The sequence below is a fragment of the Triticum urartu genome, chromosome 6A, assembly GCF_056163025.1.
Source record: "Triticum urartu cultivar PI428250 chromosome 6A, HENAU_Tu73, whole genome shotgun sequence".
NCBI lineage: Eukaryota > Viridiplantae > Streptophyta > Magnoliopsida > Poales > Poaceae > Triticum > Triticum urartu.
The window spans coordinates 298,205,930-298,494,287 of NC_141878.1; the positions used below are offsets into that span (position 1 = coordinate 298,205,930).

Genomic DNA, 288,358 nt, shown 5'->3' on the forward strand with positions numbered 1-288,358 from the left:
TAAACTCTTCGGATTCACTTCCGGGATCTTCAACATCAAAGATGAGAATATTTGTTGAACCAGTTTTCGAGACCGACGACCGAAGATGAAGAATAGTCTGGAGGAATCGAGGAGCGTCCCCAACTTGAAGATCGCTTCAGGGGGCTACTGACGGTGTCCTGGACTAGGGGGTACTCACCACGTCATCTCCTGACCAGTGCATCGGGCTGAGGACCCCCATGATGATTCACTAATAGGCCACTTCGGGCAGCCCATGCGGAATCCAAGGAGGATTTCACAAGACTTGGCACAAAAGACAATGACTCCTCTAAACCCTAGGCCTATGGTGCATATATAAACCGAGGCCAGGCTAGTCAATAGAACATCTAATATCCATTAGAACAATCTCGTGATAGATACACGTACTCTATACTACACCCCATGTGAATACAATCAAAAGCAGGACGTAGGGTTTTACCTCCGTCAAGAGGGCCCCAACCTGGGTAAAATCGCGTGTCCATGTTACCATCGCTCCAAGACGCCTAGCTTAGGACCCCTACTACAAGATATGACAGATATAGAACCGACACCTGTGACAGTACGACAAATAGAGCTTTGGAGCACCAGGAGGCCATGGTTGAACTGATGCCGACAGAAGGAATGGACCAGAGGAGAATGAGTGTGGGTCTTTGGCTATGGTTGGGAGTTGGGGCTCAAGTTAATATAGAGGGGCGAATGGCAATGAGCCGTGGCAGACAGATGGACGGCTGGCGTCGGAGTAGGTTCGTCGGCAGCCGCGTGTCATTAATGTGGGCGGCGGATGGAAGGATGGTCGTGCTGTCATTAAAACACGGAGCAATCACTCGCACCGGGATGCCGCGCGGGTGGCACTCTCTCTGCCATCCCGCCGCTACAATGCCGGTGCCAGTGAGAGGTCAGGTCGGGCGTGAGTGCAGACACTGCTTCACTGACATAACTGCAGGTGGATTGGGTCACTGACATGTGGGCCCAACGGTCATCTGGCCTGCATGTTAGTGAGACACTGACTGCACCTGCAGTTAAGTCCGGTGAATGCGGCATTGACATTCCGGAGAGACAGTGAACGTTTCAGGCGGGAAGCATGCGCTAGCGACGAAAGGGGTTTCGGTAGGCCAGGGCAGTCAGACACTGGCGTGGTGGTAAAATGTGAACTCATGGATGACGAGCCTTTGAAGCATATGCGGCACGTATTGACAACCAAGCGTCCATGAAACCGCTCTTTCCGCTAGCTAGCCTTCGACGACCACCATTAGACACCACCCAACCATGCATAACTTATGAATAATGGACGAATTGATCAGACACACAATCGTGTGTGTAGTGGCACTATGATCGGTCGCTCACGATAGTACATACTCTGTACCATAGTACCCTCTCTAGCTAGGCCGTTTTATAAATTGTCGTTGTGATGGACGATATACATGAGCAAGGCTCCGAGTCACGAGTATGACCGTTGGTGTTGAGCTAGATGAATACATGCTCGGTGTTCGTGGGGGCCTCCAGCAAACGTCTAAACAGTAATGCCAGGCACAACTTGGGCGCGTAGGTGACGGGCTCGCCATTTGTGTTGCGACATGAGCAGGACTTTGATTGAGAGGGCAACATGCATGCATTAGCATGGTTTGACAGCGGGAGAGAGAGCGTGAGTGTCTGCACGCATACATGCTACTGGCCTCTATGGACGGTGTGTGCTAATGTGTGCATCATGTATAATATATAAAATATCTGTTTGTGCATTTAACGCAAAGTATTTATTTTTCATTTGGCTGACGAGTCCGTGGTTTGATTCCGCACATACGCATAATTTTGGTTTTTTTATTTCTTTCTCCACTGACAGGTAGGCCAGCATAGATAGATAGATAAAGAACACAAGCTGATGAGGCGCATGTGGACTATTTGACTGGCCAACTAGACAAATACAGAGCCATACGCTGATCCAGTGACCGTATAGTCACCATATCTTGTATACAATGATCAAAGTGAGCTATCAATACAAGTTTGATGACCGCCAATGTATTTTACTTGGTAATAAATGACCAAGGTTGAAGGGGAATCCAAATTTCCTTCGTCTTCTGTCCTTGAGCTAGACAAACCAACGCACTATACGGTTGTCCGGCCACTCCAACCCAGAGCTGTCACCAAGCGTTGTTCATGCCACCATGCCGCACACTAACCGGTAAGGGAGTGATGGCATCCCACCGCGCGGAGTTCCTCGCCACCCACGATCACACACAAAATGGTAGGGAAGCGAAGGCATCCCGTTGTGCCGAGTTCATCGCCGCTCGCGACCTCACACCTACGTGTGCGGAATTTGAACCTGCCAAGGCCGAATGGGCGGTAGAGCAAGAGGCGGCCAAAGCCGCATAGAGGGAGCAGAAAAGTCAGAAAGCACTCAAGAAAAGAGAGGCCCGCCGCCGCCAGAAAGAAGAGGACGCACGCGTTGTTGCATAGAGGTCGGCGGGGATCCAAGCATGCTGGGGTGTCGCCAACAAAGCCGGGAAGGAGAGCGACGGCGTCTGGCCAGCATGTGAGAAGTAGTAGTACTAGTAGTAGTTAGTGTGTGTGTCTGTGTCGCCCGTACGTTTGTTTAATCAATTATGAGCATGTACCAGTACTAGTTACTACTGTAATTTTTAGAACAAATTACAAGTACATTAGCCAAGACTCAATGAAAAAATTCCTATCCTATGCATCAAATGGCATCTCTTTCTCTATAGGAATTGAGATGCATGTCATCTCACTTCCTATGATTTTCATATTCCTATAAAATTCCTATCCTATGAACCAAAGGAGGCCTCTGCTGGAGTAACTACTATACTTAGCTAGCAGTACTGCTGGTACAATAGTTTTATTCAAGAAGTGGAATTCAATGAAGTCATGATGGTTCCTTCGTCCGAGCAACTTCATGGTGGGAAAGGTTGGGCCTATGATTTCGTGGGTCATTAGTCATTATTACTGCGATGCGACGACCGGGGTGACTCTCCCTTGGAGTTCTACATGCATGGCAAGTGGACCAGGATGGTCGACGTCCCAGATGTCGTTGAACAGAAGTATTCTTTCTGATATCGAGGATCAAGGAAGCGCGCGCCGGCATGGGAGGGGGGTTGGGTTGGCCAGGGCGGTTAGACGCGGGCGTGGTGGTGGTATTGGTTTTGAACCGTTTCAGGTGTAGTACTGGTAGTTTGCAAAACTACTCAATTATTGCACTCAGTTTCCTAAGAAATTGTTGCAAAAAATGTTACTCCACAACCTGCTTCCCTTCTCCTTCCTATTCCAGCGCCCGCGCACGTCCGCGGGAAGCGATCGGTCAACCCTCATATAGGAGTTCTAGAACAAAAAGATGCATGCATGACCACTAAAATTTCTAGATTAAAGCACCGCTTCGGCGGGAGTATGGCGTATGTCGTTACCTTCGGCCGGGACATGGCTACCGAGCGATGGCGACCAGAGAAGAGGCGGCGGAGGGGAATGAATGAGGCTACTATTTGGGTTTGCCTTCTAGCTTAAATAAATGCTCACCATCACGTGTACCCGCGGGTGTGCAAATTGTAACATATGTGTCTGCTTAAGTGGGCGTCCCGTAACTGGTGTGTGTGAGAGATTCTGAGAGATAGATTGCGTGTGTGCGACTCTACTCTTCGGACATGTACCCAACCTTTTGCATCAGGATATAAGTATAATGGTATTAGACTTTAGCTAGTGATTTACGTGGCCATGTTAATGTGGTTGTGTAAAAAAATGTCACTTGCTACTCGTGATTTGTGCTAGATAATTACTAGCAAGATGCTTGTGGATTGCACGGAACCTCAATATGCATTTTTTTACAAAACACCTGTTGTGATTGACCCATGCAGGAGTAATCCCATGTGTAAAAACTAATGATATCTCGAAAATTTTATTGAAAAACTGCTATCTTGACCATTTCATCAAAAAAAGAAGGATGAGAGATAAGGTGAGGAGGAGTGGAGCGTGGTGGTGACTGGTGGTCGGACTGGGCGGAGGCATGGGGATGGACGGTGCCGGTAGGCGGCAACGGCCACCATGCTAGATTGTTCTAGAGACTTCCTTTTTCAATTTATTAGCAATGAGGTTGTGGGATAGAGGGGCGTTTATCTTTTGTAAAATTGTCATAGTTTGCTTTCTATCCATCAGATATAGATCGGACGGTCCATATTACAAGATGGCAGGCACACCATCATCACCAACTTGGTTTTTTATATGAGTTGAGATGATAAGTTTGCTAACTACTAAAGTGAAGTGTAATTTGTCCATGTTATACAAGTAAATTAAGGTGATTGTTTATCATACGGGTAAGGTTGGACGAAGGGTGGTAGGATAGCCTAGAGCATGCATGTGTGAGATGGAGTCTTAGTGTGTGTGTGGGGGGGTGCGTGCGTCTGTGTGTGACGCGGGGTCCTCGATGGCGGATGTAATTTAAGTGTGTGCGGGTTCATCATAGAGAGGTGATGTGTATGGCAGAGGCCACCAACGAGGGGGTGCTAAAGAGAAAAGGCCAGTAGAGAGGGAAGAGAAGGCGTGTGCGCGTGAGAGGATTCGACATCGAGAGAACGTGTTTGTTCGAGAGACACCGAGGAAGACTACTATATATATATATATATCGATGGTGCATGTAGGCGGGAATTACACGAAGGGATGGTCTTATTGGTTTCGGGGATATAGGGGAAGAGTGAGAGAGGGGGGTAGCTAGAAGGAGATTGTTAAGTGTGAGTGTGTGTTTTACCCATCCAGGCGGAAGTTATGTGCACACAAGAAGAGAATGATTCGATGTGGCGTTAGGGCTGAGGGTAATTAACTATGTATGGAGACATAGGAGACCTTGAACATGCATGTGCGAGAGGTATACATGTATACGTGGGATGTGTGAGTGTGTGTGCGATCATGATCGAGATAAAAGAAAGAATACATAAGTCATAAGATCAATGACATGGGAGAGACGGATCGGTATGACAATATGCATGCATGTGAGAGTGCAGGGAAGAAGGCCCGATAATTGAGCATGTGTTTTTGTCTTTAAGAGATAGTGGCGTGGGCTCGAGCATGCATCTATGGCGAGCAGAGGGAGCGAGACACAGCGATTGTGCAAAAGAGATCAACCTATAAATGCATGCATGGAGAGACATATATAGTGTGGGTGATAGGAAGTAAGAGTGCGTGCGAGAAAGAAATGTTGACGGAGAATCTACGGATGGACACAGAGATAGAGATGCTAGCTAGAGGGACGTCGGCTAGTTTGAGTGTTGGAGATGACCGCTGGGTGGTTCAGAGGGTGAAGTTATGTGTATGTGAGAGAAACATAAAAAAAGGGCACATGACTGCATGTATAGAGAGAAACATATATAGTGTGCGTGATAGGAGGCAAGAGTGAGGGCGAGAAAGAAGGCTGATGGAGAAACAGATAAATAGAAAGATAAAGATGCTAGCTACTGTGCGTTAGAGTTAGGAGTCGAGTGGATCAGAAGGTTGAGTTATGTGTGTGGGTGTGAGAGAGATAGAGAGAGGGTGCATGTGAGTCACATACAAACAAATATCACAGAGAAATGAGATCCTGAGGGATGGATTTTTGTGTCTATGAGAGAGAAAGATATTTCACAATGAGAGTGATAGCTAGAGAGACATATGAGGGAACTCAAGATATCTCTAGGGAGGGAGAGTGTGTGAGCGACATACAAGAAAATGGTGGAGAGATATGAGACCCTGGGAGACAGAGTTTGTGTTTGTGTGTGAGAATGAGATATTTAAGAGGAAGATTCGTAGCTTCTCATACCTAAGGAGTGAATGATATCTCTGTGTGAGAGGGGGCGTGCGAGTGGAACACAGGGGAATAGTAGAAAGAAATGAGACCCTGGGAGACGAAGTTTGTGTTTGTGTGAGAGAAAGAAATTTCACATGGAGAATCATAGTTAGAGACACATAGCAGGGAGCGAGATATACTTAGAGAGAGATAGAGTGATGAAGGTCGAGGGAGAGAGTACCGTCAGTGTGTTACGAAGATAAAAGATCATTGTCAACATACAGGTAGCACGAGAGATAACTGAGAGATGATGAATGCGTATAGGTCTAGAGAGATACTCCTATATAAGCATGACTGATAGCTATATGACACAAATATCGGGATTAAAGGGGATTCAAATATATAAACTGGAGATCACGACATCGATAATATCATAACACAAATTGGTGTATGAAACATGCATATTCAATTGAATTTGGGGACACGTGTTATGTTATATAGTGTATCAATATTAGTTTTCCATAGATTCTTTAATTAGAGATAATGCATGGTTTATATGCAATTAATGTCTAAACGGGATTACACTATATGTTGCGTGTGTGAAACACATTATACATACTAGAAAGCATGCATGTGCTTTTCAACGGGAGAAAACAGCCCTTACATGCCTTTACCCATTGAGCATGGCTAAAGACCTCACCCTCATTATCATAACATAATAAACACGACTAATACCTCATTCTTAGGTCCACATGCTCCATTTCAACATAACACCAGACACATGTTTCCGCTTGTCGTCTTTGTCGTGCTCGTCGTTGGTGGTCGCAGTACCAGCTGTCACTAACCAAGGTTGGCAAGGTCCGATAGTTGGATTGTTGAAGCGCCTTCGTGTCCGATGAAGATCAAAAGCGTTGAACACAATTTTTTTATCATTTGGCTAATATAATAGGGAAAAGCACTACACATAATATATGTTCGTGTCATCATGTAAATTGAGTAGTTTGTGTCAGATAGACCATGAAACCGTAGCTGGACTCCTCATGCATTTTGACGAGAGTCATTAGGCCGAGTGAGACTCGTTGTACGTGAAGACGCGAAAGAGAAAAGATTCCTTTTGTATCCCTAGTTTAATAAAATGAAGTGAAACAAAGCATCATGTGGGCATATTTCAAATATTCGCCAAGTTTTATTAATATATGTATAGATTAAAACAATTTAGCTACATTACCTCCCATTTAAGAAAACATGTTTACAAAAATGTTTTCCTTTTCAAATTTAAAGTTCAAAAAATATTTGTGTTTCAAAAATGTTTCCAAATTCGAGAAATAATCACAACAATACCTCCTTGTTTAAAAAAATTGTCTGTATTTTAAAAAAAATACTCAGGTTTCAAAAAAATAAAAAGGCAAATATTTTTCTTTAAAAAATATGCGACTTTAAATTTTTTATTAATAACTTTCCAAATTTTTGCATTCTAAAATATATTCACTCTGAAAATATATTTTCCTCTGAGTATCTCGCGCCACCGTGTACGTAATTTAAAATTTCGTGGTGCTAATAAAACAAATTGTCTTGTTTAGTCTTTTCGTAATCATTTGAGTGCTCTAGCATGAGTGGCAGGGTTTGATTCCTCACGTTGCAATATTTTTTCTTGGAAATTCTTTTAGCGTGGGCTCTTTGTACGCTAATGGGCCGGCCCATTGCGGCTCTATGCATCCTGTGAATTTTTTTTGATAGAAACAAATCGAGAGAAGCAGAAAATGTTGCGACGTATGAAGCCTAGGACGTAAATTATGTGGGTCCACCGTAAATGAAAAATACTGGAGAAACAACCCTCCCTTTAATATTAGGGAAAGATTTGAGATGTAGAAAAACCCACATGAAACACACATTAACTGGAGACAGTTAGCGACGAATGCATACATTGGATTTCAACATAAAATGGTTTCAAATATTTGAAAATCCAAATTAACAAGGATAAAGTCTTATGAATCTGAGGTCATTCCATTTGTAAACCATATTTATGTATAAAGGGTGTTGTGCTTTTGAAAGTATATATAAACAATGATGTAGATAGAATTTTATTCTAATCGAAAATGGATCCTGCTAGAACAAAAATAGAATACGAACTGGATTCGAATTGAGTTGGCATGGTAAACGTGCACTCTTACTCTGCAAAAATTTGAATGAAGCGCGGAAAGTCGCAGTAACCACCCGAAATCAAAATCTATGAGATGGAAATTACTGCCTATCCCTGACACGCAAAGCCTATGGGCTCGATTTCTATAGGTTTCGATAGGGGTAGGTTTGTAATTTCACTCAAACGTGACATAACTGCCTCTCACCCAGATTCATACACGGTGGGCGCCAAAACATAGTGTCTCCATGGCCAATATTGACTCGCTCCCCTATTCATACACGGTGGGCGCCAAAAACAAACTCTCATTGGCTAATATTGTTGTGATGCAGGGAATTTTAAACAGGGGCTAAGTTTGTAAATTTCCTCGCATTTGAGACAAGCGCGCCCTGAAGACATGGTTCCCCCCTCCTGTCTCCCTCCATTTCCCCATTCATACTCCGTGGGCGCCAAAACACCCTCTCCACCCCAGCCACCTCCGTCTGCCACCCCTTCCACCTCCGTCCTCCTCCATCATGCCAGAGCTGATACCCCGATGCCGTCGTCCATTACAAGAGATCGACCACTCTGATCCACGGCTTCGGACAGGGATCCTTGCATTCCGTCCTCTCGCTTCATCCCCGCCATCGTCCACCTTGCTGGCACCACTCCTGTGACCGTCTCGTCCACCACGCCCCGCCGCCATCGTCTAACCTCCTAGATCTTCTTCCATGCCACCGACAGCCATCGCTACCACAACACCATCAAATTCTCAGCAGATGCATACACGGCGCCACACCAGAGGCGGTACTCTTTCGTATCTAATCAACTTACTTATCGCGGCAAGAAAATAGATCGCCATTGCTTTACTCTGATTTCTTGTCCATCACTTACTTGTTAGTTGAAAGCAAACTTTGGTTGCAAAGTTGCCTTTGTCCGGTTTGCACCTTCAGATCCGCCATGGCATGCTCAACACTATACTCGCAATGCTTATGGTTTTCCCCTTTTATATTCCACACTAGTTAAACGACAGGAGAGTAAATTTGAAAATTGGGTCAGTCGATTTTTGAGAGCTCGCCGAAGTTAACCGGTGCGAAGGAAGGGGCTCGGGTGGGGACGGTGGTTGTGGGGATGGTGGTGGGGCCTTGGCAAACAAAGAAAACTCGACGCGGGTAGGCGGGGGTGGGGGTGGCGGAGGAACACAGGCGGTGGAGGGCGGTTCAGGGTAGGGCGGGGGGGTCGAGGCTGGTGGTTTGGCCAGTGGCCCATGTGGTGTTCTGTATGGGAAGAATCAGAGACGAGGAAGAAGAAGGGTTAGCAGACGTAGGATCTTCATCCAACCGCCTGAAATGGTCAACTGACCCAAATAATAAAAGTCACGCGACATGCATGCAGACATGCCTTTATATTCAGTACCATCATCGTACCTGCTTAGCACTGCTCCTAAATCCATCAAGCTAAACAACATGCCACTCATAATTCCAAACTTGTTGCTCAAATACGGATCTGATATGATACTGATATTAGTAAAACAGATAACGTTTAGTTGGTTAGTAAATGTTCCTACTTTACTTTTGAAAAGCACCTGCACCACATATAGAGAGACGACAGGGAGTTGCATTCTTAATGCCCTCTGGTTCATCATGTGTGGGCACTACGCAACGAACATTTTATTGTCCAAAATCTGCTTGCTCTTCTTTAGCATGTTCCTTTTCTGTTCTTCTTTAATAAGTACTCTCTTCATTCCTAAATACAAGTCTTTGTATAGATTCCACCATGGACTACATATGGAGCAAAATGAGTGAATCTACAATCTAAAATGTATCTGTATACGTCTGTATTTGATCCATGGTGGAAATATCTACAAAGACTTATATTTTGGAATTGAGGGAGTATGATAGTAGTACATTATGTTCCTTGTAGTGAAGATTAGCAGGGACATTTGCAGTGTAGAGGTCTATACAGTCAGTTGTGATGGATACTTTGAACTCTTCAGGCCTCTTTGATTCGTAGGATTTTGTAAACATAGGAATATGATTTGTAGTGGTCTTCCCACTTGAATCCTATAAGATTAGCAAGGAAATGCGGGGAGCTATGTCGCCTTTGAGAGTTACACTGATATTAACAGTACCGCACCTTCAGTTGAAGACAGCTGGTATCCGAAGCCTTTCTAGTTGTACGGGCAATACTAGCACATATATTCCAGCAAGTTCAACTTTGCTGATTTTACTCTTGATGCTTATGGTTTTCCCCTTATATCTACACTATGATCTGTGTAGCTGCTTTGTGTCGCACTAGCATCAGTCCACTCTTGAAGCTAAACAACACACCAATCATAAGTCCAAAGCTTACTTCTTCAAATACGAATTGCGATATGATACTCACATTAGCTAACAAACACACATTTATTTGGTTAGCAAATGCTCCCAATTGAGTTTCGAAATGCATGTGGCCACATATAGAGAGACATCATGGAATTGCATTTCTTTGGGCGCTCTGATTGATCATGGGTGGGCAACCAACATTGTATAGAAAGAAGGGGAATCTCAATAATGTGCTTCCTCTTCTGTTCTTTAACATATTCCTCTTCTGTTCTTCTTTAGTAAGAACAGTATGTTCCTTGTCAGGAAGGGGAGGAGGGACATCTGCAGTCGACACCTCTATTGGGCCAGTTCTGCTAAATGATTTCGCACTTTGAGTTGGTCTACCATAATACCTCAGAAATGGTGGGAGCCGCACAGTCTTTGATAGACTAAACTGATACTAACAGATGTGCGCCTTCAGATGAATAGAGTTGGCCTGTAGGTGATTGATAGGCTGCATATTAGTAGCGGCAAAACCCTATGTTTTCCAGCCAGTTACGCTTTCCCGATTTATTTATGGTGGTTATGGCGTACCCCTATTATCTAGAGTATGATCTGCCTACTGGCTCTGTCCTCTCGTTATCATGGTTTGGCAATAAACTTTCTATACGATATATTATGAACCTACCATCTGCCAACTATGCTTACATATGGGGCCCCCAACAGGGGGCCTATTTTTTTGTGTAGTTGTGCCAGGTTATATTAATCTACTCACCATATTACAGCACACATCGGCTCTCTCATCTGAATCCGGTGATAGCACACAAGGGTTTACAGGGAGCCTCTATTATATTATAATATCCTCTGCATTACAAATATAATCTCACTACTATTTGTGTTTTCATGCTTTACATATATTGTACGTAATCACAATGAATATAAGAATTCGCACATTAGAAGAATATTGCAGAATAGTTCAATGGGTAACAAACATGGCATCAAGGGATTGAGGTCCATTGTGGATGCAATGAAACCCACATTCTCTCGACCTATACATTCGTATTAAGAATATGATCCTAACGACTATTCTAAGCTCAAGGAGTCAAAGCCGGATGGCCTATCCTGTTCACCCAATAAGGTGCATGTTCCAATTTGGCAAGGTTTTATTGGTTGTACATATCTTGCATAAGGTGTCTTGCATTTTTTTGCTTCGTTGCACCGCCATCTTCTTAGTTTACTCATGATATATGTGAAGATGCCATGCCCATACATTATCAACACCTATTCCATTTGTCGTCATACCATGTTTTTCCATTCAAATGTTGTTCTTGTGTTTCAGACATTCAAAAGGAAGAGGGTGAGTGCAGAACCTGAAGGAGTACAAGCAAAGCCCTTGAAAAAGGTGGTTCTACCGGAGAAATCACATAGCACCCGACGTATATTGGCGATAGAACCAGCGCCGCAAAACCTAGGATATCGCAACTATGCTAGTCGCTGCTTTGATCTTGTGAGTACCTATTGTCCTATCATTGTCCTTACATTCATACCTGGTGGATTATGTGACATCATTGTGCATTATAGCTTCCTTATCCACTACTCGCTCCAAATTATCAAATCTATATTAATGTTTAAATTAATGTAGAATAAACCCAATGCCTATGAAGAAATTTAGTTCTGCATTATCCTTGTAAGTATCTGTTGTCCTTCATCACTATACTTATATTTGTTAGCTAGTTGTTCATGTACACTTTGTAGCTTATTTTCCCTTGTCCTCCATTTTTCTACAAATCAGATCTACATTTACCCTTGCCAACATATAGAATAAAACCAATGTTACTGAACAAGTTTAGCTCCGCATTGCTCTTGTCAGTGCCTTCTGCCTGTATGCTGTATTTACATTTGTACTCTGCATCTTAACTTAAATAATCGCCATGTGTTACTATATTTTCACATCTATATTTACTCTTAACAAAATGTAGGATAAAGGCAATACTCTTGAAGAAGAGTGTGCGTTAAACTTCTTGAATTGCCCCCCCCCCCCATCAATATAGACAAGGCCTTTATAGAGCCTGTCTTCACCACTAATGTAAGTTTGTCCTCCTTGAGCCTTCAAACTTTGTTGTGAATATTTGGATAGCTATGAGTGCAAATTTTGTTTATTTGTGTCGTCTGCATCAAATTGCTAGTTCAAAGTTTATAAAGTAGAAGTACATAAACATAAGTTTGTCCTTCTCAATTTCATTCTTTAGTTGTACAATCTAGTTCCTTATACGTACCATGTAAATTAAACTAAACATAGCAAGTTATCTTCTTTAGCACTATGTGTATGCTTGTGTTCTTGATCTGTAATCCAGTGGTGTCGTGAGACTACCAACAACAGCACAATGTCATATCCTGCTATGTCTCAACTATGAACAATGCAATATTATATTAATGTTTTTTAAATCGTATCTCTTTATTTACCAATCTGAAATGGTATAAATTGACAGTACACTCACCATTCATGCTTATATGTTGTTTAGAACTACATCTATGCTTGTGTTCTTGATTTGTTATCCAGTGGTCTAGTGAAGCTGGTCGCTCCTGCATAATGCCATTTCCTGTCGTCTTAACTATGAACAATGCCTATTATGTTAATGTTATTTTAAACCGTGTCTCTTTATTTCTGACCAAGAAATGAGATGAATTGACAACGCTGATGCTTATACGTGCAAAACTTGTTATCTACCTCTTTCAGGGTGACAACACTGCTGCTAGGAAGAACTACCACAATGATAGTGAGACGAACCCATTGTTTGTCCCTCTAACACATATTCCAGAGGAGAAGGAAACACATATTGAGGGTAGGGATACAACCATGACGTCACATCTTGATGTAGTGTCAAACTTACTCAGTGACACAAGCTCGATGAAGTCGCCGCCTGAATCTGTTCGACTTCTTCAGTCTGAAACTCAAGCGGAAATACATGCTTCCGCTCTAATACGACTGGAACTCCAAGATCTATGCAAGATTAACTGTAAGTACATGACATTTATTGATGTTATGCAGCTTAAGTTGGTGGATATGAGCGCAAAAGAAGCATAGTCTCATCAGGTTGCTAAGTTGCTTGCGTTGCAGCTCTTGGGCTGGGCTAACCTTCCTTGAACTGTGTTGATGTGCTGTCGGTTTTGTCTATTATTTTGTCCTCCTGTTAACTTCCACTGGTGGCGACCTACCCAGTTTGTGTAATATGTTGTCTGGTTGCCCTTTATTATCACTGGCGGCGAAGTTTAATGCCGAGGGGATGTAATCTGTTGTAATTTCTTTGTTGTATAGTCTAGGTTTATTCTTGGTCGGTATGTTGTAATTTAGGCCGAAAGGTTCTTCACGCCGGCCCGTTACTCATATGGGCCAAAATGTGGGCCTATAATCATCTTGGTCCATTAGCAGGTCTAAACCTATAGTTGTTTCCCGCCTTTAACAGGCCGAGTAATGTTCTGGCCAGCTGGGCCAGAGAATACCATGGGCTTTTAAAAGGCTAAAACCTAGATTGGGCTAGCATTGAGCCGAAAAATTCACGGGCCAATACAGGCCGAAACTGCCTAAGGCCCATGTTTGGCCCCAATAGGACGAGGAGTTAACAAGCCAGAATATATCTCGGGACTATTTGGCCCAATAAAATTATGGACTTTAAGTAGGCCGGTATCTACGCGGGCCATAGGCCTAATAGCGTCATGGGCCATTATCAGATGGGTTGTAAGCAGGCCGGATTCAATGCAGGTTGTAATTCGGCATAATTGTTACACGAGCCATTAACATGCCGACAGGCCAGTTGGGCTGAAATTTATCCACGAAGACTACGGGCTGTTAAGAGGCCTAAAGTTACTTCGGACAAGAAATAGCCCAGTTTCTACATGGGCCGTTAAATGGCCTAATGTTAAACCGGGCCGACAATGTCCCAGATGCACCACAGGCCGCTAACAGGCCGAAACTATTATCAGGACGAACTGGTAAACGGGCATTTAACAGGCTGAAATACAAACATGTCTTAGAATGGGCCCAAAAGAACAGTGGCCTGTTAACGGGCCTGACTCGATATATATGTGCTATAATTTGGCCCAAAACATGGCAGGCTGTGAACGGGCCCTATCTGGTATGGGCCTCAATTTCACCCAAGACATGGTAGGTTGTTAACAGGCTAGCCCACTAGTGTCTAAAAAAATTAGGTGGGCCTTTAGCTGGGCCGGCCTTTTCATCGGAATGGGCCTCTATTTGGTCGTGCCACATGTCGACGTATCATAGGAAGCTCCTGTCCAATTAGTTGATGACATCTATCCCAACGGTGAGCCAACACGTGTTTCCTCCGGCCAATGTGAATTTTACACGTGGAACATCCACATTGGTCCGGGCTCTTAACGGCTTATCATCTCCAAAACCGGACCCGATAGCTTAATTGTGACTCGTTACGGTGGATGCCACATGTCGGTCACCCTTGACGAAAGCACTTCTATGACGCGTGATTTATCGTCATGGAAGTGGACACTTCCGTGATGATAATTTTGGTAATGTCATGGAACACTTCTACGACAGCACAGGTATGACTTTCTTGATTCTGTCATAAAATCGTCATGGATGTACATGCATGACAGAAAACGTGACCTACTGTGACAAAAACGTATCATCAAGGAAGTGTATTTTTTGTAGTGATCGTATCTCGGCTATTTGAGCAATCATGCTAGCGTCTCTCTAGAGTTGTGCAACAAGAGCATTTTCCGTGGTATCCACATTTTGAGCTCATTTCTTGGTTGCACGACCCCATTTATCTATCTATGCGCGTGTTTCCGTGTGCCACATATTGTTTTTAGTGTACTTGTTTCACTTGCAAATTCGTGATTCCCTTTCAACATTATTGATTATTGCTAACAATTGCATAAATTTTGTGCCACAATCCTCAGAAAGCTACTCCAAAAGCTTTACCTGTGTTGGTGTGTCATTGAAAAGATCTGATACCAATTACGCTACTTCCATAATACCATATTGTGTGATCATTGACCGATCTTCAACGTCGGATAAGGTACATTTGGTCTAGTTCTTTCCTTTATTCCACCCACATATTTGCTTGAGATGATGGATAGGCTGAGTACTTCTACCAACCCACTCTTCAACGAGCAAGAAGAGGAACCGAACAACTACGTCACCTAGAATCAACTATTTGGTGCACATAGAGCTTTGCATCAAGAGAATGAAGCATTGGGCGAGTGCATTGACCAACTTGCCACCGACTTGCGACAATATGAACAATGCACAAGGGACTACATTGAGGACAAGCTAGGATCCCAAATGGAAGAGTTCCACACCTTAATGGTCGACCGCTCTTCTAAAACATCGTCATCATCAAGACGGTGCCACTCAAGCCGACACTATTCAGACACTTCTTTGGATGCAATTCTTCCCCGAGCTCGTCCACATCATCGCGAAGACCATGAAGATCATCAAGCTCCACAAAACCCATTGGATGATATTGGTTTACAAGACCGCCTTCGGGAACGTGAACGACATCATTGCGAAGCAAATGATACCATGGAACAAGAACAAGCTCCATGACGCCAAGAACAATAAGTATACTAAGATGATGATGCCCTTCGATAAGAGCAACAACAACGTGATGAACAAGACCTTGATGCCCAACGTGATCTACATGAAGCAACTCAGGCCTTCAACAAGTGCAACCGCCATGTGCGTGAACAAGAAGAGGCCCTCTGACAAGAATGAAAAGAAGAAGCTACACGCCTTCACGGTCACCAAGAAATGAGGAACCGTGCAAGAATTCCACACCCTCAACAATAAGCTAATCAAGAGGAGCATGAGGAGCGTTGAAGACCCTCCACCATTGCTAGTGCGTCATCGCCATCGCCCCCAACACAATGAAGAGCAACGCTACGACAAGCTCAATTTCAACATGCCTAAGTTCTCGTGGGCATTGAAGCTCGACAAAATATTTTGTCTTCACAATTATGAAGAGGAGAAGAAGATCGACATGGCCTTACTTGAGTTCCAAGACCACGTCCTCATTTGGTGGGTGAAATTCATCGAGTGGTGCCACACTAAAGGCGATGTACCCATCACAACATGGAATCAAATGAAGGAGGTCATGAGAGCATGTTTTGTGCCTACTACTATAGGTGAGATCTCTTCAAGAAATTGAAACTACTCAAGCAAGGCACCAAGTCCATTGAAGAGTATTATAAAGAGATGGAGATTGCCATGATACGAGCTAATGTCGCGGAAGATGAGGAGCAAACTATGGCACGCTTCTTGAATGGACTAAACCATCCCGTCAAGAAAACCGCAGACTCTCAACCTTACAACAACCTCCCCGAGCTACTGCACCAAGCTACCAAGGCGGAGCGACAAATGCAAGATGACCTCAAGGAGGCCAAGTACTCTTCCAAGACCTAGGGTTCATACACTCAAGCTTGAACAACTATGAGACCTTACCTTGACTAAAGCTTATCCAAGCAACGGTGACAAGTCGAGCTACAAGAAACCTTCATAATCTTCGACACCTTCGAAACATCCTTCTACTATAGGCAAATACAAGCCAAGAGCTTCATCACCACCTACTCCAAATGATGAGATCGTCAAGACGAGTTTCAGCAAGTGCTTCACATGCCAAGGACGAGATGACTAGAAATTTTAGTGCCCAACTCGACGCACCATGATTGCCAACGACAACGATACCTATGACTGTGAGAAAAGATGAAACGGAAGCACTTGAGCACATTGACATGCACCATCAAGTGAATGAAGATGAAGACTCTCAAGTCTTTTGTGACAATGATGTTAGCCCCGCTCTAGTTATCACCAAGGTCTCGACACTTCAACACCAACAAGATGAAGATCAATGATGCAGTATCTTCCATATCAAAGTGGGCATGAATAGACGTTCCATCTAGGTCATCATCGAAGGTGGAAGTTGCCACGACTTAGCAAGCGGCAAGCCATGTACCAAGCTACAATTGGTCAAAAAGAAGCACCCTTGGCATACAAAGTCCAATGGTTGAGTGACTCCAGCACCATTCAAGTGGAGCACACCGTTCAAGTATCCTTCAAGTTTGGTGCGTATGAAGACACATTGGACTATGATGTGGTTCCCATGTCCGTATGCCATCCCCTCCTTGGACGACCTTGGCAATTCGACCACGGTGCAATCCACAATGGTGAAACCAATCATTATAGCTTCAAGATGAAGGGCAAGGATTACGTGCTATGACCTATGTCCCCAAGTCATGTGATTGCCGACAAGCAAGCATCTGCCTAATCATGGATAGAATAGTGAGCGAGTGAACCACCAAAAAGAGATTCAGCACCACAAGACAAAATTGAGCGACTCCACAATGAGTGACAAGAAAAACATAGTGCTTTTAGCCACCAAAAGAGACATGAGGGATGTGAGTTAGAGCCCATCAAGTGTTCTTCAGTTTGTACTTGTGTGCAAAGATGAAGTGGTGCGGACTAATACTTCACAACATCTTCCTTTCTCAAAAGTTGACCCTGAAAGTGGATGCTATCAAATTCGCATTCAAGGGGATGATGAATGGAAAACGACTTTCAAAACCATCTTTAGCTTATATGAATGGTTAGTCATGCGAATGGGCTTATCTGAAGCATCTAGCACTTTTATGTGTGTGATGCATCATGTTCTTCCCAAATATATTGGTATATGTGTCGTGGTATACTTTGATTATGTACTTGTGTTTAGCCAATCTCTTGAAGATCATGTCATACATCTTTGGTACATATTACAAGTTCTTAGAAATGAGCGACTTTATGCTAACATGGAAAAATGCACTTTTGCTGTTGACAAGCTTATTTTCTTAGGATTTCTGTTTCCTCTAAGGGTGTTCAAGTTGATGAGTCTAAAATTGAAGCTATTAAAACTTGGCCAGAACCAACCAATTTGCAATAAGTGCGTAGTTTCCTCAGCCTAGCTGATTTCTATCATTGATTTGTTAAGGACATTAGCTCTATTGCATCACCATTACACGCATTGAGTAAGAAGAATGCATCATTTGTTTGGGGAGCTTCCTAAGACACCGCATTCCATGAGCTTAAAAACTTGCTTATGCATACCCCATTACTTGCATTACCAAAAACCGATAAAACTATTGAAGTGCATTGCGACACTAGTGGTAATGGCATAGGAAGTGTGTTACTGCAAGAGAAGCACCCAATTGCATACTTTAGCAAGAAACTTTCTGGAGTACAACTTAACTATCCCATTTCTGACAAGGAGTTATATGATTTAGTGACAGCCTTGCATGTGTGGGAACATTATGTTTGCCCTCCTGAATTTGCCATCCATAGGGATAACGAGACGCTTAAATACCTTAAGGTTCAAATGAGATTGAATAAGCGACATGCCAAATGGAGTGAGTTCATTGAGTCATTTCCTTATATGGTCAAATACATTAAGGGTAAGGAAACTGTTTCGTCGGACGCTCTATCCCGCAAATGCATGCTGGTAACCCAATTTGAATTGAATGTCATAGGATTTGGAGAAAATTCCTTATATAACACTATTTTAAATATTGGTTCCTTATTTAACACTGGAAATTTTCTTCTTCCTTATCTAACATCATGTATAATTTTTTCCCCTATCTAACACTCCCATCTATTCTATTAGCTCACACTGTTAAAACACGCATGGAGTGATGTCAGTTTTTCTTAGCTGGACAAAAATGCCCCTACCCATAAGCATGAGAGAAAAGAAAACAGAACATGACCGGAACAAACCGAACCGGCCATCTCTCTCACGATCCACATCCCCTTCCCCGCTTCCCCTTTCTCAAACCCTAGCGATTGCGGGCGGCGGCGACGGCGGAGAACCTGCTAGCGGCGGCGGAGATTCGGTGTTATGGATGGTGGTGGTGCTGAGGATGGGGAAGCCGCTGCGGAGGAAAGCCGGTGCGCGGCGGTGGAGGGGTCCGACCTTGGTGCTCACGCGGATCCGGCGATGGCGAGCCTTGGCGACGGCTGTGGTGTGGAGGGGTTGGGCCAGCACGCGGCTACGGCTGTGGAGGGGCTGCGTCAGCGCACGACTTCGGCGGGAGGCGGTGTCTTAGCTGAAGCAATCATGGACCAGGGCGGGGCATGGGCTGAGGGCTCGATCGCCACCGTGGCTGGAGGCTCAGGTCAAGGCACGACTGGTTCGGGCTCGACAGCAACTGTAGGCTCAGGCCAATACGCTGCTGAATCGGCCTCGGCAGCAGCTGTAGGGTCCGGCCAGGGTGCAGCTCGGTTGGCCTCCACTACATGGGCATGTCCAGATGGGTAAGTTCATGGCACTTTGTGGATTTGTATGATGTTTGTACCACTAGCAATGATCAGAACTATCTAGCAATACTCATGCATAGTTTCTTCACTTAATTGTCTCTTGAATTCACAGGATGGATCCAAATTCAAGTTATTTGAAAAAAAATTGAATTGTTTGGCAATAAAAAAAGCTCGAAAAGACATCCGAAGTTTCTGTTTTGAGAAGATCATTGATTGTGACTTGACAAACTATAAGGATTTCGTTGAATTAATTCTAGAGCAGTACTCTCCACGTTATTTCGAAGTTGCACATGTGCAGTAGTATGATGATGCTCTAAACATCTATCCAGAAGTAAAATGTGACCAAGATTTAATGCTTGTGTTTGAGAAACACTCAGAGACAAAGGTGCTACGTATGATCATTGCATATTGTGATCCGTCTGAACCGTATGAGCCTATCACCGAGTGGCATAGTGATGCGCATAGCCAACCTAATAACAATGTAGAACAAAAGGATGATACTTACCTTCGCAACCCAAGACCTGAGAATGAGCATGTTGGTGTTGATGAGGAGAATATGTATGAAGTGGATGAACCTATGCCCTTAAATGTGGTTCTTTGTCCTGATAAAGAAAAGGACAAAGACTATATTTGTGAGGATGATAGCGAGGCTGAGAGTGAAGTAGAGGATGATGAAGTAGAGGAGGTTGAAGTAGAGGAGGATGAGGAGTTGCATGAGGCAGAGCATACTCCACATGTAGGGTATGCCAAATTAGACCCTCCAATGACAAAAGGCTTTACATATCCCAGCATGAAAGAGTTCAAGTTGGCACTTTCTCAGCATGCAATCAAACGTGAATTTGAGTATAACACCAAGTATAGTACCCGTCATCGGTTTAGGGGCTATTGTTCAAGACGGGATGCAGATAATTGTCCCTGGAGGATACATTCTTCTATGACGGAAGATAAGTGTATTGTGATGGTAATTGTTTAACTTTACCCATTTGTGAACATTTCTTGCATAATTGTTAAGTGTTTTTAGCTAACTACATATGTTTTCTCTTTTGAAGGTGAAGAAAAACCCATGTGGTCATGATTTCTCTAGTATAAGAAGGAAAAAGAAGACGAAGAATGGAACCAATCATTGGCTATGTGATAAGGTGATAGATTGGCTGATTGAAGATGCAACTCTCGGGGCGAAGGCATTGCAGAAGAAGACTAAAGAACACCACAAGGTTGACCTCCACTACAATGGAATATATATGGGTAAGAAGCTAGCTCTGAAAGAATTGTATGGTGATTGGGATAGCAGCTTTGACAATTGTATAGGTTTAAAGCACAAGTTGAAACCACTTGCCCTGGTAGCATACTTCAGATTGATCATTAGACTATAAAAGGAAAAATCAGGTTGGCAGTAGATAGCACATTCTTAACAGGCAGGTTCAAGGGGCAGCTGGCTAGTGCTACCGCTGTAGATGGCCATAATTGGATGTATCCACTTTGTTTTGGAATTTTTGATTCCGAAACAAACGAGAATTGGATTTGGTTTATGCAATTGCTTAGGCAAGCCATAGGATCACCAAGGGGTTTAGCCATAAGCACTGATGCCGGGCAGGCGGTGATGACAGGGGTAAAGGAAGTTTTCCCAGAAGTAGAATATAGGGAATGCATGTTTCACTTGGTGTCAAACTTCAAGAAAAAGTATCACGAAAAGGTATTTTGAAAGTGCGTTATATCGACTAGAGGGGGGTGAATAGGAGATTTTTATGAAATTCTTCACTGAGGAATTTTTCGGTGAGTAAATTCCTTAGCGAAGAACTACTAGCAGTGGAATAAGTACTCAAAGGTAAACATAACAGAATACAAGCATAGTCATCATGATGAAATGAAGACAGGCACAGAGTACAGGAAGCGTAATCACAGGATAACACAGGATGAAGACAAACAAACTGAAGAAATTGAACGGAGGAAATTGAGAAAGTCTTTAGTCAAAGTCTTCAAACACAGATATGAACAAACATACATCACAGTTATGAGGAAATGAAAGAGTTGAGGAAATAGAACCAGTAAGCTCGGTGAAGACAATGATTTGGTAGACCAGTTCCAACTGCTGTCTCAGTTGTACGTCTGGTTCGAGCGGCTGAGTATTTAAACTCGAGGACACACAGTCCTGGACACCCAGTCAAGGACACTTAGTCCAAGACACCCAGTCCTCACCGTATTCTCCTTGAACTAAGGTCACACAGACCTCGTCCAATCACTCGTGGTAAGTCTTTAGGCGACTTCCAAACCTTCACAAACTTGGTCACTCGGCGATCCACAATTCCTCTTGGATGCTCTAGACCATGACGCCTAACCGTCTGGAAGAAGCACAATCTTCAAATGTAACAAGCGTTGGATCCACTCAGGATCAATCTCTTCAGTGATGCTCAATCACTTGGGGTTTGCAGGTGTTTGGGTTTTTGGTTTTTGGTTTTTCCTCACTTGATGATTTTCGCTCAAAGTCCTCGGAGGATGGGTTGCTCTCAAATGACAAGTGTCAGTTTCTCTCGGAGCAGCCAACCAGCTAGTGGTTGTAGGGGGCAGCTATTTATAGCCTAGGGAGCAGCCCGACATGATAAGACATAAATGCCCTTCAATGATATGACCGTTAGGTGGATAGATATTTTGGGACAACTAGCGCATAGCACAGCAACGGTCGGAATTTTGAGTAGTAAAATCCTCAGGGCTATCATGTTCCTCAGTGTGTAGGCAATCCGCACTGGCGAATTCCTAACTCCTCAGTCAGGACAAATTCCTCAGAGACCAGAAGAACTTCGTCTCTGTTACTGAAGAAATTGACTGAACTGTATGAGATTTCCAATGGCTTCACTCGAAGGGATTGGTAGGTGTAGGATTTTGAGTTGAGCATCACATGGAAATTTTTCCTTAGTATTTCCTCGACCCCCTTTAACAGTATGGAGTTTCCTATGACTCAAGAAAGAGAAAAACAAAACTATGAACACGAAAGTATTCAAGCTTCATATTTCTCGCATGAATATCAAGTCTTCACGGACACACCAATTTCTTCACTTTCATAGTCTTCATGAAAGTCTTCAGAAATACCAAAATCTTTAGTCGAAGATATTCATTTTTAGGGGTCGACTTTTCCTATAAATATCAAACTGCTCATAGACTTATAGACCTGTGTACAGTCACACACGCATTAGTCCCTTAACCTATAAGTCTTCAATACACCAAAATCACTAAGGGGCACTAGATGCACTTACAATCTCCCCTTTTTTGGTGAATGATGACAATATAGGTTAAGTTTTCAACGGGGATAAACATATGAAGTGTAAATACTGATATTGAGGAATTTGATTGCAAGATATAGAATAACTCCCCCTGAAGATGTGCATAGTGAGGAATTTGCTTTTGAAGCAATGCACACTTGAAGAGTTGAATCATGGAGATCTCCCCCTATATCATGTAATTCATACACGCATTTAACATTCAATATGAAGAATTTGAAATGCATGATGAAATATGGTGCCTGATGAAATTCAGCATGCATGCAATAATATTAACAAGGAATAAGCATGCAGAATAGTGCATCAAGAGTATCAGAGCACAGTGCATCAAAAGTATCAGAGCACCATCGGGTTTAAGATTACAACTTGATCCAATAAAGTTTCAGAAGAACGAGAGTTGTAACTTAACAAAGAAACACCCATATAGTAGACCCGCTTGAAGACTAACTCATATTTCTCCCCCTTTGTCATCGAATGACCAAAAAGGATCGAAAATGAGGACTAACGCCCCTGAAGATAATCATGTTGATGAAGGAGCGCCAGCATTGTTGGGGTCGTTTGTTGATGTAGGGCCTGCCGAAGTGTCGTCCAAATCTTCATGTTCACCAGTGTCGCGTGATGAAGAATATGAGCTGGCCACCAGAGAAGGAACCTTGACCTTCTTGAATTTCTTCGGTGGAGGTGCAGACCAGTCAAAATCTTCATTAAGACCCATGTTCTTCAGATCTTCTTCACCATATAGATGTGATAGGATTGCCCAGGTGCGATCGAAGACTTGATGGAGGTAGTAGTGGTTTTTCTTCACTTCATTGTGTCTGGCAGTCATGTTGTGAAGAAGTGAACCAAACTAACGCTTAACCCATTTGTGATTTCGATCCACCTTCTGGTGAAGACTAAGCAGAAGTTCACGGTCATTCATCACGCGCGGAGCAGTGGCTTGAGGAGTGGACTTGGGTGCATTGGCAGAGTCATCATTGGTGGAATAAGATGCACCTTTGCGAAACTGACCATCCAATGGACGAATGCCTTCATCTATTATAGCTAGTGCCTTGCCCTTTCCATGAACTGAGGAATATGTCTACTTGAGGACTTCAATTGGGGGCAAGTAGCTGAGATGATTCTGGAAATCAGCTTTGTAGTTGAGTGAAGACCTTGTCCTGAGGAATCTCATGATCCAAGGTGCATAAGGCTTCAGCTCAAACGGAGACAGTGCAACATTGGCCATGGTCCTCATGAAGAAATTGTGATAATTGACAGGAATGCCATGAACGATGTTGAATACCAGATTCTTCATGATGCCAACAATTTCCTCATCAGATGAGTCGTGGCCTTTGATAGGACTGATTGTCCTTGTAAGAATACGATAGATAGTTCTGGGCACGTACAACAATTCCTTCACGAGGAATTTGGTTCTTGGTGCTTGACCTGGCATCAAAGGTTTCATCAGCACCTGCATGTAATGACGTGTGAGTTCAGGTTCACTGTAGATGCAGCAAGCTTCTTCAAGGGGAGGACTGAGTGATAGAGCACGAAACAATTCAGAGGCTGGTGTAGTGTAGTGAGTGTTTTCAGACATCCAGTCCAGCAACCATGAATTCACATCTTCAGCATCTCCGGTGATGTGCAACGTTGCATAGAATTGAAGAATCAGTTCTTCATTCCAATCGCAGATGTCAAAGCAAAAGTTGAGCAGCCCAGCATCATGAAGAACACTGAGGACTGGTGCGAAGCATGGCAGAGATTCCATATCCACGTGAGGAATATGCTCATGGTAGAAAATCTTCTCCTTGTTGAACAACACTGAGGAATAGAAATTGGCTTGACTAGTAGTCCAGAAACGCCTCTTCCTAATGCGAGCAGAGTCATATGGGTTGTAATCTTCAAAGAATACGTGCTCGCCGAAGAAATCATCAGCCTTGAACTTTTGCTTGCGTGAGAATGGATCCTTTGGCTTCGGCAGAGGAGTGTCTGTGAGTTGCATCACGGCCTCAGGAATCTCAATCGCAGGTTCTTCAGGCTGAGGAATTTCTGGTTCCTCCTCAGTGGCAGTCTGCGTAGTTGGTTGTTCAGCAGCAGCAGTTTCATCAGTGCTAGTGGCTGGAATTTCCTCATGGACAGATGCAGTGGGATGAGTTTCTTCAGAGCCCATGTGAACAGTTTGTGTGGGGGACTGAGGAATTTGCTGCAGAGGAGTGAACATTGGAGAGTTCTGATGCTGACTTTCCCAGAATTCATCACTGATTACGGGTGTGGAGCACCCAATGTCCACATCATCATCTTCCAGTTCTTCAACGCCAGCCTCTTCAGCTGTGAACTGAGGCATAGGCGAGGAGATGACAGGTGTTGAAGGGATATCATCCACTTTAATTTCTTCATCGATTGGTCCGGACGAAGCAGCAGAAGGAGTTTCGTCATCAGATCCGCTGGGGATCACATATTCTTCATCAAAGGGAATGACGTCCTTTGATGGCCTGGTTGAGATGGGAACAACATCAATTGGATTTGCAAATGAGCTTGTCATAGGCTTCATTTTCTTCAGAGCTGAAGAATCTGAAGCAGCTGATGCTTTCCTTTTCTTCACTGCAGCACGCTCTGCAGCCTTGGTCTTCCTCACATCCGATGCAGATGGAAGGATTGGAGTTGAAGTTGGTGCAAGAGCAGCTGAGGAATCTGGTTGATTTTCTTTAGGCACAACTGATGCAGTTGCCTTGAGTTCTTCAGTTTCTTCAGGCACACCACTAGTGGGTGCCCTGGCAATTTCTTCAGCGGCTGGAATGCAGTCATCAGCCCTGGAACTCACATTATCTTCAGCAGCCTGATTGTCATCAGTGGTGCTGGCATTTTCTTCAGTAGGCTGAGCAGATGCTTCAGCCTGAGGAATTTCCTGTTGCGTTGGGGCTGCAACATTGGAAGTGAAGTTATCCGCAAGTTTCACAAAACGAACCTTTGCTCCAAGCCAATCAGCGCGATATGCTTCAAAGTCATCACTGAGTTTCTTATTCTCAGTCTGAGTAGTGACAAGTTCTTTAGTTGACATAGAGACAACGTTTTTCTTCAGATGGCGCTCTTTATTGTACTGCGCTTTCTTGATCTTCCTGGCCTTCTCAAATTTCCACTTTTCTTCTTGAATGAAGTGGGTCAGCATGTGACTTTGGCCAGGAGTCAGCTTGAAGTCAGGCAAGGGAGTGTTGGGGTCCTTGTGCCAATCATCAATGTAGTCGAGGATCAGCTTGGGATCCAAAAGCAGTGGCACCTCTGATCCTTTGGCTCTAGCGGCCCTGACTTGCATGTCTCTGATGATTTCTGCAAGTTCATCATCATCAGCTTCGTCTTCATCAGACGGCACTTGGAAAGCAACTTGCTTCTTTGAGGACTTGGGCGTGGACCTCGTCCAGCAGTGGCCTTTGTCTTGAGCAGTGAGGGGCCAGTTGAGGAACTTGGTGCAGCTGAGGAACTAGCTGAGACACCTGAGGCAATGGAGATGCCGGCAGTCCTTTGGCACGAAGTGAGATGCACAGGTGCTGAGGATTTGGTCGGAACAGCTGAAGGCTTTGGCGGAGGAGCTGAGGACTTTGGAGGAATAGGAGCAGCATGAGGAATTGGCCGTGAGGGCTTTGATGATTCTGGCCGTGAGGGCATTGCTGAGGAAGCACTTGGCTTGCGCGCAGGCTTCTTTGACATAGCCTTCTTTGGCTTGACAGCAAGGACCTCAGCAGAGGTAGCAGCAGCAGCAGAGTCTTCATTAAATTTCCTCACTGCTTCTCTGGCTTGCTTAGCCAGCTTGTCTTGGCGCTTGGCCCATTCATCAGGAAAGTCCTCACCAGCTTGAGGCTAGTGGGATCTGCTATTTGTCCAGGTGCCAATGGAGCTCTTGGGCATGGAGGATTGAGTGCGAATTTCTTCATATACTTAGGAGTGACATATCTGTACTCCCTCCATTCTCTTGCCCATCTCCTCTCTATCTTCTGAATGCGCACTTTGTGCTCATTCTTGGTTTCCTCAGTAGGTGTGCAGTACCCAGCATATATGTCATCAGGGATTTCAAACGCTGTATTTACCTCAGGTCTCTTTCCTCCCTTCTATGGCCTTTTACCATCAGCCATTTTCTTCAGTTAAGGAATTTGAACAATTGAATTCTCTGAAGAAGTATGCAACTTTTCTTCGAGGAACGCTGCAAATGAGTTAAGTTGATGAGAACCTAGTGATTCAGCAGCTGACATGTGTACCTGTGAACAGAGTATAGTTGCAAGGAATTTCGAGAGGTCATATGCATTCTCAGAAGGTTTTTCAAAATGAACAGGTTTGAGGAATTGGACCAGATGAGTCTTGAAGATTTTCACTAAGCGTTCTTTGTCTTAGGTTCCAGAGTTGTATAGATCGAAGATCCACACAATTGAGGATTCTTGAAGAAAAATGATGCTTAGAGAAACGAATCAAGAACATATGACTTTGTGAGGTGTTCAGTGTGTGAAGATATGAAGAAAAATACTTTTGAAGATTTTGTAGATAATCATTCGAATCAACGAGGGCAGTAAAAGTAACTTTTTTTACCCTGGATGAAGAACACGACGAACTAGAGTGAGGAGATGTGAAGTTCGTCTGTGGAGATCTTCCACGCCCTAACTTGGCTGAGGAAGACGGCTACGGTGGCGGCGGAGTGAAGATGTCCGCGGTCGGCGCGAGGACGTCGGCGACGAGGTCGAGGCAGTGAAGCTCTTCCTCACCGGCGGCGATGAAGTAGCGGCGGCGCTAGGGTTTGAGAAGCTCGAGCTGGAGAGAGAGGTCGAGCGGAGTAAAAGAAGTGAGGAAGGGAAGGAGGGGTATTTATAGCCACGGTGAAAAACTGCTCGCTCGAAGAAATTGGATGAACATGCCCCTGACCCTTCTCATTCGCATGACATGTGTCACCCACGTAGTGAGAGGTGGAGATTTTGTTAGATCGTGGGTGAGTGGATAAGTGTATCATGGGATGCGGAACGGTTTGAGCGGCAAAACCTAAAATTTCGATAAGATAGGTTTTAAAGTTCCGTTAGAAATTTCTTCAGCTGACAAGGACACAGTGAAGATTTTGAACGAGTTTCAAATAGAACGCACATGAAAAATTTGTGAACAGATTGGGTTGAGTATAGCATAGAGGGGAAGGGTCCGATCACATTCACTTAGCAGAAAACCAACTTGAAGAAATAGCAATAAGTGAATGCTGTAGAGGACATAAACTCATATATATATAGCCAATGAAGAAAAACGACGGAACCAGTGAAGACTGTGCGAAGTTGAAGAATATGAATAATTTGAGGAATTTCAACTTTTGGTGGTGGCGTGACCCACCGTATAAGAATGATGATTTCAGTTACCGCGTACAATTATCGTAGGGTTCTGAGAATCAAATTCTTCATTAATTTCTTCACACTAAGAGTGTTATTCTTCATTGATTGAAGAAAAACGTTTCTTCATGTGTTGCACATCTAAGTCATCAATTTTGCATAAGTGTTAGGATGAGTGTCCTTTTCAAAGAACATTCGAAGACTCATCCGCAACTTGCTAAATCTCTTCTCATCCAAGGGCTTTGTGAAGATATCGGCTAGTTGTTCTTCAGTCTTCACATGCTCAATAGAAATGTTGCCCTTCAACACATGATCACGAAGAAAATGATGACGAATCTGAATGTGCTTTGTCTTCGAGTGCTGAACTGGGTTGTGAGCAATCTTGATGGCACTCTCATTGTCACAGAAGAGAGGTACATTCTTCATGTTGACGCCGTAGTCCTTGAGAGTTTGCTTCATCCATAGAAATTGGGCACAGCAAGAACCAGCGGTAATATACTCAGCTTCAGCAGTAGATAGTGATATGCAGTTCTGTTTCTTCGAGGACCAACAGACCAAAGATCATCCGAGGAAATGGCATGTACCAGATGTTGACTTGCGATCCACACGATCACCAGCATAGTCAGAGTCAGAATATCCAACAAGATCAAAAGCCAAGCCCTTGGGGTACCATAATCCAAGTGTTGGTGTGTGAGATAGATATCGAAGAATATGCTTCATAGCCTTATGGTGTGATTCCTTCGGTGCATCTTGAAATCGGGCAGACATGCAAACACTAAGCATTATATCTGGCCTAGATGCACATAAGTATAAAAAGGAACCTATCATGGAGCGGTATACCTTATGATCGAAGTCAATACCATTTTCATCAGTGCACAGATGGCCGTTTGTGGGCAAAGGAATTTTGACGCCTTTGCAATCTTGCATGCCGAATTTCCTCAGTACATCCTTGAGGTATTTCTCCTGAGATATGAATATGCGATTGTGTTGTTGATGAATTTGAAGACCTAAGAAGAATTTCAACTCTCCCATCCTAGACATTTGATATTCTTCACTCATCATATAGGCAAATTCATCACTATAACGTTGGTCAGTACAACCAAAGATAATATCATCAACATATACTTGCCACACAAACAATTCACCATCATAAGATTTAGTGAAAAGAGTAGGGTCGAGTGAACCGGGTTTGAAGCCTTTCTTCATGAAGAGTTCCTTCAAGGTATCATACCAAGCCCGTGGGGCCTGCTTGAGGCCATAGAGGGCCTTGTTGAGTCTGAAGACTTTGTCAGGATTCTTTGGATCTTCAAAACCTAGGGGTTGAGCAACATATACTTCTTCCTCAAGCTTACCATTGAGGAATGCACTTTTCACATCAATTTGATATAGAGTGATATCATGATGGTTAGCATAAGCAAGTAATATGCGAATAGCCTCAAGTCTAGCAACAGGTGCAAAAGTTTCATCGACATCAATTCCTTCTACCTGTGTGTAGCCTTGAGCTACAAGCCGTGCCTTATTCCTCACCACAAGGCCATTTTCATCTTGCTTGTTGCGGTAGATCCACTTTGTGCCGATGATATTGTGCTTGCGAGGATCTAGACGTTTGACCAGTTCCCAGACATTGTTGAGCTCAAACTGATGTAATTCTTCTTGCATGGCCTGAATCCACTCAGGCTCCAGAAATGCTTCATCTACCTTAGTGGGCTCTGTAATAGAGACAAAAGCATACTGCCCACAAAAGTTAGAAAAATGTGAAGCTTTTGAGCATGTGAGAGGACCTGGCGCTTTGATGTCATTGATGATCTTTTCAACTTCCACTTCTTTTGCAATGCGAGGATGAGCTGGTTGTCGTTGAAGAGTTTTATCAACGTTTTCTTCAGCGCCATTTTCTTCAGCATTTTCTTTAGGTGCATTAGCTCGACGTTCTTCATGTTCTGGAATGAATTCTTCAGCAGATTCTTCAGTAGGAATGACACCCTCAGTAGCCTTGAACTTGATAGTTTCCTCAGGTGCTGGTTCATCTATCACAGTAGGTAGGTGCTCTCTTTGCGAGCCATTAGTTTCATTGAATCGCACATCTACAGTTTCAACAACTTTGTGAAGAACGTTGTTGAAGACTCTGTACGTGTGCGAGTCCTTTCCGTAACCAAGCATAAAACCTTCATGTGCTTTCGGTGCAAATTTTGAGTTGTGATGAGGATCTCTAATCCAACATTTAGCACCGAAGACTTTCAAATAACTTACATTGGGTTTCTTATCAGTGAGGAGTTCATAGGCAGTCTTTTTGAAGAATTTGTGAAGATATACTCTGTTGATGATGTGGCACGCAGTATCAATTGCCTCAGTCTAGAAACGATCAAGCGTTTTGTATTCATCAAGCATAGTGCGAGCCATCTCAGCAAGAGTCCTGTTCTTGCGCTCCACGATGCCATTCTACTTAGGAGTGTAAGGAGCAGATAACACATGAGTGATACCAAGTTCATCAAGATAGTCATCGAGACCAGAATTCTTGAACTCAGTGCCATTATCACTTCTGATGTGCTTGATCTTCACACCAAAGTTGGTTGAAGCCCTCGAGGAAAATCGTTTGAAGACTTCCTGCACTTCATGTTTGTAAGTAACAAGGTGTACCCATGTGTAACGAGAATAATCATCAACAATAACGAAGCCATATTGAGATGCTTCATTTGAGATAGCAGTATAATGATTAGGACCAAAGAGATCCATGTGAAGTAATTCAAATGGGTGAGTGGTGGTCACGATAGTCTTTGCTGGATGCTTGGCCTTGGTCATCTTCCCAGCTTCACAGGCCCCGCATAGGTGATCCTTGAGGAATTTGACATTCTTGATGCCAATGACATGCTTCTTCTTCGCAAGCGTGTGCAAATTCCTCATGCCTGCATGACCAAATCGTCGATGCCAGAGCCAGCCTTCTAAAGCTTTTGCAAGTAAGCACACGGCTGGTTGTGGTCCTGTAGAGAAATCATCAATATGCAGGTCTCCTCTCCTAAAGCCTTCGAAGACTTTGGAATTGTCAGCTTCCATAACCACAACACAACGGTACTTGCCAAAGACAACAACCATATCAAGATCACAAAGCATTGAGACAGACATAAGGTTGTATCCTAAGGACTCAACAAGCATGACTTTGTCCATGTGTCGATCCTTTGTAATCGCAACCTTACCTAGACCCAATACCTGACTTTTGCCTTTGTCAGCAAAGATGATATGCTTCAGATGCGACGGAGATAATGGAGCATCCATCAATAGATTCTTGTCACCAGTCATGTGGTTTGTACATCCACTATCGAGGACCCACTCAGTGGCTTTGGGTTGATCATCCTGCAAATGAATTAGTGCAGCTTACAAACTCATATACTTCATCAGTGAAGAATATGACATCAATTCATCAGATCCATTTCATCAAGTAAAAGAACTGATAAAGCAATATGAGGACATAGGAAATGAAAGTTTGTTTCTTCATGATTAGCCTGCGTCCTATCAGGCATGCTCAGGTCTCCAGCAAATTCTTCAGACGATTACGTGCGTCCGGAGACCTGACCCTGCAGAAGAGATTAGTTCCTTTTCTTCACCACCCACATCTGAAGGGGTGGCAAAGAGTTCATCATTCTACGAGCTCCATACGAGAAGGATGGCATAGAAGCCAATCCATTTCGTTTCACATAAGATGGGTTAGAGTAAGCATATGAGTAAGCAGAGAAATTCTTCGAGGACTTATGGACATAATGATTTGAATAATAATGCACATATCCATAATCCTTAGATCTTCCCTGCGAAACAGACTGGTTAGCATGATGATGTTCATATGAGGACTCTGCTCCATATGAGGAATTTGGTCCATATGAAGAATTTGATCTGGGGTTCCTATTCTTCACAGGTGGCTTCATGATGACATTCACCTGAAGATTATCAAGACATCTTTTGGGAACCCAGATTTTCTGCATAGGGGAGCCGTTCCTGCAGTTAGTGCCAACATATCTAGCAAATACTTCACCATTCTGATTTTTGAATAGCTTATAGTTGGAGTCAATTGACTCATCATCAGAATGAGGAGATTCACATGCAAATCCAGATAAGTTAGATGGATCAAATGGAGGTCCCTTTGCCGCAACCCATGTAGTTTTGGGGTACTGCTCAGGCTTCCAATATGTACCATCAGCATTGAGTTTCCTCTCAAAGGTGATACCCTCTTTCCTAGGGTTCCTGTTGAGGATCTGCTTTTTAAGCACATCACAAAGAGCCTGATGCCCTTTGAGGCTTTTGTACATGCCTGTCGTGTACAATTCCTTCAGACCTGCATCGTCAGTGATACTAGCAATGTCCTCAGATGAGGAATTAGTGATAGTAGAGGCATGTGAAGAATTTGAAACATTAGTAGCATTTGAACATTCAGGTGAAGAATTAGCAGATTCACGTTCAATGCACTTCAAGCATGGAGGAACAAATTCTTCCTGAGATGCGCTGATTTGTTGAGCAAGTAATGAATCGCGCTCCTTCTAAAGATCTTCATAACTCAGTCTTAGCTTCTCAAGGTCTTGCTTTCTTTGAAGAAATTCATAAGAAAGCTTCTCATGATCCGATAAGAGAGTGTTATGATGACTTTGAAGTTTGTCAAGCTTGGACTAAAGTCTCTGAAGATTTTCAGTCAAAGTTTCAGTGCGATCCATTTCTTCACCCAACATATCATCACTTTTATTTAGCATGTTTTGAACCTTTTCTAAAGCCCTTTGTTGTTTTATAGCAATCTTAGCAAGTTTAGAATAGCTGGGCTTAAGGTTTTCATCAGATTCATTCTCACTTGATTCAGAGGAGGTATATTTGAGTACCTTGGCACCCTTTGCCATGAAGCAATAGGTGGGAGCGTAGTCATCATCGCCTTCATCGGCCTTGTTGGTGAGGTCATTTTCTTCAGTGTTGAAGATAGAATTGCTGACGAATGCAGTAGCGAGAGCTAGGCTCGCCACTCCGGATTCGGACTCCTCAGATGACTCCTCTTCCTCATTTTCTTCAGATTAAGCCTCAGAGTCCATTTCCTTGCCAATGAATGCCCTGGCCTTCTTGGAGATGCTCTTCTTGTGATATGAAGGCTTTGAGGATTTTGTGGATTTCTTCTTTTTCTTTGCATCATCAGAATTGTAATCCTTGTATATCTTCTTCTTTGATTCCTTTTCCCATTGAGGACAATCTTGAATGAAATGTCCAGGTTTCTTGCACTTGTGACAGAGCCTCTTCTTGTAGTCACTGGATGAGGAATCATTGCTCCTTGAGGATCTTCCAAGGCGACCACGTCTTGAGAACTTTTGGAACATCTTCACGAGCAGAGCCAGATCATGGCTCAGTTCTTCAGGATCACCAAGGCTGCTACCAGAGTCTTCATCTTCGGACTTAGATACTGCCTTGGCTTTCAGTGCATGTTTTCTGCCATAGCTTGAACCATAGAGATCTCTCTTTTCAGCAAGTTGGAACTCATGAGTATTTAGCATCTCGAGAATATCAGCGGGATCAAGTGACTTGTAATCAGCACGTTCTTGTATCATCAATGCCAGAATGTCAAATGAGGAATCAAGCGATCTCAGCAATTTCTTCACCACCTCATGGTCGGTGATGTCAGTGGCACCATGTGCTTGAAGCTCATTTGAGATGTCAGTGAGGCGATCGAAGGTTTGTTGAACATTTTCATTGTCGAGTCTTTTGAAGCGGTTGAAGAGATTGCGAAGAACATCAACTCGAGAGTCACGCTGAGTTGAGACTCCTTCATTCACTTTGGACAACCTGTCCCAGATAAGCTTCGCTGTTTCCAAAGCACTCACTCTGCCATACTATCCTTTGCTCAGATGGCCACATATGATATTCTTCGCTTGAGAGTCGAGTTGCTTGAATATCTTCACATCGGCAGCATTCAGAGAAGGTGTGACTGAGGGAACACCATTTTCCACAACATACGAGAGATCGTTATCAATTGCTTCAAGATGCATTCGCATCTTATTCTTCCAGTAGGGGTAGTCCGTCTCATCGAAGGTAGGACACCCAGCAAAGACCTTGATCATACCTGCGGTCGACATAACTAAAACTCTAGGAGGTTAAACCAAAATCACACAGAACAAGTGTAACGCCCCGAGACCGTTGCGCCACGTGTCGTCCAGTTATTATCTATTGTTGCCTTGTCATTTGCTTGCGTTTTGCATCTTGTCATGTCATCATACGCATTACATCATCATGTTTTCAAAACTTGCACTCGTCCGGGTTTCCCCAGTTTCGTCTGTTGTCCGTTCTGAGCCCAGACACACTTGCACGCGCCCGCAGCACGTCCGAAATATTATTTTCTAAGTGGCTGGAAAATGTTCTCGGAATGGGATGAGAGTTGACGTGTGGTCTTATTATAGTGTAGATTGACCGCCTGTCAAGTTTCATCGCATTCGGAGTTCATTTGATAACCCAACCGTTAAACTATAGCGGCATTATAGCCGGTCTTTTCGTCGGACGTTTTCGGTCTTCGGAAACAGTCGCCAGGTCTCTCTCTTCTCTTCTCTCAGCTCGAGACCATCTACACAGCCCACTACTCACCGCCAGGCCCTACGTAACCTCTCTCGTCAGCCCGCGACCCTCCTAGCGCGCGCCCGAAAGCTGTCCCGGACCCGACTCGGGCTGTCGCTGCCGTTGTGTCCGGATCATCCCCTAACATCTACAAAACGTCTCCGTTTCTTTTCTAGACTCCCCAACCTTTTATCTCGACCATCCGATCTAAATCGGAGGGTCCAAATAGCCCTTTATCTCATTGCTATATATAATGGGCAACCATAAAATCTAGGGAGATGTCCCATCCATCAAATCCTCCGCCACCGCCACTGTCTTTCTCCCACCTCGGGTTCCCCTTCGCACCAACCATACACCACTTCTTGATCCCCACCTTCTCCTCAATTTCAGTGCCACCCTACCAAATCACGGCCAATCATCGTCCCCAACCACCGAGCACCTCCCACCTCGAGCTCCTCCAAGATCACCACACCGCCGAAAGCCAGCACTCCACTCGGTCCACCAGCGCAACAGCGCACCTCACCCCCGCGCCATGGAGCTCCAAGTTCGTCGGCTCGCCTTTGCTTCGATCCGGCAGGGAACGGGTCCCCGGCGACCTCCCGTGACCGGATCCAGTGCCTCCACCCTCGCCAGCGAACGCGCCAACCGGCCCCCGCACCCGTGCTCTCGCAGCCCTCCTCGTCCAGGAGCTCCACAAGGGGAGGAGCAATAGCGCCTGAGCGCTCCTCCTCGCGATCCGCCGCCTCGGCGAACCACACCGCCGGTGACCACCTTCAGCAGGCCCCTCTGCCGCGCCCCTCCTCCTTTCTTCTTTCATCCCCTTCTCTGGCCCCTCAAACTTCCTCTGTTCGACTATCAGAGGACCCGCCATGGATGCAGGCTTCAAGCCACCACCGCTGTCGTCGACGCCAACCATGGGCGTGCCACGCGCTGGAGTGGAGCTTCGAAGGAGTCCATCGCCGCCAATCGCCTCGGATCCGGCCAGAACAAGATCGACCCCTTCCGTAGCTTCGCCCCCCTCGATCCCACTGCTGCCTGCTCTGTTTGATTGAGAAGCGCCATCGCCGGAGTCCCTCGTCGCCGGGAACCGCCTCCCCGACCCTCGGGCTGCACGGATCCGCAGCGTCCACAGTCGGCCTCCTCTCCAGCTTCGCGCCAAGTCTAATGTTGCCGGAGACGTTCCCGCTGCCGTTCGCCTGAACCTGTTGCTGTCATTGCTCTGCCTGCAGTAACGAGCAGGAGCTCGTTCGCCTGCCTCACCTCACTTTGACCATGCTTGGCCCAGCGCGCCTCTAGATCAGGCCAAGGCCCCGCTCCTCTGCTTCGCTCGCAGCCCAGATGCCCAGTGCCTCCTCAAGCCCAATGTGAGCAGCCCAGTCCGCCCAGATTCAGCCCGTTGACGTTTTTTTCAGGATCTGTGAATTTGTCTATTTTTTTCCAAAGAAAACAAATTTACAAAAAACCCCTTGCACAACATGCATATAATAACTCACAATTCGTGCATCGGATTAAAATGAATTATATATGAAATATGCTTAGTTTTTCATCTAGTTTCATAATATGTCATTTTCATCCATGTTTAGAATGTTTAAAATGTTCTTTGCATATAATTTGCCCCTATGCCATGTTAAAATGCTTTAATTCATAAATAAATAACGGTAACTCGGATTTTAATAAAATTTATATGTAAATGAGGTAGAATTTTGCCTAGTTTAACATGGTGGCATCATCTTGCATGTTCAATAACCATAAAATGTGGTTTAGGGAAGAACAGTACCAAACCTTAAAACATGCACATGAGGAGTTTCCGGACTTGTTGTTTGTTGTTCCGGCTTCATTTTAATCTTGCCTAGATAGGTAGTTTTCATTTGCTTCACCCTCTTGCCATGTTTAACAATATTTAATATTGTTGGGTACATAAACGAGATCGAACTAAATAACTTGAATGTGGTGTTTCGTCGATATGAAACGGAGTTGCATATTGACCACCACTTAATTTGTAGAATTGCTTGTGCTCGTTGCCATGCCATGCTTCATTAAAGCGGACATGCACCATACTTGTTGTGCATCATGCCATGTCCGTGTGAGGTTTGTTTACTATGTTGTGTGCTTCTTTCCGGTGTTGCTTCTTCGGGTTGGTTCCGGTAACGTTGCATTTGTGAGTACCCGTTCGACTACGTCCGTTTGTCTTCTTCATGGACTCGTTTCTTCTTCCTTGCGGTATTTCAGGCAAGATGACCATACCCTCGAAATCACTTCTATCTTTTTCTTGCTAGATGCTCGCTCTTTTGCTATGCCTATGCTGCGATACCTACCACTTGCTTATCATGCCTCCCATATTGTTAAGCCAAGCCTCTAACCCACCTTGTCCTAGCAAACCGTTGTTTGGCTATGTTACCGCTTTGCTCAGCCCCTCTTATAGCGTTGTTAGTTGCAGGTGAGGATGAAGTTTGTACCTTGTTGGTACATGGTTATGTTGTTCCTTGTTGGAACATGTTTACTTGTTGGGATATCACAATATATCTTATTTAATTAATGAATCTATATACTTGGTAAAGGGTGGAAGGCTCGGCCTTTTTCCTAGTGTTTTGTTCCACTCTTGCCGCCCTAGTTTCCGTCATATCGGTGTTATGTTCCCGGATTTTGCATTCCTTACGCGGCTGGGTAATAATGGGAACCCCTTGACAGTTCGCCTTGAATAAAACTCTTCCAGCAATGCCCAACTTTGGTTTTACCATTCGCCTCCTAGCCTCTTTTTCCCTTGGGTTCCGCGAACTCAAGGGTCATCTTTATTTAAACCCCCGGGCCAGCGCTCCTCTGAGTGTTGGTCCAACCTGTCAGCTGCCGGTGGCCACCAGGGGCAACTCTGGGCTGGCCTACCCGTACCTTGGACAATCTGAGTGTGCCCTGAGAACGAGATATGTGCAGCTCCTATCGGGATTTGTCAGCACATTCAGGCGGTGTTGTTGGATTTGTTTTACCATTGTCGAAGTTGTCTTGTAGAACCAGGATACCGAGTCTGATCAGAATGTCTCGAGAGAAGGTTTATCCTTCATTGACCGTGAGAGCTTGTGATGGGCTAAGTTGGGACTCCCCTGCAGGGATTTGAACTTTCGAAAGCCATGCCCGCGATTATGGGCAGATGGGAATTTGTTAATGTTCGGTTGTAGAAATCCTGAAGTTGATCTTAATTAAAATACATCAACCGCGTGTGTAACCATGATGGTCTCTTTCTGGCGGAGTCCGGGAAGTGGACACGGTGTTGGAGTTATGCTTGACGTAGGTTGTTCTAGGATCACTTCTTGATCATAGTTTCTCGATCGTGCTTTGCCTTCTCTTCTCGCTCTCTTTTGTGAATAGGTTAGCCACCATATATGCTAGTCGCTTGCTGCAACTCCACCTCATACCTTTTACCCTTCCTATAAGCTTAAATAGTCTTGATCGCGAGGGTGTGAGATTGCTGAGTCCCCGTGACTCACAGATACTTCCAAAACCAGCTTGCAGGTGCCGATGATGCCATTCCAGGTGACGCAACCAAGCTCAGGAGGAGCTCGATGAAGATCTTGTCCTTTATGTTGTTTCATTCTAGTTGATCAGTACTGGAGCCCAGTTGGGGTCGATCGGGGACCTTGTCGCATTTGGGGTTCTTCTTTTATTTTGGCTCCATAGTCGGGCCTTGATTGTAACTGGTTGATGTAATGCTTTATTCGAGTAATTGTGTGAAGTGGCGATTGTAAGCCAACTATGTATCTCTTTCCCTTATGTATTACATGGGTCGTGTGAAGATTACCTCACTTGCGACATTACTTTCAATGCGATTATGCCTCTAAGTCGTGCTTCGGCATGTAGGAGATATAGCCGCATCGAGGGCGTTACAAGTTGGTAATCAGATCCTTCCCCGACCTTAGGAGCCCCCCTGCTTGATCGAATTAGCTGACGTCGTTGAGTCTAGAAAAATGTTTTGAGTCATTTAGGAATTATGTATCAGAGAGTTTAGGAATTCTTTTTACTCCCCAGTCCCTTCATCGCTCTGGTAAGGCATCCTGACGTAGAGTTTTGACTCTTCTCTTCTCAAATTTCACTAAAAAAATTTAGGACCATGCAGGTATCTTGGAATCGTTCCGATCGATTTGTGACGAGAACATTGTTCTTGGTGCCTCCTGTCATTTTGGGGTTGTGGCAGTGTCCCGGGGAGTTGAGCTCCGAGGTGTTGTCGTCACAATTTTATCGTTGCAGTTCTGGAATACCTCAGTTTAGTTTCGCCGACATCGAAAATCTCTTTTATGCAGTTGTTGGTGAGATAACCTCGACGCCACCCAGTATTGGGGTGGGAGTTCGGGAGTATTGCCATAACTCGTATAACGGATGCTTTTCGAAGGTTGAGGTAGACAATTTCCGAAGGTTTCTTGGTTATGTGTTGAAGGATGGATACAGCTAGATGTAGGATTTTTTAGTTTTGGGTGAGATATTATGCTTCCCCTGTATCCCCAACACCTAATTGCATAACCGGAAAATTTCGGGAGATTATAAGTGGCAAATCAAGTAGCTCTTAGGATATCTTTCCGACAGATGTATGATATGAAATTTTGGGTTCGACGTCTAGTGGTCCGCCTATCCACGGTTGGTTTTACAGTGGTCTCGTTGTGTCTTAAAGAGTCCTTGGCTATGCCGACTCGGGGACGCTTCGTATGTCATGTGCACTGCCTTGTACATGATGGTGCTGTACGATCGAGCCCGTGTAGGTCCCACCACGAAAACTTCGGACGAAATCTCTATCATATGTTTGTTCCGGCTTATTCTGCAAGCCAATCCTTTGTTTTGTTTTGAGTTGTGGTATTCGAGTTGCTTCGAAGTCAAATGTTGATTCCATACCTTTTATAAGTGGTGTTCTCGTATTCCTATGGGAGTACTAATCCTTCATGATAGTCGACATTGTCATGACAATCCTTTTCAACCGGTGTGTTTCTCTTCAAGCGGATCCGTTCATTTTCAATATCCGCAAGATTCAATCTCAGCTTTCTCAACGGTGTTCGTTTCATCCATCCCAAGTTGCCTTTGTTTTTCCTGCCCTCCCTCCCTTGTTTTCTTCGAGGACTCAGAATTCTTAATCAAGTATCCTTTTATTCATATGAAGTCTCTCCATTCTTATCCGGTGATTCTCAGGAAGATGCTAACGGAGCTTCTAGTTCATCATTCTTCGTTCTCTTTTATCCGATGAATTCAATTCAACCTTTGCCAATTATATCCTTTCCTCGTTGCAAATACCTTCTCATGTCGGTGCACCTCATATTCAGTAATATGTCGCTATTCAATTGTTCCGGAGTGCTTAAGATATCTCGAAGATTCATGTTTCCACTCTGCATTCGTTCAAGATCTCTCGAGGATGTTCTCTCATTCAAGCCTTTTAATTCAATCGGTGAAATCTCTCTTTTTAATCATTCCAACGGTGTTTTCTCTTGAGTGGGCCCCAACCCACAGGTTTTTTCCCCAGGATCTTACCTAACTCTTATTATTTTTCCGCAGCTTCTCAAATTCTTTTCTAAAGATTGACGTAAGAATGATTTTCATCAGTCAGATGTGTTTCTCCAAGATCTCTCAATTTTCCTTTCATCGTTGTCTCAACCTCTTCGCTTTTGATTCTTTCGGAGTGTCTAAACAATTCACGGTGGTGTTTCTCATTGTCACTCTCAACATTTGAAGACCGAAGAAGAGCTTTACCTCCATATCTTATCCGTTCTCTCAGAGATTCGTGGTTCTAGTTCGAGGACATCCTCTCATAATTGTTTGATTGTGGGAATTCTTTTCACCTATCCGGAGCAAATTCAAGAGTCTTCTCAGTTTGATCATCCGGAGCCCATGATCTAAGATTTATTCATTCTCAGCTTTCAGCTGTGGTTCTCCAAATCTTACCGGTGCATCATTCAAGTATTCTCTTATCAGCTCATGATCTCTTTGTTCTCATGTATCTAAATTCTCTCAAGCATCTTCGTTCATTTGCTTAATTCTTCCCGGTGTTTCTTTATCTTCCCTTCGGTCATTTCCAATTCTTACGGTGGCTATTCAGGATTTTTCTTCCTTGCTATAACATCTAGTTATTCGTTGCCAATCCTAACGGTGGTTCGTGCAAGAGTTCTCGTCATTCGTTATCGTATATATTCATTTGTTCTTCCTAATCCTACTGGTAACTTGTTGAAGACATTCTCAAGTTATGCTATATCTATCTTAATCCTTTTTACGGGGATAAGTAGTGTGCCAAATCCATTGTTTATCATCAATTTAATTGATGAAGGACAATCATAATGTAATTCTTATTCTTGTTTCATCCTAATGATTAATTCTTTATTCCGGAGGTCCTTCAAATTCTCGGTTTCATTTGTTTCATCTTCTCTTTTTCCCGGAGTTCCATCCTCTTTCAATTATATTATCACGGAGATCTCTATCTAAATCATTGCGAGGCTTCAATCTTATTCTTTTCATCATTCAATTATTTTGGATCATTCTTTTATTACCGGAGTTCTTCATGAAGGTTCTACATGATGGATTCATCAAGGATTTAATTCCTTCTCGAAGTGTTCATCGACATTCTTTGCTAAGAAGCTCAAGTTTTTCTTCATCTTGCTATCCGGAGTGCAATTCTTTCTTCCGAATCATTGGAGTTGGTTTTATGTCATTCTTGATAATTTGAGTTCATGTTTCATGATTCACATGTTATTAAGAATGAGGTATTTTAAATCCATCAATCTCGTCATTGGAGTTACCTTGGGTTATATTTCACCTAAAGCTTTCCCTAAGGATTGTTGCTATCTATGGTGCTTATAAATGATCCAATTTCTTCATTTATCCTTTCCGGTGCGACATACTTTCTCGTCAATTTGTTCATATCAATCCAATTCTTTTCCCGTGAGTGGCAGGTTGTCACCTCATAAGTTGAGGTGTATTCCATAAGACCATATCAAGCTTATCCTTTTCATTGTTGGTTTTCCAACAATTCTGTTCAACCCTTCTTTTAAGGATGCTTTTTAAAATTCTATTGTGGTAGAAGATGTCTTTTTCCTCTCAGTTCTTTCCTTTCCAAGAGCCAACTTCTATTCTTTCTCCCAGAGGTCTAGTGATGTTGCTCTTTTCACTCCTCATCTCGGTTTGTCAAGATCATGTTCAATTTCTTCCATTTACAGTCAAAGTGCTGTCCAAATTATATCAGTCTTTCTCCTTCTCTATCTTGTTTAACCAGAGTGTTGTGCCCCTTTGCTCAAATCCTTTTCATCCTATCAAGTCTTGTATCTCTTTTCAACCAGAGTGCTATAAGAAATTGTTCTTCCTTGTTCCACTTGTAACGCCCTCGATGCGGCTATATCTCCTACGTGTCGCAGCACGACTTAGAGGCATAACCGCATTGAAAGCAATGTCGCAAGTGAGGTAATCTTCACACGACCCATGTAATACATAAGGGAAAGAGATACATAGTTCGCTTACAATCGCCACTTCACACAATTACTTGAATAAAGCATTACATCAACCAGTTACAATCAAGGCCCGACTATGGAGCCAAAATAAAAGAAGAACCCCAAATGCGACAAGGTCCCCGATCGACCCCAACTGGGCTCCACTACTAATCAACTAGAATGAAACAACATAAAGGACAAGATCTTCATCGAGCTCCTCCTGAGCTTGGTTGCGTCACCTGGAATGGCATCATCGGCACCTGCAAGCTGGTTTTGGAAGTATCTATGAGTCACGGGGACTCAGCAATCTCACACCCTCGTGATCAAGACTATTTAAGCTTATAGGAAGGGTAAAAGGTATGAGGTGGAGTTGCAGCAAGCGACTAGCATATATGGTGGCTAACCTATTCGCAAAAGAGAACGAGAAGAGAAGGCAAAGCACGATTGAGAAACTATGATCAAGAAGTTATCCTAGAACAACCTACGTCAAGCATAACTCCAACACCGTGTCCACTTCCCGGACTCCGCCGGAAAGAGACCATCACGGTTACACACGCGGTTGATGTATTTTAATTAAGATCAACTTTAGGTTTTCTACAACCGGACATTAACAAACTCCCATCTGCCCATAACCGCGGGCACGGCTTTTGAAAGTTCAAATCCCTGTAGGGGAGTCCCAACTTAGCCCATCACAAGCTCTCACAGTCAACGAAGGATAAACCTTCTCCCGAGACATTCCGATCAGACTTGGTATCCCGGTTCTACAAGACAACTTCGACAATGGTAAAAAAAATCCAGCAACACCGCCCGAATGTGCCGACAAATCCCGATAGGAGCTGCACATATCTTGTTCTCAGGGCACACTCATATTGTCCAAGGTATGGGTAGGACAGCCCAGAGTTTCCCCTGGTGGCCACCGGCAGCGGATAGGTTGGACCAACACTCAGAGGAGCACTGGCCCGGGGGTTTAAATAAAGATGACCCTTGAGTCACGCGCTGAATCCGCGATCTTAGGAAGTGGCACACTAGGTTGTCGACTAGGAGTCAGTTCTCAACCATTTGTAAGGTGGACTATGTAACCAACAACCTCGCAGAGTGCTTCAATAATTGGATTAAGCACCACAAGTCTTTGAACTTGGACGACTTAATGGACAAGCTTAGGTAGATGATTATGATCCTGTGGAATCGCCGGAGAAAAGTAGCAAAGAAGTTAGTTGGCTTAATTTTGCCCCATATAATTAAGAAGTTGAATGCAAAGAGTAGAGAGTTAAACATGGAGGTGGTAGAAAGCTCGGAAGAAGTTGCTAAAGTAACTCAATTCGGAGGCAGTGGGTTTAGGTTTGTCATCAACTTGCATGACAACACATGTTCTTGTAGACAATGGCAAGTTTCTGGCCTTCCTTGCAAACATGCTCTAGCATTCGTCACATCACTTGTCAATGCACATATAGAGAATTATGTGGACTCATATTACTCCATTGACAAGTTTAGAGCAACTTATGGCCAACTAATCCCTGCTATGTGTGACAAGACCCAGTGGCCTAAATCTAACCATGGATTCTTCATGCATCCACCCTTGCTAAAAGCAGTAGCTGGTTGGCCCCAAACAGAGAGGCATAAGGGTTATAGTGAGAAAAAGAGGAAAAGTGGCCAGCACTTATGCCCTATTTGTAAGGAATACGGGCACCATTGGCACAAGTGCAAGAAGGGGAACAAAGATGACATTGCTGCTTTGATGGAGTTGAGTTATCAACTATGCATTCTACTTTCTTATTGCATTTTAACTACTCTCTTACATTACTGTTTTGTAATCAACTATGCATGTGAACTACTTTCTTGTTGCTCATGTAGAGAACCACCAAAGAAGAGGAGGAAGACTACCAAATCAGCCCAGTCATCCATTGTGCCAAGAGGTGATGAAGCACCAGCAACCGCTATGTCTTTTCCACCAAGGTTAGCAAATCTGAATTTAATTTGTGCCAAATGAAAACTGAGTTTGATTAGTGACAAATGAAAACTGAGTGTGCATTCATCTAATCCATAGCCAAAGCTTAGAAATTACAACCAAGAAGAAAGGAAAACACAGCCAAACATTGGAGACTACAAACAAGAAAAATGGAAAAAGGGTGTAAAAGGTGATCTTTTGCTAATTCTGAATTTTAATGTCACATATTATGCATAGTTCATATTGTTATTTGATCTAAAATTACTGCTGCCATACATGTACAAGTGCAGATCAGGGAAGGGGAAGAAGATGGAGCTTGCTATAAAGGATGAAATTTGTCCTATGGTGCCATTTGACAGCCCCGCAATGAGCACAAGAAGTAAAAAAACTAACCCAGCCAGCCCCGCAATGAGCACAAGAAGCAAACGAAGACTTAGCTTGTGAACCAAATTTAATTTCTTTTAGTTAGAGATTTAGAGTCACTTTTGTTGCTTCTCATGTCATGTTGTGTGGACTTGGACTCATGTATGTGAACCTTAGGTCACTTTTGTGTAGTCCATATCATGTATGTATGGACTTGGACTATGTACGCAAACCTGGACATGATGACAATCCTTTTGTGTTGCTCATATGATGTAGAGTATGATGTATGTGTGGGATTGGACTCATATATGTGATCATGTATATGTTGGAAGTGATATATGTGTACTTGGATGGGGGCATGTATGTTTATGTGCAAATCTGAATACTATTTGTTGAAATATATGTATATGTGAATTGTGTGATCTGGATGTGCATCAAATTATAGGGGAGGTTCTGCCCAGATTTTGAACTAAATTGTGAAAAAGTTGTTGCTTTTACTATGGGAAGAATTTTGGTCACAAGATCATCAGGGGTAAAATGGACTTCTCATGTGTCATTTCACACCGTTAGAGGTCAAAATGGATGGAAATGTTAAAAAGGGAACAAATTTTAGCATTGGTGTTACATAAGGAAGAAAAAGTTTTGCAGTGTCAAATAAGGCAAAAAAAATTAAGCTAGTGTTAGATAAGGAATTCTCTCTAGGATTTGAGAACATCAAATACTTATATGCGCATGATGTTTTATTTGCCATTCCTATGAAAAATGTCTAATGCATAAAACTTGGGAGCGATATTATATCAAGGATAATTATCTAATGCGAGCTAACAAGCTTTGCATCCCCGAGTCTTCTTTTCGGTCGTTGCTTTTGCAAGAAGCTCACGATGGAGGATTTATGGGACACTTCGGACGTGACAAGACATCGCTACACTCTCCAAGAACTACTTTTCGCCCAAGATCTTTCGCGATGTCTCATGCTACATGAGCTAATGCTCCACATGTGACAAAGCTAAGTATACTGCTCAATCACATGGTCTCTATATGCCACTTCCTATTCCATATCACCCATGGGAATATATTAGTATGAATTTTGTGCTTGGTTTGACAGGAACTCAAAATGGCAAAGAGTTGATATTTGTTGTTGTGGGTCGTTTCTCTAAGATGGAACATTTCATCCCATGCAAAAAGATAGACGATCCTTCACATGTTGCCAATCTGTTTTGTAGGGAAATATTGGGATCACATGGAGTGCCCAAGACAATTGTGTTAGACTACGACGTCAAGATCCTAAGCTACTTTCGGATGACCCTATGCAACATGCTCGGAATCAAGCTACTCTTCTCATCGACATACTATCCGCAAACTGACAGCCAAACGGAGGTCACCAACCAGATGATATCTACTCTCCTCCATGCATTTATCAAGAGTAACATCAAGGAGTGGGAGGAAAGCTTGCCCATCATTGGGTACGCCTAAAATTGCGCAAGACACTCTACTACCAGCAAGCCCCCCTTCGAGGTCGTCTATGGATTCAACCATTTTCTCCCCATTGGACATTCCACTGCTAGCACTACACGAATGCATCAACATGGACGCAAGTGCACGTGCAAGCTATCTCAAGAAGGTGCATGAAGATACACGTCAAGCCATAGAGAGCCAAGTACAAGGACTCGCGACCAAGGTCAACATCAATAAGAACCCCATGGTATTCAACACCGAAGATCTTATCTGGCTACAACTTTGCAAGGAACGCTTCCCCAACAAGCGCGAATCCAAACTACTACCCCGAGCCGACGGACCCTTCAAGGTGCTTGCAAGCTACAACAACAATGCATACAATGTTGACATCCCACGCGACAAGTACAACATGAGAAACATCTTAAATGTCAAGAATCTATATCCCTTCCATGGTGATGAGGTTTTTGATTCGAGGTCAGATCTTTCCCAAGGGGGTGGGGCGATCCTCAGGATCGTCCTACGGTCATCCCCATGGACCTACCTCCATCTCCCCAAGAACCAAGTGGACCGATGACATGAGCATGTGCAAGACATCTTGAGATTGAGGTGGCATCTCATCATAGAGATTTTCCATATGACCCACATGAGACATGGACACTATCTCAATCTGGAATGCTATTTGTGCTTACATAGAAGACTCTCTAAGAGATTCTCATGATGATGGACAAGTCCTCAAGTACATGGACGAAGGAGCAAGACGAGAGGATCTGGAGAAAGGTTACAAGACCCAGACATTCGACCAGTGCATCAAAAGCATCAGCCCAACAACAGAAGAGCTACAGGAACCGAATATCTAGCCCTATCCCGGACATCCGGGCCCTGGTAGGAAATCTAGCCGAACCCTACTGAGGGAGTCCTAGATTAGGGGGTGTTCGGATAGCCTAACTATACCTTCAGCCGGACTCCTGGACTATGACGATACAAGATTGAAGACTCCGTCCCATGTCCGGAAGGGACTTTCCTTGGCGTGGAAGGCAAGCTTGGCGATACGGATGTTCAGATCTCCTACCATTGTAACGGACTCTATGTAACCCTAACCCTCTCTGGTGTCTATATAAACCGGAGGGTTTTAGTCCGTAGGACAACATACACATCAACAATCATACCATAGGCTAGCTTCTAGGGTTTAGCCTCTCTGATCGCGTGGTAGATCTACTCTTGTACTAGCCATATCATCAATATTAATCAAGCATGACGTAGGGTTTTACCTCCATCGAGAGGGCCCGAACCTGGGTAAAACTTCGTGTCCCTTGCCTCGTATTACCATCCGGCCTAGACGCATAGTTCGGGACCCCCTACCCGAGATCCGCCGGTTTTGACACCGACATTGGTGCTTTCATTGAGAGTTCCTCTGTGTCGTCGCCGTCAGGCCTGATGGCTCCTACGATCATCAATGGCGATGCAGTCCAGGGTGAGACCTTCCTCCCCGGACAGATCTTCGTCTTTGGCAGCTTCGCACAGCGGGCCAATTCACTTGGCCATCTAGAGCAGATCCAAAGCTACGCCCCTGGCCGTCAGGTCAGATTCGGAAGTTTAAACTACACGGCTGACATCCGCGGGGACTTGATCTTCGACGGATTCGAACCACTGCCGAGCGCGCCGCACTGTCATGATGGGCATGATCTAACTCTGCCGCCGAACGGTGCCCTGGAGGCCGCACCCACACCGGCTCCGACCCTTAGTTCGGAGTCAACTACGGCGATCAAGGATGGGCGGTTGGACGCCACCTCGGGGGCTGCGATCCAAACGGCGATTGAGCCGAACACCAGCCCCGTACTCTGCGAGGCTCGTGACTCCAAGGAGTCGGACTCCTCTCCGGACTCCGAGCCCTCCGCGCCCCTGCTAGTCGAATCCGATTGGTCGCCGATCATGGAGTTCACTGCCGCAGACATCTTTCAGCACTCCCCTTTCGGCGATATCTTGAAGTCACTGAAGTCTCTCTCTTTATCAGGAGAGCCCTGGCCAGACTACGGTCAGCAAGGTTGGGGTACAGACGATGAAGAAATTCAAAACCCACCCACCACCCACTTTGTAGCCACTGTCGACGACTTAACCGACATGCTCGACTTCGACTCCGAAGACATCGACGGTATGGACGCCGATGAAGGAGATGATGAAGAACCAGCGCCTACTAGGTCTTGGAAAGCCACCTCGTCATATGACATATACATGGTGGACACCCCAAAAGAGGGAGAGGGCGATGGAACAGCGGAGGATGACCCCTCCAAGAAACAGCCCAAGCGCCAGCGTCAGCGGCGCCGCTCAAAATCCCGCCAACACAAAAACGGTGATTCCAGCACGGGAGATAATAATACTCCGGAGAGTGCCGAAGAAAACCCCCTCCAGCAAGGTTTAGCACAGGAGGATGGAGAAACCAGCCCTCATGAGAGGGCAGCAGACAGAGAGGTCGAGGACGATAATTATTTGCCTCCCTCCGAAGACGAGGCAAGCCTCGACGACGACGAATTCGTCGTGCCAGAGGATCCCATTGAGCAAAAGCGTTTCCAACGCAGGCTTATGGCCACGGCAAGAAGCCTCAAGAAAAAACAGCAACAGCTCAGAGCCGATCAAGATTTGCTGGTTGACAGATGGACTGAAGTCCTTGCGGCCGAAGAGCATAAACTCGAATGCTCCTCCAAGAGTTACCCAAAGCGCAAGTTGCTACCCCGATTAGAGGAGGAAGCACTTGATGCGGCCGAACGGCCACCTCGTGGCTGCGACAGAGAGGCCTCCCGGCCCTCCACTCAAGCCGCACCCTGTACCAAGGCACGGGAATATGCGCCAGACTTACGAGACATGTTGGAGGACAAGGCAAGGCAAACACGATCAATCTACAGATTGCATGGGAACCCCATGGCTCGAGACAGTAACCGTCACGCCGGCCACACATTCGGCAGGGCCGAACACAGTAGACAAAGCTCATTGGAGCTACGTCATGATATCGCCCAGTACAGAGGCGCCGCACATCCACTGTGCTTTACAGACGAAATAATGCATCATCAAATCCCCGAGGGTTTCAAACCCGTAAACATCGAATCATATGATGGCACAACAGACCCTGCGGTATGGATCGAGGATTATCTCCTTCATATCCACATGGCCCGCGGCGACGATTTTCACGCCATCAAATACCTCTCACTCAAGCTTAAAGGACCAGCTCGGCATTGGCTCAACAGCTTGCCAACAGGATAAATCAGTTGTTGGGAGGACCTGGAAGCCGCATTCCTCGACAATTTCCAGGGCACTTATGTGCGACCCCCAGATGCCGATGACCTAAGTCACGTAATCCAGCAGCCAGAGGAATCGGCCAGACAATTCTGGACATGGTTCCTAACAAAGAAAAATCAAATAGTCGACTGTCCGGATGCTGAGGCCCTAGCAGCCTTCAAGCACAATATCCGTGAGGAGTGGATGGCCCAGCACCTCGGATAGGAAAAGCCGAAATCTATGGCAACACTCACGACACTCATGACCCGCTTTTGCACGGGAGAAGACAGCTGGCTCGCTCGTAGAAACAATATAACCAAGAACCCTGGTAGTTCGGACACCAGGGACATTAGTGGCAGGTCGCGTCGCAACAAGCAGAAGCACCGCATTAACGGCGACAATGCTAAGGATACGACAGTTAATGCTGGATTCAGAGGCTCTAAATCCGGTTAGCGGAAGAAGCCATTCAAAAGGAATCATAGGGGCCCGTCCAGCTTGGACCGAATACTCGACCGCTTGTGCCAAATACATGGCACCCCCGAAAAGCCGGCCAATCACACCAACAGGGATTGTTGGGTGTTCAAGCAGGCAGGCAAGTTAAGCGCCGACAATGAAGACAAGGGGCTGCATAGCGATGACGACGAGGAGCCCCGGCCGCCGAACAACAACGGACAGAAGGGTTTTCCCCCACAAGTGCGGACGGTGAACATGATATATGCCACCCACGTCCCCAAAAGGGAGCGGAAGCGCGCGTTAAGGGACGTATACGCGGTAGAGCCAGTCGCCCCAAAGTTCAACCCATGGTCCTCCCGCCCGATCACCTTTGATCGAAGAGACCATCCCACTAGCATCCGTCATGGCGGATTTGCCGCATTGGTTCTAGACCCAATTATTGACGGATTTCATCTCACTAGAGTCCTCATGGACGGTGGCAGCAGCCTGAACCTGCTTTACCAGGATACAGTGTGAAAAATGGGCATCGATCCCTCGAGGATTAAGCCCACCAAAATGACCTTTAAAGGCGTAATACTAGGTGTAGAGGCCAACTGTATAGGCTCAGTCACACTTGAAGTGGTCTTCGGATCCCCGGGTAATTTCCGAAGCGAGGAATTGATCTTTGACATAGTCCCATTCCGCAGTGGCTATCATGCACTGCTCGGACGAATCGCATTCGCCAAATTCAATGCGGTACCGCACTACGCATACCTTAAGCTCAAGATGCCAGGCCCTCATGGAGTAATTAAGGTCAATGGAAACACCGAACGCTCCCTCCGAACAGAGGAGCACACGGCAGCCCTTGCAGCAGAAGTACAAAGCAGCCTCTCCAGGCAGTCTCCAGTCCGGCCATTAAACGTCCGGACACCGTCAAGTGCGCCCGGAGTAACCTACAACAAGACCGCCTAGCATGTTCCAAGCAGGCGTAGCAATGCGGCCCCAACCCCAACCCTCGCAAAAAGGCGACACCAGTACTTCGCATCCATAACTACTCTCTGGAAATACCATGGGCATAGGGGGAGGGGCACCATCACGGCACGCCCAAAACACGGCTTAAACCGCACCAGGGGCTGCCGATTTTTCACTTTTCTCTTACTTCCAGGACTCTACTCTTCGGAAGGCCTGTTCGGCAGTTCAATTGCCGCACAAACGATGCAAGGACCAGGGAAGCAGACAAGCCATGCCGCATTACGGAAATCCCAGGTGGTCTCTATCACGAGCAGTATACCTGTTTCGCATACTATTCCGTGGCTTGCCCCTGGAGCGGACATGTTAAATAGTCCAACTTTTCGTTTATCGCATTACCTGTATTGTTCTGCTTTGATCGCAACTATTTTTAAACAATGCATAGCTTTTGTCTATTTTTTGCATTATCTTTTTATAAATAAATGTCCCTTAATGACATGTTGCACCCGTACAACTTGGTACGGCCAAAATACGCCAGGGGCTTTTAGCACCCCTCAATATTGTGTGAGAAGTCCGAACACTTTCACAAGTGCGGCACCCCAAACTTATAGCACTATATGCATCGGCTCCAAATCATGTCTTGGGTCAATAGTTGGGTTTGCCCGGTTCCTATGTTTTGGTGCCTTACGCTCCGCTATATCGGCTAAGGTAGCACTAGGAGAACCACTGCGATTGTGCCCCAGTTGAGCTGGGCTGAGCACCTCAGTGGAGAAAGCTAAAACTGACTGTCATGATGAAGCGAGAGCTGGTCGCTGTTCGAGAGGTTTTTTCGAGTCCCTAAAGACTTATGCCGCTTAGGGCGAGGAGTCGGCTCTGTCCGGCCAAGGCGTGGATAGCGCCCCGAACTCGGTCTTCCGAATACTAGAGGCTTCGCCGAAATTTAGAATTATAGAATTCTATGGCTAAGTGAGAGTGTTCACGCATTATATTCCGATTGCCTCGTTCGTTGGGCTGAGCGCCTCCCTCGAAGGACCCAAATATGGGAAAAAGAGCGCCCAGGTTTATCCCCGAACACCCCAGCACTAGCGGCAAGGGGGCAGAAGCCGACGACTCGCCATCTCTCAGCATTGATAAATAGCCGCACAGAAGGTAATATTTTAAATTCAAGCAGCATTGCTTAGCGCATATGAACAAGTTTACAGCGCACAGGATAACACGAGCGGGTTTTACTCAAAAAATACATCCTTGCTACATTCATCCGCAACAAGGCGGGCACCCTTCAGAACATCCTTATAATAATTCTCGGGCTTGCGATGCTCTTTCCCCGGCGGTGGCCCGTCCTTCACAAGCTTCTCCGCATCCAGCTTGCCCCAGTGCACCTTAGCACGGGCAAGGGCCCTACGGGCACCTTCAATGAAGACGGAGCACTTGATGTCTTCAAGCCTCGGACAGGCCTCCACCAGCCACCGCACCATCCCGAAATAGCTCCCAGGCAGAGCCTCTCCAGGCCATAGCCGAACTATGAGGCCCTTCATGGCCTGTTCGGCTGCCTTGTGGAGCTCGACCAGTGGCTTCAGCTGGTCGCTCAGGGGCACGGGGTGTCCGGCCTCAGCGTACTGAGACCAGAACACCTTCTCCTTGAGCTGCCCTCCTCGGCTCGATAGATTGCGGCGGGATCAGACACACTCCGGGAGCAATCTGCGAACGCTCCTAGAGAGCTCCGGATTCGGGTAAGTATCAAGTAACTCACGTTTATGTGTTTACTTTGCATAAAGAATGCCTTACCCGCCGCTATCTTCTTCACCTCATCCAACTCCTAGAGGGTCTTCTGGGATTCGACCTTGGCAGGTTTGGCATTTTCAATAGCCACCACAAGCTCGGACGCTTGCGTCTTCGAGTCATGCTCCAAACTCTCATGTTTTTCCATGAGACCTTAGAGGTCTTGCCGCACCTTGCCAACCTCGGCCTCATACTTCTCCCGCTCGATGCGCTCCGAGGCCGAATTCTTCTCGGCCTCATCCAGCGCTTGCTTAAGGGTCACCACCTCAGACGTGGCCCCTACAATAGCCACGATAATCCTGTCATTTTTTGCAATTGCACCTTTTATATATATATATATATTTTTAACAAGGTATTTCTTACCTTCATTGTCCTCGAGCTGCTTCTTGGCACGCTTGAGTTCCTGCTCGGACCTTTCGAGGTCCTGCTTTAGCGTGTCCACTTCCGTAGTCAGTGCGGCAGATGCAAGCAGGGTAGCCTGCACATGCATATTGACTCATTTTTGTTAGACTCGTGCGAATTCTATTTGATCCTCTATTCGGTTTTTCTTCTCGAACGCCAAACAGAACATCAGGGGCTACTATCTATGCGGTAATTTATTTACACTTTCTTTACTTACCTCGAAGCCTGTCAAAAGGCTAGTACAGGCTTCAGTCAGTCCGTTTTTTGCGGACTGAACCTTCTGGACCACCGCACTCATAATAGCGCAGTGCTCCTCGTCGATGGAGGTGCCTTGGAGCACCTCTAGCATATTGTCCGGCGCCTCCGGTTGGACGGAGGCCGCCGGCATGGTGGACTTGCTCCTCTTGGAAGGAGGTCCCCCGCCGGACTCCGGAACCTTTGAAGATTCCGGAGCGGTGTCCGGCCTAGAGCCGGACTTGGAGCCTTGGGCGGTTTCATCCCCCTTACTCCTGGAGTCCGGGAGGTCACCCTGCGGCGCCTCCGGGACCACCTCCTCCCTGCTTGGAACCTGTTGGGACAACACCTCGGTGTCATCCGTAGGGCGGTGGGAGGAAGCCGTCGGAAACGAGTTCACATCCGACGAGTCCAGTGAGTCGCTCGACGACGCATCGAGCCGGTCTTTGGGTGGGCTGCATAAGCAAATTCGACATAAGGGAAAGCTGTGCAATAAAAGAATACTATGAATTACTCCGGTATCCGGATACTTACGATTTTGCCGGGGGCTTGGCCCTGGGCTGCCACTCATCTCCGCCGTCGTCGGCGTCGGCGGAGTAGTCCGGAGGAAGGGTTTTCCCCTTCTTGGACCCTCCGGCCTCCTCAGGGCGGGCGGCCTTCCTTTTCTTCTCTCCTCCCGCTGGAGTGGGAGAGGTTTCTTCTTCTTCCTCCTCGTCTTCGCGAGAGGAAGGCGCTTCGCGACCGTCGGATGATGAATCCGACACCTCCTGGCACCGGGCGCTCGTTCGAGTCCCCGTGGCCCTTTTCGTGGCCTTCTTCTCCGGCGCCACATAGGGCGCCGGAACCAGCAGCCTCGCCAAGCGAGCATCGCTGGGCCTTCTGGCAAAGGGGCCGGACAGTTGATCTGTCCGAACGTCCCCTGCCAATCCTGTCAGAGGAAAGGGAGCTTAGATCCCGCATAGAGTCAAACTATGGAAAACTGATACCCTGTAAAAGAAAAAAACAGCTTACCGCGAGCGCGTGACGCTGCGCGCTGAAGCCTCGGCGCCCTTGAAAAGCATCCTCGATGCATCTTCGTACATCGTGTCGAAGAGCCTGTTTAGAGTTTGATGCTGCGCCGGGTCGAACTCCCACAAATTGAAGGCCCGTCATTGACACGGGAGGATCAGGCGGATGAGCATAACCTGGACTACGTTGACAAGCTTGAGCTTCTTGTCCGCCAGGGTTTGGATGCATGTTTGGAGTCCGTTCAGCTCTCCTTTTTTACCCCAAGACAGGCCTGTCTCCTTCCAGGAGGTGAGCCGCGTAGGGGGGGCGGCTCGGTGACGTAAAACCACCATGGTTGCCACCCCTTCAGGATATCCACAAAGGAGCCCTCGAGCCACAGGACGTTGGCCATCTTGCCAACCATGGCACCGCCGCACTCCGCCTGGCTGCCGCGCACCACCTTTGGCTTGACGTTGAAAGTCTTAAGCCATAGGCCAAAATGGGGGCGGATGCGGAGGAACGCCTCACACACGACGATGAACGCCGAGATGTTGAGGACGAAGTTCGGGGCCAGATCATGGAAATCCAGGCCGTAGTAGAACATGAGCCCCCGGACAAATGGATGCAGAGGGAAGTCCAGTCCACGGAGGAAATGGGGGAGGAATACCACCCTCTCATGGGGCCTAGGAGTGGGGATGAGCTGCCCCTTTTTGGGAAGCCGGTGCATGATGTCGCTAGCCAGATATCCGGCCTTCCTCAGCTTTTTGATGTGTCCCTCCGTGACAGAGGAGACCATCCACTTGCCTCCCACTCCGGACATGACTGGAGAAGGTTGAGGTGGTAGTGCGGACTTGGGCGCTGGAGCTCGAGTGCGCAAGAATGGATAGGCAAAGGAGGAGGAAGGCATGGGTGAAAAGGTGGAACCTTATCCCCTTATATGGGTGGACGCAACTACGTGTCCCCACCAGCCTGGTAAAACTCGCTTATCTCCAAGCGCCGTAGTCAATGGCGCGGTTGGGTTACCCACAGCCGTATTGATGAGAATCCCGGAATAAGGGGACACGATCTCTGCTTTAACAAGACGTGCCAAGGAAACCGCCTCGCATAACGTGCTAAGACGGGACAGTAGAACGGTTCGAATAAAAGCTTGGCCGTGGTGTGATGTCACACTATGGAGTACGTCAGCAGATTAGATTTGTGTGAATATTATTCTCTCTATGGCAATATGTGGAAACTTATTTTGCAGAGCCGGACACTATCTTTGTGTTCAAAATCTTCTATGAAGTACTTGGAGGAGGAACTCGCCTTGATATGCCGAAGACAATCTGCACGCCGGACTCGTCGTCATTGAAGCCTGGTTCAGGGGCTACTGAGGGAGTCCTAGATTAGGGGGTGTTCGGATAGCCGAACTATACCTTCAGCCGGACTCCTGGACTATGAAGATACAAGATTGAAGACTCTGTCCCGTGTCCGTAAGGGACTTTCCTTGCCGTGGAAGGCAAGCTTGGCGATACGGATGTTCAGATCTCCTACCATTGTAACCGACTCTATGTAACCGTAACCCTCTCCGGTGTCTATATAAACCGGAGGGTTTTAGTCCGTAGGACAACATACACATCAACAATCATACCATAGGCTAGCTTCTAGGGTTTAGCCTCTCTGATCTCGTGGTAGATCTACTCTTGTACTACCCATATCATCAATATTAATCAAGCAGGATGTAGGGTTTTACCTCCATCGAGAGGGCCCGAACCTGGGTAAAACTTCGTGTCCCTTGCCTCCTGTTACCATCCGGCCTAGACGCACAGTTCGGGACCCCCTACCCGAGATCCGCCGGTTTTGACACCGACACCTACATCACCGAACCAAAGCCAGCCTGGACATCTAGCCGTGACCCTGGACATCATCTCGTCCTGAAGGCCCAGGCATCCGGCCCCAACCCAGACATCCGACCCTTGTTTGCACCCTAAACCATGTATGCCTCCAACTTGTCCCATCTTGTACTAGCACTATATATATACCTCTCCTACATCCCTCTAGGGCCAGCAAAGTTTAGATCTCATCGAGATAGAGCTCTGCTCATCTACTTACCCTACTCCCATGGAGTTCAAAACCTTGATATGAGAAGAGCCCCAAGTTGATTCAACACCCCTTCAAGAGAAGATCCTTCTAGGATTTAAGACCACTCTCCTTAAAGGATTGGGATGAACCAGCTACCCTTTTATCCTATTGTATTGACTTTGGATCTTGTATCTCCTTATGTGTATGTGGATTTAGCATATGTGTGATTGGATCTTGTCTCTTTGAGTGTTCATCTTGTGTTTCTCTTGATTTGCCTCTCTTCCTCCCTCCAAGTGTAAAAAGATCAACCATTATGGTTCCACCCTACATCACGAGGATGCCGTCACCCAGGTTCACGCCCTCTCAAAGAAGTAAAACCCTACGTCATGCTTTGATTGTATTAATGTGATGGAGTACAAAGTACAAGATGATATACCTCGAGATTGTATGATGGTATTCGAAAACCTAAGGCAGATAATCGTACCACTAAAGACTAAACCCGTTGGCTTATATATGCACCAAGGGTACCTAGGTTACAAAAATGGTTAGTTGTCAATACGCCGGTGTTAGAACCGAGAGTATATCGACCAGAGAGGGTGAGTGGGAGATTCAAAAAATCTTGTGAATGTTTTGAATTGAACCCGAATGCAGTAGCATAAAAGACTCGGTAGATAAGTAGGTAACCAATTATCCAACTGAGGGACAAACCTTCCGAAAGAGGACACGATGATAATTGAAGCAAAGTAGAGAACTAGCTTAACTATCACGATGGTAAAACAATACACTCCTAGGTGCAGCAACATGAGGGAAAACTAGAGATGAAAACTGAAGCAAAAGCTACATGAATGGAATTTGCAGTAAAAGTGCATGGTAGCTAATCGAGCAACAAATGATAAACAGATTAAGAGCTAATGATAAATGATCAATAAAAGGTCAGATACACTATTGTCATAGAGCATGAAGGATAACTACGGAAGGAAATGCAGAGTAATAAATTGATCTAATGGTGCTCGATGGAGACATATGAATTTGGTAAAATAGTTCTCCCTTCTTCCAAAGGACTAAGTCTGGTTGTAGGGACATGTGATTGAACACAGGAGCAAACCTCTCTCCATCATTTTCTACTTCAACTAGGAGCTGATAAGAGTCCACTTGATTTAACTCATGGTAGATACTTATCGGCGATCTCCAAAACTTTGATAGACTTACTTCGCAAACCACAATTACTCTTCGTTGTTGAAGATCTTGCTCCATGAAGAGAACAACTCTTCAATACTCGAGCCAACACCTATCCATCTAAATAGTACGTAGCTCTAAAAAGTAATGCGTACAATAACTCTAACTAAGAACTACTGTGATGCTCAACCACTATCTAAGTTTTGGCTCTTGGTTTTGTCATGGTGGATTTTAAACTCAATCTCTCGGAGAGAGGATGCTCAATCAATCTTCTCAGAAATCTGAAGCAAAGCAACCAACAGACAACGTTGGAGGTGGGAGCTATTTAAATCCACAACCTTTCCTGAAGGGAAATTACCAAATTGGACATGCGGGCTAGCCAATGGACGACCTACACAAGTTCAATGGCCGGAACTTGAGCACAATGGTAACATTCCTTGCAGAGCAAGAAATTCTAACTCCTTAGTCCAAAAGATATCTATGTAGCACCGAAGAAATATGTATTGTGCTGACATGTAACCATTCAAAGCATAAAGAGATTCCTCTCAGTATTGCATAGGTTTGGGCTAAGCATCACATGCTATCTAAGCTTCTAGAACCCGTACCCCTCTTAATAGTACAAAGCTCATATGACTCAATAAAGAGAAGAAGAATAAAAAAATGAAAGCTACGTCTTCATGTCGCCTTCAACCTTCTCAACTCCAGTCAATTTTCTTTGAACGAACACATAACCAATTGCTTCACGTCAGCAATAATTTTCAAGGGGTCAACTCATTCACACCAACCTTCATGTGTACACATCTTCAATATATATAACTCGATCATCTCTGCATCGCATATGTTGTTCGGTGAAGTTCCTCTATCGTGGTGGAACATGATCACCTATGCGGCCATCAGCCCCTTGTGGTTCGGCAAGGGGGAAGGGCGTGTTGCACAAAGAGCGGATACCATGAAGCAGCACGACAAGGGTGACACTGGTGGTTGTTACCCATGTTCGGGCCACTAGGAAGCGTAAAACCTTACTCCTGCTTTGGTGGATTGATGGGAGGAGCATGGTGGACGTGCAACGCTCAAGCCCAGCAAGGTTGCCTCAAGGATGGAAGCTACATGCATAAGGGTGTACAAGGGTCTGAATCCTCTCTTAGGTTGCCATGGCCCTCCTTTTATAGGCTAAGCTGTTACCACAGTGGCAGATCAGTCATTATCTACTGATTAGATAGCCATAGTGCTATCATACCTAACTCCGAGAGTTAGGACAAAGTGCATTAAATGCATTGCTAAGTGTCACACTGAGGAGGCAGCTCGGCAAGCTTACCGAGCCACTCAACTACCTTCTTATCTGTATGCATGAGATGCCTCTAGACGGGTGTCATATAGGACGAATCTCCTTTCCAAATGGTTGCCACGTGTCAAATGACAACCACTTAATCATTTGAGGGCTCGACACCGCACTGATAAGTGACTTACATCACTGTGCGGTGGAGCAGTGGAGTCTTGGTGGGGTTACTTGCCCTTGGTGGCACCGGCAAGCCTCCCGGGGGAATCTTGGGACTTGTCTTTGTTGAAGCCTGGACCTGACTAGGCTCGCCTGCCCGGCAAGGGTGGTTTTTCCTTCATGATATCCTGTTCCTTTGGCTTATCTTGGTCTTGTTGATCTGCCCTTTGATTTCTCAAAGAGCTAACTCTCTGGCTTGATCTTGTTCGCCCTTTGATTTCTCAAAGACATTTGGTGGAGGTTTAAACCACGATTTGTGGGCTACCCACGTCCTACATGACGGGGCAATAACTTCCATTCCACTAGCTTCCCTGCTCCTGGCGTTTCCGCCATGTATGCTCCATGCATTGTGCCGGGTTGGTGGTGGACGTGGAGGGCGTGGAAATGAGTGCCATGGCAGAAAGCCAGGCGCCACAGATTGTCTTAGGAGGTCGGTCTTGATTTGGTGCGATGTTCCTGAAATAGAGGAGTCGGATTGGCGGAGTGGGGTGGTTTCCCACTGGGTGAGGAGCCAGCCCCCGGCCCCATTCACCTATAAAATGTGACACGGGAGAGCTGCATGCTCACACCCACCTTCTACTTCTTTCTTCTGATATATTCTCTCCACCATTGCAAGGGGGAGAGGTCGTGGCACCCTAGGGTTTCCTCATGAAAACACCTCCCTCCTCCCGCTCAGGATGCGGTTGTAGAGCCCGGCGTGAGAGGAGGCGGTAGAGGACGAGGACGCGGCCGCCGTGGTGCTCGGGGATGAGGAGGCAGGAGCATTGTCTTGATCACTCCCCCTCCAGTTGCCGTGGGTCCAAACGAAGGTCACATTGGGGACTGACCATTGGAGTTCATCATCAAGCTGCACGGGCCCCCACACAGTCGCCTTCAGCTCCCATCTCCATTCGCAAGGGTGATGGAGGTTGAATAACCACTGTGTCTAAGGCTGCACATGAGGGATTGTTGTAATGGCAGCATGCGGGCGGGCGTAGAGTTCCCTGCACCTCATGTCATGCTTCTGCGGCGCGGCTGGAAGACTTTCGCTCGTGCCCATAGCTTGGTGGCAGGGCACATTCTTCATTTCAACTTAATGGACGCCAACTTGCTCTCCGTCGAGGTCTTCGGGCGTTCGGTTGCTCGCTTAGGGTGCTACGTGGAGAGCTCGACTGATGACGAAAGCTCCTCGAGTGATAGCGACGAGGAGGATAGTGATTAAGGATGGCAGTGGGTCGCGTTTGGATCGGGTCGAACAATATTAAATCCATATCCATATCCATATCCATGAAGATAGTCTTTGTCCATCCACGAAAAAAATCCATGGGTGATAAATTGTGTCCATGTCCAAACCCGATGGATATCCATACCCACTAGATATCCATTGGGTCCACTCAAGAAATATAAATTACACATAACACAATGTTAACATAAGCTCCTCCATTCTTCACCTGGTGGCAAGCCAGGCCTTACTTATGCTAAACATCAACTTATGGTAAATCTACATCCGCTTACAAGCTAAGGTCATTTAGTACTTTTCAAATAGTTGTGAATGACGACTCATTTAACAAGGAGATAAAAATAAGGGAAGGGGATTTGGAGTATGTTACAGAGGGGATTGAATGTCAACTAATAAAAGTTACGGTGGAGATTGTGCAATTTCTCTTACATATTTTAGATAACAAAGTGTAAAATTGCAGTGGGACATGTGACTGTGGGGTAGGGATAGCAGATTTTGGCCCATTAAGTCACACTATCAGGTCAGGTTTGGATATATCCAAGGGTACAATTTATATCCATGCCCTACCCACGAGCAATCGGGTCAGGTTTGGGCGTCGTCCATGGACACAAAAGCATATCCAGACCTTGTCCATTCAGGTCGGATATCCTTGGATATCCATGTCCATGGGTAAAATTCCCATCCTTAAAAGTGATGATGATGACGGTGGAGCCAGTGGGGAGGGCGATCAGTCCGACTCGGGCTGAACACCAGCTGCACCGTCACCGTAAGATGGCGGCACGACCATCTGGATCTGCATCTCCTCCCCGGCTAGGCGATTTTCCGGGGTGTTGGGTGCGGGTTGTGCCTTCGCCTCCTCCAGCAGTCTTCCAGCCGGACCTCGGAAGGCTTCCTCGTGGACTCTGGCATCCTCCTTCCTGCCGATGTCCATACTATCGTTCCTTGCTGGCCCTAGTGGCAGTGACCAGGGCATCGCCTAGTTGTTCTCTCCATCTATTACCTTCGTGTACACCCTCCCGGTCTTGTGAGGCTCTGTCCCATGTGTCCTGATAGGGTTAGGTTGGGCTTTTGCCCAAGCACTCCATTTGCCCTCTTCACCTCTCACTGTAGTTCCTAGGAGGAGAGGGACAAGAAAGGGATTATGGGGCACTTATATTTTTTTAGTCTAATATATGTAGGCGCTTGCCAAATTTTAGTCTTAAATATGTAATATATTTTATCCATGTTTGTGCTCTGTAAGATCTATACTTGCTTATCAGCATATTAATGAAAAAGACAAGCCTTGCTAGGTACTTGTGCATGTATCCTATCCTTGTAGAGGAGGAACACCTCTATACTTTTAAGTAAACAAGTTTCCTCGGCAAGCTATCTTGCCAGTGCTTTCCATTGTTTCCGCAGGACCTGGCCTGTCGGGCTTTAGAAGTATGGAAGGGAACCAGCTCCTTATCAACCTTTCTTCGCCAAATGCCACTAGAACCTTCCTGACTAAAGCAATGTCCGCGTCAAAGTATGGTAGCAAAAATGCTTTAAAGGTGATAAGGTTTCTTTAAGCACAAGTTTTCTTCTTACAAAGACATGTATGGATAAAAAGAAACGTATCTGTTTGGCTTGTAGAGGATCGATATGTAAGCTTGCTTTCCGTCTCTTCTTTCTAGTATCGGATCCGTGCCTCGAGTCCTATAGTTAGTTCACGGGAAAACATAGCAGCATATGACCTCTTCTAGATGATCATAGCATGCTTACGCTAAGCTAATCATGCATGCATGTTGTTTTTAGGGCGCCAACACTTCGTTTTATTACTGTGCTGAGGGTCTACACATGGCTTTGTACAAAGGGTTACATGCGCACTGCTAAGGCTTGTACAAAAGAGTGGTTGCTGGGGCAGGGTCCGGCAGCCACACCTTACGGGTAGAACTTGCGAAGATGCTCAATATTCCATGACTTTTGAATTTTGATGCCACTTTGGACTCCAGACAGACTACGCCAGGTCTTGTGACTCGTACTACCCGGTAAGGGCCTTCCCACTTCGGCGTCAACTTATTGGAACCCTTGGAGGATTGAACACGCCTAAGGACAACGTCGCCTTCCTCAAGGCTCTAGTCATTGACCTTGTGGCTGTGATAGCGATGCAAGGCTTGCTTGTAGCGTGCAGCACATACAACAGACCGGAGATGATTCTTCTCAAGGAGGACGGCATCGTCATGCCAGTGCTTCTCTTGCTCTACTTCATCATAGGCAAATACTCGAGCTGACCCGTATATGAGTTCTGTGGGGAGCACTGCTTCTGCCCCATAGACTAGGGAGAAGGGAGTCTAGCCTATAGCTCGATTTGGTGTCGTACGAGGGACCAAAGAACTACCAACAGCTCGTCGATCCAGTGTCTTCCACACTTTTGCATCTTATCAAATGTTCTTATGTTAAGTCCTCACAGCATTTCAGCGTTCGCCTTCTCATCTTGGCCATTGCTTCTGGGATCGGAAACAGAGGCCAATGAAACCTTTCTTTCGAGGGTTTGAATGTATTGCATCAAGGCGCAGCTCGTGAATTGGGTGACATTGTCAGTGATAACTCTGGTGGGTACTCCAAAACGGCACACCAATCCCTTCAAGAACTTGATAGCTGATTGTGCAGTCACCATCCTCACAGGCTCCACTTCCGGCCACTTTGTAAACTTGTCGACTCCGATGTACAGGAATTCAAAGCCTCCGATAGTAATGAAGCTATGTACCTAGGGTAGGGTCATGGACCTGTCCCAACTGCCCTACCCAAGGACATCTCTAGAAGAAATCACCTTTCAATCGACTTGGAGGTGATTCACTCGACAGACTCGAAGACACTCGACCAAGAAGCAATCACTCGACCAAGACCAAACCACTCGACGGCCAGGAGACCTAAAGGCACTCCGCACGCTAACGGTCGGTTATTAAGTAGCTTTTATGGTCATCATAGCACTTTATTAGGGACGTTACTAGTAACGCTCGACCTTAATGTATTTAAAACCCTGCACAACTGAGGGCCGGAGGGGACCGGTGAACTCTATATAAGCCACCCCCCTCCTCAGTGTAAAGGGTTCGCACCCTTGTAATTCATACACGCATAATCCAGTCGACCGCCTCCAAGCTCCGAGATGTAGGGCTATTACTTCCTCCGAGAAGGGCCTAAACTCGTAAACCTCGTGTGCTTTGAACTTCTCCATAGCTAAGATCTTGCCTCTCCACACTTACCCCTACATTACTGTCAGACTTAGAACCATGACAGTTGGCGCCCACCTTGGGGCAGGTGTTTTAGCGATTTGTTGGAGGTGTTGCGATCTTTTCCAATCCAAATCATCATGGTTTCTGGCGGAGTTTTGGTGAAGGGCGACGCACTTTCGCGCGTGCGTCCGTGGCGTCCTCTTGCGGCAACCGTCGACCCACTATCGGTCGGCTCCTGTGCTGTCCTCCCTCCCTGTTTCCCGCCGGCGCAAGTGCTCCGGTTGGTTGAGACTTCAGCGGTGGGTGAGACACGCGGTGGCACGCCAGTCGGCCACCCCTCATGTCACGGCAATCGAGCCCGACGAATCCCTCTACGGCCTGTTTGACCTGTCGAATGGCTCCGCAGAGACCGCATCCGAGTGCGACAGCAGTGATCCGGCGGCGGAGGTTCTGATGGTCGATGGACCACCCAGTCCTCCCGGTTTTCCCCACACCGACGGAGGCGCCGGTGGAGGTGACCCGTCACGTTCCCATGAGGAATATCTCCCCGAGCTTCTCACGTCACTGCAGAGAGAAGAACTGCGTCGCCGGAACATGGATGCACTGCACACTCCTATCGTTGGAGAAACCCCCGAGGCTCGTGCCTTGGAGGATGCGCGCCTGGCAAACTTGGCCGAGCGCACTCGACTGGAGAACCTCCAGCGAGCACTCGACGAGTGTGCGTGACAAAGGGTTCCAGAATCCAGTCGACGTTAGCTCTTTCCGCCCCCACAGGTATATCGAACTCCGATTCAGAATTTAGCAGCTGCAGCCCATATAGCAAGGTCGATTCAGCCTTCCCAGTCGGAGGCTGGCAGAGGCTTGCTGCAGATCAGAGCGTTACTCCGGGCAGCAGGAGACCAGAATTCCGCTGTCTCTCAGTCGCGGAACAGGATTCATAGCAGATCCGTTGCTGCAGACACAGTCCAGTTGGCCCATAGCCCAAGATCGCCCCTGAGGCGTGAGGGATGTGGGGACCGGCGTAATCAGTACGGGAACCGTGAGCAGTATGATCACCGATTGATCATGACGATCGACGTCGAGTGCCCACCCCTCCCCCGAGGAGCGGGTCGTATGCGCCTCGACAGCAAGATGACAGGCGCCCTCATAGTGTTGGGCGAAGGATTCCAGTCGACCCCAGGGAACCAGGCTTTGATGCGAGATCCATTCTCGTTCAAGGTTTGGTTGACAGGAACAGGGCTCACCGAGAAGGTCACGACAGAGATGCACCTACCAGCAGCAGAGTACATGTTTCGGGGCCAGAGTGCTTTAGTAGAGCCATCAGGGCCGCTGTGATTCCTCCCAACTTCAGGTTGGCGACTGGAGTCAGTAAGTTCACTGGTGAGTCCAAACCCGATACTTGGCTTGAAGACTACCGAGTGGCCGTCCAGATTGGCGGCGGCAATGATGAAGTGGCCATGAAGCACCCGCCTCTCATGTTGGAGGGCTCGGCCAGAGCGTGGCTGAATCAGTTAGCGCCCAGCAACATTTACACTTGGGAAGATCTCGCCCGAGTGTTTGTCACCACATTTGAAGGAACATGCAAGCGACCGGCAGGGCTTACGAAACTGCGGTCTTGCGTGCAGAAGCCGAATGAAACTTTGAGGGATTACATCCAGAGATGGATCACGTTACATCACACTGTAGAGAATGTGCCTGACCACCAAGCAGTCTGTGCCTTCAAAGAAGGCATCAAGTACAGAGAACTGAATCTGAAATTCGGTCAAACTGGAGATATGTCTTTGAATCGGATGATGGAGATTGCCACCAAGTACGCTAATGGTGAATATGAGGATCGACTCAGGAGTGGCAAGCTCAAGCCAGTCGCTCAAGAAACCGGAGGAAATTCCAATCGGAAACAGAAGCGGAAGGCCGAGCCAGTTGCTCCTGGGGAAGCCTTGGCTGTGACTCAAGGAAAGTTTAAGGGCAAACCCAAAGGACCTTGGAACCCCAAGAAAGTTAAAGACCGGGACGAAAATGATGTGTTGGATTTGCCATGTCACATCCACACCAAGAAAGATGAAGAGGGTAATTTCATTTACCCGAAACATACCACTCGACAGTGTCGACTCTTGATCCAGCAGTTCCAGGGCAAGCAGCCCAAAGATAAGGAAAAGGAGTTGGACAAAGTTGAGGACAAGGAAGATAGTGATGATGGATACCCCTAGGTTAATTCCACCCTGATGATTTTTGCTGATGTTGAAAGCAAAAGTCGACTCAAAGTTATCAACCGAGAGGTGAATATGGTTGCTCCGGCGACACCCAGTTATCTTAAATGGTCTCAAACTGCCATCACATTCGACCGGTCCGATCACCCAACGCACATTGCCACCCCTGGGAGGCAAGCTTTGGTGGTCGACCCAGTTGTTGAAGGCACTCGAATGACCAAAGTCTTAATGGATGGTGGCAGTGGTTTGAACATACTATATGCTGAGACGTTGAAAGAAATGGGCATTCTGATGTCCAGACTCAGTACCAGCAACATGAGTTTCCATGGAGTCATTCCTGGGAAGAAGGCTGAATCACTCGACCAGATTGCTCTTGATGTGGTTTTCGGTGATTCCAAGAATTACCGCAAAGAAAAGTTGACGTTTGAAGTTGTAGACTTCCAGAGTGCTTATCACGCCATTTTGGGCAGGCCGGCTTATGCACGCTTCATGGCCCGACCATGTTATGTGTATCTCAAATTGAAGATGCCTGGCCCCAAAGGTGTGATCACTATTACGGGCAATTGGAAGAAAGTAGAAGAATGTTTTCAGAAAGGTTCAAAGATCGCTGATGCTCAGATGGCAGTGGTGGAGCTGCAGGAATACCAGAAGACTGCAGACCCGAGTGATTTATTGTGAGCCAAGAAGCCCGCTATAGAATCAGCTTTTCAGTCTTCTGGCGAAATGAAGACAGCTCACATCCACCCGACCGATCCCAGCGCTGCTCCAACTCATATCTCAACAACACTCGACTCCAAATAGGAAGAAGCGCTCATCCAGTTCCTCCATGAGAACTGGGACATTTTCGCATGGAAGCCTTCTGACATGCCAGGTGTTCCCAGGGAGCTGGCTGAGCATCGCCTACGAGTCGACTCAAAAATAAAACCTGTCAAAGAACATCTCCGACGGTCCATCGTCCAGAAGAGAAAGGCTATCGGCGAGGAGGTGGCTCGGCTCTTAGCGGCGGAGTTCATCTGAGAGATCTACCACTCCGAGTGGCTTGCCAACGTTGTCATGGTCCCCAAGAAGGACAAGTCACTTCGCATGTGCATTGACTTTAAACATATCAATTGGGCATGCCCGAAAGATCATTTTCCTCTCCCCCGCATCGACCAGATAGTCGACTCGACTGCGGGATGTGAGCAACTGTCTTTTTTAGACGCCTATTCCGGGTACCATCAGATCCATCTGTATGGGCCTGACGAGATCAAAACAACTTTCATCACTCCATTCGGGTGCTTTTGTTATGTTACCATGCCATTCGACCTCAAGAATGCCGGAGCCACATTCATGAGGATGATTCAGAAGTGTTTGCTCACTCAAATCAGTCCGGATATGGAAGCATACATGGATGATATTGTGGTCAAGTCACGGAAGGGTTCCGACCTGCTGACTGACCTTGCTGAAACCTTTGCCAACCTCAGGAGGTATGACATCAATCTTAATCCATCAAAGTGCACATTCGAAGTTCCTGGCGGAAAGTTAATCGGTTTCCTCGTTTCCGAATGGGGAATTGACGCAAATCCGGAAAAAGTCGATGCTATACTCCGAATGAAAAGTCCTGTGCGAGTGCACGACGTCCAAAAGCTTACTGGTTTCTTGGCCACTTTAAGTCGATTCATCTCTCGTCTTGGTGAAAAGGCATTGCCTCTTTACCGATTGATGAAGAAGTCAGACAAGTTCGAGTGGACTCCTGAAGCTGATGCAGCGTTTGCAGAGCTCAAAGCTCTGCTCTCCACCCAGCCGGTGCTTGCTGCCCCAATCAGCAAGGAGCCTTCGCTGCTTTAGATCGCAGCCATGGGACAAGTCGTCAGTACGGTACTTACGGTCGAGTGGGAAGAAGAAGGAAAATCCTTCAAAGTTCAGCGCCCAGTATATTATATTTCTGAAGTTTTGACCCTGTCAAAGCAAAGATATCCTCATTATCAGAAGCTTGTATATGGGATTTATATGACCACAAAGAAAGTTGCTCACTACTTCTCTGATCATTCCATTACAGTTGTCAGCGATGCTCCATAATCAGAGATCCTGCATAACAGAGATGCAACTGGTCGAGTGGCTAAATGGGCGGTTGAACTCCTTCCTCTAGATATCAAGTTTGAGGCAAAGAAAGCTATCAAGTCCTAGGCAATAGCAGATTTCATCGCCGAGTGGATTGAATAGCAACTGCCGACTCAGGTTCACTCAGAGCATTGGACCATGTTCTTCGACGGTTCCAAAATGTTGAATGGTTCTGGTGCCGGGGCGGTGTTGGTCTCCCCCCGAGGAGATAAGCTCAGATATGTTCTTCAAATCCACTTTGATTCCTCCAATAACGAGGCAGAATATGAAGCACTTTTATATGGGTTGCGCATGGCCATTTCACTCGGCGTCCTTCGCCTCATGGTCTATGGCGACTCAGATTTGGTGGTTAATCAGGTGATGAAGGAGTGGGACGTCAGAACTCCAGCCATGACTGGTTATTGCAATGCAGTGAGAAAGCTGGAGAAGAAATTCGAGGGGTTAGAACTTCATCACATACCCCGACTGAAAAATCAAGCAGCTGATGATTTGGCAAAAATAGGTTCTAAAAGAGAAGCCATTCCCAGCAATGTGTTTTTGGAACACATCCACACACCATCAGTTCAGGAGGATCCCTTCACTAAAGAAGCCCTGCAGCCAAAAGGTGCTATGGATCCGACTGAAGTTGAAGTTCCAGCTGTGGTCGGCCTGATCATGGAAGTCTTGGTCATCACTCCCGACTGGACAATACCGTACATCGCGTACATCCTAAGGAAAGAGCTCCCAGAGGATGAAGAAGAGGCTCGACAGATCATCCGTCGATCCAAGGCGTTTATAGTCATAAAGGGACAGTTATATAGAGAAAGCGCGACTGGAGTCAGTCAGAAGTGTATTACACCAGAAGAAGGTCAGATGATCCTTGATGACATCCACTCGGGGACCTGTGGTCATCATGCGTCTTCTCGGACCATTGTGGCTAAAGCATACTGAGCGGGATTCTACTGGCCAAGAGAGAATGAAATGGCGAAAGAGATAGTCGACAAATGTGAAGGATGTCAGTATTACTCCAATATGTCGCACAAGCCCGCGTCAGCCCTGAAAATCATTCCACTCGTCTGGCCCTTCGCTGTTTGGGGGCTGGACATGGTTGGACCACTGAGAACATGCAGGAGCGGCTTCACTCATGCGCTAGTAGCAATCGACAAGTTCACCAAATGGATTGAAGCTAAGCCTATCAAGAATCTTGATGCTTGCACTGCTATCAGTTTCATCAAAGAGTTGACATTCAGATATGGAGTTCCGCACAGCATCATAACTGACAATGGGTCAAACTTCGATTCCAACAAATTCAGGGCCTTTTGCACCTCTCAGGGCACACGAGTCGACTACGCTTCGGTCGCTCACCCCCAGTCGAATGGACAAGCGGAAAGAGCGAACGGCTTAATTCTCAAAGGACTGAAACCTCGATTGATGCGCGATCTCAAACACGAAGCAGGAGCATGGGTCGATGAGCTTCCATCAGTTCTTTGGGATTGAGGACAACCCCAAACCGATCGACCGGAAGAACCCCATTCTTTCTGGTCTACGGAGCCGAAGCAATCTTGCCGAGTGACCTGCTTCACAACGCCCCCCGAGTCGAGCTCTACTCTGAAGATGAAGCAGAACAAGCCCGGCAGGACGCGGTCGACCTCCTGGAAGAATAAAGAGAAATGGCCATGATCCGATCGACCACCTAGTAGCAAGACTTGCGTCGATTCCATGCCAGAAATGTGAAGAGTCGAGCCTTCCAAGAAGGAGACTTAGTCCTCCGAGTGGATCAGCAGAAACCACACAAACTCGCTCCTACTTGGGAAGGCCCCTTCATAGTCACCAGAGTCCTCCACAATGGAGCGTACCACCTCTACAATGTCGATCGCTAGATTGATGAGCCACGAGCCTGGAATGCGGAGCTACTCCGCCCCTTTTATACTTGAATTCTCACTCGGATGAGATGTAATAAGAAAAACTCCTGTAGTTTATTTATCAAAGACAAGAGCATTATAACTTTCCCAGTGATTGTTATTGTTTTTGTTTGCGTGAGAAATCCCCCCAGTGTGTGGCTTAGCTGCGAATCTGCTTTGCCTAAGTTTGTAAAAATAATTTCCTACCGAGTGGTGAGCCGGTATCCCACTCAGGGGCTTAGCTGCGAACTCATTTCGCCTAAGTATTTGAAAATCCTACCGAGTGGTGAGCCAGCCTCCCACTCGGGGGCTTAGCTGCGAACCCGTTTCGCCTAAGTATTCGAAAATCCTACCGAGTGGTGAGCGACCCTCCCACTCGGGGGCTTAGCTGCAGTCCAGTACTCGCCTAAGTATCTGAAAATCCTACCGAGTGGTGAGCGACCCTCCCACTCGGGGGCTTAGCTGCAGTCCAGTACTCGCCTAAGTATCTAAAAATCCTACCGAGTGGTGAGCGACCCTCCCACTCGGGGGCTTAGCTGCAATCCAGTACTCGCCTAAGTATCTAAAAATCCTACCGAGTGGTGAGCGACCCTCCCACTCGGGGGCTTAGCTGTAGTCCAGTACTGGCCTAAGTATTTTAAAATCCTATCGAGTGGTGAGCGACCCTCCCACTCGGGGGCTTAGCTGCAGTCCAGTACTCGCCTAAGTATTTGAAAATCCTACCGAGTGGTGAGCGACCCTCCCACTCGGGGGCTTAGCTGCAGTCCAGTACTCTCCTAAGTATTTGAAAATCCTACCGAGTGGTGAGCGACCCTCCCACTCGGGGGCTTAGCTGCAGTCCAGGACTCGCCTAAGTATTTGAAAATCCTACCGAGTGGTGAGCAACCCTCCCACTCATGGTCTTAGATGCAGTCCAGTACTCGCCTAAGTATTTTAAAATCCTACCGAGTGGTGAGCGACCCTCCCACTCGGGAGCTTAGCTGGAGTCCAGTACTCGCCTAAGTATTTGAAAATCCTACCGAGTGGTGAGCGACCCTCCCACTCGGGGGGCTTAGCTGAAGTCTAGTACTCGCCTAAGTATTTGAAAATCCTACCGAGTGGTGAGCCAGCCTCCCACTCGGGGGCTTAGCTGCAGTCCAGTACTCGCCTAAGTACTAAACACATCTCAATCCTCAAGGACGACGAGGTGCTGGTCGACTACCACCTTCTCCTTGAGAGCTTCGCCACAAATACAACGTACGCTCCATAGCCGACCCGCAAGGATGACGAGCTGCAGGTCGACCGCTACCTTCTCCTTGGGAGCTTCGCCACAAATACAACGTGCGCTCCATCCCACCCGCAAGGACGACGAGGTGCAGGTCGACCACTACCTTCTCCTTGGGAGCTTCACCACAAATACAATGTATGCTCCATAGCCGACCCGCAAGGACGACGAGGTGCGTGTCGACTGCTACCTTCTCCTTCGGAGCTGCGCCACAAATAGAAAAGTTGTCTCAAGTGAAGAACGAGTTCCACTCGACGGAGGATTCATGAAGATATTCAACGATAAACCAAGTTCAGATAAATCGTAAAGGTTCTGGACCACAGATCGAAGTGCTCGGGCATTCAGCCCGAAAGAGATTAACGGTTACAAAAACCACTCAGCATTCCGAGGCAAATTTATGGTGAGGCATAAAAGTTTGTTCACTCCGCGGGAGGAGGACTAGCAGGCTCGACGAACTCGTCTAGGTTGATGCCATCTGCGATCCGAGTGGCTGCAGCGATGAAAGTCTCCATAAAAGATTGGAAGTCATGCTTCTGGATGTTGGCGACCTTGATTGCTGCTAGCTTATCTTGTCGCACCTCCTTGCAATGGACACGAACCAAAGACAGAGCCACATCAGCACCACACCGGGCAGAAGATTTCTTCCACTCCTGCACTCGGTCAGGGATCTCGTTAAGTCGAGTCATCAGGGACTCAAGATCATTCTGGAGCGTGGCCTCTGGCCAAAGTGCCGGGTCGATCCGTGACGTGGCGACCTTCAGTCGAGCCAAGTAGTCCACAACACCGTCGATGCGGGATTCTAGTCGGAGCAGATTCATGGCAGTTTCATCTTTCACGGGAGAATTGATTGGGTCCAAACCTGGCTCAATCCGCCCAGTCTTCTCCTCGAAGTTCTGGCAAAACTCTGCATTCACGATCCAAGGATAAGTCAATTTTCATACGCTGAGTCGACAAAAAAATATCAGTCGGAACAAAATGTGTACCTTCAAGCTTGATGAACAACTTCTTGGCAAGGCTCCTTAGATGGCCCTCCAGATCGTCCCTCCTGCGAGCAATGCTTCCCATCTTCTCGTACAGATTGAGATTGTCCTTCTTCAGGCGCGTGCACTCCTTGTTGGCTTCGTTCAGAGTACATTTCATCTTGGTATTCTCTTCTTCCAACTGGCCGACCGAAGCCAGTTTCTGTTCAGCCAGAGCGGTTCTGTCGTTAGCTTCCTTTCGAGCAGCAGCCAAATCCTGATCCTTCTTCGCCAGAGCTTCTCTCAGTTTTTCTGCAAAGAAATGATGCTCGATTCAGAAAGAGCAGAAGGGTACTCAAGCCTAAGACAAACCAGTCGACAAACTCGTCTTACCATTGGCACCTTCCTTGGCCTTTTGCAGCTCTGTCTTGGGCAGCTCCAAGTCAAGGTTTAGTTGGATCTGCTGTTTCTCCAAGTCAGCAAAGCGAGCTCCAAGATCACAAGATTTCTTCAATCAAAGAGGAGAAGTTATTTTACAGCAAAAAACGACAAAGACAATAAGTACTAAGACTACGGTCGACTGCCAGCAGTCCACCATAGTCTCGGGGACTACACCCAGTGGGTGCACTTTGCATGCCCCCACCGGTTCTGATCCCACTCGACCGGCCCGCCGGAGTCGAGTGCAGGGAGTAAAAAAAGGGAGAGAGAAAGAACTCAGACCACAGTCGACTGCCAGCAGTCGACCGCGGTCTCGGGGACTACACCTAGTGGGTGCACTTGGCGTGCCCCCATCGGTTCTGATCCCACTCGACCAGACCGAGTGGAAGAGACAAACTACCAGTTTGGTTTACACTCGACAAAATACAAAGACTACAGTCGATTGCCAGCAGTCCACCATAGTCTCGGGGACTATACCCAGTGGGTGCACTCAGCGTGCCCCCACTAATTCAAAAGTTCAATCAACGCACTGAGTGGGTGTACAGATGCAAAGATTTTCAGAAAGAGTCTTTAGATAGCATATCCTAACGGAACAAGCGGCGACCAACTAACCTGAATATTGCTTTGGAGAGCCGAGCTGGCATCGTAGGCGGCCTGACTGGCGTCCCGCACCATCTTCATCTTCTCCATCATGATGCCCGCCTGGCGTATGGCTTCCTTGGCAGCATTCACTTCGTCCTCTGGGACATGATGGGTCGCAAAAACTGAAGGTGGGTCGACAGGGGCCTGAGCAGTCGACGAAGAAGGCAAGGCACTCGACAGTGGCACGGCGAAGGTAACAGAATCCCGATTGGCGTCGCCAGTGTCCTGAACGACTGGTTCCGCCCTCGACGTCGACTGTGGCACCTTGCTTGCAGGAGCTTGCCAGTTCTTCCTCGTCAAAGGCCTCTCGGGATCTTCATCATCATCGGGGAGGTCGATAATGTTGGGAGCAGTGCAAAAGTTCAATCGCCAAAATCACATCACCCAATGGTGCACATAGCAGTTGAGTCGACCAAATAAAGACAGAATGGCAGAAATCATACCCAGATTAGAAGTGACCGCATCCTCCATTACCTCATCATCGTCCCCGTAAGCTGAGGTCCCAGAAGTAGCAGCGCTACCAGTTCCAAAGTTCGTCCGGTTAAAACAAGAAAAACAAACAGCATGGGGCGTCGAGTGAATATAAAGGGAGACACTCACACAGAAGCGATGAGGATGTCAATCTTAATCTTCGGCAACGCCTTCCGAAGCTTCGGCTCTGCGACTTTGGGATGCTTTGACGCTTTTTCAGTTGGAGTCGGCGAAGAGGTCCGAGGACGCTTTGAAGACTGACCAGCTTGAGCAATCGACTTTTCACGGGCGCTGGGTCGTACTTGGTCAAGCTTGGACCACCTCTCCCTGCGAGGGGGCGACTCGACCTCTTCTTCGTCACTTGGGTCGTCGCTTTCTTCGTCCCCTTCATCGTCAGAGTCCCATTCGCCACTGTCGCCGCTGCTCGCCTCTCCTTCCGGGTCCTGCTCTTGCTCTCCATTGGGCATTGAATACATTTTGATAATGGCGTGAAAGAAAGCAGGGAGAACAAAGTCAGTCGATGCAGTATAGGCAGTTGCGCGAGTGAATTCAGATTACAATCAAAAGCTCAGAATCGGACCTTCTCTGGTACATGGGACTGGTCGAATGGAGGAACTCTCCTGGCTCCTCTGGGGTTGTCCTTGTTTCCGGTCATGCCCGATAGCCACTTCTCCAATGTGTCATCATCGACCTCCTCCGGGTGGATCCGAGTGGAGTCGTCAAGACCCGAATACATCCACATCGGATGGTCTCGGGCTTGAAGAGGCTGGATGCGCCGCTGAAGGAAGACCTCCAAGAGATCCATACCGGTGACCCCGTCACGGATAAGCTGGACCACTCGCTCGACCAGCACCCTCATCTGCGCCTTCTCCTCCAGGAGCACCTTCAAAGAGGAGGGTTTCCTCACTCGGTCCATGGTAAAAGGAGGGAGGCCGGTCGACTGCCCTGGCGTCGACTGGTCTTTGCAATAAAACCAGGTCGACTGCCATCCGCGAACCGAGTCGGGAAGAATCATGGCCGGAAAACAACTTTTCCCTCTCATCTGAACACTAAGACCCCCACACATCTGAATCACTTGAGTTCTCTTGTCACTCGGATTGGCCTTTTTCACCGCCTGAGAGCGACAAGTGAAAATGTGCTTGAAAAGACCCCAGTGAGGCCGACAACCCAAGAAATTCTCACACAAAGAAACGAAAGCGGCGAGATAAACGATTGTGTTGGGAGTGAAGTGGTGAAGTTGTGCCACAAAGAAGTTTAGAAATCCCCGAAAGAAAGGGTGAGGAGGCAAGGAAAATCCACGGTCGACGTGGGTGGCAAGGAGAACGCGCTCACCCTCCCAAGGTTGCGGCTCAGATTCCTTCCCCGGAAGCCGTGCCGATTCATGGGGGATCAGCCCTCCTTCGGCTAGGTCGTCGAGGTCCTCTTGGGTGTTCGTCTTGCGGATCCAGTCGCCCTGGATCCAGCCCTTCGGCAGGCCGGTTCGCGAGGAAGATCCACCCCGACTGGTCGCCTTCCCCTTCGCCTTTGTTGTCGCCTTCTTCGCCCGCTCCAGAGCCGCCGTCTTCTCCTTCCCCATCGTCGCCGGCGAGACACGTACGGAGCGGTGGCGCAGGGGCGAGGGCGAGCGCGACGAAGGAGCCTGAAGAGGAGAAGATATAATGCGAACGCACTATTCGAGAGAACCCGGTCCGACGCCTTATATGAGGCCGCTTCCGAGTGGCTGACTGGTAGGCCCGGGAGGTCCTGTCAAATCCCGTAACAATCGCGCGCGCTATACGTGGCGAAAAAGGTGGCGTGGGGATCGAGGCGTCTCCGCCCTATCCCATCCGATTACTTCGGCCTCCCCCGTCCCGCGCGCTTCCCAAAATTCGGAACCCGCGGAATCTGCTGGCAGCAGAACAACTTGTCGGACCGAAGATCTCCTCCACACCGTCACTCGGAGCCTTTCAAGTAAAGAAACTCACTCGACAAAAAACTAAGAATGGATCAAGGCGACTGAAAAGGAAGTTGCTTTCATCACTCAGGTTCATTGATCCGAAACCAGATATGCTCATGGCATGAAAAATGAGTCGAGGAAATTCTCAACTCCTTCCCCACACAAACCTCGATCCATTCGGGGGCTAATGATGAAGCTATGTACCTAGGGTAGGGTCATGGACCTGTCCCAACTGCCCTACCCAAGGACATCTCTAGAAGAATTCACCTTTCAATCGACTTGGAGGTGATTCACTCGACAGACTCGAAGACACTCGACCAAGAAGCAATCAATCGACCAAGACCAAACCACTCGACGGCCAGGAGACCTAAAGGAACTCCGCACGCTAACGGTCGGTTATTAAGTAGCTTTTATGGTCATCATAGCACTTTATTAGGGACATTACCAGTAACGCCCGACCTTAATGTATTTAAAACCCTGCACAACTGAGGGCCAGAGGGGCCCGGCGAACTCTATATAAGCCACCCCCTCCTCAGTGTAAAGGGTTCGCACCCCTGTAATTCAAACACGCGTAATCTAGTCGACCGCCTCTGGGCTCCGAGACGTAGGGCTATTACTTCCTCCGAGAAGGGCCTGAACTCGTAAACCTCGTGTGCTTACAACTTCTCCATAGCTAAGATCTTGCCTCTCCACACTTACGCCCCTACATTACTGTCAGACTTAGAACCACGACAGGTAGCACGGGGGAAGCTGCCCAAGATGTCGAGCCCCCAGACCCAAAATGGACATGATAAAGGGATCGTCTGGAGAGCTTGAGTAGGTTGATCGATGTTCTTGGAGTCGAACTGGCAGGCTTCACATCTCATGACTAGCTCGGTTGCATCTTGGAGGGCTGTGGCCAGTAAAAACTTTGCTAGAAAGCTTTTGCAACCAAGGCTCTAAATCCAATACGAGAGCCGCACGTGCCTTTCTGTATCTCTGCCAAAAATTCCTACCCCTCTTCCTGGCAAATGCACTGCAATTTCACACCATTGGGCCTCCTTCTGTATAACGTGTCATCGACAAACTGGTACATACCGGACCTCAAGGCTACTCTTTCAGCCTCTTCTCTCTCTTTCGGAAGTTGTCTAGTTTTGAGGTAGCGACTGATGTGTTGTACCCAGATTGGAGCTTGTGGCTCGACAAATTGGGCCAATGGCACCTCCTCACTCGTGGGAGCGCCTACCTCGACTAGAAAGACATGTGGTCCTGTGGAAGAGTGCGTCTCACCAAGAGAGGTGGAGTTGTTCCCGACGGCTCCTCTACCGGGGACCTCTGAAGGTTCTGCCGGTAAAGGCTTGCCGTAGTTCAGCTTCCTCCTCCTCTTAGCCATAGCCAATGGAGATACTAATGGTTGAGTCAGATGCAGGACAAAGGTCCCTGGATCCACAGGGAGTTTTTGTGCGGCACACTTTGACAAATAATCAGCGGTGCTGTTTTCCACACGTGCCACGTGCTCCGTTTGCAATCCGTTAAAGTGTTCCTCCAACTTTCTCACTTCTTCCACGTATAACTTCATTAACGGGCTCTGGTAATCCTTGTTGACTTGCCTCACCACAATTTGTGAATCACCACGGATGATCAACTTCTTAATCCCCAACTCTATCACAATCTTGAGAGTGGCAAGAAGCCCTTCATATTCTGTGATTTTTATGGTAGCCTTCTCCTAGGGAATGTGCTTTTGGACCACATACTTTAGGTGCTCTTTGATAGGTGCAACGAAGAGCATGCAAACCCCCGCACCCTACAGCAAGAAAGCACCATCAAAGTACATGATCCACTCTTGGGGCACTTCTTTGCCGGTGAAACTATTTTCGGCATCCCTTCGTCTAGAGTAGTTGTCCACTATGCAATGAACTCTGCCAGTGCTCTGCTCTGAATGGTCGAGGTCATTTCGTACTTTAGTACAAAGCTTGATAACTCACGTGGCCATTCCACTATTCTATCGGTGGCCTCAGGGTTCCTCGATATGCGTTGTAAAGGAAAATGGGTGACAATTGTGATCTTGTGGACTTGGAAGTAGTGGCGCAGCTTCCTCAAGGCCATAACTAGGTCAAAGATTAATTCCTGCACTCCGGAATACCTTGATCTCGCACCTAGCAACGGGGAGCGAACAAAATAAACTGGTGGCTACACCATGTTCATCTTTGGCGTGGATTTGGGATTGCCTTCACTACCCTGCCCTTCTTCTCATGATTTGCACCCAACCCTACCATGACTGGTTCACTTGCTTCTCCAAGGAGGACAGTAGCTGCAACTGCTCCTTCTTCCACTTCCTGCTGTGCCACCAGTGCTGCACTAACCACTTGATTGGTTGCCGCCAGATATAGCGGCAACGGCTCTTCCGGTTTAGGAGCGACAAAGGTGGGGACAGAGGAAAGGTAAGTTTTAATGTCTTGCAGCGCCGCTTCCACCTCCGGGATCCACTTCATGGGCCCTGCCTTCTTCAAAATTTTGAAGAATGGTAGGGCGCGCTCGGCAGACTTCGAAAAGAACCTACTCAGTGCGGCAACACATCCAGTTAAATGTCTCACGTCCTTGACTATCTTGGGTACTTGAATCTGTTCGGTTGCTCCGATCTTGTCGAGGTTGGCCTCTATCCCCTGGTGAGACACAAAGAAGCTAAGTAGCTTGCCGGAGGGGACGCCAAACACACACGTCTCTAAGTTCAGCTTTAAGTTCATCTTGCGCAGGTTTGCAAAGGTTTCTTCCAAGTCTTGAATGTGCATTTATCTATCCTTGGTCTTGACCACTATGTCATCCATGTAAGCTTCAATATTCCTATGCAACTGAGACTCAAAAGCAATTTGCACTGCTCTTGCAAAAGTGGAACCAACGCTCTTTAACCCAAAGGGCATCTGTACAAAGCAGTATGTGCCACATGGGGTTATGCATGCGGTCTTCTCCTCATCTTCCTTGGACATGAATATCTGGTGGTACCCGGAGTAGGCATCCAAGAAGGAAAGGAGAGCACATCCGGAAGTGGAATCCATGATCTGATCGATGGGCAAGGGGAATGGGTCCTTTGGGCATGCTTCATTTAGACCTGTGAAATCTATGCGAAACCTCCACTTCCCATTCGCCTTGCATACTACCACTGGGTTTGCCAACCATGTTGGATGCAATACTCCTCTGACCAAACTAGCTGCTTCAAGTTTCTATATCTCTTCGGCACTGAACTATTGCCGCTCCAAAGCTTGTTTTCTGACCTTATGCTTGACGGGCCGGGCATGAGGGCAGATAGCAAGTTGTGCTCGATTACCTCCCTAGGAATGCCGGGGATGTCAGATGGTTGCCAAGAAAACACATCGACATTCGTCCACAGGAAGGCAACGGGTGCTCTTTCCTATTTGTCATCAAGGGTGGAGCTGATAGTGAATGTACCATCAGCACCAACCAGCCCAGCTGGGATCTTCTTCACAATAGGTGCAGCAACCTTGGATCTCTTGCTAGTGGAACTCTCCGACGAGTCATCGACATGTGCAGCGCATTACGGAGAGGTGTGCTTCCCGAATTCCTTGCTGGTATCCTAGCTAGCTTTTTTCCCTTGCTTGTTTTCCTTGGTGGGGATTGCTGCTTCTGCGACCTCGGCAGTCACCGCATCCCGGTATATATTATTCACGCATATAATTGCATCCTTCTTGTCTAACGGGATAGAAATGGTGTCCATTGGTGATGGCATCTTCAGGGTGTTTTGGGCATAGTAGTATGTCGTGATGAACTTGGCCAGGGTAGGTCGACCAAGTATCCCATTGTACGGCAAAGGAAGCACGAACACGTCGAACACAATGCTCTCGGTCTGATAGTTCAATTCTCCTCCAAATTTCACCGGCAGCGTGATCTTCCCCTTCGGACCACTCCTGCCAGGGTTGATCCCTTGGAACGTGCTAGTAACCTTGAGCTCTTCATCTGATATCTGCAGCTTGCTGATTACCTTGGGGGAAATTAGATTCAACCCTGCCCCACCATCAACCAACAACTTCGTGACTCTGAGGTTGCGGATTTTTGGCAAAACCAACAATTGCAAGCACCCTACCACGGTGGTACAGTCAGGGTGATCCTCTTCGTCAAAGATGATGGGCGTGCGAGACTAGTTGAGTGGTTTTTTGGGAATCTTCCACTGGCTCCACAACCTTGTATTCTTGTGTCCACTATAAAAGCTGGCGGTGAGAGGAGTTCAAGGATGCGCCTCTGTCAGTGGCTTTCTGAAACTCTTGCTCACTAGTTTCCACTTCATCCCCTTCATCGCTTTCGTCATCACCTTCCTTCTTCTCACGGCCTCTAGCGGGTTTCCCTTGATGCCAAGGGACCTTGCCGGGGTGGCCTCCTCTGCCACCTCGGCCCTTCCCGCCAATGCCATCTTGGTCTCTCCTTGTCACGCTTCTTGTACTCATCTTTCTGCTTCTTGATGAGTTGCTAAACTTGATGACGCTCTTGGAGATCATGGACCTTGGTCCGATCGATCTTCCAGTATGGTCCATCAGCCTTCCTAGCCTTCTCGGCTGCCGCAGCTTCCCAGCAGTCAGTGCACGCGGCAACTTCGTTGCCAGGGGCTTCAGTCTTGGCCTTCTTGCGGGTACAAGGAGTGCCAGCACCTTCGACAGCCAGCACTGCCTTCTCCTTGCGCTTCTTATTGCATTTTTTGTTCTTCTACTTATGGTTGGCAGCATTATCATCATCTTCTAAGTCAACTTCGACGCCTTCTTATTATGAGGGGAGTCGCCTCCCCTCCTCTGTACGGGCACACTTATCTCCCAAGGTGTAAAACTCATTCACAGTCTTGGCAACCAGACATTCATCTTGGTACGTATCCTGCGGTTGCACATGTTGGACTGGAACGTGGTAATCACAACTGCCGGGTGGATATCTCGAATGTTCCTATGCACCCGGCTAAATCTCTACATGTGCTTCCGAAAACTCTCGCCTTCCTTTTGTGGAAGGAGCTGCAAATCGCTTGGCCACCCTAGTTATTGATGGCCGCCTGTGAAGGCACCAACAAACTCATTGCACTGGTGAGCCCAAGTCGAGATGGAATTCTCTAGGAAGTGCATCAGCCACGACCTCACGTTCGGCTTGAGTGCAAAAGGGAAGTAGTTGGCGGATACCTTTTCATCTCTTCCTCAGGCGGCTTGAACGGCGATGGTGTAGATGCTCAAGAACTCTTAGGTTTAGTCTTCCATCATAGGTTTCTGATATCTCTGGCTTCAACACACGGGCAGATGGCCAATGGACTTTTTGCAGCTCGTGAATGAAGGCAGGGCACCCATACTCAAATGGCGGATATCCGGCTCCACTGGTCTTGGGTTCATCAACGTTGGGGCCATTGCGCCTGTCAGACTGTCGGCGAGTTTCGCGGCGCCGTTCTAACGAGTGCGTCTTCCAGCTGCCTATTTTCCAGGACCAGTTGCTGATCTTGATGGGCCTGAAGATCAGATGGAGCCATCGACACCTCGTCGGGCTCTTCATCGCAAGGCTATGGCTGCAGCCTCTATGCTGGCTACCATGGAGGGGATGAAACCATCGGAGTGGCCCGTCCAGCAAGGCCAGCAGCTTGGGCCGTTGTTGGTGCTTGCAGATGCCATGGCGGGCCTGCCCGCTGTGATCCTCCCGCCTTAACGAAACCAATGAAACTTTGAATGGTGGCTCTCCACTCATCCATTTGGTTGGCCGCTGGTGGGAATCTTAGCAGGAGCTGGGCTCGCGCCATGGCTTCAGACACACTGCTTGGCATGGAGGACGACGTAGATCACGATGTCGCTTGACTTCTAATAGTACTGGTAGTGGCGGTGTTGTGTTCTCGTCGCCGCGAGACGGTCTCCGTAGTGGCATGATGACAAGAAGGATGTGTCTGGGGGTTGACAACCCCATTCGGCGCATCATTTTGAATACCTTGTCCTGGGGAAGGCGTGTGCCCCGTAGCTGCACCCGTAGCAGGGGCAGCTAGGGGATTGCGATTCGCTCTAGAGCGGGCGCCATCGCTGCGAGTGCGTCCTCCGGCAAGGTGGACAGGCGGATACTGAATATTCTCCCCACCCGTGTCTTGTGGAACATGGCCGCTAGGGTGCTGTTGATGCTGCCCTCATCCGGCGTTTTCTGCTCCTACTTCATCTGTAGGGGGAACGATGACAGCACCACCTGCGCTGGTCAAGTTCCCCGTGGCGTCCGCGTCCCCCGACGCCACCGCAGCTCCCATGGTATCAGTGGCTGCATGCGAGGGGGCCTTAGAGGTGGAAGGGTGAGTTGTTGCATCAGAATTTTTCTTGGGCGCCATGGATGATCAAGCAATCAATGAAGAAGATGTTGATGAAGATTGATGCGCTGTTTACGACCTTGGGTTCGTGCAAGCAGTTCCCCCTACCTGGCGCGCCAAACATGTCATGGTGAAACACGGTCACCTATGGGGCCATCAGCCCCTTGTGGTTCGGCAAGGGGGAACGGCGCATTGCACAAAGAGTATATACCATGAAGCAGCACGACAGGGGTGACGTTGGTGGGTTTTACCCAGGTTTGGTCCACTGGGAAGCTTAAAACCCTACTCCTGCTTTGGTGGGTTGATGTAACACCTCGGATGTAACTTACCCAATATGTATTCCAACTCTTGCCGTTTCCGGCCTTAAGTTATTTTATTTTCTCGGGTTCAGGTTTTTGTCTCTGTGTGTTGTTGTCGTTGTCATGCATCTCATATCATGTCATCATGTGCATTGCATTTGCATACGTGTGCATCTCATGCATTCGAGCATTTTCCCCGTTGTCCGTTTTGCATTCCGGCGCTTCGTTCTCCTCCGGTGGTCATTTCTACCTTTCTTTCGTGTGTGGGGATTAAAAATTTCCGGATTGGACCGAGACTTGCCAAGCGGCCTTGGTTTACTACCGGTAGACCGCCTGTCAAGCTTCGTACCATTTGGACTTCGTTTGATACTCCAACGGTTAACCGAGGGACCGAAAAGGCCTCGTGTGTGTTGCAGCCCAACACCCTTCCAAAGTGGCCCAAACCCCACCAAAACCTGCTCCATCATCTAGAGCGTTCGATCACGATCGCGTGGCCGAAAACCGCACCTCATTTGGACTCTCCTAGCTCCCTCTATGCCTATATATACACCCCCCTCCGAAATTCGCGGTTCCACTCTCCCCCTAACCCTAGATCCAGATCCGCCGCCACCGGACATGTCCGCCGCACCTGACACTCCGTCCGCCGCCGCCTGCGGCCACTGAGGCGCCACCACGTGCCACCGGGAAATCCTCCCGCCGCCGGCCCGTCCCGGCCCAAGGCAGGCCCTCCGCCGCTCCCGCCCGGGACGAGGCGCTCGCCCGCATCCCGCCGCCGTCTCCTTCGCCTCCGGGAGCGCGCCGCTCCCTCCACCGCGGATCGCCGCTCCGTCCGCCACATCCCTCGCCGGCGGGATGTCCGGCCTGCCGCGCCCTTCTTCTGACCTCGCCGCGCCAGCCGGCCATCGCCGCCACCGCTCCGGCGAGCTCCGCCGCTCGTCTGCACCACCCCGGCCATCTCCTCCTCCACGCCAAGTTCCTCTCCGGCGGCCGACTTCATCTCCGGCGAGCTCCAAGAAATCCGGCCATCCTCGTAAAACGTGCCAGATCTGAGATCTAAAATCTCGAGGGTTGACTTTTTGCCCGAAACCCTAGTTCATATGCTCCTGTTCATCGCATCGTAACTTTGCATCCATAGCTCCGTTTTGGTCATATAGCATATCAAAATGTTCACCTTAGAGAGTACATCATTTCATCCCATTGCATCATTTTCATTTGAGTTCATCTTGATGCCCAAAATGCTGTTAGAAGAGGGCTACTTGAGATAATTGTCAGATCTGCTACTCCATTTAGATATTTGTCATTTTTGCCATGATTATTGTTTGCATGTTATGCCCTGGTGCTCTACATATGTTTTGTTAAGGGTTTTGCCATATTTCCATAGGTGCACCCCATGTATTTTTGTGATGTCTGTGGTGACTAGCATGAGCTTGCAAAGTGAGGCACTTGGTAATGCTGATTTCAGGGACTTAGCTTTTCCACTAAGTCCTTGACCTGTTTATCTCATATGGCCATATGTTCATGTTGTTTCCTAGTGATCCGTGCCTATTTTGAGGATGATCAGTAAGGATGTTTTGTTAATCTTGTAGTGCTCTATCCATCCATGTCTTTGTTTGCAATTATGGAGCACCCTAGCTTAAGTCAATCGAGCTCTACTTTTGCTACTTCGTAAATCTGGGCAGATTGTCTACTTGTTAGCGATTTTGCCGAGGATGTTGTAGTTGATCCGTGCATGCTATGCTATTGTTCTTGCCATGTCTAGCTTGAATTTTGTGTATTCTTGATGGATGTATGCTTAGCTTGTCATGACTTGCTCCGTAGCGAGTGCATCGAGCTCGTAAACATGCCTACTTAATATCTGTTTCAGCATGCTCCAGTTTTCACTGTCTGGGAACTGATCATGTTTTTGCCATGTTCACATGCTTGCAATTGTATTTTCTGATCCCTTTTGGCTCAAGGTCACTAAGAGACTTTTGTTAAGCTCTTTGAGTAGCTCCATTCCATGCTTTACTTCGCCATTTTCATGTCCTGTAGCATATAGTTTTCGTGCTCCGAAGAGTGCTACCTGATCTGAAATTCTAGACAAGTGTTAATTTCACTAAGTCTGAAATCTGTTTACCATATGCATTTTTGCCATGCTTGTTTGAACCTGTTAATGGATGAATTGGCCGTACCTCAGTGCCAGACTTTTGTTAAGTATCTTGAATGCATCCCTGACATGTATTTTGATGCCATGTTTGAATGCTGTAGCATGTTCATCTCATTGCATTTAGATGACTACTTGCTGTAAATCGTAGAACGTGGTCATATTTGAATCGCTTGCCATTTCCAAACTGTAACTCCGATTCCGGCGTTCTTTATATTGTTTTCAAGCGATTTCATCTCATCTTTCCAGTGGCACACTTGGATTCCCAAGTTGAGGCCAGGTTCATGCATCCTTGTCAAATCTTGCATATGCATCCCGCATAGCATACCATCATTGCATCATATTGTTTGATCCTTGCACGTCGTTGATTTTGTCCTTGTTGCTTGTTTGTCTTGTTTGAGTAGAGCCGGGAGACGAGTTCGCTAACGAGGAGCCCGTTGAGTTTGCTTTCGAGGATCCAGTCAACTCTGACAACTTTGCAGGCAAGATGATCATACCCTCGAAATCACTACTATCTTTGCTTTGCTAGATGCTCGCTCTTTCGCTATGCCAATGCTATGATGCCTACCACTTGCTTTCAAGCCTCCCAAATTGCCATGTCAAACCACTAACCCACCATGTTCTAGCAAACCGTTGATTGGCTATGTTACCGCTTTGCTCAGCCCCTCTTATAGCGTTGCTAGTTGCAGGTGAAGATTGGAGACCGTTCCTTGTTGGAACATTATTTTACTTGTTGGGATACCATTATATTGCCATGTTATCTTAATGCATCTATATACTTGGTAAAGGGTGCAAGGCTCGGCCTCTCTCCTAGTGTTTTGTTCCACTCTAGCCGCCCTAGTTTCCGTCATATCGGTGTTATGTTCCCGGATTTTGCGTTCCTTACGCGGTTGGGTGATAATGGGAACCCCTTGATAGTTCGCCTTGATTAAAGCTTTTCCAGCAATGCCCAACCTTGGTTTTACCATTTGCCACCTAGCCCTTTTTTCCCTTGGGTTTCCGGAGCCTGAGGGTCATCTTATTTAAACCCCCCCCCCCCCGAGCCAGTGCTCCTCTGAGTGTTGGTCCGACTGGGCTGCCTGCGGGGCCACCTCGGGGAAACTTGAGGGTTGGTTTTACTCGTAGCTAGTCTCATCTGAGTGTGCCCTAAGAACGAGATATGTGCAGCTCCTATCGGGATTTGTGGGCACATTCGGGCGGTGTTGCTGGTCTTGTTTTAACCTGTCGATGTGTCTTGAAGAACCGAGATACCGAGTCTGATCGGAACGTCTCGGGAGGAGGTCTATTCCTTCGTTGACCGTGAGAGCTTGTCATGGGCTAAGTTGGGACTCCCCTGCAGGGATTTGAACTTTCGAAAGCCGTGCCCGCGGTTATGGGCAGATGGCAATTTGTTAATGTCCGGTTGTAGATAACTTGAACCTTAACTTAATTAAAATGAATCAATCGTGTGAGTTACCGTGATGGCCTCTTCTCGGCGGGGTCCGGGAAGTGGACACGGTGTTGGAGTAATGCTTGCCGCAGGTTTGCTTCCTAGTTTCTCTCTCACGCTTTGCCTCCTCTTCTCGCTCTCTTTTGCGAACAGGATAGCCACCACATATGCTAGTCGCTTGCTGCAGCTCCACATATATTTACCTTGCCATACATATTAAGCTTAAATAGTCTTGATCGCGAGGGTGCGAGATTGCTGAGTCCCTGTGGCTCACAGATTACTATTACACCAGATGCAGGGCCTGATGATTCCGCTCCAGGTGACGCGCTCGAGATCAAGTGGGAGTTCGACGAGGACTCTCAATGATACTATGTTTCCTTTCCTGATGATCAGTAGTGGTGCCCAGTTGGGGGTGATCGGGACCGTGTCGCTTGTTGGGTTATCTTTTATTTTGGCGCCGTAGTCGGGCCATGAGTGTTTGAAAGATGTAATGTTATTTATGTACTGGATTGACGTGGCGAGTGTAAGCCAACTATGTTATCTCCCCTTTTATTATCTATATATTACATGGGATGTTGTGAAGATTGCCTAACTTGCGACATATGCCTTCAATGCGATTATGTCTCTAAGTCGTGCCTCGACACGTGGGAGCTATAGTCGCATCGAGGGTGTTACAAGTTGGTAATCAGAGCCATCCCCGACCTTAGGAGCCCCATTGCTTGATCGTTTTTAGCGGCCGAGTTGTGTCTAGAAAAATGTTTTGAGTCATTTAGGAATTATATATCAGACAGTTTAGGAATTCTTTTTACTTCCCAGTCTCCTCATCCCTCTGGTAAGGCATCCTGACGTAGAGTTTTGACTCTTCGCTTCTCAAATTTCACTAAAAAAAATTAAGGATCACGCGGGTATCTTGGAATCGTTCCGATGGTTTTATGACGAGAACATTGTCTTGGTGCCTCCTGTCAGGGGTTTTGTGGAAGTATCCCGGAGAGTTGAGCTCTGAGGTGTTGTAGTCATAATTTTATCGTTGGAGTTCTGGAATACCTGAGTTTAGTACTTCGACATCGAAAATCTCTTTTATGTTGTTCGTTGGTGAGATAACCTCGACGCCACCCAGTACTGGGGCGGGAGTTCGGGAGTATCGCCATAACTTGTATAACGGATGCTTTTCGAAGGTTGAGGTTGATGGTTTCCGAAGTTTTTCTCGGTTATGTGTTGAAGGATGGATACAGCTGGATGTAGGATTTGCTAGATTTGGGTGAGATATTATGCTTCCCCTATATCCCCAACACCTGATTGCATAACCGGAAAGGTTCGGGAGTTTCATAGGTGGGAATTCTAGTAGCTCTAGTTCTTCTTCCACGGATAGTTGGTTTGAGATTGGGATTTCTTACCGATTATTCGTTCTTGATCTGTACCTTGTTGATTTATTTCTCTACCTAAATTCTACGTGGCTTCTCAATTTATGGATATGTGACCATTTCAAGAGGAATGCATTCGTTCATTTTTTCGGATGTGAAGACTTTATGTTGCAATTTTCATTCCATTGGATTCAGCTTCATTTTATCTGTCTATGTGCTAACGGTGGTCAACCTCTTCAGGATGGCTCCCGCTAAGAGCACCAATCAGAATCAGAATCAAGATCCGCCACCACCTCCTCCTCCTCCGGAGGCATGGCAAGCTGTGATGGCCGCAACCAATGCAAACACACAGTTGATCATGCAAATTCTCCAAGAGCGCAATCAAGGCAACCAAGGGAACCAAGGCAACAATCAGAATCACTTTGCTACACTCAACCAGTTCCTTGCTAACGGGCTAAAGACTTTCAGCAATTGTGTTGAGGCAACCGATGCTGACGATTGGCTCGTGGATCTGTGCAAGCATTTCGAGTGCTGTAACGTCAGGCCTGAGGACTTTGTCAAGTTCGCTTCCTTCCATCTCAAATATCAAGCTGCAGAATGGTTCCAGCAGTACAAGGATTCCAGAGGTGGACGTGCTATTACTTGGGATGAATTCCGTCAAGATTTCAGAGCTCACCATATCCCTCAGAGCGTGGTTGAAAGCAAGCGTGAGGAATTCCGCAACCTGAAGCAAGGCTCTTTGTCTGTCTATGACTACAACAAGTTGTTTCAAAAGCTCGCCTGCTTTGCCAAGCAGGACGTTCCTGATGAGAAGAGCATGATATACCAGTTCAGGGGTTGTCTCAGAGAAGAAATCCAGCTAGCTCTTGTTCTCTTTGAGCCCTTGAGATATGATGAGTTCTACAACATGGCATTGAAGCAAGAGGCCGCTCAACTGAGGTGTGATGCTTCCAAGAAGCTTGTCAGAGATGCTACTCCTTCCTCTACTCAAGTGACCAAGCAGCAGAAGTATTGGCTTCCTCCTCCTTCGTTCCGTCAGCTGTATCAGCAGAAGAGCAAAGGTGGCAGTGGATCTTCCCACCCACCCAACCCTGGCTTTCAGAACAAGACTTCGTCTCAAGCTCCAAGATTGAGTGCTCCGTACCACCGTCCGCTTTCAGAGGTCACGTGCAACAAGTGCCAACAGAAGGGTCACTATGCCAACAAGTGTCTCAATCAGAGGCGTCCTCCTCCTCCTCCTCCTCCTGTGAGATCGGCAAGTACAGCTGTGGTCAAGCATAACCCCAAGCACGCCAAGGTCAACTTGATGAACGCAGCTCAGGCAGAGGACTCGTCAGATGTCATCATGGGTAACCTTCCTGTTAATGATATTCCTGCAAACGTACTTTTTGACTCTGGTGCATCGCATTCCTTCATGTCATTCCCATTTGCATCGGAGAACAATTTTAGTACTAAGGCTTTACCTAGAGCTATGCAAGTCGTCTCTCCGGCTAAGCGTCTGAGTTCTAGTATGATGGTTCCGGATATTTCTATCTTGATGGGTGATTTCAAGTTTCTGGCTTCTCCAATGGTTCTGGGTAACTCGGATATTGATCTTATTCTCGAGATGGATTGGCTTTCTAAGCACAAGGCTCAGCTTGATTGTGCAGCCAGACAGATTCAATTGACTCATTCGTCTGAGGATGTAATTGTCTTTGCCGCTCGGGATAATACCATCCGTCTGTTTTCTCTCAATGAGAAGGGCGAACTGGATGCTATCTCGCAAATTCCAGTTGTTCGCGAATATCAAGACGTCTTTCCAGAAGAGCTTCCAGGAATGCCTCCGCACCGGCCAGTTGAATTCGTTATTGATCTTGAGCCCGGCACGGAACCTGTGTGCAAGCATCCTTACAAGCTCGGACCTGAAGAGTTGAAGGAGCTGAAGAAGCAACTCGATATTCAAGAGAGAATGGGTCTCATCCGGCCTAGTTCTTCTCCGTGGGGTTGTGGTGTTCTTTTCGTGAAGAAGAAGGATGGAACGGACCGACTTTATGTTGATTACTGTCCATTGAACAAGAAGACCATCAAGAACAAATACCCACTTCCCAACATCAATGAGCTGTTCGAACAACTAAAAGGTGCCCAAGTATTCTCCAAGCTTGATCTCCGTATGGGTTATCATCAGATTCGAATCCGTGAACAAGATATTCCCAAGACGGCCTTCAGGACAAGCTATGGTTCATATGAATACACTGTCATGTCTTTTGGCCTCGTCAACGCTCCTCCGACTTTCTCTCGCATGATGAACTTCATCTTCAACGCCTACACCAATGACTTCGTTTTGGTCTATCTCAACGACATTCTGGTTTTCTCGAAGAACAAGGAAGATCATGCCAAGCACTTGCGTTTGGTACTCGATAAGTTGAGGGAACACCAGTTCTACACCAAGTTCTCCAAGTGCGAATTTTGGCTCGATGAGGTTCTTTATCTTGGTCATATCATCTCTGCCAAGGGCATTGCGGTGAATCCTGAGAAGGTGTCTGCAATTGTGAATTGGGAACCTCCTCAGAACGTGAAGCAACTCCGTAGCTTCCTTGGTCTCGCAAGCTATTGTCGAAGATTCGTTGAAAACTTTTCTAAGATCGCGAAGCCTCTCTCAAATCTTCTCCAGAAGCACGTCAAGTATGTTTGGTCTCCAGAGTGTGACATTGCTTTCAACACTTTGAAAGAGAAATTGATCACTGCTCCAGTTCTGACTCCGCCCGATGAATCCAAGCCGTACGAGGTCTTTTGTGATGCCTCTCTCCAAGGTCTTGGCGCAGTGTTGATGCAAGAGAAGAAAGTTGTTGCTTATACCTCTCTCCAGTTGAAGCCCAATGAGAAGAACTACCCCACTCATGATCTCTAGTTGGCGGCAGTTGTGCATGCTCTTTTGACTTGGAGACATCTCTTATTGGGAAGAAAAGTGGACATTTTCACTGATTACAAGAGTCTCAAGTACATCTTCACTCAGCCTAATCTCAACCTCAGGCAAACTCGATGGGTCGAAATGATTCAAGAGTATAATCCGAGTATCGAGTATACTCCAGGCAAGGCCAATGTGATTGCTAACACATTGAGCAGGAAAGCTTATTGCAACAGCCTGATTCTTAAGCCTTATCAACCCGAGCTTTGTGAAGCTTTCCGCAAACTTAATCTGCAAGTTGTTCCTCAAGGTTTCCTCGCCAACCTTCAAGTCTCTCCTACCTTGGAAGACCAGATTCGCCAAGCTCAGCTTCTTGATGCTATGGTGAAAAAGGTGAAGATTGGGATTGCCAAGAGTCAACCCAAGTACAAGTGCTACCGCCTTGATGACAAGGATACTCTCTTCTTCGAGGATCGTATTGTTGTACCCAAAGGTGAACTTTGTAAAGTGATCATGAACTAGGCTCACAATTCTCTCCTCTCCATCCACCCTGGGAGTACGAAGATGTATCAGGACGTCAAGCAGGCTTATTGGTGGACTCGAATGAAGCGCGAGATTGCTCAATTCGTGAATGAGTGTGATGTCTGCAGAAGAGTGAAGACAGAACACCAAAGGCCAGCTGGTCTCCTCCAACCTCTTGCCATTCCAGAATGGAAGTTTGGCCACATTGAAATGGACTTTGTGACTGGGTTTCCAAAGTCCAAGCGTGGCAATGATGCTATATTCGTTGTCATCGACAAACTCACTAAAGTGGCTCACTTTCTGCCTATCAAAGAGTCAATCACTACAGGTCAATTGGCGGAACTCTATACCTCTCGAATTGTCTCTCTACATGATATTCCTCAAGTGATCTCTTCAGACCGTGGCAACATCTTTACCTCCAAGTTTTGGGATTCTTTTCAGAAGGCTATGGGCACCAACATCCGCTTCAGCACAGCTTTCCATCCACAAACTAACGGTCAAGTCGAGCGTGTCAACCAGATTCTTGAAGATATGCTCAGGGCTTGTGTGATCTCCTTCGGCATGAAGTGGGAGGATTGTCTTCCTTACGCTGAATTCTCCTACAATAATAGTTTTCAAGAAAGTTCGGGCAAGGCCCCATTTGAAATTCTGTATGGCAGGAATTGCCGTACCCCTCTCAACTGGTCTGAGACCAGTGAACGTCAGCTTCTCGGAAATGACTTAATCACAGAGGCAGAGGAAATGTGTAAATTCATTCGAGATAACCTCAAAGCAGCACAATCCCGCCAGAAGAGCTACTATGACAGTAAGCACCGTGATTTGGCTTTTGAAATCGGAGATCATGTTTACCTCCGCGTCTCTCCTATGAAAGGTACTCGCCACTTCGGTATCAAAGGGAAGCTTGCCCCTAGATACATGGGACCTTTCAAGATTGTCAGCAAGAGAGGCGATCTCGCCTATCAACTCGAGCTTCCTTCAAACTTTGCAAATGTTCATGATGTGTTCCATGTGTCTCAGCTCCGAAAGTGCTTCAAGACTCCTGACCGCATTGTCAACTTCGAGGACATTGAGCTCCAAGAAGATCTCTCTTATCGTGAGCACCCAGTCGCTATTCTTGAAGAGACTGAACGCAAGACTCGCAACAAGTCAATCAAATTCCTCAAAGTCAAGTGGTCACACCATTCTGACCACGAAGCTACCTGGGAACGCGAGGATCACCTCCGTTCTGAATACCCGGCGTTCTTTCAGTCCTAGATCTCGGGACGAGATCCTTTCATAGTGGTGGAGTGTTGTAACACCCCGGGTGTAACTTACCCAATATGTATTCTAACTCTTGTCGTTTCAGGCCTTAAGTTATTTTATTTTCTCGGGTTCTGGTTTTTGTCTCCGTGTGTTGTTGTCATTGTCATGCATCTCATATCATGTCATCATGTGCATTGCATTTGCATACGTGTGCATCTCATGCATTCGAGCATTTTCCCCGTTGTCCGTTTTGCATTCCGGTGCTTCGTTCTCCTCCGGTGGTCATTTCTACCTTTCTTTCGTGTGTGGGGATTAAACATTTCCGGATTGTATCGAGACTTGCCAAGCGGCCTTGGTTTACTACCGGTAGACCGCCTGTCAAGTTTCGTACCATTTGGACTTCGTTTGATACTCCAACGGTTAACCGAGGGACCGAAAAGGCTTCGTGTGTGTTGTAGCCCAACACCCTTCCAAAGTGGACCAAAACCCACCAAAACCTGCTCCATCATCTAGAACGTTCGATCATGATCGCGTGGCCGAAAACCGCACCTCATTTGGACTCTCCTAGCTCCCTCTATGCCTATATATACACCCCCTCCGAAATTCGCGGTTCCACTCTCCCCCTAACCCTAGATCCAAATGCGCCGCCACCGGACACTCCGTCCGCCGCCGCCTGCGGCCACTGAGGCGCCACCACGTGGCACCGGGAACCCCTCCCGCCGTCGGCCCGTCCCGGCCCAAGGCAGGCCCTCCGCCGCTCCCGCCCGGGCCGAGGCGCTCGCCCGCATCCCGCCGCCGTCTCCTTCGCCTCCGGGAGCGCGCCGCTCCCTCTGCTGTGGATCGCCGCTCCGTCCACCGCATCCCTCGACGGCGGGACGTCCGGCCTCGCCGCGCCCTTCTTCCGACCTCGCCGCGCCGGCCGGCCACCGCCTCCACCGCTCCGGCGAGCTCCGCCGCTCGTCTCCACCGCCCCGGCCATCTGCTCCTCCATGCCAAGTTCCTCTCCGGAGGCCGACTTCATCTCCGGCGAGCTCCAAGAAATCCGGCCATCCTCGTAAAACGTGCCAGATCTGAGATCTAAAATCTCGAGGGTTGACTTTTTGCCCGAAACCCTAGTTCATATGCTCCTATTCATCGCATCGTAACTTTGCATCCGTAGCTCCGTTTTGGTCATATAGCATATCAAAATGTTCGTCTCAGAGAGTACATCATTTCATCCCATTGCATCATTTTCATTTGAGTTCATCTTGATGCCCGAAATGCTGTTAGAAGAGGGATACTTGAGATAATTGTCAGATCTGCTACTCCATTTAGATATTTGTCATTTTTGCCATGATTATTGTGTGCATGTTATGCCCTGGTGCTCTACATATGTTTTATTAAGGGTTTTTCCATCTTTCCAGAGGTGCAACCCATGTATTTTTGTGATTTTTGTGGTGACTACCACGAGCTTGCAAAGTGAGGCACTTGGTAATGCTGATTTTAGGGACTTAGCTTTTCCACTAAGTCCTTGACCTGTTTATCTCATATGGCCATATGTTCATGTTGTTTCCTAGTGATCCGTGCCTTTTTTGAGGATGATAAGTAAGGATGTTTTGTTAATCTTGTAGTGTTCTATCCATCCATGTATTTTTTTTGCAATTATGGAGCACCCTAGCTTGAGTCAATCAAGCTCTACTTTTGCTACTTCGTAAATCTGGGCAGATTGTCTACTTGTTAGCGATTTTGTCGAGGATGTTGTAGTTGATCCGTGCATGCTATGCTATTGTTATTGCCATGTCTAGCTTGAATTTTGTGTATTCTTGATGGATGTATGCTTAGCTTGTCATGACTTTTTCCGTAGCGAGTGCATCGAGCTCGTAAACATTCCTACTTGATATCTGTTTCAGCATGCTCCAGTTTTCACTAAGTCTGAGAACTGATTATGTTTTTGCCATGTTCACATGCTTGCAATTGTATTTTCTGGTCCCTTTTGGCTCAAGGTCACTAAGGGACTTTTGTTAAGCTCTTTGAGTAGCTCCATGCCATGCTTTACTTTTGCCATGTTCAGGTCCTGTAGCATATAGTTTTCGTGCTCCGAAGAGTGCTACCTGATCTGAAATTCCAGACAAGTGTTAATTTCACTAAGTCTGAAATCTGTTTACCATATGCATTTTTGCCATGCTTGTTTGAACCTGTTAATGGATGAATTGGCCGTAGCTCAGTGCTAGACTTTTGTTAAGCATCTTGAATGAATCCCTTCCATGTATTTTGATGCCATGTTTGAATGATGTAGCATGTTCATCTCATTGCATTTAGATGACAACTTGCTGTAAATCGCAGAACGTGGTCATATTTGAATTGCTTGCCATTTCCAAACCGTAACTCCGATTCCGGCGTTCTTTATATTGTTTTCAAGCGATTTCATCTCATATTTCCAGTGGCACGCTTGGATTCCCAAGTTGAGGCCAGGTACATGCATCCCTTGTCAAATCTTGCATATGCATCCCGCATCGCATCCCGCATAGCATACCATCATTGCATCATATTGTTTGATCCTTGCACGTGGTTGATTGTGTCCTTGTTGCTTGTTTGTCTTGTTTGGGTAGAGCCGGGAGACGAGTTCGCTAACGAGGAGCCCGTTGAGTTTGCTCTCGAGGATCCAGTCAACTCTGACAACTTTGCAGGCAAGATGATCATACCCTCGAAATCACTACTATCTTTGCTTTGCTAGATGCTCGCTCTTTTGCTATGCTAATGCTACGATGCCTACCACTTGCTTTCAAGCCTCCCAAATTGCCATGTCAAACCTCTAACCCACCATGTCCTAGAAAACCATTGATTGGCTATGTTACCGCTTTGCTCAGCCCCTCTTATAGCGTTGCTAGTTGCAGGTGAAGATTGGAGACCGTTCCTTGTTGGAACATTATTTTAATTGTTGGGATACCATTATATTGCCATGTTATCTTAATGCATCTATATACTTGGTAAAGGGTGGAAGGCTCGGCCTCTCGCCTAGTGTTTTGTTCCACTCTTGCCGCCCTAGTTTTCGTCATATCGGTGTTATGTTCCCGGATTTTGCGTTCCTTACGCGGTTGGGTGATAATGGGAACCCCTTGATAGTTCGCCTTGATTAAAGCTTTTCCAGCAATTCCCAACCTTGGTTTTACCATTTGCCACCTAGCCCTTTTTTCCCTTGGGTTTTCGGAGCCCGAGGGTCATCTTATTTAAACCCCCCCCCCCGGGCCAGTGCTCCTCTGAGTGTTGGTCCGACTGAGCTGCCTGCGGGGCCACCTCGGGGAAACATGAGGGTTGGTTTTACTCGTAGCTAGTCTCATCTGAGTGTGCCCTGAGAACGAGATATGTGCAGCTCCTATAGGGATTTGTCGGCACATTCGGGCGGTGTTGCTGGTCTTGTTTTAACCTGTCGAAGTGTCTTGAAGAACCGAGATACCGAGTCTGATCGGAACATCTCGGGAGGAGGTCTATTCCTTCGTTGACCGTGAGAGCTTGTCATGGGCTAAGTTGGGACTCCCTGCAGGGATTTGAACTTTCAAAAGCCGTGCCCGCGGTTATGGGTAGATGGGAATTTGTTAATGTACGGTTGTAGATAACTTGAACCTTAACTTAATTAAAATGAATCAACCGTGTGTGTTACCGTGATGGCCTCTTCTCGGCTGGGTCCGGGAAGTGGACACGGTGTTGGAGTAATGCTTGCCGCAGGTTTGCTCCCTAGTTTCTCGCTCGCGCTTTGCCTCCTCTTCTCGCTCTCTTTTGCGAACAGGATAGCCACCACATATGCTAGTCGCTTGCTGCAGCTCCACATATATTTACCTTGCCATACCTATTAAGCTTAAATAGTCTTGATCGCGAGGGTGCGAGATTGCTGAGTCCCTGTGGCTCACAGATTACTATTACACCAGATGCAGGGCCTGATGATTCCGCTCCAGGTGACGCGGTCGAGCTCAAGTGGGAGTTCGATGAGGACTCTCAACGATACTATGTTTCCTTTCCTGATGATCAGTAGTGGTGCCCAATTGGGGGTGATCGGGACCGTGTCGCATGTTGGGTTATCTTTTATTTTGGCGTCGTAGTCGGGCCATGAGTGTTTGAATGATGTAATGTTATTTATGTACTTGATTGACGTGGCGAGTGTAAGCCAACTATGTTATCTCCCCTTTTATTATCTATATATTACATGGGATGTTGTGAAGATTGCCTAACTTGCGACATATGCCTTCAATGCGATTATGTCTCTAAGTCGTGCCTCGACACGTGGGAGTTATAGTCGCATCGAGGGAGTTACAGTTGATAGGAGGACAGTGGTGGACGTGCACCGCTCATGCCCGGCAAGGTTGCCTCGGGGAGAGCAGCTACGCGTGTAAGGGTGTACAAGGGTCCGAATCCTCTCTTATTTTCCCATGGCCCTCCTTTAATAGGCTAAGGGGTTACCACAGTTGCAAATCCGTCATTATCTACTAATTAGATAGACATAGTGCTATCAACCTAACTCTGGCAGTTAGGACAAAGTGCATTAAATGCACTGCTAGGTGTCACGCTAAGGAGGCCGCCCGGCAAGCTTGCCACGCCGCTCAACTACCTTATTTTCTGTCTACACGACATGCCTCTAGATGGGTGTCACATAGGGAAAATCTCCTTTCCAAATGGTTGCCACATGCCAAATGACAGCCATTAAATCATTTGGGGGCTCGACACCGCACTGATAAGTGATTTGCGTCGATGTGCGATGGAGCAATGGAGTCTTGGCGTGGTGACTTGCCCTTGGCGTCCCCGGCAAGCCTGTTGGGGGAATCTTGGGACTTCTCTTTCGTGAAGCCTCGACCAGACCAAGCTCACCTACCCGGCGAAGGAGGTTTTTCCTTAGTGATGTCTTGCTCCTTTGGCTTATCTTGGTCTGCTTGATCCGCCCTTTGATTTCTCAAAGAGCTAACTCTCTGCCTTGGTCTTGTCTTATCGCAGTAATCTTGCCCTTGTGCCTGTGTATAGTCTAGGCAACACACGTCAAAGTTTGTTGCACCGACATCCTCGAACTAGTCACCAACGATGGCATTCTCTTCGATTCTGCATGGACTATTTCTCTCTATGTGGACTAGCAAACAAATCAGCCCATCAATGTTTCTGTCAACAATCTCCGAAATACAAGCGGGCAAATATTGCAGCAACAATCTTCCCCTTTTTGGATGATCATTCACAAAACTGAAGACATCTAAAGGTAGATGAAGTTATGAGGATAGGATGCAAAGGGAAATGAGAGATGAGAGATAATTACAAAGATAAAACAAGCTCCCCTTGAATGTATGCATCATAGTGAAAATATTTTAACTGAGGATATGCATGGGAGATAAACAGGATGGTAGCAAGGTGAATCTTCATAGAGCAGCGTTGTTATACGGTACTAGTTGTACCGCTGGTCAATGCTCTCAATCATGTTTGAGATGTTTCCTGCGACACAAATCTTTGAAGAAGATTCGTTACAGATTAAGAATACTTTTAAATGATTTGTCCTACAAATAGGCCATGAAGATTAACCCAGAACAAAATTTGGGTCCACACGAGGCACAATAAATACCTACAGATTAGATATATGAGATATACCGAAGCAAGGGATGCACAAGAATTTAGCTCGAAGGGATATGCTATAAACGGATTTTTCCTTCAAAAAAGATTGTTAGTTAGAAACTCGCGCGGGGAAAATACCACATCAGATAGACTGAGTTGATTTTCTTTTGACAAACAAATAAGTTAAACCTGAAGCAAACTTTCTTCTCCTACATTGTCAAATAATGAGGGAGAATCATAGTAAAGCAAGAGACATAGAATATTGATTGAGACGTGAGATATATCCTTTCAGAGAAGCATGATTTTCAATCCGCTTTGAAGTACTTTTTCTTCACGTGCAAGATAGATAAGTATCGAAGATAATCATTGCAAGGGAGTAAACTATCGATATCACCTGCAAACAGATAAAGAAGAGCATATAGCATTGTAGGGATTATTAATGGTACATGACATCGACGTTTGCCAAGACCATAGGCGGCACTATAAAGTTTTACGACCAAAATCAAGTAGTTCAATGGCAAAGACCAAACTGTTCGATAGAAAAGCAAATGATGAATAAAGACACCCTGCAAACATTCTACGAATGAAAAACACCTTGCAAATATCCTGCTCATCTATCCTCTAGATGTTATCCCCCCCCCCCGTTTTGTCAACAAGTGTCAAAAAGGAAAGAGAATGCATCGGAGGAACTATTAATAAAAAGAATTGTCAGAAGTTGAACTGTTCATGAAAGTAGAATGAGCGATGGTTGAGGCCGAAGCTGGAGCGGGATTTACCACATTGGCTTCGGGAGCAGCTCTGGGAGTAGAGCGAGGTTCATCTAGCTTGAATATTAGTGTTCTGATACTATCTTCAATTTCATCGTCTGGTTCAACGAACGGTATATCAATAGAGTCGGAGCGCTCATGAAGCACTAGGGTTTTGGCTCCAGATGTGAGGGACTTCAAACAACTCCAGATAATCATATCATTTTTTGATACCCTTTGTAGTTAGCTGCTCGCGAGAATATTGTGTGTGCAAAAGGGTCCAGGAGCCCTTGTGTAGTTCTTTCTCATGAAGAAGAGCTTAGGGAGTATAATTGTGAAATAGATTGATCTCTGCCATTAGCTCTAGTTTCACCTTATGATCGAGCTTACTATTGATTTTGAGGGACTATTCAATACGAAGACAAATCTGATATAGCGAGGGATTTTCTTCACTAGGAACTTCAAACGTGACATTCTTGATCTTTTGAGCTTTAGCAAAGGCGGTGGCAATTGAGTCAACATGGTCTTCCCTTTACCAATATCCTTCACAATCCGAAGAGTATCATGGACCAGTGGAATGAAAACTTTCGGCACATGGGGGCAGAAAAACCTCTTCTCTATGAGCTGCAGTATGGCACACATGATCCACATACCTTATGGCTTCCATACTTCAGCACTGTCAGCTGCATATGCCAGGTTCCGAATGAAAAGATTAGGAATGTCGAAGCGAATGCCATTTGATATTGCATTCAGTGTATTTTCCACAATGTTATGAATGGTTTCCAGTCTATTCGTTGGAGTGATAGAGTTGCACAGAATATATAATAGTACTTTGTTCTCTTTAGACACCTCCCACTCGTGCAAGCATCACCAGCAAGCGTGGGGTCCATCAACAGATGAAGTTCAGCTTTAGATACTTCCCACCAGTCCAGTCTATGTTCACGTGTATCATCAAATTCGTACTGAGGAAGATTCAATAGTGCTAAGAACTGGTCAACTGTGCACTTGATCTTCTCTTCTTCGGTCATCCATTCTAGAATCCAGGTGCTGTTGTCTGCGAGGTCTCCTAAGACAAAGAGTGGCGAAGAATTGAAGAATAACTTCACGATTCCAGCCATGATTGGACTGTAGGAAACTCTTGATGAGGACTTGTTTAATTTGCTCGATGGTATGGTGGAAACAGGGCAAACTCTCAAGCTCTGCGAAGTACAGAATCTTATACTTGAAGATGCGATTTTTGCAGTAGAGAACATGAGCATAATACATGGCATGTTGCTTCGTACAGAATCTTGGCAGTAAGGAAGTTCTTTCTCCATCGTGTGGGATGGTCCCAAAGAGTGCCCCTTCGGAAAGGTGAAACTACTCGTTGAAGGACGGACCATTGGGGCTGTCCTCGATGGGAAATAGTGGAACGGTCTTGAGCAGATTCCTCTGTGATTCTTCATCGGTGATGTGCCTAGTTTCAGAGTCATCAGGCACAGCTGAATCTACTTCAATGGGCTTGAAAGGAGCGCTTTGCTTCCTCAGCTTTGCCAAAACAGATGGCCTTGATGAGCTTGAACTTCCATCAATTTTGCTCGCTGGAACTCCTTTAGCGACCTTCAGATTTTCGAGCGATGGGGCCTTTTCTTTTGGTTCTCCTATCATAGGCACCACGGCCATAGGTTCAGAAACTTGCGGTACAATGCGAGACACAATAACTTCCTGATCCATCGGCTTAGCTGAATTCTTTTCTTCCTCTTCCATTTGCGGGGAAAAGGAACGAGGAGCAGAGTCAACAACCATCGGTGTGAGCACCAAATGGTGTGACGGGGGTACTTTTCTCTGGAGGAGAAGATTGCTCCCCCTCAGTCTTGTCATCCTTCTTGCTAGGGCAAGAGGGATCAACTTGCATAGGCTTCGAAGGTGAAGGATTTGGCTCTTTAACCTCTATCTCTTCGTTAGTCTGGTCATCAGAGGCTTGCTACTGTGGTGGTGCATTCTCTTCATCTAATTTATTGATAAAAATGTCAATGACATCATTTTGCTCGTCTTGGGTAGTAGGCATAGGAATGATGTCCTCCTTAGTGGCTACTTGTTGCACTGGGTTTTCCTCATGAGGTGGAAGGTGGGACCTGCTGGAACGGTGCACTTGTGTTGATTGGAACAACATAAACAACCACATTTTGAAGATAGCGATCTTTCTTTCCTTTCGGTTCGACAGCTCTTGCTATTGCCTTTTGACATTTTTCTTCCCGCACTCTTCTACGTGCAAGATCATCCTTGTGATCAATCTCCTCATTCTTCGTGTCACACAACAGAGCAACATCCAAATGCATCTTGGAGTGCCAGTCAACCTTCTTGTTATGAATTCCACTTAGGGCCTTGGTGAGATCAACACTTTATTTGTTCAGGCATTTCCTTTCGTATTCAGTTTTGGCCTCTTTTCTCATTTTCTCGAGAGCCTATTTGTCCTTGATATCCTTCTTGAGCTTCTTGGAGATTTTCCTCAGCTGATGAAGTGCTTCGTTACCACCTGGGTAACATCATCAAGAAGTCACAGACCGCTGATATCATCAGATTTAGCATCGTATGCCGCACTACAAATGACATCAATCATAAGCTTGAAGACTTACTCTTATTCCTCTGTAGAAGCATGAATATTTGTCTTTCCCTTCTTAGCATAAGCATCTTCATCAGATGGTAGTTTTCTCTTTGCAGCACTCTTTGCAGAAGTTGGCATGGCTGAACCCGAAGGTTTTTTAGTTACTGGCATTGGTGCATGCCTTGGCGATCTCCTTGGAGAGGGTAAAACTTTCACTAGAGAAGGACTCTGTGCTGGCTTGTCAAGAATTGCAGCCTGCTCATACATGGGAATGTCATCACCCATTTCTTCATCAAAAACTCATCAGACGAGTCAGAAGCAGCCTTCCTGGTTCTCTTAGTGATAGTTTTCTTTCGAGGAGAGCGAGGGTAAACTGATTTCATTGACTTGCTTCCTTGGGAAGTGGATGCAAGCTCCTTCTTCTTCCACATGTCTTCCTCGGCTTGACATTTTTTGCCTCAACTTGGTTTTTCTTTGCTTCCCTAGCCTCACGCTTTTCTTTGGCCTTCCCATCTGTCGTGGAATTGTCACGGCAGATGTCCTAGTGTGAGGACTTAGTCGTGAGGCCAACGCATCTATGTGGTAGCTTGAGAGGGGTTGAGCGGAATCAAGAGACACAACACAAGACGAGGATTTGGACAACTTCGGGCCCCGGGAAACATCATCCGTTAATAGCCCTACATGTTGTTTGTGGCTAGATCTCATTATGATCATGAGGAAGTCACCGAAAACCGGCTCTCCTAGTTAACCCTAACCCTTAAGATTGTTTCTTCTTACTTGTCCCTCTTTGGGGAGCCCTGCCCCTCCTTATATAAGTTGTTGGGGCGGGTTACATGTAGAGTCCAACTCGGACTTAAGACTTAACTATTATGACTACTCTTCATGGGCTTCTTAACATCTTGGGCTTCATAATGTCTCGGGCTTCATAACTCCTGGCAACCCAGTTATCACTGTCTGCCGGGTTATAACTAGTGCCAGTTTATGATTGTCCGCTGAGTTATCATCTGATTAACTCATGTCTTAACTGTCAGCCGGTTTAACAACCTGTCGGTTTACCTTCTGGGTTAACTACCTGTCTGTCTTAACTGCCAGCCGGTTTAACAACCTGCCGGTTTACTGTCTGACTTAACACCAACCGATTTACCACCTACCTTAACATCTGCTGGTTTACCAAATCCCAGCCGGGTTATAACTCCGGCTGGATCATACCGCGGGGTATATCCCCGACATTAGCCCCCAGTTTAATTTGAATTTATCCTTGTTAAACTGATCCTGATCATCCTTAAGTCCTTGTTACTTCCTTCTTCTATAAAATCCGGGTCAATTAGGCCAGCTTCATAATCAATTTGCTAACATTGCCTTGTCACAGAGAAATATTGTGAAGAATAACTCCTTTGACTCAGCTCCCAATGCTTAACAAAAATGTTGATCTTTGAAATATTCATATGATCTTCAACCGGTTTAAGAATGTAGAATTTTTGACGGTTTAAGAATGTAGAACCTTGCCGGTTTATCATTGCTAGTTTACAAATATTGATGGCACCGGGTCATAATTGTAGTTAACATCAAGCTTGAAAATATACCTCTTATATGCCTATCACTTGTAGCCCCCAAGTCTTATGAAGGTAGCATAGCAACAGCTTAAGACTTGCTTCAATATGAATGTCACAAGCTTGAAGAAATCCAGGTTGTTCATCTCAATCACCAGTCAGTACTGAGTATTTCACATATGTAGCCCCCAAGTGCAGGGTTGTCATGCTTGCAGCAACCTGGGACTTGAAATTGCCTTATGCTTATAAAAACTTCAACCAGTGTAGCCCCCAAGGGTCGGGCCATTATGCAATAATGAGCAGGAACTTTATAGATATGATCATGTAGACTTGAACAACAACATGTAGCCCCCAAGGGGCGGCTCAGTAAGATAAATTGAGCTAGGACTTTATATATATTTCATTGCGAATAACAATATATGATGTAACCCCCATCATGGGGCTTGAACCCCCATCCACAAGGTTAAGAGCTTTGTGCTTTACCAACTGAGCAGTGGACCCTTCAATATAATGGAATGAAACTTGTGTACCTTGAATTGTTGATAGGAGCAATTGGTAGCCCCCAAGGACCGGCTCATTACGATGTGATGAGTCGGGTCTTCAATAAGGTGAGCAAACAATGACTTTGCATTAGCCCCCAAGTGTCATGGTGCATGCTTGCAGCGACATGAGACTTGTGTATTTGATGTAATCCCAACTTGAATAATGTAGCCCCCAAGTGCCGGGTCGTAAACCTGCAGCGACTCGGGACTATTCCTTCCATTGTAGAATAAATCATATCCATTGATAAAATAATATTCATTGCGCTAAAGCAACTTCGAAAACCTCAGTCATAATATTGGTTATTGATAACCATAAAAAATCTAGCCATGTTGGCTATTAAAGATTTGTATAATATGACCCGGTTTGAAAAACCGGTTCCCGTCATATAAGCTGGTATATCCATGCACATATGATACATGCTATGATGATGTAATGATGATGCAACGTATGATGCAATATATGATGATGTATATGTATGATCAAGAGGGATTAAGCTATGGTTTGGATACGACCAGAGCCCCCATGTAGTCATAATTGTGGCATTGCGTCGATCAAGAGGTGTAGCTATGGTTCGAATACGACCAAGCCCCCAAGTGATTTTCCTTGTGCCCTTACGCCTATCAAGAGGTGTAACTATGGTTCGAAAAAATAGCTCCCAAGTGATTTCCTTGATGGCCTTATGCCTATCAAGAGGTGTAGTTATGGTTCGGATATGACCAAGCCCCCAAGTGATTTCCCTGATGCCCTTATGCTGATCAAGAGGGTATAAGCTATGGTTCGGATACGACCAGAGCCCCCCCCCCCCAAGTGATTTTCCTGGTGGCCTTAAGCCTATCAAGAGGTGTGACTATGGTTCGAACATAGCCCCCAAGTGATATTGTGAGTTGTGCTTAAGGGATACCCATGTTTGAATTATGTTGTGCAGCAGACTCTCTTTGGCCCCTTATGACAATATTGGCTTGATAGCCGGATTACCGAAATAATCAGAGCTGTATTGATAATATTGGCTTGATAGTCGGATGAAGAGGTGTAGCTATGGTTCGAATACGACCAAGCCCCCAAATGATACTGTGAGCTGTGCTCAAGGGGTACCTATGTTTGAGCTGTGCCATGCAGCAGACTTTCTTTGGTCCCTTTAATTTTTTTTTTTGAGAACTCAAACTTGAGAGAAATTACTCTTTTTGAACCAGAAATTGTTAAACCGGATACTAAGAGCTTCGAAGTCTTTGTGGGAGATAGCTTTCCCTTGAGCCAGATTTTAAACCGGAATCCTTCTTTTTAAGCCAAAATTGACGGCCTTTAAATTTTCACCAATGTAGCATTTTAGGGTCCTGCATTAGATAACATTGCAAGCCGGAGTAATTACTCTTTTAAAGAAAGCAATATATAATAATAAAGAATATACTGAATGGATTTCACCTGATACGTGAAGCCAATAGTCATCTACCGCGGAGTTGATGATCAGCACAGTGAAGCTGAAATCAATGACATCCGAGTGGGCCGCAGGAGCAGACAGATGGTTTGGCCATGGCGTTGTAAGCCAGTACGAACGAGCAAGTTTCCCTCCGTGTTGTAAGCCAGCGTGAATGCGTGAACCGGTCGCGCGGGTGGACGGGCGAGTCGTCCGTGGCCTGGAGGCCGCGGCGTATCTACGTAGTCCATACCGCAGGGATAGCAGTCTATGTGCCTGTTCGTCGGGCAGCATGACACGCGCAGACGTCGATGCAGAGAAGCTAGCGCGCACTCCGCCCGCAGCATGGCATATCCTGCATATGTAAAATATACATGCCAAAGTAATTTGTTCTTGGGCGAATTACCATATGCTGAGGAAATAAACAAAGTGAATAGCACCTGATGATTTTGATTGGCTGTGTAATCGGCGGGTCTTCATGTACCAATTGATATGGATTGATGCCATGTACTAAGAGCAGCAGCATAGCTTCGTAATAACTCCTCGATATCTGTGTCTTAAACCGTGACCGGGCCGTGGAGGTCTCTAGGCCTCTTTTCCTTCCCTTGAATCCTGTATTGGTTTCAGTGCGCGGCAGGTCCGTAGGGCCGAGTGGAGCGAGGGAAATCACGGGTCATGGTCGTCTTTGTAAACCCACGTCCGTATCACGGCCAGCTTTCCAGATTGTGGCCATCATCATTCATTTTTTAGTCCAGTTTACTTTCCTGACCACCACCCATTAACACCTTACTTGGAATCAATAGTCCAATTGACCTTTGCAAAGCATTGGAGATTTATTCTTGTATCTTCGTCATGAGACTGAAGTTGATGTATATCTTTACACGCTGGGACATATGTTCGCCGGACAGCGTTCCGTGGGCAGGTGATGACTCGGCCCCTGGCCTATTTATGCTGACCGGACCTGGCTGCGGACCGCACCGATGTTGGTGCAAGCTCTCATCCAATATGTGCGTATATGCACTACCTTCCACTTGACTGATGCTCCACAGTTGAATTGTTTATTAGCAGTAGATTTTGATTTGCCTCGTACTGGCACACTGCATCGGGCTACAGCCTTTCCTTTGCTCCCTACGAGGTGAGTCTGCGGTGTAGGTGCGGCTGGCAACTTGCGGCGAGGTGAATCACAGAGGCGATGGCGGGTCGCTATGGTTCTTGGTGGAATAAACTGAAACTGGCGGCTCAGAGACGGAATCCAGCGGGAGTGGCAACTCGAGGCGAAGCGGGATCCATCCAAGGCAGCTAGTAGAGACGAGCCATGGCAGTAGGCGGTTCAAAGGTGTAGCGGCTCAATGACTGGGATCAACAACCTGTTGAAGCTGGGGTAAACCGGCAGGAAATAGCGGCGACATGGTGAAGATTTGGGGGACGAGGCGACTCAGAGGCGCACAGGCAGCAACTCACGGGCACGGCTTACAACCGCAGGCGAGGCAGAATAAGGCGAAACCTGCTGCAGGCGTCCCTCAGGTGGGAAGCGACCAATGACACGAGGCGAAGGCTCAGCGGTGGTTTAATACATCAGGCGGTTCGTGTTCTGTCGGAAATAGTGATAACCCGGCGCGCGGAAGGTGGCTTGCAGGCGCACCGAATCAAGGCAGTAATCGTGGAGTTGTGGCGGCTCGGAGTAAGAGCGAGGCTGGCCGAGGTCGAGACACGGCGGCAAACCCGGCGTGCTCGGACTCGGGTGACTCGGCGCGCTATAGCTCGCTCATGAGAAGCAGCAGAGGAGACTTGATGTGCTCGGCGATTTGGCAGAGAGCGGGGGTGATCCAGCGGAAGCGTGCTCGATGGCGACCCAGTCGTGCGCTTGGCGGCGACTCATCAAGGCCCGGTTGTCCGGTTCAAGGTGCCTCGACTTCAGCAGAAGGGGTCACAAATGGAGGTGGGCGCGCTAGCAGCGCGGCAAGCCCCGGCCACGGCAGCTCAATGTGTGGCGCCGGTTGGTGGTTTCAGACCGCTCCAGCAAGGGCGCAGCGTACAAGGGAGGCCTCGAAACAGGCACGAGGCAGTGGCGGGTCGGAGCACGCTCCAGCCGCATGGTGTCAATCCGGCGAGGTGAGCTGTTGCCGTGGCAGATCAGCGAGCGGCTCGCGACAGATCGAGGCCACGGCAATGGCGGAGAGGCGGATGGCTTGAAGATGGCGTGCCTCTTAAGTGCAGAGGCGACCTAGCGGCTCGACGCGGATGACGACCGCAGGAAAGGTAACCAACAGAGGTGAGCAGTCAAAGGCAGCGTGACGGCAGAGGGGAATCGCGGTGACCTGATGTAGAGGTGAGGCCGGCGCGGCACGAGGTGGAGACCGCGGGTCGAGGCGGATTAGCGTCGGCGGTTCACCCACGGGGTTCCAGAGTTCGCAACTCAAGCCGAGCAGTTGCTGCGGAGTCTGCGGCGACCGATCAAGGGTAGTACGCTCGTGAGGCCGCGGTCAAGGCGGACGCCGTGACCCGGAGCAGCGGCTTATGGCACGGGAGTAGCGGTTTACGGCGCAGGAGCAGCGAGTTAAGGCCGAATAGCTCCAGGCGGCTTGGAACGCAGTGGCATGAACGGCAGAGGCGGAGATGAGCCAGGGGCCGCGGGTGAGCCGGCGTCGGAGTCCTGCCAGCACGCACGGACGGGTCCACAGCAAAGGCGAACCGGGCGACTCATCCATAGCAGAACGAAGCAGCTCGAGGAGACCTGCGGCTCGGTGTAAGCCGGCGGGTTATGGCAGAAGCGGAGTCCGGTTCACAATTGGTTTTCAGCAATACAGCAGAGGCTCGGGCGGTAGCGATTTGAAACAGGTAGAGGGGTCGCTCCTAGGTAAAGGCAACGGCGAGCCGGTTTTGACTGGAGGCGACTCACGGAGGTGACCCAAGGCAGCCCAGAGGCAGAATCCGATCGATTCCAAGATAGGCGATAGCCCGTTGGTAACGACGGCTCAGGAGCACCAGTTGTGATCTCAGGTGGTTGAATCCGGGCGGGTCAATGTTGACCTGAGGAGACTCAGGTGAGAGGCGAGGCGCAAAAACGATTTGGACCAGAAGTCGGGTATTATCTTGAGTGAGACGTAGCAGACGGCGGTTTACATGAAGGCCGGGTCAGTGAAGGCAACAACGATAATCGAGGCGTCTCGATAGTTGAGTCCGGGTTATGGCCGGCTGTGGGATTCCCTCAGATGAATAGTGGCAGCGATTAAATCTCGTCGTGTCTCGCCGCAATGCCGGGTTGTGTCTGGACTTGAGCATCTTAAAATTGATTTTGATCTCAGGTAATTTTTCCTTCATCCGGTTATTGCAACTGGATGGACGACTCATGATCCGACAGCTCTGGTATTTGCATCATGGACTAATCACCATACTTCATCCGAAGCCACAACAGCTCAAACAATACTTTATCTTGGTCTCAGTAGATTGCCATAATTTTTTCGGCGGTTTGTAAAAAACATAACCCTAAAATTTTTTTCACCTCAAATCTCGTATCTCGTTCCGGCTCCTTGCTAAGGAGACGATGTAGATCCTTCCAAACCGGTTCTTCTTTGTTCAACAAATTGAGAGCTTCTTGATCCTTGACGAGCACTCTCCAAGAACTCAACACCACCGTGCGCCAGCCCCATGGTGGGCGCCAACTGTCGTGGAATTGTCACGGCAGATGTCCTAGTGTGAGGACTTAGTCGTGAGGCCAACGCATCTATGAGGTAGCTGGATATGGGTTGAGCGGAATCGAGAGACGCAACATCAGAAGAGGATTTAAACAGCTTCGAGCCCCGGGAAATATCATCCGGTAATAGCCCTACATGCTGTTTGTGACTAGATCTCATTATGATCACGAGGAAGTCGCCGTAAATCGGCTCTCCCAGTTAACCCTAACCCTTAAGATTGTTTCCTCTTACTTGTCCCTCTTTGGGGAGCCCTGCCCCTCCTTATATAAGTTGAAGTGGCGGGTTACATGTAGAGTCCAATTCGGACTTAAGACTTAACTATTATGACTTCTCTTCATGGGCTTCTTAACATCTTGGGCTTCATAACGTCTCGGACTTCATAACTCCCAACAACCTAGTTATCACTGTCTGCCGGGTTATAACTGGTGCCGGTTTAAGATGGCCTGCCGGTTTATGATTGTCTGTTGAGTTATCATCTGATTAACTCATGTCTTAAATGTTAGCCGGTTTAACAACCTGCCGGTTTACCGTCTGGGTTAACTGCCTGTCTTACCTGTCTGTCTTAACTGCCAGCCAGTTTAACAACCTACCGGTTTACTGTCTAACTTAACACCAACCGGTTTACCACCTGCCTTAACACCTGCTGGTTTACCAAGTCCCAGCCGGGTTATAACTCCAGCCGGATCATACCATGGGGTATATCCCCGACACCATCTCAGCCACTTCCTCAGGAAAATCAGCGATGGTTTTCAGGGAGTCTCGGTGAGCATTCAGAGGCGGTGCTAGCCTGACTTTTTCATAATTCAGGCCAATGCAATCATTCCATGATGGTGTGAAGGAAAACAACATTTGATACTTCTTGCAGATATTTTCATATCTGTACCATTTGCCATCCCAGTGTCGGTAAATGCTTTGCAATCTGTTGTTGCTATCATTTGTTGACTCTATTCCAGGTGGAGTTATGTTACCTTTAGGATCTGACATCTCAGTTGTAGTGCTTTTCTCTCTACCATGACCACCCTTCTTGAATCTTCTTTGGAGCCCTGGGTGGCTTCTAAGCTTTTCCTCCTCCAGTCATCCTTTTCTGTTCAGACCTTGATGGATGTTGAGGAAATTCTCCTTCGGACTCAGAGTGTTCATTCGAATTGGACTCCATGACACCTGTGAGAGAGAATAGATGCGAGGGAAAATAGGTAGGGTCATAAGCATGCATGGAAGGTATTTTGAACAAAAACACATTTTGATAGGATATAAAAAGAGATCTATTGCAATAAGTAAAGATATCTTCGACATATTTTAATATGGATGCAGAGAATCCTATGAGAAACTTATTCAAATTAATAACTACCTAATCTTTCTCAGAGTTGTGCAAGAACCCTAGATCAACGAAACTAGTACAAGGATGATCTACAAACCGTACAAGTTAAATCCTAGAAAATTCTAAAGATCTATCACGGTGAAAGAAATCACATAAAATGCCTCGGTATGAACTACCCTAGGAACAGAGGAACTGAGAGGAGCAGTTTTATACTCAAGCGGTCTAACTTGGGCACTTAAATCAACTATGGCGATGCAGGGGGGGTTACAACACCAGCATGGATAGCTGCGACGATATTCCACCGAAGTTGCACAGCGGAGCTCCTTGCTGGAGTTTCTTAGAGCATAGGCTCGAATGGAAGTGGAATGAGGGTTTGAGGGAAAACGTGACACACTAAGGAAGAGGATAGGTAGAGAGGGTATTTTTAGTTGGAGAGCCGAACCACCTCTCCGGAATGCACGGCCCATAGTTGTGGGACATTCCACATTGGACGGACACGATCATGATCATGGAGATCCTGGGCATGTGGCGACGGTTATCTAGGAAAATCTTGGAAAGCGGAGTGAGCGACCAAAAGGTTTTAACAGGGCTTTTGCTAAAATTATACAAAAGTTCAATGTCCTTTTCTATCACAACCAAGGATGTTGGAGAATTTTTTTTCTTTAGTCAAGTTGCATACTTGTGACAGACAACATAGACTTAGAAGAGAAAGAGAATAGAGGGAAACAGGGTCCGAAACAAAAAACTCAGCGAACCAAAAAAGAAAACTAAAGGAGATAGCTCTAAATGAGTTGTTTATCAGACAAAACACAACCACAGTAATTAAAGACAAATAACAAAGGAAAAGAGACGAAAAGCACCAACAATATAAGTCTCAGGGATAATAGATCTGGAATTAGCAAGCCCGAGAAAATTCCTGCAAAAGACTTGGTTGTTTCTCACTACCCACACTTGTGAGGGAAGCGAAGACCTCATTTGTGTCAATCGAGTAGTGACAGTTTTCCTTCGAAGTCCTTCATATCTTGCCTATTCACTATGAGAGTAATCATATGAATAAGCATTGAAGTTGTTTCTTGAGCATGGGTATAATGGTTCAAACAAATACACTTGTATTCCTTTTTATGAAGATTATGCGAGTTCCCATTAGAAGGAATAGCAGTGTTGTTTTCTAAGTGCTTATCCTACTTGGTTATGCTAGTGGTAACAAATAGAGTTTCAATAGAGCACTTCTTCACCCAAATTATGGTGTTTGAAGATTTCGTAGTTTGAGTCATCTGACTCATCAGAAACAACGATGATAGGATAGTCATACCTAGACAAACATGCTAGTTCGAGAGTTCTGTTCATAGCATGAACCCAGCTTGTCTGAGGATATTGCTCGGGAGTCTAGTACGTCCCATCAACATTGAGTTTCCTTTTGAAACCCAAGTCTTCCTTCCTGGTATTTTTGTATAGTATCGAATTCTTGAGTATATCAAACAATGTTTGATGCCCTTTAAGGCTCTTTAGCGTGTCAATCCCAAGTACGTTCCTTAACCTAAAATTTTCATTACAAATAGAAACAATTTCCTTAGAGGAGGGATTAGTGATATCATTCCTAATAGTTGCATTTTGTTGATGATAGCCTTGGAAGTTTCAGAAGTGGAGTTAGCATTGGTACATTCCAAACATTTTAGATAAGGACGGACAAAATCATCGGGAAGATTTTCAGATTGCTTGGCAGGAGAGAAGCCTTTTCATTCACAATCACATCATAAAATTATTTTAGTGACTCGAGTTCTTGATTCCTATTAAGGAATTCATCTGATAAATTCTCGAAGTCAACTATAAGAAAATTATAGCAATTGGATAGATCATCGACAGTTCAAGAAAGAGCATTATTTTCTTCAGTCAACTATTGATTTCTCTCCATCTCATCGACAAGCAATCCATCGGATCTCCTTAACAAGTTTGGCATAGGCAACGTTATCTAAGGAAAATTCATTCGTGGACTTATGGTGTTTGGAAGGTACCTGTTCCTTTGATGTTTTTGCGATCTCATCATCATTTGAGGCATCATAATCGGTATTTGTCTCAACATAATATTCAGAAGGTTCAATAGGTAAGAATGCATTGCGTCTACCGAAACCTCTGTAGAATCTTTGGTATCTGGTTTAGATTTTGATGCTTCATCTTCGGAGTCCATTGTCATTCCATCCCACCTACCTTTCAGTTGTGACATTTTCTTCATGTTTGGCTCGATGGTTCCTATTGCTCGCATGTTAGTGACTGGTCTCTTAGAAGAAGAAGATGATGATGACTCATCATTCTTCATGAGCTTAGTATGATGATTCATGCGAGTAAATCCAGTGCCATGAAGTGAGAGCCACCTTCTGCTAGGTTTTTGACTCATTTCCCAACTAGGACAATCAGTAGTAAGGTGGTCATATTGTTTGCACTTGTAGCACTTCATTTCCTTCAGAGGCAATTTTTTCGAGGACTCAGAAGGATTATCTTCGTCAGCATTTGAGGGATACATATTTTTTCTCCAGATTTTATTCAGTCGCTCTGTGAGCATTTCAAGTTCCCTTGTGACCGAGTGTTGATTCTCGATATGTTCTTGTTCTTGAGATCTACCATAGTGAGAAAGAATTTCTCCTTCGCTTTCTGAAGAAGTTTTTGGTTGACCACTTTCAAGCTCCATCTTTTCTTCATGAACAGTTAACAGCGTCATGACCTCAAAATAGTGAAGTTCTTCAAAGTCGGTTCTTAGTTTGATTTCAGCAACGATTGTTTCAAAAGATGTATCAAGAGAGCAGTTTGGTGACCACATCTTTTTCGGTGGTATCTATTACTTCCCTTTGATGTAGTCTTTCAACAATGTTGAATAGGCGATTTGTAAGCTCCATGGCACTTTCTTTTTGAAGGCTTCAAAAATTAGCAAACATTGCATGAAGCATATCAGTGTGTTCTTCGGATCTGATAACAACTACTTCATGAACATGTTTGTGGCATCCTAGATTTCCTTGCCAGTATCAAGGTTTTGAAACCAAATAAAAATATCTCTTGAGATGCTATCACAGATGATGTATTTCTCTTAAGCATTCAGCCGAATGTTAGCCTCATCTTCTGGTGTGGGTGTCTTAGGATGTCGAATAGTGTATCCGTTATCCAAAATATTCCATAGCTCAACACTGATGGCTAGTACTTTGATTTTCATTCTTCCTTGCCAGTACACATAATAATTTCCATCAAAGATGGGAAAATATATAGAGCGAGAGGATCTACCTACAAACGTCATACTCAAAACTCCAAGGTTGTTAGACCTTTAATAAATAGAGACAGGGATTACTTGCTCTAATGCCAACTATTAGGGCAGAGAGTATATCGACTAGAGGGGTGAATGGGAGATTCAAAAATTCTTGCGAATGTTTTGAATTGAACCCAACATAGCAGCGGAAAAGAGTCAGTAGATAAGTAACTCAACAAGTAGGACAAATCTTTCAAGATAGGACACCATGAAAGCTCAAGCATAGTAGAGAACTGGCTTAACTATCACCACTATTCAAGAATTCGTATGATTAATCAATTTATGGGCCAGTTAACCGATACTCATTGGAGTCTGACTCGAATAGCACCTATTCGCCGCGTTAACTTGATAGTCTGATTTACTTGCCTATCCGACCGATTTATCGGTTGTCAGGCCGATTAATCATTTTGTTGGCCCATTAACTCATGGGCATACAAAGCCCAATGTTTCTTCCCGTAACCTCTCCCAAAGACCTCTCACTCCTCAATACCTAGGGTTTGACAAAATAATAGATAATTTTTTGGTATATTACATTGCTAAGAGCATGAGAGTATGGTGTAATACATAAAAAACTATAATATGTTCATAGGTTCCTATGTAATCAACCGATTGATGGTCGACCAATTAATCCAGTTAATAGGCTGATTCACCGATTAATCGTTATTCCCAAGCTGACCGAGCAGCTACCAGTTACCGATTTCTTGAACAATGACAATCACGATAGTAAAACAGTACACTAGTAGTTGAAGTAGCATGAGGGAAAACTAGAGATGAAAAGTGAAGCAAAAGCTACCTAAAAGGAATTCGCAGTAAAACCCAATGATAGCTATTCGAGCAAGAAACGTTGAATAGATTAAGAGCTAATGACAAATGATCGATAAAAGATCAGATACACTATCGTCACAGAGCACGAAGGATAACTACTAAAAGAAATGCAGAGTAGTAAAATGAACCAGTGGTGCTCAATGGCGACATATGAATTGGGTAGACCATTCACCCTTCTACCAAATGACTACGTCTCGTTGGAGGGACATGTGGTGGATACTTATCGGCGATCTCCAAACCATCAATAGACTTCCTTGGTGAACCACAATTACTCTTGGTTGCTGAGGATCTTGCTCGGTGAAGACAACAACTCTTCAATACTCGAGCCGACACCTATCCGTCTAGAGAGTGTGCAACTCTTAACAGTAATGGGTACAAGAACTCTAACTCAGAAATACTATGATGTTCAACCACTGAGTAAGTTTTGTCTCTTGGTTTTCTCTCGGTGGATTTTAAAATTTAATCTCTTAGAGAGGGGATGCTCAATAAATCTTCTCAGAAATCTTAAGCAGAGCAGCCAATAGACAACATTGGAGTGGGGTGGCTATTTATAGCCGCAACCTTCCTTGAAGGGAAATGACCATATTGGACACGGAGGACAACCAATAGCCGAGCGACATGATTCCAACGGTCAGAAATTGAGCACAATGATAAATTCCTTGTGGAGCAAGAAATTCTAACTCCATGGTCCAAAAGATATCTCTTGCAGCACCGACGAACTACATCTTCTGCTGATAGGTAATCATTTAGAGCATAAAGAGATTTCTCTTAGTCTTGCGTAGGTTTGGGCTAAGCATCACAGCGGATCTAAGCATCGAGAACCGATAGCCCTCTTAATAGTGTGGAGGTCCTATGACTCAATAAAGAGAAGAAGAACAACGAAATGAATGATATGTCTTCACTTGTCCTTCGACATTCTCGGTTATAGTCAATTTTCTTCGGATGAACACCGAACCAGTTACTTCACGTCAGCAATAATTTCAAGGGGCCAACTCATTCACATCAACCTTCATGCCTACACGGTTTAGATAGATATAACTCGATGATATCTGCATCACAGATGTTCTTTGGTGAAGTTCCTCAAACTTGTCACGAAAGATGACATTCTCTTCGGTTCTGCATGGAATATTTCTCTCTGTGTGCAATAGCAAACTAATCAGTCCATGCTTATTTCGATCAACAATATCCAAAACATAAAAGCGCCAATATTGCACCAACAGCCGGCTACAGAGCAATCCTTGAAGTACACAATAAGTCTTTAGAGGTTTCCATCTTGGTCACGTCGAGGTTAGTAGCTTCGGTAGTCCTTAATTTTAGTGATACACATGCCTGGAGCCTAGCCCATGGACTGTAGGCTGTATAGGTTTGCACCCCTGAATGGCTTCTTTGGTCTTGGCACCAATTTGTGTTCGGATCCAATGTATTCAAAACGTCCTCGGCACCGTCAAAGAGAGTCCGCACATCGACATACCTTAGACAAGACAACGCTCTTCCTGAGCAATATGAAGACTTGTGTCCATGGCCCCTTCTAATGTCTTGATGTTCGACATAAGGATTTCCATCAATAAGGATGTCCCTAACGGCAGAGACTGGCATATGTTGGACACAACAAATTTGTTACAAGTTCGAAGACGTCGTGTGCCATGTAGGCCACAACTTCACGGTGACAAACCAGGGGACTTGTTTCCTTTGGGTGCCATCCTAAGGCATGGGAGATAAAAAATGGAATGCACTAACCATCCTTTACATCCCTAATGGTACCCCATTATTTTGAAGGGAACATCCATCCCCCGACCAAGATCTATTCGCCGATCCTGGATGTGCATGTGCATCTTCCATTCAATTTAACCTAGAACATTGTAACTGACTTTAGCCAATTGGGATCAACTATCTTAGTAGTCCTTATGCATGGTACCCTTGATGAGCAACAAGGTGTCACGATCTACCACGAGCGGACCCTGACCATGTACCCATGTATTCCATTTTGTCATTTTCATGTGCTAGATTAGTATTATCTTATGCCATGTGACCTTACAGTAGCAAACATGTTTATTACTAGTACTTGTTAGTTCTTCTCTTTTCTTCAGTGGGACTGGAACCATGAGGAGGACATGTTTACTACTAGTACAATTAAATACTAGATTTTTTAACCCTTTCGCCTTCTCTTTCATTGTAGTACTACTAGTACTACCGATCCATAATTGTGTGTTGTAGGTGTCGGCGGGAGTAGTACTTTTTACCTAGGAGGACGCGTATAGCTAGGCTCTTGAGCACAAGTGGCAATATATAAAAATTTGGTTACTATACTTCCTATTATTATAGTACTACTTGCTGCACAATATTACTGTGCACCATATTTTAGCACAACAATATCTTGCAAAGACCATGACCATGTATGTCACCATGTGTCTAGATCCGAGATGCCACGTGTACCAGATGAATAGCACCACCTTTGAAACTCATGATGCTATGTGAGAGCCGGAGAACACTCTTGGAGAGTACTCACTTCTCATTGGGGAAAGCTAGCCCATTGTGAAATAGATGCCACCTTCCGTCCACGAAACTGAAGGCCTGCCATTCATGAAGCATGGTTTGTTTTTAGTGTGCACCACCGGATGAACAACATGTCAGGAATGACACACCTCCGTCGTATCTACTTTTGCAAAAGCTATTGCTCTTGTTTTGGACTCTAATTTATATGATTTGAATGTAACTAACCCGGACTGACGCTGTTTTCACCAGAATTGCCATGGTGTTGTTTTTGTGAATAAATCAAAGTTCTCGGATTGACCCAAAAATTTATGGAGAATTTTTGTGGAATACAAAAAAAATAGTGGTGTAAAGATATACCAGAGGGGGCCAACCGAGAGCCACAAGCTTAGGGGGCGTGCCCTACGAGCTTGTCGCCCCCTGGACCTCTAGCAACCCTAACTTCAACTCCATATATACCTATTCGCAAAGAAAAAAAGTAGAGAGAAGGATTCATCCCGTTTTATGATACGGAGCCGCGGCCACCTCTTGTTTTTCATCTGGAGGGCTCATCTGGAGTCTGTTTGGGGCTCCAGAGGGTTGAATTCGATGTTTTCATTATCATCAACCTTCCTCCATCACCAATTTCATGATGCTCACCACTCGGAGTGAATAATTCCTTCATAGGATTTGTGGACGGTGATGGGTTGGATGAGATGTGTCATCACTAGTAGAAAAACTACTTTACATGAGCAACATTAGTCCCGGTTTGTAAACAGACAAGCACTAATGTGACCATTTGTGTCGGTTCTAATAGCTAGGGGGCGGGAATCATTAGTCCCGGTTTGTGTCCAACCTCTAGTAACGGTTCATGAGATGAACCTGGACTAAAGGTGTGGTGGCAGGCTTGTGTCAGGTCGGGGGCCCACTGGCACATTTAGTCCCGGTTTGCTTGAGCTCATCTTCCATTTTTGCAAAAAATTGTCAATATTTGAAGGCACCACATCCATCCAAGAGTTCACAAAGGTTAACAACTTTGTCCTTTCATCTGACATTGCTAGATTAGCTCTTGCAATGCTCTGTAAGTATAGTGATTTCTGGGTTTAATTCTGGAGTATTTATATGTGGTAGTTTATTTGATTTATATGCAATTTGAGCTCAAATTAACTTCTTAGTTTGCATGTGTAGGTGTGGTTTACCTAGTGCCTTCCCATCCCAATCTTAACCATCGTCTATCGCCCACACCGTCCCGTCGCTGGCACCACCTTGGTGAGCCTCTTATTCTTATCCTTTTTATAAAAAATAGCTTTCTGTGATTTAGATAGTTACTTGTATAATTTTCTTACCCGTATGTTGTTTGTTATACATAGTGCCATGGTTTTGATATCCATCCCCTTCGGCCCTTGTTCGGTTTATTATTAGGATGTGCTATATTCACTTTTATAAGTATTTGTTGCATTTCGTGTTTATGACAAATTATGCCCATCAAGTTGACATAGATATGTTTATCTAGGAGGTCTGTGAACCTAAAATTCCAACCGGCCCTCTTTTCGAGAGGTTAAATTTAGTTGAAAAATAAAACAATTACTTGAAGAAAAAATCGAAAAGAATTGAGGAGGAGAAGATGGAATTGGAGTTGCATGTTGTCGATGTCATCGATGATCACAAGATCAAGATGGCTGCAATGTGCTTGAAGATTAGAAAATATTCCATTGATAGTGAGGCTTGGTATCATCATGTTGTTGGATCAATCGATACCTTAGTTGTGATCTTGATCGCATTTGTTGTTGCATTTAAATGCTTTAGCTAGAGAGTTTATATGTTGTTTTATGAGAGTATGTGTGTATGAACTTGTATTAATTTGGTATTTTCGATGTTACGTAATGAAGATGAGCCGACAATGGATGTACGATGATGGTGCTCTCCCCAGTTCATTAAGGGTGTGCATACTTTACTACTTGCGAATAAGGCGAACAAGCGGGCGGGTGGTTTTATGTGTTGTCCACGTGCTGACTTTAAGAATGATCGAAATTACTCTAACTCAAGAACCATTCACGTCCACATATTTGAGTCCGGTTTCATGTCCTCCTATAACTGTTGGACCAAGCACGGAGAATGAGGGAGAAGAGGATGACGACAGCTATCCTGCCATGGGTTCCCTGAATATGATGGTATAACAATGGGGGAAGAAGCTGAGCCGGCAATCCATGAGGAAGCTGAATAAGAGGCACCAGATGAGCCCGCTGATGATCTTGGTCGGCCATTGCCGATGCAAAGAGAAACTGCACAAGTGAAAAGGAGAGGATGAAATTGCAGCGCATATTAGAGGATCACAAGAAATTTTTGTACCCAAATTATGAAGCTAACAAGAAAAAGCTGGGCACCACACTGGAATTGCTGCAATGGAAGGCGGAGAATGGTGTATCTGACAAGGGATTTTAAAAGTTGTTGATGATGTTAAAGAAGATGCTTCCAAAGGACAACGAATTGCCTGACAGTACATACGAAGCAAAGAAGGTTGTCTACCCTCTAGGATTAGAGGTGCAGAAGATACATGCATGCCCTAATGACTGCATCCTCTACCATGGTGAGTACGAGGATTTGAATGCATTCCCGATATGCGGTGCAATGCGGTATAAGATTACCCGCGATGACCCTAGTGATGTTGAGGGCGAGCACCCTAGGAAGAAGATTCCTGCCAAGGTGATGTGATATGCTCCTATAATACCACGGTTGAAATGTTTGTTCCAAAACAAAGAGTATGCCATGTTGATGCGATGGCACAAAGAAGACCGTAAGAAAGACGGGAAGTTGAGAGTACCCGGTGACAGGTCACAGTGGAGAAAAATCGAGAGGAAGTGGGATGACTTTGCAGATGATGCAAGGAACGTATGGTTTGGTCTAGGCGCAGATGGCATTAATCCTTTTGGGGAGCTGAGCAGCAATCATAGAACCTGGCATGTGACTCTATGTATGTATAACCATCGTCCTTGGTTGTGCATGAAGTGGAAGTTCATTATGATGCCAATGCTCATCCAAGGCCTGAAGCAACCCGGCAACAACATTGATGTGTACCTAAGGCCATTAGTTGAAGAACTCTTACAGCTGTGGAATGAAAAAGGTGTATGTGCGTGGGATGAGCACAATCAGGAGGAAATTGACCTACATGCGTTGCCATTTATGACCATCAATGATTGTCCTGCTCTCAGTAACCTTTCAGGACAGTCAAACAAGGGACACCGCGGATGCATGCACTATTTAGATGATACTGACAGTATATATTTGGATAATTGTAAGAAGAATGTGTACTTGGGACATCATCGATTTCTTCCGATCAAGCATCTCGTAAGAAAGAAAGGCAAGCATTTCAAAGGCGAGATCACCGGAAGAAGCCTCGCCACCGTACTAGTCATGATATACTTGATATAGTCAAGGATTTAAATAATCTTGGGAAAGGGTCCTAGCGGATAATATGTTCTGAATGGCGCTAACGGACGCGCACCCATGTGGAAGAAGAAATCTGTATTTTGGGACCTACCCTATTGGAAAGACCTAGAGGTCCGCTCTGCAATCGAAGTGATGCATGTGATGAAGAATCTCTGCGTGAACCTGCTAGGCTTCTTGGGGGTGTATGGGAAGACAAAAGATACACCGGAGGCACGGGGGGACTAGCAACATATGCACAGAAAAGACGACATACACCAGGTCCATGCCAGCTACGCTCTTACCAAAGAAGAGAAGAAAATCTTCTTTGAATGCCTTCTCAGTATGAAGGCCCCGTCTGGCTTCTCATCGAATATAAAGGGAGTAATAAATATGGCAGAGAAAAAGTTCCAGAACCTAAAGTCTCATGACTGCCACGTGATTATGACGCAACTACTTCTGGTTGCATTGAGGGGACTTCTACCGTAAAATGTTCAATTAGACATTGTGAAGCTATGTGCATTCCGCAATGTAATCTCTCAGAAGGTAATCGATCCAGAAATCATACCAAGGTTAGAGAAAGATTTGGTGCAATGTCTTCTCAGTTTTGAGTTGGTGTTCCCACAATCCTTCTTCAATATGATGACACACGTCCTAGTTCACCTAGTCGAAGAGATTGCCATTCTGGGTCCTGTATTTCTACACAATATGTTCCCCTTTGAGAGGTTCATGGGAGTCTTAAAGAAATATGTTCATAACCGTGCTAGGCCAGAAGGAAGCATCTCCAAGGGCCATGAAAATGACGAGGGCATTGTGTTTTGTGTTGACTTCATTCCTGACCTTAAGCCGATTGGTGTTCCTAAATCGCGGCACGAGGGCGTACTGGGTGGAAAAGGCACGCTAGGACCGAAAGCAATAATATGTATGGACGGGCATTCTCTCACTCAAGCACACTAGACAACTCTAAAAAATTCTGCCTTGGTGGCTCCATATATCGAGGAACACGAGAATATTCTATGCTCCAAACACCCAGAGCAGTCTGACGACTAGATTACATGTGAACCAACGGGGACTTTCGTCGGTTGGTTGCAGACATGTCTGTCGGATCTCGGGTTCCGAAGAGCCTTGAGAGGTTCGAACTTTGGGGTGTGTGCGAATAACTCAACCTTCGCAGCCTGCCTGCTCGCCAATCTCACAACCTAGCTCGACGAACTCAAAGGAAAAAGGGGCACAATAGTTTACCCAGTTTCGGGCCACCTTGCGGTGTAAAACCTACTCCTGCTTTGTGGTGGATTAGCCTCGAGGGGCTGAGGATGAACTACTACACTGGGGGAACAACCTCAGGAGGAGGAGTGTTCTTGAGGTCAAGTGAGCTAGTGAGCTGGTCAGGGTGGAATGGCTCCCCTCCCAATATGGTGATTGCTAGGTCCTATTGATAGTGGCCTTGGTCCTCTTATGAAATGAAGGCGGGAAGGGATCCCATAACGGCCAAATTCGAAGGGGGACAACTAGTACATGCTATCCTGACAAAAGTAGTCTTTGCCTGCAAAAGCCTCTGGTCATGACACTGTGGTGGGCTCGACGATGACCTCCGTCCTGCCGTCCTGGCGATCTTGGTCTTGTTGCACGAGAATGGAAACCTTTGGTTCATTCCTCGGGACTCCACATCTGCGCTTGCCTCCTTAGCACCAAAGAGGAAACTGGTACACTGCTCCTGCCGGCGCCCGCCTGGCCTTGGTTGTCATAGCTCACATCATCCGAACCTCGCGAGGTGAGGCTTGCATAGAAATCTCCACTCCTCGGGAGCCAGCCTGAGGTGGCTGCTCCTCGTGGAGGTCTTGGTGTCGTCCGCCTTGCGAGGCTTGGCCCCTCGCGAGGGCCTTGAGTTGTTGATGACGAAGCTGGGCCGTACCAAGCCATCGGTGAGCCATGCCGTGGGCCGCAGATAGGCACGTCGGCGTACCCCCGTTCCCAGAACACCGACAGTACCCCACGGGCCCAAGGCGTGCTCAAACTTGGCTTCGAGGCGAGTGCAAAGCGCCGCGGGCCCCAACCACCTCCGGCCTTGGTTGACGCGTGGCGCTTGACGGAACGTGGGCGCCCCCACTTCTCCATGCAGCGTTCATATCCGCTAGGCCCGGCGTTGCCCGTTGCTTCCGCAGCTCTGCCTTCATTGCTTGTCGTGCTCGCCCTTGACTCTTCCACCTTCCTAAGAAGACGCGTCTCTTCTCCCAGATTCGACGCCGGCACCGCCCTCTCTTACCGCCATGGCCCCGTGGTCGAAGAAGAAGGGGAAATCCTGCGCTCCGGCCGAATCCCAGCTGGTCTTGGAGCCTGCTCTTGAGCGGTCGTTGGTGTTCAATCAAGAAGGGTTGGCCAAGGTCCGTCCGGCCCTCGCCGCTGATTCCAATGAGTGGAAGGCGATGGTTGTTGGTGTCAAAACCGGCAGATCTCGGGTAGGGGGCCCTGAATTGTGCGTCTAAGGCTGATGGTAACAGCAGGCGGGGGACACAATGTTTACCCAGGTCCGGGCCCTCTCGATGGAGGTAATACCCTACTTCCTGCTTGATTGATCTTGATGATATGAGTATTACAAGAGTTTACCACGAGATCGTAGAGGCTAAACCCTAGAAGCTGGCCTATGATTATGATTGTTGTTCTGTCCTACGGACTAAACCCTCCGGTTTATATAGACACCGGAGGGGGCTAGGGTTACACAGAGTCGGTTAAAAGGGAGGCGATCTACATATCCGAATTGCCAAGCTTGCCTTCCATGCAAAGGAGAGTCCCACCAGGACACGGGACGAAGTCTTCAATCTTGTATCTTCATAGTCCAACAGTCCGGCCATAGTATATAGTCCGGCTGTCCGAGGACCCCCTAATCCAGGACTCCCTTAGTAGCCCCTGAACCAGGCTTCAACGACGATGAGTCCGGCGCACAAATTGTCTTCGGCATTGCAAGGCGGGTTCCTTCTTTGAATACTCCATAGAAGATTTTGAACACAAGGATCTTGTCCGGCTCTGCAAAACAAATTCCACATACCACCATAGAGAGTACAATATTCCACAAATCTAATCCACTAACAACTTTTCCTAACGTGACACCACGCCACGATCTGGTCTTTATTCAAACCGTTCTCCCTAACTAGCCATGAGGTGGTTTTATAAGCATGTCTTATCGAAGCAAATATCGTGCCCCCCTATCTTAGGATTCTCATCAATACGGGTATGGGTAACCCAACCGCGTCTTTAGCACGACGCTTGGGGAATTAGCGAGTTTACCAGGCAAGTGGGGAGGCGCTGGATCCCTGTCGCCTTTATAAGGAGATAAGGACTCCCCTTTTTCACACACGCCTTCTCCTTCTGCTTATCCATTCCCCTCTGATCGAGCCCCAGCGCCCAAGCGTTCGTCCTCTCCGGCCACAAAGGCCTTCTGAACATGTCTGGATCTGGAATAGGAGGCAAATGGATGGCCCCCACCGTCCGGGAGAAGGATATCAAAAAGCTTCGGGAGGCCAGTTACCTAGCCTAGAAAATCAGCCACCATCTCCCGACGGCAGGACAGATCGTCCCTACTCCGGAACCCCACGAGAGGGCTGTTTTCCTCCCTCATTTTGTCCACGGGCTGGGCTTTCCCCTCCACTCATTTATTCGCGGCATCATGTATTACTATGGGGTCGATTTTCAGGATCTATCCCCCAATTCCTTCCTCAACATCTCGACGTTCGCCGTTGTGTGTGAGGCCTTTCTCCGCATCTCGCCACACTTTGCCCTATGGCTGAAGATCTTTAATGTGAAGCCCAAGGTAGTGGGTGTTGAGCACGCCGAGTGCGGAGGCTCCATGGTGAGCAAGATGCCCAACGTCACATGGACAATAGGTACTTTCAATGATTCCGTCAAAGAGTGGCAGCAGCAGTGGTTTTACATCACTGAGCCGCGCGACAAGAAATGGGCCGCTGCTCCTGAATTCCGATCCGGAGCCCCCCTGCGGCTTACGTCCTGGCCCAAGAAGGGCCTATATTGGTCTTCATCCAACAAGCTGTCAGCGCTTCAGACGCGTGACAAGAATATGGAAGACAAGGATATCAATCCTGTCAATGTAGTCCAGGTGATGTTAGCTCGCCGGATCCTTCCTTGTTAACACCGGGCTTGCAATTTATGGGAATTCGACCCGGCCAAGCACCAGACCCTGTGAGAGCTCTTTGGCTCCACACACAAAGATATCTGGAAGGTGCTTTTTAAGTCTGGCAAATCATGGCCGGACTCAGCCGAGGACCGCGGGTACCACATGTCCCGCCCCGCAAGTTCGGTAAGCCATGATAAGATCTATACGCATAACCCAAAGGAAACACTTAATGGGTTTTCCACAACTGTCCTAGGGCTGGACGAAGAAGGCGGGGCAGATCTACTGTCCGGCCCCGCTACCTGAAGAACCGGCCGGCCCGCTTCTTACGAGCATGCTGGTCCGGGCGCCCTACAAGGCACCGAAGAAGAAGGACGAGAGAGGGCCAAGAAGACCAGGGGCGGCCTCCATCGTCGTGGCACCTTGGATACGATGTCCGAAGACTCCAATGCCCGTTCTTCCTTCGAAGAGGATGAGGAGGAGGAGGAAGAAAAATCCCCAGTGGGGGGAAGAAAGAAAAGGACAGCCTCCACATCGTTGGAGGCCGAGTCGCCTAAGAAGGGAAAAACTCCTCTTCCAGAGGAGTCCATCGCCGCTGATAACAGCCCAGAGTGGGATCCCAGGGTTCAGCCCGTGGTGAACTTGTGAGTATATAAAATCCGAACACGTTTATGCGTCCAGACTTATCATGGCACAACATTTTAATCTGGGCCATACTTTTTGCAGTCCAGCGAGGTCCCGCGCGGAGCAATCCTCGTCGGAGGATTTGCTAGGCTCGGATGCTATGGAGAGTGGGATACCCCCGAAGGCCCCTTCCCCCAAACATGTGAATGACACTGAGGCTTTGTCTCAGGAGGACCCATGCCAAGGAGGGGGGGCAAAGATTGCCAAGGTGGCGCCAGGAGGTCAAACTTCAGGGGCCAGACACATGGAAGAGAAGGCTCCCATGGGCGTCGTCGCCGGGAGCCATCTTGAATTAGGGCCCTAGCCGGACGCAATTCCGGAGACCAATATGGTTCCAGAATCAGGCAAGCGGCCTCCCTCGGCAAGAGGGGGTGTACCTGTTCCACCGGCAACCTCTGTCCAACCAGAGGTGCTAGATACTTTGTTAGCAGCACTGAAAAGCGCCTCCATGGTCGATGAACATCGTGCCCTTATGGGTGCGGTGATTTAGAAGATTCAGTCTGCGGAGAGTGGACTGAATGAAGCCTATATTAGCCTTATAAGAGGCTTTGAGGTATGTTTTATGAGGTTTCTAAGAGTGTCACTGTATAGATGGTATCCCCTGATACACTGTTTGGTGAGAGAAAGAACCGGATAGACGATTGAATCTATGCTCGCAGGAGACTCACTTGATGACATTTACCTCTCTTCTATTATAAACAGGTGCCTGTAGCGACCGCCGCCACTCATACTGCAGAGGTCTCCGGACTAAATCAAAGTCTGGAGCAGACCGCAGAAGAATTGGGCCGGTTGAAAAGGCAGTTGGAGGATAAACAAGGTATGCACAAACCTTGCTCATGTTCAGTGCAATTAAATTTAAAATATGATTTATGATTTGCGCCAGGGGCGATGACCGAAGTCGAGGCTCTTAAGAAGGCTATTGCCGAGGCCGAGAGAAAGGCAGCCACAGAGTGGGCACTTCGTGAGAAGCACGAGGCCAGGGTTATTGAAGCTGAGCAGGAGCTTCAAGAGGTCGTGAAAAGATGCGAGATCTTGGAGCAGAGTCTAACGGAGAAAGAATCCGAACTTGCCAAGGCTCATCAGGCGGCATGCGATGCCCAGGGGGAAACCCAAGGTGCCCTGCAGGAGATCCAAGAGGCAAGGAAGATCACGACAGGTAAGGCTTGTTCCATGTAAGGCAAGTATTTGGGGAGAGAATCATGTTTCTAATCTTGAGTTTGGATTTCTCCAGGGGTATTTTCGGATCTGCCACGCAGCATATCTGATGCCGCACAATTCTACCGAGCCGAAGAAAGGAACACTGTGGATAAGCTCTTCTAGTCATAGTATCTGGCACCGAATTATCAGGTGCCTTTTGCCGATCAACTAAAATAGTTGATCGAATTGCAGAAGGCGGCCGAGCTAGCCATGAAGGATTTTGTTATCCGGCTATGGCCCGCTAAGCCGATTCCAGGTAGCTACTTCGGGCTCGTGAAGCGGCTTGCGAGTGCCTGCCCTCGACTAGATGTCATCAAGCGGTTGATCTGTATAGAGGGTGCGTGAATGGCCTTCGCCCGCATAAAGTTGCACTGGGGGAATCTGGATGCTGAAAAGCTGGTGACCAAGGGACCGCCGGAGGGAAAGTTGCACCGCAAGCCTGAGTTATATTATGAAAGTGTCCTGAAAGGATCCTGCCTTGCGGCGGAGCAATGCACCAAGGACATTATATTTCCATGAATACAATCATGTTGTCCTTTGTAATGTTGAACAAGGTCATTTCTATTATCTATTGCCTGTTATATTAAAGTTTATCCTCCTGCATGGCCGTTTTATATATTAATGCTGAGAGTTGGCCAGTCGTCGGCTTCTGCCCCCATGTAGGAAGTATGGGGGTGTTCGGGATAAATTTAATCATTGTTTATCCCTGTTTTGGGTCCTTCGAAGGATGTGTTCAGCACGAACCAGGCAATCGGACTATAGGGCTTTATCACTCTCACTTAGCCATAGGAGCTTTAGAAAAGGAAGGTAGGCGCAGCCCCTAGTGTTCGGAAGAACGCATGAGGGGTCTATAAGCACCATATCAGACGAAAAGCCGATCCATCGCATGCTGCATTGGTTATGGCATTATGCGGGATAAATCCTTAATGATTTTACAACCTCTCGAACAGCTGACCAGCTCTCGCCGTATCATGACAGTAAGTTTTTGGCTTTCTCTACTGAGGTGCTAGTCCGGAAGAACTGGGACACAATCGCAGTAGTTCTCCCTGTGCCACCTTAGCCGATATAGAGGAACGTAAGGCAGCAAAACATGGGAGACGGGCAAACCCAACATTTGACCCAAGACAAGAATCGGAGCTGATGCATATAATGCTATAAGTTCGGGGTGCCGAACTACCATGAAGGTGTTCGGACATTATTGCTGTATTATGGGTAAAACGAAGCCCCCTGGCATATTTAAGGCATATCACGGTGTACGGATGCCATTTGACAAAAGAATTTTAATAAGAGATAACGACAGATAAGCGTCATATAAATCCATATGCTGTATTTGAATAATACGTCGATGCGTATGACTACATGTAAAGTAATAAAAAGAGGAAGTGATAGCGGAATGTACTGAGACTAGGCGGGAAGAAGCTGTGTGCGGATCCGGAGTCCAGTCGGATGGTCATCGAGGGGAATATCTAAGGGTTCCCTTGCGTGTTCGAGCTGTTTACATATCGTCGGTCCTTGCCTGGGCAAAAACGAACCTATACAAAAAATGCAAGATGTGTTTGTCTGCCATAGAGCAGTTGAGCCGCAGTATGTGGCCTGTCCTGTCTTTCGTCGGAGTGTTTAATTGAGCTCTGGACGATCTGGGCTATCCTGTCGCGGAGTAGTTCAGAGTCCTTTGGCGGTGTCCGGGAGCTTGGCCGTCTACTCGAGGTTCGATTGAAAGGTGCCACTCGTTTCTTTTGTTGTTAAAGCAGCGGTATACTCTTTGGTACCGAGGGGGAGTTCGGACTTGCCGTTAACCGTGATGACGCCACGCGGACCGGGCATCTTGAGCTTACGGTAGGCATAATGTGGCACCACGTTGAATCGAGCGAATGCGGTTCGTCCGAGGAGTGCCTGATAATCACTGCGAAAGGGGACGATGTCGAAGATTAACTCTTCGGCACAGTAATTGTCCGGTGATCCGAAGACTACCTCAAGGGTGATGGAGCCTGTACAGCTGGCCTCCACACCTAGTATAATACCTCTAAAGGTGGCTTTAGTGGGCTTGATCACCGAATGATCGATGCCCATCTTGCGCACTGTGTCCTGGTAAAGCAGGTTTAGACTGCTGCCTCCGTCCGTAAGGACTCGTGTGAGGTGGAACCCGTCAATTATTGGGTCGAGGACTAGTGCGGCTGAATTGCCCTGATTGGTGTTAACCGGACGATCCGTGCGGTTGAAGGTGATCAGCCCTAGTTTATATTGTGGGACGACTGGTTCCGTTAAGTTGACATCCCTAAGGGTGCGCATCCGGTCCTAGTTGGGAGTGTGGGTGGCGTTTACCACGTTCACCGTTTGGATTTGTGGGGGAAATTTCTTTTGCCCTCCTGTATTCGGTGATTTGGGCTCCTCGTCACCATCATCGCTTTGAGACCCCTTCTCTTTGTTTTTGGCACCTGACCTGACGGCTTGTTTGAAGACCCAGCATTCTCTGTTGGTATGATTGGCTGGTGTTCCTGGGGTGCCATGAATTTGGCATGGAAGGTCGAGTATGTAGTCCAGACTGGACGGGCCCGAATTGTCAGTTTTGAATATCCTTTTCCGCTGACCAGATTTAGAGCCACTAAATCTGGCATTGACTGCCGTATCTTCGGCGTTTCCACCATTTTTGCGACGCTTGTGTTTGTTGCTTTGGGGTTTGCCGTTGCTATCTATGGCCTTTGATGTGCCAGGATTGCTTGGTGTGTTGTTGCTACGGGGCAACCAGCTATCCTCTCCCGCGCAAAAGCGGGTCATGAGTGTCGTGAGGGTTGCCATGGATTTTGGCTTCTCTTGGCCAAGATGTCGGGCGAGCCACTCATCACGGATGTTATGTTTAAAGCCCGCTAGGGCTTCGGCATCCCGACAGTCGACAATTTTAGTTAGGAACCGAGTCCAGAATTTCTTCGCTGACTCTCCAGGATGTTGTGTTATGTGACTTAAATCATCAGCATCCGGTGGTCGCACATAAGTGCCCTGGAAGTTGTCCAGGAATGCATCTACCAGGTTCTCCCAACTTCCGATGGAGTTTGTCGGCAAGCTATTGAGCCAATACCAAGCCGGCCCTTTGAGTTTTAGTGGGAGATACTTGATGGTGTGTAGATCATCCCCGCGGGCCATGTGAATGTGGAGGAAGAACTCCTCTATCCATACCGCGGGGTCCATAGTACGATCATATGATTCAATGTTCACGGGTTTAAGACCTTCTGGGAATTCATGATCCATTACTTCATCAGTGAAGCATAGGGGGTGTGCGGAGCCTCTGTGCATGGCTATATCACGACGCAGTTCATACGAGTCTTGTCTGCTGTATTCTTCCCAGACGGATTTGCTTTTAGTATATCCGGCGTGATGGTCGTCGTCACGCATTGGGGCACGCCCCCGTGATCCGTAGATCGATCTTGTATGTCCTGCTTTGTTTTCCAATACGTCTTGCAGGTCCTGCGTGTATCCCCAGGCCTTGGTGTTTTTGTTTGACTGGCGACGGGGTGTGGGCCGCACTTTGAGCTGATACGCCGTTTTGTCTCAGCCATGAGGTGGCCGGTCAGCCGCATCATACACTGGTAGTGTAGGCTTTAATGCTTCCTCCTCGAGTAGGGGTAGCAACCTGCGCTTTGGGTAACTTTTGGTTGGGCGCTCGAGTTCATATTCCTCGGCTGCCAGGACGTCTGTCCTTATATCCGCTGGTAGATCTTAATCAGCTTGAAGCTGCTGCTGCTTTTTCTTCAGGCTTTTTGCTGTGTCTATAAGCCGGTGCTTGAAGCGCTCCTGCTCGATGGGATCCTCAGGCACGATAAATTCTTCGTCGTCGAGGCTCACCTTGTCTTCGGAGAGGGGCATGTAATTATCATCCTCTGATTCTCCATCTTTCGCCTGTTCCTTAGGGCTAGCTTGCCCATCCTCCCGCTCGAAGCCTGTCTGGAGGGGATTGTCTTCGTCTTCGGCACTGTCCGCAGCGTTATTGTCTCTTGTGCCGGTATCGCTACTTTTACTATGGCGGGGCTTAGAGCGGCGTCGATGATGTTGGTGCTTAGATTGCTTCATGAGGGGATTATCCTCCGTTGCCTTATTGCCATTGCTTTCTTTGGGGGTGTCCACCATGTATATATCATATGATGAGGTGGCTATCAAGCGCCCTGTGGGCGGTGGTTCCTATTCTTCTCCTGCATCGTCGTCCATACCGTCGATGTCTTTGGAGCCGAAACCAAGCATGTCGGTTAAGTCATTGACAGTGGCTATTAAGTGGCTGGTGGGTGGGGAATGAATTTCTTTGTCGTCCGCTTCCCACTCAAGCCGGACACAGTTTGGCCAAGGGTCTCCTGACAAGGAGAGAGACCTCAATGAATTTAGCATGCCGCCCAAGGGCGAATGCTGAAAGATATCCATGGAGGTAAACTCCATGATAGGTGCCCAATCAGATTCGATAGGCATGGACGCAAGTGATTCAGTGCCAGTGGCCGGGGACGAATCCAAGGGTCCGGTAACACAGGTCTCATAGGAGGTGAAGTTAGTATTCAGCTCTATCACCACTGAGTGTGCGGCCTCCATGGCGGGGTCCATCCACCCGTCCTCGGACGGCACGATCTGTTCCGGATTGAGGGCCGGAGTAGCCACAGGTGTGATCTCCCGAACACCGTCCGACGGCAGAGCTAAGTCATGCTCGTCGTGACTGTGCAGCGTGCCTGACACGAGCTCGAATCTGTCAAAGATGAAGTCTCCGCGGATATCGTTAGTGTAGTTCAAGCTTCCAAATCTAACCTGATGGCCAGGGGCGTAGCTATCGATCTTCTCTAGATGGCCAAGCGAGTTGGCCCGCAGTACGAGGCCACCGAATACAAAGATCTGTCCAGGGAGAAAAACCTCACCCTGGATCGCATCGTTGTCGATGATCGAAGGATCCATCAAGCCTTTACGTGATGGCAGAGTGGAACTCTCAATGAAAGCACCAATGTCGGTGTCAAAACCGGTGGATCTCAGGTAGGGGGTCCCGAACTATGCGTCTAAGGCTGATGGTAACAGGAAGCTGGGGACACAATATTTACCCAGGTTCGGGCCCTCTTGATGGAGGTAATACCCTACTTCCTCCTTGATTGATGTTGATGATATGAGTATTACAAGAGTTGATCTACCACGAGATCGTAGAGGCTAAACCCTAGAAGCTTGCCCATGATTATGATTGTTGTTCTGTCCTACGAACTAAACCCTCCGGTTTATATAGACACCGGAGGGGGCTAGGGTTACACAAATTCGGTTACAAGGGAGGAGATCTACATATACGAATTGCCAAGCTTGCCTTCCACGCAAAGGAGAGTCCCACCCAGACACGGGACGAAGTCTTCAATCTTGTATCTTCATAGTCCAACAGTCCGGCCAAAATATATAGTCTGGCTGTCCGAGGACCCCCTAATCCAGGACACCCCCAACGGTGGCTTGGCCCAATTCCCGGGCCAGGATCGACATGGAAGCCACCGAGATCCCCATCCATCTTCACGCCATCTTGGCTAGCCTGATTCCCCTTTCACCGAATTCTACAACGCCATACTCTCTCATTACCAAGTCCAGGCGCTGCATCTGGATACCTAGTCCATCATCCTCCTCGCCGTCTTTGCTTTCCATTGTGAGACCATGGTGGGCATCACCCCTTCCGTAGCCCTGTTTCGCCATTTCTTCTCGCTTCATCTGGTCGAGCCGCCAGCGCTCGGGGTGTGTGGCCTTCCTGGCCATAGCAACGACTGCTGGCTTGGGCATCAACTTCGAGCTCTCGCCAGATGTGAGGGAGTTCGGGAAGCGGTGGGTGTATGTCGATGCTGGCATGCGCAACCCCTTGCTTCTATTTCCACGGGTGCCAGCCGTACCCAGCTCCGGCTGGGGGCACGTGAAGCTCGCCGACCATAGGCTTGCCCATGTCTGGTCCCGAATGACCAGGTTGAAGAAGCTCAGGGTGACGGCGCCAATGGTGGTGAAGGAGTTCATTACGTGGCGCATCGCTCCGCTTCAACGCCATTCTCGCCAAATGTGGGCCTTCACCGGCAGCGAGGCCCCAATGAGTCTCCAGGTGCCCGCGCTTCCTTCCAAGATGTTGCACATGGTGCTGGAGCTTCTAACGGGCGACCCAGCGTCGGCCGCGCTTCCGGAGGAGCACTACAAAAAAATACACTTCCGTGATGATACGTGTTTGTCACAGTTGGTCACATTTTCTATCATGGATGTAATTCCATGATGATTTTATGACAGAATCAAGATAGTCATACATGTGTTGTCGTAGAAGTGTTCCATTACATTACCAAAATTAACATCACGGAAGTGTCCACTTCCAGGACGATAAATCGCGTGTCATAGAAGTGCTTTCGTCAAAGGGTGACCGACACGTGGCATCCACCATAGCGGGTCGCTGTTAAGCTATCGGGTCTGGGTTTGGATCTGATAACCCATTAACAGCCCGGACCAATGAGGATTTTCCACGTGTAAAATTGTCATTGGCCGGAGGAAACACGTGTTGGCTCACCGTTGGGACAGATGTCATCCATTCATTGGACAGGAGGCGCCTATGATACATCGACACGTGGCACAGCCGAACAGAGGCCCATTTCGGTGAAAAGGCCGTCCCGTTTAACTTGGTCAAAAGGTAATGGGCCGACCCATGGAAAGCATGTTAACAGCATGTTCGTATATAGCCCATTTATGGCCCGCTAACTCACGACCCGTTACGACCTATCGGAATTAAGCCCAGTAGCTTCATCTGGGCCGTCCAATATGATTCTATCAAGTTGTAACTTCTGGCCCATGTATGGCCCATGATGTCTTTCGGCCCATATGAGGCCATTTGTAATTCTTGGCCCATTAACGGCCCGTGGTGAATCTGTCCCGCAATGAACATTGTACAACTTTATACCCATTAACGGTCCATTATTCCATTGGACCGTTTCAACCCGTGTTATCTTTCGACCTTCTCACGGCCCATTTAATCTTGGGCTTATTTCCAGCATTTGGTTACTTATGGCCCATTACTAGCCTTTTATGCTTGTGGACCAATCTTAGCCCGTGGTTACAATCGGCCCGTTTGCGGCCCGTCAATCTATTGGGACGTTTTCATAGCATCATCAAATAGAGCCGAGTAACGACAGCCCGTTATGGTCGGCCCATGAACAGAAGATTCCAAATCTAGCCCGTTTACGGCCCATAATGCGGTATATTATTGGCCCATGTTTGGCCGATCGATCATACGGCCCGTAGAAGGCCCATTGATGCTACGTCCCGTAGAAGGCCCATTGTTTATACGGACCTTAGAAGGCCCATTGTTTCTACGACCCGTAGGAGGACCATGGTAAGTACAGTAAATATGTAGCCCATGGTTATTGTGGCCTATTTAAGAAATAGGTTATTGCAGCCAGTTGGAAACCGCGGAAAAAGAACTGCACTATCTACAAGCAAACAAATAAACAAGACAACAAGGAAACAAATAAGCAAGCAACTTACGCTAGGCTATCACGGCTATTGCACATATTACATCCAATGGGCATCAAAGTTCTCCACCAGTGCAAATATAGGGAACAAAGCCGCATATCATATACACTGGTTGTCAAAGTTAGCGACCAGTGCAAGTAAACGCCGCAGCAAAAGAAGTCTAGAACTAAAACCACTTCAGAATAGCTCAAGAAACAATAACTTTGGTACCCACAATGCTAGCAAGATGCTTAGCAAGCTTATTATCTTTCTCTTGTTTGGCGCTTAAATCCTCCAGCGCTTGCTGTTGCACCAGAAAGTACGCATATGGATTCTGCAGGGACTTCCTCAGTCCTTCATCTTCCTGTCGCAGCACATCTGTCGTGGTTTTGTCACGGCAGATGTCATCATGAAAGGACTTAGTCGTGGAGCCATCGCGACGGGTTGGCTTGAAGGGGTTAAAGCGGACACAGGGACGTAAGCGAGTTTATACTAGTTCGGCCCCTTCGATGAAGGTAAAAGCCTACATCTAGTTGTGAAGGAATTCATGGGGTTTCGATGAGTAGGGAGCAAACAAGCTTCGCCTAAGTCTCGAGTTGTTGTCTGTTGTCCTTGAACCGCCGCCGGGTCGTCCCCTTATATACATGGGTGACGCCCGTCGGTTTACAGAGTCCCAATACCGGCTCATAGATGTGTCCAGTTTGGTCTCTACTTATTCCTAACTTACAACACAAGTTACATACCAACGTCGGTTTACGACTACAGGCCTTGAACCGACTATGGGCCTTGAGCCCTCATCTGCCTTCTTGGGCTTTAACATAGTTAACTACTAACGAAGTTAACCCAGCCCAGATAGGCTGGTTTACGCCCAATAGTGATATCCCTAACATTAGGCCCCAGATTGATTTGAACAGGTTCATGTCAATCCTTAGCAAAAATCTTTATCTTCAACATCTTCTTGTAGTTTGTTGAACCGCCGTGATGTCATCTTCTCTGGTCATTGTAAACCGGCGTGACGTCACCTGTTATAAAGAACCTTATTCATGATACCTTCTTTTTTTTCATTTAATTGGTCTGCGACAATTGAGGCGACAGCTTCGTTTCCAAACCCACGGTCCCTTGATTTTCGCGCCTGACACATGCCCCTTGCCTTATAAATAGGACTGAAGGGTCATTTCTTTTTCCCCTTCGTGCCCTTCTGCTTCGTCTTCCCCGCGTCGTCCAGCTTCGGAGCTCCGCCGCTGTCGACGACCTCTGCTCTAACCTTGGCCGCTGCATCACCCTGATTCTACCAGAGCATCACGGCGACCTTCTGTTTCTTCCTCGGCTCCGGTGAGTTCTTCACCTTTTCCTCCGTAGATCCGTTCTAGGGTTTCCAAGTTCTTCAGTGTTCATCGTCTGCTTCGTACTCATATGATAGATCTTAGATGAACCTGCGAACCTTTGCTCTATGTAGCGGTAGTTTTTAGCATCCGCCTTCACTTACATGCCTCAAGACCATAGATCTACCTGTATCTCTGCCCATTTATTCGGTACTGTTCTTTTTTGAACCTTGAATATTTTCCTTCTTTTCTGAACTTGCTTCAGATCCGTCGCCGTAGAGAAATCTTGTGAAATCTGTTTCTGTACACTCACCCATCCGCAATCTCAACTGTTTCAATGCTTAGATCCGGCGGTTTAACTTTGTAGAAAAATTGCCAAACCGGTATATACCATTAGTCCCCTTGTTGAATTGCCAGATGTTGTTGCTTCATAAAACTCCGGTTTAGATAGAGATGTCTCCGGTTTAACATTGTACATACCAGTGTCCTTTAATCAATGCATTCTTGAACCGGAATCACCTATCTTGTAGATTTCATCATGGCCAAGCAAGTATATGAGTGCAACTGGGTTCCTTCTCGCATCACAGAGACTGAACTGAACAATTTAGTCTTGATCGGCGCTTTAGGCAGCAAAAACTCCATCCATTGGAGGGTCCCTGCCAAAGAATGCCCTCCCACACCTCAAGAAGGAGAGGTCGTCGTTTTCGTAGATCACTTAGCCCGGGGCTTTAAGCCGCCCAGTTCTAAATTTTACCGGGATGTTTTGGCCAATTTTCAACTCCGCACACAAGACACTGGCCCCAACTCTGTTACAAACATGTGTCACTTCCAAGTGCTCTGTGAGGTGTTCTTTCAAGAGGAGCCCATAGTTGAGTTGTTCAGAGACTGCTTCCATCTAAACCGCCATACTGAGTTTACTGACGGTTCCAATACGGAATTGGGTGGCGTGGCGATTCAGAAAAGGAAAGAGGTCACATACCCTCACGCCAAATTGCACATCCACCCCAAAGACTGGAATCAAACATGGTTCTATTGTAGAGACACCTCCCCTGCTGGTGAAAATCCTTTGCCTGGCTTTCATCCGGAGCGGCGTAGCAATACACACCCCTTTCCGCAAAGGTTGACTACCAAGGAGGGAAGCAAATATGCTCCTCAACTGTCCAAGCTCAGAGCCTTCATGGCCAACGGTTTAACAGGGGTTGATCTCGCTCACTATTGGATATCGTGGAGCATACTGCCCCTTAGTCAGCGCTCCGGTTTGATGTGCGAGTATACTGGCAGCGTTGATGACCACTGCGACATGCTAACATCCAGCTCACCGACGAAGAAATCACAGAGGCTGTGAATAAAATGTTGAATGAACCGGAATACATCTGTGCTCGAACCGGCCTGCATCCCTTCTGTGCCACCAACAAACCGCCAGCTGTAAGAGTTTGATTTTTCTTTTTTCTGAACCTGTTATTGATATATCTGGTCATTGTTTAATATCAATGCTTGTTTAAACAGGGCAATGATCCATTTTGGAGCAAGAAACTTCCACAGGAGAAGCCAGAAAAACCAGACAAACCGGAAAGACCAACCCGGCCAAAGACTAAAGTCGTGAAACGGTCTGCTCATAAGAAGAAAACCACTGCATCTTCTGATCCGGCCCCTGATGATGATGTGGGTAATCCGGACCTTGAGGTAGAGCTTGACTCACATGGCTTATTTTTCATGCGCCTTATTGATGATGATATTTGTCAGGATGACGCCGAAGCCAGCCATGCTGATGCTGCAGAGGTAATTACTCTCTCTTCCGATTCAGACCCTTTGCCTTCACTAAAAATCCGTCAGGCAAACCGGAAGGTTAAATTTTCTCATCCTCTTGCTTACTTGGATCCCAAATTTCTTATGAAGACCCAACAACACGAAGCTCGCCATACAACCCGGCACAGCGGCCAGGTAGTTACCTCCACCGGTTTACCGAACAGTCCGGTTTGAAAACGCCGTTCAGAGGTCTCTAATTTGCTTGTCAGTGCTTGTCCTAAAGCGGGCTGTTTTCGTCAACCTCTTAATCCATCTGACTCCGATTATCAGGTTACTTCCCAATCATCCTCTGGCGAGTCATCGGCTACTCAGCTGCCACCGCTCAAAACGGTGCTTGGGTAAGCTATACTTATCATAATATTTCTGGTACATCACCTTGGAACATGTGCTGTATTTGACTTGTTATTCCTTTCAAGGCCAAGCCTAGGCCGAGCAAGAAGGCTCGCCTGGATAAAGCAGCCGAGGAAGACGCCGTCCCTGAACCGGGTAAAACACCAGATCTTGAAGCGGCTATTCCTGAAGATATACCCAATGATCCACCACAGCAGGATGACGATTTTATTGCTGAAGAAAGGCCTATTGACACCTCAAGCCCTGTCAACCAGCCCACAAGTCCCATCCGGTTTGGGAGATCCACCAGTCCATCCCAGCCTGCTGTCAAACCGACCGCCCCAGTGCAAACCGGCGATGCCAAGGATGATGAGGTTGTCATTACTGGCATTGGTCGCACAGAGCCAGGCAATCCCGTTGCTTTATCCAAACACACCGCCAAGGAAGAATTTGCTGCCATTGGCAAGGGAAAATGGAATGCCGATCTCACAACTTATGCCGCTTTGAACGCCCAAGATCTCCATTACGGCTATCTGAACCGGCTATACACCAGCCATGACTATGAAGCTGGTCTGGTTAATATGATGAAAGAGAAATATGAGGTAACTTCCATATGCTTATCTACGTATGTACTTCAATCTGTCAACTCTCCTAGCCCCCAAGGGCCGGTTTAGAATCTCCGTTCAAACTGGGACTTGTCAATGCAGACTTCCATGTTTTCTGAATTTGCTGATATAGCCCCCAAGGGCCGGTTCAACCTAGTGTAGTTAAACCAGGACTTTAGGTAATCAATATTGTAGCAGCAGTATTAACTGAACAAATAGCCATTAGCCCCCAAGTGCCAAGTTGAATACTTGTATTGAGCTTGGGACTTTTCTGAATAATTGAAGAGCAAATATGCATTAGCCCCCAAGTACCAAGGGCACAACTTGTTATGTGGTTGGTACTTCAATTCTTGTACCGTTATCTGAATTGTATGACTGTCTGTATGCAGGCTGAGCTGAAGACAAAAGAGAAACAAGTCGCCGATCTCCAAGAAAATCTGAAGTCCCAACAGACTGAAGCCTCAAAAACAAAAGAGGAGTTGACCAGCGCCTTAAGCGTCATGGAACAGCTTAAGAAGGATTTCAAGAAGGAGCGGGTGGATTGGGCCACTGAAAAATCCGCTTTAACCAAACGAGCAGAAGATGCCGAGGCTGCACTGAAACTGGTGGTGGACGAACTGACCAGCATAAAACGGCACGTGCATGCCATGACCGCTGCTATCTTTGGTAAGCTGGTTTGATTTCCGGATTGATTCAGCCGTCTTATAGAGCTGCCGGTTTGTTAACCCTTTGTAATATTTCAGGGACACGCATTGGTCACTTGGGGTCAGATGTGCGGAAGAAATTGAAAGCCACCTACACATTGATTGAACAACTGTACACTGGTGCACAGCGGATCATCTCTACTGCATCCCACAACAATTCGGCGCCCACTTTGATTCAGGACACTCTGAAGAGACTGTCGATGCTTCCTGCCCGGGTTGAAGAGCTGAAGAAATCTGCTGCTCGAACCGGTGCGATCAATGCCTTAATCCGGGCAAAAGCTTGGGTGCCGGATTTTGATCCTGTTGAAGCGGCTCAGGGCTATCCCAGCTTCAAGGAAGATGGGTCAGAGTTGAGTGAAGCGGATCTGCGAGCAATAAACCGGGAGGTGCGTCCGCTAGCTTGCCAATTGGTTCAAGAAGCAGACTTGTCTCATTATCAAGCCCAATATCACAGCCAAAACAAGCGAGTAGCTGCACCAATTCCTGAAGCGGAAAATCTTATCCCTCCAATCCGTAAGCATACTTATGCTCCCGATATTAAACCGTCGTTGCTGATCCATGATGAAGCTGTCTTTCGAGCATTAATGGGAATCGACTGGACAACTATTGATTTCCAGCAGCTGGGTAGAGAAGCTGAAGTTGAAGCGGCACGGGATGACCCACAACCATCAGGCCAGGCTGGTGACCAAGCTTGAACTGGAAGCCGGTTTAGACTGCTTCTCCTTTGTGAAAAACAATGGTCTTATTTTGGGCACCGTGTTGCCTTGTAATAGGCTAGCCGATACTCTTGATTTTGATATGCCTTCGTGCATAATTACTGCAACTTGTTCTTACTTTGGGTGATGAACTTTCCAAAGTATTTTCTACAATATAAAAAATCTTAAAGTGCCATCGTGGTTGTACTGTCAGGCGGAGTATGATGTCTGCATATGTGAAATCAAAATATCTGAAATGTAAGCATATGATCAAATCTTTGGGATACATAATACCTGCCATCGTTGGGCATGAAGTTGTCTTGGCCAATCTTGAAGCGAAGGTTTATAAACCCACACTTGTTGGAGGAGATAGCAGCTCCTGTAGATATGTAATGCCGGTTTACCATGTAAACCGTGCCGGGTTATAATAAAACACCGTGTTACTCCGTAATAGGATGTTTATAAAAAATCAAACCGGGCAAATAGTCTCCGGATTAAAAATGGACCGTGTTTCGTCAATTGATAGTTTGAACCGGCTTAAAACTTTGTCGGTTTAAAAAACGCAACAAAAAGAAAGAAATATCTTTCAAAGAAAAATGTGAAGCAAAGGCAATGATAAAACCGTTTGCAAAAAGAGGCTTTATTTGAGCCGATCAGATGGTGTTACCATGGTTGGACACGACCAAGCTCCCGATAGGTGTAGCTATGGTTCAAGTCAGCCAGGTCCCCAAATGAAACCGTGGCATTTGTGCCAATCAAGAGGCGTGGCAATGGTTCGGGTTCGACCAAGCCCCCAAGTGATTCTGTGGCCTTAGGTCGATCAAGAGGCGTGACTGGTTCAGACGTGACCAAGTCCCCAAGTGATCTGGTGGCTCTCGCCTATCAAGAGGTGTTGCATTGGTCCCCACACGACCAAGCCCCCAAGTGATATAACATGATGCTTTGAAAAGTTAACTCAAGGGGTAAACCGGAGGCCGCTTTAGAACAACTCCGTGTAACCACACATGATGTAAAAGAACAGATACCCCGCTTTAGCTGAGGTTCCGGTTTATTATATTTAATCATAATATATACATCATCGTAATATGTACATAAGTAGAGCCAATGGCTCAGGTATAGTAAGGCCGAAGATGAGCTATGTTCCACGGCCTGTTGGTCTCCTCCTCTGATGTATGTGAGTCTTTATGCTCTCGAATATCGATCAGATAGTATGACCCGTTGTGCAGATTCTTGCTGACCACGAAAGGTCCCTCCCAAGGTGGGGATAGCTTATGCATATCAGTCTGATCTTGGATGAGCCAAAGCACCAAATCTCCTTCCTGAAAGGTTCTGGTTCTGACTCGGCGACTGTGATAACGACGAAGATCCTGTTGGTAAATCGCCGAGCGGGCGGCTGCTATGTCACGCTCTTCATCGAACAGGTCCAAAGCGTCTTGCCGTGCTGTATCGTTGTCCGCTTCAACATAAGCCGCCACACGAGGTGATTCATGACGGATATCACTTGGGAGAACCGCCTCCGCTCCGTAGACCATGAAGAATGTCATGTATCCTATTGATCTGTTGGGTGTAGTATTGATGCTCCATAACACAGATGGTAACTCTTCTACCAACAACCCGGTGTTCTCTACAAAGGAACCATAAGCCGGGGCTTGATGCCTCTCGAGATCTCTTGATTAGCCCTTTCTGCTTGACCATTGGACTGTGGGTGTGCCACTGATGAAACGTCAAGCCGGATGTGCTCCTGTTCGCAGAACTCCTTCATGGCACCCTTGGACAAATTGGTACCATTATCTGTGATGATACTGTGTGGAAAGCCAAACCAGAAAATCACTTTTTTGATGAACTGAACCGCCGTAGCCGCATCACACTTGCTAACAGGTTCTGCCTCCACCCACTTTGTAAACTTGTCAACCGCCACCAGGAGGTGGGTCTTCTTATCTTTGGACCTTTTGAAAGGCCCAACCATATCCAACCCCCAAGTCGCAAACGGCCAAGTAATTGGAATCATTCTCAATTCTTGAGCCGGCACATGAGCACGTCTTGAAAACTTTTGGCAACCTTCACATCGTCTGACCAGATCCTTCACATCAGCATGAGCAGTTAACCAATAGAAGTCATGGCGGAACGCTTTAGCCACCAAAGATTTTGAACCGGCGTGATGACCACAATCTCCTTCGTGGATCTCACGCAAAATTTCACAGCCTTCTTCCGGAGACACACAGTGTTGAAACGCTCCTGATACACTGCAATGACGCAACTCGCCATTGACAATAGTCATGGACTTGGACCGCCAGATTATCTGTCGGGCCAGAGTCTCATCCTCTGGTAACTCACCCCGGTACATGTACGCCAGGTAAGGAAGCGTCCAATCCGGAATGACATGAAGAGCTGCCACCAATTGAGCCTCCGGATCAGGAATAGCCAAATCCGCTTCACCAGGGAACTTGACCGACGGATGTGCAATACATCCAGAAAAACATTGGGCGGGACCGGTTTGTGCTGAGAGCCCAGCCGGCTTAAAGCGTCCGCCGCTTCATTCTTCCGTCGGTCCACGTGATCCACCTGATAGCCTTTAAAGTGACCTGCAACAATATCCACCTCACGACGATATGCTGCCATGAGTGGGTCCTTGGAATCCCAAGTGCCAGATACTTGTTGAGCCACGAGGTCCGAGTCACCAAAGCACTTAACTCGACTTAGATTCATCTCCTTAATACGGGGGAGGGCAAAAGGATCTACTGGACAAGCCTTATTAAGATCTGTGTAATCCACACACATGCGCCAGGTACCATTTTTCTTAAGGACCAGCACCGGATTGGCAAGCCACTCAGGGTGGAAAACTTCAATGATAAAGCCAGCTGCTAAGAGCCTGGCTACCTCTTCTCCAATCGCCTTGCGCCTTTCTTCATTAAACCGGCGAAGGAAGTGTTTCACTGATTTGTATTTAGGATCCACATTAAGGGTGTGCTCAGCGAGTTTCCTCGGTACACCTGGCATGTCAGAGGGCTTCCATGCAAAAATGTCCCGATTCTCACGGATGAACTCGATGAGCACGCTTTCCTATTTCGGATCCAAGTTGGCACTGATGCTGAATTGCTTGGACGAATCGCCAGGCACGAAGTCAACAAGCTTAGTTTCAGCTACCGATTTGACCTTCAGGGCCGGATCATGCTCCGTAGTTGGCTTCTTTAATGGAGTCATGTCCGCCGGATCAGCATTGTCCTTATAATACTCCAGCTCCTCGGTGGCACAAACCGACTCTGGGTAGGCCGCATCTCCTTCCTCGCACTCCAAAGCGATTTTACGGCTTCCGTGAACCGTTATTCTCCCCTTGTGACCTGGCATCTTGAGCTGTAAATACACATAACAGGGCCGTGCCATAAACTTGGCGTAGGTCGGTCGCCCAAACAAGGCATGATATGGACTTTGGATTTTTACCACTTGAAACATCAATGTCTCCGACCTAGAATCATGATCATCTCCGAAAGCCACCTCCAGAGCTATCTTACCAACAGGATATGCTGACTTGCTAGGTACCACACCATGGAACACCGTATTGGACGGTTTAAGATTTTTATCTGTTAGTTCCATATGATGGAAGGTCTCATAGTACAAGATATTGATGCTGCTCCCTCCATCCATGAGCACCTTGGCGAACTTGTAACCTCCCACCTGAGGCGCCACCACCAGAGCCAACTAACCTGGATTATCAACCTGGGTAGGGTGATCCTCTCTGCTCCATATGATTGGCTGTTCAGACCATCGTAGATAACGGGGCATGGCTGGTTCAACAGAGTTGACTGCCCGCCTCTGAACCTTCTGGTCTCGCTTGTCCAAGCTAGTGGTGAAGACATGGTACTGCCCACTATTCAACTGCTTTGGGTTGCTCTGGTAACCCGACTGTTGCTGCTGCTGGTTGTAACCTCCCTGGTTGTTCTGATTATTTTGATTGTTTTGTCCGCCCGGATTAACATTAAATCCTGAACCGGAATATCCTCCACCGTAACCCGGCCCGGATCCTGAGCCACCGCCGGAGCCGTGATCATACAGGAAAGCATTAGAATTCTTGAACTCCTGCATAATGAAACAATCCTTCCAAAGGTGGTTTGCTGGCACCTCCTTCGTTCCATGCTTTGGACAGGGCTGATTCAATAGATAATTTAAGCGGTCCGGGTTAGGGTTAGGCGCTCCACCGCGATTCGGCGGTTTACCCTTGCGTCGCTGACCCTTGTCCTGCGCGTTGGTATTAGCCACGAAGTCCATGTTGCCATCCGCTTTACGCTTACCTCCGCTAGCGTTACCTGCCGAGTGATGTTGCTGACCTTTGGAGTTGTTGTTCTTCTTTCCCTTCCATGTCTTGTCATCATCAGACTCAGGGTCCTTGGTACTATCAGAATCAGCATACTTTACCAAGGCAGCCATGAGGGGCCCCATGTCAGTGCAATGGCGCTTCATCCGTCCTAACTTCAGCTTTAGGGGCCCAAACCGGCGATTGCATTCTAGGGTTATAACCGCGGTGTTGGCGTTGATGCAGTCTGATGAATGCAGGACCTGCGAGACCCGGCGCACCCAATGAGTCGTCGATTCTCCTTCCCCCTGGACATAGGCAGCTAAGTCCACTATCGACATAGGCTGCTTACATGTATCCTTGAAGTTACTGATAAACCGGGCTCGTAATTGGGCCCATGAACTAATAGAATTGGCCGGTAAGCTTTTTAACCAAGTGCGGGCCGTTCCTTCAAGCATCTTGGTGAAGTACTTCGCACATGTCACGTCATCCACATCAAGCATCTCCATGGCCATCTCATAGCTCTCCACCCACGTCTCTGGGGGTTGATCCGCCGTGTAATTTGGTACCTTGCGCGGGACCTTGAAATCCTTGGGCAGGCTCACATTGCGTAAAGCGGGGACAAGGCAAGGCACCCCCAAAGAACTAGAAGTAACACCGGGTTCGACCGAGATAGTTGGATGAACCGGTGTAAGCTGCCGAGCCTGATACTGTGCGGCTAACTCGGCCTCCCTGCGTGCTCGGGCCCGGTCCACCACTTCCTGAGCGTTATCAGCACCAACCGCCGGGTTGTTGCCGCGAGGTGCTCCATGTCGTTCATTACTTGACACTGCCAGTTCATCCATACGCCTGCTATAGCTCCGGCTTGGGCGAGGGGTCGAGTGGATCCGGTCGTGGCTGTACGAGTATGCTTCCTGTTGGTCCAAAGCTGTCCTAAGAAGCTCCTTGACCCGTCGCGTCTCTATCGCCTGTGGTGAGTCACCTTCAATTGGAATGGCCTCCAGCCGTGCAGCAGCGGCAATGAGATTGTCCATTGGGTTGGAGTAGTGACCCAGAGGTGTTGAAACAGCCTGAGGCATAACAGTGTTTTGACGAGGCAGATCCATCAGACGGGGCTGAACCGGCGCACCGGTCCCAGGAGCTTCTGCCCGGTTTCCCTCCAGCGGATTACTGGTTCCTGCTCCTGGGGTGTTGAAAAGGTCTCTGGCCTCGAAAACCGAAGGCAAACGGGATCGGTACTTCCTCTTCATGACTTCATGCGACGCGTTCTGGTCCAACATGAGCCTATAGGCTTGTGCATCTAAAGCGGCCTGCTCTGTGGTCATCCTGGTATTCTCAGCTGCCAGGTCCGCCTTGGCCTGGGTGATCTGTTCCTTCAGCTTCCTGTCGCAGCACATCTGTCGTGGTTTTGTCACGGCATATGTCCTCGTGAAAGGACTTAGTCGTGGAGCCATCGCGACGGGTTAGCTTGAAGGGGTTAAAGCGGACACAGGGACGCAAGAGAGTTTATACTATTTCGGCCCCTTTGATGAAGGTAAAAGCCTACGTCTAGTTGTGATGGAATTGATGGGGTTTCGATGACTAGGGAGCAAACAAGCTTCGCCTAAGTCTCGAGTTGTTGTCTGTTGTCCTTGAACCACCGCCGGGTCGTCCCCTTATATACATGGGTGACACCCGTCGGTTTACAGAGTCCCAATACCGGCTCATAGATGTGTCCGGTTTGGTCTCTACTTATTCCTAACTTACAACACAAGTTACATACCAACGCCGGTTTACGGCTACAGGCCTTGAACCGACTATGGGCCTTGAGCCCTCATCTGCCTTCTTGGGCTTTAACATAGTTAACTACTGACGAAGTTAACCCGGCCCAGATAGGCCGGTTTACGCCCAGTAGTGATATCCCCAACAACATCTGATCGATGTCTTTCAACTTGAAGTTGAGACTCAAGAAGACGAACTGATTCAGGCACCGAGTTCAAAGAGCTTGTGCCAGTAGTAGTGGCCAGTAACTCGAACACTACATCAAGACATGAATTTTGGGATCTCGCACTTTCGTCAAGATAGTTTTTATCAGCTTTCTTGGAGACCAACAAACATGTCTCACTAACTTGAACCTTATCAGCATTACTTCATTTACCATTGCATAATGGGGTAATGTTCTCCAATATTCTGTCCGCATTCTAAAAGAGAAACAAGCAGACACATCACACGTTTACCATGTTGTATATGATACTCATTTTGGTAAATCAGTTCAGTAGTAAAGTGGATAGGATAATAGCAGGAAACAAACATATATCTATGTTCCATGGTCACTTTATGGTCTATATCATTCTAGTTTTTGTTGCCAAATCAAGATAGAGACATGGTTCAAATAATATTTGTTCAACACAAAGCAGAATAGACAGAATATAAGTGTGCGAAACTATAGAGCAATAACAACACTTGTAATGTGCATGACATGAGAACATAATTGTTTATTCAATTGGAACTGAAATCAACATAGAGCAAGTTACAACAGCAAACCAGTTAAAGAAAGAGGTTTAAAACATACATGTTGCGCCATTAGAGTTTCAATTCCATCCTTCAAATTTAAAAACAGTTGGTATGAGTAAATACAGTGATGCAAGAGCAAAGTAGTATGTGATACGTCTCCGTTGTATCTACTTTTCCAAACACTTTTTCCCTTGTTTGGGACTCTAACTTGCATGATTTGAATGGAACTAACCCGGACTGACGCTTTTTTCAGCAAAAATAACACCATGGCAATTCTGCTGAAAACAACATCAGTCCGGGTTAGTTCCATTCAAATCATGCAAGTTAGCGTCCAAAACAAGGGCAACAGTGCTTGGAAAAGTAGATACGACCGAGACATATCAACTCCTCCAAGCATAAACCTTTGCTTGTCCTCAAGAAATTCAGTTGATAAACTGAAAGTGATAAAGAAAACTTTTAGAAACTCTGTTTGCTCTTGTTGTAGTAAATATGTAAAGCCATCATTCAGGTTTTCAGGAAAGATTATGAACTAACCATATTCAGAATAACATTTAGGTCTCATGTTTACTCATATCAATGGCATAATCAACTAGCGAGCAATAATAATAAATCTCGGATGTCAACACTTTCTCAAAACAATCATGATATGATATAATAGGATGGTATCTCGCTAGCCCTTTCTGAGACCGCAAAACATAAATGCAGAGCACCTTTAAAGATCAAGGACTGACTAGACATTGTAATTCATGGTAAAAGAGATCCAGTCAAGTCATACTCAATGTAAAGTAACAGTAATGAATGCAAATGAGAGTGGTGCTCTCCAGCTGGTGCTTTTTAATAAGAGGGTGATGACTCAACATAAAAGTAAATAGATAGGCCATTCGTATAGGGAAGCAGGGATTTCTAGAGGTGCCAGAGCTTGGTTTTGAAATAGATGTGAACAATATTTTGAGCGGTATACTTTCATTGTCAACATAACAACTGAGAGATCTCGATATCTTCCATGCTACACACATTATAGGAGGTTTCCAAACAGAATGATAAAGTTTATACTCCCCCTCCACCAACAAGCATCAATCCATGGCTTGCTCAAAACAATGAGTGCCTCCAACTAAAAACAGTCCCGGGGGAGTTTTGTTTTCAATTATTTTGATTTGATTTGCATAAAGCGTGGGACTGGGCATCCCGGTGACCAGCCACTTTCTTGTGTGTGAGGAGCGGAGTCCACTCCTCTTGAGAATACCCGCCTAGCATTGAAGATACAGACAGCCCTAGTTGATACATGAGCTATTCGAGCATACAAAACATAATGTTTATTTCAAGGTTTAGAGTTTGGTACATACAAATTTACTTGGAACGGCAGGTAGATACCGTATATAGGTAGGTATGGTGGACTCATATGGAATAACTTTGGGGTTTATGGGATTGGATGCACAAGCAGTATTCCCGCTTAGTACAGGTGAAGACTAGAAAAAGACTGGGAAGCGACCAGCTAGAGAGTGACAACAGTCATGAACATGCATTAAAATTAATCAACACCGAATGCAAGCATGAGTAGGATATAATGCACCATGAACATAAATATCGTAGAGGCTATGTTGATTTTGTTTCAACTACATGAGTGAACATGTGCCAATCAAGCCACTCGAATCGTTCAAAAGAGGATACCACCCTATCATACCACATCACAACCATTTTAATAGCATGTTGGCACGCAAGGTAAACCATTATAAGCTCCTAGCTAATTAAGCATGGCATAAGCAACTATAATCTCTAATTGTCATTGCAAACATGTTTATTCATAATAGGCTGAATCAGGAACCATGAACTAATCATATTTACAAAAACAAGAGAGGTCGAGTTCATACCAGCTTTTCTCATCTCAATAAGTTCATCATATAATCATCATTATTGACTTTCACTTGCACGACCGAATAGTGTGGATAATAATAATAGTGCACGTGCATTGTACTAAGCTGGAATCTGCAAGCATTCAATTCAAGAGAGAAGACAAGGTAATATGGGCGCTTTGTTAGATCAACAATAATGCATATAAGAGCCACTCAACATTTTCATTATGGTCTTCTCCTCTCGACCCCCAAAGAAGAAAGAAATAAAACCATTTACATGGGAAAGGTCCCAACAAGCAAAAGAAGAACGAGAAATCTTTTTGGGTTTTCTTTTTAATTATTACTACTACAACATGAAAAGTAAACTAACTAAAAGCTACAAGTAATATTTTTTTGTTTTTTTCTTTTCTTAAGGTTTATCAAACACACAAGAAGAAAGCATAAAATGGAAAAATAAACTAGCATGGATATTACAGTGAAAATGTATGAGCACCGACAACTAGCATGAGTGTGTGAACATGAATGTTATGTCGGTGAGAAATACGTACTCCCCCAAGCTTAGGCTTTTGGCCTAAGTTAGTTTATGGCCACGGCTGGCCTGGCGAATATCCAAAATAATAGTTGTGGTCATACTGAGAAGAATCCCCCTGGTGCCACTGGTTGGCGATCTCTTCCGGATTCCACTGATAAACAAACTGCCGGTGAGGATCAAATTGTGGTTCCGGCTCTGGCTCTGTAGCTGGTGTGGCGTTTCGGTAGGCGTGAATGGCCTCAGGCGGAACAAGGTACTTGCCTGCAGATAAGTCAAACAAGGAAGGAGCAGGCAAAGTAATAGTCTTAGGGTGATTTTTATCAAATATCAGCTTATACTTAAGCATCTTTTCCTTATGCTTAACTATAAAATCATGTGCTACCATACTCTTATACTCTAGAAAAATAGGAGGTAGCAACTTCTCTTCCTTCTCATAATGCCTAATAGGTATGTTAAAGTGTGCAGCGAGGCGCGAGGCAAAGATGCCTCCAAGGACGGGGCCCTTAGTACGGTTAAGATTTAACCGCTTTGCAACAATAGCGCCCATACTAAATGTGTCATCACGGAACAAGGCATGGCAGAAAATAACAATATCAGGGCACTAAGGTTGCCACAATTTCCGTGACCAATTAAGCATCTACTAGCAAATATTGCGAAGTAACGTAAAATAGGAAAATGTATGCTAGTAATTCTTGCATCGAAAACTTTCCTCGTTTCCCCTACAACAATTGTATCAATAAACCCTTCCACATCGTCATGCTGCCCACGAAAGGGATCAAACAAACCCGACAAAAATCATGAAATGACATCTCCTTATGCTCATCATATAAATAAAATTCCACCGTAGGTGGTGAGCTCCTAGCTTGGAAATGAAAGTTTTGCACAAAGATATTGGTGACTAAGAGATAGTGTTCGCGTTGGTTGTAGAGGAAGGCGATGAGGCCTACATTCTCAGCCAATTCATAGAAATCATCATAAATCTCGGCTGCTCTCAAGAAATCATCACAAGGCCATTCACACGGCCGGACATCCGTGGTGCGAGGGAGTTATACTTGGGATTCTTGTTCTCTTCACTTTGTTTATCCTTCGAGCTTCGGCTCGATGGGCCCCTCAAAAATCTCTTCATCTTTTTATGAAAATTTCTGAAATTTTTAGTAACTTCAAAATAAAAGTGAACCAAACTCAACAAAATTGATAGCAACTACTCCCACAAGTGCCTAGAGGATATATCACGCATTAAAACTACTTTTGACCATATAAATTTGACATGCAAGCTCAAGAACATGGTTAGCTAAGCAGAAAAAATATGCAATGAATAAAGCACTAGAACAAAAACTAATTGGACCATTGGAGGAGTCACATACCAAGGAACAATCCCCCAAAGCAGTTTTTTGAATGGAGGTTTGAGCAAGGAGATCGAAAATGGCAGCAAAATGAGCTTGGACTCGGGTTTGAGCTGGTTGGTAATTTTTTTGGGAGGAAGAAGGAGTATGTGGTGGCTGCAATAAGTGGAGGGGAGCCACCGTGGGCCCATGAGGCAGGGGGCGCGCCCAGGGGGTAGGGCGCCCCCTGGACCCTCGTGGCCAGGTGCTTGCTCCCCCTGCTGTGTTCTCAGAGCCAGATATTCTCAAATATTCCAGAAAAAAATCATATTTAAATTTCAGGGCATTTGGAGAACTTCTATTTCCGGGGTATTTTTTATTGCATGGATAATTCAAAAAACAGACATAAATTACTATTTTTGCATTATTTAATATAAATAACAGAAAGTAAAAAGAGGGTACAAAGAGTTGTGTTTTCTAAATTCATCCATCTCATGCTCATCAAAAGGAATCCACTAACAAGGTTGATCAGGTCTTGTTAACAAACTCATGCCAAGTAACATGGAACCGGAGAATTTTCGAATATCACTAGGTTGCCTCAATGGGGATATGCACATCCCCAACAATAAGAATACCATATTTCTTCTTGACAGTAGAAAGAGCAAATTCAAAACCTCCAATAGTAATAGTTGAAATTTTTCCAGCAGAATTGATACTGTGGACTTGAGGTTGTTTCCTCGGAATGTGTATCATATGCTCATTACCATTAACATGAAAACTGACATTGCCTTTGGTGCAATCAATAACAGCCCCTGCAGTATTCAAAAAGGGTCTTCCAAGAATAATAGACATACTATCGTCCTCGGGAATATCAAGAATAACAAAGTCCGTTAAAATAGTAACGTTTGCAACCACAACAGGCACATCCTAACAAATACCGACATGTATAGCAGTTGATTTATCAGCCATTTGCAAAGATATTTTAGTTGGTGTCAACTTATTCAAATCAAGTCTATGATATAAAGAGAGAGGAATAACATTAGCACCAGCTCCAAGATCACATAAGGCAGTTTTAACATAGTTTTTTTAATGGAGCATGGTATAGTTAGTACTCCTGGATCTCCAAGTTTCTTTGGTATTCCACCATTAAAAGTATAATTAGCAAGCATGGTGGAAATTTCAGCTTCCAGTATCGTTCTTTTATTAGTAACTATTTCCTTCATGTACTTAGCATAAGGATTCATTTTGAGCATATCAGTTAATCGCATACGCAAAAAAATAGGTCTAATCATTTTAGCAAAGCGCTCAAAATCCTCATCATCCTTTTTCTTTTATGGTTTAGGAGGAAAAGGCATGGGTTTCTAAACCCATGGTTCTCTTTCCTTACCGTGCTTCCTAGCAACAAAGTCTCTCTTATCATAACGTTGATTCTTTGATTGTGGGTTATCAAGATCAACAGCAGGTTCAATCTCTACATCATTATCATTACTAGGTTGAGCATCAACATGAACATCATTATTAACATTATCACTAGGTTCATGCTCATTACCAGATTGTGTTTCAGCATCAGAAATAGAGATATCATTGGGATTCTCAGGTGTGTCAATAACAGGTTCACTAGAAGCATGCAAAGTCCTATCATTTTTCTTTTTCTTCCTCTTAGGACTAGGTGCATCAACATCATTTCTCTGAGAATCTTGCTCAATTCTATTAGGATGGCCCTCAGGATACAAAGGTTCCTGAGTCAGTTTACCACCTCTAGTCATAACTCTAACAACATTATCATTTTTCTTACTATTTAATTCATTGAGCAAATCATTCTGAGCTTTAAGTACTTGTTCTACTTAAGTGGTAACCGTAGAAGCATGTTTACTAATAAGTTTTAGTTCACCTTTAACATTAGCCATATAATCACTCAAGTGTTCAATCATATAAGCATTATGTTTCAATTGTCTACCAACATCAGCATTAAAATCTTCTTGCTTAACCATAAAGTTATCAAACTCATCTAAGTATTGGCTAGCAACTTAGTAGGAGTGATTTCAGCTTTATCATATCTACAGAGAGAATTTACCTTTACTACCTGTGTCGGGTTATCAAGACCATGTATTTCTTCAATAGGTGATGGATTAAAACCATGTATTTCATCAATAGGCGGTAAATTAAGACCATGTATTTCTTCAGCAGGAGGTGAATTCTTAACATCTTCAGCTTTTATACCTTTTTCCTTCATAGATTTCTTTGCCTCTTGCATACCTTCAGGACTGAGAAATAGAACACCCCTTTTCTTCGGAGTTGGCTTAGGATTTGGCTCTGGAAGTGTCCAATTATTTTCATTGGTCAACATATTATTCAATAAAATTTCAGCTTCATCTGGTGTTCTTTCCCTGAAAACACAACCAGTACAGCTATCCAGGTGGTCTCTGGAAGCATCGGTTAGTCCGTTATAAAATATATCAAGTATTTCATTTTTCTTAAGAGGATGATCAGTCAAAGCATTAAGTAATTGGAGAAGCCTCCCCCAAGCTTGTGGGAGACTCTCTTCTTCAATTTGCACAAAATTATATATTTCCCTTAAAGCAGCCTGTTTCTTACGAGTAGGGAAATATTTAGCAGAGAAGTAATAAATCATATCCTGGGGACTACGCACACAACCATGATCAAGAGAGTTAAACCATATCTTAGAATCACCCTTTAATAAGAACGGAAATATCTTAATGATATAATAGTAGCGAGTTTTCTCATCATTAGTGAATAGGGTGGCTATATCATTTAATTTAGTAAGATGTGCCACAACAGTTTCAGATTCATATCCATAGAAAGGATCAGATTCAACCAAAGTAATTATATCAGGGTCGATAGAGAATTCATAATCCTTATCAGTAAAAAAGATAGGTGAATAGCGTAAGCAGGATCATATTTCATTCTAGCATTCAGAGTTTTTTGTTTCAGCTTAGCTAATAATTTCTTAAGATCACTCCTATCATTGCAAGCAAGAAAATCTCTAGCAGTTTCTTCATCCATAACATAGCCCTCAGGCACAATAGGAAATTCATATCAAGGGGGGGAATCTTCATCATCACTTTCATCAATATTATCAGTTTCAATAATTTCATTCTCTCTAGCCCAAGCAAGTTGTTCATCAAGAAATTCACCAAGTGGCATAGTAGTATCGAGCATAGAAATAGTTTCATCATAAGTATCATGCATAGTAGAAGTGGCATCATCTATAACATGCGACATATCAGAATTAATAGCAGAAACAGGTTTAGGTGTCGCAAGCTTGCTCAAATCAGAAGGTGAATCAAGTGTAGAGCTAGATGGCAGTTCCTTACCTCCCCTCGTAGTTGAGGGATAAATTTTTGTTTTCGCGCCTTTCAAGTTCTTCATAGTGACCAGAAAATATAAATCCCAAGTGACTCAAAGAATAGAGCTATGCTCCCCGGCAACGGTGCCAGAAAATAGTCTTGATAACCCACAAGTATAGGGGATCACAACCGTTTTTGAGGGTAGAGTATTCAACCCAAATTTATTGATTCGACACAAGGGGAGCCAAAGAATATTCTCAAGTATTAGCAGCTGAGTTGTCAATTCAACCACACCTGGAAACTTAATATCTGCAGCAAGGTATTTAGTAGCAAAGTAAAATGATAGTAGTGGTAACGATAGCAAAAGTATTATTTTTGGTGTTTTGTAGTGATTGTAACAATAGCAATGGAAAATTAAATAAGCAAAGAACAATATATGGAAAGCTCGTAGGCATTGGATCGGTGATGGAGAATTATGCCAGATGCGATCGATCATGTAATAGTCATAACCTAGGGTGACACAGAAATAGCTCCAGTTCATCAATGTAATGTAGGCATGTATTCCGAATATAGTAATACGTGCTTATGGAAAAGAACTTGCATGACATCTTTTGTCCTACCCTCCCATGGAAGCGGGGCCCTATTGGAAACTAAGGGATATTAAGGCCTCCTTTTAATAGAGTACCGGACCAAAGCATTAACACATAATGAATACATGAACTCCTCAAACTACGGTCATCAACGGGAGTGGTCCCGATTATTGTCACTTCGGGGTTGGCGGATCATAACACATAGTAGGTGACTATAGACATGCAAGATAGGATCAAGAACTCTCATATATTGATGAAAACATAATAGGTTTAGATCTGAAATCATGGCACTCGGGCCCTAGTGACAAGCATTAAGGATAGCAAAGTCATAGCAACATCAATCTCAGAACATAGTGGATACTAGGGATCAAACCCTAACAAAACTAACTCGATTACATGATCTATCTCATCCAACCCATCACCGTCCAGCAAGCCTACGATGGAATTACTCATGCACGGCAGTGAGCATCATGAAATTGGTGATGGAGGAAGGTTGATGATGACGATGGCGACGGATTCCCCTCTTCGGAGCCCCCAACGGACTCCAGATCAGCCCTCCCGAGAGAGTTTCGAGCTTGGCAGCGGCTCCTTATCGTAAAACGCGATGAATCTTTCTCTCTGATTTTTTTCTCCCCGAACACGAATATATGGAGTTGGAGTTGAGGTCGGTGGAGCTCCAGGGGGCCCACGAGACAGGGGGCGCGCCCCCGCCCTCATGGACAGGGTGTGGCCCCCCTGGCGTGGATCTTTCTTCCAGTATTTTTTATATATTCCGAAATAATTCTCAGTTGATTTTCAGGTCATTCCGAGAACTTTTATTTATGCACAAAAATAAACCATGGCAATTCTACTGAAAACAGCGTCAGTCCGGGTTAGTTCCATTCAAATCATGCAAGTTAGAGTCCAAAACAAGGGCAAAAGTGTTTGGAAAAGTCTGTCGTATCACTACCACGTCAATATGAACTAAATTGAATTTGTTTCTCTATTTGAATATGATCTACACTAATGATTGTTGTGAAGTCAAACCATTTGAAATCATTTCTCTATTTTAATAAGATCTACAATCATCATTATTGCCTAGTTAAACAATCGTTTGTGTATTATCTTCACAGCACACCACATGATTACTGTCGAGTTAGATATGAGCTTTGTGTACTATATGAACTCGAACTCGATTTTTTGAATCCACTTTATGTTGATTTCAAATCGTAGTACATTTCAAGCTCTAGCTAGATCTTCATAATCTAAACCATGTATCATATGTATAATGTGTTTATCACATAATGTATGGTGCCCCGCCCCCTACGCCTACAAGTATTTAGTTGTAAGCTGCAAACACCACACATTATCACAAATTCAAATAAAACGTGAGATTGTTCGATGTATAGTATCATTTAGATTGTTCGACATTTTGCTATGAGTTGCAAACGCCATGCATTATCACATTATGGTATAACATGTGCAAAACCACAACGCTCGTATCACCACTATATTCATGCATGCATGTGTTTATAACACTATGGTATCCTATTCAAATATATGAATCCACTTCCATATCAAATTATGATCTTTTTTAGTCTCTTACACCCACACAATCCTCTAACCCTTGTAGCTAGCACTAACTTTCTCTCGTGAAGGCACACGTCCTCCTCGCCCTAGCCCTCCCTCAGCATTCTATCCATCGCACACATTCATTTTTTTCTTTAGGTTGTTCTCCCACAGTCTCCACAACTCCTTTCCGACACACACGGATCGATAAACCTCTACAGCGATGTCTGCCTACAACATAAACACGCACCTTCCATCTCCTCCTTTCCGTGTCTATGCCCTGTGTCTCTCATATGATCCCACACACGTGTAAACTCTCGCCCCTGTTTTCATCGATCTCACAATCGCACTCTCCCCCCCTCTCTAGCTAGTAGCCCGGCCTCTCGCACCATCTCCTAGCTCCATTCTCTCTGTCAATCAGTCTCGCTGGGCATTATTTGCCTCTAACAAATGGATGTACACTAACCAATCTCCCGCTATACATATAGCTAGCTAGGTCCTGATAACTCATTTTTCCCCATGCGTCGATCGATCTACCTCATTAGTTATGTCTCTCCCTTCCTCCGACAAACAACAATTGATCTACCGATCTAGTTAGGTTTGCTTACCAAACACATGGTTCCCCTTCATCATCCATGCATGTGTCCCGACACATCTATCACGCACGCGCACACATAGAAACACATCCCTCAGTTTGTCTAGTAGGCCTCTCCCACCATCTTCGAGAAGCAACTCCATCACCCATCCAGCACTCTACCCCTCTCCCTCCCTCTCTCTCTCCTCTCTCTTTCTCTCTCTCTCTCTCTCGCTGTCCCAACCTATTTCAGTTATGTATGGATGTCGATCGATCTCCCTTAAGACATAGCTGGGTCTCTCCTTCTCAACACATATATGAGTTGTTCTACCTCTCTAGTTAGGCCTCTGCCTCCCCCCTCCCCCCACACACACCGATACATCGAGCGCTCTAGTCATGTCTCCCTGCCACACATAAACTTGCCTTGTGCCCTCTAACATTCTGGTAGGTCAGTCGCTCTATATCCTTGACTTGCACACACACAATTTTGATGGCTCTCTTCATCGATCTCGCACCCACCCACTTGATCCTCTCTTCGACTCTATCGATATCTATGACCCCTCCCTCTCTTTTTTGTGGATCGCCCCTCTATATATGATATAGATAGGCCTCTATTTCACACACATTGCATGTGTCGAATTTTTGTTTGAGATGTCATCGACACATATTCCCACAAATACATTCACGAAATCACCCCCCAACAAAAAACACTCACGAACGCACACGCCATCTGTCTAGATTTGTATCTCTCTCACACACACCCACGTAGGTGGGAGACGTGCACGAAGAGAACAGGTGCACGCACGGTGCACGTACTCCTGTCTTTCTACCAACCACACCCGCGCGGGTACATGGTGGAGTTCATTTCTCTACAAAAAGGCAGCCCACGTGGTAATTTAACACGTGTACTGGTTGCCACTTGATGGAGGATCGTCTACCATGGGTGAACAAACAAATTGCGAGTTGATGCGTTATGTTAAAAAAGAGGAAAGCCATGTGGGGCCTACCTTAGAGGCAAGGCTCTATACACTCAAGATGCTCTGTACGTATTACTTTTGATGTGTCTCGTCAACTCGCAGAACGAGGGGAAGCTTGCTTGCTACGCCATCTCCCCCGCCCACGGGCGTTGTGGCTCGTAGGATGAGGTGAAGCTTGCTTACTATGCCTTACGCACGCTCCGCAGCCCACATGCGCGGTGGCTCGTGGGACGAGGAGAAAAGTTTACTACTCCCTCCATTTACTTCTCATACCTACCTTGGTTACAGAGATTATCATATTGTTTGGAATATATGTCCTTTAGTAGATTTCAATATGAACTACTCCACTAGTACATACTCCAAACATGATGTATATAGACATATTTTAGAGTGTAGATTCACTAATTTTGCTCCGTATGTAGTCCATATTGAAACAGACGTAATAGTACGCACTCTCCCTCACCCCTCGACTCTCGCCCACGTGGTTGACATGCAGCAATTCATTAGGTCTCATATAGCCAGAACGATATATACTGTAGTACCATTATTGATCGACTTCCCGAAGAGGCGAAGAGCCAATCGCAAGGTTAATATTTTGGAGATGCCAAGCGCAAGGTTTATAGGATAACAAGTAGTAGTAGTAGTACTAGTAGTACGTACCAGTGGTACGTACTGTACAAGGAGGAAGGCAACATGATGTATGTTTTGCGTGACAGTCTCTTCTTACAGGACGTGCTAGACCTAGTGGACCACATTGTTGCAATGGGACTACTCCCTATCGTAGATGGCATGATTCAAAGTGGTGGGCAGCGGGCATAATTCGAAGCTGCTTAGTCATAAACCCCATTAAGGAGTCCCATCGAAAGGAATAGCCATCCTCTAAACGTGCTCCTATGTAAAATCAGTAAATGAGACAAAAAGAGAAAGAGACACAGTAAAATAAATCACCAGCCTTCGATCCAGCCCTATTGTATCAGTGAATGATATTTCTACATCGTGATTGACATGGCTATATTATTAACCATGCTACAGAGGTAGAAGCATATATTTATTTATTCGCGGAGGTAGCAGCGGATGGATATTCAATGAGGAGTGAAATGATGGCTACTTCCTCGGTCAAACATAGAGAAACGTGGGCCTCGTGATTTCACGGCTTATTAGTCATTATTACTGCCTATACTCTTTGCCCATATATAATAACTGCATGGTAGTACAGTAGTGGGCTATACTTTTAATAACCATGCTCAAACAGAAGAGGTGCACGCACCCACGCACGTAGTGTACTAGTAGAACTCTTTGCGTCTTCCCCAACCACACACGTGACACGGTGGAGCTCATTTATGTAAGATGATGCAGCCCACGTGATAATTTGACGTGTCTAGTTGTAGTTACTCACTTATAAATTATGGAGGGTCGGGAACCACGCATGAACGGTGTCGCGTCATTTATAAATAAAGTTTTTTTTCTTTAGTGGCATGTATGCAATATAAATAGGTTCATATGGAGAGAAAAGGAAACCGCTCCACTATGTACATAGCCAGGACGAGCCTACATGGTTGCTTGCCGGGGATGCTCTCTTCTCACTCTCTCGCACAAAATGACTGTGGCCACATCTCTAACATTCGGGCGGATCACATCCAGTGGGGGAAGGGGTGCATGCTTAGTGTAGATGCGGTCGCCATCACCGACGACAAAAACCCACCGTCAGCACGTTCTGATCAGGGCTCCCTGCTGTTCTCTCTGACAAAGTCGGTGAGGTTGCCTTGGTCCCTTTTCTCACTACCGCGGCGTGGGTAGTTGCCGCCGCCCGTCGCCCTCTAGGTTGAGCTACGTCCCGACATCCCTCAAGTACAACTTCCTTTATAGCCGGCTTGCAACACTGCTCCAGCTGCCCACATCAATCCATGTGGATATTTCTCTACTTTTTTTACCCCGCACATACCTCTACTAGCTTCTATTGGCCTCTACTAGCTTCTCCATACTGGCTTCAACTAGTCCTAGTAATCTTATTCTAATCACACTTCTTCAATTTCTTTGCCACAGGGTTGCTCATCTCGATTTTGGTGAACTGCACAAAATGATCCGATGGTCAAAGGGTTGCAAACTTAATTTCTTCAGAAGCTCCAACGTTGCCAGCAAATTAAAGCCTGGTTAAGGTTTACCGTTGCTAGGCAAGGGACAGCATGGATCATTTTTTCTTTAGTTGTCTCTGTTCCAAAATAAGTGTCAACTTTAGTAGTAGTACAACTTTGTACTAAAGTTTGCATAAAGTTGCGACACTTATTTTGGAACGGAGGGAGTACATATTTGGCAATGATCTGTCGATCATTGAGATGCAATAGCATGCATGTTAGTCTCCTTTGTATTTGATGAAATGTTGCAAAGGGTAACCTTGGACGCAAGATAAAAGAAACAGAAGATGGAAGCTTCATAGCATTGTACAAATTTATCTCGCTGACAAATTACAGTATGTACTATACTAGTACTATGTAAACAACTAGGTGTCGCACGGTGTCCAGAAAATATGGTGATAGTGTGAGCTGGGCCATGTAATCACTGAGCCTACGTGTTTTCACTGCTTTCGCACTCCTCAGCTGTAAGAATGGAGAAAATTGTTATCTAGTAGTACCTCGTTTCGCTGAAAGCATGGGACATCAAGTAGTCATACCACCTCAGTAATAATGACCAATGAGCCGTCAAATCATATAGACCCAACAGTAAGTTGGACGGACAAAGCAACTATCACTCTTGAATCCGCTTCTCCCTTCAACGCAGGCGCCAATGAGAGGTCGCGTCCTCACTTCCTGGGCATGAATGTGGCACCGATTCTTTGGAGCGGCGCTGACCATTTCGGGCGGGAAGCTCGCGCGGGTGATGGAGGGGCATTTGGTGGGCTAGGCTGGTCAGGAGCGGTCATGGCAGCTATCCACCTGTCCCGACCGGATGCCCAGAAATGAGAGGATGCACCGACTATCACGGCTAAATCGTACACTACACACCATCTCTCTGTAGGAGTAGGTCGATGTGTCGCTCTCTCTAACACACACATGTTGTTAAACACACACACAAACACGCACACGCACACACAGGTTCATAGAATAGGAATATCCTGCGAGTGTGAAGCCACGGGAAGTGAGATACAAATGGAGTACGTACAAGAAGAGAAGAGGTGACGGATATTCCATCAAACCTAGACTGAGGAGTAGTACTGCCTCCGTCTAGTTGTTAAGTCATCTTATGAAATTCAGATATTCCCAAAATGTTTAGGCACCATCCATTAACTTCGCATCTCAATCCCCTCCTAGCCTTGTTGCTAGCGAGCATTGTTATTTAGGGAGCATTTGGATCCTTAGCAAGAATAGTTTATAGCCTAGCCGGGCAAGGTTTTGCATTTGGAACTGTTAAAATATGTTAGCTTTTGTGGGCTAGAAAAACCTTGCTAGCTCAGGAGAGCCAGATCGGCTCGCTTCCGACGGCAAACTTCACGCACGGAAAAATCGGCGACCCACTCATGACAATGATTTTCATGGGGCAAGGCTGGTAAGAAAAACAACTAAACCATTTGACCAGACAAGGTTGGCAAAGCGAAAGCTGGCTAGCTGGGCTAGCCATAGTGGGAGTAACTTAGGTACTAGTAACATAGCACATCCCAAGAAACAATTGTTTATTTGGCATGGAGTTAATGAGGAAAGATATGCCTGTGTTAACAGAATATGTTACTGTAACATAACAAACCCCGAGGTAAAATGAGTCTATATCTCAATTAATGAGGAGTTGCATGTTACCATCCATATGCATGTTACTAGTCCAAGTTACTCACCACTATGACTAGCCTAAGCAATGTAACCCAACGCTCCTTACTTTGCCTTGTTATATCCCTCGGAAACCCACTGCATGGAGTGCAACTACACGTTGATCAATCGAAAAATCAAAGTCGGATTGCATGCGAGTTAATACATGGCCCTGCATGGTAGCTAAAGCGGCATCTCTTAGTTGTTGTGATTAATTGTTGTGCTGAGAGACAAAAATAAGGGCTTTGATTGGAGGAAGGACCAGTCAAGTTTCTCCTCCTCCACTCTGCTTGCACCTTGGTCCCGCAGCACCTTCTAACATGACTTACACCTAGACGGAGGGAGTAGTACGAGATATGGTGGAACACTGACTTTGTTCGAATACAAGTGCCCAAAATTACTCAAAGAGAGCAAAGTGTACAAACTAAATAATTAAAAGGGTAAAATGCACTATTGGTCATTGAACTTATCGTACAAGTTCAGTTTGGTCACTGTACTCAAGAATACGGTCGATACGGTCACTATATACGTGATGAGGTGATTGTATGGTCACTGCGAGATCGTATAGCTCTATATTCATCCATTTTTACCACACAAACCTCCAATTGTTATTAACTAGTGGCAAATATAGTTTTCTACCTTTAGTAGCGGCACACGCATGCAGCGCATAGCTTGTAGTGCCTGCACATGCACTAGCACGGACTCAAGTCGCATGCTGGCCTCTATTGTCGCAAGTTCGTGCAGTACCTCGCCTATTGTCCATCATTCCCGTTGTTGACCCTCTTACCTGAGGTTGTCGACCCGTTGCTCTACCACTACACCAAGTCTGAGCTCTTGCTGCTTGCCGAGCAACGCATATGAACTCCATCCTCATGAGATGACGTGGCCATCAATGATGATTATGATGACACCCACACTAGGTCGCTCTACTAGCCTTGTGCGCCCGATTGCCATGTGGCTGCCGAAGTACGACCCTGCGGCCTCAACTTCGTCGCCAGTCGCCGATGTGTGCGTGTTGTGTGCTAACTAGTGTGTGTCTGCCCGCTGCATGCTAGTGTGCGAGTGCATGCATCCATGTTCTGTACATGTTATAATAAGAATTCACTTAAAATAGTACGTGAGCGAACAAAGGAATCAATTGGACAGTGTCATGAGCAGTAGCGAGATGTGTGAGGTAGGATGCACCATAGGCGCCATTATTTTTTCTTATTAATTGGTTTGTTTCACCCTCTGACTGGTGGGACCCAACATACTACATGGAGAGATGTAAGGTGACTAAGGCTGCATTATCTGTATACTACCAACACCGCTTTAAATCCCAAAAGAACTTACCACCAAAGCCACATGACACGATTATGATTTAAATCCCAATGACTCACATGCAAAAAAACACATGGCATGCTTGTCACATGAATGCAGGAATGTATAAAAGGTTATCATGTTCGCTCATCAAACCTGAGGTCTCGGGTTCGATAACCGCACTTGACCATAATTTTGTTTTTTTTGACTTCTTTCTTCCACCCAATGACGGGTAGCCCCGCATGACAAAGACAGAAAGTGATCAGGGGCGGTGCCAGGAGGATTCTTTGGCTGGTCAAAATGGATGGACATGGAGCTATACGATCTCGCAGTGACCGTCCAAGCACCTCATCATGCATATAGTGACCGTATTCTTGAGTACAGTGACCAAAGTGAACTTAGCAATTACTCTCCATATGCCCTAGTTTCTTAGCACCCGTTGTAACCCTTAGTACATACGGTGACACACTGACTTAGGCTGAATTCAAGTGGCCAAAATATTCAAAATTGGAGGATGGTGCAGCCCACCTTTCTGATATTTTGACCGTGTGTGGTTCGGTTGTTGTTCACTTCGGAGGGTCGTGTACCACACGTGAACGTTAGTAAGCACGACTGGGAGGCGTGCACTGTTAATTGTGAGTTGACTCCTTCGAGTGTTAAATTTTCTTCACATATTAGCATTGCCCCTAGTATTTTTCTTCACTACATTAAATAAAGAGTTATGTTTGATGCACAATTTAAAACGATTTTAATGGAGAGAAAAAGAAAACCACTCTATCTATAGACGCTGCAGCCTTGTTGCTTGTTTTCTAGGGTTTGCAGTCTTCACAGTCTCTCTACTATATATATACACGCTGGAGCCTCAGCGCTTGTAGTTGCTCTCTTCACACTCTCTCACCCTCTCCAAATGTAAACAAGACTTCGTTGGCCTCTCTCTCTCCCCCTCACTGCTAGTCAAAGAGCCGGCAGGACCCGTTCGCTGGGAAGGGAAGGAGGCTTAACGCTGTCGCCATCAGCGAGGGAAGGAATCCATTACCGGCGCAACTGTTCTCTTTCACCCAGCGGCGGCGCGGGAGGGCCTCCGACCCCTTCTTCCTCGCCACCATACAGAGTATGGGCAGAACCGCCTCTAGTCGTCCACTGAACCGCACCCAAAGAACCTTAGGTGCATGTGGGCTTTTTCCGCTTCTGCACTCGAATCTAGGTGTTGGATCAAACATGAAAGTAGTGGGGAAAGTTGTATAGCATGAATCTAGGATGTGGTTCAAAGAGGAAAGGAATAGGGGAAAGTAGTGCGGAAAGTTGTATAGCATGAATCTAGGACGTGGTTAAAAAAGGAAAGGAAGGGGGAAAAGTAGTGGTGAAAGTTGTATCGCATGAATCTAGGACATGGTTCAAAGAGGAAAGCGGGGAAAGTTGTGGGGAAAGTTGTATAGCATGAATCTAGGACGTGGTTCAAAGAGGAAAGGAAGGGGGAAAGTACTAGTAGAGACTGGCTATCCAACACCTACGTTGTTCGAAAAGGGAAAACAATGACAAACACAATAAACACATTTGTAACGAACTGATCTTTTTGTTTTGGGGGACAAGAGCAGGACTAGATTTGTTGCGCTCACATAGGGAAAGGTGTCTAAAGATAACAAAACTAGGACCAACACAAATATGCTCCTTTGTTGTTTGTTATTTGTTGCAACACACTGTGCATCACCCCTTCATACATCGGTAGATGCACATGGTGCTGGTGCGTCCATTGTCCCGTGCAACTCTTTAGCTGTTGCTAATCTAAGGCCCTGTCTGGTTAAAAAGTCCTAGGACTTTTTTAGTCCCAACTAAAAAGTCCCTAGTCCCTACCTACTTGGTTCCAGGGACTAAACATGGACTATAGGTTATTAAGTGACATGCTAAAAGACCATGTTACCCCTAGTAATGAACAAATAGAGATAAGGTGCAATGCGGGGGCAGGCGCAACTGTCGGAAAAAGTCCCAAAAAGACTCTCCCTCGGGGTCTTCATTCTTTAGTCCCAAATGCCCACTTTTAGTCCCTAAAAGTCCCTCCTGTTTGGTTTAGAATGGACTGAAAGGGACTTTTTTTAGTCCTACACCAAAAACTCCCTATAAACAAACACCCTCTAATAATGCTGCTGGAAAATTGATGCAATGCCATAGTTAAAAGAAAATTACATGTTTAACAAATTTTATTGTTAATATAATCTCTCTGTTAATATGAATCAATGCCACCGTTTGAGAAATGCTATGGTCTTGCTTTCTTTCCCATTTAGATAAGTTAGATGCTTCTTTTTGTTGGCTTCTTTTTCATCCACCATTATTGACTACTAGTTGTTTCCTTTGCACCTCTATGTAAATAGGGTTATCTACTTCACCCTGTTGCTATTGTGACCTTTTGTTGCACTGCACAAAACACTTTTGTTTTAAGAGTGTTTTGTGCAGTTCAACCAAAATGTCACACTAACAACGTTGCTTGATTGCTTGATCTTAGTGGAACTGCACAAGAGGAGATCTTACTTCCTATCCGCGTTGGCAAATTTTGTTCAGATCTTCTTCTTGTGAGTTGTTTGAATTCCGCGTCATGAGAGGTCAGTACTAGCCTTCTTTCGCATGATTGTGCAGTGTGCTTTCATATGTTGTGCTACTTGTACGGTAATGTTACTTGATTTTAGTCAACTGCACAAATGGAGACAAGACTTCCAATCTGTATGTGCACTGTAATATCCCATTGAGGTAAGATAAGGATATTTCACAACTGTTGGCCTGTATTTTCCAATTTTCATAAGAGAATTAATGTCGTTGTTTAGTACTATACTTGTGCTCCCTAATTGACATGCCAAATCTTACATTGAAGGCGAAGCTTGTCTGTTATTGAACCAAGTGATGAAGGGGAAGAGCAAGTGGAAGAAAAACAAAAATCAACTCCCGCTGTTGTAATGAAGCACTAGAACTATGATGACACAAGTAATGATATAGTTTTGCATCTTAATTTATTGCTATGGATGGAACAAGCAATTGTTTTGCCACTGATTTGATGCCACTCTTAATGTAATATGTAATTATCTCTACTTCTACAAACAGGGATATTCTTTGCAGATACCATATATTTTAGGGGAACTGCAAAAGAAGATGTTGGAAACATTAAACTAATCAAGGAGTATATAGTTAACATGGCAACCACAGTAGATAACAATAGATGGTTCTGAAGAATTGCTTGATCTATATGCTCTACACTAAAAGCCTCCTGACAAAGGTTCGTTCTCGCCCACGGATTTCATCCATATGATTGAGCTTTTTAATCTCTATTGGTGTTGTGCTACTGTTTAGATACTGTCATGAGAAATTGGTATTGTCCTTGAGAAGTGCTTCATTGTGCTATTTTAAATATTTCCTTTAATTTTTTTTGAGCAAACAGGGATGCTAGCATTTAGTTGCCTCTTGTCTTTGCACAATAGGATCCTCCTCCTCTGAAGAAGAATATGGAGTACGTGAAGTGACTAATTCCGATTATGCCAGGATGAAGAAGCCCTGTCTATGTTCTCATCAGAAGGACTAGTTGAAGGATGGTTACTGTAACACCCCGGATGTAACTTGCCATATTTGCAACTCCGACTCTTGCCACCCTGGATGGTTACTGTCGTTGTTGGGTTTTTTTTTCTTTTGTTTGGCATTTTGTTCATGTCATGCATTTCATATCATATCATCATGTGCATCGCATTTGCATTTGTATTCGTCTCATGCATCCGAGCTTTTTCCCCGTTGTCCTTTCCGCAATCCGACACTACCACATGCACCCGGCGCACCCCTCTTGTCTCTTTCGTGAGCAGGATAAAATACATTATCGGAATGGGTCGAGATTTGTCAAGTGGCCTTGGTACATCACCGGTAGACATCCTGTCAAATTTCGTTCCATTTGGAGGTCGTTTGATGCCCCAACGGTTAACCGGGTAATCGCATAAGCCTCTTTTGTGTTCCAGCCCAACAACCCTCCAAAATAGCCCAATAACCCATCTAAACCACCTCCATCTTCTCCGTCGTTGGATCACAATCATGTGGGCAAAAACCGCACCTCATTTGGACACTCCTATCTCCATCCACCTATAAATATGTGCATCCCTTCCAAAATCCGGGTCCAAACCCTAAAATTTCATCCACCGCCGCCTCCCGGATCCGCCACAGTCGCCCGGCGCGCGAGTCCCGCGGCCAGCCCGCACGGCCCACGCGTCGCCGCCGCGCGAACGCCGCCCACGCCTCCCTGCCACCGCGCTCGACCATGACTTCGCCAGCGCGCCTCGCCGCCTCCCGCCGATGGCCGCCGCCCGACCCACCGTCCTCTCCGCGCCGCACCGTCTCCTCCGGCCGGCGCCTCCTCCCGTCCAAATCGGGCGACCCGGTTCCAGCCACCCTCTCCTCAAGCTCCGACTGGCGCCTCCATCAACTCCGGTGCCAACTCCGGTGTAGGATCGAAAGTATGTCTAGAGGGGGGTGATTAGACTACTTGACCAAATAAAAATCTAGCCTTTTCCCAATTTTAGTACTTGGCAGATTTTAGCTATCTTAGCACAAGTCAAGCAATCTCCACACAATTCAAGCATGCAAGCAAAAGAGTATATGAGCAGTGGAAAGTAAAGCATGCAACTTGCAAGAATGTAAAGGGAAGGGTTTGGAGGATTCAAACGCAATTGGAGACACAGGTGTTTTTGTCGTGGTTCCGATAGGTGGTGCTATCATACATCCACGTTGATGGAGACTTCAACCCACGGAGGGTAACGGTTGCGCGACTCCACGGAGGGCTCCACCCACGAAGGGTCCACGAAGAAGCAACCTTGTCTATTCCATCACGACCGTCGCCCACGAAGGACTTGCCTCACTAGCGGTAGATCTTCGCAAAGTAGGCGATCTCCTTGCCCTTACAAACTCCTTGGTTCAACTCCACCATCTTGTCGGAGGCTCCCAAGTGACACCTAGCCAATCTAGGAGACACCACTCTCCAAGAAGTAACAAATGGTGTGTTGATGATGAACTCCTTGCTCTTGTGCTTCAAATGATAGTCTCCCCAATACTCAACTCTCTCTCACAGGATTTGGATTTGGTGGAAAGAAGATTTGAGTGGAAAGCAAATTGGGGAAGGCTAGAGATCAAGATTCATATGGTTGGAATGGAATATCTTGACCTCAACACAAGTGTAGGTGGTTCTCTCTCAGAAAATGTGTATTGGAAGTGTAGGTATGTTCTGATGGCTTTCTCCATGAACGAAGAGTGGGTGGAGGGGTATTTATATCCTCCACACAAAATCTAACCGTTACGCACATTTTGCCAAACTCGGTGGGACCGAATGGTTAAAATCGGTCGGACCGATTCAGCAAACCTAGTTACCGTTAGGATTTTTGGTGGGAATGAGATGCAACTCGGTAGGACCGATATGGTTAGGGTTAGGGCATAACGTAATCTCGGTGTGACCGATTACACAAACTCGATGGGACCGATTTTGGTAATAAGCTAACCATAGAGTTGGTCAGGTAAACTCGGTGGGACCGATTCGCTCATCTCGGTGAGACCAAAATGTTACAAAAGGGAAACAGATAGTTTACATTGCAATCTCGGTGGGACCGATCGCTCATCTCGGTAAGACCGAAACGTTACGAAGGGAAACAGAGAGATTACAATCCCGTCTCGGTGAGACCGAGATCCCTATCAGTGAGACCGATTTGCCTACGATTTGTGGCACTGGCTATGACATTTGAAACTCGGTGGCGCCGGATAGAAAGAATCAGTGGGACCGAGTTTGACTTTTGGTTTAGGTCATATGTGGATGTGGGAAGGTAGTTGAGCATTTTGGAGCATATCACTAAGCACTTTGAGCAAGCAAGCCATTAAGCAACACCTCATCCCTCCATGATAGTATTGGCTTTTCCTATAGACTCAATGTGATCTTGGATCACTAAAATATAAAATGTAGAGTCTTGAGCTTCAAGCTTGAGCCAAACTTTTTGTCCTTAGAATTTTGAGGGATCCACTTTCCTCAGCCATGCCATGCCATTCATTGAGCTTTTCCTGAAATATTAATCTTGGAATAATGTTAGCTCAATGAGCTATATGTTGTTAGGAATTACCAAAACCACCTAGGGATAGTTGCACTTTCAATCTCCCATTTTTTGATAATTGATGACAACATATAGATCAAAGCTTCGACAAATGATAATAAGAGTGAAAGATATTGTCGCTTTGAGAAGTATGTGAAAAGCAAGAGCTCCCCCTAAATTTGTGGATATCTTAAGATTTTCTTTGGACTGCAAATGCACAATGAGTTAGGATCATGGGTTACTCTTCCATGTCACATACATCTTGGTGGAGCGCTCATAATGATAAGAATTAAATACATGCACTCATCACCAAGCAAAGTGAATGATCATATAAGGATTAGTAAGATAATATCATCTAACAAGCATAAGTGTAGCTTATGATCAACAACATGATCATTGATGTCTCACAGATAATAGCATAGTATCTCAAGCAATCAAAAGACAAACAAAGTTCAGCCACCAAAGCAAGAGAGAACAAAAGCAAACTCTCTCTTTCTCTCGAAGCCTATGATCTATAGATTTTTCTCCCCCTTTGGCAACAAGTTACCAAAAAGTTCATAGAAAATGCATAGCACTAAAATGTCTCTCAGGCTTGGTCTTCAGTTGGTGGTGTCCGGAGAACTCCAAGGACGAAGTCTTCAGTTGATGTGGATGGAGCTGATGGAGTTGGTGCTGGAGCTAGTTGCGCTGAAGCTGTAGCTGGTGCAGATGAAGTGGCTCTAGTGTCTGGAACAGGCACTGCAGTTGATTTCTGAGCTTGAGGCACTTTGGCAAATGCAACAGTGGTTGTTCTGCCCTTTCTCTCCTGCATATCATCTTGTAGCTGCTCCACAGCTGACTGAATCTCAGTTACTTTGACATCTAAATCATAGAATTTTTGCTCCACGATTCTTTCCAAGCTCTCCTGGTTTTGAGTCAGGGTGGCCAGTCCATTCTCAATCCTCAGAGTGGATGCAATCAGGTAGCCAAGCTAATCTTGCTTGCTTTTCAAAAAGTACTCAGATTCCTCCTCTTGAGTTGGTATCTTGGCAGCCTTCTCTTTCTTTGCTTTCTCCTTCTTCTCTTGAGCTTGTACTGATGATGGTTCATTCTCATTCATCACAACTTGATTGTCCTCAAAGTCAGGATAGATAGGCAAGTGTTCCTTATCCAACAAGTATGTGCATGTGCCCATCTTTGAGTTTATCAACTCCTGGATTTGTGGGGCATATCCACAACTTCTTTTCTGGTCAGCTGCAGTCCTCTTGATAGTCTCAACTATAAGGCTCATGACCTTGAACTTCTGTGGCACATCAAATGTATGTAGCAAGTTAATTGCATGGCCTCTGATCATTCTGTGATCACCAGACTTGGGCAAGAGAGTGTGCCTAAGGATCCAATTTATTGTAGGCAGCCCTGACAGCAAGTGTTTTACTGACCCAAACTGGTGAGTCTCAAGATCATCTTCAGGAATCTCCTTGTACATGTTTGCCATAGAGTTGTGATCCATCTTCTTCTTGGCATAGACATCCAAGTCATCTTCTTCTTCCTCTTCAGAATCTCTCATGATTGAGGATCTCCCAAGCACTCTAGCAGTGGTCTTTTGATCCTCTCCTTCCTCTTCTTCCCTTCTGCAACATCCTCTTTGGGTTCAGATCCCAAAGGGACTTGAGTAGATGCTCTGGCCTTAGACATTGGAATTCTCTTTGCAGGAACCTTTTGCTTCATGCCTGGCTTGGTGGCAGCAGCAGTGCTATATTCCTTCTTAACCACTTTCTTCTTGGAAGTGGCCTCATCCTCAACTGCCACATAGTCTTCATCCTCAGACTCTGAAGTTTTCTTCTTCCTTGTTCTGGTGGCAGCTTTGGGCAAGTTGCTGAGAGTGCTCCTGCTACCATCATCTGAACTGCTAGAGGGACTAGTGCCCTCACTCAGGTGAACCTGGTCCTCTGACCTGTTCTAGCTGTCACTTTGATCAGACATATTGCAAACACTAACCGCAGACCCTGTGAATAGATATAGATGAGATAGAGTGGATGAGCATCACAAAATGCAGAGGTTTTTTGCAAAAGAATGAGTCAAAAACTTAGTTTTAGTTTTCCACAGAAATCATTTCGGATCAACCGATTTGTAAACTCGGTGATACCGAAGCAGTTGTTGGAACCTAAATAGTGAACTCGGTCAGACCGAGTCACAGTTCGGTGGCACCGAGACTGCTAGGGTTTCACAAAGTCATGAACTCGGTCACACCGATTTGCAATTCTCGGTCAGACCAAAAATTACATGTGCAATGGCCTGAGCCGAATCGGTGGTACCGAGTTCCACAACTCGGTGGGTCCGAGATGGTTTCGGCGAAAACCTAACCCTAAATTTTCAATTCAACTCTAATCTACAGAGTGTTTTGACTGGATAAGATCGTTTCAATTGTGGTAAGAATCATAATGAACACAATGTGCTAGGAATCAGACAGGGATAGCACTGTGATCGAGTCCATACCCTAGTTCGGCAATGAACTCGCTACGGCGGCAACGACGGGGAAGAATTCATTGACAGCGGCGGAGACCAGCGATAGGAGGCGGCTGGCGACGAGGAGGACGATCCGGAGACCCAGGAGGCAGAGCGAGCTATGCGCGAGCGAAGGGGTTTCGGAGAAATTTCCAAAATTTTGCCCGTGAGTATATATAGCCCGACCCTGTCGGTGTGACCGAGTGGAACAACTCGGTAGCACCGAGATTCATAACTGCAAGCAGTTACTGAAACTCGATGTGACCGAAAGGTTCAAATCGGTTGCACCGAGATTGAAAACCTAGATCGACTTAGTGATCTCGGTATGACCGAAATTGAGGAATAGGTCAGATCGAAATGCACAAAGAAGTTTTGGAAGTTTAAGTCTATGACGAATCGGGGACTCCGAGTGCTCCTCACACAGAGTGGTTCAAATCTGACTTGATCAAATTTTGTGATGTAGCATAAATAGAGTTTGAGACGAGAAAAGCATAGATAGCTAGAGAGGGTCCTTAGGCATTCTTGTCCATCCACTTGGCAAAAGAAAAGAAAACCAATCAATCAAAACAACAAGTGGATGTCCTGGAATGAGTAAAATATGCAATCGTCATGCTCACACAATAAAATGGCAATTGAAATATGTGGCAAAGCATGCACAATCAATTCTAGCATCTATCAAACAATTTGTGATGACTAGGTCATCTATATATGAGTATATTGACTTAGGAGTCAAATGAGAACATTTGATCATAGGTCATACTCATCGTTTAAGCACAAGTTGGGTTACCACTTTTACATAAAGCATTTGTTGTGTACACACCATTAGAGTTGCTTTAGCTCAATTCTTAGAGTAAATCTCCCACTAGATGTGAGATCCCCCCTAAGAGGGATGAACTAACCTTGTGTTTTGTCGATGATGACTTCATGTAGATGTTGAAGATGTGGATGCTCAATGTTGATGTAGATCATTTGGAGCTATCCATTGGAGTGAGTTGCACTTTCAATACCTACACAGCTTAGTCCCACAAGGAACAAACAAGGATATCCATAGACATAGAGTGATGCACACACAAGATGATGTCTATGAAAGCTTTCAGGTTACCTTGTCCCTTGTCTTACCAACAAGATGGTTTGTGACTCCTTGAATGCAAGATGTGGAAGTTGATTGCACTTGTTCTTGCCAGGATGAGAAGAGTGAAGTATGTTCGCGGAGTCACCCTCAAGAACTCTCTAGTTCTTCTTCTTCGGGATCCACACCATCTTGATGGGAATCCTCGGTGTTGTAGTTGTACTTGATGAAGTGGAACTTGAAGTATTCTTGGGAACCCACTTGACCAAGGCCTTAGGAGCTTCTTCAAATGCATCAATTTCCTCTTGAAGCTTGTCCTTGCCTTTTTGCTTGTGGTCTTGTGGTGGAATATCATCTTGAGCTTGTGTCCCTTTGAGAGAAGTAGGATCATACTTCTCTCGTTGAGGAACAAACTTCGTCTTGGGGTATTGATCTTCTTCCCACTCAACTCCATTGGCATTGAACTTTCGTTCAAAACCAACTTTGATTCTTCCGGTGCCTCCCTTGCTTGCGTACAATTTCCTCGAATTGCTTACTTCCGGCAAGGCTCTTGTAAACACCTTTCTCTATAATTCCATTCAATAAGCTATTTTCTTGCTCAAGTGTAACTTGGCTAAGAGAATCATTAGTGGAATCAAGAGAACTACTAGAAGCAACAACATTGGATTTAGCATGATTATTACTACTAGAGGAAGAATCTTTCTTGTTCTTATTACTAGACTTAACTTGAGGCATGTAAGTGAATAAGAGTAAACGCTTGGCAATGTAAGAATAACTTTTCTTGCGAAGATCATCATTGATTGCTTTTAAGAACTCATGCTCTTGCTCAAGGTTGAGCTTTTCAAAGCGCAATTTCTCGTGAGTCCTTAAAAGTTCTCGAGGATCTCCTAAGATAGTTTCATGAGCTAACTTAAGAGTGTTTAGTTCTTTAGTTAGAGACTCAATCTTCTCCTTATCATTGTCATTCATTTTATCTTGATTAGCATGATTAATTGACGTTTCGTCATAGTATTCATCACTAGAGTTGTCAACAAGTAAATCATCATCACCTAACAAGTCATCTTCATCACTATTGAAATCAACATACTCGTGGTGTGATACCTTTGGGCCTTTAGCCATGAAGCATGTTCCAACTCCTTCATTTGGTGAGTCAAATATGTCGTAGGAGTTGGTTGTCACAAGTGCTAGACCGGCAACACCTTCATCTTGAGTATATTTGGAGTCGGAGTGATAGCTTCTCTTGGAGTGGTTGTCGGAGTCAGAGCCGGATACCCATTCACCAACATGAGCTTGATGTCTTTGTTTTGTGTAGCTCCTTGATGACTTGTCCTTTCTTTCCGAATCCTCGCTTCTCCGTGAGGGTCTTTGTTCATAACGATCATCTCTACTCCTTCTTTCTCTAGATGGTGATTCTTCTCTTCTACTTCTTCTCTTGGGAGAATCTTCTCTTCTACTTCTTCTCTTGGGAGAATGTTCTCTTCTCTTGTAGGGGGCCGTACACTCATTGGAATAGTGTCCGGGCCTTCCACAATTGTAGCAATTTCACTCTTGACTAGAAGATCTTTTGTCATTGTAGGACCTTGACTTGGAGCTTCTCTCTTTGCTTCTACTCTTGTAGAACTTGTTGAAGTTCTTCACCACTAAGCTCAATTCTTCATTGAAGGTTTGTTTCTCACTCGATAATGTGGGGGCTTCACATGAGGCTTTGTAAGCACCACTTGATTTGTTGTGAAGTTCCTCTTTATCCTTGAGTGACATCTCATGAGCAACAATTCTTCCGATGACTTCCGTTGGCTTGAGATCTTTGTAGTTGGCATCATTTGGATCAATGTGCACACGGTATCATATTGTCCATCCAAGGCTCTTAGGATCTTCTTGATGATGAATCTATCGGTCATCTCTTCACTCCCTAAGCCGGCAATCTCATTTGTGATAAGAGCAAGCCTAGAGTACATTTCAGCGACACCTTCACCATCCTTCATTTTGAACTTGTCAAGTTGACTTTGAAGCACATCCAATTTGGATTCCTTGACGGAGTCGGTACCTTCGTCCATATCAATCAAAGTATCCCAAATTTCCTTTGCATTCTCAAGACGGCTGATTTTATTGAATTCTTCGGGGCACAATCCATTGAAGAGGATATCACAAGCTTGAGCATTGTATTGCAGCATTTTCAACTCTTCTGCGGTGGCTTCACGGTTTGGTTCTTTCCCGTCAAAGAATTCACCTTGCAAGCTAATACACACAATAGCCCAAATGGCGGGGTTATGTCCAAGAATATGCATTTTCATCTTATGCTTCCAACTAGCAAAATTAGTGCCATCAAAGTGAGGACCTCTACGGTGATAATTTCTCTCGCTAGACACCATACTCTCCTAGGTTGTGAAACCAAGGCTATGATCACCAAAAGCTATGGAAATCAAAGAAAATGGAAACCTGGCTCTGATACCCCTTGTAGGATCGAAAGTATGTCTAGAGGGGGGGATTAGACTACTTGACCAAATAAAAATCTAGCCTTTTCCCAATTTTAGTTCTTGGCAGATTTTAGCTATCTTAGCACAAGTCAAGCAATCTCCACACAATTCAAGCAAGCATGCAAAAGAGTATATGAGCAGCGGAAAGTAAATCATGCAACTTGCAAGAATGTAAATGGAAGGGTTTGGAGGATTCAAACGCAATTGGAGACACGGATGTTTTTGTCGTGGTTCCGATAGGTGGTGATATCGTACATCCACGTTGATGGAGACTTCAACCCACGGAGGTAACGGTTGCGCGAGTCCACGGAGGGATCCACCCATGAAGGGTCCACAAAGAAGCAACCTTGTCTATTCCATCACGGCAGTCGCCCATGAAGGACTTGCCTCACTAGCGGTAGATCTTCACGAAGTTGGCGATCTCATTGCCCTTACAAACTCCTTGGTTCAACTCCACAATCTTGTCGGAGGCTCCCAAGTGACACCTAGCCAATCTAGGAGACAACACTCTCCAAGAAGTAACAAATGTTCTGTTGATGATGAACTCCTTGCTCTTGTGCTTCAAATGATAGTCTCCCCAACAGTCAACTCTCTCTCACAGGATTTGGATTTTGTGGAAAGAAGATTTGAGTGGAAAGCAACTTGGGGAAGGCTAGAGATCAAGATTCATATGGTTGGAATGGAATATCTTGACCTCAACACAAGTGTAGGTGGTTCTCTCTCAGAAAATGTGTATTGGAAGTGTAGGTATGTTCTGATGGCTTTCTCCATGAATGAAGAGTGGGTGGAGGGGTATATATAGCCTCCACACAAAATCTAACCATTACACACAATTTTCCAAACTCGGTGGGACCGAATGGTTAAACTCGGTCGCACTGATTCAGCAAACATAGTGACCGTTAGGATTTTTGGTGGGACTGAGATGCAACTTGGTAGGACCGATATGGTTAGGGTTAGGGCATAACGTAATCTCAGTGTGACCGATTACACAAACTTGGTGGGACCGATTTTGGTAATAAGTTAACCAGAGAGTTGGTCAGGTAAATTCGGTGGGACCGATTCACTCATCTCGGGGAGACCGAAATGTTACAAAAGGGAAACAGAGAGTTTACATTGCAATCTCGATGGGACCGATCGCTCATCTCGGTAAGACCAAAACGTTACGAAGGGAAACAGAGAGATTACATCCCTATCGGTGAGACCGATTTGCCTAGGGTTTGTGGCAGTGGCTATGACATTTGAAACTCAGTGGCGCTGGATAGAAAGAATCGGTGGGGCCGACTTTGACTTTTGGTTTAGGTCATATGTGTAACGCCCCGAGGCTGATGTGCCAGGTGTCCTCCAGTTATTTGCCGTCGTTGCCATGTCATTTGCTTGCGTGTTGCATCTTGTCATGTCATCATGTGCATTGCATCATCACGTTTTCAAAACTTGCATTCGTCCGGGTTCTCCGAGTTCTCTCTGTTGTCCGTTCTGAGCCCAACCACACTTGCTCGCGCCCGCGGCATGTCCGAAATAGTATTTTTTGAGTGGCTGGAAATGTTCTCGGAATGGGATGAAAGTTGGCGTGTGGTATTTTTATGTTGTTAGTAGACTGACTGTCAAGTTTCATTGCATTCGAAGTTCGTTTGACGCCCCAACGTTTAACCATAGCGGCATTATAGCCAGTCAAACGTCATACGTTTTCGATCTCCGGAAATAGTTGTCGGGTTGATTTCCCCCTCTCTCTTCTCAGTCCACCACCACTCACCATCAGGCCCTACCTAATCTCTCTTGTCAGCTCGCGGACCTCCTCGCGCGTGCGTCCGAAAAGTTGTCCCGGACCCGACCCGGGGTGTCGCCACCGTTGTGTCCGGATCATCTCCAAACGTCTACAAAACATATCCGTTTTCTCTTTTGGACTCCCTAACCCATTTATTCCGGTCCGCCCGATCGCGATCGGTGGATCCAAATCATCCCCTTTCGTATATATATATAGCCCCTAGTCCATTTTGGACCAAACCTTATTTTCTAGGGATCCTTCCCGGTCCAGCCGCCGCCGCCGCCCACTTGGTCTCCTCCTCGTTTTCCCCACCGAGCCAATCACCTTCATCCCTCGGTTTCAGATCCATCCACAATCCCAGCCTCCTATGCTCATGACCGAGGCCTCCTCCTCGACTCACCCCATGTGAGCACAGCGCCCGCTTGCGCTTGGGCCAAGGACCCCGACGGCCACCCCGACAGCCCCCGCCGCCGGCGACAACATCAGCAGCCCCCGCATCCCCGAGCACCTCTCCTCTCGTTCCCGCAGCGCCCCAGCTCCCTGCCTCCCGTGCTCGTCCCCGAGCAAGCAGCTCAGCGCCCCGCCGGCCGCCGCTGAACCAACAGAGGTGCTCCCCGCGCCATGGAAGCTACCGCAGGCCTCCATGTCGAGCTCCGCCGCCCCTGGATCTCCTCTCCCCGTGGAGCTACTCGAGCCCTGCCCAGAGCAGCCAAGTCGCCGGTGAGCTCCTCCGCCGCGCGCACCTCCTTCTGCTCTCCTTCTATTTTTTTTCCTCCCTCTGTATCTTCTTTGAATTTCCCCCATCATGGCCTTGCAGTTCCCGCCGCGGCCCTGCTCCGTTCATCGCTATCTCCGTCAGATCCGACGAGTCCCTGCGCCCCGGCCTCGTCCCTGCCTCCAGGTCGCCGCTCCGCCTCCCGTTCCCATCGCGCCGCCGACGCCAGGAGCTCCTGCCGCCTCCGTTGACCTGCGCCCCTGCCTCTCCCGCTGCTGTCTGCTTCGCTGGGTCGAGCGAGCGCTGTCACCCCGCCTGCGTTGAGCCGCTCCAGCGCCAGCGTGGACCAGATCCAGCCGGCCCAGCTTGCTCTGCCCTAGCCAGCGTTCCCAGCCGGCCCAAGTGGCCTGGTGAGGCCAACCCAGCGCCCTTCCTCTAACTTTTTCCCTGTTGGGCCAGTCCGCCTCTGTTTCGGCCCAGTGTGGTTTTTTTTTCAGATCTGTGTATTTGTCTTTTAACCAGTGCACTGCATATTTACAGAACTGCCCCTATGTTAACTGCTAATAACTTTTGAACCATGCATCCAAATGAAACATGTTATATATGTAAAATGCTTAGAATTTTATCTACTTTCATAATCTGCCATTTTCATCTAGATTTAAAATGTCTAAAATGATGTTTGGTTAAATTTACTCCTATGCCATGTTAAAATGCTTTAATTCATAACTAAATAACCGTAGCTCCGAATTAAATAATGTTTATATGTAAATGGGGTAGAAAAATGCCTAGTTTAACATGGTGACCTTTATTTGCATGTTAAACAACTCTAAAATTGTGTTTAGGGCAGAACAGTACCATAACCAAAGCATGCTCATGAGGAGTTTCTGGAAATGTTGTTCGTTGCTTCCGGCCTCATTTAAACTTGACTAGATGGGTAGTTTTCTTTTGCTTCACCCTCTTGCCATGTTTAACAACATTTACTATTGTTGGGTACATAAACGAGATTAGACTAAATAATTGATGTGGTGCTCCGTCAATATGCAACTCGTTGCATATTGAGCTCCACTTAATTTGTAGTTTTGGTTGTTGCACTTTGCCATGCCATGCCCTCTTTAAACCGGACATGCATCATTCTTGTTTGCGCATCATGCCATGTCTATGTGGTGGTTGTTTACTAGGTTGTTTGCTCTTTTCCAGTGTTGCTTCTTTGGGTTGGTTCCGATAACGTCGCGTTTGTGAGGAACCGTTCGACTACGTCCATTTGTCTTCTTCATGGACTCATTCTTCTTCCTTACGGGATCTCAGGCAAGATGATCATACCCTCGAAATCACTTCTATCTTTGCTTTGCTGATTCTCGCTCTTTTGCTATGCCTATGCTGCGATACCTACCACTTGCTTATAATGCCTCCTATTTTGTTGAACCAAGCCTCTAACCCACCTTGTCCTAGCAAACCGTTGATTGGCTATGTTACCGCTTTGCTCAGCCCCTCTTATAGCGTTGTTAGTTGCAGGTGAAGATTGAAGTTTGTTCCTCGTTGGAACATGGGGATGTTGTTCCTTGTTGGAACCTGTTACTTGTTGGGATATCACTATATATCTTATTTAATTAATGCATCTATATACTTGGTAAAGGGTGGAAGGCTCGGCCCTATGCCTGGTGTTTTGTTCCACTCTTGCCGCCCTAGTTTTCGTCATATCAGTGTTATGTTCCCAGATTTTGCGTTCCTTACGCGGTTGGGCTATTATGGGAACCCCTTGACAGTTCGCCTTAAGTAAAGCTTTTCCAGCAATGCCCAACATTGGTTTTACCATTCGCCACCTAGCCTTTTCTTTTCTCTTGGGAGTCGCGCTCCTGAGGGTCATCATTATTTTACCCCCCCGGGCCAGTGCTCCTCTGAGTGTTGGTCCAACTTGTCAGCCGCCGGTGGCCACCAGGGGCAACTCTGGGCTGGCCTACCGGAAGTTTGGACGATCCGGTGTGCCCTGAGAAAGAGATATGTGCAGCTCCTATCGGGATTTGTCGGCACATTCGGGCGGTGTTGCTGGTTTAGTTTTACCCTGTCGAAATGTCTTGTTGTACCGGGATACCGAGTCTGATCGGAATGTCTCGGGAGGAGGTCTATTCCTTTGTTGACCGTGAGAGCTTGTGATGGGCAAAGTTGGGACACCCCTGCAGGGATTTGAACTTTCGAAAGCCGTGCCCGCGGTTATGGGCAGATGGGAATTTGTTAATATCCGGTAGTAGATAACTTGAACCTTAACTTAATTAAAATGAATCAACAGCGTGTGTTACCGTGATGGTCTCTTTCCGGCGGAGTCCGTGAAGTGAACACGGTGTTGGAGTTATGCTTGACGTAGGTTGTTTAGGATCACTTCTTGATCATACTTTCTCGATCGTGCTTTGCCTTCTCTTCTCGCTCTCATTTGCATATGTTAGCCACCATAAATGCTAGTCTCTTGCTGCAGCTCCACCTCATACCTTTACCTTACCCATAAGCTTAAATAGTCTTGATCGCGAGGGTTCGAGATTGCTGAGTCCCTGTGGCTCACAGATACTTCCAAAACCAGCTTGCAGGTGTCGATGAGACCGTGCGGATGACGCACCCAAGCTCAGGAGGAGCTCGATGAAGATCTTGTCCTTTGAGTTGTTTCGTTCTAGTTGATCAGTAGTGGAGCCCAGTTGGGGTCGATCGGGGACCTTGTCGCATTTGGGGTTCTTCTTTTATTTTGGTTCCGTAGTCGGAACTTGATTGTATTTGGATGATGTAATGCTTTATTCATGTAATTGTGTGAAGTGGCGATTGTAAGCCAACTATGTAACTTCTTCCCCTATTTTATTACATGGGTTGTGTGAAGATTACCTCACTTGCGACATTGCTTTCAATGCGGCTATGCCTCTAAGTCGTGCTTCGACACATGGGAGATATAGCCGCATTGAGGGCATTACAATATGTGGATGTGGGAAGGTAGTTGAGGATTTTGGAGCATATCACTAAGCACTTTAAGCAAGCAAGCCATTAAGCAACACCTCATCCCTCCTTGATAGTATTGTCTTTTCCTATAGACTCAATGTGATCTTGGATCACTAAAATATAAAATGTAGAGTCTTGAGCTTCAAGCTTGAGCCAAACTTTTTGTCCTTAGAATTTTGAGGGATCCACTTTCCTCATCCATGCCATGCCATTCATTGAGCTTTTCCTGAAATATTAATCTTGTAATAATGTTAGCTCAATGAGCTATATGTTGTTAGAATTACCAAAACAACCCAGGGATAGTTGCACTTTCATCTGGCCATCCTTGAAATCCGCGAAACCCTAGATCTGGATCTGGGCGAGCTGATTTTCACTAAGTCTTCGATTCCCCTGTAATTTTCATGCCATGTTCAACATCTCAAAGCTCGGTGACCGTGGCACCAAATCATGCATCTGTTATGTCAAAATGTTTGCCTCGTTGAGCTCTTCATGTTAGCAGGATTTCTATGCATGTTACTGTCCATTATGATGCCATTTTCATTCTTGCAAGAGTGCTATAAAATGTTAAGTGCTGGTACTTATCAGATCATGGTGTTTTGTCATTTTTGTTTGTGTGCATTGTATGAGAATGAGGTCTACATAGTTTTTGACCTACATCATGCCATCTTTACAGAGGTGCAAGTCTTGTATTTTTGTGATCTATGTGGTGACTAGCACAAGCATGCCAGCTAGGCTTCGTGATGTTGCTGTTTTCGGGGACTTAGGATTTTGCTAAGTCTTTTTCCTGCTGTTAAGTTGAAGCCATGTAAACTTGATGCTACAGTGAGATCCATGCTTATTTTGGGATACTTTAGTAAGGATGTTTTATACATGTGGTTATGCTCTATCCATCCATGCCACTGTTTGCAATTCTGGAGTCCTCTAGCATGTCTTGTTCTTGCTCTACTTTTGCTATTAAATGTTCCTGGCAGAATGTTAACATGTTAATCAATGTTGACATGGTTGTTGCTAGTGATCCATGAATCATATGAACTTTCTCTTGCCATGGTTAGCTTCATGAACATGTCATCTTGCTATTAGTATGCTTATATTGTCATGCAATGCTTTGTGGTGAGTGGCATGAGCTCGCAAAGTTGGTATCATAATTTTGTTTATGACATGCTCTGTTTTTCTGCTAAGTTTGAAACTGTTAATAAATCTTGCTATGTTTACATGGGTGCCATCATATCTTCTATGCCATTTTGGCTCATGATCAGTAAGGGACTTTTGTTCTATGTATTTAGTAGGATCATGCCATGCCTTTATTTGCTATGATATGTTCTTGTAGCAGGTTGTTTGCTAGCTCTAAACTTTTCTTCCTGATGTTGTTTTTGACATGTTAGTTTTTTCACCAAGTCTATGAAGCTGATATCTTTTGCACTTTTGCCATGTAAACTTGATGCTACCATGAGTTCCATGCTTATTTTGAGATACTTCAGTAAGGATGTTTTGAACATGTGGTTACGCTCTATACATTCATGCCCCTGGTTGAAATTATGGAGTGATCTAGCATGTCATTTTCTTGCTATCCTTTTGCTATACATTATTCCTGACAGATTGTTAACATGTTAATCAATATTGCCATGGTTGTTGCTAGTGATCCATGCATCCTATTAACTTGCTCTTGCTATGGTTAGCTTCATGAACATGTCATCCTACTATTGGTATGCCTGTGTTGTCATTTCATGCTTTGTGGTGAGTGGCATGAGCTCGCAAAGTTGCTTTCATCAATCTGTTTATACCATGCTCTATTTTTCTTACAAGTCTGAAACTGTTAATAAAACTTGCTATGTTTACATGGGTGCCATCATATCTTCTGGGACTTTTGGCTCATATTCAGTAAGGGACTTTTGTTCTGTGCATTTAGTAAAATCATGCCATGCCTTTATTGTCGGCGTTCTTGGAACGGGTGTCCCCAGACTTGCCTGCCTGCGGCCCACGACACGGTGCTGCAAGCTGGCCCGTACGACCCATCTTCAGCAACAAGCATTCAAGACCTTCTCGAGGGGCCAAGCCTCACGAGGCGGACAACACAAGACCTCCTCGGTAGAGGCCTCACCAGGCTGGCTCGCGAGGGGCGGAGACATCAAGGCCAGGCAAACCTCGCGAGGTTCCAATGACGTGAGCCATGATGATCGAGACCAGGCGGGCGCCAGCGTGCACAGTGTCCTTGTTTCTTCTTCGGTGCTAAGGTGGCAAGCGCAGGCAAAGAGTACCGAGGCGTCAAGAAAATGTTTCCATATTTGTGCAATCAGACCAAGAGCAGCAGGACGGCAAGACGGAGGTCACCATGGAGCCCAAGGCGGCGTCACCACCAGAGCCTTTGGTAGGCGAAGACTGCTTTTGTCGGGATAACTTGTACTAGATGTCCCCTTTCAAATTGTCCGTTGTTGGCTCCCTTCCCGGTCAATATTTAGGGAGAGGACCAGGGCCTCTATAAATAGGATTAGACACGACAGTAGGAGGGAGAGCGGAGAGAGAACCTCAGCCATCTCAACTTGGATTACAGCCAACCCATCCACACACCCACCAAGCACAAGAACACCTCACCTCAGGAGGTTGTTCTTCCCCTTGTACTGTTCATCCATCCAAACAATGTGGGGCGAGGGCGACGCGGTCACCCGCCGTCCGCCCTTACTCCGCGACAAGTGCAGGCGGCCGCAAGAGCCTCAAGCCAAGCTGCGGCCATGGCGCCACACACCCGATGGGAGCAAGCAAACATGAGGGCCGCGCTCACAGTGGCTCGGGAGCTGCTACGATGTCGGTTAATGGAGAGCGGCTAGGATGCATTGCTCGAGAGCGGCGCCGAGCTCTTGGATGCTGCGGCCTCGGGAGCACCACCCTTCTTCTCTCTGCTCACACCTGAAGCCGTGGCCGGGTCGCATGGCAGGCCTCGACGCACCCGTGTGCCCACGGGCGCGCCACCAGGCTTCATCGACACCGACGCGACCAACGAAACTGGATGCCCGGTCGCACCCGCGCCACCTCCGGTGGGCGTGGGCACGAGCGCTACATCCTACGGCCCCGGCGGGATGCAACCCTACCATCCTCTAGGCGGCACGTTGGGCGGCGCAACATGGAGCGTGGGGCACTACGGTGAGGTCTTTGAGGCGACGGCCTCGGAGGCCTACGTGCCCCACATGGTGGACTAGGAGTACATGCTGGAAGACGACCCTGGCTCATTCCACGAGCCGGGCTAGAAGTCGGCACCCTTCAGGAGCCCTCTAGAAGCCTCGCCATCGCGCCGGTGACAACAACTACAAGGTACCACGAATTCCTCAGGAGCAGGCTTATGCTAACCATGGTACCTAGGAGGATCAGGTCGCGGCAGTGGACGGTTTCCCCAGCTCATCGGCCTCCCTGCAACCAGGGGGCACGCTAGGGGCTGCAGGAGAGGGGCCGGGAGCAAGGCCCCTCCCCGCACCGCATTGAGCAAGGCGTCCCCCGTAGGTAGGCCCTCTGCCGGGGAGGTGCCCCAGAGCCTTCCCCCGGCAAAGGACCCGTGGTCGCCGAGGGTTCCGCTGGCGTCCCCTTTGCTGCTTGATGTTGTCCTGGTTTCCGGTCGCCCCCAATGGTGGTCGAGGGAGGCGCAAGGCGGGGGCCTCATCTGGCGGTATGAAGTAAGGGTAACGCCGGTGAAGGTCTCCGCTCGTGACACTCTCACGTAATAATGAGTGGGGCAGTACACGCCCCGGAGTCTCATAAGTGCCGCCCTCGGGCCTCGGGGGATCCCTCCCATGTCCTAGTGGCAGCACTTAGCTCCACGCTGGTGAGAAGACAAGAAGACTAGACTAGGCGCCGGACGCGGCCATTTTCTTTGGATCTCTTTTCTGTAACCCTGCCTTCCGGATTTGGATTTAAGTTGAAGTTGAATTTTCATTGATGCGCGCGGGCGGTGCCTTTTCTTGTTTGAGCGAATTCTTGCTATCTAGTTATTACCTTAATTCGGAGTTCACGCGTGTTGCTTCCCCTCGTAGGCCCCTCGCGAGCGGGGCTAGGCCTGGCGCCAAGAGATCGTGGCGAGGTTTAGGGCGTGATTTGGTAGGGGGAGATCTTCGCGTGCACCCCATTGTTTGAACCTTAAGGGTTTTGCCAGAACCCGAGATCCGACATTTGTTTGCTATGATATGTTCCTGTAGTATGATGTTTGCTTGCTCTAAACATTGCTTCCTGATGTTGTTTATGCCATGTTAGTATTTTCACTAAGTCTGTGAAGCTGATATCTTTTGCACTTTTTCCATGCTTGTTTGAACCTGTTCTAGTGTGATTTAGCCGTAGCTCAGTGTTCATGTTTTGTCAAGCATCTCTTGTAAATCACTGCCATATGCTTTGTTGTTATGTTGGTGTGCAGTAGCTTAGTTTCTCGTTGCAATCTAAGTGGCATCATGCTATTAATCGCCCATTTTCATCATTCTTGTTTTGCTTGCCATTTGCAAAACGTGCATCCGTTTCCGGTGATCGTTATATGGTTTTCAACCGAAATCACCTCATCTTTCCAGCGGCATACTTGGTTTGCCAAGTTGATGCCTTGATAAGTCTTTCCCTTCCGGAGAACGCATATGCATTGCACGTCATATCTTGCATTATGTTGTTTGTGCATTGCATCGTGATTGATTGTTGTTCCATTGCTTGTGTTCTTGCTTTGGGTAGAGCTGGGATATAAGTACGTGAACAAGGAACCTATCAGGTACGCTAACGAGGATCAAGCTTTCGACAACTCCGAGAACATTGCAGGCAAGATGACCCTACCCTCGATATCACTTCTATCTTTGCTTTGCTAGTTGTTTGCTCTATCGCTATGTTGCGCTACCTACCACTTGTTTATCATGCCTCCCATATTGCCATGTCAAGCCTCTAACCCACCTTCCTAGAAAACCGTTGTTTGGCTATGTTACCGCTTTTGCTCAACCCTCTTATAGCGTTGCTAGTTGCAGGTGAAGTTTGTTCCATGTTGGAACATGGATATGTTGGGATATCACAATATCTCTTATTTAATTTTAATGCATCTATATAATTGGTAAAGGGTGGAAGGCTCGGCCTTTTTCCTGGTGTTTTGTTCCACTCTTGCAGCCCTAGTTTCCTTCACACCGGTGTTATGTTCCTTGATTTTGTGTTCTTTACGCGGTTGGGGTCATGGGACCCCCTTGACAGTTTGCTTTGAATAAAACTCATCCAACAAGGACAAACTTTGGTTTTAAAATTCCATAAGCCTTTTACCTTTGGTTTTTAGCCCTTTGCAGCGCCACCTTGGGGAAACTTGAGGGCTGGTTTTAGTTGTATGAAATGCTCATCCTGTGTGCCCTGAGAACGAGATATGTGCAGCTCCTATCGGGATTTGTCAGCATAGTCGGGTGGTCTTGCTGGTCTTGTTTTACCATTGTCGAAATTTCTAGTAACCGGGATTCCGAGACTGATTGGGTTTTTCAGGGAGAAGGAATATCCCTCGTTGACTGTGAGAGCTTGTGATGCGCTAAGTTCGGACACCCATGCAGGGTATAAACTTTCTAGAGCCGTGCCCGCGGTTATGTGGCAGATGGGAATTTGTTAATATCTGGTTGTAGAGAACTTGACACTTGACTTAATTAAAATGCATCAACCGCGTGTGTAGCCGTGATGGTCTCTTTTCGGCGGAGTCCGGGAAGTGAACACGGTCTTTTGTTATGCTTGAACGTAAGTAGTTTCAGGATCACTTCTTGATCACTTCTAGCTTCTCGACCGTGGCGTTGCTTCTCTTCTCGCTCTTATTTGATTATGATAGCCACCATATATTCTTACTGCTTGCTGCAGCTCCACCTCACTACCTTCTCCTACCTATAAGCTTAAATAGTCTTGATCTCGTGGGTGTGAGATTGCTGAGTCCTCATGACTCACGGATACTTCCAAACAGTTGCAGGTGCTGAGGATACTAGTGCAGGTGATGCTACCAAACTCAAGTGGGAGTTCGACGAGGATCTGGGTCATTACTACGTTTCGTTTCCTGATGATCATTAGTGGAGCCCAGTTGGGACGATCGGGGATCTAGCATTTGGGGTTTATCTTCCTTTTTATTCGGTTTTGGCTGTAGTCTATCTTTGAGTGTATTTGGATGATGTATGAATTATTTATGTATTGTATGAAGTGGCGATTGTAAGCCAACTCTTTATCCCTTTCTTATATAGTACATGGGATTCTGTGAAGATTACCCCTCTTGCGACAAAACTACCATGCGGCTATGCCTCTAAGTCGTGCCCCGACATGTGGTAGATATAGCCGCACTATGGGTGTTACAGTTACATTACTCCCCACCAGACCAAACTAACTTCAGCTAAGAAGGACTGACATATCTCCATCTTTTTTGCTGTGATGCGCAAGTACAATGTTGTTCTAGGATTCTTTCCGGTGAGTTCCATTTTTTTAAAAGTGTGCTCCACATTGACCATGTAGGTGCCTGTTTAAAATGTCATTTCATATTACAGTTTTCTTTATACTAATCACTATTTTTGTATTTGTGCAAATAGGGGTGCTCAGCTTGATTTCAATGGGAACTGCACAAAATGTTCATGAATACATCGAATCATTCATTTCCACCACAAGAACGGAGGTGTTGATATGTTGAAGGCATTGCAACATATAAAGGCGAAATCATACAAGCTATGCGCGAATTTGGTTGATTTTGGTGGAACTACACAAAAAGAACAGCTGGTTTATTTAGCATGAGGTGCCATGTCAATGTTCGAACTGATGGCAAACCCTGCCCATTCCACAATCGTAGGCATGTGATACTTTGGAATGGGAAAACCTTGTCAAAGTTTGCCCATTGATGTGCGCAAAAACAACAAGCATTTCACATTTTGGAATGGGACAACCTTGTCAAATTTTGCTCATTGATGTTGGCAAGAAGACATGCGTTTGATATTTTCGAATGGGACGCCCAGCATCGATCGATTTTTCTTTATTCTTTAGTTGTGAAGTAAATATTGGCTCTGACATGTGAATCACTGAGATGCATAATCATCGACTATTTTGAATGTTTTCTATGAGTTGCCTGGCCTATGTGTTTGATTGCAATGTACAGGAACGCTAAAAAGCCGCTCAGACTCTTTGTACTCCCTCTATTCCTTTTTACTTCGCATGTTAGATTTCTTTCAAGTCAGTTGATTTTACATTGTGAATGTTCATACTTTTTTCTATAAGATTGGTCAAAGTAGAGATACTTTGACTGCAGAAAAAACTTGTATGCAGACTAAAAAGGACCGGAGGGAGTACATGTGAAACTGTTGCAAATGAGGTGATCACCTGGGGAATAATGCTAGTACATATTCATTTGCATGTTCATCCAATGCTACTGATACAAGAATTCAAACTAATCGAACTAAATTCATTACATTACATTTCATATGAACATGTCAGATTTCATTACATTTCATACATTCTTGAACTAGAAAGGGGTGCGCTGGAGGTATAATTAATTAACCGAAGCTACCAACCTATGTTCAGCTGAGCCGAACAGAAGCTTCTTCTCCAGCGGACCGAGCTTCAGTTACTTAACTACAAGTGCAGTTGTGTAACTGACATGTCAATTACACAAATGCACCTGCAGTTAGGTAACTGAAGCAGCGTCCTTCTCCAACACAGCTCTCTGACTCCACGTTGCCGCCAAGAAGCTAATCGTCCATCAATGGTCAACCCGCCTAGCTTGGCTTCAACCGGAGGATAGCAGCGGTGGACTTACTTGGACCCGAGCGGTGGCGACCTACAGTGTTCTACTCTTCCTTGTTTTCTGTGTGGCACGGCCTCGTTGGCAACGGCGCGGGGCCTCCATGGAGCCGGCGATGTCCTCTATCTCGTTGCTGGCATGGTGGCGCCTTGCCAAAGCGGGGGAAATCCTCCCCCTCGTTGCTAGCAGGGTGGGGCCTTGCTTGAGCCGGCGATGTCCTCTGCCTCGTTCTTGGCGCGGCGGGGCCTCGGTGGAGTAGGGCCTCGCCAAAGCAGGCGAGGTCCTCCGCCTAGGTGCCTGCGGAGCCGACAATGTCCTCTGCCTCGTTGTTGGCCCGGCGGGACCTCGGCGGAGAAGGGCCTCGCCGAAGCCGGCGAAATCCTTCGCCTCGGTGCCGGCGGGGCAGGGCATTGGTGGAGCAGGCGGCGTCCTCTGCCTCGTTGTGGGCGCCGTGGGGCCTCAGCGGAGCACGACCTCATCGATGCCAGCGGAGCGGGGACTCGTCGGAGCCGGCATTATCCTCTGCCTCGTCCTCGGTCTTGCCAAACAGCGCGTCGCCCGGTTCATTACCCTCTTTGTAGGCGGCCACATCCTCCGCCACCAGCATGCGGTACCGCCACTGCTCGAGACGGACCTCGCGGGCGGAGCGGTACAAGTCGAGCAGCGCCTCGTGTTCCGCCCGCTCCGCGGTGATCTGCTCCTCCGCCTATAGGTTCTCCTGGAGGAGATGGTGGTTGTAGGCGGCATCGACCTAGGCCTCCCAGAACTGCTCCTCACGCTTCTGCCTCCCCGTGTCCATCTATTGGGCAAGGGCCTCGCTGATGGTCATGGTGCAATGCACCAACGAGAATGGCGCGGAGGACGGGGTTGGCGCCAGATCGTCAACTACCATGTTCTCCATTGGGACGTCGTCGTCCTCTGGCTGCCTACTGGCTTGGTCCGTCGTCCGCCCGTCCCGAAGAGCGCTGGAGCACGAGGAAGCCATGGTGGGCAGTAGTGGGGTGGACATGAAAAAGGGAACGGAGGCGGATGACTGCGGCTATGGACGACACAGGAGTTTACATAGAAAATGGTGGGCGACGGAGGGACGGACGTGTGGCGCCGAAGTAGCCGCCTCGGCAACCGTGCATCATTAATGTGGGCGGCAAACGGACGGATGGACGACACTTGTGTCATTTGAAGGCAGAGCAATCGCCTGCACCGGGAAGCAGGGCAGGCCGCGCTGACCGTTTCGGGCAGAAAGCGCGCGCGGTCGAGGGAGGTGGTTTGGGTGGTGTAGGGCAGTCAGACTCATGCTTGGCAGCGTGTCGGTCTAGCAGCCGTACATGCTGGCTCCCCAGCGAGCTCACCGAGCTAAGCAACGACAATCAGACAATGGACGTTGCTTCCGACCAGGAGCTGACGCCACTTTTCAAGCCGGTTCATGCCGTGTTCACCATAGAGCAGGTGCGGCCGCACTTCAACGCCCTAATGGTGGAAGAGCTACCAGCACAGGAGGACCTATGCTGCAACCTCCGTCAACTTAATGAGCACCGGTGAATAAGCGAACGACAATGCCGTCGCGGACATGTGGCCCTACGATCCTGGCTTCCCGAATGAGCAGCGGGCATTGTATCAGACCATCCATAGGGCCCGCGAGTTCCTCTCCGTCGTCCTTCGAGTTGTTGCGCTCACCGTGGCGCCGCCGTCTCACGTTGTCAACATGGTCAACGGACATGACGAATGAGGAGATGACTTTACTTGGAGAGGATGACAGTGAGGACCCACTGGGGCCATAGCCGCATGTATGCAAGTGCGTCCTTATTATATACAACTATAATTTTTTTGCTTCCTCTTGGTTTCCTGACATCGCGGTCCCACACCATTGTCAACCTATGTAGTCAATAAATAAGAGAATTGCACAAGGAGCAGCCGACAGCTGCGACTAAGCAAGTCGAGCAGTATTTGTGTTTTTGAGGTGTGAGGACTTTAGAGTTATTCTTGAGTGATGTTTTCATTGTTTTTCATAGGAGAGCAGGGTATTAAGTGGGTGGGCTGTGGCCCGTCTAGCCCACGCCAGATATCCAGGCAAGATATTAATTTTTTTCAAGATGAAAATGGCTAGCCCAGCTATACATTTTTTTGAGGAATAACCAGTCAAGGTCAACTTGTTATTCTCCACCCTGCTGGGCTGCAAATCTTTCCTAGGAGGGATGCATTACTTTTAATAAGAAAATGGGCTTTAAGAAATAATAAATTGGATGTAATTATAAAAATTGGGCAGTAACTATAAAAATATGCGCCAAACACATAATTAGTTTATAAAATATTATTTTTGGATTTCGAATATTTTAATTTCATTAGTTGTGTCGCACACAATATTTTGTTGGATTTTACGTAATAAAAATTTATATTGAAATTTTATTTAATCTAACTAGAAATTTTATTGAATTCTGTTCTGAGCGGTTGGTTGAAATTCTTAATCCTTGTCGTAGCTAGAAAATGGGTTGTACTTTTAACAAACTGTAAATGGGTTGTAGTAAATTCCATTAGAATTCAAAAAAATGGGTTGTACATTCTCTGCCACACACTTGTGGGCCTACTAAGTTGATGCGTCCCCTCAAAAAAAGTAAGTTGACGCGTATGCAAGGCTTTGTCAACTTATAGTAAACATACGGTTCTAGCAGAAGTGGCCATTGGTTGTCCATCCAACGGATGTTGTGCTTCTTCTTCAATCTCGGATATTCTAGACTAAGCCGCCCAAAAAATGATTCCTCCCCCTGACATCTGGGGTGCACCATTTCGGAGCCTGGCCTATGAGCCTACTAAGTTGACATGTACCAAAGGCTTTGTCAACTTAGTCAATATAAATGATTCTTGCTGAAGTGACCATACGATGTCCATCCAACGGTCGTCGTGCTTCTTCATCCTCTGGTCTTCTTGCTCCAGCCGCCCAAGCCAGCGTCGGCCGTGCCACCTTCTCCTGCCTCCCGTGTTCGGCTGTGCTGCCACTGCTAGCCATGCCATCCCTCTATACTCACCAACATCTCCTGTTATTCTCCTGCGACGGCAGCCTCACACTGCAGCCAAAGCAGTCAACCCACATAGTCCCCTTCACGTGGGCATCCACTGCCGCGTCTTCCCCGGCTCCGCATCGTACCCTTCATAGGCCTCACCAATCGTCCACCGCCCTGGTGCTCTCGGCGCGGTGTGGTGAATATGGTCAAGGGACGACTTCCATCGGAAGAGTAATGTACGTGGAGAGGCTGACAGCTGGGTCCATGGCAGCAGCAAGGAAGTGCCTCCTTATTACATGCAAAATAATTATTCGTCCACGTGACAGAAGGGACCCACCGGATGGTCCATTGTATTTCTTGAAAAAACATTTCCCCCCTGACTGCTGGGACCCAGCAGCTACATCTTCGCACGGAAGGAAGTGCCTGATAATCAGGACCCACCTGGTCGAAGCATACGTAGCGTTGTCATTCTGGTAGCGAACATGTACGTACATACTGGTCGATCGGTCTGTCTACAGGCTGCAGCGATGAACCGTGGCCATGTAAGGAAGGGCATGTGTCGTAGTATAGGCGCGCAAATGTTGTAGTAGAGGCACGCACGTAGCATGTACACATACGTACAACGTCCAGGCTGCAAGAAAGGAAATACGGCCATATACGTACATACGGGCGGGGTCTCGAACGCCTACTCACAAATACGTACAGTTAGGGCTCGTGTACATGGCTGGGTCGGAACGGAGACTCCGTCGTCGTCATGTTCATGGGGAGGCAACAGAATGCGTCGTGTTCATCAGGAGGCAACAGAATACGTCGTGTTCATCGGGAGCCAACCGGCTTGGACGGAACAGCCGATCGAAACGAGGCCTGTCATTCCACAAAACGGAGGAAACGACCTTGTGTTCAACCGTCCATGGTCGAAATAGGATCATGTTCATTGGGAGGGGTCTGGCGTATCGCAAAACAGAGGAAACGGACTTCTCTTGGACCTCCTATGGTCGAAACGAGGTCCTGTTGATCGGGAGGGATGTGCCGTACCATAAAACGCTGGAAACGGACTTGTGTTGGAGCGCTACGGTCGTAATGGGGGTCATGTTCATCAGGACGGGTGCGGCGTACCGCAAAACGGGACTCAACGGGATACTGGTCATCTCCACCGTCGACCTCCTCCAGCCTCCACGGGCTACTGTTCATCCCCCATCGACATCCTCCAGCCTTCACCTGCGACTGTTCATCCACGGGCTCCTGTTCATCCAGCCTCCACCGCTCCTCCACCGGCTACTGTTCAACCAGCCCTCTCCACAGGGTCCTGTTCAACCACTCCTCCATGGGCTACTGTTCATCCAACCCTTCACCGGCTACTGTTCAACCAGCCCTCCACGGGGTCTTGTTCATCTAGCCCTCCACGGGGTCCTGTTCATCCACCCCCAACCGACTCGATCGGGGTCCTATTCATCCAGCGACTATGCCCTCTACTACTGCGGGGTCCTGTTCATCCAACCCCCACCAGGAACTGTTCATCCAAAACCCCCAACAATGCTCACTGTTGATCCAGAGGCAGCATCGATCGGCTTCAGTTAGCGGCAGCAGTGAAGGAATCACTCGATCGGGTTGAGTTAACAATCATCGATCGATCGCACGGTTTCAGTAAGGTGTAGCCTGCAGTGCAATCACTTAGGTTCAGTAGGCGAACGACTCACTCGGGTTCAGTTAGATCCCAATGCCTCACACCCACGCATGTACGTGTATGAGAGAAACACGCATCGCTTGGCCCCCGACCACCCACCATAATATGGAACTCCCCGATATTTTCCTCGTCCTTGCTTCTACCATGGTTTTTCCGTCATGGACGGCCCAAAGAATGTCATGCAGATGCGTCTCTGACCCGCCCAGGACGAAATGCCCATTTTCTGTCATGATTTTTTGTCATAGAAGTAGGAGCCCACCACATCTATGACGATACCGTGTTGTGTCACAATTATCATCATAGAAGTGTCATAAGCATGACAGAAAAAAATTCATTCGGCCCAAAATATCACGGATGTGTCTTTTTTTTGGAGGAGGGCTGCCTCCTGTACCAATGCTCGAACAAGGAGAACTTCATGAGGCAAATGCCCCTTTTTGATGAGTGGGCGCTTTGCCCGTTAGGCCGTGAAGGACCTCGCGAGAACCCCATCTTTGTGGCCCATGCTCGTCGACCCCGTGGCGCGCGCCTCGGATGTGGATGCAGGGGGTGAACACCACAGGGTTCATCTGGGACGAGTGTTGGGGAGCGGGTGTTGCCAGGTTCTCCCGAGGCAGCCACTCCTGAGGTTCTGGCGAGCGCCCCTGAAGGGGCCCTTGGAGGTCTGGCGCGGCCTGACGCTCCTGAGGCGATTGCCACCGAAGCTCGAGCGAGTAGTCATGAGGTGATGGCTGATGGGCAGGCGCAGCCTGGTGCTCTTGAGGCTGCTGCGCAAGAAGCCTCGTTGAGTGCCCTAGCTACTGATGGTCATGCCCCGAGCCTTGGCCAACTTCGTTTGGACCTCGAAGGACTCTGCAAGAGGTAAGGGCCTCCAAGCTGCAGTGGTTTCGCCTACCGGGCACTGAAGTAGAGGAAGTACATAGCTGTAGATGAGTAAGTACCTTATCTTTGTGATCTTTCACGTGTCGCGTCCTTCCCTGACAATGGCTCCTCAGGGTCCCCCAGGCTGTGGCGGCGAGGTCTCCCCGGAAGCGACCTCCACAAGTCCTCGGCTCGCTCTTAGTTTCGAGTCCTCCGCACTAGACTCCCGCATGAGGAACAGGGCCGGTCTAAGTGGCGGACGTGCCGACGGGGGGCCGTGAGCCTGTGTTTCCAGCATCCTTCATTTGTGGCCCCACCTGGGGTGTAGAAGGCGTGCCAAGGGATGCTCCATTGGTCGTGGCCGGTGGCTGGGTGGTCCCAGAATCAGCTTTGTCTTCGAGCAGCGAGTCCGTGCCACCCAGCACCTTCGCCGAGGCCAGGAGAGCGGCAGGGAAGGCGCCGGCCTCCAGTCCCCTGCCAAGAGCAGGCGAGCCACTCTGAGCCCCTCCGGCAGCCCCCGGCGCAAAGGAGTGGGGCTCCCCAGCTGTGGGTGCAGGTCTCGAGGTTGTGCCGCTAGAGACACCACTCTCCTGAGGCACTAGGTGGAGTAATTGCTTCTTCTTCTTGTGGATGGCCTCAGGAGGGTACGTGGTGCGCTCGTTGTCGGTGTCAAAACCGGTGGATCTCGGGTAGGGGGCCCCGAACTGTGCGTCAAGGCCGGATGGTAACAGGAGGCAGGGAACACTTTGTTTTACCCAGGTTCGGGCCCTCTCGATGGAGGTAATACCCTACTCCTGCTTGATTAATATTGATGATATGGGTAGTACAAGAGTAGATCTACCACGAGATCAAGGAGGCTAAACCCTAGAAGCTAGCCTATGGTATGATTGTTGTATACGGAGTTGATTGCCTACGGACTACAACCCTCCGGTTTGTATAGACACCGGATAGGGTTAGGGTTACACAGAGTCGGTTACAATGGTAGGAGATCTTGAATATCGCATCGCCAAGCTTGCCTTCCACGCTAAGGAAAGTCCCATCCGGACACGGGACGAAGTCTTCAGTCTTGTATCTTCATAGTCCAGGAGTCCGGCTGAAGGTATAGTCCGGCTACCCGAACACCCCCTAATCCAGGACTCCCTCAGTAGCCCCTGAACCAGGCTTCCATGACGACGAGTCCGGCGCGCAAATTGTCTTCGGCAATGCAAGGCAGGTTCCTCCTCCAAGTCCTTCGTAAAGATTGTAAACACCAAGAGTAGTGTCCGGTTCTGCAAAATAAGCTTCCAAATATTGCCATAGAGAGAATAATATTAACACAAATCAAATCTGCTAACGTATTCCGCAGTGTGCTATCGCACTACGGCCAAGTCCTTTACTCGAATCATTTTTACTTTTCCACCTCAGCATGTTTTGCGAGGCGGTTTCCTTGGCACGTCTTGTCAAAGCAGAGATCATGTGCCCTTTTTACGGGATTCTCATCAATACGGACGTGGGTAACCCTAACCGCGCCATTTACCACGGCGCCTGGGAGGCAAGCGAGTTTTATTAGGCAGGTGGGGACGCATAACCGCATCCGCCCATATAAGGGGATAAGGATCCACCTTTTTCCTACGCCTTCTTCCTCCTTTGTCTATCCATCTCCTGCGCACTCGAGCTTCAGCGCCCAAGCCCACACTTCCCACCTCAACCTTCTCTAGCGATGTCCGGAGCGGGAGGCAAGTGGAAGGTCTCCTCCGTCACGGAGGGCGACGTAAAGAAGCTTAGGAAGGCCGGATACTTGTCCAAAGACATCGCGCACCGGCTTCCCGAGAAGGGGCAGCTCCTCCCCACCCCAAGGCCCCATGAGAGGGTAGTATTTCTTCCCCACTTCCTCCGCGGACTGGGTTTTCCACATCACCCATTCGTCCGGGGGCTCATGTTCTACTACGGCCTGGATTTTCACGATCTGGCCCTGAACTTCATCCTCAACATCTCAGCGTTTATCATTGTGTGCGAGGCTTTCCTCCGCGTTCGCCCCCATTTCGGCCTCTGGCTCAAGACCTTCAACGTCAAGCCCAAGGTGGTGTGCGGCAACCAGGCAGAGTGCGGAGGCGCCATGGCGGGCAAGATTGCCAACATCCTATTGTTTGAGAGCTCCTTCGTAGAGACCCAAAAGGGGTGGCAAGCCGGGTGGTTTTACATCACCGAGCCACGCGATCCGAAATGGATTACAGCCCCCGAGTTCCGATCCGGACCCCCCACGCGACTCATATCCTGGAAAGAGACGGGCCTATCGTGGGGTAATGAGGAAGAGGTGATCGGACTGAAGACATGCATCCAGTCCCTAGTAAACAAGTCAATCAGGCTTGTAAATGTAGTCCAGGTCATGCTCGTTCGCCGAATCCTCCCATGCCAACAACGGGACTTTACTCTGCGGGAGTTCGAGCCGGCACAGCACCGAACCCTTAATAGGCTCTTCGACACGACGTATGAAGATGTCTGGAAGGCGCTAATCAAAGGTGCCAAGGCTCCCACATCTGCCTCCGAGGACCGCGGATACAGCTCGCAGCGTCACGCTAGCGAGGTAAGCTATTTTCACCTTTTACAGGATGTTCAGCTTTTTTTCATAGTTTAACTCTATGCGGGATCTAAACTCCCTTACCTTTGACAGGCTTGGCGGGCGGTATCCGGACCGATTAACTGTCCGGCTCCGCTTCCCGAAGACCCAGCCCCAGCTCTACTAGTGAAGCTGCTGGCTCCGGCTCCTTATGTGGTGCCAGAAAAGAAGGCCAAGAAGAAGAGGACCACGGGGACTCGAAGGAGTACCCGCAACGTGGTGTTGTCATGCTCGTCATCCGACGAGTCCGAGACGCCCTCCTCCCGTGAAAATGAGGAGGAGGAAGAAGAAAACTCTCCCCTCCCAGCGGAGGGAGGAAAGAAAAGGAAGGCCGCCCCAAGGGGGAAGGATGAAGGTTCCAAGAAGAGGAAAACTCCTCCGCCGGACTACGCCCCCGACGCTGATGAGGACGAAGAGGAGTGGCCGGACAGGGCCAGGCGTCCGGCGAAATCGTAAGTGTTCGGATACCAGAGTAACTCATGATATTCCTTTTGTTGCACAGCTTTCCCTAATGTCGAATAAAATCATGCAGCCCGCCTCGGGCCGAACTCAACGAGTCGTCGAGCGGCTCCCTGGATTCATGGGACGTGAACTCAGTTCCGCCCGCTGTCTCCCCTCGCACCACGGACGACGCCGAAGTGGCGTTGCAACGAGCTCCGGGGCAGGAGGAGGTGGTCCTGGAGGAGCCGCAAGGCGACCTCCCGGACTCCAGGAGTAAAGGGGACAAGACCCCCTAGGGCTCCAAGTCCGGCTTTGAGCCGGACACCATGCCGGAATCTTCAACGATTCCGGACCGTGGCAGGCGAACTCCTCCCAAGAGGAGCAAGCCTTCTGAGCCGGCAGCCTCCGTCCAACCGGAGGTGCCGGACAATCTGCTGGAGGTGCTTGAAGGCGCCTCCATCGACGAGGAGCACCGTACTATTATGAGTACGGTGATCCAGAAGGTTCAGTCCGCCAAAAGCGGACTGAGTGAAGCTTGTGCTAGCCTCCTAACAGGCTTCGAGGTAAGTAAAAAATATGTAAAAATATTACCGCATAGACAGTAGGCCCTGATGCTCTGTTTGGCATTCGGAAAGAAAAGCCGAATAGAGGATCTATTAAATTTCGCAGGAGTCTAACAATAGAGTCAATATGCGTATGTAGGCTTTGCTGCTATCCACTGCCGCACTGACTGCGGAGGTGGGTGTCCTGAAACAGGACCTCGGGCGGACCGAGCAAGAGCTCGGCCTTGCCAAGCGGCAGCTCGAGGAGAAAGAAGGTACGAAATACCTTCCAGAAAAAGGTGCCTATAGAGAGGCGTGATTGCAAAAAAAAAAATAACAGGATTGTGCTGCTTATTGTAGGGGCCACGACTGAGGTGGCGACCCTCAAGCAGGCGCTATCTGAGGCCGAAAAGAAAACGGTCGCGGAGCGCACCGAGCGAGAGAAACTTGGGGCTCAGGTCGGCGAGGTGCAGCAAGAGCTTCAGGCTCTCATGAAAAAACATGAGAGTTTGGAGCTTGAGTTAAAGACCCAAGCGTCCGAGCTCGCGACGGCCCTTGAGACTGCCAAGTCTGCCAAGGCCGAAGCCCAAAAGGCCCTCCAAGAGTTGGAGGAGGTGAAAAAAATAGCAGCGGGTAAGGCATTCTTCATGCAAAGCAGAAATTTAAAAGTAAACTACTTGTTACTTACCCGAATCCGGAGCTCTCCAGGGGCATTCACAGATCTTCCCCGCAGCGTATCCGACGCCGCCGCATTCTACCGAGCTGAAGAGGGCAGCTCGACGAAGAAGGTGTTCTGGTCTCAGTATGCTGAGGCCGGACACCCTGTGCCCTTGAGCCACCAGCTGAAACAGCTGCTCGAGCTACACAAGGCGGCCGAACAGGCCATGAAGGGCTTCATAGTTCGGCTGTGGCCCGGAGAGGCCCTGCCTGGGAGCTACTTTGGGCTGGTGCGGCGGCTGGTGGAGGCCTGTCCAAGGCTCGAGGTCATCAAGCGCTCCGTCTGCATCGAAGGTGCCCGTAGGGCCCTTGCCCATGCAAAGGTGCACTGGGGTAAGCTGGACAGTGAGAAGCTTGTTAGGGACGGGCCGCCGCCGGGGAAGGAGCATCTCAAGCCCGAGAACTACTATAAGGATGTTCTTGCGGGTGCCCGCCTTGTAGCGGATGAGTGTACCAAGGATGTAATTTTTGAATGAACTCGCTCAATTTTACCCTGTGCGCTGAAAACTTGTTCATATGCGCTAAGCAATGCTTACTAAATTTAAAATATTACTTTCTGTGCGGCCGTTTATCAAAAATTGAGAGATGGCCAGTCGTCGGCTTCTGCCCCCATGCCACTAGTGCTGGGTGTTCGGTGATAAACCTGTGCGCTCTTTTTCCCATGTTTGGGTCCTTCGAGGGAGGCGCTCAGCACGACGAACCAGGCAATCAGACTATAATGCTTGAACACTCTCACTTAGCCATAGAACTTTATAATTTTAAATTTTGGCGAAGCCCCTAGTTCGGAAGACCGAGTTTCGGGCGCTATCCACGCCTTGGCTGGGGTTATCCAGCTCCTCGCTCGAAGCGGCATAAGTCTTTAGGGACTCGAAAAACCTCTCGAACAGCGACCGGTCTCTCGCCTCATCATGACAGTCAGTTTTAGCTTTCTCCACTGAGGTGCTTAACCCAGCTCAACCGGGGCACAATCGCAGTGGTTCTCCTAGTGCTACCTTAGCCGATATAGCGGAACGTAAGGCACCAAAATATAGGAGCCGGGAAAACCCAAGTATTGACCCGAAATCATGATTCGGAGCCGATGCATATAGTACTATAAGTTCGGGGTGCCGCACTTGTGAAAGTGTACGGGCTCCTCACTCCATATTAAAGGGTACTGAAGCCCCTGGCGTACTTGCCGTACCATAGTGTACGGGTGCAACATGTCATTAATGAACATATATAAAAGAGACTAATGCAAAAAATAGACAAAAAGCTAAGCATTGTTTATAGAGAGGATATTTATCAAAGCCAAACGATACAAATAGTGCAGTAAGCAGAAGATATTTGACTGTTCAGTATGTCCTGACCAGGGGCAGGCCGCGGAATTGTATTTAAAACAGGTATAGTGCTCGTAACAGAGACCACCTGGGATTCCATAATGCGGCATGGCTTGTCTGCCTCCTTGAATCTTGCATCGTTTGTGCGGCAGTCGAATTGCCGAACAGGTCGTCCGAAGTATGGAGTCCTGAATGTAAGAAAAATTAAAAAAAGAATCCGGCAGCCCCTAGTACGTTTTAAGACGTATTTTGGGTGTGCCGTTATTGTGCCCCTTCCCCTGTGCCCATGGTATTTCCAGGGCGTAGTTATGTACGCGAGGTACTAGTTTCGCTATATTGCGAAAGCTGGGGTTGGGGCCGCATTGCTACGCTTGCTCAGAGCGTGCCAGGCGGTCCTGCTGTGGATTACTCTGGGCGCGCTCGGCAGTGTCTGGCTTTTTAATGGCCGGACTGGAGAATTGCCTGAGAACGCTACTTTGTACCTCCGCTGCGAGAGTCGCTGTATGCTCCTTCGTACGGAGGGAGCGTTCGGTGTTTCCGTTGACCATAATTACTCCTCGAGGGCCTGGCATCTTGAGCTTGAGATATGCGTAGTGCGGCACTGCATTGAACTTTGCGAATGCGGTTCGTCCGAGCAGGGCATGATAGCGACTGCGAAATGGGACTATGTCGAAGATTAACTCTTCGCTTCGGAAATTGTCCGGGGATCTGAAGACCACTTCAAGTGTTACTGAGCCTGTACAGTTGGCTTCTACACCTGGTATGACGCCTTTAAAGGTCGTTCTTGTGGGCTTAATCCTTGAGGGATCTATGCTCATTTTCTGCACTGTATCCTGATAAAGCAGGTTCAGGCTACTGCTGCCGTCCATGAGGACTCTTGTGAGGTGAAATCCGTCGATGATTGGGTCGAGAACCAATGCGGCGAAGCCGCCATGATGGATGCTAGTGGGATGGTCCCTTCGATCAAAAGTGATCGGGCAGGAGGACCATGGGTTGAACTTTGGGGCGACTGGCTCTATCGCGTATACGTCCCGTAGCGCACGCTTCCGCTCCCGCTTGGGAATGTGGGTTGCGTATATCATGTTCACCGTCCGCACTTGTGGGGGAAAGCCCTTCTGTCCATTGTTGTTCGGCAGCTTGGGCTCCTCGTCGTCGCTGTGCAGCCCCTTGTCTCTGTTTTCGGCCCTTAACTTGCCTGCCTGCTTGAACACCCAACAATCCCTGTTAGTGTGAATGGTTGGCCTTTCGGGGGTGCCATGTATCTGGCACAAGCGATCGAGTATTCGGTCCAAACTGGATGGGCCCTGAGTATTCTTTTTGAATGGCTTTTTCCACTGACCAGATTTATAGCGTTTGAATCCAGCATTGGCTGTCGTGTCTTCATTGTTGTCTCTGTTGACGCGGCGTTTTTGCTTATTCTGACGTGTCCTGCCACTTTTGTCCTTGGTGTCCGAATTACCAGGGTTCTTTGATAAGTTGTTACTGCGAGCTAGCCAGCTGTCTTCTCCCGCGCAAAAGCGGGTCATGAGTGTCGTGAGGGCTGCCATGGATTTCGGCTTTTCCTGTCCAAGGTGCCCGGCAAGCCACTCGTCGCGGATGTTATGCTTGAAGGCTGCTAGGGCCTCTGCGTCCGGACAATCGACTATCTGGTTTTTCTTTGTTAGGAACCGTGTCCAGAATTGTCTGGCCGATTCCTCTGGCTGCTGAATTATGTGGCTTAAGTCGTCGGCATCCGGCGGTCGCACATAAGTGCCCTGGAAGTTGTCGAGGAATGCGGCTTCCAGGTCCTCCCAAGAACCGATTGAGTCTACTGGCAAGCTGTTAAGCCAATGCCGGGCCGGTCCTTTAAGTTTGAGCGGGAGGTATTTGATGGCGTGTAGATCATCGCCGCGTGCCATGTGGATGTGAAGGAGATAATCCTCGATCCATACCGCCGGGTCTGTTGTGCCATCGTATGATTCGATGTTTACGGGTTTGAAGCCCTCTGGGATTTTATGATCCATTAATTCATTTGTGAAGCATAGCAGGTGTGCGGCGCCTCTGTACTGGGCTATATCACGACGCAGCTCGGAAGAGCTATGTCTGTTGTGTTCGGCCCGGCCGGGTTTGTTGTATCCGGAGTGAAGATCATTGTCACATGCCGTAGGGCGCCTGCGCGATCCGTAGATCAATCTTGTTTGTCTTGCCTTATCCTCCAGTATGTCTCGCAGGTCGGGCGCATTTTCCCGTGCCTTAGTTGAGCGCCGTCGGGGCATGTCTTGGGTGGAGGGCCAACAGGCCTCTCTGTCGCGACTGCGAGGTGGCCGGTCTGCCATGTCATGCGCTGGTGATGTAGGTGCTTCCTCCTCTGATCGGGGTAGCGGCCTGCGCTTCGGATAACTCTTGGAGGGGCATTCGAGTTCATACTCTTCGGCCGCAAGGTCTTCAGTCCATCTGTCAGCTAGCAATTCTTGGGCAGCTCTAAGCTGTTGCTGCTTTTTCTTGAGGCTACTTGCCGTGGCTAAAAGCCTGCGTTTAAAACGCTCTTGTTCGGCGGGGTCTGATGGTATGACGAATTCGTTATCATCGAGGCTAGCCTCGTCTTCGGAGGGAGGCGTATAGTTATCATCCTCGACCTCTCGGTCTGCCACTCTTTCATGAGGGCTGGTTTCTCCATCTTCCTGTGCCGAATTTTGCTGAGGTGGGTGTTCTTCGACGCTATCCGGGGTAGTATTACCTCCCGTGCCGGAATCACCGTTTTTTCTTTGGCAGGATTTAGAGCGGCGCCGCTGACGCCGGCGCTTTTGCTGTTTCTTGGGGGCATCATCCCCCACTGTTCCATCGCCATCTCCATCTTTTGGAGTATCTACCATATATATGTCATATGACGAGGTGGCCTTCCAGCGCCCTACAGGTGCTGGTTCTTGTTCGTCTCCTGCATCGTCCTCTATGCCATCGATGTCTTCGGAGTCGAAGTCCAGCGTGTTGGTTAAGTCGTCGACAGTGGCTATGAAGTGGGTGGTGGGTGGGCTTTGAATTTCTTCGTCGTCCGTATCCCAACCTTGCTGACCCTAGTCCGGCCAGGGCTCTCCTGATAAAGAGAGAGACTTTAGAGAATTCAGGATGTCGCCGAAGGGCGAGTGCTGAAAGATGTCCGCGGCGATGAACTCCATGATCGGTGCCCAATCGGATTCGATCGGCAGGGGCGCCGGGGGCTCGGACCTCGGAGAGGAATCCGGCTCCTCGGAGTCACGGGCCATGCGGAGTGCGGGGCTGGAGTTCGGCTCAATCGCCTCTGAGATCGCAGCCCCTGAGGCAGCGTCCAACCGCTGATCCTCGATCGGTGCAGTAGGCTCCGAATCAATGGTCGGAACCAATGCGTGTGCGGCCTCCAAGGCGCTGTTCGGTGGCAAAGCTATATCATGCCCATCGAGACAGTGCGGCGCGCTTGGCTGTGGCTCGAATCCGTCGAAGATCAAGTCCCCGCGGATGTCAGCCGTGTAGTTTAGGCTTCCAGACCTGACCTGATGGCCAGGGGCGTAGCTTTCGATCTGCTCAAGGTGGCCAAGCGAATTGGCCCGCAGTGCGAAGCCGCCGAAGACGAAGATCTGTCCGGGGAGAAAAGTCACACCCTGGACTGCATCGTTGTTGATGATCGAAGGAGCCATCGGGCCTAAAAGCGACGACACAGAGGAACTCTCAATGAAAGCACCAATGTCGGTGTCAAAACCGGCGGATCTCGGGTAGGGGGTCCCGAACTGTGCGTCAAGGCCGGATGGTAACAGGAGACAAGGGACACGATGTTTTTTACCCAGGTTCGGGCCCTCTCGATGGAGGTAATACCCTACTCCTGCTTGATTAATATTGATGATATGGGTAGTACAAGAGTAGATCTACCACGAGATCAAGGAGGCTAAACCCTAGAAGCTAGCCTATGGTATGATTGTTGTATAAGGAGTTGATTGCCTACGGACTACAACCCTCCGATTTATATAGACACCGGATAGGGTTAGGGTTACACAGAGTCGGTTACAATGGTAGGAGATCTTGAATATCGCATCGCCAAGCTTGCCTTCCACGCTAAGGAAAGGCCCATCCGGACACGGGACGGAGTCTTCAGTCTTGTATCTTCATAGTCCAGGAGTCCGGCTGAAGGTATAGTCCGGCTACCCGAACACCCCCTAATCCAGGACTCCCTCACTCATTGTTGTGGTTTCAATTGCAGCGGCTTGGAAGGCGCGCTCAAGGGAGCACACTGCATCTCTTTCTTCGCAGGGGACGGTGATGACTCCGCCACTCACTGGCATCTTGAGGAGACTGTAACTGTGGTGGGTCACTGCCATAAACTTGGCCAATGCTGGATACCCAAGGATGGCTTTGTACGACAGACGTATGTGGGCAATGTCGAAGTCGATGAGCTCGGTGCGGTAGTTGTTACGCTGGCCAAAGGTGACACGGAGGCAGACCTGCCCTATCGAGGTGGTGGAGCCAACGGTCACTCCTGAGAAAGGCTTTGTAGGCTGTGGCTGATCGTATGGCACTTGGAGGCTATCGAACGTCTCGACGGACAGGAGATTGAGCCATGCGCCACCGTCGATGAAGGTCTTGGTGACTTGGGCGTTGCTGATGACGGGTGAACAAAGGATCGGAAGGACGTCGGTGGTCGCCCACACTTGAGCTAGTCCGCCGAGCTGAAGGTGAAGGCGCACTTGGACCACCTGAGCGGGCGCGTGGCCTCGAGCTTGGAAGGACCGCGTTCACCTCACGAGTAAACTACTTGAAGATGCGCTAGGAAGCTGCGGCCTGAGGACCGCCCAAGATGTAGGTGATAGCACATGGCTCCTGGAAGCCCCCAGCCCCCTCGTCTTGATGGTGGTTGAGGGAGTCCTGGATTAGGGGGTGTTCGGGTAGCCGGACTATACCTTCGGCCGAACTCCTGGACTATGAAGATACAAGATTGAAGACTTCGTCCCGTGTCCGGATGGGACTTTCCTTGGCGTGGAAGGAAAGCTTGGCGATGCGGATATTCAAGATCTCCTACCATTGTAACCGACTCTATGTAACCCTAACCCTATCTAGTGTCTATATAAACCGGAGGGTTGTAGTCCATAGGCAATCAACTCCATACACAACAATCATACCATAGGCTAGCTTCTAGGGTTTAGCCTCCTTGATCTCGTGGTAGATCTACTCTTGTACTACCCATATCATCAATATTAATCAAGCAAGAGTAGGGTATTACCTCCATCGAGAGGGCCCGAACCTGGGTAAAAAAAAGTGTTCCCTGCCTCCTGTTACCATCGGGCCTAGACGCACAGTTCGGGACCCCCTACTCGAGATCCGCCGGTTTTGACACCGACATTGGTGCTTTCATTGAGAGTTCCTCTGTGTCGTTGCCTTTAGGCCCGATGGCTCCTTTGATCATCAACAACGATGCGGTCCAGGGTGAGATTTTTCTCCCCGGACAGATCTTCGTCTTGGGCAGCTTCGCACTGCGGGCCAATTCACTTGGCCACGTGGAGCAGATCGAAAGCTACGCCCCTGGCCATCAAGTCAGGCTTGGAAGCCTAAACTAGACGGTAGACATCCGCGGAGATTTGATCTTAGACGGAATCGAGCCACAGCCAAGCGCGCCGCACTGTCTCAGGGGGCATGATCTAGCTCTGCAGCCGAACAGTACCCTGGAGGCCACAAACGCACCGGCTCTGACCCTTAATTCGGAGCCAGCTGCGCCAATCGAGGGTGAGCGGTTGGACGTCACCTCGGGGGCTGTAATCTCAAAGGCGATCGAGCCAAACACCAGCCCCGCACTCTGTATGGCTCGTGACTCCAAGGAGCCGGATTCCTCTCCGAACTCCGAACCCCTCGCATCCCTGCCGATCGAACCCGATTGGGCGCCAATGATGGAGTTCACCGCCGCGGACATCTTTCAGCACTCGCCCTTTGGCGACACCCTGAATTCTCTGAAGTCTCTCTCTTTATCAGGAGAGCCCTGGCCGGATTACGGTCAGCGAGGATGGGATACGGACGATGAAGAAATTCTAAGCCCACCAACCACCCACATGGTAGCCACTGTCGACAATTTAAACGACGTGCTCAACTGCGACTCCGGAGACATTGACAGCATGGATGACGATGCAGGAGATACCGACGAACCAATGCCCATAGGGCATTGGACAGCCACCTCATCTCACGATGTGTACATGGTGGATACCCCTAAAGGAAGCGACAACGAGGAAAAAGGGGATGGGACGGGAGATTGACCCCCCGAAAGCAATCAAAGCGTCAGCGTAAACACCGACCCAAGCCCCGCCTCGACAAAAACCCAGCCATAGAGCAGGACGAGCCGGTAGACGACGAGCAGGCCTTAGAGCAACCGTCCGAACAAGGAAACACGGATAGAGAAACCGAACATCCCTCCTCCAGCGAAAACGGCATTCCAGACGACCTCACGCCGAATAAACCTAGGGAGCAGAAGAATCTCCACGAGGGGCTCGTTGCAACTGCACGCAGCCTAAAAAAGTAGAAGCGGAAGCTAAAAACAGCGGAAGACGCACTCCGCATTAGATGGAGCAAAGTAATCAATACCACAGATAAGTACGGCGACAGTCGCCGCACTAAAAGCTATCCGAAAAGAAAGCTACTGCCTGAATTCGACGAAGAGGCCCTAGAGCCCTCGCATTCAAAAAATGAAAAAGCCACACGGTCGGATAGACGACCCCACAAAGCAGCAAGCGACGCCGCACCTAAATCGGCATGCGACCCACTTAAGGATTCGCATCATGGCCCAGTCAGGTCTATTTATGGGCCAAGAAAGCAAGCTCTCGTAAGCAATGCCATGAAGCCATCATCAGAATCCGGCACACCCAAATACAGGGGCGCCGCACACCCCCTATGTTTCACCGATGAGGTCCTGGACTATGAATTCCTAGAGGGATTCAAACCCGTAAACATAGAGGCATATGATGGAACAACAGACCCTGGAGTCTGGATCGAGGATTATATCCTCCACATACACATGGCTAGAGGAGATGATCTCCACGCCATAAAATATCTACCCCTTAAGCTTAAAGGGCCAGCCCGGCATTGGCTTAAAAGCCTTCCAGAAAACACAATTGGAAGCTGGGAAGAGCTCGAGGATGATTTCCGAGCAAACTTTCAAGGGACCTATGTCCGTCCCCCAGATGCAGACGATCTTAGTCACATAACTCAACAACCCAGAGAATCAGCTCGACAGTTCTGGAATAGATTCCTCACTAAAAAGAATCAGATAGTCGACTGTCCGGACGCCGAAGCCTTAGCAGCTTTTAGGCATAATGTCCGAGACGAATGGCTCGCCAGACACCTCGGCCAAGAAAAGCCAAGAACAATGGCCGCACTAACAAGCCTCATGACCCGCTTTTGTGCAGGGGAGGATAGCTGGTTGGCAAGGTGCAGCCCCAGCAACCCAAGTACATCCGAAACCAGGGATGAAAACGGAAAACCGCGACGCAACAAGGACCGTCACTGGACTAAGGACAATAGTCCGAAGAGCACGGCAGTCAATGCCGGATTCAAAGGCTCACGACAAAATCAGGAAAAATCGCCCCCCAGGATAACAGGGACGATCCATCCAACCTAAATAAAATCCTAGACAGGATATGTCAGATACACAGTACTCCCGGGACACCTGCTAACCATACCCACAGAGACTGTTGGGTTTTCAAACAATCCGGCAGACTCAATGCCGAACAGAAGGGGCTTGACACACCAAGCGAAGACGAGGACAAACCCCAAAAGTAGAGCACCATGAAACAAAAAAACTTCCCACAAGAAGTAAAAACAGTGAACTCACTTCACATAACAAAACGTGCGGTGCCCGTAAAGGTACGCACCACACGGCCCATCCCCAAAGGGTCCTGCCACTGGTTGTCAAAACCGATCATCTTCGATCAGCTAGATTATTCTAGGAATATCAAGAATGTAGGCTGGACTGCCTTGATACTCGATCCAATAATTGGCGGACTCCAGTTTTCAAATGTCCTTATGGACGGTGGCAATGGACTAAACCTGATATATTAGGATACAATCCAGCACATGGGGATAAACCCAGCAAGAATCCACTGCAGCAGAACCTCCTTTCAAGGGGTAATACCTGGTCCGGACACCCATTGTATGGGTTTTCTCCGGCTCACAGTCACATTCGGCTCTGCCGATAACCTCCGCCACGAAAAGCTGACCTTCCATATCGTCCCGTTCTCAAGTCGCTATCAAGCACTACTGGGACGCGAAGCTTTCGCTCGCTTTAACGCAATACCGCATTATGCATCTCTTACGCTCAAGATGCCCGGTCCACGAGGCATCATCTCTTTGAAGGGGAAGCACAAAAGTGCGCCTCCCCAAGCGGAGGACTGTGCGGCCGCTTTGACAGCCCCATAGCAAAATGGCCTCACCGGCCAATAAACTTCAAAATAGGTCATTCAAGACCACGAACGCAGATAGACGAGTTTGGTGCAAAATCATCATTGATGCAGGCCTAGAAGCCATATACCCCCACACTAGGGGCTCCACGCATATACAATAAGAGACAATAAAGCTCAATCTCATATATCTTACTTTATACTTTGCTTATTCTAAACTTTGTCGGCACGAACCGTTTTCAACTCAGTTCCTCTCTTTTACAGATGAACGTCGTGCGGCGCCCGTCCAGGATACGGCACAACGGAGACACAAGCGCAGACGTGCAGTAGGGACCCGTCCTAAAGGATTCTTTTTAGATTAAGACCCTACGTAAACCTTTTTTACTGTCTCTTGTTGCTACACATCCCCTGGTATTCTTCTTTCTAATATAACCAAGGAGGAGGCTGGCGTCTTGGCATGTGGCCACGTTAGAATTTTTGCACGTACCTGGACACTAGGGGCTTTTTTAATAAAGAGTGTTGTTTCGCCCGCACTCATAAAGACCAAACACCTTAGGGAGTGTTCGGTGTCGCGAGTTTTGGCATTATATGCATCAGCTCCGAATCATGTCTTTGGTCAAATGTTGGGTTGCCCGGCTCCTGAGTTCGGCTACCTTATGTTCCGCTCTATCGGCTAAGGTAGCACCAGGAGAACTACTGCGATTGGGCCCCTGGTTCGGCCAGGACGAGCACCTCAGTAGAGAAAGCCGAAAACTGACTGTCATGATGTAGCATGAGACTGGCCAGCCACTCGATGACCTACCGGAATCTATCGGATTCCTCCGCTTTAATGAAAGGCCGCTTCTCGGTCAGGCACGTACGCGCCCCGAACTCGGACGACGCAGTTGCCACCAAGGAGCTACCTAAAGAGTCTCATTGTCAAACTCCTATGGCTAAGTGAAAGTGTTACAGCATTATAGTCCGGTTGCCTGGCCCGCTGCGCTATCACCTCCTTTGTAGGACCAAGACGTTGGGTTAAGTGTGAAAATGCGTCTTCTGCGAGCACCCCCGCACTATGTGCGTGGGGGCTGAAGCCAACGACTGCCATCTTTCAGATTCTATATATATATATACATATATATATATATATCTTAAAACGGCCGCATAGAAGGTGTTAATAGTACTTGGAGGCACAAGTATAAAAAAGGCCACTACAATTTATCAAAATATTACTTTATAATTACATATGCTATCATAACATAGCATCTTTCGGGCACTGCGTCTCTATTACACGAGCGCCTTCAAGAACTTCCTGAAAATAGTGCTTGGAGGGTACTCGGCTTTTGTCCGAATCTCGGGACGCAACAACGGTGGTCTCCATCTCTGCCCAGTATGTATTAACACGGGCAAGAGCCATCCGTGCGCCCTCTATGCATGCTGACCTCTTCATTGCATTTATATGCGGCACCGCGTCAAGGAATTGCTGCACCAAGCTGAAATAACTCTTCGGCTCCGATCTCCCAGGCCACAGATGACCCATGACGTACTTCATGGCGAGTCCGGACAATCTATTCAGTTCGGCCCATTGGGCCAGGCGATCGTCCACTGCCAGTGGATGCTCTGGATTGTGGAACTGTGACCAGAAAAGCTTTTCCACTTCACGATCTTCTAGATCTCGAAAGTGTTCGGTCACATCAGGAGCACTTTCTGCCAAATCCAGATAGGTGTCCTCCACACTCCACATCCGGTCCAACTGAGCAAATTTCGGATCACAAAATTTCCTCCGCAACATAAAGGGCTTTCCAGCCGCAATCTGTTTGGCCTGACGCAGCTCCTCCTTCGCAGCTCTCATAGCAGAGCGAGCGTCCTTGGCATCAGCAACGGCCCTCTCTAAGTCCGTCTGTCTTGCCCGGTCTTCTTCCTCAAGAAGTTTGCAACGGTCTCCAGCGCTCTTTAACTTCTCAGCCCTTCAAGGGCCTTCTCGGCAGCCGCATCGCTTTTTCTGGCTTGCTCCTTAGCTCGGGCAAGTTCTGCCCTAAGACTCTCCATGGCGGCCGTACCATCTGCGTCAAGCACACACATTGTAAGACACTGGAATGAAGCTCCTCTTAACTGATGCCGCCCGAAGAATTACATACCTTGAGCCTCGTCAAGCCGCTTGTTGACAAGCGCAATGTCGGCATCTGCCACGTCCAGTTGCCGCTTTAGTTCGGCCACATCATCAGTTCGGCTTGATTCCGGACACCTTGCCACCTGCATTCAAAGGCGACATCTTAGACCTGGGATTATGATCCTCTACGTGCCGTCATTTCTTGACAACACGCAGAGTCTCAGGGGCTACTATCTACACAGGGCGCATCTTACTTATGCACAACTGAAAAAAGTGTACATTATCTAACGTACCTCAAAACCCGTCAGTAAACTTTTGACGACCTCATGCAATCCGCTTTCTGCGGATGAAATCCTTTCAATCACCGTGCCCATCAATGCACGGTGCTCCTCTGAGATAGAAGCTCGCCCCAACAGAACCTTCAGCTCCTCCGGCCGAGCACCAGACGGTGCCAGACTTGTCCTACGGCCTCTTTCAAAGGCCTGACGCGGAGAACCTTGGGGGGCCACATAGCTATCTTCCGCCCCTGCCGGATTCAGAGAAACCCTCCGTGACGACACCTCACGGTCGCCCGCCTCGCTAGGCGGTACGGCAGGGGGAGGCGTCCCGCTCTCCATCATCTCCGAAAAAAGATCCCCCGAAGACGAGCTCTGCTGAGAAGGGCTGAGGTCCGAGCTACAAGGTAAAATTTCGGTTAATCTTCTCAGATATAAATCAAGGATTTCTCTCATCCCTCAAAAGGAAAATCTTTTCTCCACTTACGGCTCGCTGGAGGGCTGATCCCCTTGAGGGCGTAGTCTGGCCAAGGAACTCCCTGGCGTCGGACCATCTGACGAGGATTTTCTCCCCCGTTTTGAGGCCATGATTTCCGGGTCGTCAGAGGCGGCTCTCTTCTTCCCCTTAGGAGAGGAATTGTCGGTTCCTCCCTTCGGAGCAGCCTCCTTCGAGGAGGCCATAGCTTCCTTGTCCTCCCCCTCCAAAGGCATTATCTCCAGCATCCTGACCAGCACGGGATCCGACCTGTTTTCAGGAAGGGGAGCCGGAAACCTGATCAGCTTTGCCTTTGCTATCCAGTCCTGTTTAAAAGGATGGCTCTTTTAGGGGCAAGTTTATGACAATTATATGGATAGAAGGTCCGGGCACAGGGTTGCTTACTTGAGTATCCGGGCGATTGCAGCTTAGGCCTGCGTCCTCGGTTAAATCCGGACACATCTCTTGTGATCCGAAGAACATTCTGTACATCTCCGCGGGCCTTGCGCCCATAAAATTCTGGAGAGCTCGTGGTCCCTTTGGATTAAACTCCCACAGGGGAAGGGGGCGACGTTTGCCGGGCAATATTCGGCGAATCAGCATGACCTGTGTCACCTTGACCAAACTGAGGTCTCCTTCCAAGAGATCCTTAATTCGTCCCTGTAACAGGGGCACGTCTTTGGGCAAACCCCAATCTAATCCTTTGTTGACCCATGACGCTAGCCGTGATGGGGGACCCGAGCGAAAGGCAGGAGGGGCCGCCCACTTGGCGCTCCTGGGAGCGGTGATATAGAACCATTCTCGTTGCCAAAAGCCGAGCTCTTCTTGAAAGGAGCCCTCGGGCCATGGAGCATCAGCATTCTTACTTATGACAGCGCCTCCGCACTCTGTGTGCCGTCCCTCGATCATCTTCGGCTCCAATCCAAAAGTCTTGAGCCATAATCCGAAGTGAGGAGTAACACGGAGGAACGCTTCGCACACAACGATGAATGAGGAGATGTGGAGGATGGACTCTGGAGCTAAGTCATGGAATTCCAGCCCGTAATAAAACAGCAGCCCCCTCACGAAGGAATCCATCGGGAAGCCTAACCCCCGAAGGAAGTGAGACATGAACACTACGCTCTCACCAGGCTGGGGACTGGGAATAGCCTGCCCTTGAGCAGGCAACCTATGCGGAATTTCGGTGGTCAAGAACTTAGCCTCTCTCAACTTTAGCACGTCCTCCTCCGTGACGGAGGAGGGCATCCATCGGCCTTGAAGGTCGGAACCGGACATTGTTGAAGGTCCGAAGCGCCTGGAATCTGGAGCCTGGGGTGTTGTAACTCGAGGCAACGGGCGAACTCGTTTGAGATTGGAAAAAGGAGTAAGGCCTTGGTCTCTTTATAAGAGGTTGAATACTAGGAGCCCTCCCCATAACCGTTTGGGACTCGCCTTTAATCGAGAAAACATTCTAACGGGCATGCTTGGGTTACCCACGTCCGTATTGATGAGAATCCCGTAAAGGGGGGGCACACGATCTCTGCTTTGACAAGACGTGCCAAGGAAACCGCCTCACCAAACATGCTGAGGTGGAAAAGTAAAAATGATTCGAGTAAAGGACTTGGCCGTAGTGTGATAGCGCACTGCGGAATACGTCAGCAGATTTGATTTGTGTTAATATTATTCTCTCTATGGCAATATGTGGAAGCTTATTTTGCAGAACCGAACACTACTCTTGGTGTTTACAATCTTCTACGAAGGACTTGGAGGAGGAACCCGCCTTGCAATGCCGAAGACGATTTGCGTGTCGGACTCGTCGTCATTGAAGCCTGGTTCAGGGGCTACTGAGAGAGTCCTGGATTAGGGGGTGTTCAGGTAGCCGGACTATACCTTCAGTCGAACTCCTGGACTATGAATATACAAGATTGAAGACTTCGTCCCGTGTCCGGATGGGACTTTCCTTGGCGTGGAAGGCAAGCTTGGCGATGCGGATATTCAAGATCTCCTACCATTGTAACCGACTCTGTGTAACCCTAACCCTATCCGATGTCTATATAAACCGGAGGGTTGTAGTCCGTAGGCAATCAACTCCATAAAAACAATCATACCATAGGCTAGCTTCTAGGGTCTAGCCTCCTTGATCGCGTGGTAGATCTACTCTTGTACTACCCATACCATCAATATTAATCAAGCAGGAGTAGGGTATTACCTCCATCGAGAGGGCCCGAACCTGGGTAAAACAAAGTGTTCCCTGCCTCCTGTTACCATCTGGCCTAGACGCACAGTTCGGGACCCCCTACCCGAGATCCGCCGGTTTTGACACCGACAGTGGTCGTCATTCCTCCTTGGCGGTGGCGGCAACGGAGGGAGGCCAGCATTGCCCTGAGGACGGTCCTCATGAGGTTGGTGCCTCCAGGTGCCCTCGCGAGGCTGTTCCTGCCAGTGGTCCTCGCGAGGCCGGTCGCGCCACTCCTGACGGGAGCCGCGGTCATCCCATCTTCCCCCACTTCGTCCTCCTCCTCGGCCGTAGCCCCGGTCGCTGCGATTGAGGTGCCGACCAAAGCATCCATCTTGAATGGCCCTGAGCTCTTGGTAGTCGTTGGTGTAGTGGCTGTGTACATTATGGAAGGTGCAGAATGGACGGCTGCTCTTAGACGCCTCGGGGTGGTCCCGACCGCACTTCGTGTCCGGCTCCGCCGCGAGCACGGCTACTCCCTTGCGCTTCACGTCTTTGGCCTTGGCTTTCTTCTCTTCTGGGTTGGCAGCAGGGAGCTCGAGGAGGGAGAGGCACCCCTCCTTAGCTCTTGCTCACTTGGTCGCCATGTTAAACATCTCTAGGGCCATGCACTACACCTCATGGATGGTGAGCTCCTCCTTCATCTTGATGCCGCGGACGCCATCAGAGAAACGCTTAGATGATGGCTTCGTCCGTTACCTTGGGAATCATGAGGCGAACGTTGTTGAAGCGCTGGATATACTTCTGCAGGGCCTGTCCTGGCTGTTGTTTGATGCGACGCAGGGCACCCGTGGCCGGTGGGCAGTCGCGCGTGCCCAGGAAGCTGGCGACGAACCGGTCGCGCATCTCACTCCAGGAGGAGATTGACCCCGGGGGAAAATTCAGGAGCCACGAGCAAGCACCATCCTTGAGAGCCATGGGAAACCAGTTTGCCATGAATTTGTCGTTGCCATTGGCCGCCTCAATGCTCAGCTCATAGAGCTGCAAGAACACTGCAGGGCCGAGTGTGCCGTCGTAACGCGGAGGCAGGTCTTGCCTGGCTAGACTATGCTACACAGCTCTGGAGTGAAGGCACGACAGCCTGCTGTGGCCACCGGGGGCCATCACGGGGGGCGGAGCTTGATCTTTATGCCTACGCACTGCAGCCGCAGGCGGCACGCGGTCTTGACGTGGTGGCGTCGGGAGTGCAGGAGCGTTTTCAGGCAGTCGGGGAACTTCTTGGCAGCTTCCTTCCTCGCGCGCGGGCACCCGGCACGACGGGTCGCACCGAGGGGCCGCGCGTCTTAGCGCCAGGAGGCCGTCTTGTTGCGGAGGTGGCGGAGGCGCTCCAGGAGCTACATCGCCAGCTGCTGGGGGAGGACGAGGCAGCGAGAGAGATGGTGCGGGGGAGCCCCCAGTGGCGCTGACGAGCTCGGCGGTCCAGCCAGTCCTCATAGAAATCGTCCATAGGGCGGTAGCGTAGGAGCTCGCATGCCATGAGCGCGGCAGCCTGCGCATCCGTGGGCGCGTGGCGAGCATGGGACGATGAGCCGGCCGGAGTCAGCGACGGGGTGGTGGTGCGGCCGTCGCGCCGCACAGAGACGTGCATCGATGATGCTTTTTGCTCGTTTCCTACCGAGCCTGTAGCGGCGTTGGTGGCGGGCGATGGAGAATGACGGGGAGGCCCGCCGATATGAGCTGTCTGAGCGACACGGGTGGCGCGGCGCTCGGCACGGGCTCGGCGTGCGTCCACCATGGACGTAGTGGAGCAGCGGAGCATGGATCGACGGAAGAAAAGCTTCAGCGCACCCCTATCTGGCGCGCCAAATGTCGGATTACGGGTTCCGGCAAACCCTTGAGGTTCGAACATCGGGGTGCACACCAAGATCTCTCTCGCCATGATCTCAAAGCTTAGCTCGCTGAACCCGAGGAACAAGGGACACAAGACTTTATACTGGTTCGGGCCACCGTTGTGGTGTAATACCCTACTCCAGTGTGGTGTGGTAGATTGCCTTGTAGGCTGAGGATGAACAAGTACAAGGGATGAACAGCCACCTAAGGATAGGTGTTCTTGAGCTCGGTGAGCTTGTATGGTGACCTTGGTGGAATGGATCCAGTCCAAGATGCGATGCCTACCTACGGTGGTGGCTAGTCCTATATATCGAGGCCCGGGTACTCTCCCCAAATATTAGGAGGGAAGGGATCCCACAACGGCCAATTTGATGGGGGACAACTAGTACAAGTTATCCTGATAAAAGGTGGTCATCGCCTGCCAAAGACTCTGGTGGTGACACCATCGTGGGCTCTGTGGTGACCTCTGTCCTGTCGTCCTGCTGGTCTTGGTCTCATTGCACCAATATGCAAACCTTTTCCTGATGCCTTGATACTCCTCGCATGCACTTTCCCCTTTAGCACAAAAGAGGCAACAAGAACTCTTTGCCCGCTGGCGCCCGCTTGGCCTTGGTCGTCATGGTTCAGGTCACGCACTCCTCGCAAGGTGCCCCTTGCATAGATATCTGCGCTCCCCGGGAGCCAGCCTAGGGAGGCGGCCCCGGAGGAGGTCTTAGTATCGTTCGCCTCGCCAGGCTTGGCCCCTCGTGAGGGTCTTGAGTGGTTGCTGGTGAAGATGGGTCATACCAGGCTGCTGGTGGAGCCACGCCCTGGGCCGCAGGCAGGCAAGTCTGGGTACCACCATTCCCAGGACGCCGACAAATGTAATGTATGAAATGATGATTTGTCTTTGAGGTAGAATTTTTGATGTGTCACCGTGAGCCCAAGGGCTCCTTAGCGGGGTATGTGCTGCGACTTATCTTTGATTCCGTAGGTCTTGAGCGGGTCCTGATGTCGCGGAAGCGGCTTTCTCCTGAGGCGAGCCCTCCGGGGTCATGAGGTCTTAGGTCTCCCGAGGGGCCTGCTGGCCCAGCCAAGAGGGCCTCGTGAGGAGCCGATTGTCGGATCAAGGAAAGGTGTGCGCACGACGATTCTGTGGCGGTTGCGCTTCAGCCCCAGCCCCTGGGGGCCCTGGCATTTATGGGGCCAGCCGGGCTGTGCTTTGGTGCATGTATTCTAGGCCCAACCCCCGTTCGCGGGGCGCTCATGGGGAGGGGTAGCAGGCGCGAGCCTCCCTCTCAAAACACGAAACCAGAAAGCAAGAAACTGCGACGAGACAAGAAAAACTCCCCCCGTTTTTCTTTTGATAAAAACACGAAACTCCAAATCCTAGTCAAAAAAGCAGCAGATGGGTTACAAAAAGAGGGCAAAGGCAAATAGTCACGTCCGGCACCTAGCTAGTCTTCCTGTCTTCTCACTAGCGCGGAGCTAAGTGCTTCCACTAGGCGTGGGCATAGTCATTGGGGGACACTGTCGACGGCTAGCGCGGAGCATGGTGCTTCCACTTGGACGTGGGTCGGAGCCCCCTTGAGGCCTGAGGGCGGCACACAGGAGACTCCGGGGCGTGTACCGATCCACTTATTATTACGTGAGAGTGTCACAAGCGGAGACCTTCACAGGCACGGGGCATTGCTTCATCACGCTTGACGAGGGCCCCGCCCTATGCCTCCCCTGACCACCCTTGGGGCATCCGGAAACCAGGATGAGACCAAGGGGCAAGGGGGACGCTGGTGATGCCCCCAACGACCGCAGGCCCTCCGCCGGGGGGAGGGCTCGCCGACGCCTTCCCCAGAAGAGGACCTACTACGGGCAGCGCCTTGCTCCATGCAGTGCGGGGGAGGCCCTGGCCCTAGGGTCCTCCACGCGTCCCCTAATGTCCTCCTTCCGCCTATGGCAGGGTCATCACCCTGGGGTCCCTGGTTGCTGCTACGGCCTGGTTTAACTGCAGTCCATGGCTAGCGTAATGGTGCTCCTAAGATATCGGTTGTACCCAGCTGGTGTTTTTGTTGAAGGCATTGGTGAAGCACTAGAGCGGCTCGCGAAGAACGTTGGCTTCGTGTGGCCCCAATACCTGGCTGGGTGAGGGAAAAGTGTCGGGGCCTTCACTTCATGTGTACATCAGGTCCACCATGGGGCATACGTAGGCGTCTCAAGTCGCCGCACGAAGGTCGCCACTTGGGTGCCCCACGTCGTTGGCCACTAGGCTCGGCGCCGGGTTCTAATCACCATAGGGTGGTGTCCCGGCGCGGCCCCAAGAGGGGCCACCCGAGCTTGTCTCACCTGGAGGTAGCATAGTCGTGGTAGCACGAGTAGCGCCACGTTTCGGGTTGGCGCTGTTAGGTCCCCTACGTGCTTCGGGAGGAGTTGCGCGGGGCGCGGTGAGTACCGGCATGCGCCCCGACCATAGTCTGCAACGTAGGAAGGGGGCAGAATGGTGCCGCACCCCTGCAAGCGGCATCAAGTAGCTCCGCGACCCGCTCCAGCAGGGCGTCGCGGGCGACCTCCGCCAACCTGGAACGCAGTAGCTTCCGCACTACGATGAGTGTGGATGGCATGTTCGCCTCCACCCGGCGAGTGTGCGGCACCATTGCTGCGGTGTATATCGAGGACCACGTGGTGGCGCGGTTACGGCGCGGGGCGAGGGAGGCCGGCAGCGGCCCACGCCGCCCTCACCCAACGGCACTGGGTGGTGTGCGCGCCGCAAGAAGCACGGAGTGGATATCTTCTTGCACAGACAGGACTGCTCGGGCAATCGGAACAACCCAGTGCTCAACGTGAGGCCTTGGAGCGTCACTCATGAGCACCGCAGGGTGGAGGAGGATCGACCGGAGGAAGAGAGGCTCCGAAACACCCCTACCTGGCGCACCAAATGTCAGATCTCGGGTTCCGCAGACCCTTGAGAGGTTTGGACTCTGGGGTGCGTGCGAAGAACTCAACCTCCCCAATCTGCCTGCTCGCCAATCTCATAGCCTAACTCTATGAACTCAAAGGAAAAGGGGACACAACAGTTTACCCAGGTTCGGGCCACCTTGCGATGTAAAACCCTACTCCTGCTTTGTGGTGGATTGGCCTCGAGGGGCTGAGGATGAACTAGTACAGTGGGAGAACAACTTCAGGAGGAGGAGTGTTCTTGAGCTCAAGTGAGCTGGTGAGCTGGTCAGGGTTGAATGGTGTAAGTGCAACTATCCCTGGGTGGTTTTGGTAATTCCTAACAACATATAGCTCATTGAACTAATGCTATTTCAAGATGATCATTTCAGAAAGTTCAATGATTGGCATGGCATGGATTAGGAATGTGGACCCCTCAAAATCCTAAGGACACATATTGGCTCAAGCTCAAGACTCTACATTTTCATTTTAGTGACCCAAGATCACATTGAGTCCATAGGAAAAGCCAATACTATTAAAAGGGGATGAGGTGTTGCTTAATGGCTTGCTTGCTCAAAATACTTAGTGATATGCTCGAAAAGCCCTCAACCACTTTCTCATATCCACATATTTCCCAAACCAAAAGTTCATTTGACATAGCCACTTCCAGAAACCCTAGTCGCTTCGGTCTCACCGATAGGGATCTTGGTATCACCGAGATGGGATTGCAAACACTCTGTTTCCCTTCGTAACGTTTTGGTCCAACCGAGATGAGCGATCGGTCCCATCGAGTTTGCAATGCAAACTCTCTGTTTTCCTTTCGTAACATTTCGGTCTCACTGAAATGAGCAATCGGTCTCACCGAGTTTGCCTGACCAACTCTCTGTTTGCCTACTATAGAAATCGGTCCTACCGAGTTTATGTGATCGGTCTCAATGAGATTACGTTATGCCCTAACCCTAATGAAATCGGTCCCACCAAGTTGACATGTTGGTCCCACCGAAAATCCTAATGTTCACATTTTGAATTAAATCGGTCTGACCGAGTTTCATGATTCGGTCCCACTGAGTTTGGTGATTTGTCTGTAATAGTTAGATTTTGTCTGGAGGCTATATATACCCCTCCACCTGTCCTTCATTAGTAAGGAGTGCCATTAGAATGTGCCTACACTTCCAACATACATTTTCTGAGAGAGAACCAGCTACTCATATGTTGAGACCAAGATATTCCATTCCAACCACAAGAATCTTGATTTCTAGCCTTCCCCCAGTTGCTTTCCGCTCAACCCATCTTTCCACCAAATCCAAATCTATGTGAGAGAGTTGAGTGTGGGGAGACTATCATTTGAAGCACAAGAGCAAGGAGTTCATCATCAACAAACCATCTATTACCTTTTGGAGAGTGGTGTCTCCTCAATTGGTTAGGTGTCACTTGGGAGTCTCCTACAAGATTGTGGTGTTGAACCAAGGAGTTTGTAAGTCCTTCGTGGGCGATGGCCATGGTTGGATAGACAAGGTTGCTTCTTTGTGGACCCTTCGTGGGTGGAGCCCTCCGTGGACTCTCGCAACCGTTACCCTTAGTGGGTAGAAGTCTCCATCAACGTGAATGTACGATAGCACCACCTATCGGAACCACACCAAAAATCTCCGTGTCTACATTGCGTTTGCTCCCTCCAATTTCCTCCCTTTTACCTTCATATACAATGTTTTTCATTCCGCTACTATACCCTTAGACTTGCATGTGTAGGTTGATTGCTTGACTTGTGCTAAGTTGCTAAAATCTGCCAAAACATAAAATTGGGAAAAGGCTAAATTTTTATTTGGTCAAGTAGTCTAATCACCCCCCTATAGACATACTTTCGATCCTACAAGTGGTATCACAACTATAGTCTCCATTTGCCTTGATTTCCATAGCTTTTGGTGATCGTAGTCTTGGTTTCACAACCTAGGAGAGTATGGCGTCTAGCGAGCGAAATTACCACCGTAGAGGTCCTTACTTTGATGGTACTAATTTTGTTAATTGGAAACATAAGATGAAAATGCATATTCTTGGACTTAACCCCGCCGTTTGAGTTATTGTGTGTATTGGCTTGTAAGGTGAATTCTTTGATGGGTGAGAACCGAACCATGAAGCTACCACAGAAGAGTTGAAGATGCTGCAATATAATGCTCGAGCTTGCGATATCCGCTTCGACGGATTGTGCCCCGAAGAATTCAACAAAATCAGCCGTCTTGATAATCCAAAGGAAATTTGGGATACTTTGATTGATATGCACGAGGGTATCGACTCGGTCAAGGAGTCCAAATTGGATGTGCTTCAAAGTCAACTTGACAAGTTCGAAATGAAGGATGGTGAAGGTGTCGCTGAAATGTACTCTAGGCTTGCTCTCATCACAAATGAGATTGTCGGCTTAGGAAGTGAGGAGATGACCGATAGATTCATCATCAAGAAGATCCTAAGAGCCTTGGATGGAAAATATGATACCGTGTGCACATTGATCCAAATGATGCCCAATTACAAATATCTCAAGCCAACGGAAGTCATTGGAAGAATTGTTGCTCATGAGATGTCACTCAGGGATAAGGAAGAGCTTCACAACAAGTCAAGTGGTGCTTACAAAGCTTCATGTGATCCTCCTACATCATCAGGTGAGAAAGAAACCTTCAATGAGGTATTGAGCTTAATGGTGAAGAACTTCAACAAGTTCTGCAAGAGTAGAAGCAAGGAAAGAAGTTACAAGTCAAGGTCCTACAAGGACAAAAGATCTTCGAGTCGTGAGCGTAATTGCTACAACTATGGAAGACTCAGACACTACTCCAATGAGTGTACGGCCCCCTACAAAAGAAGAGAAGATTCACCCAAAAGGAGAAGTAGAAGAGAAGAATCACCACCTAGAGAGAGGAGGAGTAGAGATGATTGTTATGAACGAAGAACCTCTCGGAGAAGCAAGGATTCGGAAAGGAAGGACAAGTCATCAATGACCTACACAAAACGAAGACATCAAGCTCATATTGGTGAATGGGTATCCGACTCTGACTCTGACCATCACTCCAAAAGAAGTTCTCACTCTGTCTCCGAATATACTGAAGATGAAGGTGTTGCCGGTCTAGCACTTGTGTCAACCAACTCCTACAACATATTTGACTCACCAATTGAAGGGATTGGGAGATGCTTCATGGATAAAGGCCCAAAGGTATCACACCCCGAGTATGTTGATTTCAATAGTGATGAAGATGACTTGCTAGGTGATGATGATTTACTTATTGACAATTCTAGAGATGAAAACTATGATGAACTTGCTATTAATCATGCTAATCAAGATAAAATGAATGATGGTGATAAGAAGGAGATTGAGCGTCTAACTAAAGAACTAAACACTCTTAAGCTAGCTCATGAAAATACCTTGGAAGATCATCATGAACTTTTAAAGACTCATGAGAAGTTACGCTTTGAAAAGGTCATTATTGAGCAAGAGCATGGGTTCTTAAAAGCAATCAATGATGATCTTCGCAAGAAAAGTTCTTCTTACATTGCCAAGTGTTTACTCTTGTCTACTTATATGCCACAAGTTAAATCTAGCAACAATAGTAAGAAAGATTCTTCTTCTAGTAGTAACAACAACAATCATGATAAATCCAATATTGTTACTTCTAGTAGTTCTCTTGATTCCACTAACGATTCTCCTAGCCAAGTTACACTTGAGCAAGAAAATAGCTTATTGAAGGGAATTATAGACAAAGGTGTTTACAAGAGCCTTGCCGGGAGTAAGCAATTTGAGGAAATTGTACGAAATCAAGGAAGGCACTAGAAGAATCAAGGTATTGGTTTTGAACGAAAGTTCAATGCCAATGGAGTTTGATCAATACACTAAGACGAAGCTTGTTCGTCAACAAGAGAAGTATGATCCTACTTCTTTCCAAGGACACAAGCTCAAGATGATCTTCCACCACAATACCACAAGCAAAAGGGCAAGGACAAGATTCAAGAGGATATTGATCCATTTGAAGAAGCTCCTAAGGCCTTGGTCAAGTGGGTTGTAACACGCCAGATGTAACTTGCCATATTTGTAACTCCGGATCTTGCCATTTTCGGCTTTAAGTTGTGAGATTACCTTCGTGGTTGGGTTTTGTCTTCATTTTGCATTTTGTTCATGTCATGCATTTCATATCATGTCATCGTGTGCATCGCATTTGCATTCGTGTTCGTCTCATGCATCCGAGCTTTTTCCCCATTGTCTGTTTGGCAATCCGACACTCCTACATGCACCGGCGCCCCCTCTTGTCTCTTTTCGTGAGCGGGTGTTAAACGTTCTTGGAATGGACCGAGATTTCCCAAGTGGCCTTGGTACAGCACCGGTAGACCACCTGTCAAATTTCGCTCCATTTGGAGGTCGTTTGATACTCCAACGGTTAACCGGGTAACCGCAAAGGCCTCTTGTGTGTTGCAGCCCATCACCCCTCCAAAACGGCCCAATAACCCATCTAAACCATCTCCATGTCCTTCATCGTCGGATCACGATCGTGTGGGCGAAAATTATACCTCATTTGGACACTCCAAACTCCCTCTACCTATAAATATGTGTCTCCCTCCGAAAATCCGGGTCCAAACCCTAGCCCCGCTCCTCTCTCTGTGCCGGACATGTCCGGCTGGCGCCGGACGCATCCACCACCGCACCCCGTCCAATCTCCTCCCGCTACATGGCGCCACCGTCCCGCAAGTCGCCGCCGGCCCGCTCGGGCCCGAGGCCGGCCCACCCGGCCCGCGCATCACGGGCGCCCTCGCCTGCTCTGCTCGCCGACGGGCAGAGCTCCGCTGCGCCGCCCCGCGCCAAGCTTCATCGCCCGCCGCCCTTTGCCTCCACCGCCCGCCGTCCTCCGGTGCCGCGCCCCACCGCCTTTCGCGCCAACGGCCGCCTCCACCGTCGCCGTCGGGTGACGCCCCGCCGCCTCCTACGCGCCTCCACCGCCACCGGCGCGCCTCGCTGCCGGCACCACCGCACTGCAACACCGCGACCCTGCCGGAGTGCACCGCCCGGCACCGCCATCGCCGGATCTGGGGATCCCACGCCAGGATCCACCCACTCCGCCCACCGGAGCTCCTTCCCCCGCCGGATCCGACGCCTATGGCCGCCTCCCCGGTCTTCTTCCTCCTCTCCGGCCAAGTCCGGCGACTCTTTGACGAACCTCGACATCCACGCCCTCAAACCCTAGATCTGGAATCCGGAGGGTAAAATTCGTCTAAGTCTTTTTCTGCAATATTTTATGCCCCTGTTCAACGCATCATATCTCCATGATCGGTGCTCCAAATCTTGCATATGATATGTCGAATTGTTCGTCTCATTGAGCTCTTTATGCCAGTAGCATTTCCATGCATGATGCTGCTCATTATGATGCCATTTTCATTGATGCAAGAGTGCTAAAAAATTTTAACTCCTGGTACTTATTAGTTTATGAGGTTTTGTCATTTTTGTTGCATTTGTTGTGTGCATCATACGAGCTTGAGGTCTTCATGTGTCTTGAACTACATCATGGCATCTTACAGAGGTGATTGTCTTGTATTTTTTTGATCTATGGGGTGACTAGCACAAGCATGCAAACTAGGCATCGTGATGTTGTTGTTTTCAGGGACTTAGGATTTTGCTAAGTCTTTTTCCTGCTGTTAAGTTGAAGCCATGTAAACTTGATGCTACAGTGAGATCCATGCTTATTTTGGGATACTTCAGTAAGGATGTTTTGTACATGTGGTTATGATAAATCCCTCCATGCCCCTGTTTGCAATTATGGAGTCCTCTAGCATGTCTTGTTGTTGCTCTACTTTTGCTATAAAATGTTCCTGGCAGAATGTTAACATGTTAATCAATGTTGCCATGGTTGTTGCTAGTGATCCATGAATCCTATGAACTTGCTATTGGTATGCTTATATTGTCATGCAATGCTTTTTGGTGAGTGGCATGAGCTCACAAAGTTGGTGTCATAATTCTGTTTATGACATGCTCTGTTTTTCTGCCAAGTCTGAAACTCTTAATAAATCTTGCTATGTTTACATGGGTGCCATCATATCTTCTGTGCCATTTTGGATCATGATCAATAAGGGACTTTTGTTCTATGCATTTAGTAGGATCATTCCATGTCTTTATTTGCTATGATATGTTCTTGTAGCAGGTTTTTTGCTAGCTCTAAACGTTTCTTCCTGATGTTGTTTTTGACATTTTAGTATTTTCGCCAAGTCTGTGAAGCTGATATCTTTTGCACTTTTTCCATGCTTGTTTGAACCTATTCTATTGTCTTTTAGCCATAGCTCCGTGTTCATGTTTTGTCAAGCATCTCTTGTACATCACTTCCATATGCTTTGTTGCTATGTTGGAGTGCAGTAGCTTAGTTTCTTGTTGCATTCTATATGGCATCGTGTTGTTAATCACAGTTTGGCACCATTCTTGTTTTTCTTGCCGTTTGCAAACCGTGCATCCGTTTACGGTGATCTTTATATCGACTTCAACCGAAATCATCTCATCTTTCCAGCGGCATACTTGGTTTGCCAAGTTGATGCTTTGTTCATTCTTTCCGTTCCGGAGCATGCATATGCATTGCATATCATGTCATGTATTGCATCATGTTGCTTGTGCATTGCACCGTGATTGACTGTTGGTCCTTTGCTTGTGTTCTTGCTTTGGGTAGAGCCGGGAAATGAGTACGTGACCGAGGAACCTATTGAGTATGCTAACGAGGATCAAGCTTTCGAATCTGAAAACTTTGCAGGCAAGATGACCATACCCTCGAAATCACTTCTATCTTTGCTTGCTAGTTATTCGCTCTATCGCTATGTCACGCTACCTACCACTTGCTATATCATGCCTCCCATATTGCCATGTGAAGCCTCTAACCCACCTTCCTAGCAAACCATTGTTTGGCTATGTTACCACTTTTGCTCAACCCCTCTTATAGCGTTGCTAGTTGCAGGTGAAGATGAAGTTTGTTCCATGTTGGGACATGGATATGTTGGGATATTATTATTATATAGTATTTACTTTAATGCATCTATATACTTGGTAAAGGGTGGAAGGCTCGGCACTATGCCTGGTGTTTTGTTCCACTCTTGCCGCCTTAATTTCCGTCATACCGGTGTTACATTCCTTGATTTTGCGTTCGTTATACGGCTGGGTGTTATGGGAACCCCTTGACAGTTCGCATTGAATAAAACTCCTCTAGCAAGGCCCAACCTTGGTTTTAACATTTGCCACCTAAGCCTTTTCCCTTGGGTTTTTGCGAGCCCGAGGGTGATCTTTATTTTAACCCCCCCCTCGGGCAAGTGCTCCTATGAATGTTGGTCCATACTAGAGCCCCTTGCAGCGCCACCTCACGGAAACTTGAGGGTTGGTTTTAGTTGTATGGATTGCTCATCTATTGTGCCCTGAGAATGAGATATGTGCAGCTCCTATCGGAATTTGTCGGCACAGTTGGGTGGTCTTGCTCGTCTTGTTTTACCATTGTCAAAATGTCTTGTAACCGGGATTTCGAGACTAATCGGGTCTTTCCGGGAGAAGGAATATCCTTCGTTGACCATGAGAGCTTGTCATTGGCTAAGTTGGGACACCCCTGCAGGGTATAAACTTTCGAGAGTCGTGCCCGCGGTTATGTGGGAGATGGGAATTTGTTATTATCCAGTTGTAGAGAACTTGCCACTTAACTTAATTAAAATGAATCAACCGCGTGTGTAACCGTGGTGGTATCTTTTCGGTGGAGTCCGGGAAGACAACACGGTCTTGTGTTATGCTTGAACGTAAGTAGCTTCAGGATCACTTCTTGATCACTTATAGCTTCTCGAACATGCGTTGCTTCTCTTCTCACTCTCTTTTGCGTATGTTAGCCACCATATTGCTTAGTGCTTGCTGCAGCTCCACCTCACTACCCTTTTCCTACCCATAAGCTTAAATAGTATTGATCTCGCGGGTGTGAGATTGTTGAGTCCTCATGACTCACGGATACTTCCAAACCGTTGTAGGTGCCGAGGATACCAGTGCAGGTGACCATACCGAACTCAAGTGGGAGTTCGACGAGGATTCGGGATGATCAGTAGTGGAGCCCAATTGGGACGATCGGGGATCTAGCATTTGGGGTTCTCTTCCTTTATTTTGGTTCCGTAGTCGGACCTTTGATTGTACCTTGGATGATGGATGGATTATTGATGTATATTGTGAAGTGGCGATTTTAAGCCAACAGTTTATCCCTTTCTCATTCAGTACATGGGATGTGTGAACATTACCCCTATTGTGACAAGCCTACCATGCGGCTATGCCTCTAAGTCGTGCCCCGACACATGGGAGATATAGCCGCATTGTGGGTGTTACATGGGTTCCCAAGTCTACATCAAGTTCTACTTCATCAAGTACAACTACAACTCCAAGGATTCCCGAAGAAGAAGGCCTAGAGAGTTCTTAAGGGTGACTCTACCAACATACTTCACTCATATTATTTTGGCGAGGACAAGTGGAAACAACTTCCACAACTTGCACTAGTTCAAAGAGTCACAAACCCTCTTGTTGGTAAGACAAGGGACAAGGTAACCTAATGCTTTCATGGACATCATCTTGTGTGTACATTACTCTATGTCTATGGATATGTAACACCCTCGATGCGACTATATCTCCCACGTGTCGAGGCACGACTTAGAGGCATAATGCATTGAAGGCATATGTCGCAAGTTAGGCAATCTTCACAACAGCCCATGGAATATGGTAATAAAAGGGGAGATAACATAGTTGGCTTACACTCGCCACGTCAATCAAGTACATAAATAACATTACATCATCCAAACACTCATGGCCCGACTACGGCGCCAAAATAAAAGAGAACCCAACATGCGACACGGTCCCGTTCACCCCAACTGGGCACCACTACTGATCATCGGGAAAGGAAACATAGTAACGTTGAGAGTCTTCGTCGAACTCCCACTTGAGCTCAAGTGCGTCTCCTGGAGCGGAATCATCAGGCCCTGCATCTGGTGTAATAGTAATCTGTGAGCCACAGGGACTCAGCCATCTCGCACCCTCGCGATCAAGACTATTTAAGCTTATAGGTAAGGCAAGGTAAATAATGAGTGGAGATGCAGCAAGCGACTAGAAAGTATGGTGGCTAACTTATTCGCAGAAGAGAGCGAGAAGAGGAGGCAAAGCACGAGCGAGAAACTAGATAGCAACCTGCACAAACATTACTCCAACACCATGTCCACTTCCCGAACTCCGCCGAGAAGAGGCCATCACGGTAACACACTCAGTTGATTCATTTTAATTAATTAAGGTTCAAGTTATCTACAACCGGACATTAACAAATTCCCATCTGCCCATAACCGCGGGCACGACTTTCGAAAGTTCAGTCCCTGCAGGGGAGTCCCAACTTACCCCATGACAAGCTCTCACGGTCAACGAAGGAATAGACCTCCTCCCAAGACATTCCGATCAGACTTGGTATCTCGGTTACTCAAGACACTTCGACAGGTTAAAACAAGACCAGCAACACCGCCCGAATGTGCCGACAAATCCCGATAGGAGCTGCACATATCTCTTTCTCAGGGCACACTCAGATGAGACTAGCTACGAGTAAAACCAACCCTCAAGTTTCCCCGAGGTGGCCCCGCAGGCAGCTCAGTTCGGACCAACACTCAGAGGGAGCACTGGCCCGGGGGGGTTAAAATAAGATGACCTTGGGCTCCGGTAACCCAAGGAAAAAAAGAGGCTAGGTGGAGAATGGTAAAACCAATGTTCGGCATTGCTGGAAAAGCTTTAATCAAGGCGAACTATCAAGGGGTTCCCATTATAACCCAACCTCGTAAGGAACGCAAAATCCGGGAACATAACACCGATATGACGGAAACTAGGGCGGCAAGAGTGGAACAAAACACTAGGCGAGAGGCCAAGACTTCCACCCTTTACCAAGTATATAGATGCATTAAGATAACCAGATAATATAATGATATCCCAACAAGTAAATAAATGTTCCATCAGGGAACGACCTTCAATCTTCACCTGCAACTAGCAACGCTATAAGAGGGGCTGAGCAAAGCGATAACATAGCCAATCAACGGTTTGCTAGGACAATGGTGGGTTAGAGGTTTGACATGGAAATTTGGGAGCCTTGAAAGCAAGTGGTAGGCATCATAGCAATGGCATAGCAAAAGAGCGAGCAAACTAGCATAGCAAAGATAGTAGTGATTTCGAGGGTATGATCATCTTGCCTGCAACGTTGTAAGAGTTGACTGGATCCTCGAAAGCAAACTCAACGGGCTCCTCATTAGGGAACTCGTCTCCCGGCTCTACCCAAACAAGACAAACAATCAACAAGGGCACAATCAACCACGTGGAAACTCAAACAACACAATGCAAAGATGATATGCTATGCGGGATGCGATGTGGGATACAAAATGCAAGATATGACAGGAAATGCATGAACCTGACCTCAACATGGAAATCCAAGTGTGCCACTGGATATATGAGATGAAATCGCTTGAAAACGATATAAAGAACGCCGGAATCGGAGTTACGGTTTGGAAATGGCAAGCGATTCAAATATGGCACCGGTCTGCGATTTACAACAAGTAGCCAACTAAATGCAATGAGATGAACATGCTACAGTAACCAAACATGACAACAAAATACATGGCAGGGATGCATTAAATATGCTTAACAAAAGTCTAGCACTGAGCTACGGCCAATTCATCCATTAACAGGTTCAAACAAGCATGGAAAAAATGCATATGGAAAACAAATCTCAGACTTAGTGAAATTAACACTTGTCTGGAATTTCAGATCAGGTAGCACTCTTCGGAGCAACAAAACTACATGCTACGGGACCTGAACATGGCAAAGTAAAGCATGACATGGAGCTACTCAAATATCTTAACAAAAGTCCCTTAGTGACCTTGAGCCAAAAGGTATCAGAAAATACAATTGCAAGCATGTGAACATAGCAAAAACATAATCAGTTTTCATACTTAGTGAAAACTGGAGCAAGCTGAAATATAGCTCAAGTAGGCATGTTTACGAGCTGGATGCACTCACTACAGAGCAATTCATGGCAATACAAGCATACACCCATCAAGAAGGCACAAAATGCAAGCTAGACATGGCAAGAACAATAGCATAGCATGCACGGATCAACTACAACATCATCGGAAAAATTGGAAACAAGTTGACAATCTGCCCAGATTCACAAAGTAGCAAAAGTAGAGCTCGATTGACTCAAGCTAGGGTGCTCCATAATTGCAAACAAAGACATGGATGGATAGATCACTACAATATTAACAAAACATGCTTACTGGTCATACTCAAAAGAGGCACGGATCACTAGGAAACAACAAGAACATATGGCATCATGAGATAAACAGCTCAAGGACTTAGTGAAATTGCTAAGTCCCTGAAAACAGAATTAGCAAGTGCACCACTTTGCAAGCTTGTACTAGTCACCACACACATCCTAAAAATACATGGGTTGCACCTCTGGAAAGATGACAAAACCCTTAACAAAACACATGTAGAGAATCAGGTCATAGCATGCACACATTAATCATGGCAAAAATGACAAAATCCTAAATGGAACAGTAGATCTGACAATTATCTCAAGTAGCCCTCTTCTAACAGCATTTCGGGCATCAAGATGAACTCAAATGCAAATGATGCAATGTAATGAAATGATGTACTCTCTGAGATGAACACTTTGATATGCTATATGCATGAATCAGAGCTACGGATGCAAAGTTACGGAGCTACGAACATGAGCACTATGAACATGAATCTCCTAGCTCCCTCCGGATCTAGGGTTAGACCCGGCACGCGAACCGAGGTTGGATCCGGGCTCGCCGGAGTTCCTGTATGCCGGAGCTCGCCGGAGGAAGGAGGAGGCTCCCGGGGCTCGCCGGAGTGGCGGCCAAGCGCGGGGCCCAAGGGGCGGCGAGGGGCGCGGCGGCGGAGGCGGTGGGCGAGCCGGCGCGGCCGGGCGGGCGAGGCGGCGGGGATGGCGCGGAGATGCGGCGGTGATGGCGCGGTGATGCGGCGCGGTCTGGCCGGGCGGCGGCGCAGCGGAGGCGGCGGAGCTCGGGGGGGAGCAGGGAGGCGCGGGCGGCGGATGGATGGGCCTCGGGGGCCGGATGCGGGCTTCCCGGGCCCGGGTGGCGCGGGGATCTGGGGACCGGGCGCGGGCGAATGAGAGGCTGCCACGTGGCGGCGGTGGCGGCGGGATTTTTCATCCGGCGGCGGGCGGACACGTCCGGCCGCGCGGAGAGGAGGGGGATCTAGGGTTTCGGGGAGAGGCGATCCGGGATATTTCGAGGGGGACCTATTTATAGGCATAGAGGGAGCTAGGAGAGTCAAAATGAGGTGCGGTTTTCGGCCACGCGATCGTGATCGAATGCTCTAGATGATGGAGCAGAGTTAGGTGGGTTTTGGGCTAAATTGGAGGGGTGTTGGGCTGCAACACACACGAGGCCTTTCCGGTCCCTCGGTTGACCGTTGGAGTATCAAACGAAGTCCAAATGATACGAAACTTGACAGGCGGTCTACCGGTAGTAAACCAAGGCCGCTTGGCAAGTCTCGGTCCAATCCGGAAATGTTTAATCCCCACACACGAAAGAAAGCTAGAAATGACCATCGGAGGAGAACGAAGCGCCGGAATGCAAAACGGAGAACGGGGAAAATGCTCGAATGCATGAGACGAACACGTATGCAAATGCAATGCACATGATGACATGATAAGAGATGCATGACAACGATAACAACATACGGAGACAAATACCCGAACCCAAGAAAATAAATATAACTTAACGCCGGAAACGGCAAGAGTTGGAGTACAAATTGGGAAATTTACATCCGGGATGTTACAGGATATCCTTGTTGTTCCTTGTGGGACTAACCCATGTAGGTATTGAAAGTGCGACTCACTCCAATGGATTGCTCCGAATGATCTACATCAACATTGGACTAACCGAGTTCACTGAGTTGATCTAGGTTTTCAATCTCGGTGCAACTGCTTTGAACTTTTCGGTCACACCGAGTTGCAGTAACCACTTGTGATTCTGCATCTCGGTGCCACTGAGTTGTTCCACTCGATCACACCGACAAGGTTGGGATATATAAACCCACGGGTGAGATTTTGGAAATTTCTTCAAAACTCCTCAGCCCGTGCGTGTCCTGCTCTGCCGTCTCGGGTCTACGAATCGTCTTCTCGTCGCCAGCGAACTCCCACCACTGTTTTCCATCACCGTCAACGGGATTCAACCCCTCCGTTGCCGCTGTAGCGAACTCACCACCAAACTAGGGTATGAGTTTGATCTTTTCTGCAAATTCCTTACTCCAATTCTTAGCACAATGTAATGCCATGTTCTTTACCATGTATGAAATCCATCTATCTAGAGGAAATGTTCCACAGATTAGGTTTGATTCAAAAATTAAGAGTTAGGTTTCCGCCGAACTCATCTCGGACCGACCAGTTGTAGAAATCGGTCTCACCGATTTGGCTTACGCCATTGCACTTGCACTTTTTGGTCTGACCGAAAGTTGCAAATCTGTGCGACCGAGTTCGACTCTCTATGAAACCCTAGCAATCTCGAAGCCACCGAACTATGACTCGGTCTGACCGAGTTCAATAGTTTAGAATCCAAAAGTTGCTTTGGTGTCACCGAGTTTAACAAATTGGTAGCTCCGAAATGCTTTCTGTGGAGAACTAAAACTAAGTTTTTGACTCATCTGTTTTGCAAAAACTCTGCACTTTGTGATGCTCATCCACTCTACCTCATCTATATCTACTCACATGGTCTTCTGTCAATTTCTTGCTAGAATGTCTGACCAGAGTGATAGCCAGAACAAATCAGAGGAGCAAGTGTACATCAGTGAGGGCACTATTCCCTCAAGCAGCTATGATGAGGGTAGAAGGAGCCCTCCAAGCAATCTGCCCAAGGCAGCCACCAGATCAAGGAAGAAGAGAACCTCAGACTCTAAGGATGAGGACTATGTGGCTGTTGAGGAAGAAGTAAGCTCCAAAAAGAAAGTGCTGAAGAAGGAATATGGTACTGCTGCTACTATAAAGCCTGGATCGCATAAGAAGGCCCTTGCCAAGAGGGTGCCAACCTTAAAGTCCAGGGTCTCAACTGTTGAAACTTCTAAGCCAACTGAAGAGGCTGCTGGAGTAAGCAAAGGAAAGAGAGGGTCAAGAAGACCACTACCAGAGTCATTGGTAGATCCTCTATAATGAGAGATCCAACAGAAGAAGAAGAGGAGGAGGATGTTGCACCAGCACCCAAGTCCCAAAAGCTTATGGGGGATGCTATTAAGTTAGGGGCTGCTACTTCAAAGCCCAAGACTGCCCCTGAAGCTGCTGCTCAAGCTCAAAAGACTTCTAAGCCCAAGAGAAGCACTGGGAACATTCCGGCTGAAGATACGAACAAGGCCCCAGTGCCTGAAATCGAAGAAGAAGATGCTGAAGCCCAAGTTCTCAGGAAACTTTAACGAAAGATTCCAGATCACAATGACAGTCATCCAGTGGCAAAAGATATGAGCATCAGAAGGATGCAGGTCTGAGACTTTGGACACAGTCTGATCCATATGTTGTGAGGAGGAAGACTATTGTGGACTACAGGTTCCACACCAAAGAATAACAAGATTTCCATGAAACCATTTTGCTGGACAAGAAGCCTATAGTTTGTGACCCGAAGTGGGCTGATTGGGAGTACATTGATGAGAATGAAGATCATTTTCTAGGTGTACATGAGAGCTTCAGATCATGTGGTGTTGACGCGTTTGTGGGTCAAGAGCTGACAAAATGGAATAATGAACTCATCATGCAATTCTACTCCACTGCTCATTTTTATCCAGATGGTAGGATTGTATGGATGTCTGAGGGTACAAGGTACCAGTCAACTTTTGATGAGTGGGCCAAGTTGATAAATGCCCCTGAAGAGCATGAAGATGACTTGGATATCTATGCCAAGAAGAAGAAAGAACACAAATCTACGGCCAACATGTACAAAGAGATCCCAGACAAAGCTTTGGAAACACATAAGCTACAATCAACACAATCTTGAGGCATACTTTATTGCCCAAATCTGGAGATCACAAGATGATCAGAGGACATTCAATCAATGTGCTGCAGATATTTCATGTTCCTCGGAAATTAAAGGTCATGAGTCTGATTGTTGAGACAATCATGAGGACAGTTGCTGATCAAAAGAGATCTTGTGGGTATGCTCCACACATTCAGGTGCTCATCATCTCCAAGATGGGCACATACACTTATTTGTTGGACAAGGAGCATTTACCTTTGAGACCAGAATTTGAAGATAACACAATTGTGATGAATGAGGATGATCCCACATCTGTGCAAGCATAAGAGAAGAGAGCAAAGGCAATGGCTGAGAAGGCTGCAGAGATGGCAAGTCTTGAGGAGCCATCTCAAGTTTTTCTAAAGTCAAAACACGATCAGCTCGGATATCTGATTCAAGCAACCTTGAGGATTGAGAAGGGCTTGGCCACCTTCACTCAGAATCAGGAGAGCTTGGAAAGGATCATTGAGACCAAGTTCTATGATCTTGATCTAAAAATAACATAGATGCAGTAAGCTATTGAGCAGCTCCACGAGGAAGCAGAGGAGAGGAAAGGGCAGACTACTACAGATGCTTTTTAGAGAGTGCCTAGAGGCCAGAGGTCTGCTGTAGTGCCCGTGGCTGACACTACAACAACTACTTCAGCACCAGCAGCAACAGCTTCAGTGCCAACTTCAGTTGCCACTCCACCAGCTCCAACAACCTCTACCAATGCCTTCGTCCTTGGAGTCCTTTCTACACCACCTCCCGTAGATCAAGCCTAGAGAGACGGATAGCACTATGCATTTTCAAACTTTTTGGTAACTTGTTTCCAAAGGGGGAGAAATGTATGCATCTTAGACTTCGAGAGAGAGTGCTTTGCTTCTTTGTCTTTCTAGCTATTTGCTTGATACTTTTGTGTGTGCTCGTTTGATACTTTATGTATGTGTTTGAGATACTTGTACGATCATGTGTTTGATCATATCCTACCTGAATACATATGCTTGGATGGTATTATCTTTTATATCTCATATATGATCATTCACTTTGCTTGGTGATTGTGCATTTGCATTCAAAAGAAAATTTTTAAATAATGCACAAATTTAGGGGGAGCTCTTTCTTATCACATACTTCTCAAAGCGACGATGTATTTCAATCTAATTATCTTTTGTCGAAGCTTTGTTCTATATGTTGCCATCAGTTACCAAAAAGGGGGAGATGGAAAGTGCAACTATCCTTGGGAGGTTTTGGTAATTCCTACAACATATAGCTCATTGACCTAATGCTATTTCAAGATGATCATTTCAGAAAGTTCAATGATTGGCATTCCATGGATTAGGAATGTGGGTCCCTCAAAATGCGAAGGACACATATTGGCTCAAGCTCAAGACTCTACATTTTCATTTTGGTGACCCAAGATCACCTTGAGTCCATAGGAAAAGCCAATACTATTAAAAGGGGATGAGGTGTTGCTTAATGGCTTGCTTGCTCAAAATTCTTAGTGATATGCTCTAAAAGCCCTCAACCACTTTCTCATATCCACATATGTCCCAAACCGAAAGTCAAACATGGCCCTACCGATTTGATCTATTCGGCGCCACCGAGTTCATTTGACATAGCCACTGCCAGAAACCCTAGTCACTTCGGTCTCACTCATAGGGATCTCGGTCTCACCGAGATGGGGTTGCAATCTCTCTGTTTCCCTTTGTAACATTTCGGTCCAACCGAGATGAGCGATCGGTCCCATCGAGTTCGCAATGCAAACTCTCTGGTTCCCTTCCATAACATTTCGGTCTCACCAAAATGAGCAAATCGGTCCCACCGAGTTAGCCTAACCAACTTTCTGTTTGCCTATTACAGAAATGGGTCCTACCGAGTTTATGTGACCGGTCTCACCGATATTACATTATACCCTAACCCTAATGAAATCGGTCCCACTGAGTTGACATGTCATTCCCACTAAAAATCCTAACATTCACATTTTGAACTAAATCGTTCTAACCGAGTTTCATGATTCGGTCCCACCGAGTTTGGTGATTTGTGTGTAATGGTTACATTTTGTGTCGAGGCTATATATACCCCTCCACCCTTCATTCATTAGTAAGGAGAGCCATGAGAACGTGCCTACACTTCCAACATACATTTTCTGAGAGAGAACCACCTACTCATGTGTTGAGACCAAGATATTCCATTCCAACCAAAAGAATCTTGATCTCTAGCCTTCCCCAAGTTGATTTCCACTCAAATCTTCTTTCCACCAAATCCAAATTTGTGAGAGAGTGTTGAGTGTTGGGGAGACTATCATTTGAAGCACAAGAGCAAGGAGTTCATCATCAACACACCATCTATTACCTTTTGGTGAGTGGTGTCTCCTAGATTGGTTAGGTGTCACTTGGGAGCCTCCGACAAGACAATGGAGTTGAACCAAGGAGTTTGTAAGGGCATGGAGATCGCGTACTTTGTGAAGATCAACCCTATTGAGGCAAGTCCTTCGTGGGCGATGGCCATGGTGGGATGGACAAGGTTGCTTCTTCGTGGACCCTTCGTGGGTGGAGCCCTCGATGGACTCGCGCAACCATTACCCGTCGTGGGTTGAAGTCTCCATCAACGTGGATGTATGATAGCACCACCTACCGGAACCACGCCAAAAATCTCTGTGTCTACATTGCGTTTGCTCCCTCCAATCTCCTCCCTTTACCTTCATATGCAATGTTTTATATTACGCTCCTATACTCTTACACTTGCATGTGTAGGTTGATTGCTTGACTTGTGCTAAGTTGCTAAAATTTGCCAAAACTTAAAATTGGGAAAAGGCTAGATTTTTATTTTGTCAAGTAGTCTAATCACCCCCCCTCCAGACATACTTTCGATCCTACAAATGGCTCCCCTCCATCTATGGTGGTTCTCTTCCCAAATGAAGGTGGGAAGGGATCCCACAATGGCCAAATTCGAAGGGGGACAACTAGTACATGCTATCTTGACAAAAGTAGTGTTCACCTGTAAAAGCCTCAGGTCGTGACGCCGTGGTGGGCTCGATGATGACCTCCGTCCTGCCGTCCTGGCGGTCTTGGTCTTGTTGCACGGGAATGGAAACCTATGGATGATTCCTCGGGACTCCGCGTCTACGCTTGCCTCCTTAGCACCAAAGAGGAAACTGGTACATTGCGCCTGCTGGCGCCCGCCAGGCCTTGGTCATCATGGCTCACGTTATCTGAACCTCACGAGGTGAGGCTTGCATAGGAACATCCACTCCTCGCGACCCAGCCTCACGAGGGTCTTCGGTTGTTGATGCCGAAGTTGGGCCGTAACAGGCCATCGGTGAGCCACACCCTAGGCCGCAGGACGCAGGCAGGCAAATCTGGGTACCCCCATTCCGAGATAGCCAACAATGTCTCTTGCATGACGACGCTGTTGAAGATGACATGTACTTGCTATACAAGTTACCATCTTCAAATATATTGACTTTCAAAGGGTACGAGATAAATGGGAATACATTTTACACGACCGCCCAAGATAAAAAGAGCACCAACCAAAACAGTGGCGTCCGCTTTGATGCAACAAACACCAACAGGCCAAATGACACATATTATGGTTACATATAGCAGATATGGGAACTTGACTATGGACGTGGTTTGAAGGTCACTTTGTTTCAGTGCGAATGGGTCAATCTGGCAGGAGGCGGGGTAACGTAAGACCCACAGTACGGAATGACAACAGTGGATCTCAACAATCTTGCGTACATAGACGAACCATTTGTCCTAGCCAATATTGTGGTGCAGGTTTTCTATGTGAAGGACATGTCTACCATGCCGAGAAAAAGAAAAGGTAAGGAAGCGAATACATCATACGATGAGCCAAAGCGCCACGTAGTTCTTTTGGGGAAAAGAAACATCGTGGGAGTGGACGACAAGATAGACATGTCAGGAAATTATAAAATGTTTCATGAAATTTCTCCCTTCACAGTGAATATTGACCAGAGCATCAAGTTAAATGATGAAGATTGTCCATGGTTACGGCGCAAAGGGACACACGCGAAGAAAAAGTTTTACACCTAAAGATCCCACTCTGGGATATGACCGGCTTCACTGTCATCACCTTCTTCTCTAGTGAGTTAACGCACTTATATAGCTGGAAAGTACCACTTCACACAAACAGGAGGGAATCTTTGTAATAGTTAGGGACATATGTGTTTTGGCATTTGAAATGCGAAGAAATATTATGTACGAACAAATATTATGCAAAAACTATATGCACTTCATGTACAAAAACTCATCTGATACAAAAGGCATTTCGTTTTTTAAACTTATTTCAACTCCATACTTTTTGTACATTTACACATTTGCTATTTTTCATGCATTTACTTACTTTTTTGAGCTAAATGACCCTGAAACTGAAAAACACTACAAAATGAACTCTAAAAAGGTTAAAAGTTGGCATAGTATCATCATTGCACACACGTACCATGTGCTAAAAACTTGAGAGGGTTACGGCAACAATTGGATGCACTTCGTGTACAAAATGGACAATCTCTTCCAAAGTATCAGGGTTTCAGACGAAAACTCATCGGTTACAAAGGCATTTCATTTTTTAAAACTTATTTCAACTCCAGACTTTTTGTGCGTTCAGTATGCACAATTCAAATCCACATCATCAATTTTCAACCCTTTCTGACTTCATTGGCTATTTTTCATGCATTTACTAATTTTTTGAGCTAAATGACCATGAAAGTGAAAAGCACTACAATTGAAGTCTGAAAAGGTTGAAAGTTGGCATGGTATCATCATTTCACCCACATAGCATGTGCTAAAAATTTGAGAGGGTTATGGCAAAGACTGGATGCACTTCGTGTACAAAATGGACAATATCTTTCCAAGTATCAGGGTTTCGGACGAAAACTCATATCTTACAAAGGCATTTCATTTTTTAAAACTTATTTCAAATCCAGACTTTTAGTGCATTCAGTATGCACCATTAAAAGCCATGTGATCAATCTTCAACCCTTTCTGACTTGATTTTCTATTTTTCATGCATTTACTGATTTTTTTAGCTAAATGACCCTGAAATTGAAAAGCACTACAAATGAAGTCTGAAAAGGTTGAAAGTGGCATGGTGTCATCATTTCACCCACATAACATGTGCTAAAAAGTTGAGAGGGTTACAGCAAAAACTGGATGTACTTTGTGTACAAAATGGACAATATCTTTTGAAGTATTAGGCACTAACAAAAAGTTTAAAGTAAAGTTATTAATAAACTAATATTGAATATAATGATAAAACACACTAATATTGAACAGCAGGAAAAATAATTACTCAAAAATCTATTTTTAAAGTAAAGTTATTCACAAACTCATGATTCACACAAATTTCAAATAATTCAAATTTGAAAACTAGTAGGAGTAACAGAAAGTTTACAATTTTTGTGACCTAAAGCAAAAAAGATTCACTCAGAAACACTAAATAAAGCAACAAAACAACTCAGAAACAAAAGAAAATAAATAAAGTAGAAAGCAGAAAAAACAGGAAAATAAATAAATTAAAAAAAGTCCGCCTACTAGGCTGCCACGGCCTGCATACAACTAGAAACCCAACTGCTAGTTGGGCAAGGATGCAGGCCCACATGGCCCAGCATGGCCCACAAGGCCGGACAGATCAGTAGGCCCACAAGGCTTGCTTTAGAGAGGAGCTCGATGGAGAGGTTGCGGCGAGGCTTATAAACCAGTGCGGGCGCCCTTCGCTGGGCGACATGGCACTAAACATCCACCGCACTGCGTTGTGCCCGGAACAGGTCTTTAGTCGCGGTTGGAGCCACCAACCGCGACTAAAGACCCCCTTTCCCAGTGCGTGCCCTGGCCAAAAGTGGACTTTGGTCCCAGTTGGTGGCACCAACCAGGACTAAAGGTGTTTGTATATAAGGTGGGAATTTGAAAATTTCACACTAATTCTCCATTCTCTAGACGATGCTGAACCACCAGGCTACTGCGCCGCCTCGTCTCTTCATCGCCGTTGCCTCTGTTGCCTCACCGTCGTCGTCACCGTCGCCTCACCTGGTCGTCGCCATCGCCTCGACCTCGCCACTTGCTCTCCTCTCCCTCGACCTCGCCGTCGCCGTCCCCTCGCCTCACCATTGTCCTTGCCTAGACCTCGCCCATGTTGTGAGCCCCTCTCCTTCCTCCAATCGAAACCGCTGCACCGCCACAGGTGCACACATGCACACACACACACAAAAATTGTTCATCTTTTTTTCATTCATAGATTGATTTTTTTCACTAGATGTTGTGTATGATTTATATATGTATGCATACAATGTATGATGTACATATACAATATATGTATGTATACAATTTGCATATAAAACATTTGACCACATGTATGCATGTATGTATATTTTAATGTTGTATCCTAAAAATATTGATGAAAAACATGTTAATATCTTAATGTTGTAATTTGAAAAAAGTTTGTATATGTATGTATCTGAATTTGCACTAGATGTTGTAGATGGCTTATCTAGTAGATGAATAGCTTTGCAAAAAATTTGCATAGAAAACATTTGACCATGTAAACTAGAATAAATTTGCACAGGAATTTTTTTAACCATAGGGTGAAATTTTCACTAGCATAGAAAAAAGTTGTCCATATGTATAGTATAGAATAAAGTTTTATTTAGATGTTTTAGTTGTTGTAGATAAATGGTGGAATTTGCATAGATTTTTCTATTTTTTTGTTTTTTTATACTTATATAGGAAAAAGTTGCATAGAAAATAGTTGACCATGTATTGACAATCAAGCATTTAAAAAATGTTAAATTTTGTCGGATTTTGGGTTCCGGCAAAACCCTTGAGGTTCGAACATTGGGTGCGCACGAAGATCTCTCCCCCCTCTAGTTCCCACATACCATGATCTCACAACCTAGCTCGACGATCCCAAAGATCACGAGACACAAGAGTTTATACTGGTTTGGGCCACCGATGTGGTGTAATAACCTACTTCAGTGTGGTGTGGTGGATTGCCTCTTGGGCTGAGGATGAACAATTACAAGGGAAGAACAACCTCCTAAGGAGAGGTGCCCTTGTGCTTGGTGAGTGTGGTGGCTTTGGTGGAATGGATATGGTCCCAGATGAGGTTGTCCCCACCTACGGTGGTGGCTAGTCCTATATATAGAGGCCCGGGTCCTCTTCCCAAATATTAGGCCGGAAGGGATCACACAGCGGCCAATTTGAAGGGGGACAACTAGTACAAGCTATCCTGCCAAAAGTAGTCTTCGTCTGCCAAAGGCTCTCATGGTGACGTCGTCTTGGGTGTTCGGGGGAGATGGACGCTGTGTCGGGTGTTGCCCCGAGGATAACGACGGTGGTGAGGTGCTCGGCCTCGGCGACGGCTATGACGAGAGTGAATACGGGCCTGCCCTCGGCGCCGGCCATGGCTCGTCCAGCTACGGTGACTCTTCTTCTTGCGACAACTCCAGCAACGGCAGCTACGACCAGCCGCTGCACCCGCTTCGAAGGTGGCAGCGGGTCGTCTCGTCTCCGTGCTTTATTGAAGCGCGAGGAGGGGTCTGGCTGAGCTCAGGAGAGCGCCATGGGCCCATCCTCGTTACCTGCTGCAGGAGCATGTGCCGCTTTTATTTCATTCTTCTTTTCCTTCCTGCATTAAGAGAGACAAGTATGGGGCCCTGCTGGGGCGTGCAACAACTACAATTTCCAAGTGGCTGTGCTATGTTTATCGCTCTTGTGTTGTGTTGTAGCATCAAGTTTTATGTATGCGCGTAGGAAGAACTTAGCTTGGTGTGTTTGAAGTAGTTTCCGCCTCGCTAGGCATGCGATCCCCAATGCCTGGTGACGCCTCCTGTGCTCAAAAGGCGTCTAGGAACTGCAAAAATTCATTAGGGAATTCTTATCCTTCTGGATCCTGGTCGCAGGCACTGCCGGTCATGACCCAGTGCTTCACATCGGGGTACCCAGGGGGTACGGATTGAGAGGGGTGTTCCAACTTGCGGACTCGAGCGAGGGTGCCTTGCGAAAAACAGGAAAACGAAAGCGCTCACAAGGCCACCTGTCCAGCCCCCTCGCGAGGCATGCGAGGGAGAGTACGGGTCAAAAAACGAGGAACCGAGAGCGGAAAATTAGGCAAAAAGGCAATGAAACCAGGCCAGCAAGGAAAACCAGAAAGCGAACTCTTACTAAAAAAGGGGCAAGCCAACTACGGAAAGCAAATGAACAGCCGTGTCCGGCACCTAGTCTAGTCTTCTTGTCTTCTCACCAGCGCGGAGCTAAGTGCCGCCACTAAGACGTGGGATGGAGCACCCGAGGCCCAAGGGCGGCACTCCTGAGACTCTGGGTGTGTACAGCCCCACTCATTATTACGTGAGTGTCACGAGCGGAGATCTTCATAGGCACTGGGCCTTGCTTCATTGGTAGAACCTCCAAAGGTGCTAGATGTTCCAGGCGTTCTGGATGGGGATCCCGTCCTGCGTCTCCAGGCGCGCGGCGCCAGGCCTGGTGACATGGGCAACCCGAAATAGGCCCTCCCACATGGGAGAGAGCATGTGCACCTCCCTGGAGAGCACCCGCCTCATGACAAGATCACCCACCTCGAGCATCCTAGAGCGGACACTGCGGCAGTGGTACCGCCGCAGCGCCTGCTGGTACATCGCAGCTGGTACATCGCAGCGCGTTGGCGTGTTCGGCCTGGCCGTTGCTCCTGGGATGCGCCACGGAAGCGTAGCAGATCTGCGTTTGAAGGTTAGCACAATATGTTTTGAAGAGGTTGCCAGTGAACTGTGAGCCGTTGTCAGTGATGATGCGATTAGGTACCCCAAATCGGCTTACGAGGCCCTTGATGAACTTGACTGCTGACCCAGCTGGGATGGTGCGGACGGCTTCCACTTCCGCCCACTTGGTGAATTTGTCGATGGCGACGTAGAGGTAGCGGTAACGTCCAGCCGCTCGTGGGAACGGGCCCAGGATATCCAGCCCCCAGACCGCGAACGTCCATGAGAGCAGGATAGTCTGGAGGTCCTAAGCTGGCCGGTGGATCTGTTTGGCATGGAACTGGCAGGCCTCGCAGGATTTCACCAGCTCGGCCGCGTTGTTGAGTGTCGTGGGCCAGTAGAACCCGCTGCATAAAGCCTTGCCGACTAGCGTGCGTGATGATGAGTGGTGCCCGCAGTCACTGCCATGTATGTTAGCCAGTATCTCATTCACCTGTTCCCTGGAAATACATCATAGAGAAACGTCATTTGGCCGCTTCCTGTATAGTTCACCATCCTGAATGCAGTACACCGTAGCCTGCCGGGCCACACGCTCTGCGTCTTCTTCCTTCTGTGGCAACGTGCCTTGTGTCAGGTACGCCTTGAACTCCTCCATCTTGCACCCCTCCTGAGGCTCAAGCGCTAAGAGGCGGCGCGCTCCTGAGGTCGGGCCGCAAGCGGGGGCTCCCGAGGCTGGTGGCTAGGGGAGTTCCTCCTGAGGTGGTGTCGGCTCCGCAGGCGGAGGTGCTACCGAAGGCTTGAAGAGCCGCTCCTCGAAGATGCCAGGCTCTTGGGGCAGCCGCTTGGGTGCTCTTTTGGCGATGTCGTCGGCCTCTTTGTTTGTGCCACGAGGCACATGCTGTAGCTCCAGGCATAGGAACCGCTTCTCCATTTTGTGCACCTCCGCGAGGTATGCCTCCATGTGCTCATCCTTTCACTTGTACACCTTGTTGGAGATGTTGATGAGGAGCTGCGAGTCTCCCTTGATGGTGAGGCGTTTGACCCCCAGGGCCACCGCAGCCTTGAGGCCGGCGATGAGACCCTCGTACTCTGCGATGTTGTTGGAGACCTTCTCGCCCCACTGGAAGCAGAGCTGCACAGCGTAGTAAAGCTTGTCTTGAGTGGGCGAGATGAGCACGGCTCGAGCTCCCGTGCCCTGGTGCTCAACGCGCCATCTAAGTACATGACCCAGCTATCTGGCGCTTGACTCCCTAGCGAGAGGGATCAGTTCTCGCCTGCTTCGAGCTCCGGGGTCTCTGTCCATTCTTCCACAAAGCGGGCGAGTGCAGCCCCCTTGAGGACCCTAGTTGTGTTGAAGTCTAGGTCAAATGCTTGCAGCTCGATGTTCCATTCGGCGGCCTTTCCCGCAGCATTGGGGCTCCTGAGCACTCTCTCCAACGGGTAAGCTGAGACGACCTTCATGGGGTGACCTTGGAAATAGTGGCGCAGCTTGCATGAGGCCACCAGGAGCGCGAGCAAGAGCTTCCGAGGCATGGGATATCGTGCTCTCGCATCTCGCAGCACTGTGCTGACGAAGTACACTGGGTGCTCGACGAGGGCGGGAGAGCCGATGGAGATTTAGGCTCCCAGGGGCTGAGGCATTTCCTGTGGTTCCCAGCTTCGGAGGCTCGATGACCAGCCGGGGCAGCCGTTTTCTCAGGAGCATTGCCTTGTTGTCGTGCTGCCTCATCCGGCTTGGCGGATCCATTTGGGAGGCCCTTTTCGTGGGGCTCCTCTCAGAGGGCCACCAGCGCCGCGCTGGCGGAGCGGGGTGTGGCAGACAGGTAGAGTACTAAGGGCTCGAGAGGGCGAGGCGCCACCATCACCAGTGGGCTGGTTACGTATCTCTTGAGGTCTTGAAATGCAAGGTCGGCCTCAGGGGTCGACTCGAACGGACCCTTCTTCTTCATCAGCTTGAAGAACGGCAAGGCGCGCTCCCCCAACTTGGAGATGAAGCGCCCCAGCGAAGTCACACGGCCGGCAAGCTTCTGCATCTCCTTGACGTTTTGTGGTGGGCTCATGTCTTCGATTGCCTTGACCTTCTCCGGGTTGGCCTCGATCCCATTGTGAGACACGAGTAAGCCCAACAGCTTGCCACAAGGGACACCAAACTCGCATTTCTCCGGGTTGAGCCGCAAGTCCACCTAGCGCAGGCTCGCGAAGGTCTCCTCCAGGTCCTGAATCAAAGTTCTCTCCTCCTGAGACTTCACCACAATGTCGTTGACGTAAGCCTTGGCATTTCTCCCTGAGCTGCCGCCCCAAGGAAACATAGCAGATCACACTCGGCGGTGGAGTCGACAATCTGGTCGCTGCGCGGCAGCGGGAATGGGTCTTGAGGGGAAGCCTTGTTGAGATTGGTGAAGTCGACACACATGCGCTCCTTCCCTCCTTTCTTCGGCATGATGACCGGGTTTGCCAGCCACTCTGGTTTCCGGACCTCGCGAATGACACCCGCTGCCTCCAGCTTGCGGGTTTCCTGAATGATGAAAGGATTGCTTCTCCGAGGATTGTCGCCTCGCCTTCTGCTTCACAGGGCGCAGGTTGGGGCATACCCTCAGATGATGCTCAATCACTCCTCTCGGGACCCCAACCAGCTGCTTGGGCTCCTAGGCGAATTGTTTGCCCGCAAGAAGTCCTCCAGCTCCCTTCCTTGACCTGGGGCGAGGTCGGCGCCTATGGTAAAGGTAGCGCTAGAGGCCCCATCCGGGTCGATCGTATCTGCTTCGTCATGGCTTGAGCTTGAGTAAATAGCAGCTTCTTCTTGGTCGGCGCAGGCCCCTTGATTTTGGACACGGCCTTGTTGGCCGGGCAAGGTGTCGTCGTGGCCCTGAAGCTGAGCTTGAGGGCCGCCACGGCTTCCTTGGTGTCTCCGGCCATGATGAGGACATGAGGTTGTAGGCAGGATGGGTAGCTGCCATGAATTGGGCCAGTGCCGTGTACCCGAGGATGGAGTTGTATGGCAAGCCAATGCGGGCGATGTCGAAGTCGATTAGCTTAGTGCGGTAGTTGTTGCGTGTGCCAAAGGTCATGGGGGAGACGGATCTGCCCCAGGGGGTTGGAGGGGTCGTTGCCGTCTCCGGAGAAGGGCTTGCTGGGGTGAAGCCGCTCAAGCGGTACGTGAAGCAGACTAAAAGCCTCCACGGAGAGGACGTTGAGGGCGGCGCCAGCATCGGTGAGGGTCTTGGTGACGGCTACGCTGCAGGTGGTGGGCATGCAAAGCATTGGGAGCATGCCCGAACCGACAGTGGTGACTGGGTGATCCCTTGAGTCGAAGGTCAGGTTGGCCTGGGGCGCCACCCAACTCGGGGAGCCCCCTGCCACGTGGAGGCGGCGCAGATATGGCGAAAGAACGGCTAGGTATGACGATCCGAGGGAGGCGCCTGCGAGCCACCGAGGAGAGCCGCGGCAAAGGGGGGCTGGTCCCCCGAAGCGCGCGATGAAGAGGTCGCGCAGCTCCTCCCAGGAGGCCATAGAAGATTCGGGCAGGTGGAGGAGCCAGGCACGCGGCATGCCATCGTGGGCCATGGGAGCTAGTTGTCCATGACTTTATCGTTGCCCCCGACCTCCAGGACGGCCTCCTCGTATGCCAGCAGAAAGGCCGCCGGGTCCGCCGCACCATCATAACGGGGCGGCATCTCCGGCTTGAACTTGTGCGGCCACCACACCCGCCGCAAGGCTGGGGTGAAGGCCCGGAACCCCACGGCGCTGTGGAGGGTGCCAGTCAATCTAGCCGGAGAAGTGGCGACGTCCATGAGAGCCGGCCGGAGCGGCGAGGCCGTCGGGGGCAAGCTTCGGCGCACCCCTACTTGGCGCGCCAAATGTCGGATTTCGGGTTCCGGCAAAACCATTGAGGTTCGAACACTGGGGTGCGCACATACCATTATCTCACGACCTAGCTTGTCGAACAAAAATAACACGAGACACAAGAGTTAATACTGGTTCGGGCCACCGATGTGTTGTAATACCCTACTCTAGTGTGGTGTCGTGGATTGCCTCTTGGTCTGAGGATGAACAGTTACAAGGGAAGAACAGCCTCCTGAGGAGAGGTGCCCTTGTGCTTGGTGAATGTGGTGGCTTTGGTGGAATGGATCTGGTCCAAGATGAGGTTGTGCCCACCTACGGTGGTGGCTAGTCCTATATATAGATGCCCGGGTCCTCTTCCCAAATATTAGGTGGGAAGGGATCCCACAACGGCGAATTTGAAGGGGGGCAACTAGTACGAGCTATCCTGACAAAAGTAGTCTTCGTCTGCCAAAGGCTCTGGTGGTGACGCCGTCTTTGGCTCCACGGTGACCTCCGTCCTGCTGTCCTGCTGGTCTTGGTCTTGTTGCACCAATATGGAAACGTTTTCCTGATGCCTTGGGACTCCTCGCCTGCGCTTGCCTCTTTAGCACAAAAGAGGAAACGAGGATACTGCACGCTGGCGCGCGCCTAGCACCGGTCATCATGGCTTCCGTCACACAAACCTCACGAGGTGTCCCTTGCCTTGTTTTCTCCGCCCCTTGCAAGCCAGCCTAGTGATGCCACCCCTGAGGTGGTCTTGCGTTGTCTGCCTCGTGAGGGTCTCGAGTGTTTGCTGGTGAAGATGGGCCGTACAGGGCCGCTGATGGAGCCACGCTATGGGCTGCAGGCAGGCAAGTCTGGGGACCCCCGTTCCCAGAACGCCAACAAATTTGCCTAGAATTTGTTCTCGACGTCAGCGACGCCCGACAAGCATCCTTGTCGTCGACTCGTTCGTGACGACATCCTGTTTCAGAGACCCCATGTCCGGGATTGGGCTCCACCGGGCTGGGACTGCGAGGTGCTACCTTCAGGGGCGCGCATCTTGGTGAGGTCGTCGCCCCGAAGCTTCTTTGGTGGCGGGCTCGTGGTCCACATACGATGCGGAGGCTGGCGTCCCCCACAGAGGTGGTATGTCACCATGTCTGTGAGGAGGATGAGGATGTTCGTCACTACATGGTTGTGTTGGACGTCAGGTTCTCCAATACCTGGTAGGTTCTTCAGGGATCTCACCCGAGCTATCATCCCGTGATGGTTCCTTCTCTTTGGGTGTCCACTGCGAGTGATGTTAGCTAATGATGTTATATATATGATCATATTCGAGATGTATTAGTGATAATACTTGAGATTTATTCGAGATTATATTTGATTATATTCCATACGATGTATTTGAGATGATATTATTTGATAATATTCAAGACAATTTATTCGAGATTATATTTGATGATGCATATTAATTATCTGGATTATTCGAGATGGATATTATCTACTATGATTCCGTTTTTCCTTATTGATTGCATGCATTCTAATTTTAATACTAAATTGCTTTATCTTTCTTCTGGATTAGTTAAATAGAAACTATGGACAATACCGGCAGAGAAGGTGAAGAGACTATGTTCGACATCATACGCTCGCCGAGCCCAGATGAGAATGAAGAAGTTGATGGTTCGCAATATCTGAACAATACCAATGAGGGTATGATATTTGATGAAGACAAACAAATAGATGAAGTCTAGAACAATGATGATGAAGGAAATGTTGTTTTTCAAATAACAAAGATGGGCGAGGTATATTTATATAAGGCATCTAGTGATCATCGCATGTTTTAATCGATTTTTATATATATTAACGAATCGATCTTTCTTCTTTTAGGCCTTCAGATGGAGAAAATCTTCTACAAGCAGCAGGGCAGTTTGAGGCCCGGCCAAAAAGTTATAGGATGGCATAAAGTACAACATCGATGAAACGTAATGGCAAACCTGATGAACCTAAGAAGAATGCGAAGAAGTTCATTCGTCAATGCGGAGTTATTATCAGGGACCAAATCCTGATCTCCATTCAAGAATGGAAAAAAGCCAACAAAGGGAGATCCAGATATTACTTTTGTCGACCAAAGAGCAAGAGATCTGCTTTGGGAATTGCTCATGTCACATTTCACCCTACCAGATCATTTGACAGATGCAGATCTGGAGAAAGTCAAGAACAGTGCTCTTAAGAAGATGGCGATAGCATTCAACAACCACAAGAAAAATACATGGGCCGCGTACGTCACAGTAGGAAAGCAGACTCCAGAATTAAAGGGAACACTAGAGATGGCAAGAGATCATTGCGATACTTTTGTGAAGTTCAAGGAATTGGAAGTAGCTCAGGAATGGTCGAGAATGAACAAGATTAATGGCGCGAAAAATCTGTGGCACCATAATCTAGGGCCAGGTGGCTACGAGGTGGCCTGGCCTAAGTGGAGTCTCGCTGATCAAGAGATGATGCCTGCAGGAGTCACTCCAATTACATTGAGCTGGGCCCCAGGTGCAGGACTTGGTTCTATGTGAATGGGGGGAAGTTGGTGTAGTGGGAAACCACGGCCACCGATGGTGCCATGAGCCCCTTGTGGTTTGATAGGGGGGATTAGCACATTGCACAAAGAGCGGAGAATGTCGCGCAGCACGACACAAATCACACGGGCAATTTTACCCAGGTTCGGGCCGCCACGAGGCGTAAAACCCTACTCCTGCTTTGGTGGACTGATGGGGATTATGGTGGAAGCGCAGTGCCCTAGCGGGGCAAGGTTGCCTTGGGGCGAGAACGGCTACGTGAGCATGAGTGTACAAGGGTCCGAATCCTTTTTATGGTAGCCACGAGCCTTCTTTTATAGATAAAGGGGTCACCACAATGGAAAATTAGTCATTATGCACTGATTAGATAGCAAACAGTGCTACCATACCTAACTCTACAGACACAGCAGAGCGCATTGAATGCGCCACTTAGTATCACATCATGGCGTGCCCGCCAAGCCTTGCTGGGCTGTTCGGCCACCTTATCTCCTACCTGCATGACACATCTAAGGATGTGTGTCATTTGGAGGTGATTTCCATAGGAAGTGGATGCCATGTGGCAAAAAACAGCCACTTAGTCATTTGGGGGCTTGACACCTCACCGATCGATGGCTTGCGTTCTGTGAGTTAGTGTGGTGGAGCCATGGCAGGGTAGTTCTCCTTCATAGGGCCCGGCAGGCCTGCCGGGGTGACCTTGAGGTTTGTTTCTGAGGTAAACTTGACCTCACTAGGATCTCCTGCCCGGCAAGGGAGTTTTTCCCTTGTGGCATCTTGCTTCTTTGGCTTGACTTGGTCATCATTATCCGCACTCTGATTCTTCAAAGAGCAGATCACTTGTGCTTAGTCTGGTCTTGGATCCTGCAATCTTCCTCCTAGGCAACTGCACGGTCTGGGAAACGTGCCCAAGGTTTGTTGCGCCGACAGGAGACCCCGGGACTGGCCCGAACGCACTGCCAGCCGTCGTCAAGGTAGGCCCTAACTTGTGCACAGGCGAGAGGGTAGTAGTTGCTTGTCCATTGAGATCTTCTTCGCTTCTGGATCAACCTGAGCCAGGTCAACTTCCGGTTCTTCCACGCATCGTGTAGCGCCAATTGTAGTGGGTCGACCTTTTGTAATGTCTCGTGAATGACTTTACCGCACGGGTGAGCAACTACCAGTTCACTCTTGCCACCACACTCTTATCCTTGCCAACGTAGGCCGCATGCATTAATTGTGGTCGGTAATGGATGCGCGTGCTTCGGCAGAGCGCCAAGGCTGGGGCCGGGTCTTCATGGATTGGTGGAGGAGGACGGTGGTTACCCGCCGAGGGATCGGCTCCCAGCCCCAATCCGTCTATAAAAGAAGGGGTGGGGGAGTAGTGGGCGTATTCATCCACACATCCCTTCTCCTCCATTCTCTGCTTTCTTCTAGGTATGCTGAAAGGGAGAGCCCGGGGCCTGGCCCCGGGTCCTAGCTTGGGGTTGATGATGCCAAACACTCATTTCGATGCTTGGGGAATGAGTCTGTTCCGGGCCCCAGGGAGATGCGGCGGGCGAGTCACTCGTAGTGCATGAGATATCAAGCTTTCCCATTTATGATGGAATGCTTGTCTCCTCCGCTCCGACCGACCGTCTGGTGGGGAGTGCTGGATCTTGTCGTGAACCATTGTGGTTTGGTGCTCCAATGCCGGAGCCCCTGGGGTTCTTAGTGCCCTTCTAGGCTGCAGTTCTCAGGGCTCATGGTAATCCCAGTACTGCTCCCTTTGGTGATGTTGGGGTGAATGTTTGAGACGGCGGCGTCTCCCTACCCCCTGAGGAGGGGAGTGATGCTCCTCAAATGCCTCAGACGCCACCATCGCCTACTGCTTCTCCGAGGGAGGTGACGGCCCGAGGGGCCGACGTCCTCCCGGAGTGGGGGTGATGAAGAAAGGACTGGGAAAGATAGAGAAGGCAGGTGGCATGGGCATCTGGTCGGAGTACAATGGCACCGACGCATTCGTCTCATATTGATGACCTGCTGCCTTCTCTTTCAGCTCTTTCCTCCCTCCCCAGCACCATCATCACCGGCCTCCGGGTCACCGGGGAGGGGGTCGCTCTCTTGGTGCCTTCGCCAATTCTAGCAATCTACAATCTGAGCTCCGGCGATTCTCCCTGTTGGTGCTCACTCTGGGGATTCTTGCTGGTCCTGGAGGTGGTAACCAGGGCACCGCCGAGCTGCTCCTTCCGCCCCTCTCCTTTGCAGCATCGCCACTCCCGATCTTGTCAGGCTGCACCCGGCAAGCTCCTGACGGGTTCGGGTCGGGCGTCTGCTCAGGCACTCCTTCTACCCTCTTCTCCTCCAACCGCAATACCTTGGGAAGGAGGAATGAGGAAGGGGGATTACGGGGCACTTATCTTTGTTCAATCTAAAATGTGTATGCATTTTCCAAACTTTAATCTAAATTATGTAATCTCTTTTATCCATGTTTGTGTTTTGTAAGATCTGTACTTGTTGATCAGCATATTAATGAAAAAGATAAAACTTGCTGAGCACTTGTGGATGTAACATGTCCATGAAGAGGTGAAATGCCTCTATACATTTAAGTAAACAAGTTTTCCCCGGCAGGATATCCTGTCGGTACACTCAGTTTGCTATCGCGGAGCTAGGCCTGCCGGGCACAAATCATGAAGAGGGACCAGCCCCTAGCCAAACCTTCTCGCCAAAGGCCACTACAACCATCCGACTGAAGCAACATTCGATTCGAGGGATGGGAGCATCTAAGTTTCGTATGTAGCGAGGGTTTCTTATGCACAAGTTTTTACTTATAGAGCACGTACGGATAACAGAGAGAACTTACCTGTTTGGCTTGCTGGGGATGGCAATGTAGGATTGTCTTCTCTTCTCCTCTTTGGGATCGAGTCCACGGTAGGAGCCTGCAGTTTGGTGTAGATGAAAATGATGCCTGTCGTAGGAAACCACGACCACCTATGGGACCAAGGGCCCCTTGCTAGTTCGGCAGGGGGGATGTCATGTTGCACAAAGAGTAGAAGAGCATGGGGAACCATGCCAAAGATTACACGGGCAGTTTTACCAAGGTTCGGGCTGCTGCAAGGCGTAAAACCCTACTGCTACTTTGGTGGATAGATGGTGGAAGGATGGTGGTGGAGCGTAGTACACTTGCCCGGCAGGGTCGCCTTAGGGCGGCAGTGTCTACGCGTGTATGAATGTGTGGGTATCCAACCTTCTAACCCTTTCTACAGTTGCCATGGGTGTCCTTTTATAGGTTAAGAGGTCACAACAATGGCAAAGTAGTCATTATGTACTGATAAGATAGAAAATAGTGCTATCATACCTAACCCTGCAGGCTGACAGTGTGCATTAAATGCGCAACTCAACGTCACATACTCGCATGTCTGGCAAGCCTTGACGGGCTGCTTTGCTAGGTTCATACTTGCTCGCTTGACACGTCACAGGACGGGTGTTGTTCTTGGGCATCTCTTGTAGAAAGACGCTGCCATGTGGCGTATAGCTGCAACTTAGTCACTTTGCGGCTTCACACCACATCGATTGAGGATGTGGGTCGTGGTGGAGTAGTTGGGTGAGGTGGTTTTGCCTCTGCGAGTCCCAGCATGCCCTACCAGGACAACTTGGATGTTTCCTTCCGGGGGCGACCCCGCCCTCGCCGAGCTCGCCTTCCCGGCAAGGGAGGCTTTTCTTCTGGTAGTATCTTGCTTCTCTTGGTCCTCTCGATCTACACATTGGTCCTTCGAAGATCTTGGTCTCTTGTGCTCTGGTTTGGCCTCGTGTCGCAATCTCGTTCCCGTGCTTGTGCACAGTCTGGGCAACAGACCCAGGGTTTGTTGCACTGACAGAAGCTCCCGGGCCTGCCCTGAACGTGCTGCCAAGCATCGTTGGGGTAGGACCTAATAAGTGCATAGGTAGGGTCGTGGAAAAGGCTGGTCCCTTGAGGTCTTCTTTGCTTCTTCATTAATCTTGAGTCCGGGCCAGTTTCCAGTTTCCCCACGCACCGTGTAAAGCCAATAGTGGTGGGGCCACCCTTGTAATGGACCATGAATGACTGTAATGCACGGGGTAGAAATTGCCAATTCACTCGTCCTACCACGCCCTTATCCTTAGCCACGTATTTTGCATGCATCATGTGGGGTAGGTAATGGAGGCGCGTGGCGTGGGAGAGCATTAAGGTGAGGGCCCGGTCTTCTCGAATTTATGAAGGAGGACAGTGGTCACTCGTTGAGGGAGCAACCCCCCTCCACGGCCCGCCTATAGAAGGAGGGGTAAAGGGAGGGTGGAGTGACTCCACGGCCCTCCTATTGGTTATGTCGAAGAGAAAGCCTGGGGCCAGGCCCCATGCTCCAGTTTGAGGATGGTGCCGCCAAATGTCGATGCTGGTGCTCGGGAGTGAGCCTGGCCATGTCACGGTAAATATCGCGTCTCCTCATCGTGGGGACACGCTTGCTCCTCCCTCCTCGGTCGGCTGCCCATTAGGCAGTGCGGTGTCCAGTTTTGGGCCTTTGCTGCTTGTGGGTTCAGTGGTTAGGTCCTTGGCGTCTTCATGGCTTGCCCGAGAGACAGGACCAGTGATCATTGGTAATCCCAGCACTGCTACTCCCGGTGGTCTTGGGGCTGATATTGACAAGAGGCGCGCCTTCCTGCCTATTAAGGTGGGAAGCAGTGTGCCTCGAGCCCCCTGGCCATCTTGGCCGCTCGCTGTCTCTTCAGAGAAGGCGCCGGACCATAAGGTCGGCGCTCCCCTGGGATGGTGTTGATTAATATGAAGCCAGGGGAGATGGAGAAGGCAGGAGGCAAGCCTTCGCGTCAGAGTACGATAGCACCGACGCATTCATCTCGTACCTGCGGCCTGTTTCCCGTCTATCTGACTCTTCCCTCCTTTCCCCGGTGTCTTCATCACCATTTTATCAGTTGCCGGCGAAAGGCTCGCCCCTCTGGTGCTTCCCCTTCCTCCAGTGATCTTCCAGCTGGGTCCCGACGTCCTTTTCCGCCGGTGCCTATGCTGGATCCTTTTGATTGGTTCTGTAAGTGGTGACCAGGGGCCTGTTGTGGTTCTCCTTCCGCCTTCCCCCTTTGCAGCCTCGCCACTCCCAGTCTTGTCAGGCTATGTTTGGCAGGCCCTGGCGGGATCGAGGTGGTGTTGTGCCAGCGCATGTCGGCATTCTGGGAACGGGGGTCCCCAGACTTGCCTACCTGCGGCCCATGACGTGGCTTTGCTAGCAGGCCTGTACGGCCCATCTTCATCAACAAGGCATTCAAGACCCTCGCGAGGGGCCAAACCTCGCAGGAGGAAGGCGCAAGACCTCCTCAGGAGCTTCCTCACCAGGCAGGCTCACGAGGGGCGGAGAGATCAAGGCAAGGCAAATATTGCGAGGTTCTCGTGACGTGAGCTGTGATGATCGAGACCAGGCGGGCGCCAGCGCGTGCAGCGTCCTTGTTTCCTCTTCGGTGCTAACTAGGCAAGCATAGGCATGGAGTACCGAGGCATCAAGCAAAGGTTTCCATATCGGTGCAATGATACCAAGACCAGTAGGACGGCAAGACGGAGGTCACCATGGAGCCCAAGGCGGCGTCACCACCATAGCCTTTTGCATGCAAATACCACTTTTGTCAGGATAAGTTGTACTAGCTGTCCCCTTTCAAATTGGCCATTGATGACTCCCTTCCCACTCAATATTTGGGGAGAGGACGAGGGACTCTATAAATAGAACTAACCGCCACCGTAGGTGAGGGCGACCTCGGGTTACACTAGAACTAGTTCATCCATAAATCACATCCACCAAGCACAAGAACACCTCTCCTGAGGAGGTTGTTCTTCCCCATGTACTGTTCATCCTCAGCCGGAGAGGCAATCCACCACCACCACACTGGAGTAGGGTTTTACACCACAATGGTGGCCTGAACCAGTATAGATCTTGTGTCCTTTGTGTTGCGAGTTCATCGAGTTAGTTCGTAAGATCTTAGCAGAGTTAGGACGTGGATCGATAGGGGGAAATCTGCGTGCGCACCCCAGAGTTTGAACCTTAAGGGTTTTGCCGAAACCCGTGATTCGACAGCGCGCATCCTGCTCTCTTCTCCCCCCGCACTACCTGGGACAAGAGGGACAGGGAGACGAGTTTACATGGCACTTATCTTTTTTCAATCTTAAACCTGTTGGCAGTTGCCAAATTTTAATTCAAGTAATGTAATCTATCGAGTCCATGTTTGTGTTTTGTAAGGTTTGTATTTGTATTATTATCATATTAATGAAAAAGATGAACCTTGCCGGGAACTCGTGCATGTATATGTCCATGCACAGGTGGAATGCCTCTTTAGTTAAATAAACGAGTCTTCCTCGGCAGGCTATCCTGCCGGCACCCTTTTTATTTTGTTTGCCGAAGAACTAAGCCTAGCGGGCAAAAAATAAAGGGACCAACCCCCCGCCAACCTCTTTTCACTAAAGGCCACTACAACCATCCTGACCGAAGCAACGTTCGAGTCAAGGATGGGACCACCTAAGTTTCAAAGGGCGGTGAGGTTTTCTTATGCACAAGTTTCAGCTTACAGAACACTTATGGATAGGAGGCAGAACTTATATGTTTGGCTTGCCATATATCATAGTGCAGGTCCATCTTCCCAAGTCCTTGTAGAAGCCATGTCCACGAGAGGAACCTCTAGCTTCATGAAGATGGGAATGATGCAAGATGCGATCCTATCTATATGCATATGGAAATGCTTATGAAATGCTTATGCAATGCTCTTGGAATGCTCATGCATTCATGTAACGTGGTTGGGGATCTCCAATGCTTTGTTTATTTCTCTGGTGCTCAGGGCCATCGCCTGGCTTTGTACAAGGGGTTACATGCAACTTAGGCAAGGCCTGTACAAAAGGGTGGCTGTCGGGCAGGTCCCGACAGCTGCACCTTACAGGTAGAACTTGCGGAGATGCTCAGTATTCCATGATTTTTGCAACTGAATGCCATCTCAAATCCCCAGACAGACTGCGCCAGGTCTGGTGACTCGTACTACCCAGTAAGGGCCTTCCCACTTTGGCATCAACTTGTTTGTACCCTTGGCGGACTGAACACGCCTAAGGACAAGGTTGCCTTCCTTACAACACCGGGAATGAACCCTGCGGCTATGATAGCGTCGCAGGGCTTGCTGATAGCGTGCAGCACGCGTAGCAGCCCGGAGACAGTTCTCCTCAAGTAGCACAGCATCGTCATGTCGGTGCTGATATTGTGCTACTTCATCATAGGCAAGCACTCGAGGCAACTCGTAAATGAGTTCCGTGGGGATAACTCCTTCTGCCCCATAGACTAGGGAGAAGGGAGTCTACCCAGTAGCTCGATTTGGTGTCATTTTGAGGGACCATAGAACTACCGGTGGCTCATTGATCCACCGCCTGCCATGCTTCTGCAGTGTATCAAAGGTTCTTGTCTTGAGTCCAGGCAGCACTTCAGCCTTCGCCCCCTCAGCTTTCCCATTGCTTCTGGGATGTCCAAGAGAGGCAAAAGAGATCTTGCTTCTAAGGGAATGAAAATATTGCATGAAGGCGTGGCTCGTGAACTAGGTCCCATTGTCGGTAACGATCCTTGCCGGGACTCCAAAATGACACACAAATTCTTTCAAGAACTTGATAGCTGACTAAGTAGTCACCTTTCTCACAGCAGTCACTTCCGGCCACTTTGTAAACTTGTCGATAGCAATGAACAAGAATTCAAAGCCCCCTATTGGTGTGGGGAAAGGGCCGAGAAATATCAAGCCCCGAGACCAAAAATGGCCATGATAAAGGGATTGTATAAAGAGCTTGGGCAGGAAGGTGGATATTCTTGGAATGCAACTGGCAGGTTCACATCTGGTGAGTAGGTTAACCGCATCTTGGAGGGCCATGTGCCAATAGAATCATGCCCGCGGAATGCTTTGCCAACAAATGCCCCTGATCCTATGTGGGAGCCACACAAGCCTTTGTGTATCTCAGCCAGTCGTTCCTTTCCTTCTTCCTGGCAGATACACTTCAATTTCACACCTTTTGGCCTCCTTATGTACAAAGTGTCATCGACAAACTAATACATACTGGTCCTTTGGGCTACTCTTTCAGCTTCCTTGTGGCCATCGGGAAGTTCTCTGGTTTGGAGAAAGTGGACTATGTGCCTCGCCCAAGTTGGAGCCTGGGGCTCGGCAACGAGGACTAGTGGAACCTCCTCAACTATGGGGCCACATTCCTTGTTCGCGGGGACCATGGGCCCGGTTGGAGGGTGCGGTCTGACAGGTGGCGAGGAGTTGTTTCCGGCAGGGTCCCTGCCAGGAGCGGAAGGCTCTACCGGGAGAGGCTTACCGGAGTCCATCTTTCTCATTTTCCGGGCCATTGTTCCTAGGGATATGGAGGGCTGAGTAAGATAGAGTACAAAAGTCCCTGGTTCCACAGGAAGCTTCTGCGCAGCACACTTTGACAGATGATCAACTATGCAGTTTTCCGCACTGGGTACGTGCTCTGTTTGCAATCTGTCAAAGAGCTCCTCCAACCTTCTCACTTCCTCAATGTATGCCTCCATCAATGGGCTTTCGTAATCCTTGTTGATTTGTCTCACCAAAAGTTGTGAATCTTATCGAATGATAAGCTTCTTAATTCCCAATTCTGTAGAAATCCTGAGCCTGGCAAGGAGCCCTTCATACTCTGTTGTATTGTTGGATACCTCTTCCCGGGCAAAGTCCATCTAGACGACGTACTTCAAGTGCTCCCTGGAGGGGGCGACGAGAAGCACACCAGCCCCTGCACCTTCGAAATACATAATCCATTCTCGGGGCACCTCCTTGCCAGGGATAACCATTTCTGTCACTTCCTCGTCTGGGGTTGGCGTCCATTCTACAATAAAATCCGCCAATGCCCTGCTCTAGATTATTAATGTGGTCTCAAACTTCAAGCCAAAACTGGATAACTCCAAAGCCCACTCCACTATTCTGCCGGTAGCCTCAGGGTTTCGGAGTATCCTTTGCAACGGGAACCGAGTGACAACCGTGATATCATGGGCTTGGAAGTAGTGGCGCAGTTTCCTTGAGGCCATGATGTGACCAAAGATCAACTTTTGCACGCCAGAGTACCTCGATCTAGCCCCTTCTATTAAGGAACTCAAGAAGTATACTGGGAGCTGCACCGCTTTCTTCCTTGCCATGTCCTTGGGGTTGCTCCCGCTGGCGTTCTCATTTATGTCCTGATCCTTTTTCTGGCTCTAGTGGTCCTTGTTTACTTCCTGCTGCGCCACCAAGGCTGCACTAACCACTTGGCTGGTTGCTGCCAAGTATAACAGCAACGGCTCTTGCGGTTTGGGAGCAACCAAGGTGGGCACGGAGGATAAGTAGGCCTTCAACTCTTGCAAAGCCGCATCTGCTTCTGGAGTCCACTTCATGGTCCCTTCCTTCTTCGGGATTTTCAAGAACGGCAGGGCGTGCTTGGCAGACATGGAAATGAATCTGCTTAGTGCGGCAACACACCTTGTTAGACGCATCACATCCTTGGCTGTCCTCGGCGCTTGGATCTGCTCGATAGCTTTAATCTTGTCGAGGTTGGCTTCGATTCCTCGATGGGACACAAAGAACCAAAGTAGCTTGCTGGAGGGGACGCCAAACACACTCTTCTTTGGGTTGAGCTTCTAGTTGATCTTGCGCAGATTAGCAAACGTCTCTTCTATATAAGCTTCAATGTTTCTATGCAGCTGTGGCTCGAAACCAACCTGGACTGCCCTCGTAGAAGTAGACCCGGCAATCTTTAATCCGAATGGCATGCGGATGAAACAGTAAGTACCACATGGCGTGATGAACGATGTCTTCTCTTCATCTTCATTGGACATGAAGATTTGGTGGTACCCAGAATATGCATCCAGAAAGGAAAGCAAATCACAGCCTGAAGTGGAATCCACAATCTAATCGATGTGCAGCAAGGGAAATGGGTCCTTCGGGCAAGCCTTGTTGAGATCTGTGAAATCTATAGAGAGCCTCCATCTCCCATTGACACCGACTGAAATCTCTTTGCGAATGGGAGATAAATCAACTTCTATACCCATCGGTATTTGTGAGGATGTACCTGTCATAGTTGCAAATGTTACTATCTTAACAGACTTTGTTATTCTTGATATACCAGAGGACGACAGTATGTCGATCATCCTTGGTAGACCCTTTTTGAATACTACAGGGGCTGTTATTGATTGCAATAAAGGCAGTGTCACTTTTCATGTTAATGGTAATCAGCATACGGTACACATTCTGAAGAAACAACCTAGAGTAAATAGTATCAACTCTATTGGAAAAAATTCGACAATTACTATTGGAGGTTTTGAATTCGCTATTCCTACTGTCAAAAAAAAGATATTCCTATTGTTGGGGACATGCATATCCCCGTTGAGGTAACCTAGTGCTATAAGAAGATTCTCCAGTTTCATGTCATTCGGAAGAAGTTTGTTAATAAGACTTGATGAACCTTATTAATGGATTACTTTTGACGGGCATGAGATGGATGAATTTAATAAACACAACTTTTTGTACCCACTTTTTACTTTCTGCTATTTAAAGTTAATAAAGTAGAAGTACTATTATTTTACAATTTTCTGAATTATCCGTGTAATAAAAAAATCACCAGAAAAATAGAAGTTCTCCGAATGACCTGGAAAATTTTATATGATTTTTTCTACATACTTGAAGAATTTGGCAATGAACATACCCCAGGGGTTGCACTTGTGAGCCACAAGCCCACAGGGCGCACCTAGCAGGCTTGTGGGGCCCATGTAGGCCCCCACACTTGTTCCAGCCACCCATCCACTTCATCTTTATCCAGAAAAATCACACCATTGCTCAAACACGTGTTCTTTCTCATCTTGCTGCCATTTTCGACCTCCTTGCTCAGAGCTCCATTTCCGAAACTGTTTTGGGGGGTTTTTCTTTGGTATGTGACTACTCAAGTTGCCCAATTAGTTTTTGTTCTACTGCTTTATATACTGCAAATTTATGTTGCTATCATGACCATGTTCTCGAGCTTGCATGTCAAATTTATATGTATCAAAGTAGTTTTGTTGCATGATATAGCCTCTAGGCACATGCAGGAGTAGTTGCTACCAATTTTGTTGAGTTTTGTTCACCATTATTTTGAGTCACTAAAGTTTTTTCAGAAATTTTTAGACGGAGAAAATGTTTAGGAAAATGTTCCAAGGTGGTTCCTCAAAGAAGAAAGCCCCGAGGCTCGTGATACATGAGCCGGACCTTGAACCACCGCGGGAAGCTCTAGTGCAACCTTGCGAATGGGCGTCGAATAACTTCATGACTCGCGCAGGTTTCAGGGAAGAATTTGATATGTACGTTCACAACGCCAGCCTTACGGACATCGTGCCACATAAGTGCTCGCAATACTACAACCTTACTGATTCCTTTGTGCGGAGATTTGAGTATTCAGGACAATGCAATACACATTCTGTTTTATTTGATATTTGTGATAAATCATTTCGCATGGACTTTGAAGATTTTAATGAAGCATGTAAAATTTCACAATGGGGCATTTAATGAACCTCATAAATCAGATTGTGTTGAATTCCTTGCTAGCATCACTAGGGGAGAAACTAGAAACGCAACACAAGCTACTATACGAAGCATTCACTTTCCTGCTTTACATTATTTTGCTCTTTTTATAGGTAGATGCATTAATGGGAAACATGACCATAGCCACCATTGCTCTCCTAATTTAAGTATCCTCAAGAGTGCGGTAATGGATGATAAATGATATAACTTGGCGGCCATTGTTGCAAGGTCGTTACATAATAATGCTTTAGAGGGACAATTTTTTGGTGGAACCACCCATTTAGCTAATTATCTCGGGGTACCGATAAGAGAAAATGATATTTAGTTACCACCTGTTTACCTTGATTATGATGCTATGGAATGTTTCCAAATTCCAGAGAGGTGGGAACAGCCTTTCCAGTATAGACTAAGCTTTGACATGGATCGCGTCCTCCATATTACAATTCAGCTCCTAACTTCTTTGACTTTCAGGTAAAACGAAGATACTTCATATACAGAGAGGAGGCGGAGGAGCATGAGAGAGCAAGGGAGACGGCCCATCTGCATGAGGCAGCCCTCCAAGTGGTTGTGGCTGCAGTTCAGTACAACCCCAACTACGACTTTGGGTATGTGCCAGGCCAGCCGTGGCCCTAGACCAACATAGGCCAAAAGCCTATGTAACACCCCGGATGTAATTTACCTTATCTGTACTCCAACTCTTGCCGTTTCCGGCCTAAGTTATTTTATTTTCTCTATTGTCGGATTTTTGTCTCCGTGTGTTGTTGCCTTTTTCATGCATCTCATATCATGTCATCATGTGCATTTCATTTGCATACGTGTTTGTCTCATGCATCTGAGCATTTTCCCCGTTGTCCGTTTTGTATTCCGGCGCTCCTATATCCTCCGGTGCCCCTTTCAACCTCTTTTCATGTGTGGGGGTTAAACATTTCCGGATCGGACCGAGACTTGCCATGCGGCCTTGGATTACTACCGGTAGACCACCTGTCAAGTTTTGTACCATTTGGACTTCGTTTGATACTCCGACGGTTAACCGAGGGACCGAGAAGGCCTTGTTTGTGTTGCAGCCCAACACCCTTACATTTTGGCCCAAACCCCACCTAAACCCTCTCCATCACCTAGAGCGTTCGATCACAATCGCGTGGCCAAAAACCGTACTCAATTTGGAGCCTCCTAGCTCCTCCTACCTATAAATTGGTATCTTCCCTGAAAATTCCGGATCCGAAACCACCCTAACCCTAATTTTTCGTCTCCTCCGCCGCCGGACGTGTCCGCTCCCGCCGGACACGCCCCGCGCCGCCGCACTCGACCAACCGGGGGCCGCCACATGTCCCGCCGGGGCTCCTCACCGCGCCGGCCTGCCCGGCCCAGGGAGGGCCCCCGAGAGACCGCGTCTCCGCCGCCACCTACCATGCCTCGCCGCCTCCTCGCGCCTCGCCGCAGACTGCGACCGCCGCCGCCGCCTGCTCTGCCTCCGGCCTCCGGCGCCGACCACCGCCGCCGCTGCTGACGCCGCCGCCGTCTTCCACCACGGCCTCCTTCACCGGCGCGCGCCGCCCGAGTCCAAGTCCGGCCCTCTCCTCTCCGTCCTCCTCTTCCCGGCCGGCCACCGGAGCGCCAAGTCCGGCGACGACCCTCCTCTCCGGCGAACCTCAACGATGCCGGCCGCCGCGTCCATTTTCACCGGCGACATCCGCGAAGCTACAGTGCGTGAACAGTACCGCCAGATCTGGAAAAACCTAGATCCACTAGGGTTGACTTTCCCCTCTCCCCTTATTTTTTTGCAATCTTCATCATGTCGTACCTCTGCATCCGTAGCTCGGATTTGTGCGTGTAGCATATCAAAATGTTCGCCTCGACGAGTACATCATTTCATCTCATTGCATCGTTTTCATTTGAGCTCATCTTGATGCCCGAAATGCTGTTGGAAGAGGGCTATGTGAGGAATTTGGCAGATCTGTTTCATCAATTGGCATTTTGTCATTTTGCCATGTTTAATATGTGCATGGTATGCTCCTGAGCTCTACATGTGTTTTGTTATATGCCATGCCATCTTTACAGGGGTGCTTGCCATGTATTTTTGTGATATTTGTGGTGACTAGCACAAGCTTGCAAAGTAGCCTAATCGGTAACGCTGATTTCAGGGACTTAGAATTTCACTAAGTCCTTGTTCTGTTCTTGTTGTTATGCCATATGTTCATGTTATTTCCTAGTGATCTGTGCCTCTTTTGAGGATGATCAGTAAGGATGATTTGTTAACATTGTGGTTCTCTATCCATCTATGTCTTTGTTTGCATTTATGGAGCATCCTAGCTTGAGTCAATCGAGCTCTACGTTTGCTATATCGTGAATCCTGGCAGATTGTTGACATGTTTAGCGATTTTTTCGAGGATGTTGCTATTGATCCGTGCATGCTATATTGTTGTTCTTGCCATTTCTAGCTTCTATGCCATGTATTATTGATGGGTGTATGCTTAGTTTGTCATGCCATGCCCTGTACTGAGTGCATTGAGATCTGTTTATGTTTTTGCCATGTTCACATGCTTGCAATTGTATTTTCTGATCCCTTTTGGCTCAAGGTCACTAAGGGACTTTTGTTAACTGCTTTGAGTAGCTTCATGCCATGACTTTCTTTGCCACGTTAAGTTCCTGTAGCATGTACTTTTCTTGCTCTAAATTGTGCTTCCTGATGATAAATTCCTGACTTGTGTAATTTCACTAAGTCTGAAACCTGTTATCATTTGCACTTTTGCCAGCTTGTTTGAACCTGTTAATGGATGAACTAGCCGTAGCTCAGTCTTCATCTTTTGTCAAGCATCATGAATGTATCCCTGCCATGTATTTTGTTACCATGTTTGAGTGCTATAGCATATTTATCTTAATGCATTTAGTTGGCTACTTGCTGATTATCGCAGACCGGTGCCATATTTGTTTTGCTTGCCATTTCCAAACCGTGCATCCGATTCCGGTGATCTTTAGATCGATTTCAACCAAAATCACCTCACCTTTCCAATGGAACTCTTGGATTTCCAATTTGAGGCCAGGTTCAATCATTCCTTGTCAAATCTTGCATATGCATCGCATACCGCATCCTGCATATCATACCATGTTTGCATCATGTTGTTTGAGCATTGCACGTGGTTGACTGTGTTCCGTTGGCTTGTTGTTCTTGTTTGGGTAGATCCGGGAGACGAGTTCGTGAACGAGGAGCCCGTTGAGTTCGCTTAGGAGGATCAAGTCAAATCCGACAACTTTGCAGGCAAGATGATCATTCCCTCGAAATCACTTCTATCTTTGCTTGCTAGATGCTCGCTCTTTTGCTATGCCTATGCTACGATGCCTACCACTTGATTATCATGCCTCCCAAAATTTCCTTGTCAAACCTCTAACCCACCATGTCCTAGCAAACCGTTGATTGGCTATGTTACCGCTTTGCTCAGCCCCTCTTATAGCGTTGCTAGTTGCAGGTGAAGATTGGAGATCGTTCCTTGTTGGAACAATGTTTATTGTTGGGATATCACCATATTATCTTGTTATCTTAGTGCATCTATATACTTGGTAAAGGGTGGAAGGCTCGGCCTTTTGCCTAGTGTTTTGTTCCACTCTTGCCGCCCTAGTTTCCGTCATATCGGTGTTATGTTCCCAGATTTTGCGTTCCTTACGCGGTTGGGTTATAATGGAACCCCTTGGCAGTTCGCCTTGAATAAAACTCCTCCAGCAATGCCCAACCTTGGTTTTACCATTTTCCACCTAGCCTCTTTTTCCCTTGGGTTTCCGGAGCCCAAGGGTCGTCTTTATTTAACCCCCCCGGGCCAGTGCTCCTGAGTGTTGGTCCAAACTAGAGCACCTTGCAGCGCCACCTCGGGGAAACTCGAGGGCTGGTTTTAGTTGTACAGATTGCTTATCTGAGTGTGCCCTGAGAACGAGATATGTGCAGCTCCTATCGGGATTTGTCGGCACATTCGGGCGGTGTTGCTGGACTTGTTTTACCATTGTCAAGGATGTCTTGTAACCGGGATGCCGAGTCTGATCGGAATGTCTCGGGAGAAGGAATATCCTTCGTTGATCGTGAGAGCTTGTGATGGGCTAAGTTGGGACTCCCCTGCAGGGATTTGAACTTTCGAAAGTCGTGCCCGCGGTTATGGGCAGATGGGAATTTGTTAATGTCCGGTTGTAGATAACATGAAACTTAATTTAATTAAAATGAATCAACCACATGTGTAACCGTGATGGTTTCTTCTCGGCGGAGTCCGGGAAGTGAACACGGTGCTGGAGTAATGCTTGATGTAGGTTGTTCTAGGAACACTTCTTGATCATAGTTGTTCGACCGTGCTTTTGCCTTCTCTTCTCGCTCTCTTTTGCGAACAGGTTAGCCACCATATAAGCTAGTCGCTTGCTGCAGCTCCACATCATACCTTGTCTTACCTATAATCTTAAATAGTCTTGATCGCGAGGGTGCGAGATTGCTGAGTCCCTGTGACTCACAGATTTACTTTCAAAACTAGATGCAGGGACCGATGATACCGTTCCAGACGATGCGCTTGAGCTCAAGTGGGAGTTCGATGAAGACTCTCGCCTTTACTATGTGTCTTTCCCAGATGATCAGTAGTGGTGCCCAGTTGGGGCGATCGGGGACCGTGTCGCATGTGGGGGATGATCTTTATTTTGGTACCGTAGTCGGACCATGAGTGTATTGGATGATTGTAATGTTATTCATGTATTTGTGTGACGTGGCGAGTGTAAGCCAACTATGTACCTTTTTCCCTCTTATCTATTTACATGGGTTGTTGTGAAGATTACCTTACTTGCGACATTGCTTTCAATGCGGTTATGCCTCTAAGTCGTGCTTCGACATGTAGGAGATATAGCCGCATCGAGGGCATTACAGCCTAATCTTGGGGGAGTATGTATCTCTCACCTACAGTACATTCATTTTCACACATTCATTCCAATTGTCGGTGTTCATCTATTTCCATTGTATTATCCATGTTAGTTATTTTTCTTGCTTTCTTCTTGTGTGTTTGAGGAACTTTGATAAAATCCAAAAAATATTTCTTGCTTATTTTTTGTTTTTCTTTCTAGTTTAATTAGTTGTAGTATTAAAAGAAAACCCCAAAAGATTTATCGTTCTTCTTTTGCTTGTTGGGAGCTTTCCCATGTAAATAGTTTTTCTCGTTTTCGTTATACTTTCTTCGGAAAAACGAAAACTCCAAAAATATTTCAGTGTGTTTCTTTGAAATTATTTTCTTTGGGTCCTAAGGAGAAGACCATGATGAAAATATTTAGTGGCTCTCATATGCATTAATGTTGATCTAACAAAGGGCCCATATTACCTTGTCTTCTCCTTTGAATAAATGTTTGCAGATTCTAGCTTAGTCCAGTGCACGTGCACTCTTATTATTATTCACGTCGTTCGGTCGTGCAAGTGAAAGGCAATAATGACGATATTTGAAGAAATGATTGAGATGAGGAAAAGATGGTATGAACTCGACCTATTTTGCTTTTGTAAATATGATTAGCTCATCGTTCCCAATTCAGCCCATTATGAATGAAACATGTTTGCAATGACAATTAGAGATTACAGTTACTCATGCCATGCTTAATTAGCTAGGAGTGGATAATGGTTTATCTTGTTTGCCAACATGCATTTAAAATGGTTATGATGTAGTATGATAGGATCGTGTCCTCCTCTGAATGATTCAAGTGGCTTGACTTGGCACATGTTCACGCATGTAGTTGAATCAAAAATAAACATAGCCTCCACGATATTTATGTTCATGATGATTTATATCCTACTCATGCTTGTATTCAATTTTTATTAACCTCAATGCATGTTTATGACCGTTGTCACTCTCTAGTTGGTCGCTCCTCAATCTTTTTGCTAGCCTTAACTTCTACTAATAGGGAATACTACTTGTGCATCCACTTACTTAAACCCAAAGTTGTTCCATATGAGTGCCTACCTTTATGTGTTATTTACTTGCCGTTCCAAGTAAATTTGCATGTGACAAACTCTAAAGCTTCAAATAATAATCTATTTTGTATACCCGGATCACAAATGTAGTGACTAGGGGCTGTCAGTATCTTCCATGCTCGGTGGGTTATTCTCACAATGAGTGTTTATTCGCTTGTCATTCATGAGAAAGTGGCTGGAATTTGGGATTCTCCATTCCATGATCAAAATCAAATCAGAACATAATGAAACAAAACTCCCCCAGGACAGTTATTGGTATAGATGGTACCCGTGGATTCAGCTAGCCGTGGAGTGTGATTGTTGGTGGAGGGGGAGTAAAACTTTACCATTCTGTTTGGAAACGCCTATAATGTGTTTAGCATGTTAGATAGTGAGATCCCATGGTTGTTATGTTGACAATGAAAGCATGCCTCTCAAAATTATATCCATCTCTGTTTTAAAAGAATCGAGCTCTGGCACCTCTGCAAATCCCTGCTTCCCTCTATGAAGGGCCTATCTATTTACTTTTATTATTAAGTCATCATATGCTTATTAAAGCACCAGCTGGAGAGCACTATTGTCATTTATACTCTTTCTTTTTAATTTATGATGAGAATTTGACTGGATCTCTCTTGCCATGAATTACAATGTCCATTTAGTCCTTGGTTTTCAGGGGTGCTCCGCATTTATGTTCTGCAGTATCAGAAAGGGCTAGCGAGATACCATTTTTTCATATTATATCATGATTGTTTTGAAAAAGTTCTGTCTTCTGAGATATCTTATTATTGCTCGCTAGTTGATTATGCCATTGATATGAGTAAATGTGAGAGCTTAATGTTATTGTGAATATGGTTAGTTCATAATCTTTGTTGAAAACCTGAACATTGGCTAGACATATTTGCAACAACAAGATCAAATAGAGTTTGTAAAAGTTTTTCTTTGTCACTTTGAGTTTATCAACTGGATTGCTTGAGGACAAGCAATGGTTAAGCTTGGGGGAGTTGATACGTCTCCTTGGTATCTACTTTTCCAAACTCTTTTACCCTTGTTTTGGACTCTAATTTGCATGATTTGAATAGAACTAATGCAGACTGATGTTGTTTTCAGCAGAATTGCCATGGTGTTATTTTTGTGGAGAAATGGAAGTTCTAAGATTGACCTGAAAATTTATGGTGAATATTTCTAGAATATATAAAAAATACTGGCAAAAAAGATACCAGAGGGGGCCACAAGCCAGGGGGCGCGCCTACCCCCCTAGGGCGCGCCCCTTGGCTTGTGGGCACCCTGGACCATCTACAACCCTAACACCAACTCCATACATATCTATTTGGGGAGAAAAAGTCAGAGAGAAGGACTCATCGTGTTTTACAATACAGAGCCACCGCCACCTCCTGTTCTTCATCGAGAGGGCTGATCTGGAGTCCGTTCGAGGCTCCGGAGTGTGGAATCCGTCGACATCATCATCATCAACCTTCCTTCATCACCAATTCCATGATGATCACTTCTTTAAGTGAGTAATTCCATCGGAGGCTTGATGGACGGTGATGGGTTAGTTTTGTTCGGGTTTGATCCCAAGTATCCACTATGTTCTAAGATTGATATTGCTATGACTTTGCTATGCTTAATGGTTGTCACTAGGGTCCGAGTGCCATGATTTCATATCTGAACCTATTATGTTTTCATTAATATATGTGTGTTATTGATCCTATCTTGCAAGTTGTAGACACCTATTACGAGTTATGATCCGCTTACCCCAAGGTGACAGTAATTGGGATTCTTCTCGGTGATTACTATAGTTTGAGGAGTTCATGTATTCACTAAGTGCTAATGCTTTGTTCCGGTTCTCTATTAAAAGGAGGCTTTAATATCCCTTAGTTTCCTTATTGACCTCGCTGCCACAGGAGGGTAGGACAAAAGATGTCATGTGTAAGTGCATCTAGTGCCACCCCTAGTTGATTTGGAGTATTCATGACAAAATTGGTTGAGGGACTAATGTGTTGTGAGAGTTGCAGGATAACGCGGGTAGTAGTCCCTTATTGATTCGGTTTACCTACCAGAGATGACCCCTAAAAATGTGTGAAGACATTGAAGACAATGGTGGTTTGTGAAGATATTCACAGTGAAGATTATGACATGAGAAGACATTCACGTCAAGACTATGGAGTGCGAAGACATAGTTGTTTCATAGTTTCCTTTTCTTCTTTGTTGAGCCATAGGAACCACCGTACTATTAAGTGGGGTCTATGTGAACAAAGTCAGAATGACTGAAGTGATGCTCAACCAAAATCCTATGTCTTCGAGCGAAGACAATGAGAGGAAATCTTATCCAGAGCTGGATGAGTCAGCTTTACTTGTCGCCCAAGTCAAGCAGCCGTGTGTGTTTGAAATCTGACTATTGGACACGTGTCGGTTCCTTAGTGACCCAGGGTCATTTCGGATAAATCAGGTCGGGTTGCCTCCTGGCTATAAATAGCCTACCCCCTACACCATAAACACCAAGTTAGTGCATGGCTTTTGTCGTTTGAGAGCAACCCACCTCAGAAGCATTTGAGAGAGAGAGATCCTTGTGAGGATAAAGCCCTAAACTCCAAGAGCCAAAGTGTGTTAAGCATCACTGAAGTCCTTCTGTTTGCGTGACCTGAAGACTTGTTACAGTTGAGGACTGTGAATCCTCCAGCCGGTTAGGCATCGCGTTCTGAGCATCCAAGATTCATTGTGGATCGCCGGTGAACGAAGTCTGTGAAGGTTTGGAAGTCTACCTTGAATACTTACTAGAGTGATTGGGCGAGGACTCGGTGTCCTTAGCTCAAGGGGAATAAGGTGAAGATGCAGTCTTTTGAGTTAAATCTTAGCCTCCCTAACTAGACGTACAGTTGCCACAGCAACTGGAACTGGTCTACCAAATCCTTGTCTTCACCAAGCAACTGGTTCTATGCTTCACTTCCCATTACTTTCCAGTTTGTATTCGTGAAGTCATTTCCTGCCTGTCTGTTTTGATTGACTTCACTGAGTGAAGACTATTAACTATTTGGCTTCATGTTGTCTTCCATCTTGATCCATACTACCTAGCTACTGATAGTCTTCGTGCTTTCATGTAACACCCCAGATGTAACTTTCCCAATTTGTACTCCAACTCTTGCCGTTTTCTAGCGAAGTTATTTTATTTTCTCGGGTTCGGGTTTTTTTCTTCGTGTGTTGTTATTGTTGTCATGCATCTCATATCATGTCATCATGTGCATTGCATTTTCATACGTGTTCATCTCATGCATTCGAGCATTTTCCCCGTTGTCCGTTTTGCATTCCGGCGCTTCGTTCTCCTCCGGTGGCTATTTCTACCTTTCTTTCGTGTGTGGGGATTAAACATTTCCGAATTGGACCGAGACTTGCCAAGCGGCCTTGGTTTACTACCGGTAGACCGCCTGTCAAGTTTCGTATCATTTGGACTTCGTTTGATACTCCAACGGTTAACCGAGGGACTGAAAAGGCCTCGTGTGTGTTGCAGCCCAACACACCTCCAATTTGGCCCAAAACCCACCTAAGCCTTCTCCATCATCTAGATCGTTCGATCACGATCGCGTGGCCGAAAACCGCACCTCATTTGGACCCTCCTAGCTCCCTCTATGCCTATATAAAGAACCCCCCATTTCAATTCACGGACGAAACCCTAGATCCACCCACCTCTCGCGCCGGCGGACATTTCTCTGTCCGGTCGGACACGTCCGGATCCGCCGCTGCCGCCACGTGGCGCTCCGCTATTCGCCCGCCGCGCCGCCCCACTTCACCGGCCCGCTCGGCCCGGGGAGGGCCCCCGAGGCCCGCGCCTCGCCGCCGCCGCCCCCGGCTCGCCTCGCCGCCTCTTCCCCACGCCCGATGCCCGGCGCCGCCGCCTGCCATCGTCGGCCTCGCCGCTCCAGCGAGGCACCGCCACCACCGCGCCACCGCTCCGCCCCGCCGCCCGGCGCTCGCCGCCCCGCCGCCGTCCGGCGACCTCCTCCGACCACTGCCTCGCCTCCTCGCGCCGGCAAGCTCCTCAAGTCCGGCAAGAACTCCGGCGAGGACAGCGTCGACCTCGATCCCCGTGCCCCCGATCCAGATCTAAAAATATTAGGGTTGACCCCGTTTTTTTCCCTAAGTCCCTAATTTTTTGCTCATTTTCATTGCCTCGTAACTTTGCATCCGTAGCTCCGATTCATGCATATAGCATATCAAAATGTTCATCTCAGAGAGTACATAATTTCATTCCATTGCATCATTTTCATTTGAGTTCATCTTGATGCCCGAAATGCTGTTAGAAGAGGGCTACTTGAGATATTTGTCAGATCTGCTACTTCTTTTAGACATTTGTCATTTTTGCCATGATTATTGTGTGCATGATATGCCCTGATGCTCTACATATGTTTTGTTAAGGGTTTTGCCATCTTTCCAGAGGTGCAACCCATGTATTTTTGTGATGTGTGTGGTGACTAGCACAAGCTTGCCAAGTGAGGCACTTGGTAATTCTGATTTCAGGGACTTAGCATTTCCACTAAGTACTTGAGCTGTTTATCTCATGATGCCTTATGTTCATGTTGTTTCCTAGTGATCTGTGCCTCTTTTGAGGAAGATCAGTAAGGATGTTTTGTTAATCTTATAGTTCTCTATCCATCCATGTATTTGTTTGCAATTATGGAGCAACCTAGCTTGAGTCAATCGAGCTCTACTTTTGCTACTTTGTGAATCTGGGCAGATTGTCAACTTGTTTGCAATTTTGCCGATGATGTTGTAGTTGATCCGTTCATGCTATGCTATTGTTCTTGCCATGTCTAGCTTGCATCTTGTGTATTCTTGATGGATGTATGCTAAGATTATCATGACTTGCACCGTAGTGAGTGCATCGAGCTCGTAAACATGCCTACTTGATATATGTTTCAGCATGCTCCAGTTTCACTAAGTCTGAACACTGATTATGTTTTTGCTATGTTCACATGCTTGCAAATGTATTTTCTGATCCCTTTTGGCTCAAGGTCACTAAGGGACTTTTGTTAAGCTCTTTGCGTAGCTCCATGACATGCTTTACTTTGCCATGTTCAGGTCCTGTACCATGTAGTTTTGTTGCTCCGAAGAGTGCTATCTGATCTGAAATTCCAGACAAGTGTTAATTTCACTAAGTCTGAGATCTGTTTGCCATATGCATTTTTGCCATGCTTGTTTGAGCCTATTAATGGATGAATTGGCCGTAACTCAGTGCTATACTTTTGTTAAGCATCTTGAATGGATCCCTTCCATGTATTTTGTTGTCATGTTTGAGTGTTGTAGCTCGTTCATCTTGTTGCATTTAGATGGCTACTTGCTGTAAATCGCAGACCGGTGTCATATTTAAATCGCTTGCCATTTCCAAACCGTAACTCCGATTCCGGCGTTCTTTATATCATTTTCAAGCGATTTCATCTCATCTTTCCAGTGGAACACTTGGATTTCCATGTTGAGGCCAGGTTCATGCATTCCTTGTAACATCTTGCATATGCATCTCTCATCGCATCCCGCATAGCATATCATCTTTGCATCATCTTGCACGTGGTTGATTGTGTCCTTGTTGCTTGTTTGTCTTGTTTGGGTAGAGCCGGGAGACGAGTTCTCTAACATGGAGCCTGTTGAGTTTGCTTTCGAGGATCCAGTCAACTCTGACAACTGTGCAGGCAAGATGATCATACCCTCGAAATCACTACTATCTTTGCTATGCTAGTGTGCTCGCTCTTTTGCTATGCCAATGCTACGATGCCTACCACTTGCTTTCAAGCCTCCCAAATTGCCATGTCAAACCTCTAACCCACCTTTTCCTAGCAAACCGTTGATTGGCTATGTTACCGCTTTGCTCAGCCCCACTTATAGGGTTGCTAGTTGCAGGTGAAGATTGGAGGCCGTTCCTTGTTGGAACATTTATTTACTTGTTGGGATATCATTACATTATCTTGTTATCTTAATGCACCTATGTACTTGGTAAAGGGTGGAAGGCTCGGCCTCTCGCCTAGTGTTTTGTTCCACTCTTGCCGCCCTAGTTTCCGTCATATCGGTGTTATGTTCCCGGATTTTGCGTTCCTTACGCGGTTGGGTTATAATGGGAACCCCTTGACAGTCCGCCTTGAATAAAGCTCCTCCAGCAATGCCCAACCTTGGTTTTACCATTTGCCACCTAGCCTTTTCCCTTGGGTTTTGCGGACTCAAGGGTCATCTTATTTTAAACCCCCCGGGCCCGTGCTCCTCTGAGTGTTGGTCCAACCTAGAGCACCGTGCGGGGCCGTCCCTTGGCAACTTGGGTTACGTTGGCTCCCGTACGCTTAGCTTATCCGGTGTGCCCTAAGAACGAGATATGTGCAGCTCCTATCGGGATTTGTCGGCACAGCGGGTGGTGTTGCTGGACTTGTTTTACCATTGTCAGAGTTGTCTTGATGAACCGGGATGCCGAGTCTGATCGGAATGTCATGGGAGGAGGTCTATTCCTTCGTTGACCGTGAGAGCTTGTCATGGGCTAAGTTGGGACTCCCCTGCAGGGATTTGATCTTTCGAAAGCCGTGCCCGCGGTTATGGGAAGATGGGAATTTGTTAATGTCCGGTTGTAGATAACTTGAACCTTAACTTAATTAAAATGAATCAACTGAGTGTGTTACCGTGATGGCCTCTTCTCGGCGGAATCCGGGAAGTGGACACGGTGTTCGAGTTATGTTTGCGCAGGTTGCTCTCTAGTTTCTCGCTCATGCTTTGCCTCCTCTTCTCGCTCTCTTTTGCGAACAGGATAGCCACCATATTTGCTAGTCGCTTGCTGCAGCACCACATATTTTACCTTGCCTTACCTATAAGCTTAAATAGTCTTGATCGCGAGGGTGCGAGATTGCTGAGTCCTTGTGGCTCACAGATTACTATTACACCAGATGCAGGGCCTGATAATTCCGGTCCAGGTGACGCGCTTGAGCTCAAGTGGGAGTTCGACGAAGACTCTCAACGATACTATGTTTCTTTTCCTGATGATTAGTAGTGGTGCCCAGTTGGGGGTGATCGGGACCGTGTCGCTTGTTGGGTTATCTTTTATTTTGGCGCCGTAGTCTTTTTATTTTGGCGCCGTAGTCGAGCCATGAGTATTTGGATGATGTAATGTTATTGATGTACTTGATTGACGTGGCGAGTGTAAGCCAACTATGTTATCTCCCCTTTTATCATTTATATTACATGGGATGTTGTGAAGATTGCCTTACTTGTGACATATGCCTTCAATGCGATTATGCCTCTAAGTCATGCCTCAACACGTGGGAGATATAGTCGCATCGAGGGTGTTACATTTCACTTCATTGCTTAATTGACTATGGCCTATCTAGTGTAGTCTACCTTCCGCTGCATATCAATAGGTTCATTTCTACTATTTGTCTTCAAAGACGTCGTGTTTTGAAGACCTTCGTAAAAATCGCCTATTCACCCCCCTCTAGTCGGTAACTAGCACTTTTAATTGGTATCAGAGCAAGGTGCTCCCTTGTTCTGGGTGATCCAGTTTAGCCACCTGCAGTTTTAGCTATGTTGACTACAGGGATAATCAAGGTCTCCGCTGCGTGCCCTATCTTCGATGGCACTGATTACCCCTACTAGAAGAAAGAGATGCGCATGCATCTAGAAGCCATTAACGTCGACCTCTGGTATGTCGTCAAGAATGGCGTTCCCAAGGTCGGTGAAGATGTCACCGCTGCTGATGTCAAGAGGTTCATTCAACTGGATTCGGCTACCAAGAACATCATTTGTTTTCATCTGAACAAAGGACAGCACGGTCGTGTTAGTGCACTGGAAACTACGAAGCTAGTCTGGGATTGGGTCTCCAAGGTCAACGAAGGCATTCAACTCAGAGAGACTCAAGGATTGATGTTCTCCGCAACCTCTTCAACCACTTCAAGAGAAACGACAATGAGAATATCCAGCTCACGTTTGATCACCTCACTCATATCACAAATGAGCTTCGCGCGCTTGGCGCCACTGAGATCAACAAGCAGAAAATCGTCAAGAAGCTTATGAGATCACTTGACAGCTCATTCGACACCCTGGCCCTGATGATTCAAGAATATCCTGACTTCAAGACTCTCGATCCGTCTGACATACTTGAGGGGCTCAATACACATGAGTTACAGCTATCTGAGAAGAGAGACATCTATGGCCCCAACTATGGCCAAACCTGGGCTTTGAAGGAAAAGGTTGTGTCCTCATTTGAAGAAGAATCTGACTACAATTCTGGGGATCCTGAAAACATTGAAGGGAGCTAGCTATACTCATGAAGAAGTTCCAGAAGTTCTCCGAGAAGAAAGGCTTCAAAAAGTCTTCAAGATCCAGCTCAAGTAATGATGAAGCTTCCACTCATGAGTATAAGAATAGAACATGCCACAAATACAAGAAAACTGGTCACTACATCTTTGAGTGGTCTCAATGGGACAATGAGACCAAGAAGAAGATCAAAGAATATGATTCTGATGACAAGAAGAAGAAGAAATCCTCAAAGTCTTCTTCAAAGTCTCCATCAAAGCATTCATCACACAAGAAGAGCTCATCAAGCACGGCTCGTGTGTTTGTTGGCAAGGAAATGGATTCAGAGGACGAGTCCGCTTCTGAGGAGGCGTAGGTGGATTCGGAGGATTAGTCAGATTCAGGCGTGGCAAGCCTACCTCTAGCGTCAGCATATCTCGCCAAGTCCATCTTCAATACTGAAGACAATGACATTGTCACCAACGCTGATGCTGATGATGAGGATGACTCAGCTCCTACCAACTGCTTCATGGCATGTGCTGCCAAGGTAAACTCATGCGATGCTTACTTTTAAACATCCAGTGAAGGTGAATCTTAATATGAATCAAAACCTAGCTACAAAACACTTGCTAAAATTGCGGCAAAACAACAAAATGCTATGGAACACATTCAAAAGTTGCTAGAAAAAAGCGATGACCTGTTGGACGTGGAAATGACTCGAACTCAGTCTTTAATTGGAGACATTTAAAATCCTCATGTTAAGTACGAAGAACTTGAAAGTAGTCATGAAACACTCTTAGCTACTCATGAGAAGCTTTCCTATGGTTATCTTCAAAGGAAGCAAGAACTTGAGAACCTAAGAGCATCTCATGAAGATCTTCAAAAATAGAATGATTCACTTCTCGCTCAACAGATCAGTACCGCTCAAGAAGACTTTGAGCCACCATGTTTGAAATGTCTTTATCATGATAATGCTGTCTGTGTTGCTGAATGTTCTACTACTACTACTGTTGCTATGTCTTCAACTGCTGATGTGGAAACTAACCCCTCTTCTGAGGTTACCAGTACTATTGCTAATGAGAATGCTAGGTTGAAGACATTGCTTGAAACAGGTATGTACAAAAGCCTCAAAGGGCATCAGACTCTTTGTGATGTCCTCAAGAAATTGATTATGAACCAAAACCCTAGGAAAGAGGGTGTTGGGTTCGAGAGGAATATGAATGTTGATGGCTCATACTGGAAGCCCGAGTAGTACCTCACAACCACATGTGTTTCTGCAAATGGACCTCCAGTAGATCCATCTACCTTATCTGGCTTCACTTGTGCTAACCCGATAATCATTGATGAATCCTTTGATGCAAACTTTAAACTGTTTAGGAACCGTAATGGTGAAGTGTTTGCCAGGTATATTGGTACCTCTGAAGAAGACAAACCCTAGACCAAAGGCTTCATCAATGATTATCGGGTTAGCACAAGTACTGCAGGAATGGGCCACCTCTGAAGAAGATCTGGGTGCCCAAAAGTTGTCTTGAGAAGCTTCTTGTGAATGTCATCATGACCCCACCTGGGAAGAAGACAAACCCTAGGCCAAAGGCTTCATATGGTCCAAAGGCTTCATATAGAAAGTGGACTCATCAGAGTCACCCTAACGCCAATGTTTTGCAGGGAAACCATACTCGGACGTATGAATATGAGTGTGTTTCATCAAACCGCTATGTTCATAAGACCAAGAACTATTCTGATTATTCTTATGAATATTATTCACCTCCTGCAAGGCTATTTGCTAGGGCTCCAAAGCCTAAATTCTCAGATGATGCACTTAGACTCATTGCTTCTAAGCCAACCCTTAAGATGTGGGTGGTTAAGAAAAATTATCTCTCTTTTGCAGGAAATGGTCTCCAGCCAAAAATCAAAAGCATCTGATGTTTATGTTGGGGACCTAAAACATCTTGTGGGATGCAAGATAAAATGTCCGAATGGCCTTACTATATATTTCATCCCGGGATTTCTTGATAAACATCCTATCTACCCTAACCAGGATCTGAACTTTCATAATATGATTGTACGTCAAATTTTTATGCTTCACACTTCTCCTGGTGAAGTCTATCCCCCAACTGCACTATAGGGTATGACACTGAAAGCTTCAAAGTTGATCATGGACAATGGATGCACTAACCACATGACTGTTGATCGAAGTCTTCTTATGGATTCAACCCTATGTCCATCTAACAAGAGTCACATCACATTTGCTGACACTGGTAAAAGCAAAGTATTGGGCCTAGGTAGAGTTGCAATCTCAACGGATCAACACATGGATAAAGTCATGCTTGTTGAATCCCTTGGTTTCAACTAAAAGTCTGTCTCAATGCTTTGTGACCTGATCATGATTGTGATATTTGGAAAATACCGTTGCCTTGTGCTTATGGAATTTGACAAATCTCTAGTCTCGAAAGATATCGAAAGGGCGATCTGTATATGGTAGATTTCTCCGAAGGACCACATCTGGCCGTATGTCTTCTAGCAAAAGCTTCAGAGTGCTAGCTGTGGCATCGGAGGCTAGGGCATGCTGGCATGAGTAACTTTCACACTCTCGCGAAGAACAAGCATGTCATAGTCATCGAGGGCGTCAAGTTCAAGAAGGATCATCTATGCGATGCCTGCGAAGCTGGAAAGATGACTAGGGCCAAGCATCCCTCGAAGACAATCATGACGAAGACACATCCCTTCGAGCTGCTACACATGGACTTATTTGGCCCTACTCACTACTCTACCCTCACTACTAGTGCTTTCCTCTATGGCTTCATCATTGGTGATGATTACTCAAGATATACATGGGTGCACATAATTCTCTACAAGAATGAAGTGCAGGTTGTCTTCAAACGATTCGCCAATCGTGCCATGACCAACTATGGCATCAAGATCAAGCACATCAGAAGTGACAACAGCACATAATTTGAATTACACCAGCCTCGACACTTATCTTGATACATTAGGCATCACACATGAGTTCTCAGCTCCATACACACCTCAGCAAAATGGCATCGTGGAGCGCAAGAATAGAACCCTCATTGAGATGGCACGGACAATGCTTGACGAGTACAAGACACCAGGGAAATTCTGGCCTGAAGACATTCACACTGCATGCCACATCATCACTCGTGTTTATATTCACAAACTTCTAAAGAAGACATCATATAAGCTCCTGACTGGTAAGAAGCCAAATGTCAGCTACTTCAGAGTATTTGGTGCTACGTGCTGGATCAAACATCCACATCACACTTCAAAATTTGCACCGAAAGCACATGAAGGTTTTATTCTTGGCTACGGAAAGGATCCGCACTCCTGCATAGTCTTCAACATCTTTCACTATAAAGTGGTTGAAACTATGGATGTGCAGTTCGATGAGACTAATGGCTCGCAAAGAGAGCACCTGCCAAATGTGCTAGATGAAGCTGCACCAAGTGAATCTATCAAGCTTATGGGTACTGGATAAATCATACCTTCAGAGGCTCAGGATGAAGTGGAAAACATCATTTCTATACCTAATCAACCTGAAGACAATGCTTATCCTGAAGCCCATGCTGAAGATAAAGACAATGATCAGCAAGGGTAAAATCTTTGTCCTGTTCATCCTCGTGTTGCATATGAAGTACAGATTGAGAACATAATTGATTGCATCCATGCACCTAGTCCACTCACTCGTTCAAGAGCAATACAGCTAGAAAATTTCTATGGGCACTTTGCATTTGTCTCTATATCTGAACCCAAGAAAGTTGATGAAGCCTTCCAAGAACCTGAATGGATTCAAGCTATGCAAGAAGAGCTTCAATAGTTCGAGATGAACAATGTTTGGGAGCTAGTTAAGCGTCTTGATCCTCGCAAGCACAATATCATTGGCACCAAATGGATCTATCGCAACAAACAAGATGAGCAAGGTCAAGCCGTCAGAAACAAGGCTTGTCTCATTGCTCAAGGTTACACTCAAGTGGAAGGGATTGACTTCGATGAAACATTTGCTCCTGTGGCTAGGCTTGAAGCCATTCGTATCCTGCTAGCCTATGACAACCACAACAACATTCTTATATACCAAATGGACGTAAAGAGTGCCTTTCTAAACAGCAAAATTGAAGATGTGTATGTTGCTCAACCACCTGGCTTTGAAGACCCAAAGCGTCCTGACATGGTATACAAGCTCAACAAGGCACTATATGGCCTCAAACAAGCACCTCGAGCTTGGTATGACACTCTCAAAGACTTCTTGAAGAGCAGAGGCTTCAAACCTGGTTCCCTAGATCCCACACAATCTACAAAGACATATGATGGTGAACTGTTTGTATGCCAAATCTATGTGGATGACATTATCTTCGGCTGCACTGACAAGATGTACAGTGATGAATTTGGGCTTATGATGCAAGGGCAATATTAGATGTCAATGAAGGGTGAGCTGAAGTTCTTCCTTGGTCTTCAAATCCGTTAGCAGAGTAATGGCATCTTCATTTCACAAGAAAAATATCTCAAAGACTGCCTCAAGAAGTTTGGAATGCAAGACTGGAAAGGGTACACGACGCTAATGCCAACCAAAAGTCATCTGGGTCCCGACGACAATGGTAAAGAGTTCGATCAAAAGTTATACCGCTCCATGATTGGTTCTTTACTCTATTTATGTGCATCTAGGCCAGATATAATGCTTAGCATTTGCATGTGTGCCCGATTTCAAGCGGCACCAAAGGAATCACATCACTTAGCTGTGAAGAGAATTCTTTGATATTTGGCTTACACCCCAAAACTAGGATTATGGTATCCAAAGGGCTCAGAGTTTGATCTAGTTTGATTCTCAGATGCTAACTATGCTGGTGACAACGTTGATCGCAAGTCCACATCAGGAATATGTCACTTTCTTGGACGATCTCTTGTCTGTTGGTCTTCAAAGAAGCAGAACTGTGTATCTCTCGCCACTACTGAATCTGAATACATTGCTGCTGGATCTTGCTGCTCTCAGCTTCTATGGATGAAGCAAACTCTCAAGGACTATGGCATCCACCTGAAGCATGTGCCACTCTACTGCGACAATGAAAGCGCCATCAAAATTGCCAACAACCTAGTTCATCACTCGAAGACAAAGCACATTCAAATCCATCATCACTTTCTCAGAGATCATGTCATGAAGGAAGATATTGATATCATTCACGTCAACACTGAAGAGCAGTTGGCAGATATCTTCACAAAGCCCTTGGATGAGAAAAGGTTTTGCATGTTGCGGTGGGAGCTAAATATCTTAGAATCCTCAAATGTCATGTGATTGGACACACATCCTAACGCTTATGCATGTTGATGACTTAGATGTGCAACACACAAAGTATCGTATATCTTCAATCAATGAAGACATACACTCTAAGTGTGAATACATTAACGCAGAATTTGACTTCGGAGCGCCACAATAATTGTGCTTCATGTCTGGGTCTAATACTTCCTATACGGTGGGTAATGCCACCACCAAACTTTCTCGGAGATTTTATTTTGGCGTCATGATTGCATTATCTTCACAATTGGCTTGTCTTCAATAGTGATTTGTCTTCATAGTTTATCTTCGCAATGTTGAATTAGTTTTTTGATAAAAATACATACATATGGTGTTGTGTCCTCTACAACATTCACTTATAGCTATGTCTTCGAACTTGCCATTTTTTTGAACAAAGTGAATCTGATCAGACCGTAACCCCTTATGTGCTTCTTCCTTAAACTATATCTATCCAAGTCATATGCGTTCTATTGAAACTTGTCAAACGTTTTCACTGCACCCTTGTAAGCTGAAGATACACAGACACACATTTAAGACTACTTTCAATGAAATATCTCTTTTGCCTGAAACCTGGAGAAGTCGGAACAACCACCCGACAAACCAGGCGTGCGTGGGAACATGGAACAACTTTCAATGAGTTGCATGCATGCCACGTGTCCATCAGATGTGAACCACCCGAGGCACCTGCGTAATTGCGTTGGGCAGCCCTCCACCTTATAAATACTCACCCCTTGCAGTCATTATCTCTTCTTCCACCTCGCAACCTTGATCAAACCCTAGCGCCTCCGCTAGCTCGCGTCGACACCGGAGACGAAGCGCTTAGCTGTCGCGACTTCTTCGACGCCGTCCTCACGCCGGCCGTGGACCTCATCCTCCCTGCCGCCACGTAGGTGTCTTCTGCTGCCAAGTTAGGGCGCGGTAGATTGAACTGCTCAGCTTCTTTCTCTGCATCGTCTAGCAGTTCGACAGCGGTAATGTAAATCTCACTTTTTACTGCCTTTTGATCCGTCAAATCCATCCACTTCAACCAAAAGTGGTTTCTATACTTCCAAATCTGGACCCGTCTCTGTCTGCATCACATATCATGCAAAGGATATTCACTTATGCTTCATAACTAGCTAGATTCCTCACTTGTACTTATTCATGGATTCGTACAAATCTGGAACCAACTCTCTTCAAATAAGTGAATGTCTTCTCTCTATGAGGTCAATGTCTTCAAACTGATTTATCTTCAAAATCTTCTGAGAATGCATATGACCTCTTGCCCTTCCCTCGCACCTTTAATGCTGTCGTAGGTACATGTCAGTGGGAGAATCCATTGGTTCTCATAGTCTGCATTCATTTGCAGAGTTCTTACAACATCACATTCACTCCCTTGAAGCCAGTTCTTATCTGACCAGTATACGGAAGCCTTTCACTGTTCTGAAGCCTATCTGCTTGAATATCATGGCCATAGAGAAGTCTGCTAGGAAAGGTGGCAGGCCGCGCCGAGGCAATAAAACTCTAGATCTGCCTCCGGATCTGTATGAACTATACAAGACAGATCCAGAGGAGAACTACAATCAGCGCAAGAGCCGAATCCAATGGATTCGAAGATATTGGGCAGAATAGTGGTTCAAGACAACTTCGTCACTACCGAATATGTTGAGAAGATTGCAATCAAGCCCCCATGGGGCGATATTCTATACAAGAATCTACAGCTAAAGTCGAAGCCTGAAGCTATTTCCCAAGGCTTCAATCCTTGCATGGTCCGAGGACCGCAACCTGCAAATGCCGAGCGATCATCTTTGCTACGGTGTCGTGAAGACAATCTCTTCAAGCACAACTATAAACTTGCAAAGCAGTCAGCTGTAAATAACAGAAAGGAACTTGGACTCAACTTCAACCCTGGTCCGTCTGCTCCAAGGCCGGATAGCACTCATGATGCAAATCCCAACATCATCGGGCCCTTCACTGGCTTCGATGGGCTCATCTCCCACGTTGTAGTTCAGAGGGCCACCGTGGATCAATGTACTCATGACGCTAAATCTAAAGAAGTGCCAGCACCACCAAAGGAGAAGAAGAAATCAAAGGATTGAAAGCCCTCTGCTGCACCAACCACTTCAACTCTGAAGCCATTGGCCACTGCACCTCCTGAACCCAGTGTGCAGTATGAAGACCTATCTCGCGTATCCAAGAGGACCAAGAAGACCAAGAATCCCAAGAAGATTTCTAGGCATGACTTGACTCTTGCTGCCGTTCTGTGGAATGAGGAAGACACCATTGATCTATCAAGTGATGAAGATATTGGTGTTGAAACTCTTGATATGCTGATCGAGAGCAAGCAAGAGGCCGATCTTCAATGATCTGCCCCTCTTTGATGTTGACATATTGAACAACTTCATCGATGAGTGGTTTGACGACCAGAGCATCAGTATTCATGACCCTCAGGTGCCTGTGGACATAAGCGTCATGTTTCACGGAGCCATTGCTAATGAATTGGCTTTGGGTCAGAAAATCGTCGAGCTCAAGAACAAGATCAATCGAGAAGGCGCATTTCAAGGAGCACATGACCAAGCTCAGTGTGGAAGATGTGCAAATCTTCAAGAAGATGTTGCATGACCTCAAGGCAGGATTCCACAAGAAGCGTCAAGAAGCCAAAGGCTCACCCGAGCGCATGAAGTACTATGCAAAGAAATGTGTCCATGCCCACAATGAAGCTGAAAAGCGAAAGGCCCTTGGCGTCCTAGCATCGACCCCAGGATGGCTGCCAAACAAAAGAAGAACTCTGCTGTGGCCCAATCCAAAGCTCAAATAAAGGAAGGTCCTTGCATTGTCTTCCCTACCTGTATGACTAGCTCGAAGCCAAAGGTCCCCGCAGTAGCTTTAGAAATGAAGATGACACGACAGGCTGAAGCCGAAGCCAGGAAGAGGAAGCACAAGGAAACTTCTAATGATGCTCCCTCAAGAAGAAATTGAAGACCGGGAAAGTCCTCCACCGTTGTGACATGATCCTCCTGCGACCCATGGTTAGCGTAAGCTTGATCCTGAGAGATTAGTGGTACCATGTAGCTGTTGTCACCGGCATGGTTGGTGAGGCTGCCAGAGGGCTCCTAGAAGGCCTCAGCTTTCAGCGCCTCCTCCCAGCCTATCTCGAGGAACGAGCCAGGGTTGTCTTCCAACGCATACTCCTAGTCCATCATGTGGGGCACGTAGGCCTCCGAGGCCGTTACCCCGAAGACCTCGCCGAAATGCCCCACGCTCCACGTTGCTAGGCCCAGGGCGCCGCCCTAAGGATGGTAGGTCGGAACTTGTCTGGGACCGCGGGTGGCAATGCTCGTGCCCGTGCCCATCGGAGGTGGCGCGGGTGCAATTGGGCGTCCGGTGCTGCTGGTCGCGTCGGTGTCGATGAAGCATCCTGGCGCACCTGGGGTACGCGGGCGCGGCGAGGCCCTCCATGCGATACGGACGTGGCCTAAGGCATAAGAAGGGATGAGAAGTGCGGTGCTCCTGAGGCCGCGGCGTCCAGTAGCTCGGCGACGCGCTCCAGCAATGCATCCCGGCTGCTCTCTATCAGCCGGCATCGCAGCAGCTCCCGAGCCACCGTGAGCGCGGCCCTCATGTTTGCTTGTTCCCGTCGGGTGTGCGGCGCCGTGGCCGCAGCATGGCTTGAGGCCCTTGCGGCTGCCCACGCTTGTCATGGAGTGAGGGTGGATGGCATTTGACCGCACCACCCGTGCTCCGTAGCGTTTGGCGGTGCGCATACCGCCTGGGGCGCAGGGTTGAGGTCTTCTTGGGCAAACGGCGCCGCCCGGGCCGGCCAAGCTGCCTAGCAATCAGCGTTGGTCCTCGAGTAGCCGGACATCGGAACCACAGAGTGTCGGAGGATCAACTGACATAAGAGAAGCTCTGACGCACCCCTACCTGGCGCGCCAAATGTCGGATTTCAGGTTCCGGGAAAACCCTTGAGGTTTGAACATTGGGGTGCGGACGAAGATCTCTCCCCCTCTCTATCTCGCACACATCATGATTTCACGGCCTAGCTCGACTAACCCAAAGAACAAGGGACACAAGAGTTATAGTGGTTTGGGCCACCGATGTGGTGTAATACCCTACTCCAATGTGGTGTGGTGGATTGCCTCTTGGGCTGAGGATGAATAGTTACAAGGGAAGAACAGCCTCCTGAGGAGAGGTGCTCTTATGCTTGGTGAGTGTGGTGGCTTGGTGGAATGGATCCAGTCCCAGTTGAGCTCCCCCTCCACGGTGGTGGCTAGTCCTATATATACAGTGGCCCGGGTCCTCTCCCCAAACATTAGGCGGGAAGGGATCCCACAACGGCCAATTTGAAGGGGGACAGCTAGTACAATCCATCCTGACAAAAGTAGTCTTCGCCTGCCAAAGGCTCTGGTGATGACGCCGTCTTGGCCTCCACGGTGACCTCTGTCCTGCTGTCCTACTGGTCTTGGTCTTGTTGCACCGATATGGAAACCTTTACCTGATGCCTCGGGACTCCTCGCCTGCGCTTGCCCCTTTAGCACCAAAGAGGAAACGAGGACACAGCGCGTGCTGGCGCCCGCCTGGCTCCAGTCGTCATGGCTTGCGTCACACAAACCTCGCGAGGTGTCCTTTTCCTTGATCTCTCCGCCCCTCGCGAGCCAGACTCGTGAGGCCGCCCCTGAGGAGGTCTTGCATCGTCCGCCTCGCGAGGCTTGGACCCTCGCGAGGGTCTTGAGTGTTTGCTGGTGAAGATGGGCCATATAGGACCGCTGGTCCAGCCATGCTGTGGGCCACAGGCAGGCAAGTCTAGGGATCCCCGTTCCAAGAATGCCGATAACCACCTCAAGTCACCACTCCGGTGCTTGACGATGACAACTACATGGTACACACCACTCCGTCACCAAAGGCGTCGCCAGTATTTCATAGGCTTCGCAAAGGCCCCAGGCCACAGGTCACCGTGTCGAGCATTCAAGAAGGGGAAGTGCAACAAAGCTCAGTCGCACGTCAAGTGTTTCCTAAAGACACCTATCGGTGTCAAAACCGGCGATCTCGGGTAGGGGGTCCCGAACTATGCGCCTAGGATCGATGGTAACAGGAGACGGGGGACACGATGTTTACCCAGGTTTGGGCCCTCTCTATGGAGGTAAAACCCTACGTCCTGCTTGGGTGTTACAAGAGTTAATCTACCACGAGATCGTAATGGTTAAACCCTAGAAGTCGAGCCTATGCAGGTATGGTAATGAGTATATGTGGTGTCCTTTCCGGACTATCCCCTTCGGTTTATATAGACACCGAGGGGATCTAGGGTTTACATGGAGTCGGTTACATAAGAAGGAATCTTCAGTCGCCATGTTTGCCTTCCACGCCAAGTACAGTCCAATCCGGACACGATACAGTCTTCGGCCTTCATGTCTTCACAACCCATCAGTCCGGCCCATGGATAATAGGCCGGATGCCCGAGGACCCCTTAGTCCAGGACTCCCTTAGTAGCCCCTGAACCTGGCTTCAATGACGAGGAGTCCGGCGCGTAGATTTGTCTTCGGCATTGCAAGGCGGGTTCCCTCCTTCCGAACTCCAGAATAGTCTTCGGACGAAGTAAGTATATTTGGACCTGTGTATATAATGGTAGAGGACATAATACCCCACGAGCCAAACTTGTTGGTAACTGTTCATGACATCATATCACGCCTGCCCGGTCGCTATTTCCAACCGTCGGCTAGCGAGCCGCCCCATGTCTCGGGGTGCTATTTTACTGGCATGTCTCGGCAAGGCAGAGATCGTGTCCTTTATTTATGGGATTTTTATTAATGCAGGCATTGGTAACCCAACCGTCCCCTGGGTACAACTCCTTGGTGATAGGTAAGTTTAGAGACCCAGGGGGAAACGCTCGGTATTCGGGGCCTTTATATAGAGATCCAGTCTTGTCTTCTTCACTTGCGCTCGCTCCTTCCTCAAAGCTGGCCACTCCAAGTTCCAACCCTCGGGTTCCAATCGCCACCAGCCTTAGTCATGTCTGGATCCAACCGTCAGGGCCGGCGGGTGGCTTCTTCTGTCATAGAGGAGGATATTGCAAAGCTCCGCAGAGCGAGGTATCTGACCCCGGAAATCTTTCATTGGCTTCCAGCACAAGGGCAAGTCACACCAACCCCCAGATCTGGCGAGAGGGTAGTATTTGTATCCCACTTCCTTCACGGGCTAGGGTTTGCGCTTAACCCCTTTGTCCGGGGGCTCATGTTCTACTATGGGCTAGATTTTCACGATCTGGCCCCAGACTATGTTCTCCTCATCTCGACATTTATCGTCACGTGTGAGGCCATACTCCGGACTCCTACGCACTTTGGTTTGTGGTTCAAGACCTTTGATGTGAGGTCGCAAGTGGCAGAGAAGGAGCTAGCAGAGTGCGGCAGCGTGATAATAGGCAAGCTGGCCGGCGCGGTTTGTCCCGAAGGATCTTTCGCCGAATCTTCCGACTTATGGCAGTAGGGGTGTTTTTATATCAACGAGCCGCGGGGCCCCAAGTGGGCGGCCACACCTGCGTTCTGACCCAGCCCTCCAACTCAACTCGCTTCATGGGTCAATAAGGGATTGGATTGGGGATTCGTCGATGAAGCGCAGACTCTGCAAAGTCGCATCCGAAGCCTTACCAAGAAGGGCATCGATCTTGTTAACATTGTTCAGGTAATGCTGGTCCGCCGGATCCTGCCATGTCAGCGGAGGCCTCTTCGTATGTGGGAGTTTAACCCATAAGGGCGGCGGACCCTACAACACTTCTTCGGCACTACACACGAAGGAATGAGGAAATTGTATTTTGGGGAACGACGGTAATGGCCGGACACTACCAAAGACATTGGCCTCGACTGCAATCGTCCCGTTACTTTGGTAAGTACTCGAGCACCTTCCATTCGAGCATCATTTAACAAGATATTGAACAACCCGTCCCTGTTCAGGACTGGATAAAGAAAGCGGTGCTAATCTGGTGTCTGGCGCCTCTTCCCGAAGACCCTGCAACCGCCCTGCTGACGAGAATACTGATTCCAGCACCGTACCAAGTGGCTTCATTCGGGGAAACTGAAATCATTTTTCCCATGGGAAAGGGTGCAGAGGGAGTCCTCCATGGCAAGAAAAGGGCTGCTTCCGAAGATCAGGAGGGGAAGCCTTCCAATAGACAAAAAGCACCATCGTCGAGCGGCTTGGGCCGGGCGAGTGAGGTTGCCGTAGAGGTTGATGATGAGGACGAACCTCGAGGCAAACCTTAAGTGAAGCTGGGGCACTTTAAACGTACCTCGTTCTTTTCCCACTAGTGAAGTGATCGTATGTTCATCCACACAGGTTAACGCCTGGTGTTTCTCAATCATCCTCCTCCTCGGGAGATCTTCTTCTGGAGATGATGGAGAGTGACACGCCTCCTCCGGCCTCATCGCCCAACAGAGGAGATGATACCGAGGTATCGTCCCGAAGGGCACCCGAAGGCGGAGCCTCCGTCACTCGAGGTTCCGGGATTGAAACTGGCGTCCTTGAATCATCCGGTTTACAGCCGGATATGGTTCTGGAGGCAAGCAAGCGGGTTCCTTCACTGGAATTCCATACTACGGCAGTGGTTTCCGAAGACCCAGGAGCGCTGGAAATGTTGACGGACATGCTACGACGAGCGTCCATTTCAGAAGAGCATTGTTCCTTGATGGTTACGGTGGTCAAAGGGTTCTATCCGCGAAGAGTGGATTGAACGAGGCTTTCACGAGCCTTATAAGAGGTTTTGAGTTTTGTGATGTAGCTTTGTCAATTGAATTTCATTGACAGAATGCACCTGTTGTATATGGAGTAGCTCCTGAGACTCGGATTGTCTTCTGAAGGAAGCGATCAGAGGATCAAAGAGATATGCTCAGGTATTAACCTTGGTTTAATTTGAAATACAGGCTTCTTCCCCTCCTGTGGCTGCCTGGGATACGGAAGTTGCCGAACTGCAGGGAAAGCTGGATATTGCAGAGGATGACGTCGCGTTGATCAACAAGCGTCTTGACGACTCGCAAGGTATGTATTTCGAGAATTCTTTACACCAGTGTGCTTGATGAGGGAAATAGCTTTATATGAAATGTGCATGGAATGTAGATGGTGCTACCGCCGTGGAGGCTCTTCGGGCGGAGCTAATCCGGGCCAAGGAGCGTGCCTGGTTGAGTGATGCTGCTGCTGAAGGAGCATCGGTTGAACTGAAGGCCGAACAAGTTGCGTGATGCCAGGGTGAGGAGAAGATATCCATGATGACACTCGCTTTGGAGAATGCTACTGGCCGCTGGGAATTTCTTGAGAAGGAGAATAAAGCCTTAACGGCTGAATTGGACAAGGCCCGACAGCAGGCAAGAGAAGCGCGATCAGAGTCCAGAGCACTACGTGAGGAGGTTCGGCAGGCGAAAGAGATATTGGCTGGAAAGCCTTTTCTGCTGCAGACTAAGTTCGGTGACCAGGACTATGCTCAGCTGAAACAAGTGTGGAGTTCTCTGGACGAGTATTTGGACTTGCCGAAGAGTTCTTCCAATGCAGCGCGGTATTACCAAGCGCGAGCTGGATATGCAACGGAGAAGCTTTTTTGGTCACAGTTTGGTGTGTCAAAGCGCCCGCTACTGCTCAATGAACAGATGTCCCAATGGGCCGAACTTCATAGGGTATCTAGCGCTTCCATGAAGGATGTCATAGTCCGGCTATGGCCGATAGAGCCTGCACCGAATAGCTATTTCGGTTTGGTGCGGAAGCTTGTCGATGCAGTGCCGTGCATCGATGCTGTGAAGCGATCAGTGTGCATTGAAGGTGCACGGATGGCCCTTGCCCGAGTCAAGACATTCTAGGGGAAGATGAAGGCCATTGATGTCGCGACGAAGGGTCCACCCAAAGGAGAGGACCATCCGAAACTAGAGCATTATTTTGAAGACGTCCTGGAGGCCGCCCGCTTGATTGAGGGCCAATGCTCGAAGAACATAATGTTCGAGTGAGGTGTATGATGATTGTAGAAGATAACTTTATAGTTAATCTATTTATGTTTTGCTCAAAGAGCTTGAATTCCTCCTATGCGGCTGTTTTAAAATAATCTGAAAGTTTTCCAGTCGTCGGCTTCAGCCCCCTCGTAGGAAGTACAGGGGTGTTTGGAAAAGCATCTAATCACTCTTTATCAAATGTCTTGGTCCATGAAGGAGGTGATAATGCAGCGAACCAGGCAATCAGACTATAAGGCATTAACACTTTCACTTAACCATAGGAGTTTTATGGTGGGGCTACGACATAGCCCCTGGTGTGTATGCGGCATGTGGTGCCTTACATATCTGATCTAAAAAAGGTCACTCGTATTAGATGGAGAATCGCTAAAGATTCCAGTAAGTCGTCAAGTGGTTGACTAGCTCTCCCTGCATCATGACAGTCAGTTTTCGGCTTTCTCTACTGAGGTGCTCATCCGGTCTAGGCCAGGGCACAACCGCAGTAGTTCTCCCTTTACTACCCTAGCCGATAGAGCGGAACGTAGGGTAGCAAACACAGGTGCCGAGAAACCCAACTATTGACCCAAGACAATGATTCGGAGCTAGTGCATATAAGGCCAAACTTGCGACGCCGAAGTACGCTATAGATCTGTTCGGACTTTTACTGGAAACTCATTCGTTCCCATGTCGAGCCCCTGGCAGGGTGTGCCGGGGTGAATCTGCGAAGCAGCCGTTGAGGCTGTACTTTATTGTTGAAAGGGTATGAGAGTTCGGCTCAGGTGAGGCTTACTGAGAACGGACCGACGTGCCAATGATAAATTTATGTATATATATATAAAAGAGAAACCACAGACCTGGTTATTTGACATGCTCGTGGTCGGGATCAGAGGAAAATGGGCATAGTACATGCTCGAAATAAAGAGTGCGGTCTACAAAAGGTGATTTTGGACCTCCTGTCGCACGTCTGTGTAGCCCATCCTCGGGGAGGAGGATCATTAACGGAAGTAACCCCTTAGGTGAGTGTATGGATCCAAACTCCGATAGAGTCCGCTGTGGATGATTTCCAGTTGGTCACCTGTTCTTTAAACATGATACAGAAAAAATGAGAACAGCATATAAAAACATTACATGAATGCTTGTTGGGTTGTCCGTGTTGTGCTTCCATCGATGCCCATGGTATCTTGAGTGCGTAGTTATGTGCGCGTGGTGCAAATTTCGCCAGTACCGTAGTTGGGTGGCGGGAGCCGAACTGCTATTTGCATTCCGGGAGTGGTCGAACATCGGAGGGGAACTTTTTCTGGCCCTTGGTGTTCTGCTGGCGAGCCAATCCATCGTCTTTGTCACCAGGTGGCCTCCTCCCCTTGTGATCAGCGTTAAGCTTGCCTGCCTGCTTGAAGACCCAACAATTAAGGTTGGTATGATTAGCTGGCCTATCAGGGAGACCGTGAATCTGACAAGGTCGGTCCAATATCCTATCAAGGGTGGATGGTCCATCCTGGTTTGCCTTTAATGGCTTCTTCCGTTAACCGGGATTCAGATTGTGAAATCCGGCATTCACCTCTGTGTCTTGTATGTTATTATGTTCGGTTCGTTGTGGCTTGCCATTGCCATCTCGGATTTCGGGAGTTCCCGGGCCGCTGGCATCGTTGCTTTTACGAGTAAGCCAGTTGTCTTCTCCTGTGCAGAAGCGGTTCATTAGAGCGGTGAGGGCTGTCATGGATTTTGGTCTTTCTTGGCTGAGGCGACGCGCGAGCCATTCATCTCGGACACTATGTTTGAAGGCCGCGAGGGCTTCTACGTTCGGACAGTCGACAATTTGGTTCTTTTTGACTAAGAACCTGGTCCAGAGCTCCCTAGCTGACTAGCCGGGCTCTTGGACAATGTGACTTAAGTCATTGACGCATAATGGCCGGACATATGTTCCTTGGAAGTTGTCTCGAAAGGCGTCTTCCAAATCTTCCTAGTTGCCAGTAGAATTTTCTGGCAAACTGTTTAGCTAGTACCAATCTGGCCCTTTAAGCTTGAGAGGTAGGTATTTAATGGCGTGGAGGTCGTCTCCGCGGTCCATGTGAATATGGAGGAGGTAATCTTTGATCCATACCATGGGGTCTGTTGTCCCATCGTATCATTCGATGTTAATGTGTTTAAACCCGTTTGGAAATTCGTGTTCCATTACTTCTTCCGTGAAGCAGAGGGGGTGTGCGGCTCCTCTATGTTGGGCCACACTATGAAGTACCTCCAGCGGGCTCCGTTTACGGTGCTCGGACCGGGCGTGGTCAGCTCTGTAGTGTCCGGATAGGCGACCATTGTCGTCGGTCAGGGTATATCTTCATGATCTGTCCATCGATCTTGTGCGTCCTGCTCTACCCTCCAAGCCAGATGGGTTGGTATGGTGCTCTGCTTGGTCTGCTGCTTTATCTGGACCGAACTGTGATCGGCCGCCGCATTATTCGATGGTGGTATGGGCTCCATCGCCCTGCCATCGTATTGAGGGAGCCACCTACTCTTGGGGTGGCCTTTGTATGGGCTGCTAAGGCCGTATTCTTCGGCGGCCAAGACCTCGGTCCATCTATCATTGAGCAAGTCTTGGCTTGCTTGAAGTTGCAGCTGCTTCTTTCTTAAGCTCCTTGAAGTGGTTATAAGCTGGCGTTTAAAGCGCTCTTGCTCGAGAGGTTCCTTTGGCGCGGTAAAATCTTCATTGCCGAGGATCTCCTCCTCGGAGAGGGGGAGATAGTTGCTATCCTCCGAGTCCCCACATGTGGCCTGTTCGTCGGGGTTGTCTTACCCGTCTTCCTGTTCCTCCTGCTCGGATTCTACCTCAACAGGGTCTTCGCTGTCCGGAGTATCGTCTTCTCTGGTGCTGGCAGTGTCTTCTCTTGGGCGATGAGGCTCAGAGCGCCGGTGTCCGGGCTGTGTACCAGGCAGTTTATCCTCGACCGGATTCTCCTTCTCATCGTCGAGAGCGCCAGAAGGTGTGTCTATCATACACACATCATACCAAGAAGTGCATGTCCCGTGTCTAGCGGGTAGTAAGCTCTGGCCTTGCCCCTCGTCGTCGTCCATACCGTCGATGTCTTCGGCTCGGGGATCGGGTGTGTTGGTTACATCTTTAGTAGTGGCTATGAAGTGGGTGGCAGGTGGGAAGCAAAATTCTCCGTTGTCCGCCGTAAGTTTGAACCAAACATTGTTTGGAGATGGGTCACCCACCAGGGATAGGTTTTTTAGCGAATTTAGTATGTTGTCCATGGGCGAGTGTTGGAAGACATCTGCGGCGCTGAACTTGATGATTGATAACCGATCGAGTTCGGCGTACACAGGCTCGCAGGGTTCGGAGCTCGACATCGGAGGTGAGTGCGGGGTTCCATTGATGCAGATACCGTACGAAGTGGAATCCGCGTGTGGCTCCAGCACCATGGAATCGGGGGAGCGGTTGTCGCGGTCTCGAATCCGTCGAAGATCAAGTCTCCACGGATGTCCGCAGCGTAATTCATGCTCCCGAATCTGACCTGATGGCCAGGGGAGTAGCTGTCGATCTGCTCTAGATGGCCAAGCGAGTTGGCTCGTAGAACGAAGCCACCAA

General features: G+C 47.5%; 2 protein-coding genes and 1 pseudogene across 2 annotated transcripts; 2 read left to right on the forward strand and 1 right to left on the reverse strand.

The window, feature by feature from the left end:
• Positions 1 to 43,365: 43,365 nt before the first annotated feature.
• On the forward strand, positions 43,366 to 45,882 carry LOC147965065 (uncharacterized). The gene is made up of 5 exons (XM_087530274.1): positions 43,366 to 43,840; positions 43,946 to 44,054; positions 44,146 to 44,229; positions 44,337 to 44,425; positions 45,515 to 45,882. The coding sequence occupies exons 1-5, from the start codon at positions 43,375 to 43,377 to the stop codon at positions 45,880 to 45,882; spliced, it is 1,116 nt and encodes a 371-aa protein (XP_087386400.1). The 5' UTR covers positions 43,366 to 43,374.
• Positions 45,883 to 117,390: 71,508 nt separating this feature from the next.
• LOC147965066 (uncharacterized) lies at positions 117,391 to 233,791 on the forward strand (annotated as a pseudogene).
• Positions 233,792 to 238,750: 4,959 nt separating this feature from the next.
• On the reverse strand, positions 238,751 to 239,404 carry LOC147965067 (uncharacterized). The gene is made up of 2 exons (XM_087530275.1): positions 239,234 to 239,404; positions 238,751 to 238,936 (listed from the first exon to the last, which is right to left on the reverse strand). The coding sequence occupies exons 1-2, from the start codon at positions 239,402 to 239,404 to the stop codon at positions 238,751 to 238,753; spliced, it is 357 nt and encodes a 118-aa protein (XP_087386401.1).
• Between the last annotated feature and the right edge of the window lie 48,954 nt (positions 239,405 to 288,358).

Bases quoted from the DNA above. Each gene is read 5' to 3' on its own strand.
- LOC147965067 (XM_087530275.1), bottom strand. From the start codon at position 239,404: ATGGAGGCATACCTCGCGGAGGTGCACAAAATGGAGAAGCGGTTCCTA. The intron at 238,937-239,233 runs GTAGCACCTCCG...TCCAGGGAACAG, and splicing joins AGCGGCTCTTCAAGCCTTCG to GTGAATGAGATACTGGCTAA.
- LOC147965065 (XM_087530274.1), top strand. From the start codon at position 43,375: ATGGAGGTGGTAGAAAGCTCGGAAGAAGTTGCTAAAGTAACTCAATTC. The intron at 43,841-43,945 runs AGTTGAGTTATC...TTTCTTGTTGCT, and splicing joins TGACATTGCTGCTTTGATGG to CATGTAGAGAACCACCAAAG. The intron at 44,055-44,145 runs GTTAGCAAATCT...TCTAATCCATAG, and splicing joins GCTATGTCTTTTCCACCAAG to CCAAAGCTTAGAAATTACAA.